Source organism: Globicephala melas, chromosome 1, assembly GCF_963455315.2.
Source record: "Globicephala melas chromosome 1, mGloMel1.2, whole genome shotgun sequence".
Classification (NCBI taxonomy): Eukaryota; Metazoa; Chordata; class Mammalia; order Artiodactyla; family Delphinidae; genus Globicephala; species Globicephala melas.
In genome coordinates this window covers 49,772,871-49,985,560 of record NC_083314.1, presented here as the reverse complement: position 1 = coordinate 49,985,560, position 212,690 = coordinate 49,772,871, and the positions used below count along the sequence as shown (strand labels likewise).

General features: G+C 41.1%; 3 protein-coding genes and 1 pseudogene across 4 annotated transcripts; 3 read left to right on the top strand and 1 right to left on the bottom strand.

Annotated features, from left to right (window-relative positions):
* The first annotated feature begins 5,196 nt into the window (after nt 1-5,196).
* On the top strand, nt 5,197-144,896 carry CEP350 (centrosomal protein 350). The gene is made up of 38 exons (XM_070043864.1): nt 5,197-5,367; nt 18,977-19,062; nt 20,089-20,132; nt 22,240-22,354; nt 23,193-23,352; nt 26,164-26,786; nt 31,038-31,151; nt 34,279-34,392; nt 36,912-37,058; nt 38,511-39,166; nt 39,938-40,059; nt 42,837-43,897; nt 45,317-45,467; nt 46,869-47,041; nt 54,145-54,331; nt 56,698-56,915; nt 57,382-57,545; nt 61,119-61,229; nt 61,691-61,831; nt 63,049-63,185; nt 64,364-64,486; nt 67,734-67,903; nt 70,480-70,676; nt 71,285-71,469; nt 72,013-72,100; nt 79,455-79,601; nt 81,219-81,376; nt 89,310-89,509; nt 105,394-105,605; nt 107,949-108,093; nt 112,609-112,769; nt 115,602-115,738; nt 118,720-118,802; nt 119,813-121,815; nt 122,664-123,071; nt 123,172-123,318; nt 133,225-133,347; nt 141,014-144,896. The coding sequence occupies exons 2-38, from the start codon at nt 18,990-18,992 to the stop codon at nt 141,176-141,178; spliced, it is 9,363 nt and encodes a 3,120-aa protein (XP_069899965.1). The 5' UTR covers nt 5,197-5,367; nt 18,977-18,989; the 3' UTR covers nt 141,179-144,896.
* Nucleotides 144,897-167,421: 22,525 nt separating this feature from the next.
* LOC115863111 (heterogeneous nuclear ribonucleoprotein A1-like) lies at nt 167,422-170,574 on the bottom strand (annotated as a pseudogene).
* A 671-nt stretch (nt 170,575-171,245) lies between these two features.
* On the top strand, nt 171,246-212,287 carry QSOX1 (quiescin sulfhydryl oxidase 1). 2 transcript variants are annotated; one of them, XM_060285830.1, is made up of 13 exons: nt 171,246-171,600; nt 180,801-180,901; nt 190,328-190,373; nt 190,923-191,025; nt 193,376-193,466; nt 196,103-196,248; nt 197,880-198,014; nt 200,246-200,375; nt 203,717-203,839; nt 204,834-204,981; nt 208,601-208,780; nt 210,816-211,035; nt 211,881-212,287. In XM_060285830.1, exons 1-12 carry the CDS (start codon nt 171,330-171,332, stop codon nt 211,013-211,015), a joined length of 1,674 nt encoding a protein of 557 aa, XP_060141813.1. In that variant the 5' UTR covers nt 171,246-171,329; the 3' UTR covers nt 211,016-211,035; nt 211,881-212,287. The 2 variants fall into 2 exon arrangements, with proteins under 2 accessions (XP_060141813.1, XP_069899964.1); XM_070043863.1 differs by having other exon boundaries at nt 210,816-211,039.
* Nucleotides 181,822-183,122, top strand: LOC115850186 (heterogeneous nuclear ribonucleoprotein A1-like). Its single transcript, XM_030851924.2, has one exon. It carries the CDS (start codon nt 181,822-181,824, stop codon nt 182,890-182,892), a length of 1,071 nt encoding a protein of 356 aa, XP_030707784.2. The 3' UTR covers nt 182,893-183,122.
* Nucleotides 212,288-212,690: the final 403 nt, after the last annotated feature.

The window sequence follows — 212,690 nt, the reverse complement described above, 5'->3', positions numbered from 1 at the left end:
ACCACAGGGAGATGTCACCTCACACTTGTTATAATGGCTATTATCAAAGAGACAAGAGATAACAAGTGCTGATGAGGACATAGAGCAAAGGGAACCCTTGTACGTTGTTGGTGAATATGTAAATTTAGTGCAGCCACTACTACGGAAAAAAATATGGAAGTTCCTCAAAAAGTTAAAAATAGAATTGCCATATGATCCAGCAATTCCATTTCTGGGTATTCATTTTTTTTTTTTTTTTTTTTTTTTGCGGTATGTGGGCCTCTCACTGTGTGGCCTCTCCCGTTGCGGAGCACAGGCTCCGGACGCGCAGGCTCAGCGGCCATGGCTCACGGGCCCAGCTGCTCCGCGGCATGTGGGATCCTCCCGGACCGGGGCACGAACCTGTGTCCCCTGCATCGGCAGGCGGACTCTCAACCACTGCGCCACCAAGGAAGCCCCTGGGTATTTGAGGTATTTCATTTGAATAAAATGAAAACACTTAACTTGTAAAGATATATTCACCCCATGTTCATCGCAGCATTATTTATAATAGTCAAGATACGGAAACAAACTAAGTGCTTATCAACAGATGAATGGCTAAAGAAAATGTGATATACATATATATATATATATATGCCACAACATTCTATTATTCAGCCATAAAAAAGATGAAATCTTGCCATTTGTGACAACATGGATGGACTATGAAGGCATTGTGCTAAGTGAAATAACTCAGACCGAGAAAGACAAATGCCATACAATCTCACATGTGGAATCTAAAAACAAAAACAAAAATAAAAGAAAAACCAAACTCATAGATACAGAGAACATACTGGTGGATGCCAGAGGTGGGGAAGTGGGGGCAGAAGAAATGGATGAAGGAAATCAAAAGGTACAAGCTTCCAGTTATAAAATAAATAAGTCATGGAGTTGTAATGTACAGCACAGTGACTACAGTCAGTGATACTGTATTTCATATTTGAAAGTTGCTGAGAGAGTAAATCTTAAAAGTTCTCATCACAAGAAAAACAATTCTGGTACTATGTGTGGTGATGGATGTTAACTAGATTTATTGTGATATCATTCTGCAATATATACAAATAACAAATCATTATGTTGTACACCTGAAACCAATATAAAGTTTTGTATGTCAATTATATATCATTTGAAAAAGGAATGATGAAATTAAAAATTGCAACTTAATATTCTTGTTAATAACAGTCAAATATGGTTAAACGCTGCCTTTATAGATATCCCTATTCTCCTTTCACTCTCTGGATTTCCTGTCAAATGACTTCTCTGACCAATATTACCTTGGCTTGTGTGCTCAAGCATACACACTCACACATACACAAATATTTATATATATGAAGATAAATGACTATGTCTCTGTTTTATTGTCAAAGAAAGTTCTTACTGATAAATTTTAGTTTTTTTATAGTTCTGCACATCAGAACACCAAATGCCCTAGAAAATTCAAAACTAAGCCAAAAGACTGAATCTAGAAAAAGAAAGTAACCAGAAAACCCATCCCTAAATTTGGTGTCTGCATAGTTTGTTAGAATTGAAGGGAAATTTGCAGTCTGAATGGTTGAATTTATTATTGAAAAGGTGGTGGACAAGAATACAGATCAGATTTGACACCTAGGCTTGACATTTCAATTGAAATGTCTTTAGCCATTCCTGACACATAATTTCATTCAATTAACCTCAAATAGCGAATGACATCACCATAGCTATATCTCTCTATTTCTCTATTTGTTATGTCTAGAGATCAATGTCAAATATTACATTCTCAGGAGAGAAAACATGTAGCTATTCACTCCAAATTTAATTAAATCCAACAAACATTCAATTAAATTCAACAAATATTGAGTGCCTAGTATATGCAAGGCACATATTCAGTTGATAAAAAATAGTAAAAATAACCAACATTTTTGAGCACCTTCTGTGCACGAAGTACCATGCTATGCTATGTCCTTTACATGTGTTGTTTCTTTTAACCCTCACAAAACCTTATGGAGTAGTAGGTACAATTGTAATCTCTACTAGACAGATGTGGAAACTGAGGCACAAAGAGGTTAAGTAACTTGACCAAAGTTATTTGATTTGATCCAGGTCTACGTGACTCCAAAGTTTATGCTCTTAAACCACTGTGAAGGAAACAAAGAGCTTTATAGTCTAACGTGACAAAGGTGTGTAATATAAATGCAGAACTATCTATGGTAGGTACAGTCCTAAGGAGGTACACAGCATTGTGGAGTTCAGGGGTGCACTCAGTACCTGCAAAGGATGAACAGTCATGGAATTTTTCCTGCAGTAGGTAGCTTTTGAGCTCGTACTTAAGGAATGTGGCAGAAATTGCAAACCAGGGTGATATGTGATCCAGGTTATGGAACAAAGGTCTAGAAGTAAGAATGAACGGGCCATGTCTGAGATGGAAACTGGCCTGAACATTACATCCAGTTAGGGAAATAATAATACCCACTCTTTATTTCTCTCTTTTATGTGCCAGGCTCTTGACAGATGTTATTTCTAATCTTTAAGACAACCCTATATGGTAGGTATAATTAGTCATGATTTATGGACAATAAAATGGAGGTTTTTGAGGTCATGGGCAAGTGATGGAGTCAAGATTTGAATTGGAATCTTCCTGACACCATATCCTTGCCCTTTCTATTTTTTTGTGCTGCCTTATTTTAGGAAGTTAGAAAGCTTGGCTGGTGTCATATTGAGAAAAGCCTTAACGACTGAGGTGAGGAATTTTTACTTACCTTGGCAGGCACAGGCAGGGCAGGGACAAAACTCAGGCTGAACTCTAGGAAGACTGCTGAAATCATTTGGGCAGGAGAAATGAGAGCCTGAATTAGAAGAGCAGTGGTGCACCTGGACAACAGGGAAGTGGATTTAAGAAATATGTATTATTGGTATTTAGAGACAATAGCTGATTGGGTAGGAGCAAGGCATAGAGAAGAATATATAGTATTTTAAAACTTTTTATTCTCTTAGTTCTCAGAAGTGTGTTTGCAATGGCCATTAACAGAAATACAGGACAGAAAGAGGAGCTGGCTTTGTGGGATTGAGGAGTGGGAAAACACATGAACTTAATTTGGGAGTTGGAGGTACCGATGACTTCTGTATCTATGTGGAGATGGGTAAGACAGTTGGAGATTCAGTCTGAAATTTTGGGCTAAGATCAAGTTCTCCAAGAAAGTTGAGAGTCAAAGCTACAGTACTCAACAAAGAATATAAAGACTATAAAGACACCAAGATCTTGGTGTCTTCTAAGAAGTAGGAAAAAAAGGGAGCTACATTAAATACCTATTATGTGCCTAGCACTACTGGCAGGGTAACAAACCTTTCCTCATTAAGCTTCCAATCTTGTTCAAGAGATGAATTACACTCATGAAAGAGCAAACAGTACAAAACAATATACTCAGGAGCCAACCTGTAGGGTATAAACAACAGGAGTTATGGGATGTTGAAAAGGAGAGGGGTTGATGTGCTGAAGTTCTTTTCAAAGTGAAGGAGAGGCCAAAGATCAGTACAAGGTATAAGAGGTGGAAATTGTGCATAGGCTGATATGAGGATAGCATTGCTCCCTACACAGTGACAGGAATTTTGGTGTTTTCTCTGTTGCCCAGGGGGTAGTATGGAGGTGAAAAAGATATAAATAGCCTTTGGAGTAAGGGAGACCTCAAATTTTACATCTGCTTTTTATTGATGGTGTAATATTGGGCAAATTACTTAGCTTTTCAGCACTTTAAAAAAATGAGTATAATACTTAATAAGATGGTTGAATAAATTCAGTAAAATAACATGAAAAGCATCTATCCCACTGCTTTACATAGGAAGGTTGGGGAAAACTTAATTAACTCTCTCCTTATGTTGTTTTTCTTGCTACCACTTGCACCACTGGGATACCCACATTTCCTGTTTTTCCCCCCAGCACAGCTTCCTGGAGACACAGTACACATTTTACATATGTGCAGGATTTTTGTACATCCATTTACCTCCTATTCAGGCACAGCTATAGGCCCTAAGAGAGCGGGCAGTTACTGCCTCCAGCTTTTATTAAGATCCACTCGACAAGCATTTATTGAGCACCTACAATGTTCCAGTTACTATGCTAGGCCCTGTTGGTGTATAAAGAGAAGAGAAAAAAAAGAGTCCTCAAGATGAGAAACAGTCTCTGGATAAATAGCTATATGAGTTCAGAAGGTGGAGGAAAGTGAAGGGTGGAGGGCTTGTGTGCAGTGAGCACCTAGCAGAAGGTGGCATTATTTGCAAAAGAGATGTCATTTAAGCTAAGTCTTCACAGATCATAGAATTCACCATGTAGAGATTGGGGAAAGTGGTTAAGGATGGTAGAAGATATGGTGATCATAGAGTCTCTTAAAGCACAGTTATATCAATGCCAACACCTAAGGGGAGGAAACTCCGTTTTACTTGCTCTGGAGTCTTAAGCCACTAGACAGAGTGCGTGCTGAACAGAATTGTAACCCTCGCGAATGAAACGGCCACAGTGCCAGCAGTGGGTAACTGCCGCAGCCGCAGAGCTGCAATTACTCTGAAACTGACTGGGGTACAGAAGATTTATTTGGACAACTGGTGAAACATCATAAACACTGAGAAGCTGCAATTTTCAGACTTCGAGCTTATCCTTGTCATAACCCCAGCTTGTTTTTTTTCGGCCGGGGGTGAAATGCGCAGCCAGAAGGCCCACTTAGATGAAAGAGGGCGGGGGGGGGGGGCGGGGGGTGAGGGGAAGGTCTCCGCTGCGGATCTACTTTGGCTCCTCCCAAGACCTGCAAGGCTCAACCTTCGCCACACCAAACATGGCGCCCTCGAGCTTCCTCTCCTCGTTTTATCTCACACTCGCCTTTTGGCCACACTTAGCATGGCCCTAACCGAAGGTTGCATTCCTCTGGAACCGACTCGGGACACTTCTCGCGAGTTTTGCCTGGACACACCCCCCGCCCCCCCCACTGCTCCCGCCCTGCCTCGCGCCGCCGCCACCGCCACTGCCGCTGGCGCCGCTCCTCCTCCGTGTCAGTTGTTGGGCTGTAATGGCGACTGGGCCGCCGCTGCTGAAGTGACTCCCGGGCGGGGGAGCCGGGCCAGACCTGCGCCAGAGGGAACTGCAGAGAGCCGCAGCTCAGGGGGTGGCTTGCTGTGGGGGAGGGGAGGCAGCCTTTCCGCCTCTCCTTCCTTCTCTGCAGACCCGCGGATCCCGGGAGCCGGTGCGAGGCGGGCACCCGGTGCGTCCCCGGAGCGGGGAGGCCAGGGCCGGGCAGCCCTGGGGCCGGTCGGGGCGGCGTCACTGCACCCTCCGCCAGGCCCCGCGGGATGCACCGTGGGGGCCGAGGGCGGAGGCGACACTCTCAGGTGAGCTGCGGGAGGACCTGGCTGGGACCGCGGATGCTCGCTTAGCCTTCGCTGCCTCTGTCCGCGGTCCCGGGTCGGCGGGGGAGGCGGGGCGGGGCGCCAGGAGCCCTGGCCCAGTCTGGCGTCCCTCTCGAGGAGCCTCCCTGGGTCCTAGGCTTTGCTAGGAGGGCCATTCTGAGACCTAGGTTTCAGGTCCCACCGGTGCCTGCAGTAGACGGGATTTCCTTCCTTATCTGCCAGTGCCTGTCCCCCCCTCCCTCGCCCCTCCTCTCTTCTGCAAAAGGTGTGAGATACCTCTCGCCCTTGCTCTCCGGAGAAGTGTCTCGTCTTCATTTGGATATCTGGCATATTTTGGGAAATCCCGGGGAACTGGCTCCAGTGGCAAGGATGACTAGTTTCTGTTCCTTTTTGGTGGGGATAAACATTTTCAAGCATAGGGAAAACTTTGATGTTCTTTGGCAGCTGCTGAATGTAGTCTGTCCATTAATTCACAAGTGATGTAGGGGGAGATTTAAAAAGCTTGTACGCTTTGAAAGTTGTCACTATTTTCCCCTGGCCTCTTTGAAGTGTAGCCTAACATGCTAAATGATATTTAGCTAATGTCACAAATATGGGTTGGAATTTGGCTGGCTTTTCGGATAGGAGGTTGCACATAGGTATAGATTTTGATGTGGTTTTTGTGTAGCAGCAAATCCTCCATATAGGAAAAAACACGTTGTCAGGAATAGTGATCAGTATCCACGTCTGTACTCCACCTGATTGTTTTGTTTTGATGGTGATCCTCGTTTTGAATTTGGAAAAGTCGTTAATGGTTATGTTGCCATGTTAACGATACCTCCTCCAGCCCTGTATTTTAAGGGTTTTTAAAGAATGGCTATTTTAGGCAGGCCTAGTAAGAGCTTGAAAAGCTTTGTAGAGCAATTAAAATACTCTCCATTAAAATAATTTCTTAGTTTAAAATATTGTGTTTAAACAAGGCAATGTGCTGCTAATAACATGAGATTGTGACTTTGGGGGATTGGTTGTTAGACCTATGGTAGAAGTTGCTTCAAGCCCATGGGTATGTAATAATTAGTTTTGGTGTGCTAAATTTACAAACTCCGTTCAGTGTAATAAAATAAATCTGAACCATTGAACCGTCATTGCATTGCATTTAAGATACTTTAATCAGATACATAAACATCAAGCTAGAATACATTGTATGTGTGGATAAATACATATGTATCTCAACTTTTCATAGTGAGTAGCACGGCTTGTGTTTGTAATAATGGTGAGTTATAGTATGTATACAATTTCATACATATGTTGAAGAATTTTTCTGATTCTCTGAGATATATTGGTGCGTAGTGTTATGTAAGAGCATTAATACTTGAACAGCCAGCCTCCTGTGGGGTAATTAATTTATGAGTTATGAGTTTAGAATTTTTTTCTAATGGTCTGATTGCTAGTCTTTTGACCATTTTATAACACTTTTACCATATCATGGACAGAAGAAAGGAGATGAAGTCCCTATCTAACGAATTTTGTTGTTTGTTACATAGCTGTAAGTTATAGTGGGAGCAAAAAGAAACTGCTGTCTAAAATAACTTACATCGTTTTTTGGTGTGCCTCTACATAAATTATTTAGTGCTCAGAGCAATTTTGTGAGGTAGATTTGACAAATGTCCTTATTTTGTAGTTGTGGAAATTGACAAGGAATAAATAAATGAACAAGGAAGTTCATTTATTTATGTGAATGGTGGTCTTATTTCCACAGATGATCTAAGACTTTAAAATTTTTCTTTATTTTTATTGACATACTGGTTTCAGGCGTATAGCATAATGATTCGACCTTTGTATTTATTGCAAAGTGATCACGTCTAGTTAACGTCATAGAATTAGTTTTATTTAAAATTGAATATTAATATAGATACTTCTGGCATTTGGTTTTTTAAAATCTAAAAGATTGTGACAAGCCACTAGTTCCTTACGTGGATAACTGTCGGTACTTTAAAAACATTAGTATTTTCATAGCATTATGTTAATTAGTAACAAGCTATGAATTATTGTAGTGAATTGCTCTACTTCTGTATGTACTTTTTGCTTGAACAGTGTTCTTAAGAAATTGTAGTTAATTTGTCATCTCTCATTTTGTTTGGATACTCAGAGTCCTGTCATCTTTTTTTTTTTTTTTTTAACATCTTTATTGGGGTATAATTGCCTTACAATGGTGTGTTAGTTTCTGCTTTATAACAAAGTACCTGTCATCTTTAGTACTTCAGATCGTTTATATTCTTGGTTAGCTAAAACAAATATTCAAGCCACATGGTCAGCAGCATAACTGAAAAGTAGGGACATCTTGGTGATTTTATTATAGAATTGATGATTTAAAAAGTTAACTTACCATGTATACTTGTGATTGCTATTTTTGCCTTGTGGGGCAAGTCGTGAAGTCATTTTCTTTATTGACTTTTTTTTACAAAGTCAATTTCTAGTGTCACAAATCACTCCCGAAACCTGAATAATCAAAAGATTGCATAGGTTTTTTTGCATTAATATTTTTGTTCGTTATCACAAGTATAACTTCACATTTGCTAGTGGTTACTTTGGGTTATTATTTGCCTTTCTCATCTAGTGTGTAAGTTCCATGATGGCAGAGATTGTCTATTAACTGTTGTGCACCCAGTGCCTAGCACATAGTAAAATAGTCAATAAATATTTGCTGAATAAATTGACTAGAGAGTGGTCTTGGCATAGTATTTAAACAAAACAAAACACTAGTTCATGGTTCCTAGGCACACATCAACTCTTCTTAGGAATATAGTCCATAGATAAAGTCAAGTTTGCTAGGTGGCAGGGGAATGACAGACTGGTATTAAAAGGTTGCTGAGAATAAGCCACAGGTAGATCCTGAAAACTTTATTGACTATTTTAATGATTTGCTTAGATGTTCTGACAATAGTTATTGTAATTTAAAGAAAATGGAAGCTTTAAGACCCTGACCTGTTATACTAGTACTATAATTATAGGCTTGTAATAATTTTAAGTCTCTTTTAATTACAGCATTGGGAGTTTTAAATCTTAAAGGCTAGCTAGTCCAATTCCCACGTTTTATATGTAAGTAAACAGAGTTCATATGGAGGAAATATCTCACCCATAGTTGATTTCATAACTGGATGAAGACTCCACTATACAGCCGTGAAGTCTACATTTGTTTAATATGAAGATAATTATCCAATTAGAGGATAATTGTGAACAACCGGCAATCTCTTCTATGTAAGTGTTAACTAAAAACTCAAAAAACAGGCCTCACTCTTCATGAATCAAATATTTATTTATTTATTTTTGGCTGTGTTGGATCTTCGTTGCTGCGCGCGGGCCTTCTCTAGTTGGTGGTGAGCGGGGGCTAATCTTCGTTGTGATGTGCGGGCTTCTCAATGCAGTGGCTTCTCTTGTTGCGGAGCATGGGCTCCAGGCGCATGGGCTTCAGTAGTTGTGGCACGTGGGCTCAGTAGTTGTGGCTTCTGGGCTCTAGAGTGCAGGCTCAGTAGTTATGGCACATGGGCTTAGTTGCTCCGTGGCATGTGGGATCTTCCTGGACCAGGGCTAAACCCATGTCCCCTGCAGTGACAGGTGGGTTCTTAACTGCTGCGCCACCAGGGAAGCCCCCCAAAATATTTTTTAACCTAAATATGAATCTCAAACTTCTCCTCTGTCATTGGGACTATAAATTGGTGCAACTGTTTCTGGAAGGAAATTTGGCATCACCTATCAAAATTAAAAGTGCACATATTCGTTGATAGAGTCATTTCATTTTTAGGAGTTTATCTTACAGAAAATTTAACACAAGAGCACTAGAACAAATCTATAAGGATGTTCATTTTAGCATTATTACAAATAAATGTCTACAACATTTATAAGTAACAAAAAAAAATCCTAAATGTTTGTTGGTAGGGGAATAGTTAAAATTACAGTGACATACAATGCACTTGTTAATAGATTGAGGGATAGATATATTTACTTGATGAGAAGTAGCTGAGTGTTTCTTTGAGCACAGGAACCATGCAGCCAACTTTCTGGGTTCAAATCCTAACCATTTATTAGCTGTGACCATTAGCAGGTTACTTAAACTCATCTATAAAGTGGATATAATTATAGTTCTCACCTGACAGGGCTGTTGTGAGAATTAAATGAGTTAATATTTAAGCCCTAAGTAAGTTCCACATAGGTGTTTGTAATTATTATTATGTTCTGACAAGGAAGAATGTTCATGATATAATATTGAGTGAAAAAAATAAGTTGTACTACACTGTGCAATATGATTCAGTGTTAAAACAAATACATAGGCAAAGAAATGTAGTTTGATTTTGTTTTGATTTTGTATGTGCATAGGAAGGGCTCTGTAAGGATAGACATTAAACTATTAGCTGTGTTTATTGCTGGGAGAGTGGATGACTTTCCTTTTTTCTTTACTTTAGGTACTTTTGTGTTGTTTATTGTAAGTGGCATTATCATTTTTGAAACTCTTTTTTCTGAAAAAGAAAATATCGAGGCAGAATTTTTCTACTATTATACAGTCACATAATGTAGTTTTGAATATAGTTTTTCAGAGAGCTACAGAGTTCATCCACAGAATATCACATGATTAGATTCTGTTTCAAAACTTTTGTTGAGGGAAGGTTAAAATTAATCTATGAAAATTCCTGATGAATGTATTTATTTTTATTCTAACTTTGTGACCTTACGTCTTATTTCTTAATTTACAAAGTAAGCACATAGGCTAGATCAGTGTTTTGTAAACCCAGGATCCCCAGACCGTGCCATGAGGTACCTGGGAGCACCGTAGTAAACTCACATGGGCACTGTTGAATACTTTTAAATTTTTGAGGGAAACTAATATTTGACAACTGTGGGTTATCTGTGGGATATTTGACGTCTGTGAGACCACTGCTTAAACTATTAGTTTGAGGTACTGTGCATGAGATTGTGCCACATTCCTTTCAATGACAGTTATGTCTTCAAAAAGCTAGGTTTTGGGGGTTGCTGTGATTAAAAGAAAGTTCTGTGCAGAAATCAGTGTGAAACAGTAAATGAAAGTGGCCGTGTCCAAAGTGATTTCAAGGTCTGAGAAATTATGTAATGTCTTTTAGGTGCACACATCGCATTAATAAGTAATTGTGGTTATTTAGTAATTAAAAGATTTCTTTTAATTTATATGTATTTTTCAAGCTGCTACTAAGTTGTTAGGACATAAATACTTACTAGGTTATATGGACCTAACTACCTAATAAATGAAACTGTTAGGTAATTTTTTGGCCTGTGGGCACTATGAAAAAATTACTGAGACACTAAGGGTTCTGTGAACTGAGAAAGCTTGGGAACCTCTTGAACTCTTTTGACTAGGACACCCATAGTAAAAAATAGATTTTCCATGGGAACATAATATACATAGATATGTATATATCTATATATAAAATGAAATGAAAGTTTCACCTAAAAAATACCCTTGCTGCTTTCAATACACCCTGATATTTTCAATTCAGTTTTATTTGGTTTCATTAAAAAATGCAGGCTCTAACGTACCAGATTGATTCTTTTTGATCTACTATGTGGTACCATTACTACATATTTGAAAAACATGAGATTAGATGACCCCTAACTTCCAGCTCTAATATGCTTTGTTCTCTGATTAGTTATAAATGAAGTTGGACTACACTTAAAACAATATAGATGAATCTCTGAAAAGTTGTGTAGATGCTACGCTTTCTTGTATGATGAATCATTTAAAATTCTATAGAGAAATAATGGTGTAAAGGAGATCTTTTTATAGATGGAAGGATATTTTTGCAACCAGAAGAGTCGGATTTATCTTTGATAAATTTGAGGTTAGGTGATTTTTAAAAAAGTTAACCACTTAAAGTTTTTGTTGTTGTTGTAAATGGACTTGTAAAAGCTCCTTTGGAATCATGGCATCTCTCCCTTTTAAAAACTAGATTGATTGATTTTTTAAAACCTACATCCTACTTTCCTTAAGCAACCATGTTTGTTTGCTTATTTACTTACTTTTGGCTGCGTTGGGTCTTTGTTGCTGTGTGCAGGCTTTTTCTAGTTGTGGTGAGCAGGGTCTACTCTTCATTGCGGTGCGTGGGCTTCTCATTGCAGTGGATTCTATTGTTGTGGAGCATGGGCTCTAGGCTCCCTGGCTTCAGTAGTTGTGGCACGTGGGCTCAGTAGTTGTGGCTTGTGGGCTCTAGAGCGCAGGCTCAGTAGTTGTGGCTCGCGGGCTCTAGAGCGCAGGCTCAGTAGTTGTGGCTCACGGGCTTAGTTGCTCCGCGGCATGTTGGATCTTCCTGGACCGGGGCTCGAACCCGTGTCCCCTGCATTGGCAGGTGGATTCTTAACTACTGCGCCACCAGGGAGGTCCCTAAAAACTAGATTTAAAAATCATGAGTAATAGCACTGGCTTCATTTAACTGGCTTCATTTCATTCATGATTTTCATGTCTAAATCTATAAAATAAGAGTATTTTTTTAAAGAATTTCTTCTTAGTTTTGGGCTTATTTTGAAACATAAAATGCATATGTACACGTATAACTATTATTTTACTTATTGTTTTTTTACATGTTACCATGAAAGAAATTTTTGGCTTACCAGTGGTTAACCTCTTCATATATGAAATACCTGTGGGTTTTTTTTGCCCTGTTTGCATTTGAGAATTGGATTCTTGAGATTTATCAATGGGACAATCATTCAGCAGACAGGTCTGGAGCACCTAGTGGGTGCTGTGTACTGTGCATGGACTAGGGATATAAAGAGGAATAAAACATCGTCCCCACAGTGACATGTAAGAGACAGATATGTAAATAATAGTATGGAGGTGGGGCGGTAAGAGGAAAGATAAAGTGGGAGCAACTATACAGCGGCTTCCAGTGAAAGAAAAAGTTGTTATATTTGTTTCCTTAACAGCCTCTAAATTAGCTAAGTTATTGAATGTTGAAGGAAACTTCTCAAAATTATTTTTCCTTGTTTTTTTCCTTGAAACGTGATAAATGTATCTGCTTTTAAAAATTCGAAAACATATCCACTGGAAAATCTGCTTCCTTTCTTGGATTCTCAGTCCCTCTCCGCAGAGTTAACCAGTGTTAATGGTTTCTTCTGTATCAGGAAGCTTTTGTAGTGAAAATTTCATACTTTTGGGACAAAAAGTAATCCTGACTTGCACTATAAGACACATTTATAAGGATATATTCCTTGAGATTAATTTAGAAGAGTAAATATTCAGGATAACTAGATAGAGGGTAAACAAAGTATAGGCTCCTATTTTTAGGTTTTTTTAAGTAAAAGACTAGGGGTACCTTTAATCAGGCTCTAGTTTAGCTCTTCATTTCATATCAGTGGGGGACATTGTGTTCTTTGTGATCCCTATCCAGTCTCCTATACGCCAGAGGCCAAGCTGGTGCCAGATGTTATAGTTTCTTCTGGGTTTCCTGGATTATAGGAGGTCATTCTTAATTGTTAAAAGTAGTTGTTGAGGTTTGTATTTTATACGTAAAAAGAGGTGAGGCTAATTCTCAGGTCATTTGTTTTTGTATACCATATTATGGGAGTATTGGTTATTCTGAGAATTTACATGGAACAGTGTAGTAGGTCTGTTTTAGAGCCGGAATGTTTTCCACTTTTCCTAGCCTGGTCCCTACTAAATTTGTCCATTTTATATTGAGACTAGATAGTATGACTGTTGCAGGGTTGTTTCTTTTCAGCCTTTCAGGCATAGATGGTTGTTACATTGGGTCTGATAAAGATGAGAGAACAGAAGCAAAGTTAAAATAACTCTGGGAGAGCCAGAACGAAGTCGTTTCTTTCATTTTTCATCGCCAGTACCTGCACATAGTAGGAGCCCAATAAATAATTGAGCTGAATGAGTCTATGTGACTGAATGAGAGCACTGTCAATAAATGTGAAAGGAAAATTTGCTGCTTGAAGATACTTGAGAATTGGCTATTTCAAAATGTCATATCTTATTTGTATATACATATGATAGGTATAGATCAGAGTTTGTCAAACTTCTTGGTGTCAAGGAGACACTTTATACTCTTGAGTTATTGAAAACTCAAAGAGCTTTTATGTGGACTGTATCTGTTGATATTTGTTGTATTAGAAACTTTAAACATATTTATTAGTTTATTTAAAATAACCATAAACTGTATCATATTAATACACAATTTTTAAAATAAAAATAACTATATTTTCCAAAACAAAAAAAAATTTAGTGAGAAGAGTGGCATTGTTTGACATTTTTCAAATCTTTATAATGCCTGGCTTAATAGAAGACATCTGGATTCTCATATCTGCTTCTGTATTCAGTCTGTTGTGATATCATATGTCATGGAGCCTTTGGGAAACTCCACTATACACACTCCTAAGAGAATGAGAGTGTAAAAGACAAATAATGTCTTAATATTATCATGGAAATAGTTTTGATTTTAAAGACATTCTTGAAAGGGTCTCATAGACCCTCAAGGATGCCTGGACCACGCTCTGAGAATTGGTGGTATAGATTATTAAATTCAAAGGGGAAAAGGATCTTAGAGGTCATATAGTATAATCAATCACCTCTTGTGGATATTTCTTACTTGTGCAACTGGAGTGTGATAGGGAATACCTCAAGTTTGTTTTTTGGGAATAATCATGACTTGGCTTTTGGAGATGATGAGTTTGATGTGTCTTTGAGATTTCTGAATAAGCAGTTGGTTATGTGGGTTAGGTTATCAGAGATAAGATCTGACCATAGTTTCAGAAACCAGTAACACAGGATCTATATCACTGTCTTGCACTTTGCCTCCTTACCATACTGCGAACTTAATTTTCAGAAAGCCTAAGAATACTTTTGTTATTTATGTGACTCAGAGTTTTATTTTAGTGACCATTTTACAGTGAGTTTAACTGGCATCTTGTAGAGAAACAAGTTGTTTCAGGTAAAAGTCAAAGCATAAATGAACAATACTGCTTTGTTCAGACTAAAGTCGGATATCACAAGAACTAAAAAAGACCCTGTATTTGACAGGGTTCTATTTGCATCATGTAAAATATAAATAAAAGCTCCAAACAATGGCTCAAAATATAAAAATGGCTTATGTGTGCGTATGGCAAGGAGAGGGCTGCAAAAGCAGTGGGGAGTGGTGGTGCGGGAGGGACCTAACTAACTTCTAAAAGTTAGCTAAGGATGACTCTAATTTGCCACAGAGAATGGAAACACAATTTCACTAAAGCTATGATAAGTGATATAAAAAGAATCCAGTTAAAAGTGATATAAATAAAAAGGAGGAACACCTATAAATCAAGTAAGGATGCAACTTCATAAAACTATTTACTTGCTAGCAAACATAAAGCCAAGGAGTCCACACTTCATGAATCACCAAAATATTGACCTCATAAGAGAAGTACAAAGGCTCAGAGAAAACTAACCAGAGCTGAGAAATTGCCCTCTTATTATGTAGGCTAAGAGTTCATAAATAGGGAGAATGGAAAAAGAACAGAAAAAGTAACTTTTAGAGGAAAGGAACTATAAGAATACTTCGCCTGTTTCAAGATTTCCTCGCCTCCAGTTTCTCTCAAGAAAGTTCAACCATCAATTATATTTTCTCTCGTATATCTCTAGCCTCCTCCCCTCCCTGAGATTCTTCCTATCAGCATTTATACTTAATCGATTAAGTCTTCTTACTTAAAACAAACACAAAAAAACCCTCAATCCAACACCCTCCTCCATTACTGCTCTCTTTTTCCTTCACAAACTTCTCAAAAAAATTGGTTGAATACATTCAGTTTCCACTTAGAAGGTACTTTTCAGTCATTCTTCAATTACAGTGTGGTTGCCACCCCATTTCTCCACATTTAGCTCTCACTAAAATCACCAAAGACCTCTTTATCTCTAAACCTAATGGGCATTTTCAAATAACAAGCCCTCAACCTGCTTGGCCTTTTGGCAGAATGTTTGACCACTCTCTTGAAATACTCTTTTCCCTTGGCTTACATACACTACACTCTGATTTCCACTTCTTCTCTACTTCTCTTTCTCAATCTCCTTTGCCAGCTAGTCCTTCTCTTTTAAATCTTGAGGTGCAAGAGGGTTTGACCTTGGGCTCTTTTCTTCTCTAAAACTATACTTTCTCCCTGGGTAACTTCATCTATGCCCAAGGCTACCATCTATACCATCTATATGCCAATGACTGCCATTATATGAATGACCATTAGAGGCTTTCAGAGGTTTGAGAGAGAGAGAGAGATCTAGATTTAATTTCCAGTTCTGTCTCATAACCTGAATGACCTTGGACTAGTTGCATAGTCTGTCTGATACTCTTTCTTCATCAGTACAATGAATATAGGGATAGTTGCCTCATGAGATTGGAAATAGTGTCTGGAAAACAGTATAGCCCTTGGCCCACATAGAAGAAACACGGAAAATATTAGCTATGATTATTACCTATTAACTGCCCTCATGGTCATCCCCCAGAGTGTTAAGAGGTCTGTAATTTTGGCTTCTGCTTTAAAATGATTGTTGTCTTTTTGTTTTGGCTGCTTTGGGTCTTTGTTGCTGCGCATGGGCTTTCTCTAGTTGCGGTGAGCGGGGGCTACTCTTCATTGAAGTACGTGGGCTTCTCATTGCGGTGGCTTCTGTTGTTGCAGAACAAGGGCTGTAGGTGCACAGACTTCAGTAGTTGTGGCACGCGGGCTCAGTAGCTGTGGTGCACGGGCTCAGTAGCTGTGGCGCGTGGGCTCTAGAGTGCAGGCTCAGTAGTTGTGGTGCACAGGCTTAGTTGCTCTGTGGCATGTGGGAATCTTCCCAGACCAGGGCTCAAACCCGTGTCCCCTGCATTGGCAGGCAGATTCTTAACCACTGCACTACCACGGAAGCCTGCATTTATTTTAGTTTTAAAGTGAAGTCTGCCCAAAGAAAACTTTTGTCACATCATTGACAGATTATTTAGTAATGTAGAATAACTCATGTTCGTTTAGTTATCACTTGACACTTGGCCAGACCACAAGTATCTTTGTGAGAAGGAGAGTAAAGTGAGTTAATTTTTTTAACTGTGTTGGTAGCTGATTAAAGTTTTTATGGTTAGAAAATTTTTTTCTCATTACAAAAAAACTTTATGTTTTATGAAGTAGTGTACTTCTCATACATATAAAACACAAGTTGAATCCAGGTACCCTGTTTGAAACAGTCTGCAGGAACCATCTTTTCACATATGCATTGCCGCTAGAGATTGGAATATGCACAGTGTTGGTTACATACAATAAAGTCTGATTAATCTTTATTTTTTAATAATTCATATGTCATAGAATACAAGTCAATCAGAAAATTACTTTCAGTAAAATTTCGCTACCAGATAACAAAATGCAGTCATTAAGAATCTATATGACAGATACCAAATAATAATTAAGAACCCAATTTTCTTTGCTGAGTTGGACTTAAATAAAATCTTCACTTAATCTTTGGAAGGATAGCTCTTTGTCATTAATTTTTGTTTTTTTTTGAATTTAATTTTTTATGCAGCAGGTTCTTATTAGTTATCTATTTAATACATATTAGTGTATATATGTCAATCCCAATCTCCCAATTCATTCCACCCCCCCACCCCTGCTTTCCCCCCTTGGTGTCTGTACATTTGTTCTCTACAGTATGGTTAGAAAATTTTTTAACTATTGGCATATTTGTTGATTTTAGATTTTCTACTACCCCTGTCTGTTTTTAAAAACCTAGATTGACTTTTCTTAGAGTCATATTGTATTATCTATGAAAATTTGTATTTTAGAACATTTTTGAAATTTTTTTCTGAGAAATTTATAAACCAGGATTGTTTACTAAAGGAGAAAATAACTCCCTTAAAATTAATTATACCTTTAGTTTTACGTGTTTGGACTTAGTAGGTAGGCTTTTCCTTTTCTTAAATTAAATTAGGGTCTTTAATATTCACCATATTGAACTGCCATTGAAGAAAATTATTTTTATCAAATATGACAAAGGTTTAATATATTTATAATGTAAGAACTCAGCAAATTAAGAAAAACTTTAATATCCTGGTAGGTAGGTGGGCAAAGGACAAGAAAAGATAATTCACAGATGAAGAACTTAGATTAAGATCTATGGCGGAATGTTTAGTCCTGCTAGCAATCTACTAAATTCAACTTAAAGCAACCATATTCTTCCCTAATAGGAATATAATTAATATTCCTTAGTAATCAGCAAAAGTAAAAAGCATAGTTAATATTGAAATATATTAATGAAACTGTTGGGTTCATGTTATTGTAAATTGGAAAACAGTTCAACATTGGATCTCTAGAGTAGCATGTTCTGTACATTCTTTAGTTCAGTTTTAGCACACTTTGTAGATCCTGTTTTAGATAAGTGATCCAAATAAGCATTAATGTACACAAATATGTTCATTTCAGTGTTATTTATAATAGAGAAAATGAGACATAATACTGTATTGATGATCTCTTGCTGGCTAACTCCACTTCCAGGATAGTTCACTCATATGGCTGTAGGCAGGAAGCCTCAGTTTTTTTGCCACATGGACCTCTTCATAGGGCTGCTTGACTGTCCTCATGACATGGCAGCTGGATCCTTAAGAGAGAGGGAGAGAGAACAAGCAATGCCTTTTATGACTTAGTCTTGAAAATCACACTGTCACTTCCACCACATTTGATTTGTTAAAAGTGAACCACTAAGTCCAGCTTACATTCAACAAGAGGAAAATTAAGCTCCTCTCCTTTGTTTTTAAAATTTATTTATATTTTATTTATTTATCTATTTTTGGCTGCATTGGTTCTTCGTTGCTATGCACAGGCTTTCTCTAGTTGCGGTGAGTGAGGGCTAGTCTTTGTTGCAGTGCGCAGGCTTCTTATTGCGGTGGCTTCTCTTGTTGTGGAGCACAGGCTCTAGGCACACAGGCTTCAGTAGTTGTGGCATGCGGGCTCAGTAGTTGTGGCGCACGGGCTTAGTTGCTCCACGGCATGTGGGATCTTCCTGGACCAGGGCTCAAACCCATGTTCCCTGCATTGGCAGGCGGATTCTTTTTTTTTTAATTTAAAAAAAATATTTATTTATTTTTGGCTGTGTTGGGTCTTCATTATTGTGTGCAGGCTTTCTCTAGTTGCAGTGAGCGGGGGCTACTCTTCGTTGTGGTGCACAGGCTTCTCGTTGCGGTGGCTTCTCTTGTTGAGGAGCACAGGCTCTAGGCGCACAGGCTTCAGTAGTTGTGGCACGCAGGCTCAGTAGTTGTGGCTTGAGACCTCTAGAGTGCAGGCTCAGTAGTTGTGGCACGTGGGCTAAATTGCTCTGTGCCTTGTGGGATCTTCCCGGACCAGGGCTCGAATCCATGTCCCCTGCATTGGCAGGCAGATCCCTAACCATTGGGTCACCAGGGAAGCCCATGATATAATTTTTAATGGTTTAGTTTTCCAAGCAAAAATAAAGTTGTTAGATTATCAGGAACTCTTAAGAGAATACAGATATAACTTTAAGAGATGACAAAATTCTTTTCTGACTTTCATGAAAGGCAAGATAGGGCATTTTCTTTACTAATATTATAATACTGATTTTCAGTGAATGCTGATGATGTGATTGCAGGTAAATTGGCAGGATGAGGAGCAGCAAATCAAAAGAGGTGCCTTTACCAAATCCAAGGAACTCTCAAAGCACGGATACTGTTCAAGGTATGATTTGTTTTTTTTTGAAACTGAACTTAATGATTTGTTTAGGTCATGTGCCTAAAATTCTGGGCTATTCAGTAAATGAAAATTATCCTTATGCTTTGTTTTATAACAAGTGGATAAATAATTTTTAAAATTCAATTTTGTTTTAAATATACAAGATACTTTATATTCAAAGGCACCCAATAGTAAACTGTTTTGTAAGGGAAAACATCCTTTTTAAAAATGAATCAGTATATGTAAAATTAGTTATATACAATATCTTACAAATTCTGACTTAATGTTAATAAATATCATACAGCTCCCAATATAGTTATAGACTTGTAGTGCACAGATAACAAAAATAATAGTCTCATTGAACTCTTTTTTTTTTTAAATGATGCATTGAGGGTAACTTTAATTTAGGGCATGATTTTTTTGAGGGACGTTGACAAACTGGAGTATATCTGGAGCAAGATTATTGGGTTTGTGAGGGATCTGGATATCACGTCACATGAGGGGCATTTGGAGGAGATGAAAATAGTTATCCTAGAGAAGGATGACTCAAGGGAAATATATAGACTTAAACTCTTTGAAGGGCTGTTATCTGAAAGACTAAATAGATGTTACCTTGTTTCTACTAGTAGATTGAAGTCTGGAGTAGTTTTCCAATCTTTTCATATCATAATATGAAATGCAGTACAATACTATATTTTGTATTTGTTCAGCTCATTGGGATAAACTGAGGATACTGCTTATTGTTAGAGATGTCTGATGGAGTGTAGGTGGCGGGGGCGTGTTAGTCCAGTTGCCCTAAGGACTAGTGGGATCAGTGTCTAATACAACTAAACCTTATATTGGGAAGCTTGGCTTTAGAGGATGGGAGAGGAATCATGTTTTGGCTCAATATAATAAAGCACTTGCTGGGGAATAGTTCTGCCTAATAAAGTGATTCTCAAACTTTTGAGTGCATTTGGGACCTATTAAAATGCAGATTCCAAGGTACACTTCAGAGATTCTAAGTCAGTAAATATCAATATTCCCCAGCAGATATAACCACACCATGGGATGCACTTTCTCAGACCAAGGCTGCTGTAAGTAATTATAGGTTCCATTTATTTCTTTCTAGTCTAAAATTGATTGCCTGTTATGATTGAATAGATTACAATTTTTTCCTGTAGTGCTTTTTTGATAAGAAAATAAGGTTAAACATTTCTGTAAGAAGTTATCTATATGTTACAAAATGAACATTAATGACAACTATTAGACAGTAAAGCAATAATTAAGACACTAAGTATCAGAAACATTAACACTATGGCATATAAAAGATTAAGATAATTTGTACTGTTTATTCTGCTTTAATAAATTTGCTCAATTGGTATGTTGAGATGAAGATTTAAAACATAGAATGTATTTTAGAAGGTGGGGCTTTGTCTATGTAAAAGGCTCAGAGTCAGGAAATGAAAGGAACAGCTTTTCCTTGAGTGGACTGTGAGTTACCTCCTCTTTTTTTGTGGCAATAGCAGTCTGTTTTTTCTTAGCACTGCTGAAGAAGCATGATTATGGGCAAATGTTCTCATTTATGTTCTGTCCAATCTTGTCTGGAGTTTAGAAATCCAAATTTGGCAAGTGATACATAGCTTCTTCAAAGAGAGACCTTTTCCTTTTTTCTTTTTCATCTGCTCTCTAGGCAAATTACTCTTCTAATATATATTTTGTTTGTTTTCTTTTGTATTCTACCTGAGTTCGAATTATCTATTTCTTTACTGTCTGAATATGGTGTTTTCTGTCCCCTAATCTTTTGAACTGGTTTGAAAATCAATCTGGAAAAGGTACTATAACCTAGGTTTGGTCATAATGCAGAGTCAAATTTTGGCCCCGTGAATACAGCAATCAGTATATATTCTCTCTCTTCTACTTGAGTATTGTACATCTATAACATAGGAATAGTTTCTATCCCCAGTTTAATTTAGAGCTAAACTAATTTAGAGATGAACTGTTAATAGTTGTTTTCCAAAAAAATTATTGGGCTTTTAAAAAGAATTTTTAGGGATAAGTGGTTCATAATATAAATGGGGGAAAACGTCTGATACAGAACTATTAATATATAAAGGATTATTCCAATCTTGTGAGTACATTGCACTGCAAAAATCTGAAAGAAGATAAATCAGAATTTTACACAACGTTTCTATCTCTGTGTGGTGGAATTTTGATGATTTTAATTTTATTTTTTTCTGTTTTCTGTTTTTTTCAAGTTTTCTCCTGTAAGCATGTGTGGGGAAAATGCTATTTAAAATCATTGGTGGTAATATCAAAAGTCGACTTAAAAAAAAAAAGAAAAAAAGTCGACTTAAATTGTAAAGCGTATGGAAACCTGAATTCTATCTTGTGAATTTTGTCCTTATTGTGAAACTTATTCTGTAGATATAAAACTATAAAAAATTGTGGTGGGCTTCTCTGGTTGCACAGTGGTTAACAATCCACCTGCCAATGAAGGGGACACGGGTTCAAGCCCTCGTCTGGGAAGATCCCACATGCTGCGGAGCAACTAAGCCCGTGCACCACAACTATTGAGCCTGCGCTCTAGAGCCTGCAAGCCACAACTACTGAAACCCGTGAGCCTAGAGCCCGTGCTCTGCAACAAGAGAAGCCACTGCAGTGAGAAGCCCGTGCACCACAACGAAGAGTGGCCCCTGCTCGCTTCAACTAGAGAAAGGCCGCGCGCAGCAATGAAGAACCAACGCAGCCAAAAAAAAGTTGTGGCTATTTGAATAGTCCTAAATTTTAGTTTAGCTGAATTGTTTTTTCCTAATTTTTGCATGTAAACTGCATAAAATATATAGAAATGCACAAATATGTAGCTTAATGATATGCAACATACAATGTCAGAAAATTTACTGCTTTTAAAAAACTCAATGATTAAAAAAATAGGTCAACAGGACAAATAGAAACTCCTTGATGTTCTACAGACTTTTTGATTTTTCTTGTCCAGATTTGGGCAGCATTGAGCCAGTTGTTAGTAGAGCTTAAGTAGTAAATAATGGGAAAACTATTTTTTTAAATTAAAGTAAAGCATTCCTAAGTTTTTTCTACTTTAGAGAAAGGTGTTGGACAATATAGTTTTAAATAACTAATTAAATTGATGGTAGCTGGTTAATTAATAGGATTAACCTGTTTGTTTTGATGGTGTTTAAACTTTAGCTGAGACACATTGAAAACAAATTGGAAGTAGCCCCTACAAGTACAGCTGTGTTTGATTCTGTCATGGATACCAAGAAATCTTCTGCAAGTGCTACCAGAAAAATAAGTAGAAAAGGTATGTATGAGGTTAATTCCAAAGATATAAATACATTAAATATGAATTTTGATGTTTTATTTCAACTTAATTTCTTCTTATAGTCCCATGTATTTCCTTGTTCTTTTGTCAGAGACTATATACCTCATCAGCATTTAGGTTTTTTTTCTTTGGTACTGAGTAGTTATGAAGCAACCTTGTATTCAGTGACTGTAGATGACATTTTCACCATCTTTTGATCAGGGACTTAGCACCACTGCATCACCTTTGATAGTGAGTTTTCATATGTTGTTAATGAGAATTTGATTTTGAGCCTTTAGGGTTATAATGTCTTTTTTTTTTTTAATTCACAGGTATATCACTTTGAAATTTAGTTGACTTAAGATTTATATTTTTTTGTTGGGGTTTAAAATCAAAATTCTGTCTTAGAGATACTATCATAAATTGACACAGTGTAAATATCTTCTTTGGTTACCTTTCATATATTTAATTCTGTGGTTGCATAATTAGTGGAATAAACCTGCAGGTTAGTACTTTCCACCGATACTGTGATTCTTTTTTATTAATCTGTGAGTCTTGGGTTTTATCTGATACTTCTTTTTTTTTGGGTCAGAACTTTTGACAAAAAGGAATTTTTTATGTAGAATTTTATTTTGCATTGTTTGCTCAGAATATAGTCTTTCTCTATAAGTTGAGTTACTGTAATAATTTAACCTGAATTTTTCCCATCTACTTATATAATATCCAACCAGGGATTTCAGAAATAATAGATACCTAAGTTATTTTCTTAAATACTAGCTGCATTCAGAGACAGTCGTATTTTATATCATATGTTCTCATAGATTTCCTTTTTCTTCAGATGGTAGATACCTGGATGATTCTTGGGTTAATGCTCCAACCTCCAAATCTTCTAAATCACGAAAAGAGAAATCTCGTAGTCCTCTCAGAGCTACCACCCTGGAGAGTAACGTAAAGAAAATTAATCGTGTGGAATTTCGTGAACCTTTAGTTTCTTACAGGTTAGTGTTTTTTTGTTTGTTTGTTTTGTTTTTTAAAAATTATCAAATAGAGTTAATCTGTAGTATTTATAGTAAGAGTATAGTTTATTTTCTCAGTTTTTCATAGCACTCTGGATCTAGTATTATTACCTTTTTCATTTCCCAAAAAGGTAAAGCAAAATCTTTTATATTATGAAATGCTGACTTTCTGTTCTTTTACAGATGGAATATTTGGGGAGAAGAAGTAGTAATATTTGCTCCAGACCACTGCCACTGTAATAAATATGTTTCCTACAAATGAATTATTCAGTTTCTTTTATCACCTACTGTATGAAACATTGCCAGATCTGTTTCTACCCCAGTTCATTCTCCAGCTTATTTAACCCTTCCTCTGTGCTTCCTCTTCCTCTGAAAGAGCACTTTCATGTTGGCATTATATTTTGATTCCATATCTACCCATTACATTAGTTTATCTAAGACTGTAAATCTGTCTTATTCTCAAAGCATTATCTTAATGCCTGTTATTTACTAAGTATTCTAGATATTTTTTCCAACATTTTATTATGAAAATTTTCATATTCATAGAAAAGTTGAAAGAACTGTATAGTGAATATTTAATGAGTAGTGATTGAAAGACTGTGTGAAATTACTTTACATTTTTTTTTTTTTTTTGGTGAGTTGTTCTTTTTAAGATTGAAGCATGGTAGATAACCTACCATTTTATGCTTTATTTTATTCTCTACATGTGCTAATTTTAGACCTGTGAATTGTTGCAGTCTGGTCAAGATAGTGAAAATAATTGAATTTAGTCTTGATCTCTACAGAGAGAAGCTACAGAACTCAGTTCTCAGCCCCCATCTTGTTTAATAGTCAGCCATTCAGAACAGGGTCTAATGTTTTTTGGGTCATGGACCCCAGTGAGAATGTGATGAAAACTGTGGACTATCTCCTTAGAAAAATGCACACACTGTGCACTCACAATAGATACAAAATTACCATATTATGCTGTAATAGAGTCATGACTCTAAGAATTTTTGTGGCATTTAGAGTTTTATGCCTGTACATGAAACATTTAGATCAGTACTTACAATGGAACCATTAATGTGAACCACACATATGTAATTTAAAGATTTTTAGTAGTCACATACACACACACAAAGATGTTTTACATTCTTTTTTGTTTTAAATCTTTAAATCTGGTATGTAATTTACATTATAGCACATCTCAGTTTGGACTAACCACATTCAAGTGCTCAGTTGCCACATGTGGTAAATGCTACTCTTTCAGACCTTGCAGGTTCAGATGGTGGTTTATCTGCTTTTATAACTTTGTTGGGTAGTTTTTATTTTTCTTTTCTTTTTAAAAAAATTTTTATTTATTTATTTATTTTTTGGCTGTGTTGGATCTTCGTTGCTGTGCACGGGCTTTCTCTAGTTGTGGTGAGCACGGACTACTCTTCATTGAGGTGCTCAGGCTTCTCATTGCGGTGTCTTCTCGTGTTGCGGAGCACAGGCTCTAGGCGTGCAGGTCTCAGTAGTTGCAGCATCCAGGCCCTAGAGGGTGTGGGCTTCAGTAGTTGCGAAGCGTGGGCTCAGTAGTTGTGGTGCGCGGGCTCAGTAGTTGCAGTGTGCGGGCTCTAGGGCGTGCGGGCTTCAGTAGTTGTGGCACGCAGGCTCAGTAGTTGTGGCTCACGGGCTCTAGAGTGTAGGCTCAGTAGCTGTGGCACATGGGCTTAGTTGCTCCGCGGCATGTGGGATCTTCCCAGACCGTAGATCGAACCCGTGTCCCCTGCATTGGCAGACAGATTCTTAACCACTGCACCACCAGGGAAGTCCCTGTTGGGTAGTTTTTCATGTATTCTTCCTACTGCTGAGGCTTGTCTTCATTAACCTCCCTTTTAATTAACTGCTCTGTTCCTAAAATATAACTTATTAGAATGATATGTAAAATAAAAATAGTTCGTGAAGGAATACTTTTGCTAGTGTTTTTATGAGTAGAGAACATGGACTTTGTGATATGTCCTTTGGCTGTGTCCAGTCTTCTTTGCTTATTCTGGTGTTTCTAGATATGCTTTACATAATTTGAAGCTGCCAGAAAAGTTGTCTGTGTTTCAGAGAGGTTAAACTTTACTAACCACATTCATTTGGAGGAAAATATTTACTGTACTTCCACTTTATTTCAACTTCCAATCTATTTGCTAATATGGTACATTATTTAGAAGTTATACATATGAAATGTCAGAATTTGAGAACTTTTTTTCCTAGTTCTTAAGATTTCATGGAGAAGTAAAATGTACATTTTGGTAATAGTGTCCAGTGAATATGCAAAGTCAGATTGTAATCCTGTTTTCTGGGGTTCTTAAGGAAATCTCTCTATGTATCTTTTGCATATTTCTTATTTTATAATATGCAGATTATGATTTAGATTATTTGCCATAATCTAAACTTTGATACACAGGAGGCATTGAGCATTGATTTTTTTTTTTTTTTTGCGGTACGCGGGCCTCTCACTGTTGTGGCCTCTCCTGTTGCGGAGCACAGGCTCCGGACGTGCAGGCTCAGCGGCCATGGCTCACAGGCCTAGCCGCTCCGCGGCATGTGGGATCTTCCCGGACTGGGGCACGAACCCATGTCCCCTGCATCGGCAGGCGGACTCTCAACCACTGCGCCACCAGGGAAGCCCTGAATTTTAATAGTAGTTATTTTGTTTTTTTTAACTTACTGGAACTTCTAGGATTTTGGGGTCTCTAATGTTAGCTTAGAGTTCTCTATTCAGTTTGTATGACTGGTTTTTGTACTCTTTATTCAAAGCTAATTATTTTTTAATAACAGGGAAGTCCATGGTACACCGTCCAACATAAGTCCCAGCCATTTAGAGTCAAAGCATATATATTGTGTGGATGTTAATGAAGAGAAGCCTGAGAGTGGGAACCGGATGATATGCAGTCAGGAAGATCGGAATATACATTGCTGTGATTTTGAGAGCTCCCAGTCATCTGTCGTCAATGATACAGTTGTTAGATTTTTAAATGATCGACCAACAATTGATGCATTGCAAAATTCTGAATGTTTGATTAAGATGGCAGCTCCTATGAGAAGTGATGAAGAAAAGCCTAATAGAGCAAAAGGAAATGAGAACACTTTGAAGGCTTCTGTGTGTAACATGGGCCGTGATGTTGATTCAAAAGTGTTACGGTTAACTGATTCTTCTCCGTCTTCTACCAGTACCTGTAATTCCCAAAGATTAGATATCCTAAAGCGGCGACAACATGATGTTAAATTGGAAAAACTCAAGGAGCGGATTAGGAAACAGTGGGAACACTCAGAAGAAACAAATGACCAGGGCCAGAATCTGGGTCATATTGAGCATCCAGTAATGGTTGTTAATGTTGATAGCTCAGTGACAGCAAAGGTCAGGAAAGTGGCAACAGCACCACCTGCTCCAACATATAAAGGTTTGTAATCAGTCTTTGTGTCTTTTTCTGTCTTCCTGCCTTCTTGTCTCCCTTTCTCCCTTGGATGTATTTGAGTAGAGAGGACCATCTTTAGAACAGGGTGTGATTCTCAAATCTAATGCCTTAAAAAATTAATTCAGGATGCATGCTAAAAATGCAGATTCCTGGATCCTACACTGGATCTAAATCGGAATTTCTGGAGATGGGGTCCAGAATTGGAATTTTTAACAAGTCCCTCGACGTTCTTATAGTTTGAGAACCACTATATGAACATTTAATAAGTTGAACAAAAGAGAAAATAAAAATTAGTACAACTTTCAGAGAACTGAAAGAATATTGCTCTTATTCTGCCATTGTATTTGGATTGTTATTAGGAATTCTTTCAAAAGTAATGTTTGAAAGATAATTCAGTCAGTGCCAGTTAATACTTGGTTATAGAATATTTTGCCACTGACATTTGGACCCTGTTGTTACGTTAACCTTCGAATTTTGACAGGGGTTTTCTCCATGTTTAAGAAAACAATATTTAAATCAGATTTCCACTGAGAAGATGCTTTTCAGAGAGAATATCTGGTTTTGGCCCAACTCAAGTTTTTATATATGGTGGTTTTTAGGAGTTTGCATTTTTTTGCTCCTGAAACTATTTTCACAGGGTCACCCATATAAAATTTTTAATAAAGAGTTGATTCATTGATGAGGTTACTCAGTGTTAGACTTTTGTCTTAAAATTCTTGCCATTCTGGCCTTTCTTTTGTGATATTTTTTCAAGTTCAGTTTTTAGTTTGGATAAATGTATGAAGATCAAAATATAGCCAAGATTTGTTTCTTCTGTTAATTTTAACAGAACAAATTTAACTATATAAAGTTTGAGCAATTACCAGTTTTTTGTGTTGTTTATTATGTTTTGCTAGTGCTATTCATTGTGAATTAGATAGAAGATAGATAATTAGCATTTTATTCTACATAATTTGTGATAAAATAGTGGGTAGTTCCCTTAGTAAAATTCTTTCTTATCCTTCTAGTAGTTTGTGTGCCATGTAGTAATAATTGTCCACACTGTTGACAGAGCACATAGCAAATGGTGGGGTCAGAATGTTCTTGTTTGTTCTGAGATAGTGATTATCCAAAACTTTGGCTATACTTATATCAGACCCATTAAATACAGATTGTACCTTTAAGGTTTGTTCATTCTAGAAGTCAAAGTTCTGAAATTCCAAAAGTTATTCCACTAAGGCAAAGTCAAGATGGTTGATTTGAATCTATATTTTATTTAATAATTTATAAAAATCTAAAAGTTAAAAAAAACAACCTTAAATAACCAGAGTGAAAATCTTAAGTATAACTTCCTTTGAGTTGTGACTGGATTTCGTGTATTCCTTTTACTTACTAATTTTTAACATGTTAATTTTCATATTAAAATATATTATGAATACAACTTTTGGGAGGCTAACTAATGACATGTAGTATACATTTCAGAAATTGTAACAGAATATGGTTTCCAGTGTCCTGAGCAATGGATTTATTTTTTCCAACGGTGAAGAACTGGTTTTCTGCCAACTTTTTGTCGGTGTAAATTAAAACCCTCTTAATATACTGTATTCTAAAGTGACATTTTAATTTCACTTGTTCAAATACATAATAAATTCACTTGGTTCACAATTCGAAAGATGAAAAGGATGTACATTGAAAAGCTCTATCACTCTGGTGCTCCAACCACCTGGTCCCCTTTCTGGAGGTTACTTGTGTTAACAATTTGTGTATCATTCCAGAGATAATTTTCTCATTTACAAATGAGAGAGAGAGGGTGTGTGTGTGTGTTTTCGTTCTCTCTTTTTTTTTTTTTGCGGTACGCGGGCCTCTTACTATTGTGACCTCTCTCGTTGCGGAGCACAGGCTCCAGATGCGCAGGCTCAGTGGCCGTGGCTCACGGGCCTAGCCGCTCTGCGGCATGTGGGATCCTCCCGGACCGGGGCATAAACCCACTTCCCCTGCATCGGCAGGCGGACTCTCAACCACTGTGCCACCAGGGAAGCCCCTCTTTCTCTTTTTATACAGTTGTTAGCATATGAAACCGCTTCTAAACTTTGTTTTTACATTTTTGTGTATGTTTAAAGTTTGAAGTAGTGAACACAGTGGCGTTTATGTGATTCTTCCTTATACTTAGTGGTTTGCATATCTTTTTCTTTCTGGTTTAAATGCCCAAGAAGGTTAAGAGCCTATTTTGGTCATCTGCATTTTATTTAGAGCTTAGTACAGTGTCTTGGACACAAGTAAATGCACAGTATAATTTTATTCTATTCAGTAAATTCAACTAGTAAGAAAAAAATGTGCACAAAGAGAATGGAAATAAAAACTGGGAAACAGAAAGAGAAACTGATGTAGATATTGAAAGCTTCTTAAAGTTAACTTGTTAGTAAAGATCAAATATAAAGAAAGGCTCCCATAGAAATAAATGTTTCCTAAAGAGGAGAGAAGAAAAAATGATAGGGTTGAATATAGAGAGATGGAATGAGGGTGAGAAATGTTGGGAGGGAGGTAGCTTTACAAGGAATTGCCACACTTTCTTGTTACAAACTGTGGTTTGCAATAGACTGAACACTATGTTTATAAACATTTTCCTTATATATCTATAGGCATAATTGTGTGTGCCCCATGCTACAAATGTCAGGTAAAATAAAGCTTATGCTGTTGTTCCTAAGAGCTGAATAGATTATTTTTTATTAGACATGTAATTAATTTACCAGTACATTTTATCTAACACTTCTAAAGTACTTTTACCAATTTTTGACTCCATTCTTTATATTGATTTAATTTTACAAAATATTTAATGGCGATTCTTTGGTGAGTGGAGCCCATTTGAAAATATAAATCTTTTTACTACTCTGGTTAATCATCCATATTCGATACTTTATTATTTTTTTGCAAAATAACATTCTAAGTTCTGTATATTTCTTAAAAGAGTAGTGATAAATTTGAAGTAGGAAATTAGAATGATTTCTAGGAAATAGCACATGTGTAATGTTTGTTGAGAAATTGAACAGGTATGTTTTAAAGAACTGTTTTCCACACTTTGGCTGCATTTTGCCTGTGTAGACAGCAGCTTGTCCATTTGTTCAGCCATAGGCAAAATCAGACCGATGTTAGCAATTAATGCCTGTATTCAAAGAAAAGGAGAATGAGTAGCATTGTCTCTCTTTTAGTCTTGAGTAGGGTAGTTTGTAGCTCTGATATCCATAATTTATGTTTGCCATTTTTTTATCATTTAATTTAGTGCATCTCCATTTCTAGTCTTTTTGAACAAATGTATATTGCTTTGTCTCACTGAAGCTTAGTTCTTCCAAACAGTATTTGTTAACATATTATGTGGTAGCTAATGATGCATTCTTCTTTTGAAAGCTTATAAACCTTTTCAACATCATTAGTTATTAGGGATACATAAATCAAAACCACGGTGAGATACCATTTCACACCTTCTAGGGTGGCTATAATAAAAAAGACAGACAATAACAAGTGTTGGTGAGGATATGGAGAAATTGGAACCCTCATACATTGCTAGTGAGAATGTAAAATGGTGCAGCTGCTTTAGAAAGCAGTTTGGCAGTTCCTCAAAAAGTTCAACATAGTTACTATATGACCCAGAAATTCCACTCCTAGGTATAATACCCAAGGGAATTGAAAACATATACATACACACACACACACACGTGCATTAATGTTTATAGCAACATTATTCATAATAGCTGAAAAGTAGAAACAACCCAAATTTTCATCAGCTGATGAATGGATAAGCAAATGTTGGTATGTCTGTACAATGGAATATCATTCAACAATAAAATAAATAAAGCTTCTATATGTGTTATAAGGTGGATGAGCTTTGAAAACAAAATGCTAAGTGAAAGAAGCCAGACACAAAAGACCACATATTGTGTGATGCTATTTTTGTGAAATGTCCAGAACAAGCAAGTCCATAGAGATAGAAAATAGATTAGTAGTTGCCAGGGAATAGAGGGAATGGTGTGGGGAGTGACTGCTAATGGGCACAGGGTTACTTTGCAGGGTGATGAAATGCTCTGGAATTAGATAGTGGTGATAGTTGTATAACTTTCTGAATATCCTAAAAACCAGGAAGTTGTACACTTTAAAAGAGTGAATTTTATAGTTTATTAATTTTATCTCACTTATAAAAGAATATAACAAACAAAACTTTTAATGCAACTTTAATAAGAATGTTCTGTATTGGTTATATATTAGGCTTCAATCCTTCAGAGACCAAGATTCGAACACCTGATGGGAAAGTATGGCAGGAGGCTGAGTTTCAAAACATGAGTAGAGAACTGTATCGTGACTTAGCACTTCACTTTGCAGGTGCGTGTAGAGTGTTCCTAGGTTTTGAGTGTTTTATCATGCATACTGTCTAACGTGCAATACTTAAACATAAAATTGTCACCAAACTAAAGATATTTCCCTTTTCTAACTTCATGGTATACTAAAGTAGTGATGGTGTCAGTTGTAAGGCTCTTTTAGCCTCTGGGCTCTGCTCCAGGGTTAAAATTAGCATACATAGCTGATGAGGCAGAAACTAGGCTATTTTTAAACTAAGGGTCTTTCTGAGCTGGGCTTGTCTGATCTGAAGAAAACATAGTAGAGTCTAGTTGAAGTTCACTTCTGCTAGACCTCTGAGGTCTTTGAAATGGTCAGTAATTTGGCAGGCAGCAGATAAGATAACTAACATGAAGGCAAAATGCAGGAAGAGAAATGAACATTATAGGAAGGGAATAATGTTAGAGGATTGGAAGGAGGAACTTATGGAAATTGGAAGAGGGAAATAGGAAGGTCATACTCATAATGTTACTATTATTAAACACCTTGTATGATTCTGGGCAAGATGCTACTGGGTACTTAGTCTTCTGAATGTTTTACGGTTGAGGAAATGTAGGCCCAAAGAGTAATTTTCCCGAGGTTGCATAAAGTTAAGAATTGAAGCCAAGGTTCAAAACCAAGTCTGTCTGACTCTAAAGCCTGAGAATTTTCTAGTAAACCCCAGTGGAGATTTTGCTAATAAATACTGTGGCATTAACTGTCCAGTCCAATTTTCCTACTGTTACTGTTGGAACACTATTTTCAAAAATTTTTTCCCATGTGGAGAGGAAATATATTAGTTAAGAGCAAAGATTTTGGAATCAGTTTACAGGGGTTCAAATTCTGGCTCTGCCACATATTAGCTATTTATACTATCTATGTTACATAACCTCTCTTCCTTGGTTTTCTCATCTGTAAAATAGGAATAATAACTATATAATTCATAGAACAGTATCATTATAGACTAGTGGAATGACGTATGTCAAAAAACTCTTAAAGAGGTCTGTGGATTATACTCTGCCTTCTCTTTTGATATGGTGGGTGAACTCTGCCTGGTCTCCTATCTTAAACAAACAAACCCATCTACTTGTGTTTTATATTCCATTTGCTCTTGTGTATTGAAGGACATTACTTCAGCCTTGTTTTCTTTCTTTTGCACCATCAAGTTTTCCCTCTCTATGAGGTCATGCCCATCAACATACTGTTTGATAACATGCTGTTATCTCAGCCATCATAAAAGAACCCCTCTTTTGGCCCTACTCGTTTTAGCAACTACCTTGTTTCTCTTCTTTTACTTACAACAGAACTTCAGAAAGTTGCCTTATCTTCATTGTCTCCAATTTTTCTCCTCTGTTTTACTCTTGAAACCTTTCTGTTAGGTTTTTGCTCCTACATGTCTGTGGACTGCTGTTATCAAGGTCATCAATGACTTCCACTCTTCCACATTGCTAAATCCAATGTTTAATTCACATTTGTCAACCTACTTGATCTCTCAGCATCATTGGGCATCACTGATCACTTCTTCCTTGAAATTCTTCACTTGGCATCTGTGTAGGATACCATAAGTGTTTAGTTTTCCTCCTAAGTCTAGCTGCTCCTTTTCAGTTGTTTTTTTCCTAATCAACTCTGTGATCTCTGAACATCAGCATGTCCTGGTCTCAGTGCTTGGATCTGTGCTTCTCTTTTCTTTATTTTTCTTTTCTTTTTTTTTTCTCTTCTTTACTCCTCCACCCCTTTCTTTTTCCTTTTTTGTTTTTTAAATTTTTTGTTTATCTATATACAAACTCGGCAAGCTCATCTAGTCTCAGGACTTTAAATATGCTCTGTTGCTGATGATTCCTAAATTTATGTCTCTGGCCAGACTTCTCTGAACTCAGATTGATATCCAGCTGCTAACTCTGCACCTTCCCCTGGATGCATAATAGATTTCTTAAGCTTAATATATCCAAAAATGGAGCTAGCTAACTAACTAAATGGGGTCATGGTACACCCCTTAAACTTATTCCTGTGGTAGTCTCTCCATTTTAGTTAATCTTATCTTTCTAATTGTTCAGGTCCCAAATCTTGAGTCATCCTTGATCACTCTATTTCTCTCACACCTTATATCTAACATTGTCTGAAATATAACCGCTTTCCCCTACCACCTAGGTCTAAGCCCTCCACCATCAGTCTCTTGGTTGGATTACTGCAGTAGCTTTCTAACTGGTTACCCTGCTTCTGCCCTTCTTCTAATGGGTCTGTTTTCATCGCAGCTGTGAGAGTAACCTTGTTAAAATTTAATTTAGGTCATATCACTCCTTTGCTCAAAAATTTCTTATCTTATTTTTGAGTAAAACCTGAAGTTCTTACAATGAGCTATAAAGCCCTACATGATCTTGCCCTCGGTTATGTCTCTTGACCCTAGTTCTTACTGCTCTTCTCTTTGTTCACTTCATTCACACTGGCTTCCTTGCTGTTTCTTAGACACTAAGTATGCTCCTGCCTCAGGGCCTTTGACTCACATTTACTTTTTCTTTGCCCAGAATGCAGAGCTCTATATGTATTTTAAAGTACATTTATCCAGATCTGTGATTGAGATTAATTTTCAAATTTATATGTTCAGTTTATTTCCCCAGATTGGAATTTAAAAATTAGTGAGTAATTTATGTGTGTGTGAAAAACCTTGACATATTTCACTAGCATAATCATAAAAGGGCCTAATGTAGGAATATTGAGTATTTTATAAAGTTTTACTTTAGGAGGTCATGAATGTCTCAGTTAAGTAGGAATTTTTAAATGAAAAGGAGTCTGTGAAAGTGTTCACCTCTGAGATTCTATAAATGCTATGATCTAGCTTGGAAAGCATTACTGTTGCAGCATCTTCTAGTTTGTGAAAGCGAGGTGACTTTCTCAAGGGTTTCTTGAAAAAAATAACAAAGAATTGGAACCTAACAGTGGAGTAATGGTGATCTCTAGACTTTGCTGTAAGAGGACTTGGCATTGTAGCCTTTGGGTCAAAGAAATAGCATCAGTGAAGATTTCTCTCTCTCTGCCTGAATCATATACTTTATACAGATTTTTCATACTGGTGGGGAGGATGAGTGGATAGGTAGCAATCGTTATAATATTTGCTATATATGTTTCTGCTTTTCAGGTGATAGCTCTATGAAAGAAAAACCTGCTGAGAAAAGTAAAGAGAAGAAAGTGGTCAAGCCAGTACGAAAAGTCCAAAAGGTAGCACAGTTATCAAGTCCAGAATGCAAAACAGGTTGGTTTTCTCAATATCAGGCCCATCCTAAAGTTACATATTAGTGAAATGACATCTACACGGAAATAAATGTTCTCATTCGACACGTGCAAAAATTCAGTATATTTTATGTATCATTATTTTGTATATGTGTGTTTGATTGAGGTATAATTGACATAGAGTAAGTTATACATATTTAGAATGTATAGTTTGATAAATCTTCATGTATGTGTATACTCATCAAACCATATATTCACCATGATACTGAACAATGCTCCCCTCCAATTTTTTTCTATCATTATTTTTAATAGAAATTAACCAGATTAAAGGTAATGATTTTTATGTCGTGAACTTTTATATACAAAGGGATGGCTTATGACCGTAGCTAAGTTCCTTCACTCATTCTCATAAGAGAATAAATGTTGCACAAGAAAAATCTGGCAGTCCATGCTAGTAGTGATCAGGCTGGACTCTGAATAAATCAAAAAGGGGGAAAAAGAGAATTCCCTAGTTCCATAGTGATTAACATTTCAGGCTTGATCCAGATTGCCTGGGATTTATAACCTGGCTCTATAACAAATAGTTAACAGTGATTACCTTTGAAGGGGATGGTATTACAGGGAGTTTCACATTCTATTTTACAGATATATAACAAAACTACACACTACTTTTTAATGCATAAAACAATGACATTCAAAAAGCAAATATCATCAACACTTTAAATTGCCCTCATTATAAAACTTCATAAAAATATATTTCAATAAATACAGCTGTTTACCAAGAGAAAAAATTTTCATTTATTAGCTTCAGATTGTAAAAAAATTAACAGACCATTATTTCAAAACAGATGGTAACATAAAAAACAAAAAATGACGTGAAAGACCATTTACAAAATAGAAACCATTAAAAAAAACTGAAATAAATATGTAAAAGTGTTTAAATGCAAAGCAATATAAGAAATGTAATGGAAATGAAAATAATGAAGTAGCACTTTAAACCTAATTAAATTAGAAGAAAATACTTTTATATTCATAGCCAAAGCTGGTAAATTTACAATAAAAATCACTCTTATAAAAATCATACTTATACCATGCTTGTTGAAATATCAATGGATATAGTTTCTCTAAAAAAAAGAAAAAATAGTATTATATGTCAAAGTGCTCATTTTCCTTGATCAAATAATCCAAGTAATATATCCAACAGAAAGAAAAAAAATAAATGAAAATGTTCACTGTATAATTTTTTATAATATCAGAAGTAACCTAAATATTGAATGGTAGATAGTTAAACTATGTTTCTGTTAGAAGGAGTATTGTGTGGCCACTTCAAGTTATAATTTCTGTAAGAAATAACAAATATTCTTGTCATAAGATGCTAAGAGAAAAAGGTAAAATTTTATGGATACAATGGCTACAATCACCTACTACTGATCTTTAAATTACTGTAAGGAAATACACAAAATAATACTAGTACTTTGTTTAAGTAAGGGCAGTGGTTTTTAATCTGTCTTCTTCTATTTTCCAAGCTTTCTGTGATACTATTTTATTGATTTATAATTTTAAAAAATACCATTTAGAGTTTCATTTGAAAGTTTAAATGGAAGTACACATTTAATGAAAACGTCTATTATTAAAAAACATGAATTATAAAGGTGTGCTATTTACTTTAGAAATGTTTTTGTACCTTTTTATTAACCTTAATCGGTCTATCTAAAACATTTAAAAGGTTTTAAGTCTATTGCTCAATCTATTTATACAGAAACTTTATGTGAAAGGACTTTCCCTCATAGCACTTAAGAAAACACAAAACCACCCCCTCACGCCCCTGCGCATTTCTGCGGAGGCTAGGATGCCTGACAGAGTGTAGCCTTTTATCTTGTTTCAGGATGCATATTTATTACAAGTGCTCTGGTTAAATATTGAAAAGTTACATGCTGTAGTTTAGCATTTTGCCTTTGTAATTTACAGAAAGTATTGCAGAAAATAAACTTTTGTTTCATTTTGCAAAAAAAAAACCTTTATGTTCTTAAGCAAAATGAGAGAGCAGGCTTCTCTTCAATTTCAGCTTAATTTTCTGAATCAAGAGCAAGCAACCACGAATATACTGGGTAGCTATTTATAAATGTTGGCTTCCAAATATGCTGGGTGGTTATTTCTGAATTCTGGCTTTCTGGAATAGTCTCATGTAGTCATTGGTAGAAAAAGAGGACTTTCACTATAGATAAACTTAATACAGCTTTAATACAGTTTAATGACTTTCTGTCTTGGTCACTGGCACAGTACACACATGGAAATTAGCCCACCACAAAACTGGATAAATACAATCCAAGATCAGTATTTGTAAGTTATAAATGGTCCCAGTGCTTCATTTCAAACTATGCCCCTGACAACTAATATCACATGAAAAATACTTCATTATACTTTTTTAATGTAAGAATTAGTGTAGTTTACATTCACATAATTCATGTTCTGAGAGCTAAAATTTAAGTTGCAAATTCAATCCAATATATATATTTCTTTTTCTTTTTTTTTTTTTTTTAGGTAGCAGTCATCTGATAAGTACATCTTCTTGGCGAGATGGACAAAAATTAGTAAAAAAAATTCTGGGACCTGCACCTAGAATAGAGCAAAAAGAGCGAAGAATAGCATCAAGTGACAGAAGTGGAAGAGAAAGAACTACTAAATCTGGTGAGTAATTAAATTAGTAAATTAAATTACTCAACCATTAAAATTGTTGAGCAAAGCAATTAAAAGTTGCTTGTGTAAGTACTTTGAGAGGTGAAAATACTCTTAAGACTTTGCATTATAATTGTGAATGTAGCTCAAAAAAGAAGAAATTGGGCTTGTCTGTGGATAATTTCCATATATAGATGTTATGATGATCTTTATTAAGAATTCTGTTTGTGTTATATTAATTACATTTAGCTGTCATTATGAATAAATAACAAAGCATCATGTAATCAAATATTGTTAGACCTTTAGAGAATCAAGTCCAATCTGTCTTATCTCCACAGACATAAACACAGGTAGACATTCACAAGGTTGGATTTTTTTTGTTGTTGTTTGACAGATTAGGAAACAGGCTCTGAGAGAGAAGTGAGTTTTCTCAAGGGTATACAGTCAGTGGGTGACAAAATCTGATCTAGATCCACAGGTCTTTAGTTTGACCCTCAAGTCCATTGCTGTTTTCTTTTTGAAACGTCTTGAGTGCCATTTGAAATAACTAGTTACTTTTTCACTAATGAACACTAATTTTGGGAAATGAAATATAAATACCTACAAGCCCGCTTTCCTTTTCAATGGCAAAAATTTGCCTGAATTTGAGCTTCTGGAATGGATTCAGTAAGAGATGCAATTCGGTATATAGAAGTCAATATATATTTTGTGTTTGTTCCTGTTCGCTTTCATCTAGCTTATAAATAAACTCACACCGTCCTTAGCCTAAATTTAAGCCACATCAACACACATTTAGATGATAAAATGATTGTTTTTCTATATATTTAATTTTTTCTGTTATTCATTGGAGAGTTGTGGCAGCCTGTAACATTGCCAGGTTTTTTTTTTTTTTTTTGCGGTATGCGGGCCTCTCACTGTTGTGGCCTCTCCCATTGAGGAGCCCAGGCTCCGGAAGCGCAGGCTCAGCGGCCATGGCTCACGGGCCCAGCCGCTCCGCGGCATGTGGGATCTTCCCAGACTGGGGCATGAACCCGCGTCTTCTGCAACTGCAGGCGGACTCTCAACCACTGCGCCACCAGGGAAGCCCACATTGTCAGTTTCTTAACAACTATTTGAGGGTTTGGTGAGGGAGACAAATAGTAACATTAAATATGCATATGGGAGAGAAATAGTAATTCTCTGTTCATATTAATAAATATTCATATCAACAGCAAGATATGTCCTTATTTCAGAAATATTAAAAGATGCACTTTTTAAAAATGCTGAGGAAGTATAGTTTCTAAGAGTATTGAAATTCTTCTCTTACTGTTTTTCTTTCCTTCTAAAATATTCCTTAGGAGACTTTATAGGATATTTGAATTTGAGTTTAAGATAAAGCGAAATTCCTAATTTTCTCCTTAGTGTGATAAATCTTAGGAATGAATATAGAATTTTAATACATCAGTAACAGTTCATACTTTGTAGGGGGTCATATTGGAAGAGCAGAATCGGATCCCAGATTGGATGTTTCACATAGACATCTTCCACGAAACTCAGAACGTTCAAGAAGTAGAGTTCGGTCAGAAAATAATGTAAAGAAATTAGTTCCATCTCTTCCAGATAATAAACAGGAGGAAAATGCTGCCTTAAATAAGGACTTTTTACCTGTTGAAATTCGTGGAATTCTTGATGACCTACAGCTGGATTCAGCAGCTCAGGCTGCAAGGCAAGAGACAGGAGAGTTACAGAATCAGAAGCCATCACCATCAATACAAGCTCCTAGGAGTCATAGCCCAATAAAAAGAAAACCTGACAAAATAACAGCTAATGAAGATCCCCCTGTTATTTCCAAAAAGCGTCACTATGATACGGATGAGGTACGACAGTACATTGTTAGACAGCAGGAGGAAAGGAAGAGGAAGCAAAATGAGGAGAAGAAGGCTCAAAAGGAGGCCACGGAACAGAAGAACAAACGATTACAGGAGCTCTACCGGAAACAAAAAGAAGCCTTTACTAAAGTGAAAAATGTGCCTCCTTCTGAGCCATCAGCAAATAGGCGACTGCAGGAAACTTACTCCAAATTGCTTCTAGAAAAGTCATTGCTTGAAGAGCCAACTCATCAACATATGCAGGAAACACAGGTAATAGTAGTGACAGAGATACAAAGGGAAGTAATTCATGGTTAGGAAAAACTTACTTGCTATACTTTAAAAAAATTACTCACCATTCCTAATATTCAGACATATGCTCAGACAGTATTTATAATAGTGATGGCCTTTCCTGAAGTTTATTCTAGATAAATACGATTGAAAATAAGTGCTCAGTTAGTTTCCTAGAGTGATTGGTACTGATCTGTCTCATCACTGCTGTTAGTTATATCCTTGCCTAGATTTTACTGTATTACTGAGCAAAGTTAGACTGTATTAATAATGAAAAGCCTAGTTTGTTATCTGTGTTGAAATTAGAGAATATCCTACTTTAGTGTGCTAATTTTATGATTTTTGCTGTTGTTTTTAAGGGTAAGAATAACATTTGAGTCTGTACCATATACCACATACTGTTTTAAATGTTTTACAGGCTTAAGTTTCAGTAAATTCTCACAGCCCTGAGAAGGGTAGGTACTACTAGTATTTCCACTTATTAGGTGAAAAAACTGAGGTTTAGAAAGAGTATTATTTCCTCCGAATTATGCAGTGTTAGGTGCCTTTGTTGGATTTCAGGTGTAATTTTGCTGTTAACTGTAATGGCTGCTTTTAAGACAAACTAAATTTGAATTGGTTTTATTTGAGAGAAAAAAGCTCCTGCATTTCGTGATCTTTGTAAAGTTGAAGCAACTTAATATTTATTTTATGTGCTCCTTGAATATATCTTTATGATGGGAGTCAGATAACTTTGATGTCCTTTTTTCTTAGACCAGACCAGGGTATCAGCCATCTGGAGAATCTGACAAAGAGAACAAAGTGCAGGAACGTCCCCCAAGTGCATCTTCCAGTAGCGACATGTCTCTGTCAGAACCTCCACAGCCTCTTGCAAGGTAAAAAGGGGAGAATGAAAGATGATTAAGGTTCTTTCTTTCCACGATATTAGTATAGTGGTCTATGCTCAGTGAATTTTATTGATTGACCTTCTTGTGAAGAAGAGGTTTATTTAGAAATTGGTTAATATCTTCTGATGAATATTTAAGCATGGTATACATCTATACTTACTGCATGCTCTATTCTTTTGTTCAACTCTTGCCTGTTCTTTAATATCTGGTGTAAATATCAGTTCTCCTGGGGATCACCTGCAGTTGGAAGCATTCTTGCCTTCTCTGATGTAAACACAGATAAATGTTTGTCAGATAAATGAATTACAGTGAAATTAATAGTTTTAAGTATTTGTGTTGAATATTTTTCAAAAGGCATTTCTGTATCCATAACTATTCAAAATTTCTTCATATGACTCTTATATCAACATATCTTACCTCTCAAAGACTATATTTGGATATGCATATGAACACACGGACAAGGACTAAAAAGGGATTTGATTTGAATTCAGATTGGTGAATGAGGGCTATTTTACCTTAAATTAAGAAAAAAAATTTTTTTTTGCTGTAAAGTGTACAGTAAAGTAAAAAGAAAAAAATAACAAAAAACCTATTTGTCCATGAAAGTTAAGATGATTTTCAGATTACATGGTTATAAGTTATACTTTGAAATAACCGTTTTGGGAATAAAAATCAAGTCACTTAACCAGTTTTGGGTTAATACATATGATCCTCTCGCCCCCTTGCTGCCCCCTTCACCTCCCAAGAGAATAATAATATTGATAAAAATAGCTAACATTTATTGTTTGTTACGTTTCAGTCTCTGATCTAAGTACTTTGCTTGTATCATTTTATGTAATCCTTGTAGTTCTTTGAGTTCTCTCAGTTAGTTTATGCTTAAAAGCACAGCATTTCTTTTCCTTGCCCTTCATGTTCCATCATTCTGCATTAGCTACCTGGAAAGCTCCAAATTACCTACCTGACCTTGAAGACCTTGAAGATCTAGCTCAAAAATCAATTTCCTTGGCTATCAGAGTTCATTGTTCCCTATCTATACCCTATTCAACTTTATATATCTTTATATTAGTACTTAACAACATCGTGTTTAGCTGTTTATTAGTCTCTCATCCCTGCTAGATCTTCTGAAACTGAAGAGTAAGGATTAGGTCATAACTGGATTAAATCTTTTCATTTTTGTGTACTGCTATTCCTTTACCATCAACATAGAGCCTGCCACAAAATTGTCATTCTAAATACTTGAATTTAAAGATCTTGGGTTTTTATTCAGCAGTACCTTTTTATTTATAACTTCCTTTGTATTTCTGTTTCTACCAGCTTAATTTGGGCACTAATAACCTCACACCTTGCATTTGTAATAGTCTATATTCTGTGATATAGAATCTATTCACTAGTCTTCCTTTATTCTGCTTTCATAGCAGTCATTCAATATACAAGACTGCTACCACATAACCTTCAACCAAACCTTGTATTACATGCCTTTCATTTCCCTCATCACCCTGGTTACCCTCCTCCAGATGATTTTTTTTGAACTTAATTGGTAGGACTTCATATTAATTCATACTAGTTTGGTCTAAGGTTGCAGCCTGTCTAAATAACTTTGAATCATAATTCAATAATTTGTTGGGTTAGCCATGCCTCCTAACTTTCTGTCATCTACAAATTTGATAAGCATGTCTTCATGTCATCATCCAAAAATAATGGACAAGACCAAGGACAAAACCTCATGTTATTTTTTCTAAGGATCTTCTTAATAATTAACACCAGTCTTTAACCTTTGTATAGTATTCCTTAGTATACAGGGAGGTTGTCTATAATCTGGAAATATAAGTGAATTATATAATGTCATCTAGGGCATCTTTATTCTGTTTCTAGCCTTTAAGGATGCCCTATCAATTTTTCTTAGAACTAGATTGTAATAATCTCATTTCTTTAGTATGTACAATGTTAAACATAACTGTTTGGTGTTTATTAAATATGTGTTGGTTAGAGTAATATCATGCCTACAATCTTAAGCATTTCTCTTTTATGTAACATTATTTTTAAAGAGAAAGGTAGAGCCAATATTGTAAAAAATTTTGTCCACGGAGTTTTAAGGGTTATAATGCCTTCTCCTCAATAGTTTAAAAAATGTGTCTTAGTTGAAGAAAGCTGTTTACAAAACAGTATGTATGATAAGATTTCATTTTCGTGAAAATGACATGAAACACAACATACATGTAGAAAAATGTTTAGAAAGATATAATTATTTTTTAAAAAATTATTTATTTATGGCTGCATTGGGTCTTCATTGCTGCGTGCAGGCTTTTCTCTAGTTGTGTCGAGCAGGGGCTGCTCTTCGTTGCAGTGCATGGACTTCTCATTGCAGTGGCTTCTCGTTGCAGAGCACGGGCTCTAGGCGCATGGGCTTCAGTAGTTGTGGCACTCAGGCTTAGTAGTTGTGGCACACGGGCTTAGTTGCTCTGCAGCATGTGGAATCGTCCTGGACCAGGGCTCAAACCCATGTCCCCTGCATTGGCAGGCAGACCTTAACCACTGTGCCACCAGGGAAGTCCTAGAAAGATATAATGAAATAGTGATAGTGCCTCTTTCTCATTGGTTAGCTATGAGTGATCTTTATCTTTTTTATCCTTTGTCTGTCTTTTTTTGTGTGTGTGTGTGCAGTGGCTATGCATTACTCTTATAATCAGAAAAAACAAAACTTAAAAAAAAGGTGGCTTAGTTATGAGGTCCTGTGTTAACTAACATATTGTAACTTTCATTTCCAGAAGGGATTTGATGGATCCTACATGGATGCAGCCTGACAGACTGAGTCCACGAGTCCACCATTCTCAACCACAGCCTCTTGTTGGAACAGCTGGAAATTTATTTTCCCATCTCTTGAGTCTAGAGCATGTAGGAATTTTGCATAAGGATTTTGAATCCATTTTACCAACTAGGAAGAATCATAATATGGCTTCAGGGCCATTATCTTTTACACCTCAACCATATCTGACCTCACCAGCTGCTCATCCAGATGCCTTGTTAAAACCTAGTGCTAGCCAATATAAGAGTAAACTGGATCGTATTGAAGCCTTGAAAGCAACAGCTGCTTCTTTGTCCAGCAGGATTGAAAGTGAAGCTAAGAAATTAGCTGGGGCTAACATTAACTATGGGTCAGTATGGAACACTGAGTATGATGTGCAGCGAACACCCCAAGAAGATGGACATTGGACCAAGGCTATAAGTCCACTTGTGAAAGAGGATGCAGAAGATGTTTTCTCTGCTCGAATTCAAAAGATGCTGGGAACCTGTGTGTCTCATGCAACTTTTGATGATGATCTTCCTGGTGTAGGCAACCTTAGTGAATTTAAAAAGCTTCCTGAGATGATAAGACCTCATAGTGCCGTATCAAGCTTCAGAATGAGATCCCCTGGTCCCAAACCAGAAGGGCTGCTGGCACAGTTGTGTAAGAGGCAGACTGACTTTTCTAGCTCTGATATGCAAGCTTGTTCTCAAGACAAAGCCAAAATGTCTCTTGGTTCCAGCACAGATTCAGTGAGTGAAGGGCCTCTTCTTAGTGAGGGTAGTCTCTCTGAAGAAGAGGGAGGTCAAGATGCACGGTCCCCTTTGAAGTTAGCAGAAATCTTAAAAGAAAAGGAATTTTGTGCTGGAGAAAGAAATGCTTATGAACCCATCAAAGAGTTTCAGAAGGAAGCTGAAAAATTTTTGCCACTCTTTGGGCCCATAGGTGGTACACAAAGCAAAGGACCATGGGAAGAATTGGCGAAGGGAAGTCCACATAGTGTCATTAATATTTTTACAAAATCATATAAATTATATGGAAAAGGTGAGAAAAATAAGTAACCTTTGTAATATTTGTATGTTATCTTAAGATAAATTATTTCACAATTCTGCACAAGATAATATTTAACTGTAAATTTTCATCATTCATTACAAGGATAGTAGAGATTTATTATTGTCCAAATTAATCTGAGTTATCTGCAAGCTTCAACTAGAGTATTCTAATTTAATCTTTAAAATTTTAGTTCTTAGCTGTTATTGTCATAAAACAATGGTTGGTGGTTATAGAAATTTTAGTCTAATTTAGAGAAATTCTTAGGTGATGTTCAGGATTGGTATGTATCAAGTGTATACTAGGTTTACTGTGACCAGAGTTATATATTTAGATAGAAAATAAGTATATTTCTTAAAACAGTGATTTGTGTGTGAATCACTGGAAATATAGTGGTCAAGGATTGAGAGGGGCAACTGCAGTAACATTTCTAATGTGGAAACAGATCTATTACTGTTTGTCAAAACTAATTTTAAAAACAGACTTTGAGAGTAGTGTAGCTATATATTTGGATCCTGAAACAATAACTTTTAAAGTTCCCTTCTTATCCCTGAAATCCTGCAACACAACTTTTCCTTTTCTGTGGTGGCCTCAATTCCTTCAAGTCCCTTTCTCTGTTCTTCTACTGTAGGTGGATTCTACACATCTTATGCTAGTATAACCTTAGAATTCCCAGGTTGGAGAGTGAGGCTGAGCCCTAAGTCAGCCATGGATACTGTGGTTTTTCATTTCCATCAACATATCTGACAAATGAATTGATTTCATCTGTTCAGCTTATGCTTAATTGGGTATCCCATTGCATTTTCCTAGAATTTATATTTAGCCACTTTGGTATGATCTTGTGCAGACCTATATGTGCTTTTGATCTCTTTTGTTTAACACTTATTTCTATAGGTGATAGTTTTAAGGTTCTTTGCATATTAAAGTTCTTTTGGTTATAGCAAAGTGCTTTTAAATCAACACCCTCCATTTTTTTTTCACAAGGAAGTTGGATTTGTCCTTAAATCCTTCTGTTAGATTTTCATTAAGATATTATACTGAAATGTTTAGAGTTGAAATGATCTGTTATCTGGGATTTGTTTCAAAGTAATATTTGGGGAGAGTTACAGATGGAGGGAATAGGAAGTTTAATTGAAACTAGATTGGTCATGTATTGATAATTGTTAAAGGTGGGTGATGGATGCACTGGTTTCATTATATGATTCTCTCTACTGTCATGTATGTTTGAAAATTTCCCTAATAAGAAGTTAAAAATGTATTGTTAGGTATAAAGATAACTTGAAAAGAAGCCCTAATGAAAGCAAACTAAAATGACCCTAAATCTGTGTTGTTAATCTCCAGGTTATGGAATGCGTTGCTTATAGTTTTTTAAATTTTTGTTTTAAAACACATTTTAATTATTACTTTTGACAGGATTTGAAGACAGGTTGGAAAGAGGAACATCAGCATCACGGTCTTTGAATGCCATCACAACCCCTCTAAGCAGCATTTCATATGAAGATGATTTTGTCTCCTCTGCAGGGAGTGGGACTTTGACAGAAAAAAAGTCAGCTCTTGAACCCAAGTAAGAAGAATATGTTGACAATATGGAGCAAAATCTGAAGAGTGAGAAAAATGTACAAATGAGAACTATGGTCTGAATATTTGTCAAATTTTCCTTGTTTAAAGATAGCATAGTGGTTATTAAGAGCGTGGGCTCTGGATCCAGACTGTGTGGGTTTAAATACTGGCTTTCCTAATTATTAGTTGTTTGTCTTTGGGCATATTGCTTAATTTCCCTGTGCCTCAGTTTTCTTCTCTGTTAAAGTGTTATGAATATTCAGTGAAATACAAAGTATGTAGAACAGGGCCTGGCACATAATAAGCAAAATACAGGTTGTTAAAGCAATCTGTGAATCCCCAGTAGAGATTAGTATTGGGAAAACTATCCCATGGTATATTAATATGAGATGATTAAGAAATGGTTTTCTGTGATAGAATTGAAGATGACTAGATAGACCCTTGACTTCATGATCCTAAGTAATCAGTAAATTTTTTTATAATTGGGATAACATCTAAAATTTTGCAAATCTTTGAAAAATAGCAACATTATAACATTAATATTTATTGAGCACTTAATGTACAAGGCACTGAGAGGACTGAGTGGGCTTTACCTGTATTAACTCATTCTTACAATAGCCTGATATAAGTATTTTTGTTATTATTCCTACTTGAGAGAGGAAACTGAAGCACTAAGGTTGTTACTTGTACAGCGTCATATAGTAAGTGAATCAGATTTTGCCAGAGAGAATTTCCTCCCTAAATTTTGTTACCATACAAAATAATCTGTAATTATTCACATGCAGTGTAACTTTCTTCACAAATTACAAATTGTAATGCACATAAAATTATTGGATGATCTTTTAAAAATTAGTTATATCTAGCTGGATTAATGAAAATAAATATTATTAAGATTATAGCAGGAGAAGTATAATTTTAAATTTTGAACTTTAAAGAAAAGACTAATTTTTAAATCAAGACTTGCAAGGATTTAATTGTATTGACATTTAATATCACCAGTCAATATGATTTATTGCATTTTTTTCTCAGTTGAAGTAGAGCATATTAAATTATTGTTCCCTATAAGATTATCAGAAGGAAGTTAATAAATTATAAGTTTGAATAGAAATTGAGGCCACATTTTTCAGTATCCAACATTATATTTTTTTCTCTTATGTGTCTGAATTACCCATTTTTATTGGTTTCACTTCAGTAAAAAACTGCCTGAGACTTTTCTCAGTAATAAATTGAGCCATAGGGAATAATCCAGGTTTCTGGTAGTAAGAAACCAAGAAAAATGGAAAGCGTGTTTGATTATAGTTATATTCTCCTTGTGACTAAATAGATTTTAAAATATCTATAGTTTGAGCTGTGATTTGAGACTTTTTATTTCTTGCTTTAACCACTATTACTTATTCTTTGACAGTATTGGTAGTAACAGTTTAGGCGTTCAGGAGGATCATTCTAGCAGAAAGTCTGCCTATGATCTTTCCTCTGTGGATGTTACCTCCCAGCACTCATCAGGGGCCCAGTCTGCTGCGTCATCTCGTTCATCTTCTTCTTCTAAAGGAAAGAAAGGAAAAAAGGAAAAGATAGAATGTAAGTGGAATTCTACATGGTAATTTTTTTCTCTTACCAGTGACTTTGTGATAGTGATCTAAAGTTATGATTTCATTTCATAAGTTAGATGAATTCTTTATGATAATGTAATTGGCTTTCATATTTATCATTACAACAATACCTTTTGATATATGACATTATAAATCTTACGCTTAGTACAAAAGGAATACATTAACAATGATAAAAAATTAAGGATTGTAGATAAATAATCATGCAAGAAACATAAATCCCTATTGATTCTTCTGCTCAGAGGTAACTACTATTAATGTTTTTGATGCCTATTTTTCCAGTATATACATAAAATCAGGCACACTCCCACATACATTTTTATTTAAAAAACAGAAGTGAAATCATATTGTCTTGCAAGTCCTTTTTTTTTTTTTGCGGTTCGCGGGCCTCTCACTGTCGTGGCCTCTCCTGCTGTGGAGCACAGGCTCCGGACGCGCAGGCTCAGTGGCCATGGCTCACGGGCCCAGCCACTCCACGGCATGTGGGATCTTCCCAGACCAGGGCATGAACCCGTGTCCCCTGCATTGGCAGGCGGACTCTCAACCACTGCGCCACCAGGGAAGCCCTGCAAGTGCTTTTTAAAAAACTTTATATCATGTACATTTCTGAGTGTTATTGAATAAATATAATACTCAAGTTTCCTTATCTATAAAATGAAGATGATAATAGATGCTTTATATGGTAATTTCGAAGCTTACGTATAATGCGTACATCTCATTTGCTCTGTAAGCCTAGAGGTGAGAAGATAACAGTAATTAGGCAAAGGCTTCTTAAGCTCACCGGATGGTCCCTAGGGAATGATTTTGCCTCCAAAACTATTTTTTCTGATAGTAAAAAATTGCTCATTGAGTTAAAAAAAAAAAAAGGGGGGGAGGAGAAATCTGTAAATATAGAAAATATTTAAAAATTAAAAATCACCTGTATTCCCTCTACCTAGAGATAACCAATGTTAACATTTTTTTAGGTTTTATTTTAGTTTATTGTGGTAAAATATACATAATGTAAACTTCATCATTTTAACCATTTTCAAGTGTACAATACAGTGCTGTTAAGCACATTCACAGTGTTGTACAACCATCGTCATTACCTCATTCCAGAACTTTTTCATCATCCCATTGCTGAAACTCTGAACCCATTAAGCAGCAATTTCCCTTTCCTGCCTTCCCTGAGCCCCTGTTAACCACTGTTCTTTCTGTCTCTATGAAATTGACTACTCTAGGTGCTTCATATAAGTGGCATCATGCAATATTTGTCTTTGTGTGTCTGGCTTATTTCATTTCACATAATGTCTTCAAATTTCATCCATGTTGTAGCATGTGTCAGAATGTCCTTCCTGAATAATATTCCATTATATGTATATACAACGTTTCGTGTATTCTTTCATCAGTTGATGGATATCTTGATTGTTTCAACCTTTCGGCTATTGGGAATAATGTGGACATGAACACTGGTGTGCAAATACTGTTTGAATCCCCACTTTCAGTTCTTTTGTGTATATACCCAGTTGTAGACTTGCTGGATCAAAAGGCATTTCTATATTTATTTTTTTGAGGAACTGCCATACAGTTTTCCATAGCAGCTACAACCTTTTACATTCTCACCAGTAGTGCACAAGGGTTCCAGTTGCTCCACATACATACTAAAATGACCCTTGTTGTTTTCTGGGTTTTTGTTTTTTTTGAAGAACAGACATTCTAATGGATGTGAAATGTTAACATTTTTAGTAAGAATCCTTCTAGACAATCAGTAGGCATATGTAAATAGAAAACGTTACATGTACAAGATCACATTTTATGCGATTCTTTTTTATGTTAGTGGGTTACAGATGCCTTTCTGTGTTAGTAAATATGGATAACCCTTTGTAGTGACTACCTAGTGTTCTGTTATTTGAATATATTGTAATTTATTTAGCCAATTCCCCATTGCTAGACATTTAGGTTCTTTTTTTTTTTTTCCTATTATAAACACTGCTGCATTGAATATCCTTACAAATGCATCTTTATGCATTTGATCTGGTTCTTTCCTTTAAGAGAAAATCCTAGAAGGGAGATAATGGGACACTGAGTATGCTGTGCTTAAAATTTGGATACATTTTGCCAAATAGCTCTTCAGAAAAGCTAGTGCCACTTTATATTTCCAATGTGAGAGTGCTAGGAATAGATTCTTTTTAAAATCATTTACCTAGTATAATTCTCTTGCAGATTGGAAGTGTTCTGAAAGTCTTTGGCAGGAACATTAGACATCATTTTATCAACACTTCCCAAAGCCTGTCTTTTCTTGTGAAATACTGATTCAGTGCAATAGGCTGTTTCATAAGTATTCTGAGGATAAAAGAGCTCCATGGTTCCATAAACTTGGGAAAAGCCTTTAGAGTGAAACAGGTTTCTTTCTTGCAGGGTTCATCAACACTTTTATTTTTTTTCTTTTAATTTTTTACAGCTGTATTAAGGGATAATTGACAAATAAAATTGTAAGGTAATTAAAGTGTACATCGTGATGATTTGATATACATATATATTGTGAAAGAATTCCTTCCATCTAGTCCATTAACTAACACATCCATCACTATATATATATATTGGTGAGAACATTTAAGTTCTACTCTCCTAGCAGATTTCAATTATATGATACGGTGTTATCAACTACAGTAACCATGTTATACATTAGATCCTTGGACCTTATTTATCTTATAGCTGAAAGTTGGTAATCTTTTACCAATATCTTCCTATTTCCTCTACCCCTGACAACTACTTTTCTACTCTGTCCTTTTACGAGTTTGGATTTTTTAGATTCCACATATAGGTGATATTATACAGTATTTGTCTTCCTCTGTCTGACTTATTTCACTTAGCACAGTGCCCTCAAGGTCCATCCATGTTGTCACAAATGGCAGGATGTCCTTCTTTCTCATGGTCGAATAATATTCCATTGTATATGTACCACCTCTTTATCCCTTCATCCACTGATGGACGGTTGTTTCCATATTTTGGTTGTTGTGAATAATGCTGCAATGAACATCAGAGTGCATATATATTTTCGAATTAGTGTTTTCATATTCTTTGGATAAAATCCCAGAAGTGGAATTGCTGGATCATATGGTAGTACTACTTTAGTTTTTTGAAGAACCTCCATACTGTTTTCCCTTTAGAAAACTGTCTATTCAGTTCCTTTGCCCATGTTTTAACTGGATTGTTTGCTATTGAGTTGTGTGAATTCTTTATGTATTTTGGATATTAAGCCCTTATCAGGTATATGATTTGTAAGTATTTTGCCATAGGTTGTCTTTTTATTTTGTTGATGAAGACAAAATGTGGAAGTTTTTTAGTTTGATGTAGTCTCACATATTTATTTTTGCTTTTGGTGCTTGTGCTTTTGGTGTTCATCAACACTTTTAATGTGCTAATATGGATTATTTATTTTAGGATGAGGATGAGGCTATAGTATGAAGTATTTTTCAAATTTATTTGACCACAGAATCAGTTCTTCTGTCAGCATGTTACATTAGAATTGAGCAGAATATGTTTTGGGAAATGCTGATCTTGCTCAAAAATGCCGATCTTTGTTATGTTAGTGTCTCACCTAAGGTTACTAACTAGTTACTGGCGAAGCCTAGATTCTGGCTTCTAACTCCTGAATCAAGTGTACCTTCTACTGCAATATATTGTACAAGTTAAGATATCATGATATATTAAATATATGAGTATAAACAATATGATTCAGTATAGGTTTTAAAAATTATAATCTAAAACTTGGTTAGATGAAATACAGGTACTGTTTTTGGCTTTCAGTTTCCCTGATCCCTCTCACAATGCCTTAAAAAAAAAACATATATTTTACTTCCCACAGCATCAACTTAAACTTAGTACTTTATCCCAGAGTTCTGAGATGTGTAAATTTTGTTGTATATGCTCCATCTGGTGGTGGAAAAGATTGTCTGCATGCTCACTCAGCTCCTTCCCAATGTAGTTGAAAATAGTTGATAGATTAAAGTGGTAATCATAAGAAAAAATTATTTATCTTAATTTAACTTTAAAACATATACTTTCCTTTGGCAGTCTTTTAAACTGTGGGCAAACGTTTTCTTTGCATATAGGTCCCTTGTTTGGAGTTTAGGTCTTTCTTGCTTAGACCATTATATTGTCTACAATTTCTAGTTTTTTGAAATCAAGAACAATTTTTCAGTTGTATATTTATGTTTGAAAAAATATATTAAATGAATGAAGTGTTTTTATTATAAGAGTGCGTCTGTATTATGGAAAATTTAGAGATAAACAGTATTAACAGCTTGCTTCTAGCCTAGGGATCATGAATAGATTTTAGATTATAGAATCCTTTCTCACTGATTAATAATCATCTAGATTATTTGTGTGTTTTTCTCCCCATTATGATAATGCAGTCAGCATATTTAATTCATTGTATATATCTTTACATAGCTTCCTAGGATGAATGACTATGAGTCAGGTGGAATTTCTGAGTCAAGGGCTTGGCTGGAAAATGATTTGTATATATTTTTTGAGTTGTCCTCAAGAAAGGATATATGAGTTTGCACTCCCATGAAAATGGTTTATGAATATTATTTCCTGTGCGTACTGAATGACACTCAAGGTTTCATTACTTTAAAAATATTTGCTAATCTAATAATGAAAAATGGCATCTCATTGAAGTGATTGGCATTTCTTTGATTGATAGTTGGCTTTGATATTTCTCATATGGTAAGACTGTTCTCCTTTTTCCTTTTTTAAACCAAATTTTAATGAAAAATTGTTACCTTATTACTATCACTACAGCATAATATAGCATAATTTTTAAATTAACCTATTTTTTTATTGGTAAAAATAGCTAACATAAAATTTGCCATTTTAACCATTTTTAAGCATACCATTCAGTGGCATTAAATTTATTCACACTGTTTGCAACGAAGTTTCACTACCATAGGTCTCCAGAACGTCTTCATCCTCCTGTACTGAAACTCTGTACCTATTAAACAGTGACTCCCTATTCCTCCCTCTCCAGCCCCTGGCAGCCACCGTTCTACTTTCTGTCTCTATGAATTTGACTAGGAAATTTAACCATTGTTAGGTGTCCAGTTCAGTGGCATTAAGTACATTCACACTTTTGTGCAACTATCACCATTTTATCCATCTCCACAACTGTTTTGTTATCCCAGACTGAAACTCTATACCCACTAAATAATAACTCTCATTTTCCCCTGCCTTTAGCACCTGGTAACAGCTGTTCTACTTTGTGCATCTCTATGAATTTGCCTACTCTAGGACCTCATATAGGTGTATAATCATACAGTATTCGTTCTTTTGTGACTGGATGGCTTATTTTACTTAGCATAATGTTGTCAAAGTTCATCCATGTTGTAGCATGTGTCAAAATGTCCTTCCTGGGCTTCCCTGGTGGTGCAGTGGTTGAGAGTCTGCCTGCCGCTGCAGGGGACACGGGTTTGTGCCCCAGTCTGGGAAGATCCCACATGCCGTGGAGTGGCTAGGCCCATGAGCCATGGCCGCTGAGCCTGCGCATCTGGAGCCTGTGCTCCTCAACGGGAGAGGCCACAACAATGAGAGGCGCACGTACTGCAAAAAAAAAAAAGAAAAAAGTCCTTCCTTTTTAAGGCTGACTAATGTTTCATTGTATGTATATACCATGTTTTGTTATTGCAGTCATTGTTGAAGGACACTTGAGTTACTTCTGTCTTTTGGCTATTGTGATTATGCTGCTGTGAACATGGGTGTGCAGCATAATTGTTTTTTTCTTTACTTTTCCATTTTCTTTTGATCTTTAACCATATATCTGCATTAAAATTTTTTTTAACTGTCATTAAAATGTGCACATGATTCTTTTTTCTGCTTTTTTTTTTAACCTAGCAAATATTTTTCTGTGCTGCTATTGAAACATATCATCAAGATGAACAATGCCCTAGACTTAGAGTCATGAGGCCTGGATTTATGTCCCATTTCTGCTATCGACTGTGTATCCTTAAGTTATTTAGCCTCATAGATCTCTAGTTAACCTCATCAGCAAATTAATTATATGGTACCCACTTCATAAGGTGTTTAAGAGCAATAAGGTAATATATATGCAGTGCATTTTAAATTACAGAGTGCTATTTAAATATTCAAGTTACTATTATCTATGTAATATAGACAATTCTATTGTTGGAAATGTAGGTTGAAATTTTTTTTTAATTAACTTATTTTTGGCTGTGTTGGGTCTTCATTGCTGCGCACGGGCTTTCTCTAGTTGCGGTGAGCGGGGGCTACTCTTCGTTGCAGTGCTCGGGCTTCTCATTGCGGTGGCTTGTCTTTGTTGCAGAACATGGGCTCTAGGCACGTGGGCTCAGTAGATGTGGCTCTCAGGCTCTAGAGCGCAGGCTCAGTAGTTGTGGTGCATAGTTGTTCCATGGCATGTGGGATCTTCACAGACCAGGGCTCGAACCCATGTCTCCTGCATTGGCAGGCGGATTCTTAACCACTGCGCCACCAGGGAAGTCCCGAAATTTTTTTAATTTTAAAGTTATGCATTGAATGTCACGCACAATTTGTGTTTTGTTTGTTTCAATAATCTCCTTAAGATACCCCTGTAAGTAAGATTATTCTTAGAGAATATGAACAGTTTTATGAATCTGGCTACTTAGTTCTTGCCATAGAGTTTTTTGAAAGGATTATGGTAGTTCAGTTGGCAGTTGATACCATTTTTCGCTTACCTCTGGGTTTTATCCTTAAAAAATTTCCTTTTGGTTACTTTTTTATAGGGATAGAATAGTACTTCATTCTTGTTTAATATGTTTGTCTTTCTTTTTAAACGTTTGATCTAAGAACAATTTATTTTTTAATAGCAAGTGGGAGATATTGATGGAAGAAATTTCACTTTGCTTAAATGGAAGCAAAGAATGAAGAACTGCTTTATCTTACATATGAAAAACAAAATTTTTTAAAGTCCATTTTAAGATAGTCTGTACTTTTTGTTATTTGTACTTTTTGTTATTTTATTGAAATCTAGATATCAGTTATCTCTCAGTAGCTTCTAATATTGGGAATCAGTTTTATAAGAAATTTACTTTACAGGGCTAGATTCACTCACTGGAAATATTCAGAACTCACTTCTTGATGAAGAAAAAGTACACTCTAGTTCAGAACGTGGCTCTCATCAAGGAAAGAAATCTGGGACCAGTAGCAAACTTTCTGTTAAAGATTATGAGCAGACTCTTGACACTGATAGCACTTTGGAGGATCTTTCTGGGCATTCTTTGAGGTAAAGTAATGCATATTTTATACTGTAATTCATATTTAATTAAAGTTACAATATCATTGATGTTCAGAGAATTCACTTAATAAATTTATGTTTTTTTGTGGTTTTGTTCATAGCTCTAGTCGTTATCTATATTTTAGAATATAGTCATCTCTCACCTAAACAATTACAACCACTCCCACAGGAATTCTCTGCCTCTAGCACAACCTACCTTTCTATTCTAAATGCCATTGCCACAGTTGTTTTCTTGACTCAATCCTTTGACCAAGCAACTACTCTCCTTAGGGTACTCTGGGAGCTCACAGTTACCCCAGAGATCAACATTAAGAGCTTAACTTTATTTGAAGTGTTATCACTAGGCTACCAAAGACTTATCTTATTTCCTTTGTTTATACAGTTTTCTTCTCAACTGTATTCTTCCACTCTTTAAACACAACCACTTAGTGTTCTTTTGGTATCATTGTTTATTTGTACCTCTGAACTTTTCTCTTCTGCTCCACTTAATAGATGACTCAAGCAGATTTTGAAGTCTCACTCTTACATTGATTATGGAACTTGTACACTCTGTTTTTTTACTTCTTTTTAATATCATAATATATTATGCACTTAGCCTATTGCTTACACATAACTATTGCTTTATGTACAGTTCCTACTCTGTCTCCATGACTTTTTATCTGCTGCACTGGTTTTGTCCTTCTGGAAATTTAAGCTCTGAGAAGACATGAATATTTCTTTTTTATTTTAAAACTATGTGCTTTTTCTAGTACAGTGTCACATACAGATAATCATTTTTAATGCTTTCATGTTGCAGATAATGCTGTATCATTAATACCATCGTTGCTATGTTTAAAGTTGAATTTTAATTTCTTTGTCAATGATTTTGGAATTCAGAAAACTTTACCTTTCCTTAAGAGATACTCTGATGATTTAATTGGCAAAATCTACCAAGTTAAACATTTCTGAAACAGAATCCATAGCCAAATAAGTTGATAAATGCCCCATACTGTAGTCTAGACCCCCACTTTTCCACCTGTGGAGATTCACAGTGGATAAAACAATTTGAGGTTTTGATACAAAGGAGTCCAGATTTTTAAAAAATTATTTAGCCTATTTTTTTCTTAACTTACATGGCTGTAGACACTGTCTACACACTCTTTCCCTTTGTTTCCTTTTTATTTTTTGGAAAACTTAACTAACATCATTGGAAACGCTAATCTGGGGAAGTCTCTGCAGAACAAATATAAATACATCTTGTAAAACCATAAGGTGAGATTCAGACAGAGTAGTTTGTTTTGATGTTGTGTTGGAATTCTTTCATGGAGATCTATTAGGAGACAGAAGTAATGATAATTCTTTTTATGTTCCATAAATGAAATTGTCAGACTGTTAAAAATGTATTTCTCTAAACCGTCAGTAGAAAATTAAAGGTCACTGGAAACAAGTGAGTGCCTCTCAAGACTACTTTTATTCAAATATTTAAATGCTGGTATAAGAGAAATGTTTACCTTTGAAAACCATCTCATAGTTTTATTAAAGCTAAAAGTAAGCTTGCTTTAGTATGTTGAAATATGCTAACTGCTAACATGCTTTATAGGGTATTTGAGTAATTTAGTCAGTAAATAAATGGTTAGTGCAAGGCAGCATGCTTCTTGTTATGAGAAACAATACTTTTAATGAGCATAATTTCTCAAAGAGGGGCTAGACATGTGCCTTGTGTCCTTGAGTTGTTTTCATCAAATTGGTATGACAGGTTACTTCTTAGAAAGTTCAGGAAAGAGCTATAGCATTAAAAAGTGGACAGAAACAAATGGACATATATAAAGTATTTAGAGATGGTTAGTATGAAAAATTTTTGCTGTGACTTTTTGGTTAAGAGGAATAACGAATAATTTTTGTCATTTAAACATTTTTAACACAAAATGGTATTTTATTCTCTTTCAGAGATATATTTTAAGATGTTTTTTATAAAATAGGCTTGACCTTGCCTTTTTGTATGGTTGTAATTTTATAATTGCTATATAAACTCCAAGTATTCTAGAGGATTTTGCCTGATACTACAATAAGTGATTCATGATAAATGTACATTGTAGAGGAAAGAGTTAAGTGCCAATTTAATCAAGAGACTCCTTTTCCATATTATTTTGGGCAGGGTTTGTCCCTAGCTTGTTCCCCACTGTAAATCTAGCAGTAAGAGGAGTATTCATAGTCATTCACTCAGCATAGCGACTCGGTTAAATGAATAAATGCCTGAATCACAGCTTTTTAAAGCTAATGTTAATAAAGTTATGCATGTTGTTCTTATTAATTGTTTAGATGGTTCTTGAAGTAGTTTTCCTTTCTATAATGTCTTTATGAAACAAAACTTCTAGTGTCTCATCAGACAAGGGAAGATCACAGAAAACTCCAACTTCTCCCCTATCTCCAAGTTCCCAGAAATTGTTGCAGTTTGACCTTCCAGGAACTTCATTAGAAAGATCTAAATCCTCAATAGTAGTGACTCCAACTATAACAGGATTTAAGCCTAATGCAACTTTTGCTGATACGAACCTGGCTGCCAGCAGAACGACAGAGATGGCTTCAACACCAGGCAAGTAGATCCATGCAGCTGTAAATTAAAAAATAAGGTATTAATTTTTTTCTGAAAATTTCTTTTCTTTCAATTAAACCATAGAGAAATGTTGTTTCAAGTGAATGCAATTACTTTTTGAAAACAAAAATTGTGCCTGAAAATAAATATTGAAAAGCGTGAGAGATTCAATAGTGGTGACTTTTCCCATTTTGCCAGCATTATTCAAAAGACACTTGAAAAATGTATCCCATATATGTACTCCTAAGTGTTCACAGGTATATATGTATTATGTACACATGCATGTATGTGTGCTCATCCACACATAAAAGAAGTAACTATTAAGAAACATTGTACTAATAAGTCACTCTCTTTCCTAAAGAGGAAAGCAGACTTGTTTTTGGACCTTAAAATGAGAAATGAATTTTAGAAATCTGAGATGTAATTTCATGTGAACTTTGATATTTGACAATTATATGCCTTCCAGGTTCTAAGCGCTTTTCTCCTGCTGGCCTCCAGCATCGTATGGCAGCAGAACTCAGTTACTTGAGTGCCATTGAGGAGTCAGTGCGCCAACTATCAGATGTAGAAAGAGTTAGAGGCATTTCACTTGCTCAGCAGGAGAGTGTGTCTCTGGCTCAGATCATAAAGGTATTTGTGGAGTTTTCTGCATTTTTTTCTCTTTTCTTTGCTATTCCAAATACTTTTAATGATGAGTTAAAAAAACAACAACTTTAACTTGCCAAGTAGAAAAAAATAGTCTGTCATACAGTACCTATAAATAACCCTGAGAAAAACTACCATATGCTAAAAAGATAATTAAACATGCAGTATTTGGCAGCAGAACAATAATACAATCATTCTCTTTCAAATACTTCATTTTCCACATTCTCTACATTTTTCATGACTGTGAAAATCAGCTTATCAAACATTTTCAATATTTTCTCTTTTTTGTGACAGGTCAGAAATGGTTGAGTTTTTGTTTCTTTGTTTTGTTTTTTAATACTTTATTTGTACTAAAAAGAAAAGTTTCTGAGATCTAAGTATTTGGTAATGCCAGGATAATAGGACTTTCCCTTAGCTAACAAAAATCCAGTGTTCCTTGGTGGGAATGCTATTGGTATATATATTTTTAAACTGAAGTAGTATTTAAATATAATAAAATACACAGAATTTAAGTGTATAATTTGATGAATTTTGAACATGTAACAACCATCCTAATCAAAATATAGAACACTTCAGTCACCCAGAAGTTTTACCCAGGCCCCTTTTCAGTTAATCTCCCCTCCTAGAGGCAATTAGTATTCTGATTCATATCACCATAGTTTATTTTTGCCAGTTCTAGAACTTCATAAAATGGAAGTATACTTTGTACTCTGTTGTGTTTAGCTTATTTTATGCAATATAACGTTTTTAAGATTAATCCATGTTATTGCATCCATGGTGTTGCTTTTGGTTTTTTTGCTGAGTAACATTCCATTGATGAATATATCACAGTTCATTTATCCATTCTCCTGTTGATGTACATTTGTATTATTTCCAGTTTTTGGCTACCATAAGTATTCCTGCTCTGAACACTTTTTTTGCAATGCCCTGTATACAACACGTATTTTTATTTTTCTTGCCTAAATAGCTAGGAGTGTAATTGCTTGGGTTAAGTGTATGTTTAACTTTATAAGAAACTGCCATTCTGTTTTCCAAAATAGTTGTAACATCTTATACTCTGACAGCAATATATGAGAGTTCTAGTTGTATTATATCTTTGCTATCATTGTGTATTGTAGTGAGAGTGAAGTAGTATCTCACTGTGGTTTTAATTTGCATTTCTTTTATGATTGATGAGATTGATCTTTTAGTATATTTATTGATCAAACTTATGTCTTCTTTTGTGAATATCTGTTCAAATCTTTTGCCTATTTCATGATTGGGATGTCTTACTTATTGAGTTGTAGGAGTTCTTTATATATTCTAGAAACAAGTCTTTTTCAGATATATCTCAAATATTGCTTTTCATCCTTGATTTGCCTTTTCATTTTTTTAAACTATGTCTTTTGAAGAGCAGAAGATTTTAATTTTGATGAAATCTAGTTTTTAATTTTTTTCTTTTATGGGTAGTGCTTTTTGTATTCTAAGAAAACTTTGCCTGCCCTAAGATATTAAGGTACTCTAACAAAGATATTCTTTTATTTTTTCCCCAAAGCTTTATAGTTTTGGCTTTTATATTTAAGTGTGTGAACCATTTCAAGTTAATTACAGGTTGTGAGGAAGGGGTCAAAGTTAAATTCTTTCCTCCCATATGGATGTTTGGTTGTTCTAGCACCGTTTTCTTCAATTACCTTGGTACCTTTATCAACATTTAAGTAATCATTTATGTGTTGGTCTGTTTCTGCACTCTGTTCTTTTCCATTGACTTATTTGTCTAGTACCATACTGTTTTTCTAGTACCTTACTATTTTACTATAGCTTTATTAGTACCATACTATTTTTGTTTCTTTTTTTTTCAATTAAAAAAATTTTTTATTGGAATATAGCTGATTTACAATATTGTGTTAGTTTCAGGTGTACAGCAAAGTGAATCAGTTATACATATGCATATATCCACTCTTTTTTAGTTTTTTTTTCCCATTTAGGCCATTACAAAGTATTGAGTAGAGTCCCCTGTGCTATATAGTAGGTCCTTATAGTAGGTCCTCTATTTTATATATAGTAGTGTGTATATGTCAATCCCAATCTCCCAATTTATCCCTCCCCCATAGTGAGTCTTGAAATCAGGCTGTAATTACTCCAACTTTGTTCTTCTCAAGATAGTTTTGGCTATTCTACGTTTTTGCATTTCTGCATAACTTTTAGAATTAGTTTGTCAGTTTCTACAAAAAATTTTAAAAGCCTGGTGGCATTTTGATTTGAATGACGTTGAATCTATAGATCAGTATGAGGAGAATTCACATATTAACAATATTGCATCTTCTAGTTCATGAACATAGTATCTTTTTCTGTTTGTTCAGATTTTTAAATATTTCTCTCAGCAGTGTAATTTTCAGTGTAGCGGTCTTACACATTTTAAAAATTATTCTTAAATATTTTATGTCTTTTGATAATAAATGATTTTTTTTTCAATTTCATTTTCTAGTTGTTCCTCTTAAAATACCAATAGATAGTTCGTTTGTATGGAACTGTTCAACCTTCCTACATTCCTCCCAATAAATAACAATAGTGCTGTCCATTCATTGTGACAGTAAAAGCTCTCCAGACATTTCCAAATGCTCACTGGTGGACAGTGGAGAGGGGCTGATACCAACTTTATTTAAAAAAATCACTGGATTGAGGAAATGGCCCTATTGCAATTGTCATCCTTTCCTTGAGATCTGAAAAACCGCTGACGTTATCTACCATTTTAGGGATACATTATATCTCTGGGTTTCCAAATACGGACAGGGTATTGTATGACTTTATATACAGCCTTACCACCTTTAGAGAACCTATATTATTTAGCACTATACCAGAAGAAATGAAAATATATAAATTTATAGATAACATCGTATGGAATAATTGTAAGAAAGAGTCCTGTTGAGAAGGAGACGTTTTGGAGGGCAACATTTTTATGAAGCTGCTCCTTCAAAGTCAAAATAAAGGAATCATAAAATTGTGAGGGGTGGGCTTCCCTGGTGGCGCAGTGGTTGGGAGTCCGCCTGCCGATGCAGGGGACGCGGGTTCGTGCCCTGGTCCGGGAGGATCCCACGTGCCGTGGAGCGGCTGGGTCCGTGACCCATGGCTGCTGGGCCTGTGCGTCCGGAGCCTGTGCTCCGCAGCGGGGGAGGCCACGGCAGTGAGAGGCCCGCGTACCACCAAAAAAAAAAAAAAAAAAAAATTGTGAGGGGTGAAGCATTATCTTTATTCTTATATTTAGGATGTTTTAATCTCCTCCAAAGAGTTAGGTACCATAGCTTTTCTTTTAAACCAGCTTTTTGATATGAGTTCTTAGTCGTGCATGTCTTGGAAATTTTTTATATTACTACATTATTTGATACACAGTAGGTGGTCACTAAATATTTAGATAAATGGTAAATGGTTGATGTCTCCGCTATTTCCTGTCTTTCCTTTAGGCTCTGATTAGTTGCTTCAAAAGATCTGTGTTAGGAAAACAGCATTCTATTTAATTTAGTTTCTGCACTGAAATAGATTAGTGTCTTAGAATTAATAGTTGATCATTTCTTTATTTTGAAGGCACAGCAGCAACGCCATGAAAGAGACTTGGCCCTTTTGAAATTGAAGGCTGAACAAGAGGCTCTGGAGTGTCAGAGGCAATTAGAAGAAACCCGAAGCAAAGCAGCTCAGGTAGCTTCTTTTGCAAATTTCTGTCCTTGAAATCACTTTAGTATTCTTTTAGTTATATAGGAATAAAAAGGAAAGATGTAAATAATAATGTTTTAGTACATTATACCATATGAGTTAATTTCATGTCATTTGATTCTTGTAGCAACCCTGTGAAATTAAGTAGTCAAGGCCTATCCCCAGTTTAGAGAAATGGAAACTGAGGTATACAGTAGTTACTTGTCTACAGACACATCAACTTGTGAACAGTGGAGTTAAGACTTAAACTTCAGCAGTGATTTTAAGATTCCAGATTTTAAAATCTAAATTTTAAGACATGAAATCAAGATAGTAGTCAAAGGTTTTGGGTTTTCTTTTCCTCAAGGCATTTGATCCATGAAACAAATTTACAAGTTAAAACTAATGTGGGTGGGATGAGACTGAGACATAAAGTAAGTTCTCTTTTCACCCTCTTTTATTAACAGGTCCATGCGGAATCATTGCAGCAGGTGGTTAAATCACAACGGGATGTAACTGAAGTCCTGCAGGAAGCAACTTGTAAAATAGCTGCTCAGCAAACAGAGACTGCTCGCCTGACCACAGATGCAGCACGCCAGATCTGTGAGGTGAGAGCCACTGAGAATGCTTTTCCTTTTAGTTCTTTTTAGTCAGTCTGATTACCTTTGGTCTTAGCAGTCATGGGTTTCTAACATCTAGTGAATGCATACTTTTGATAAGTGACTTTCAATGAGGGCCATACCCTATAGAAATGAGGCATCATTTATTGTAGTGTGTTGTCCATGTGAACGATATAGGGGGCAGAAAAAAGACGCAGAAGAACTCTATATTTTGGCCCCTGAGTAAGCTTTTTAAAAAAATATTAATTTTATTGATGTGTAATTTACAAACAATAAAATATATCCATTTTAAGTATACAGTTTTATGAGTTTTGACAGATATAGGTATCTATATATATTTCTTTATTGTATCTATCTATTCCTCTGAACACCACCATAATCAAGAAATAAAACTTTTAAGAGTATTGGAAATATTCTTTCATGCCTTTTGCAGTCAGTCCCCAATCTTAGTCCCACGGAACCATGGGTCTGTTTTGTATGAAGATGTTTCATTGTTACCCAGAGTGATATTAGTGTCCTTTTTTTTTTATTATACCAAAGATAAAGCCAGAAATAGTTTTACTGCTTTCTCTATATAGGATATCATAATCTATAAAGTTACAGTTTATTTTAGCAGTTACTATTTAGGACTGTTTGTGAAATGATTCTGTTATTAAAAAGCCATGAACCTACTATATGATGGGTACCATGGGGTTGTGCAAATAAGTATAAAGTCTCTTTTCTCAAGAAAATTTTAGATTACAATTAACAGAGATTTCAAAAACACTTCAATTCGTCAAAGCAGTGATTGAATAAATACCAAATGAGTAATACATGGCAATAATGGCTAAGCATAGGGAAGATGTACTTCACATTGTTGGTCAGAAAAGACTTAGATAGGAAGTTCTAATTGAATTGATTCTTGAAGGAAGATTTAATTTTTGGTTTACTGTGGCTTATTTTGGATTTGAAGGTTTTCTGTCTAATAATTCATAGATTGTTATAGCTGGGTGAAACCTTAGAAATCATGTGGTCTAGCTCTATTTTTATAAGGAAGTTGTTGAAACTTAAAGAGTCTAAATGACCTGCCCACAATATTTTACCTAATATGGCAGAATTTGCTTGCTCTCAATCCAGTGATCTTTCTAAGACACTCTGCTCACTCTCAGTTCTTCTGTGATGTTACCTTTTTATATCTACTTTGCCTTGTGTGTGTTCATATTTAGATGGCAGAGTTGACTCGAACTCATATCTCAGATGCCATCACTGCTTCAGGAGCTCCCCTAGCAACGCTATATGACCACCAGCGGCAGTATGCTCCAGACTTCGTGAAACAACTAAGGACAAGAGCTGAAACAGATAGGTTAATATCCAGTCATTCAGCAAATATGTCATGAGTATCGTGTCCCAGGCACTGTTGTGGGTACTGGAAATACAGTTATGGGCATACAGTCTCGTGGGGAAGAGAGACATTAATCAAATATCCTTTAAGTGAATGAACACTTACAAATTAAGCATTATGAAAGAAAGGAACATATGTCTTTGAGATATACAACAAAGGAGTTTGAATAGCAAGGAGGTCAGAGAAGGTTTTCCTGAGGAAGTAAAGCTTATGGTGAGATCTAGTGGATGAAAGGGAGTCAGTGATGTAAAGGAGGTAAGGAATAGGCAGGTCAATACATGCAAAGGTGGAGCAGAGGATGAAGGAAGACCAAAGTGACTGGGGGCAAAGGGCAAAGAGGAGAATGGTAGGAGATGATGCAGGGATCAGATTATGGTAGAACTTTTCAGATCTTATGGATTTTGGAGTTTATTTTAGGAGCAATGTAAAGTCATTGGAGAGTTTTTTAGGCAGGGCTGGGTGATGTCATGTTTATGTGTACTTTTTTAAAATAAATTTATTTTATTTATTTATTTTTGTTTGCATTGGGTCTTCGTTGCTACACGCTGGCTTTTTTCTAGTTGCGGCGAGTGGGGGCTACTGTTGAGGTGCGTGGGCTTCTCATTGTGGTGGCTTCTCTTGTTGCGGAGCATGGGCTGTAGGAGCGCGGGCTTCAGTAGCTCTGGCACGTGGGCTCAGTAGTTATGACTCAGGGCTCTAGAGTGCAGGCTCAGTAGTTGTGGTGCACGGGCTTAGCTGCTCCGCAGCGTGTGGGATCTTCCCAGATCAGGGCTTGAACCCGTGTCCCCTGCACTGGCAGGCGGATTCCTAACCACTGCACCACCAGGGAAGTCCCATATGTGTATTTTTTTACATCACATTTTGACTGTCTCTAATTCATAGATTTTAATTCTCTATTCACATTCATTGATACTTGGGGTGATTTGTGTTTATTTCTCCTAATAAATAGAAGATATTCTTTAATGTGTTGTACACTTTTCTGTGAGCAAATGCCTTTCTTTCTCAAATACTTTGCAACAGTTATTTCATAATTTCTATTCATTCAATATTTTATCTCATGTTAATATTAAGCAGTACTTAAAAATCTTTCTCTTGTTTGAGACTTTAAATGTTTTAATCAGTTTTTATTTTCTTTGTAGGAAAAGTCAATCTGGTCCACTCTCTCAGAGTAAAGAAGGGACCCTTGACTCCAAGCATCAGAAGTTTTCTCCTTCATATGATAGTTATTCTGAGTCTTCAAGACACAAGAATCGCGATAGAAGGTAAAAAGACTTTGATTTAATAAAGTCTGATAAATGGCTTAGACATTGCTTGTTTTGGATTCCTTAATCTTGTTTCTTTAAGCGAAATAGTGTCTTCCCTTCTGTTCTGGCTTCCCCATTTAATTAGCTGATTTACAAAATAGTTGTTCCATGTAATAATATAGCTACCATTCCTTGACAGTCGACATTGTACAAGTACTGTGTAAGTTGTTCTTCCTGCATTTAATCTTCACAACAATCTTCCAAGACAGATATCCTCTTTTTATAGATAAGGGAACTGAGGCTCATGAAGATGTTAAGAAACTCACCCACAGTCACATAGCTAGCGGCACACCAAGGAATTGAACCATGGTTTGTCTGGCTCCAAAGCATGTTGCTTTGCTGACATCCATATTTTTTGACATTTCTATATGTACTAATTTTTATCATTATGAAAGAAGATTGAATACTTTGTCCTTGTACTTGGCACAAGTATTAACATCTATAATTTTCAATTGTGGTTCTGTCCTTGGATTAAAAGGTTTTAGAGGCCTCTTTCCAGCATTCTTAGAGGTAGGATACCTATATTGTCAAAGTATACTAAAGCCTCAATTTAAAAATTAAATCATGAGACTAAAAAACATGAAGATTAATGTGGGGTAAGTACCAGCAGTTATTAAGTACTTACTCTGTGTCTGGAACTATATGACTTTCATTTAACCTTCACTGACACTTAATTTAGGCCATCATCTGAGTTACTGCAGTGGACTCCTAATAGGTTTCCCTGTCCTGTAACCTTTTTCCACTTCATACATTAACCACATGGCAACCAGAGTGATTTTTCTAAAATTTGCAGCCAATTGGTTACTTACCTGTTTGAAACCTTCAGTGTTTCCTCAGAGCCACTTAGTATAGTGTGAAAGTCCCTTTATTATTAAGTCTTTAGTCTATCTCCAGCCCTGTCACTTGGCATTTCCCCTCTTACCATATTCTACTGGTTCTAACTACTTCCATTTCTCTGAAGAGCCATGCTCTCTTTGTCTCCTGTGCCATTACATATGATGTACCTTCTTTCTGGACCCTCCCCACTCCATTTCATTTAGTTTACTTTTACTTGCCCTTTAAGAATCAGTATTACCCCTCATCTGCTTTAGAGATCCCTTCTGTGTTCTCCCACAGCACTCCGTGTAACTATTACAGCCTTTATCACCTTCTATATTGTCACTCCTTTACTTATCACTTGTAGACTAGACTTGGAGTTCTTTGAGGGCTTCATTTTCATCATCCCCAAAAGAAACCCTGTACCCATTAACAGTCACTTCTTATGTCCTTTTCCAGCCTCTGGTGACAGCTAATCTACTCTCTATTTCTATTTTATATGGATTTTTATCTGTTTTGGACATTTCATATAAATAGCATCATACAATGTGTGGTTCTTTGCTACTGGCTTCTTTGACTTACCATAATGTTTTCAAGGTTTGTCTATCATGTATCAGTACTTTATTCCTTTATATAGCCAAATAATCTACTGCATGTATATACCACAGTTATCCATCAGTTGATGGACATTAGGATTGTTTCCACTTTTTGGCTCTTATGAATGGTGCTACTGTGTACATTCATGTACAAGTTTTTGTGTGGTCATGTGTTTTCGTTTCTCTTGGGTATATACTTAGGAAAAGGATTGCTGGGTCATAATAGTAACTCTGTTTAACATCTTGAAGATATGCCAAACTGTTTTCCAAAACAGCTGCTCCATTTTACATTTTCACCAGGAATATAAAAATTTTCCACATCTTTACCCACACTTGTTGGTAGGCTAATGAAGACTGTGTCATTCTTGTATCCCCAGAGCTTAACGAAATGCCTGGCACATAGTAGGCAATCTACTACATGTTTATTGAGTGAATGGTGTGTAACTGCTAAGTGGAAGAATTGAGATTAACCCCATATCCTACTGACTCCAAAGCACTTGCAGTCTCCTGCATTCTGTCTTTTACCTTATAGCTTTATTATACAGTTTATCCTTTCGAAAACATTTATTAAGCCAGACAAATAATTGCGCAATATTCTGATAAATACTATCGTAGAAATATGCACAAAAAAACAGTATAAACACAGAGACAGACCTTCCTTGGGAGTGGAGAAGGGGTCCACAAACAATTTGCAGAAATGATACTTCAACTGAGTCTTGAATTCATTAGGCAGAGAGGGAAGGAAGGGCATGTCACAAGAGGAAATAGCTTATTCAGAGGATCTCAAAACCTGGCTTATGATTGGCTATATATTTATCTTTAGTGAATGGATAAATTAAGGAAAGCAAAGAGGGAGGAAGGAAAACACTGAACTTGAAAACAAGTTCACTAAGCATTTGGAAATTTGAGGCTTAAAGTCAGGGGAAGGGTGGAGCTAGTGATACAGATTTGAGGCTCATTCCAAATGATAGCAGTTGAAATTATAGAGGTGCATAAGATTGTCCAAGGAGAGTATATAGCATAAAGGAGAAAGGAACCAAAACCAAAACCCTAGGAAGCACAGTCATTTTAAGAAAAGGTAGAAAAATTAAAAGGACGCGAAAGAAACACAGGAAAACTTGCTAGGGAGATAGGAAGAGAAGCAGGTGGGAGTAGAGTCAGGGAATATAAGAAAGGAGAACCCTTTTATTTATCATTTAATTTTGATATAATTTCAAGCTTACAACAACTTTGCAAGAATAATATAAAGTTCCCAAATATCTTTCATCCAGGTTACCCTAGTGTTAACACTTTACCACATTTGCTTTAGTGAACTTTTAAAAAAGGAGATAAGAGGTTCATACCTCTGATATTGTAGAAAAAGAAATTATCTATTGGATTTGACAATTAGAGTTTAGGTGGAGTTTACAAGAACCGTTCCAGTAGAGTAGTTGGGAATTGAAGCAGACTGCGATAAATTATGAGGTTTGTAATTTAACAGCAGATAGAAGCCTCTTTTCCCAGTAGATTGATTTTAAAATGAAAGGAAAAAAGGGAGTGATAGCCTGAGAATAGTGGTTCCCCATTATGACTATTTAAAAGTGAAACCTTCCTTTCTTCTACTCATCTTTCCTGAAACAATTTCTTCTCAGACTTACGTCTACGTAGCATTTTTATGTTTTACATCTTTCGTCATTTCATATGTTGATCATAAGGCACATTTCCTTGGCCAGATAAGTTTACTTTGAAGTTATGATCCTTATTTTGTTACCTTTATTTTTTTTCTGGTTTGTTTCCATAATATCCTTAAACAGGAGTAGTAGTGGTAGCAGCCGTCAAGAAAGTCCTTCAGTTCCATCTTGTAAGGAAAATGAGAAGAAACTTCATGGTGAAAAGATGGAGAGTTCTATTGATGAACAGGTCCAGACTGCTGTGGATGATTCTCTACGAAGTGATAGTGTACCATCTCTTCCCGATGAGAAAGGTAACTTTCTTTGCACATGTATGTATAATCATTGTTTGGGGAGGCTTCCAGAACCCTTTGAGATATTTGTGACTGAACTAATTAATATAATTAGGCAAGGTTTTATGTCTGATATTAAATGTATTCAGGTGAAACTGTTTGAAGGCCATACACCATACCAGTAGTAACCTTGCTAATATTTTACATGGTTGTGTGTCATGATTCTGAGGGGAGGCAAGACTAAATCTAGGTGATCATGCATGTGAATGGAATATATACTCAGTACTGAAAAAAATTCCTTTTATCCTATTGTAGATGTGTAACGGGATCATAAAAAGGAGAATACATTATTAGAACTTTAAATTTTAAACAATATAATAAGGTACAATTTCTTATAAATGATAACATCAGATATATTAAATAGATTAAAATTCATTACTTTTCCTGGATCATAAATTAAAGCTGTACTCCTATCAAATCATGGGTAGTAAATAATATAGCAAAGAAAACAGAATCTGGCAACAAATGGCACCTTTAAGACATTAAGTTGGTAAATTAATGGCCTCCATTCTAGATTTATTTTTTAAATAACTGGTCATTAAGTAGTGCTTTTGATTGATAGTGTAGAACCGTAGTCTTCAAAGCAGGATAGGCAAAACAGTCTTTGGAGTGTAAGAAGAAAATATTTAAATTAAAAATTTTTTCATCCTTTAAAACTCTTTTCTGTAAATTTTATAGTGACTATAATATAGGGATATAGTAGTCTATAGTTACGGCAGCCCTAGCTGATTAATACAGATGTTGGTACCTAGAAGTTGGGGTGATGCTATAACAATTACTAGAAGTGTGGCAGTTGCTTTGGAACTGGATGACGAGTAAAGGATAGAAGAGTTTTGAGGTTCATGCAAGAAAAAGCCTACACTGCCTTGCAGAGATTGTTGGTCATTAAAGGTGATTCCGATGAAGTCCAATAAAGGTGGAAATGAGGAACATGTTATTGGAAACTGGAAATGAGGAACATGTTATTGGAAACTGGAGGATAGGCAGTCCTTGTTATAAAGTGGCAAAGAACTTGACTGAACTTGTTCTAGTGTTTTGTGGAAAGTGGAAGTTAAAAGTGGTGACCTTGGATATTTAGCTGAGGAGACTGCTAAGTAAAATGTTGAAGGCATAGCCTAGTTTCTTCTTACTGCTTATAGTAAAATGTGAGAGAAGAAATAAACTGAAGGAATTATTAAGCAAAAAGAAACCAGAATTTGAAGATTTGGAAAATTCTCAGCCTATCCATATTGTAAAAAATGAGAAAGTGAGTTCTGGAGAGAACACCAAGGGTGTAACTGGACAGTTACTTCCTAAAGACATTACCCATGGATTTAATCAGCCATCTCAGCATGTTCAGCAGAAGCCAGGCACAGAGATGGGGTTAGACTAGCAGAGACACAGCCAGTTTGGACCAAAGGGCAAGAGACAGGATGAAATATAGGAAACCTTTCAGACTTCTGGGATTCTGTGGGATGGGACAATAGAGCTATCCAGCTGTGAACACGCCTATCTTTCAAGAAAGCTAAGGTGGCTAGAATTCATGGGGCAACCAAAATCCAAAGAAATTAAAACATTGAAAAACTCGTATGAAGAGGAAAACGGGAAAATCTAGGTCACTTTGGTTTGGCAATGATTTCTTAGGTACAACACCAAAAGTACAATCCATGAAGGAGGAAATTGATAAGGTACACTTTGTTAAAAATTAAAAACTTCTGCTCTGTAAGAGACATTATTAAGAGAATGAAAAGCCACAGACTGTTAGAAAATATTTGTAAATCACATTGGATAAAAGACTTACATCCAGAGTGTATAAAGGACTTTTAAAACTCATCAGGAAAATCAGCAACCCAATTAAAAAATGCGCAAAAGAGCTGAACAGACACACTTCGTTGAAGAAAATATACAAATGGCAGATAGACATGGGAAAGGTCTTCAATATCATATATTTATAGGGAAGTGAAAATTAAAATCTCAACGAGAGGGCTTCCCTGGTGGCGCAGTGGTTGAGAGTCCGCCTGCTGATGCAGGGGACAGGGGTTCGTGCCCCGGTCCGGGAAGATCCCACATGCCGCGGAGCGGCTGGGCCCGTGAGTCATGGCCACTGAGCCTGTGCGTCCGGAGCCCGTGCTCCACAACGGGAGAGGCCACAACAGTGAGAGGCCCGCGTACCGCAAAAAAAAAGAAAAAAAAAAATCTCAATGAGATACTATAACTTGCCTGTTGGAATAGCTAAAATCCAAAATAACAACAAATTGGTGGCAAGGATGCTGAGCAGCAGGAACTTGAATTCATCACTGATGAGAATGCAAAATGGCACAGCGCCGCTGGAAGACATTTACACAGCGTTTTACAATGACCCAGCAATCACATGCCTAGGTATTTGCCCAAGTGATCTGAAAACTTATGTCCACACAAAAATCTATATGCAAATATTTGTGGCATTATTATTCATAATTGCTAAAAAAAATTGGAAGCTATTCAGGGCTACTAATTGAATATCTACTGAAAACTGTTATAATGATAAAATCTACTTGCTCCATATTCTTTTATTATAGATTCAACCTCTGTTGCAACAGAATATTCCCTGAAATTTGATGAATCCATGACAGAAGATGAAATAGAAGAAAGATCATTTCGATCTTTACTACCTTCTGAGAGTCATCGCAGATTTAACATGGAAAAGAAAAGAGGCCATCATGATGACTCTGATGAAGAAACTTCCCCAGAAAAGACTACACTGTCCTCTGCCAAGGTGTGTTTCAGTTTACCTGTGGAGATACTTCATAAATAGTTGTGGATGTGTTCTCTCAAAGGTATGAGGAATTATTTTGTACTTGAACTCAGTTGTCAGCTACCAGAATGATTTTCCTGAGATATCAATTTTATGTTATATTTTTGGTATAGATTCTGGCTTTGCTTCCCTTATAAAGTAGCTTACAAATTATTCCTTGGAATGATATGTAAGGCTTTTGAGGATCTGAGCCAAAGTTATGTCTAGCTTTTTCACTTACTTCACCCTTACAACACTGTATTCCATTTAAAAATTTTCATTTATATCTTTCTTCTTATTAAATTGTAAGCCTTTTGAATAACAGGGGCAAATTCGTACCCAGTTTTACACCCCTGGGACAATACCTAGCTTACAGTAGTTGTTTGTTAAAATTTTATTGGGTGAATAAATTAGCAGATGAATGTTACTGGCTTTCACATGCTTTTTTTTTTGAAGAATGTTCTTTTACGTGGTTGGCAGCCTTTTTATATACATAATTATTTTTATAAGTGCATACCTCTTTTAATGAAGTTAATTAAGTTCCAGAAGGTTTAGATGGTGATAAACACGACATAAACTCTCTAACTCAGGAGCTGAGCATGCCATTCTCAGGAGGACAAGACAGCTTTTCTAAATTTACTATGGAGATGGTTAGACAGTATATGAAAGAAGAGGAAATGAGAGCAGCTCACCAGTCTTCACTCCTGCGTCTCCGTGAAAAGGCCTTGAAGGAGAAAACTAAAGCTGAATTAGCCTGGCTAGAGCATCAGAAAAAGTAAGCTCTTTCAGTGAACATAGTTTTGACTGTTCGATTTCTCCTTTCATGAAAAGGAAGTGCCTTGTTTTCAGTGAACATAGTTTTGACTGTTCGATTTCTCCTTTCATGAAAAGGAAATGCCTTGTTTTTAGAGATGTTTTTGTTTCCTCATCTAATTTAATTTGATCAACCCAGTTTCTCAAGCTAGAAATACAGCAGTCATCCTTGAATCATGTTGCTTTCAAGACATCCTAAACATATAACATTTTCTTTGCATTTCTCTTTTATCACTTAACTGACTCTTATATTGTTATTTTATACTTAATTCCTTTACTATGTTATAAATTTCTCAAAGCTATTTTATCTTTAAAGGACATAGTCTAGGGTTTGCATGTATCATATATCCAATAAAATATTTGTTGGGTTAGGAGTTGCTGCATGCGGCAACTGTTTTCCACATTTGAAAATGCTAAATGGGTTAGAGATTTGTTAGTGGTTGAGAATTCTTGACAGTAGAATAGAAATTCAATCTAATCTTTGTCTCAATGGGAATAATTGCAGACATCTACGAGATAAAGGAGAAGATGATAAAATGCCCCCACTCCGAAAGAAACAACGTGGTTTGCTCTTAAGGTTGCAGCAAGAAAAGGTATGTTAGGAAAAACACTCCTTTAAGAGAACGTAAGGTGACAAGTTAGATTGTGGAATCTATTATTTTGCCTGATCTTTTTCTTACTATCACATTAAAGGAGATTTAGTTGATATTTACCACTGTTGATACCTACTACTATAATTACAGGAGTTGCTTAGTGGCCTATTGTATTTCTCCTAAATTAAGGTTGTGTTTCACTGCTAACTGAATACAATATAGAGTAAGACCTTCTGCCTTCATTTACTATGTAAAATAAAGTTGTGCTTTGATATGCATATTTTTAAAATTAAGATGTTTGTGAGTCTAATTGGATTAATTTTTTAGTTACTGTTTCCCCAAACAGATTTTCAAGACATATGAATTACAAATTGACAAATATTTTGGCTTAATGGACTCAGAAAGACGTGGCATCTGTATCCTGGAGAGGCAGCATGGTGTAGTGGTTAAGAATTCAGGCTCTAGAGTCAGACTGCCTAGATTAAAATCCCAAACCTTCCAATTATTAGTTTTATAATCTTAGAAAGTTACTTAACTTCTCTTTTCCTCAGTTTCCTTATTTATAAACCAAGCATAATAATGATAACATACTTTGTAGGGTTGTTAAGAGGAATAAATGAGTTAATACATATAATAACTTAGAACAAACCTTGGCACAAAGGTAAGTGCTCAATAAATGTTAGTTGTTATTATTTGAATTCCAGCTTCGTCTGTTGCAAATGCGTATTCATGGTCAAGTTTAAGTAACTCTCTGAGACTTAGTTTCCTTATCTGTTGGAGTGAGATTTTATTTCATATGGTGGTTGTGAGGATTAAATGAGGTAACATATGTAAAATCTGTTTCACGTTGCCTGGTAAGTATTTAATAGATTCTAGTTTTCTTTTCCTTTATTGACCTGTTTTCAGGTACTAGCTACTGTGTTGGATGATCTGTGAACTTAATCATTTGAGTTATATATTGGAATATTACTTAATATTTTTTTTAAAACTTTGTCCTAAGAGGAACTCCCTGGCAGTCCAGTGGTTAGGACTCGGTGCTTTCAGTGCCGGGGCCCGGGTTCAATCCCTGGTTGGGGAACTAAGATCCCACAAGCTGCGTGGCATGGCCGAAAAGTAAAAATGAAAAATAAACAAAATTTGTCTTTGATTTTTCAGTAGATTTACTATGATTTGCTTAGGTGTGGTTTCTTTTGCACTGATACTATTTAGAGTTGCAGAGCTTCTTGAATCTGTTGTTTGTAGTATTTCATCAGTTTTTGAAAATTATCTCTTCAGGTGTTGCTTTTGTCCTATTCTCTCATTCCTTTCCTTCAGAAGCTCCAAGTAGACAAACGTTAGACCTTTGGACAATATACCACGTCTCTGTTCTGCTATGTTTTGTTTTTTGTTTTGTTTTTGTTTTGTTTGGGGTTTTTTTTGCAGTTTGTGGGCCTCTCACCATTGTGGCCTCTCCCGTTGCGGAGCACAGGCTCCGGACGCACAGGCTCAGCGGCCATGGCTCACGGGCCCAGCTGCTCCACGGCATGTGGGATCTTCCCGGACCGGGGCACGAAGCCGCGTCCCCTGCATCGGCAGGCGGACTCTCAACCACTGCGCCACCAGGGAAGCCCCTGTTTTGTTTTAATGTCATTCTTTAAAACAGTAAAACAACCACGGCAACAACATCATCAACTACAACAAAAAACCACTGTGCTTCTGTTTAGAAAGTTTTTATTGACCTGTCTTTGAATTCGTTATAGCTTCTGCACCGTGATGTGTACTGTTAAATCTATCCAGTGAGTTCTTAATTTGATTTCTTTTTTAGTTCTATAATATCTGTTTCGTTCTTTTTTATAGATTTTAATTCTTGTTGAAATTCTCTACCTTTTCATCTGTTTTTTGACCTTTTTCTGTTACTTTTTGAACACATTATTCATAGTTATTTTAACTTCCTTATCTGCTAACTCTATCATTTGGACATCTTTGTGTCCGCTACTATTGTCTGTTTATATTTTTTATTATCACAGGACCCTTTTTCTTAAGATGCCTAGTAATTTTTTTTATTGAATGCTGGACACTGTGTATAAATAACTGCAAAGGCTCCAGATGATGTTATCTTCCCCTAGAGAGGATTTATCCTTTTCTCTTCTATGCAGTTAGTGTGGTCAGCTGTTCACTTTATTCCACTCAGGGGCTGAGCTGGGTTGGCATTGGGTTGCGGACTTGGTAAACCTCAGTCTAACACTGAGTTGTGACCCCAAAGGGATTTCCGTTGAAAACCAGGTTAACCGTTTTTACCAGCACAAGAGGCTGTTGGGGATTTCTGCTCTTCTGTTGAGAGGTTTCTGGCTTAATTCCTTAGCCTTTTTGCCTATGCTGCTTTAGAATTGGTGGATGTTTTGAGGTGAAGACAGAGTTTGAAGGCGGAAGTCTTAAGACTTAAGTTTAAGACTTAACTGTCTTGGGTCTTCAGTTTTTGTCACTGCAGTTCTCTGTAGCTGGTGGGAGTGTTAACTGGTGTAACGACTTTCAGAGCAGTTTGACTATAACTAGGTAAATTGAAGACACAATTTATGACTCAGCATTTCTATGTGTTGGTAAATATCCTAGAGAAGCTTTTACAGTATATAGGGAGAAGTGGAAACTATTTCTTCAGTAAGAGAATAGCTGAACCAGGGCATATTTCTGCAAGAAAATATAACACTGCAGGAAAAAAGAATGCATTAAAATAAGAACTGTTTAATAATGATAATGTTCTGTATCTCTGCTATCCAATACAGTAGCTACTAGCCACATGTAGCTTTTGTTAAAAAAAATTATTTATTTATTTTGGCTGTGCTGGGTCTTAGTTGTGGCACGCGGGATCTTTTTAGTTGTGGCATGTGAACTCTTAGCGGCGGCATGCATGTGGGATCTCGTTCCCTGACCAGGGATGGAACTCGGCCCCCTGCATTGGGAGCGTGGAGTCTTACCCACTGGACCACTAGGCAAGTCCCCACATGTAGCTTTTGAGTACTTAAAATGTGGCTAGTGCAACCAAGAAACTGAAATTTTAATTTCACTTAAAATTAATCTCAATTTAAATAGCTACATGTAGCTGTTGACTACTGTATTGAACAGGACAGCAGTAGGTCTTATCAAAGATCCTAATATTGGGACTATCCTGGCAGTCCAGTGGTTAAGACCCCACGCTTCCACTGCAGGGGGCACAGGTTTGATCCCTGGTTGGGGAACTAAGAATCCCTCATGCCATGCAGTGAGGTGAAAAGTTTTTTTAAAAATTATAATATTAGTTATTACAGAAAAACAAGATGCAAAAGAATATGTACAATATGATACCATTCTTGTAAATTTTTAAAAGTCACCAATTAGTAATATATGTTCCATGGAATCACTCATGCATCAAAAGTACACAGCACATGTAGGGATGATATACTTCTGGAGAGGAAAATGGAAAAAGAGATTGGGGTAGAGTTTAGGTTTCTCTCTAATGAATTAATTTTGAAACAGATTTGAAACAAATGTGCAAACTGTTCAATCCCAGTGGTGGGGGTTCGAGTGACTAATTTTTCTGCATGCTATGTTTATAGGAGGCCAGAATGCTTTTTAAGTAAATGTGCAAAAAGTATTCTTTGATCCAACTAGCTGTTACAGACCAGGGTTCTTAGCCTCCTTAATCAGTAGAAATTGATCAGAGGCCAGACAAGAAATTCAGGCAAGGCTTTATTGGGGCCCCTGCTGTAGCAGGGGGGAGTGAGAACAAACAATAGGTTCCCTTGCTTGCTTGCTGCTTTCGGAGGGCTGGCGAGTTGGTTCCTTATGTGGGGTGAGGGTAGGGGTGTGTCCAGGGGTCGGGCGGGAGGGGTGGCGTAGGTGGTTTGCCCACCCCTTAGGTGGTGCTGTGTGCAGGGGACATGTGCAGCACCCTGCTTTTGCTCCAGGCTCTTCAAAAGTGGCAGTTGGTTATTTTGGTTTCTTTGTATCTTTTGGGTCCAGAGTTTGCCCTAGCATGCAAGCAGTTATTTTTGGTCCCATATAGTTTCTTTGTATTTATAGCTTAAGGAGAGGTGTCCGGGTGCAAGCTTTGCAGCATTGTAGCAAAGGTTCCCAGGTCCCAGGCCTGTCTCACAGCTACCCCTAGAAAATTGCCCTGTAGGAGTAAAAGCACCAGAGTGTGAGGATGTAGGTACTGAGATACTTACTGCAGTTGTATCAGTAGGGATTATTTTGACATGTAGTGAGATGGCTGTGAGGAATTTGGCCACATATCTTTGCACAGCTGTATCCAACAGGAACATATTTTCCTTATTCTTTTTTTTTTTGAGATGAAATTCACATAAAATAACCGTTTTTAAATGAATATACCATTAACCATTTTATTTATTTATTTATTTTTAAAATATTTATTTAGGCTGTGTTGGGTCTTAGTTGCAGCATGTGGGCTTCTTAGTTGCGGCATGCAGGCTCTTAGTTGTAGCATGCATGTGGGATCTAGTTCCCTGACCAGGGATTGAATCCGGGCCTGCTGCATTGGGAGCACGGAGTCCTACCCACTGAACCACCAGGGAAATCCCACCATTAACCATTTTAAAGTGAACAGTTTACTTGTACAACCTTATGGCTTATTCTTAAGAGAGATGCAAACACTTTCCCCTTAGAACCCCTTGAAAAAAATCTTTTCTTTCTTCTAAGCTTGGATTGGGTGAAATTATACATTAATTGGTTTAGAAACTCAGGCCTAAGCTAGTAGCAGTTTTCAAAAGGTGTTCTGTAGAGCTCTGGGGATTCCTGAGACCCTTTCATGGGTCAGGGAGATCAAAACTATTTTCATAAGGATAGTGAGATGTGAATTTGCCCTTTTTTGTGTTGACATTTGCACTAAATGGTGCAAAAACAATGGTGGTAAAACCGCTGGTGCCTTAGCACAGATCAGGGCAGGGGCACGAAACTGCTAGTAGTCATTATATCTTCCACTGCCACATACCTGCAGCGAAAAAAATCTAGTTCTACTAAAGAATGTCCTGATTAAGTAGTAAAAATTATTAATTTTATTGTGTTGACTTCTGAGTACTTGTTGTTTTCATATTCTCCGTGACAGGAATGGGAAGCCCACAATTAAGCACTTTTCCTAGATACCAGAGGAAGGTGATTAACTCATGGGAAAGCATTTGTGTAGTTTGAATTGCAAACTGAGCTAGCCAGATATTTTTCATGGAATACCATTTTTACTCGAAAGAGTTATTCAGAGACAAACTGTGTTTGTTCAGACTAGGGTATTTGACAGTCATTTTCTCAGAAATGAACAAAGTGTGCTTGTCACTTCAAAGAAGGCAACTGACAGTGTTTGTTGCCAATGATAAGGTTCAAACTTTCAAGCAAATGTCAGAATTTTGAAAAATTTCTGTCTACCACCTAATACTAAAGAAGTTTTTTCGAGATCACAGTGATATTAATAAATGTGATTTGGGGGGATTGCATAATGAAATATGTGAACATTTGGAAGATCTGCATAACTGAGTGAACTAAACATTTTCCAAATGAGCAATGCATGGTATTTAAAAAAATCAAGCCACGGAGATGGGGAGGGATAAATTAGTAGTATGGGATTGACAGATACAAACTACTATACATAAAATAGATAAGCAACAAAGATTTACTGTATAGCATAGGGAACTATATTCAATATCTTGTAATAACCTGTAATGGAAAATAAGCTGAAAAAAAAATTAGTGTATAACTGAATCACTTTGCTGTACACCTGAGACTAACACAGTATTATAAATCAACTATGCTTCAATTAAAAAAAAAAACCCAAACCAAAAAAAAAAAAAAACCAAGCCAGACAGTAAAGAGATGTGCAAACATCTACATACTATTTTCACTAATTTTGTTTGTTTTGAAAATTATAGTTATTTTCTTCAAAATGTGAATAAATGCCATTGTACACTCATGAGAGAATGAGAGTGAAAAGGCAAATAATGTCTTGTCTTAGTATTATGAAGATAGTTTGACCCTGAGAGTCTCCAGAAGAAGAAGCTTCAGGGTCTTTGGACCATACTTCGAGAACTGGTGCTTGAGAGGAATTCATACACGTGCCCAAGTAGACAAAAAGTATAAGGCTGTTGATTATAGTATTGTTTGTAATAGTAGACAACAACCTTATCTAACCATAGAGGTAATAGATACATGAAATCTGTATACCTCCAGTGTAAATTTATGCAGCATTTAGGGGCAAATCAACATGGAGACATATAAAAGCAATGTTTAGTAAATAAAGCAAGATTGAAAAAATATATGTATGATATAACTTATAAAATATTTTAAAACATACAAACCAAACAGTATATATTTTTTTGCAGGTAAGTACAAATATTTGTAGAAGAATTTTAAAAGGATGTATACCATGGAAGGATATATACCATGATAGTGGTTACCTCTAGGGAGTTGGAGCAGGGACTTGTAGACTGGTGTTATCTGTAATCTTTTATTTCTTTATGAAATTAAAGACTAAGAGAAAATATGACAGTATTAACAACTGTTAATTTGGGATTTTGGAATTAGATGTTTATTGTGCACTTTTCTGCATTTTCAGATAGTTTAAAAGATCTCTTTTTAAAATTTAAATAAATTGTAACAAGTTATTAATATCTTTATTATGCTTACTTTATTGACAAGAAAACGGATTACAACAAATTTACGAAAAAAATGGACAGTCTGTTAAATTTTATTATTAACAGTGAAGTGTATCATTTTTTGCCCACTATTAGCAAAAGAAAACAGTAATATTCTGTGTGGAGAGAGTTTGGTGCAATGTAGTCTTAAATGTTTCTGGTGGCATTTTATGTGGAGAAAATTCTTTTCTGAAAGCAATTTTAGAAACTATTCTAAGGGCCATAAAATCATTCATTCTCTTTGACTTGTTTGTCCTACTTTTTGGAATCTCTCCTAAAGAACTAATCCATAGTATGAAACAATTTATAGGCATTAAAGCACTATTCGGAATGGAGTTTAGCAATAGAATAATGATTACATTAATTAGTTTACTTGATAGGCAGTTATTAAATAAATGTAAAGACTAAATGGCACTATGGAAAAATATAAAGGGGTATGTTAAGTTTTAAAAAGGGATATGAAATTATCAGTCTGTTGTAATTATAATTGAATTAAGGAATCATGTTAAATTATTTTAGAGTGATGGAGTTATGTGACTTTTTTCTTTCTCCACTGCTTAAAAATTTTTCAGTATTATTTTTATCTTGAAATGCTGTATGTATTTATTTTTGATATATGTGATGATTGGATTTTCTTTTTAAAATATTATTTTGGACTTGTCTCCTCCAAATTTCAATCCCTCGCCTAACTCTTTAAACTTTAGGCAGAAATTAAACGTCTTCAGGAAGCCAATAAGGCAGCTCGGAAGGAAAGACAGCTGATTCTTAAACAGCAGGAGGAGATAGAAAGGATCCGACAGACCACCATAAAACTTCAGGAGAAGTTGAAGTCTGCAGGGGAGAATAAATTGGTAAATTACATGAAATTATTATTAATTTGTTTTCTGCCTCATGTTGCTTGCTAATAACTAACTCTACCTCATCTTCTAATGTGGTGGGTGTGTTCATTCTAGCACTGTGATACAGTAATGCACCAGGATAAAGTTCTATGTACGGTGCCTTTATGTAAAGTGAGTCTTTTTTTTACTCTCATGGGATATTCAAGTTTTGAAAGGGACATGTAGGTCATATATTAGTTTAAAAATGTTTTCCATTTATAAATTCAGTTGGGACAGAGAGCCTTGTTTTTGCTTATCAATCCAAATATCAATATCAATATATATTCCTCAGAATTAATGGGAATATATTCAATCCAAATATATTCCTCAGAATTAATGGGAGGAATTAATTATTTTTGCTCTTTACATAATACTTTTGTCAGCTCTCTAATGCCTAATATAATGATACAAGGTTCAAAGGAAATATTCAGACAAAAACAAAATTTGGACCTATTCTGAAATACTGTAAAGTGTCAATATAGTGTTGGAAAACTCAGCCTATATAGCAATACAGTTAAATAAATCTCTTAATATTCACTGCTTTGATTTTTAAAATACACTTTAAATTTTGAAACAGTCTCAGATTTATAGAAAATTTCAAACACAGTGCAAAGGGCTTTGATTTTCTCAGTCGAGAGTTACCTTGCCAACAAATTAATATTGACACATTAGTTTTCATTATCTCTTTAATCTCTTTCAGTCTGGAAAAGTTCTTGACTCTCATGACCTTCACACTTTGGAAGATTACATGCCAGATATTTTGTAGAATGGTCCTCAAGTTGGGTTTGTCTGATCTTTCCTCATAATTAGATTCAGGTTGTGCATCTTTGGCAGGAATATCACGGAAGTGATGCTGTGTTGTTCTCTGCATTCAATCAGGTGGCACCTGATTTTGATTTATCTCATTACTGATGATGTTAACTCGAACACTTGATTAAGGTGGCATCTACCATACTTCACTGTATAGTTACTCTCTTTCTCTTTGTAATTAATAAGTGCATTGCATGAAGGTATTTCGAAGCTACATACATTGCTGTTCTTCGTCAAAGTTAAATTTATTCTTTTATTTATATCAGTATGAACTCACGGATTCGTGTTTTACTCAGCATTATAATCTGTTACTATCATCATTTGTTTTGATGCTCACTTTTTCTCAAATTGGGCCATTAGGAGCCTCTTCAAGCAGGTTTCTGTGTCCTTTTGACATGTACCCATCAGTCTTTGAGCACTTTCATGTTTTCTGGAACAAGATGTTTCAGGGTCATCTTTTACTTTCCCTGCCTCTGCCTTGGAATCAGCTGTTTCTCCAAGGAGGCTAGTTATTTAGAAATCAAGATCTGGTGCTAAGCATGCTCACTGCTATTCAGGTTTTGTTGCTCCTAAGCAACAAATCTAGGGACTATATAAGTACATGTATATACATTTTACTTGTGTGATATAATTTTGTCCTTTAAGTAATACCTTAATTTCAGCTATTTTACAAATACTGTTTTGAAGATAAATTAATTTTGAAATGACAGTGTTTAAATCAGTTTGAGATCTTAAATTCCAGTATAATTATAATACTTTACTACCCCCTATTGTTTGCAGGACTCTCATAGTGATGATGATACAAAGGATAATAAGGCAACCAGTCCTGCTCCAACTGACTTGGAGACCCGCAGTCCTTCCCCCATTTCAATCTCCAGCAGTGAAACTAGCAGCATTATGCAGAAACTGAAGAAAATGAGAAGCCGCATGGATGAAAAGTAATTCATTTAAAAAAAATATCTCCTATTTACACTGAAAGTAGTAGCAACAAATAATATTTTTAATGTATTTCATTAGATTAGATTGATACAACATAAAATTTTATGGATTCAGTTGCATTTTAGCAGAGTTATTAAGTCATCCTAGGAGTCAGTTAACTGTAGACCTTATTTATAAAACAAATTTTCTTGATCTTAAATAGAGACAGGTTTCTTATTTTAAAAACCAAAGTAGTATTTGCACATATACCCGTGACAGCGTTTTCTCCTTTCTTTTATTAAAAGTTATGAGTAAGTGTGAAATTTTTACCTTTTCTGAAATCTGAGGACATATCCACTGACTTGAGGGAGCAATTTAATGGTATATCTTGAGATCTCATCCTGTGACTCTGACAACTGTGAGGCTTACTCAAGTAGAAGAGTGAAATTTTAAACTTGTGAGTGGGTCTGAATTGCTCGATTAAAACCAGAAAGTCTGAAATTCTCCTGGGATGTTGAATGATTTGGCAGTCTACCATTCTTCTAAAACATTTCTAAGCGTTATTTTTTGAAGACTCTTTTAAAGAAAGCTACTCTTACTTAGATATAGCTCAATTATGTGTCAGCTTTGACCGTACCAAGTGACATTTACATGAGAGTTTACTCCTTTGCGTGTACATTTGATTAAATACGCTTATAAAGTAGCTGCTTGTGGACTATTTTCTACCTTTTTTAAGTATAGAAGAGAGGTCCATTAAAATTTTTGTTGACTGCTCTTTTATTTTAAGTTAGCAATTTGAACTGCAGATTAAACTTAAGTTGTATCTTGATATCCTTTGGCAGTATACTGCCCATCACCAAATTTAATAATACTCTATGTTTATATGTGACATCAACCTATGATTTAGTTATTTTCTGAACAGTCAAGCAGTTGTAAGTCAAACCTTACTTTCTATAGGTACAGTGTTGTACACTGGCACTTCATTGCTTAATTGAAATTGCACTTCAGTAACTTAAAATTGGCCTTTGATAACTTAAAAATACCTAAATAGATTATGAAGATAATTTTAAATAATAAATAGAAATTTTTAAAATAAAAAATATAAGGGGGTGAAAACTGAATAGTTAGAAATGTGTAAGTGTACCTTTTGTATGATTTCCATGGGATAGACCAATTAAGACTCTTCAAATAGGAATTCTTTTTTACTTCCTGATAAAAATTTCCAGTAGCCAGTGTGAGACATACTGGATTGCTCCAGGGATCTTTGAATTCAGAATAATCTATCTCATAAATTTTTATAACTGATTTGGCATTTTATATCTGCCTCTAAATGCCTTTGGATCATAAATGTTGGAGGAAGGACAGCTTCAAGGGAAATTTCTTCATCGATTCCTTGCTTGTCTATACCAGTAAAATCTTCATTGCTGGTCTCTATGAATAATATTCCAATAATTTTAATCACATCCATGGAAGGAATTGCTAATCCTATTCTGTTTGTGAGATTAGTCAGTTTATGTGGTGTTTATTTGAGATTTGGTTAAAACTTTAAAAACCCTAAATAACAAGTTAAAGGTTGAATTTATTGACTTTGTTCTAAGTTTTGTTATTTATTTTCTCAGAGCCCAAAATACTAAAGACCTAGAATTTTTTTTATCATTGCTCTACCTTCCTTTGTCAACTACTGCAGTAAACTTTTGAGAAAAGGCCTTGAAGCATTCAGTGACTTACTGATTTGTTGTTTGAAGCAATGCAGTTGTGTTTGTGGTAGGGCTGGGGTAAGAACAGTAGTTGCAGAGAAATTAGTTTTAATGTTTGGAAGATGATGCTGAAATTTGAGGATGAAGTGGAGTATTTTCCAAAATTAGCAGTGCATTAAAAACGGAGATCACTGTTAATTTTTTTTGATCTCCAGAACAAAGCGCAGTTGGTCCTTGAGCAGCGTGGGGGTTGTGTTAGCAATGTTGCCCTTCCGCATAGATGAAAATCTGCCTAAAACTTGCGTAGTCGGCCCTCCATAATCGTGGTTCCTCTATGTATGTGGTTCTTCTGTATCTGTAGTTCTATATCTGCGGATTCGGCCAACCACAGATCATGCAGTACTGCAGTATTTGCTACTGAAGAATATTCACATGTAAGTGGACCTATGCATTTCAAACCCACTCACTGTTCAGGGATCCACTGTAATGTGAAAACTAATTTTTGAATACCATTCAGGTTACCAAAGCTTCAGAGTTACTTCTCTTTCAACAATGTTGGAATGTCACCTCAGTAGAGTGAGTTAATTTTGTAGTCATTTGCTACAGTAGATAACTAATAAAATTATTTGAGCCTTTGCTACTAGGCACTATTTGTTTTGTAGATTAGAAAAGGCCATCTTCTAAGAGATTACTATTTTACTAATATAAAACACTTGTCAGAAAATAGTCACCCTTCTCAATAAGTTTAGCTAACTTTGGGAGGAACTTTTTCATATATATTACTGTTTATTGTTAACTCTCTGAACTTTGATTCTATGATAAATATTTTTCTGAAGTGGTCAAACTATTCTTGGCTCCAGTGAAAGATTTCCTTCTTTAATGTTTCACTGAGACAACAATGCCTTTGTTAAAGTTTGTATTTCTAATCTATGGCTTTTCTTTTTTTTTAAATAAATAAATAAATTTATTTATTTATTTATTTTTGGCTGAGTTGGGTCTTGTTGCTGTGCGCGGGCTTTCTCTAGTTGCGACCAGCGGGGGCTACTCTTCGTTGCAGTGCACGGACTTCTTGTTGCAGAGGCTTCTCTTGTTGTGGTGGACAGGCTCTAGGTGTGTGGGCTTCAGTAGTTGTGTCTCGCAGGCTCTAGAGCGCAGGCTCAGAAGTTGTGGCACACGGGCTTAGTTGCTCCGCAGCTTGTGGGATCTTCCCGGACCAGTGCTCGAACCCGTGTCCCCTGCATTGGCAAGCAGATTCTTAACCACTGCACCACCAGGGAAGCCCCTCTATGGCTTTTCTTGACCTGTGTACTGAGTTGACATTTTAGAAATAATTTCCATTTCTATAGTTAAGAGCAAAAGAAATTTAAACTATGAAAGAGGTTAGTAATAATGAAAATATGTTTGCAAAAGCCACAGACTGACTAGCCCTCAGTTTTTTGGTAATTATTGGTAAATGAAATCTGAGTTTTGTTTACTACTGTGAGGGGCATTATTTACAGTATAAAGCTGTGAAACAGATATTCAGGGGAAAAAACATACAGTTGACTCTTCCTGTTAATTTGCCAATTCTGTTTTAGGAAAATTATTTACTGAGCAAATGAAACACTGAAGGAATGGTGTTTATCTTCTTCTTTAAGTGTTAAAATAGGATACAGTGCGTTTTTTTCTTTCATTTGTTAATAGCAGCTTGTTCTTCTGTATTATTTATTAATTATATACTTATTCCCTCAGCAATTATTTTTTGGGAAATGTGTGAATATAGTAGGTTCTGAGCGATAAGAAGATGAATCAAACATAAACCCTGCCCTTGAAAAGCTTATAGTATAGGTGGAAAAAAGAAGAAATATCAGGTTCCTTTAGTGAAGTATATAAAAATCTATTGCTAAGGAAGCTCAGAAGAGGAAGAAATTTTTACTGAAAAGAGTATATATATCAAGGAAATTTTCTTGATGAGTGTTCAGAGTTAAATACTTTGCATTTGCAAGTGAAGGCTTTTGCTATTCCATTAAAGAAGACGTTTTTATTAAAATTTTAAACAATGTATTAAATATCATTGCCTTAAATTAGAAATATAGTTTTCTTAGAGAAGGTTCTAGACTAAGTGTAGTGGATGAATAAATCCTGATAGTCGGATAGTGTGCTTTTTTTTTTTCTTCCTAGATTAGGGATGATGTACCTGTATTATTTAATTTATTTAAGTATATGCAGATTATTAAACAATTTAATAGATTTTGCTGTAGGAAAAATAGACTGTATTTTCTTTTAGGTCAGTACTATCCATATGCTCATTTATCTTCCTTTTTGAATATCATTTAAAATGCTTAAGTACTTAAAAGAATTGATCCATTTTATAATTAAAAGCACTAGTTTTCATTTTTACTTGTGACAGTATAGAGTTAAAGAATTGTTTAGATCCAGAAAGAATTTTAAAATAATTTAAGATATTAAGTTTTTATTTTGTTTAACATCTTTCATAATCAAATGATTTTAGAACTGGAAGTTCTATTTAAAATTTAGATCATAATTTTGCTTAAAAAGTGTGAGGAAGTACTTAAATGAAGAAGGAATCATAAAATGTTGGAACTAGTCGGTCCTTAGGGAGGTCATCTAGTATAGTCCCTTGGTTCTACAGGAAGAAATTGAGGCCTGCAGAGATTAAGTGCCTTGTCCCAGGTCAGGTAGCATAATGGCAGAGCTAGAAGAACTAGAACCCTACTCTCTCGACTTCAGTCAGCTAAAGTGAAAACTGAGTTAGCACATCTGCTTCCAACCTTGTAGTTTTTTTAAATAACTGCATTGATGACTTAAAGGTATCTCAGTAGAAATTGACCCTTCAAAATAGTATTTGTTGAAACTGGCAAGGTGCTCAGTGCCTGATTACTACGGTTGAATAGCTGCATAGCTAAAGTTTAGAGTGTAAAATTTTGACTTTAAAAGTGTATTACTTACTTTTGAATTTCTAAAGGTTAAACATTATAGGAACATAATTATTTCCATACTAGATTAAATCTATCATATGTCTCATCCTAGTCCAGTGTTCTGTAACTGTCAGAGGCCTTGTTGGGGAATGCCTTGATAATAGCCATAAAGTGTATTAGTAACATTTTCTATTAATAGTCATTTATGTTTCCATCATTCACAAATTTTGTTTATTTCTTACTTGTGCAGCATCTTGAAGGATTGTTAACTCTAGTGTTAAGTGCTACTGCTTCTTTTATCTCAATTTTATACAACTTTTAAGAGACACTTGAATTCTAGAATGTATGTATATTAAATAAGGAACGTGTGTTTCTGGGATGAAGTTCCAACTTTAAGTTAAACTTTTCTTACACTATCTCTTAAACCATTTTCTTTTTTTTTTTTTTTTAGCCATTTCTTTTGTTGTTCATTTCTAACCTAGAGCTTTTGAATATGCTTAATCTTTGTAAATGGAAAGTAAATAATTAGTATTTGTTCTAATAGAGAAAATTATTATCCTCTATATTGGGTTGGACAAAAAAATTTAATATGTATTTTTTTTACAGTTTATTTCACATCTTCCAATGTTCTACTTTTTGTACTAGGTCATGCATGCATTTAGCAGTTATATACTTGAGAGGGTGGGTGATACTTGAATGTTATGAATAGATTTTTTTGGACCTTTTCCAAGTACATTTGTTTTTGCATAATTGGCATCAAAATAAGTTTATTATACATTCATAAAGAATGGCAAGGAAGATTGAAGTGTCTTATTGAAACTTGGCAAAATTGCACAAAAACTTCAGTGCAGAAAATCAAGGCAATCCAGATATGATAGAGAGAGAGAGGGAGGGAGGGAGAGAGGGAAAGGAAGAGATAGAGCGAGTATGTAACTGAACAGAGGGAAGGTGAAATATTAAGTTGTATGTGGAGAAACAGACGCTGAAATCATCTGTTATCTAAAGATATACATGTAGTCAAGATTCTACATACTTTTTAAAATTCAAATGAATGACTGGATTCATACCTAGATTTTCTCACTTCTTTGACTTACTGGTATTATTCCTTGCCCTTCCAAGGCAATAAATGTTGCCTTGATCTACAGGTTATTGTTGTGTGCATGTGAACAGGAGCATGCTCTGTCAAAGAGAATTAACCTTTCCAAACCTTTTATTAGACTTATTTATCCTTTCATATATACAGTGGTCTATTTACTATTAAAAAAAGAGAGAAACAATTGGTTTTTTCCTACTTTTATAAGTTTAACATATGGAATTTCTTCTTACTTTTAACTTTATTGATTGAATTGTCCACAGCATGATTTTTTTTTTTTTTTTTTTACTACTGGTAGTGTTTATTGGAACTAGCTTAGTTTATTCTTAATTATGCATCCTGGTTTTTTATAGAATGGGTATTGTATTTCAGTATTATTATTTAAGTGGGCCTTTGTTAAATATAAAGCAAGATACCTCCAGTAGGTCCTGTTGACAGTAAGTTTTATGTTGTAGATGTGAACAAGGTATTTTTACTATAAATTGACTTTTTAAACTATATAACTATATTCAAGCTTAGATTATAATGGTAAGGTTAAATAAGGCAAATGTACTGCTTTTTAAATTTAAATTCAAGCTTAAAATACATGACAAGGTACAGATATAAAAACTACTCGTTGAGAATTACATATGTATATACAATTGCTGATATGCTAGGTTCATGCCCATAATTGTTGTACTCTGTGTTAAAGCTTATGAGAAAACTTAGTTAGCTTCACACTCTACTTCTCATTACTTTACTCACAAACAAATAAATTTACCTGAAAGTATACGTGATGTTTAAGCAGGAACTGAGAAGAAAGGCACGTATATTCAGAAATCTTTGGTAAGATCTATAAAAGTATATGTTTTATATGTCACACAAAGTATAACACTTGCTTTAACTGAGTAGCTTATAATGTTATTCAGGAAGCATATTAAAAAGTTCTGCACTCAGCTCTTATGCTTTCCCTTTTTCATTCTTTCTGCCTCTTGATCTCTTGGTTTTAAAATCTTCCTCCTTATTTTGTAGACACTGCTCTCCTGTTCACTACTTCTTCTCTGTCTTTACGTCTCATCACTGGGCCTCTCTCAGTGTCTGTTTTCCCAACCTTCATCCCAAATTCCAGCTGTATATCTACAACCAGTTGGTCAGGTAACTTTGCACCTTTTTCAGTGCACTCTTTGATAGAGCATGCTCTTTTTGTTTGTTTTTATTGCTTTTTTTTCTTTCTTTTTTTTTCTAACAGCCTAGGGGCCTCTTGTCAAATGTCCCATAGATTTTACCTTTTTGTTTCCACATTAATTTGACATGCTGATTGTTTAAGAAGTGGAGTGATAGTTCTTGTGCTTTTTATTAAGTGTTTGTTGGATATGTGAATGTATTTTTGTTGATTAGCTACCACTACAGATCTAACACTTACAATATGAGCAGCCCACCTTTCATTTAGCTGTGGCGTCTACATTTGAGGAGAGCAAATAGTAGCTTTTTAACTACTCAAATAACTTCCTAAATCAGTTATGTCCCCTAACCCTTTGGAGCTAAGATATACTAGGCTGTTTAATTCTAGAGATTGGGTTAAATTGAGAAGTTTGAGGCATTTGGTGCATCCTTTTACTCAAGTAAATAAATAGTCATGTTTTATACATAAGGCATCTGACTGTGGTTCTCAGTGTTCTCTCCATGAAAAACAGGTAGACTGTCACCTGACACTGCATTTCCCAGGTAGTGAAAACCAAACTTACTATACCTGAAGCAAAACCAGACTGAATTTGAATATAAAAATCAAAAAGGGACATGAACAGGTTTTTTGTTTGCTTGCTTGTTTGGGATTTTGGGGGTTGTTGTTTTTGTTGTTGTTTTGGTCTTCGTTGTTTTGAGTTTGTGTGTTTTCTGGTCTTAGCCTTCAGAATAAATTCCTTGTATCTTCTGTTATGAAAAAGAATCACCTATGAAGAATGAATACATTAAGTACTATCAGTCATGGTTAGCCAAATATTCTGAAGATTTTTTTTCCTGAAATTACCCCACAGTTTTTCCTTTGCTAAATTTCCAAATAATTAATTACAAGTAAAATAAATAAATTCTCTTACTTGCCGAATACTATCACTTACCAAAGCTCGTATTATCTCAAACTTTTTTCAGAGGAATACTATGAATGTCCTGTTTTATACAACTTTTTGATAACGTAATGAGTAATAAAGCTCTCAAAGTGATTTCTGCCTATAGATTTGTTCTCTCACTGTTTTTCATGGTGTAACCATAGGTTTCTGACAAAGCGAGAGCAAAAACTAATGCAAAGGCGCCAACATGCGGAGGAGCTACTAGAGTGGAAGAGACGTTTAGATGCAGAGGAAGCAGAAATTCGTCAAATGGAAAAACAAGCTTTGGCTGCCTGGGACAAAGAATTGATGAAACCTAAAACTCCTAAGAAAGAACTGGAGGACCAGAGAGCAGAACAGAAAGGTAATAAAGACTAACTATTCAGACTACATACTAAAAGTCTAATGTAACTGAAAGATTTACTTAATTATTTTAAAAAATGGTGAATGATTAAGGGTGAAGAAGGTGATACAACTATGAATGCTACAGGTATTGAAAAGATAAGAGAATACTGTGAATACCTTTATGCTAATATACTTGAAAACTTAGAAGAAATGGGTAAATTCTATGAAATGGAAATGGGTTGTTCTAGGACCACGTGGGGTTTAACACCAACTAAAAATTGATAATGTGGTGAATTACTTAAACAGATTAAAGGAGAAAAATTACATGATATCTCAGTGGATTCAGAAAAATCACTTGATAAAATCCAAAAAAGCCTTTGGAATAAAACAAATAAATCTCACATCAAATTAGCAATAGAAGGGGACTTTCTTTACCCAGTATAGGATATCTATTATTGAAAACAAAAAACCAAACCTGCAGCAGACTTCATACTTAATAATAAAACATAGAAAGTTTTCCCTTTGAATTTGGAAATTAGACAAAAAGATGCTTATTTTCACTTACGGAGTGAAAGGAAGAAGCAAAACTCATTATCTTATTGAGAAGAGCAGATGAGAAGGCTATGCACATAGAAAATCCAGCATTTGCATGTCAGTTATTAGAATTAGTGAGTTTAGCAAGGTTGTGGATATAAAATCCATAAACAAAACTCAATTGCATGTCTGTAGATAAGCAGAAATTGGTTAGAAAAATCTAATTATTAAAAGATGCCATTTATAAATTTAACAATAAGTATTGAAGATCTTTACGGAGAAAAATTTATAATTTTATTAGGAGACCAAATTTTTTATTAGGAGACTAATTTTATTAGAGAAGACCAAAATAAATAGAACTTTACCATATTCACAGATAGCTTCAGTGTCATAAAGATGTTAATTCTCTCTGAACTTACTGGTAGGTTCAAGACAATTTAAATCAGAAACCTGGCAAGATTTCTTTGTAGGGTTTGACAGGCTCATTTTAAAATTTATATGAGGGCTTCCCTGGTGGTACAGTGGTTAAGAATCCGCCTGCCAGTGTAAGGAACACGGGTTCGAGCCCTGGTCCGGGAAGATCCCACATGCCTGCAGCAGCTAAGCCCGTGAGCCACAACTCCTGAAGCCCACGCACCGCAACCAAGAGTAGCACCCACTCACTGCAACTAGAGAAAGCCCGTGCGCAGAAACGAAGACTCAATACAGCCAAAAATAAATAAATAAGTAAATTTATTAAAATAAATAAAAATAAAATAAAATTTATATGAAAGAGCAAAGGACCAAAAAGCAGAGACATTCCTAAAGAAGAACCACAAAATGCAGGAACTTACCAGTTTCAACACCTCTAAGAGTATAATAATTAAGACAATATGATATTTGTTATCAGAGACAAATAGATTATGAAACAAATAGCTCAAAAAAGATCTGTGCATATATGGAAAGTTGACTTCTGACACAGGTAACTTAGGAGACTAGTGAATAAAGGAGGGACTCTCCAATAAATTTTGTGTGAGGTAAAAATAAAGTTGGGTCCCTACATGACAGTATAAAAAGATCGATCTCAAGGAGGGAGAAAGGTGTAAATGTGAAATTTAAACTATAAAACTTATAGAGACATATAAGAGAATATCTTTATGACATCAGGGGGAGGGAAAGATTTCTTTAACGTTATGCAAGACAAAAATCATAAAGGGAAAGATTGATAAATTTCACTTTAATAAATTAAGAATTTCTGTTCATTAATACATATAAAGAAAGTAAAACAAAATAAGATACTTGCAATACATATGAGTGACAAAGGAATAGTATAAGAATATGTAAGCAACTGCTATGAATCAATAATAAAATGACAACCACATTAAAAAAAACAGGCAAAAGAGCAAATGGTTCACAAATAAGAAACTCCAGTCAGTAAACATATGAAAAGGTGTTCAACTTCATTAGTAATCAGAGCATATAAACCATAAAGACATACCATTGCATGCCTGTGTTCACTTCCTAGGGCTGCCATAACAAATTACCACAAATTTGGTGGCTTAAAACTTTTTTTTATTCTCTCGCTTCTGGAGGCCAGAAGTACAAAATCAAGGCTTTGGCAGGACTGTGTGCTCCCTCTGAAGGGTCAAGAAGACAGTTCTTTCCTTCCTTCTTCCAGCTTCTGGTGGTATGCTGTAGGCATTCCTCGTGTCTGCTTAACTAAGTCTCACACAGTCTTCTCTTACATGTCTGTCCTTCTCTTTTGTCTCACAAGGAAACCTGTCATTGAATTTAGGGCCTACCCAGATAATCCAGGATGATCTCATCAGGAGATCCTTAACTTAATTACATCCGCAGACCTTTTTTCCAAATAAGATGATATTCACAGGTTTTGGGGGTTGAGACATGGACACATCTTTTGGGGAGCCATCATTCACCCCATTTTAAAAAATCCATCAAACCTGTTGGTATGTAGGTGGAACAAAGAACTGCTGGTGTGAGTGTTAATTGTTAAACCTAGTTTGAAAAACAGGTTGAAAGGCGAGGCATTAAAAATAATCAATAAAATGATAAAAATAATAAAGCCAGGTACACATGTCCTACAGTTCAGCAATTCCATTGCCAAGTATAAATCCTAGAGCAATGGTTCTTAAAGTATGGTCCATGGTCTCTGAGATCCTTTCAGAAGATCTGAATAATACTGACATATTGTTTGCCTTTTTCACTGTGTCAGCATTACACTGGTAGTATAAAAATAATGGTGGGTAAAATTGCTGATGCCTTAATATGAATCAAGGCAGTGGCACCAAATCATATAGTAGTCATTGAATTCTTCACCACCCTGTACTCACCATAAAAACATGCCATTCTTACATTTTATGTAATTTTAATTTAAATATTTAGATAATTTAAATATTAATTTATTGAATCTCAATTTTGAGTACATATCTTTTTAATATTCTATGTGACGAATAGGAAATATTCATAAAGCACTTGTGTTTGCCAAAGCATGATGGTTATCCTGAAGAAAAGCACTTACTACAGTTGTTTGGTTTGCAAGCTGAACTAGCAATTTTTTCATGTAGTACCATTTTTACTTAAATGACTAACAAAATATGGTTATTCAGACTTGAGTATTTGCAAACAATGTTTCAGAAACACATGAAGCAACTCTGACTCTTTAAGAAAAACAACTGATAGTGTTTATTGTCGGTAATAAAATGTAAACTTTCAAGTGAAGATTTAAGGCTTTTAGAAATGCTGTTTCCCCTACTGTGAGCTTGACAGCTTTCCAATACTTTAAAGACTTTCCTGGTATGAGTAATGATATCAAAGTCATCTTTTCATATTGTGTGATAAAATGTGCCAATATTTGAAAAGATCTTCCTAACTCAGTGAATCAATATTTTCCAAATGACCCGTGATGATTAGAAAATCAAGTATGGGTAAAAGATCCATTTAAAGTGCAAGATAGGGGTGGAGGGAGACACTAGAGGGAGGAGATATGGGGAGATATAGATATATATAGATATATATAGATATATATATATCTCTCTGATCACTTTGTTATAAAGCAGAAGCTAACACACCATTGTAAAGCAATTATACTCCAATAAAGATGTTAAAAAAAAAATAAATTGCAAGACAGGCCAATGGATTTTAATGGAACAGATTATGAAAAGTTCACAGATATGGTTTCAGATTCCACATTACAGCTTAACATTTAAGAAACTACCAATTGTCCACTTTTGGTGTGGCATTAAAAAAGGATATCCACAATTACCTGTAAATACTGTTAAAATACTCTTCCCTTTTCTAATTATGTATCATTTGTGTGAGGCCAGATTTTCTGCATATACTTCAGCCAAATCAACATACAGCCACAGATTGCATACAGAAACAGATATGAGAATCTGTCTTCTGTTAAGCTAGCCATTAAAGTTTTTAATTTAATGTAAAATAGTTTCTCTCCTTTCAACTAAACTTTTTTTAAAAATGTAGCTATTTTGAATTTTAGAAAATGTCGTTTGTAACATAGGTTTTTTACTGTTATTTTTAAATAAATTAATAAATATTTTTATTCCATTTTAATTTCTATTGTAAATATTGATAGATATAACTGTATCTATAACCATATAAACTAAAGCTTTTGGGGGTCTTCAGTACTTTTTCAGAGTGTAAAGTGTTCACTGAGGCCAAAATGTTTGAGGACTGCTGTCTTACAGCAATGTTTTTCGAGTTGTGGGTTGTCCCATTTGCGATGTATGAAATCCATTTAGTGGATTGAAATCCATTTAGTCAGCATTGTTTAAAGTTGAAATAAAATAGAAAATATCATTATGTCACACATAGGTTAAATATATTATGATTAAGGTAAAAAATCTGAAAGCCACTGCTGTAGAGAACTTTTTTTTTTTTTTCTCGGTACACGGGCCTCTCACTGTTGTGGCCTCTCCCATTGCGGAGCACAGGCTCCGGAAGCGCAGGCTCAGCGGCCATGGCTCACGGGCCCAGCCGCTCCGCGGCATGTGGGATCCTCCCGGACTGGGGCACGAACCCATGTCCCCTGCATCAGCAGGCAGACTCCCAACCACTGCGCCACCAGGGATGCCCTGCTGTAGAGAACTTTTACATAGATAGATAATAGATTGATATAAATATATCTATCTGTACTTATATATATATATAAGTATATATATAGAGAGAGATATACATATAGATATGTATACATATTTATACTAGGAGATATATATGACATTGTTCGTAGCAGCAGTATTTGAAATAGCAGGGAAAAAAGGAAACCACCCACATCAGTAGGAGAATGGATAAATAAATTGTGGTATATTTACATATTATATCATGCTCAGTAAAGAAGAAAAAATTACAGCTAAACAAATCAACATACAAGAATCTTAAATCACAGAGGACTGCAAGCAGTTTGATTTCTTTTATAGAAAATTCAAAGCAAACAAAACTAAGTGATATATTATTTAGCTATACATACCAAGTGGTACATAAAGAAAACCAATGATGCAATAAATATAGTTCATCTGTAGTGTTCCTTTTTTCTTCAGTTTATTCAGCAGAGGCTGACTTCTGTGTCAACTTCCACATCCTCATTCTGTAGCGTCAAATTCTGCTGCAGACTACTCCTTCTTGAAAGGAAATTTAACAGGACCGAGAAAAGAGATTCAGTGTCTCAGGTTTCATCATGGGCTGTAACAGAAGTAGAAAACATTTCTGACTATGCCTGGAAGGCAAATTAAGACTAGTTGTTGTTCAAGCCTCCATTTGTCAGGAACTGTTGGCCTGTGTAATCTTAGAAAGTGTTACTGGGTAAATGTGATAAAACGAAGGCAATTTTAATCTCATCAAATATAGTTTAGGAATAGTGTATTTAATGAGCTAAAATGACATAAATAAAAGAAAAATTAAGAAAAAGAAGAAAATACATTATAATGAAATGACAGTGTACCCCTCAGGGCACATTGTTGCAATAGCTGAAGCTGACTAAGATCAAACAGAAAAGTAACTTACTAAAGGCTGTGTATTTTATGGCTCATAGAATTTTTGAGATGACTGGAGAGCCAGCTCCACACCAAGCTTCTAGGAGCAGTGCTAAAACCACACCACAGAACTGGCCTGCTGAGAAAACTGCTCTAGCAGCTACTCAGCAGAGCCCTGAAGGAAACTGCTGTTTTGGTGTTCCCTCTTTGCCTGGCAAAGAATAAAGCCACCCTTTCTTTTTCCGCCAAAAAAAAAAAGAAAACTGCTATTTTGTATCATTTCCCCACTCATGCCACTTCTGCACCAGGGACTCAATTTTGCAACCACTGAGAAATCCACTGTCACTACCAAAAGCCACCTAAATTAGAGTCCACATGGAGCCGCCTTCTTCAGGATACTCAATTTTAAAATGAAATCTTCTACAAGGACATCAGATTGGAGACACCAGATTTCAATGCCTAAGTTCCAATGCCCAGCAAGGAAGGCTGGAAATTTCATTTTCTGGGTTCTGTCTTGGGTGACAAGAACTCATGTGGCGGGAAATTTATCAAATATCAGTGAGGGATTAAAAATAAGCTTGGGCTCCAAGAAACATGACATGTCCATTGTTAAGGAGTTTATTTAAGCCATATACCTTTCTTTCATAAAGCATTATAAAATATTGTTCAGGAAAGAACTCCGAGACTTTTTTCCAAAGCCTGATTTTTTTCAATGGCTACTAAACACTTGAAATTTGTCTAGTAGAACTAAGAAACTGAATTTATTTAATTTTAATATTTAAGTAGCAACATGAGGCTGATGGCTACCATATTGGACAACACCTGCAGATTATACATTTTAAAAAGTTTTGGTGTTTCTTCCATTTTGTTTTATGTCACATTATATAGGGTATATTTTAAAAGAAGTGCTGAAGATTGACTGCTATAGTCCATATTTTTTAAAAAGCGTACAAATGTTGCTAGACTCCTACTGACATGTAACTCTGTCTTCAGCAGTCAGGGATACAGTGAAATATTACCTCACATCTCTTAGGATGGCTGTTATCAAAAAAGACAGAAGAAAAAAATGTTGATGAGGATTTGGAGAAATTGGAACCCTTGTGCAGTGCTGGTGGGAACGTAAAATAGTTGTAACTGCTATGGAAATAGTAAAGCAGTGCCTCAAAAAATTAAGAATAGAATTACTATATGATTTAGAATTTCCACTTCTGGGTATATACCAAAAAGAATTGAAAACAAGTTCTCAAAGAGATATTTGTACACCCATGTTTATAGCAGTATTATTCACAATAGCCTAAAGATGAAAACCCAAGTTTCTAGGAACAGATGAGTGGATAAACAAAATGTGGTATATACATACAGTAGAATATTATTTAGCCTTAAAAAGGAAGGAAATTCTGAAACATGTACTAACATGGATGAACTTTGAAGACATGTTAAGTGAAGTAAGCCAATCATAAAAGGGCAAATATTGTATGATTCCACTTATATGAGGTACCTGAGTACAAATTCATGGAGACAGAAAGTAGAATGGTTGATGCTGGGGTTAAGGAGAGAAGAGAATGGGGAGTTATTATTTAATGAGTACAGAGATTCAGTTTGGGAAGGTGAAAAAGTTCTGGAGATGGACGGAAGTGATGGTCACACAACCACAACAGTGTGAATGTACTTAATGCCACTGAACTGTATACTTAAAAGTGATCCAGGGACTTCCCTGGGGGCACAGTGGTTAAGAATTCACCTGCCAGTACAGGGGACATGAGTTCGACCCCTGGTCGTGGAAGATCCCACATGCCGTGGGGCAGCTAAGCCCGTGTGCCACAACTACTGAGCCTGTGCTCTAGAGCCCGCGCACTGTGACTACTGAAGCCCGCGCGCACACTAGGGCCTGCGTGCCGCAACTACTGAACCCACATGCTGCAACTACTGAAGCCTGTGCATCTAGAGCCCGTGCTCTGCAACAAGAGAAACGACCACAATGAGAAGCCCATGTGCCGCAACTAGAGAAAGCCTGTGCACAGCAATGAAGATTCAACGCAGCCCCCCGCAAAAAAAAAAAAAAAAAAAAAGGGATCCAGATGGTCAATTTTATGTATATGTATTTTACCACAATTTTTTTTTTTTTTTTTTTTGGCTGCGTGGCTTGTGGGGATCTTAGTTCCCCAACCAGGTATTGAACCTGGGCCCACAGCAGTTAAAGCACCAAGTCCTAACCATTGGACCACCAGGGAAATCCCTTTTTTTTTTTTTTTAACCACAATTTTAAAAGAATAAATTTTTCAAAAGTCAGGAAGTATAGGAAGAGGTCTGGAAAGACACACACCAATCATACCTGACTGCCAGTGGTTTACTTTGAGGTGTGGAAATTGGACAGCTGAAAGTGGTTAGAGAGGATCATGTGAAATAATCACTTTACGTTCTTCTATGCCGTTTGAAGTTTTGTTTTGTTGGGTTTTTTCAACTACATTCATGTACTACTTTTATAATTTCAAAAATAAGGTCAAGGGCCAAAAATGAAGATTTCCAAAATGAATTCTTCCGCAAAGACATCAGATTGGAGAAGCTTCTTCAGTGGTTCTCTCTCAGGAGGTGGTGGTACATTCATTTTCTTCTTTATACAACTTTTATACTGTCTGAACTTTTAAAATCAGTGTATGTTACTTATTGAATAAAAATAAAATATGTTAAGGGGTATAAAGCAGGAATGTAGAGGATTCTTCTCTTCCCTACTACCTAAAATCATTTTTTAAGCCGTTTAAAATTTTACCCACATTCTATCTTGGAGTAGATGAATATCCTTGAGGATTTTAAAAATTCCTTCCTTATTTATTCAACCATTCTGATTATACTACTCATTCACAATGTAAAAATGTATCTTTTTTTAATAGATCTTTATTGGAGTATAATTGCTTCACAATACGGTGCTAGTTTCTGTTGCACAACCAAGCAAATCAGCCATATGCATACACATGTCCCTTCCCTCTTGAGCCTCCCTACCCCCTTCCCTATCCCACCCCCTAGGTCATTACAAAGCACCAAGCTGATCTCCCTGTGCTATGCGGCTGCTTCCTACCAGCCAGCTCTTTTACATTCGGTAGTGTATGTATGTCAATGCTACTTTCACTTTGGCCCAGTTTCACCCTCCCAACCCATGTCCTCAAGTCCATTTTCTACCTCTGCCTCTTTATTCCTGCCCTGCAGCTAGGTTCATTAGTTCCTTGTTTTGTTTTGTTTTTAGATTCCATATATATGCGTTAGCGTACGGTATTTGTTTTTCTCTTTCTGACTTACTTCATTCTGTATGACAGACTCTAGGTCCATCCAACTGACTACAAATAACTCAATTTCATTTCTTTTTATGGCTGAGTAATATTCCATTGTATATATGTGCCACATCTTCTTTATCCATTCATCTGTCGATGGACCTTTAGGTTGGTTGCATGTCCTGGCTATTGTAAATAGTGCTGCAGTGAACATTGTCATACATGTCTCTTTTTTAATTATGGTTTTCTCAGGGTGTATACCCAGTGGTAGGATTGCTGAGTCGTATGGTAGTTCTATTTTTAGTTTTTTAAGGAACCTCCATACTGTTTTCCATAGTGGTTGTATCAATTTACATTCCCACCAACAGTGCAGGAGGGTTCCCTTTTCACCACACCCTTTCCAACATTTATTGTTTCTAGATTTTTTGATGATGGCCATTCTAACTGGTGTGAGGTGATACCTCATTGTAGTTTTGATTTGCATTTCTCTAATAATTAGTGATGTTGAGCATCTTTTCATGTGCCTCTTGGCCATCTGTATGTCTTCCTTGGTGAAATGTCTATTTAGGTCTTCTGCCCTTTTTTTTTAAGAAATGAATGTTTCATTAATTTTCAGACTTTTTAAAATATAAATTTATTTATTTATTTATTCATTTTTAACTGTGTTGGGTCTTCATTTCTGCACGAGGGCTTTCTCTAGTTGTGGCGAGCGGGGGCCACTCTTCATCACAGTGCGTGGGCCTCTCACTATCGCGGCCTCTCTTGTTGCGGAGCACAGGCTCCAGATGCGCAGGCTCAGTAGCTGTGGCTCATGGGTGCAGTTGCTCCGCGGCATGTGGGATCTTCCCAGACCAGGGCTCGAACCCGTGTCCCCTGCATTGGCAGGCAGATTCTCAACCACTGCACCACCAGGGATGCCCCTTCTGCCCTTTTTTTTTTTTTTTTTTTTTTTTTGCCTTATGCGGGCCTTTCACTGTTGTGGCGTCTCCCGCTGCGGAGCACAGGCTCCGGACGCGCAGGCTCAGCAGCCATGGCTCATGGGCCCACCCACTCCGCAGCATGTGGGATCTTCCCGGACCGGGGCACGAACCCATGTCCCCTGCATCGGCAGGCGGACTCCCAACCACTGCGCCACCAGGGAAGCCCTTTCTGCCCATTTTTTAACTGGATTGTTTGTTTTTTTGATATTGAGCTCCGTGAGCTGTTTGTATATTTTGGAGATTAATCCCTTGTCTGTTGTTTCATTTGCAAAATTTTCTCCCATTCTGAGGGTTGTCTTTTTGTCTTGTTTATGGTTTCCTTTGCTGTGCAAAAGCTTTTAAGTTTAAGTGCCATTTGTTTATTTTTGTTTTTATTTCCGTTACTCTAGGAGGTGGGTCAAAAAAGATCTTGTTGTGATTTATGTCAAAGAGTGTTTTTCCTATGTTTTTCTTTAAGAGTTTTATAGTGTCTGGTATTACATTGAAGTCTTTAATCCATTTGGAGTTTATTTTTGTGCATGGTGTTAGGTAGTGTTTTCATTTCATTCTTTTACCTGTAGCTGTCCAGTTCTCCCAGCACCACTTATTGAAGAGGCTATCTTTTCTCCATTGTATGTTCTTGCCTCCTTTGTCGTAAATTAGGTGCCCATAAGTGCGTGGGTTTATCTCTGGGCATTCTATCCTGTACCATTGATTATTTCTGTTTTTGTGCCAGTACCGTACTGTCTTGATTACTGTAGCTTTGTGGTATAGTTTGAAGTTGGGGAGCCTTATGCCTCCAGCTCCATTTTTCTTTCTCAAGATTGCTTTGGCTATTCAGAGACTTTTGTATTTCCATGCGAATTGTAAAATTTTTTTGTTCTAATTCTGTGAAGAATGCCATTGGTAGTTTGATAGAGATTGCACTGCATCTGTAGATTGCTTTGGGTAGTATAGTCATTTTCACATTATTGATTCTTCCAATGCAAGAACATGGTATATTTCTCCATCTGTTTATGTCATCTTTGATTTCTTTCATCAGTGTTTTATAGTTTTCTGAGTACAGGTCTTTTGCCTCCTTAGGCAGGTTTATTCCTAGGTATTTTATTCTTTTTGTTGCAGTGGCAAATGGGAGTGTTTCCTTAATTTCTCTTTCTGATTTTCCGTTGTTGGTGATAAGAATGCCAGATATTTCCGTGCATTAATTTTGTGTCCTACAACCTTACCAAATTCATTGATTCGTTCTAGTAGTTTTCTGGTGGCATCTTTAGGATTTTCTACATATAGTATTATGTCATCGTCAAACAGTGACAGTTTTACTTCTTCTTTTCCAATTTGTATTCCTTTTATTTCTTTTTCTTCTCTGATTGCTATGGGTAGGACTTCCAAAACTATGTTGAATAAGAATGGCGAGCGTGGTCATCCTTGTCTTGTTCCTGATCTTAGTGGAAATGCTTTCAGTTTTTCAACATTGAGTATGATGTTTGCTGTGGGTTTGTCATATATGGCCTTTATTATGTTGAGGTAGGTTCCTTCTATGCCCATTTTCTGGTGAGTTTTTATCATAAATGAGTGTTGAATTTTGTCACAAGCTTTTTCTGCGTCTATTGAGATGATCATATGGTTTTTATTCCTTAATTTGGTAATGTGGTGTATCACATTGATTGATTTGTGTATATTGAAGAATCCTTGCATCCCTGGGATAAATCCCACTTGATCATGGTGTGTGATCCTTTTAATGTGCTGTCGGATTCTGTTTGCTAGTATTTTGTTCAGGATTTTTGCATCTGTGTTCATCAGTGATATTGAATTTTCTTTTCTTGTGATATCTTTTTCTGGTTTTGGTATCAGGGTGGTTGTGGCTTCGTAGAATGAATTTGGGAGTGTTTCTACCTCTGCAATTTTTTGGAAAAGTTTGAGAAGGATCGGTGTTAGCTGTTCTCTAAATGTTTGATAGAATTCGCCTGTGAAGCCATCTGGTCCTGGACTTTTTGTTTGCTGGAAGACTTTTAATTATGGTTTCAATTTCATTACTTGTGATAGGTCTGTTTATATTTTCCAGTTCTTCCTGGTTCAGTCTAGGAAAATTGTACGTTTCCAAGAATTTGTCCATTTCTTCATGGTTCTCCATTTCATTGGCATATAGTTGTCTGGAGTAGTCTCTTATAATCCTTTGTATTTCTGCAGTGTCAGTTGTGATTTCTCCTTTTTCATTTCTCATTTTATTGATTTACATCCTCTTCCTTTTTTTCTTGATGAGGCTGGCTAAGGGTTTATCAATTTTGTTTATCTTCTTAAAGAACCAACTTTTAGTTTTATTGATCTTTGCTCTTGTTTTCTTCGTTTGTGTTTCATTTATTTCTGCTCTGATCTTTATGAATCTCTTTCTTTCTACTGACTTTGGGTTTTCTTTGTTTTTCTTTCTCTAGTTGTTTTAAGTGTAGGGTTAGATTGTTTATTTGAGATATTTGTTTCTTGAGGTGAGATTGTATTGCTATAAACTTCCCTCTTAGAACTGCTTTTGCTGTGTCCCATAGGTTTTGGGTCGTCATGTTTTCATTGTCATTTGTTTCTATGTATTTTTTAATTTCTTCTTTGATTTCTTCAGTGATCTCTTGGTTATTTAGTAGCACACTATTTAGCCTCCATGTATTTGTGTTTTTTACAGTATTTTTCCTGTAATTGATTTCCAACCTCATAGCATTGCGGTCAGAAAAGATGCTTGATACGATTTCAGTTTTCTTAAATTTTCCGAGGCTTGATTTGTGACCCAAGATGTGATCTATCCTGGAGAATGTTCTGTGTGCACTTGAGAAGAAAGTGTATTCTGCCACTTTGGGGTGGAATGTTCTATAAATATCAGTTAGATCTATCTGGTCTGTTGTGTCATTTAAAGTGTGTGTTTCCTTATCTATTTTCTATTTGGATGATCTGTCCATTGGTGTAAGCAGGGTGTTAAAGTCCCCTACTATTATTGTGTTACTGTCAATTTCTCCTTTCATGGTTGTTAGCATTTGCCTTATTTATTGAGCTGCTCCTATGTTGGGTGCATAAACATTTATAATTATTATATCTTCTTCTTGGATTGATCCCTTGATCATGAAGTAGTGTCTCTCCTTATCTCTTGTAGCAGTCTTTATTTTAAAGTCTACTTTATCTCATACAAGTATTGCTACTCCAGCTTTCTTTTGATTTCCATTTGCATGGAATATCTTTTTCCATCCCTCCACTTTCAGTCTGTATGTGTCCCTAGGTCTGAAGTGGGTCTCTTGTAGACAGCATATATATGGCTCTTATTGTTTTGTATCCATTCAGCCAGTCTGTATCTTTTAGTTGGGGCATTTAATCCATTTACATTCCAGGTTATTATCGATATGTATGTTCCTATTACCATTTTCTTCATTGTTTTGGGTTTGCTTTTGTGGGTCTTTTTCTTCTCTTGTGTTTCCCACTTAGAGAGGTTTCTTTAGCATTTGTTGTAAAGCTGGTTTGGTGGTGCTGAATTCTCTTAGCTTTTGCTTGTCTGAAAAGCTTTTGATTTCTCCATCGAATCTGAATGGGATCCTTGCTGAGTAGAGTAATTTTGGTTGTAGGTTTTTCTTTCATCACTTTAAGTATGTCCTGCCACTCCCTTCTGGCCTGCAGAGTTTCTGCTGAAAAATCAGCTGATAACCTTATGGGGATTCCTTTGTATGTTATTTTTTGTTTTTCCCTCACTGCTTTTAATATTTTTTCTTTGAATTTAATTTTTGTTAGTTTGATTAATATGTGTCTTGGTGTGTTTTTCCTAGGGTTTATCCTGAATGGTACTCTCTGTGCTTCCTGGACTTGAGTGACTATTTCCTTTCCCATGTTAGGGAAGTTTTCAACTATAATCTCTTCAAATATTTTCTTTTTCTCTTCTTCTTCTGGGAACCCTATAATTCGAATGTTGATGCATTTAGTATTGTCCCAGATATCTCTGAGATTGTCTTCAATTCTTCTCATTCTTTTTTCTTTCTTCTGCTTCCTGGCAGTTATTTCCACCATTTTTTCTTCCAGCTCACTTATTCATTCTTCTGCCTCAGTTATTCTGTTATTGATTCCTTCTAGTGTATTTTTCATTTCAGTTATTGTGTTGTTCACCTCTGTTTGTTCTTTAGTTCTTCTAGATCTTTGTTAAACATTTCTTGTATTTTCTCAATCCGTGCCTCCATTCTGATTCTGGATCATCTTTACTGTTGTTACTCTGAATTCTTTTTTAGGTAGATTGCCTATTTCCTCTTCATTTATTTGGTTTTGTAGGTTTTTACTTTGCTCCTTCATCTGTGACATATTTTCTTCCCATCTCCTTTTTTTTTTTTTTTTTTTAATTTTAATGAGTGGGATTGTGTTCCTGTCTTAATGTTGTTTGGCCTGAGGCTTCCAACACTGGAGTTTGTAGGCTGTTGGGTAGAGCTGGGTCTTGGTGCTGAGATGAGGAGCTCTGTGAGACCTCACTCCGATGAATATTCCCTAGGGTCTGAGGTTCTCTGTTAGTTCAATGGTTCAGACTCAAATCTCCCACCGCAAGAGCTTTGGCCCAACCCCGGGCTCATGAACCAAGATCCAACAAACCGCCTGGGGCAGCAAAAAAAAAAAAAAAGAACAGTAACAAAGTAAAAAATAAAGTTAGACTAGGAAACTAACAGATATGTTAGGAAGAATATAAAAATAAAAATATAGATGAATCAACACCTGGAAGGTATATCAGTACCACAATAGTAAAAAAGAGGAGAGAAAAGAAAAAAGGGTGGAGTAGGGGGGAGGAAGGCCTTGGCTGTGGAGGGCGGGGCCTAAGCAAAGGTGAGGTTTGGGTGGTGGGCGGGGCCAATGCTCAGGACCCACAGGGCTGGAAAAGGCCCTGGGGGCTGTGGCGGTTGGGGCTTAGGCTCAAGGAACAGAAGGGACCCAGGTGTACCCCCCACCCCTGGTCTCAGAGGGCAGGGTACCTCACTGGGAGTGCAGCAGGCTTCCTGGGCTCAAGTGCGTGGGGCACACACCGTCCTGTCCTCTCCTGCTCCTCCAGTCTGGGAGGGTGCCTCCCCGCTGACTTTCCTGATCTCCCTGCGTTCCCTCCTATGCCCCCAAGGACCTACGTGGCCTGGAGGGGGACTTTGGAGGACAGGGGACAGGCCTGGGAGCTCAACAGGCTCCCTCTGCCCAAGTGGGCGGGGCAATTGCCCTCCAAAAAGACATCTTTTAAAATTTTTAACTGAAATGCTTTTAGATGTTAGGTCATCCTTGTTTACTGAAGTGAAACATTCTTTGGGATATAGGTATTTCTTTTGCTAAATAAACTTATTTTATGAATTTCAGGCCCGAAGTCTTCAGTGATATTTTTGGAATTGAGTATACCAAATGTTATCAGTATTGACCCAAAGTGTGATATAACCTAATCTTTGTGGGACATTGTATCCATAGTGATAAAGAAGGAAAGCAGTGTACATTCTTAAGGTTAGACAAGTATAATGTCAAGAATTTTATGTTAAGTGTCAAAAGTATTTGTTTTTTTAGAGGAGAGGCCACAATGGACAGGAAATTCCAGAGGCAAGGCAGTGCTACAAATTCTGAAAGTGCTGAGTAAAATTCATAATATATCTCCATCAGTGCATGCAGTTCATTCATTTTTATTGCTGTGCAGCATTTCAGTTTATAAATATACCACAATTTACTTATTTTACTTAGTTTTTGACTATTATAACAATACTACTAGTAACCATCTACATGTTTCCTGCTGCATGTATACAAGATTTATCTAGGATTTATACCTAGAAGTGGAATTGCTAGATCATAGAGTGTTTTCATCTTTGCCAAATACTCCCAAATTTCTTTCCAAAGTGGTTGGATTGATTCCATTTCTAAATGAATATATGAGTTGTAATTGCTGTGCATCTTTACATTCAGGTTGTCAGTCATTATCATTGCTGATTATATGTTACAGATATCTTCTCTCAGTTTGCATCAGCCAAAATTCTTAGACTAATGGATATTATAGTAAATGTGATTCACTAAGTGGTGGGATTAAAAATTATATCTAAATGCAACTAATGAAATTATGCTGAAAACAAATGTGAAGTTTAACAGATGAACATGTCCCTTGACCAAGATTGTGTACTTTTTCTTGTTTTCACTCTCTTCTAGAAATAGTGAGTGAAACAGAATCTCCAATACCTTCCTGCTCTCATCTACACAGTGAAAGCTCTATTCCAGAAGAATTGGGCAGCCCTGCTGTTGAATATATACCATCTGAATCTATAGTTCAGGAGCAGCCTGGAAGTCCAGATCACAGTATACTTACTGAAGAAATGGTTTTTTCACAAGAACTGGAATCTTCTACCTCGCCTAGTAAACATGTAAGTTAATATATATTTATATCTTAAAGCTTCTTTAGAAAAAAACCTGCCTGAAGGTATATTATTAACAGTTATATTCTTGCTATTAAAGGACAGCATTGACTATCACCCATACCTGTAACATATACTATATGACATTTGAGTAGAAATAAAGCTTTTCCTTGACTCCTAAAGATTTATAAATATATGAATTTTAGCTTTAGGGGCAGTTATAAAATTATATGCTGTGAAGTTTTTAATATTTAGGGGATAGGAACTTCTAAAGTTTTTAATAAAGATAATATGTGAGACAATACAAGTTCTTATTATAGTCTGTTTTGTCATGTAATAGAAACAATAAGACCTTAAACCACACCAGTGTGCCTTTTCTTTTTTTTTTTTTTAACATCTTTATAGGAGTATAATTGCTTTACAATGGTGTGTTAGTTTCTGCTTCACAACAAAATGAATCAGTTATATATATATATATATATATATATATATATATATATATATATATGTGTTCCCATATCTCTTCCCGCTTGCGTCTCCCTCCCTCCCACGCTCCCTATCCCACCCCTCTAGGTGGTCACAAAACACTGAGCTGATCTCCCTGTGCTATGCAGCTGCTTCCCACTAGCTATCTCTTTTACATGTGGTAGTGTATATATGTCAGTGCTACTCTCTCACTTCGACCCAGCTTATCCTTCCCCCTCCCCGTGTCCTCAAGTCCATTCTCTACATCTGTGTCTTTATTCCTGTCCTGCCCCTGGGTTCATCAGAACCTTTTTTTTTTTTTTTTTTTTAGATTCCATATATATGTGTTAGCGTACGGTATTTGTTTTTCTCTTTCTAACTTACTTCACTCTATGACAGACTCTAGGTCCATCCACCTCAATACAAATAGTTCAATTTTGTTTCTTTTTATAGCATAACTATTAAATATTATAAGTGAACACAAACATTGTTAAAGCCTCTTTGTGTTTAAAAAAAAGAATCCACCTAAATTCAGTGTGTCTTAAAGTCACTTCTATAATAAGAAGTAATATTTATTGAGTGTTTACTTACCAAGTGCCAGGTAGTATGCTGAATGCCTTATGTAGATTATCCTCACAACAATTCTTTAGATTTTAAGCCCCACTCTGAAGCTTAGCAGGCTAAGAAACTTGCCCATAGTCACAGGGATAGGAAGTGGTGATAGCTAGGAATCAAATCAGACATTCTCACTTCCACTTGATATCAAGGTAGAAATTACACCCTTTCTAATAAATAATCTCATTTGGGCAGTCTTCTTATGCTCTTTTCTTCCCTTCCCGCTTCCATTTCTCCTTCTTTCCTTCCATAAAAGTAGTACATTAGTATATTTAAATTTTTTTTCAGTTTTATTGACATGCAATTGACACACAGCACTGTGTGAGTTAAAGGTGTACAGCATAATAACTTGACATATATATATATATAGTGAAATGATTACCACAATAAGTTTAGTTAATATCCATCACCTCATATAGTTACAAAAAGTTTTTTTCCTTGTGATGAGAACTTTTAGGATCTACTCTTTTAGCACCTTTCAAATATACCATATAGCAGTGTTAACTATAGTCATCATGTTGTACATTACATCCCCAGTACCTATATGTCTTATAACTGGAAGCTTATACTTTTCAACCAGCTTCACCCAGTTCCCCCACCTCTCCACCCCCACCTCTGCTGATCACAAGTCTGATCTCTTTTTCTATGAGTTTGGGTTTTTTTAGATTCCACATGTAAGTGAGATCATATAGTATTTGTCTTTCTCTCTCTGACTTATTTCACTTAGTACAATGCCCTCAAGATCCATCCGTGTTGTCTCAAATGACAGGATTTCTGGTTTGTTTGGGTTTTTTAATGGCTGAATAGTATTTGTGTGTGTGCATGTGTGTGTGTTTGTGTGTGTGTGTATGTCATATTTTCTTTATCCATTCATCTGTTAATGAAGACCTACCGTATGATCCAGCAAATTCAGTTCTGGATATATATCTGAAGGAAGTGAAATTACTATGTCAAAGAGATATCTGCACCCCCATATTTAGTATTTTTAAAGTTAAAACGAATAAGGGGGTAAGTATCACTGATTCAGTAGCCACTCATAATTTATTATAAACATTTTTTAAAAGCATGCTTTTTTATAACTTTTTTCTCTACCTTTAAAAAGTCAAGATCTTATCGTTAGTATATTTTGCAAACTTTTTTCACTTTTTATTTCATAAAGTTATTTAAAACTCTTTGTAAATATTATCTTCAACTGGTTCGTATCTTGAATTTTAAATAGAATTTTACAACTGTATCACAAAACGGTTCCCATTTGATTTTCTGTTTGAACAGTCACCTCCTAAAAGCTGCACATCTGTGTCAAAGCAGGAGTCTAGCAAAGGAAGTCATAGAACTGGAGGACAATGTCGTCTACCCGTCAAGTCCCATCAACACTGTTATAGTTGGTCAGATGAGTCATTATCTATGACACAGTCAGGTAAGACTAACAAGGAGGAGTTAGTTTTCTTTGCACTATATTTGAATTCCTCTTTAATAAGCTTTGTCTAACTGTATGGCTGGTAAAATGTTATTCTTTGTTTCCTTTGTAAAGACTTTTTTCTTGCCAAGACTAAATCGCATAATTCTTTGCTTTTCATTGATAATTATATCCCTAATTACACCAATATGATAAATTGTTATATTCTTGGATGTTAATAGTCATTTATTCATCACACATTCTTTGAATTTTTGGTGTGTGTCAGGCACTGCTTATGTGTTCCCATAGTGCTCTGCTCTTCAACTTGTTATACCAGGCAACACATAAATTGTAATCAAACTTTACACAGCAGGTTTCCCCTACTAGAATATAGACTTCTGCAAAGGAAAGTCCTATGTTTTAACAGTTGTAGCACCAGGCCCTAGCAGGTACTTTGCATTGCACATAGTAGGTATTTATTAAATGTTTCTTGAATGATTTAATGATGACAGTGAGGAGAAATAGGAGGTGGTAGAGCAGGGTAGTATAAGACTAAAGGGAGGAAAAGTAGAGAAGAGACTGCACATGGCAGTGGGGAGCATTATCTGTTTTCCCATAACCTCTATCATACTGTAAATCTCTGTGGCATATAGATTACGAAAGAATAAACAGCCTTTACTCTAGAAGACTTGATTCAAGGCATTGATCGTGGGAGGCATATCTAGATAGACAATACTTGGTTTATGTAGGATTCTGAGGAAGATTAATACCATGTTGAGTGTATGTCTTTTGAGTTCATTTTCAGTTTTCTTTTGAGAGTAGACATTTAGTAAAGGAAAAGTGAAAAATACTATTCATTTTTTGATCTTTGATTCTATTCTGTACCCCCTTTGTTTTCAATGTTTTAAACAGTAATAAATCATGGATTTTTTCCCCATGCCCATATTTATAGATCTCCTTTATTCTTTGAATAACTGCATAATATTTCAAAGGGTAGGTATACCATAATTTATTTAACCATTTCCCTAGTGATAGTCATGTAGGTTTTCTCAAAATTTTCAATATTTCAAATAATGCTGTAATGAACATCTTCATTTATATAGATCCCTGTTGAATATTTCAGTAGGAATAAATTCTTAGAAATGGAATTACTGGATCAAGCCAGTAATTAAAGTTGAAGAATGTTGTCTGTCATATTTAAATTGTTTTTTTTTAAGATTTATTCATTGTTTATTGTATTTATTTTGGGGTGTGTCAGGTCTTAGTTGCAGCACGCGGGATCTTTGTTGAGACATGGGGTATCTTCATTGTGGTGCATGGGCTTCTCTCTAGTTGTGGTGTGCAGGTTTCTCTCTAGTTGTGGCATGCAGGTTTTCTCTTCTCTAGTTGTGGCGCACGGGTTCCAGAGCGTGTAGGCTCTGTAGTTGGCAGCATGCGGGCTCTAGTTGAGGCGCGTGAGCTCAGTAGTTGTGGCACACAGCTTAGTTGCCCCGCGGCATGTGGGATCTTAGTTCCCTGACCAGGGATTGAACCCATGTTCCCTGCATTGCAAGGCAGATTCTTTACCACTGGACCACCAGGGAAGTCCCTGTCTGTCATATTTATCTGTTGCAAGTGATTAGCATTTTTATATATTTGCTTTCATGTACTCTGGTGAAAAGTTCCTGCCAGTAGAATAATATGTCAGTGGACATAAACTTGATACTTGGAAATATGGATTCTCATCATGGCTCTATTACATACTGATGACTCTCTTTAAGTTTCCTTCCCATATTAGATAATCTTTTCTATCTGTAGCAATGGAAAATAATATCTTAACCATCCTTGCATGAGTTATGCAACAAGGATTAATGATAATATTTATAAGATACCGTTTTATTGGTAAAACATATTTAAGCAAGAACAGCTTTAGAAAAACAGCTCTGAGATTTTTCAACTATAATGCCATCTACCTATTCATGATGACATCATTTATATGCAGTATTTATGGAAATGGTAAATTTTAATGTAGTGGAGTTATATAATACCTTTCTCACTTAAGTGATGGAGAGTTTGTTATAAACCAAATTAATACAGTCAGCATGTGTCAGATAATCAAACTTAATTTTTTTTTTCTTTTTTTTTTTGCGGTACACGGGCCTTTCACTGTTGTGGCCTCTCCCGTTGCGGAGCACAGGCTCTGGACGCGCAGGCTCAGCGGCCATGGCTCACAGGCCCAGCCGCTCTGCGGCATGTGGGATCTTCCCGGACCGGGGCACGAACCCATGTCCCCTGCATCGGCAGGCGGACTCTCAACCACTGCACCACCAGGGAAGCCCCCGAACTTAATTTTTGATTGAGTTATTCTGTCCATCTGCTTATTCTGTCTTGATGTGTTTCAACAAACTGAAGTATCATTTACCTGCCACTTCCCCTGTCCCCTCACCTTCCAAAAAACCCTGTAGGAGAGAATTTCATAAAGACAATTCATTCATCTAGAAAGTCTCTTGGATTAAAAAAAAAAAATTATAGAGATTCTCTTAGATGTTGCTGATGATAAACACTGTTGTAATACTAGATTTGGGCATATATAAAATGTATTCCCATTCACTTTCATAGACTTTTACTTAATCTCTACCCTTCATTTGTAGGATTTTCGTTTCTTTAGTACTTAAAAATAAAAACGTTTCCCAAGGTCTTTCATCTAAAACTTGAAGTTTCTCATCATCTGCTATTAAATCTTCACAATCATAGATGATAAAGATATTTTTATTTTAAAAAATCACTGTTGACATATCCAATTTTTAAAATATATTCATTTAAAATAAACTTTTTGGTGGCAGAGTTGAAACTAAGTCTGTGGGAGTGTAGTAGTCTCCTATAAAATTTTATCAAAGTAACATCTCAAGTTTTGGAAGCACATAAAGAATACACAGTTAAAAGAATACACAGCTGTAGAAGATGCAAAGATATGGGTTTATACTTCATTTTAGAAAGATTATAATTTTTTGCCCAGCCTACAGTCCTACCCCCAATTATTGTACTAGAATCATCAGTTAAATCACTGTAAAGCTTACCGCTAAGGTTCAGAGTCTTTTAACCCTGAAACCAATTGATTATTTTCTTCAGAAATTAAAAGAAAGCATGAGCAGGATATTCAGTTGATATCTCATCTCTACAACCTTTTTTAGTTTTAAACCAAAAAATATGTTACATAAAATATGGCTACATAAAAATGTTTGTTTTATGTGTGCTAATACTACCACCATTTACTGAGCTGTAATAGTAGTCCAGGTACTGTGCTCCATGCTTTATATACCTTATTTAATTTTCACATCAATTCTAGAAATTGGTAAGTGTCAAACACCTTACCGATTACGTAATAGATCCTGAGTTGAAAATGGCCTTTATTGTTACTTCATTTTATGAGTGTTGATCACTAAGTAGTAAACTTTGCCCATGCTAAGGGCTCAGTCTGATGCGACTACTGGTATAAGATGGATATAACTTCCTAGTATACCTTAAGTTAGGACATAAAAGTGGCAGGAACTTAGATGTCATTATTTGTAATCCAGATATTTAGATCACATTGCAAAAAAAGACTATTATCTTTTTAAAATAAATTCTGTGACTAGTGCTATGCAGTTTAATCTGAAGTGCTTGAAAAAACCTGATTGTTTATGATATAATGTTGTAATGTACATCTGAGTCTTCAGATTTGTATACAATAGTATTTCTCTTATAAGACTATTAAATGTCTCACTCATTAAATGACACCATTGTGTGATTCAGGGAGGAGGTGTGAGGAACAGTCTTTTTTTTTTTTTTCTATGTAATTTCCATGTGTAGTGAAATAAACAGTGTTTTTAAATGATACTTATTTTTATAAGATATGCATGACACTTAACAATGAAATGTCTTTTTCACGATTTTGCTATGACGGGACATCTACTTTATGTGTATATATGTGTCTGAATTGTTGGGAAGAAAATAAGATTTAACTAGTTTCATTTCAGTTATTTTAAATATTCTAAGAACTTCCAAAGAAAGCTTACTGCAGAGTATATTTCTTTATAATTTTTCTCTCTCCTTTTATGTGATGTTAAGACATCAGCTGATGACTCACAATCAATTTAAAATGTTAAAATTCCACTTTGATTTTAATATGACTTAAAAACTATCAAACTACTATTAATAACCAAGAGGAAGTACAGTTAAATATGGCTGTCTTGTCACCAGGAACTAAATCCTTGCAGAATGTCCAAAGTTTACTAACCAAAGTTTTTCAACTTCCAGCTGCTTATCTTATCAAGAACAGGGTACCTTGAGATTTATTTGCAGTTTCAAATAGTGCAATTAGAAAGTGAAAACAGATAGGAAGACACCCACCCTCCCCATAGAGATTTAGGGGAAAAGAAAGGATGCAAATCACTAATAATTTTTTTCTGAAGCTCAAATTTTAAATGTTAGATTGACTTTACATTGGTGCTTTTTATTAATAGTTACTGAGTTAACTTTATTTTTAAGTTAAATAAAAAGATTCTGTATCTCTTTTAGAAACTACATCTGACCAGAGTGACATTGAAGGTAGGATCAGAGCCCTGAAGGATGAGCTGCGGAAAAGAAAATCAGTTGTGGACCAACTGAAGAAGGAACAGAAAAAAAGGCAAAAGGAAAGACTGAAAGCCCAAGAAGCCAGTCTAATCAAACAATTGGAGGTTAGAAATAAGAAGAAAGGGGTTTAATTTCAAGGCTAATATAAATGTGAACCCTGAAATGTTTTTAGTGTTGTTAATAAAGTAATGGATTAGAATTTTTCAATATTAATTTTGTACCACATTTTAACCTAACCTTAAAAAAAAATCTGAACAAACTCTTGCTTGAAAGATTAAATTAAATATTAAATTAAAATGTTAAATATTATAATATCAGGTATTAAAGTAAATAGTAAAAGTATTAAAATAAGTTTTTTTCTAAAGAAGAAAGATTAGGCCTATGAAAGAAAAATTGATATCCGTGTCCTCTAAAGCAAAGAACCATTAGATACATAATCCTAGCTATTGGAACTGTTACTGCCTTTTTTTTTTTTTAAAGCGGAGTGGTGTTTCATGCCACACGACTTATTAGTACGACTCTTTGTACTGTTTGAATGGCTCCTAAATAATAGCTCTAAACTTGACTTTCCTTAACTCTAGCAACCTTCCCTGATCCTACCCCAGTCTGGAAACCTAGTTTTTATGTCTTCCTCATTCTGTTTTCTCCCATCCATTCAGTCACCAGATCCCATTGGTACTTTTTTCATAAATCTTCTTGCTTGTCCCTTTCCATTCCTACTGCCATCAAGCTATTTGGGGCCCTTATGTCCTCCTGCCTCTGTTGTCTACATAGCCTCTTAAATGTCCCTGCCTCTGGTCGCTTCCCTATAGCTTACATGCATTCTGCCAGCCTAGTGTTCCTAAACACCACATTCGTTATAGAACCGGTCTGAACTTCCTGCTCATCATAAGAATCCCTTCTCATGGCCTGACCTGATCATTCAGCTTCTATCCAGACACTTCCAGTAATAGCAAATTTCAGATTTTCAAGGCAGTTGGTTTCATCGGTTGGACTCGAGGTGCTCTAAGTGTTAGAAAGCTCTTTGTTATGCTTAGCCAGAATTTCTGTTCTTTTAATCATCCTTGTGTGGTAACACCAAACATGTGTCCTCCTACATTAATTAATCAGGTGCATATTTATGTGCTGGAAACTCAGCTAATTACTTTACACGTATTTTTCATTTTATCCTCAAAGTAACAAGGTGTAGATATTACTATCCCTCTTTTACAGATGAGGAAACTAAGTTTTAGTGAGATTAATGATATCCAGAGACACACAGCTCACATGTGTTAAAACTAGGATTTTAATCTAGCTCGAATTCCAAATTCTGTGCCCCTGCTGTTACACTACATTATCTTCCACATAGAAAATAGACCTGCTAACAGATCTGGAGAAGATAGACGTTTACACAGGCACACAATACAGAGATGGGAATGGGAATTGTAACTTGCACATATGTTTAGAAGTAAGAAAAAGTGGTTAAGATTCAGTGACCATGCTGAGAAGTTCATGTTGGAAAGTAGTGAGGAACAAAATTTAAAAATAAAGATCATGTTCAGGGCCTTAGAAACCAGACTGATAAGTTTGGACTTCATCCTGTATAGGTCTGTAGCGTTCAACCTGACTATACATTAGAATTAACTGAGGAGCTTTTTTGAAAAATACAAATATCCAGGCTCACTTCCAGAGATTTTGATTTAATTGGTCTAGGGTGGGGCCCAGGATTTAAAAGTACTGCTATAGGTCATGTGGAACCATTGAAAGCTAAATGAAATACTGTTAGATTGAATGGCATTGCCCAAAAAGTTCATTAATAGGTATGTCACCCGGAAGGATATCTAGAGAAGGATACAAAAGATCCATCTCATTCAACATTCTATTAAACGGTTTAAATAAAGGCAAAAGAAAGTTCTGTATTTAGATTTTACAATTATAGTATATGATAGAGAAATACATAGCAGTTCATACGAAAAAAACCTTTTGGATTTTATTTGATCACATATTTAATAAATGAACTACACTCATATAAGTATAGCTTTCAGATCTGAGAAATCATTGTCCTTATGTATACCTAGCTAGCCAAATCATCTAGCTGTAGTGTATGTTTAATACCAATGTTTATCAAAACATTGACCGTTCAGAGGAAGGTAACATAGACAGTGATAGTTATAAAAATAGTGATTTTAGCCTAAGTTTTAGGGAACTGCAGCAGTTGACAAACATCCATCTGCTCATTCACTCAGCCTTCTTTGAGCCAGACACTGTGAATAGGTACTGGACATATCGTGTTGAGCAAAACAGCTGTGGTCTTAAATGTGAGAGAAGTAAAAGTAGGGATTAATTTTAGGCTAGAAAACTGAGGAGGTTTTTCTAATAGAAGGAGGGCTTCCCTTAGATTTCATTCAAGTTAGAATTATAAATTAGTGAAGTTTTGTTTACAGAATGGCTAATGACTAAGAAATATTTTTGCAATTCTATATTATCATACTCCCAACCACTCCCTTCTCTCTCCTTGAAATTTGTATTCCTGAAGTGCTCACCCCTTAAGAAGCTTACTGCCATTGAAACTTAGTGTAAAGGCTAAACTTCTTAAAAACACCGGGAATGTATTAAGGCATCCTTTAAAGAATAATTATATAATTAGCTAAAGAAGTTTTTTAATGTGGCACGGCCTGAACTATTGCTTCAAAAGTATTAAACTTCTGTAGACTGAGACTGTTATTTCCTAATTGATATTAGTATTACAATTATACAGCTTGCTTATACATAGACTATTTCAAGAAGGCTATACAAGTAACTGATTTTAGAACTCTGGGAAATAATACTGATGCAGGGAGAAAGAATTTTATATCTTTTTTACGGTTTGAATATTTTACCATAAAATATACTATTTTATAATTTAAGATAGTTTAAAAAATTCTGTGTAGTGACTCCTTTGATTTTTCTAAACTTAGTCATATGATGAATTCATTAAGAAAACTGAAGCCGAGCTTAGCCGAGATTTGGAAACATCACCAACAGCCAAGCCTCAGATTAAAACGCTCTCCTCAGCTTCTGAAAAACCCAAGATCAAGCCCCTTCCACTACACAGGTAGAAATTTTTGATAACTAACCTATATTCTGCCTTGTTTGAGAAAGGAATAAGGAAAGGTTTTAAGTAGAAGCTATCTTTTAGGTAACTGTGAAATTGTAGAAGTGAAAATATTGGTTTATATTTTCAGTTTCACTAAAATAAATTTGTTATTTATGATATAATCACAAATAGAATTTATAATAAGATACAGATTTTAAAATATATTTTGAATCCTGAAATCTGATGGGAGCTGTAAAAATAGTACTCTCCAGCATTGCTATTATAGCATTGTAGGTTGGTATAGTTGTTTTGGAAAACAATTTGGCAATGTTTCAAAAGTCAAAAACAATCTGTAACTTTTGACTCAGTAATTCCACTTCTGAAAATCTAGCTTGAGAAAATATGGGCTATCAAAAATATCTATTTACATGAATATGTTTATAATAACATCTTTTATATTATGTTTATAACATAAACACTGGAAGCAGCCTTTATGTCCAGAACTGGTGAATAGCCCAGTAAAGGATGGTTCTTTCCAGGGATAGAATATTATGCAGTCAGTGAATACAAATACAGAAGATACAAAGTAGCACTATTAGAATATATAATATGGTATATAAGAAAGTCAGGTAGTAATATTTAAACTAAATTTTGAGTGAGTAGAGGTTATATAGGTAAGTGGGACTGAGAAATAGGGGATATTTCAGAGAGAAGGGCACTCATGAGTGACCAGAAGCAACAGAGAGCTTGGCATATCATGGAAGCTGAACATCATAGGATGTAGCTGGAGTTAGGAGAAGAGACTGGAAAAATAAAAAACAAATTGTGATAACCTTGTACTCACGCATTCTTAGTAGTTTCTAATTTACTTTTTTAGAAGATGTGACGCTGTTAAATTTTTTTTAAAAGCATATTTTAGGATATTTTTTAGAAATATTTTAGAAATGTTTTTTAGAAATGTTATAGAGGCTCATTACAATTAATTTAGCATTACCTGGGTTTGAATCCTGACTCCAGTACCAGCTAGCTTTTTAATTTGGGGCAAGTTATTTAACCTGTCTGTGTTTCAATTTTGTAATAGGGATTTAGATCCCTATACCAACACCTGAGTAATAAACTTGTTATGAGAGTTAAAAGACTTAACGTAGAACAGGGCCTAGCACACAATTAGCACTATGTATTAGTTGTTATTATTATTGCTACTAGAATATTGAGGGAAGTGGTAAAAAGATAAAAGTTTAAATCATATCATACCTAACTATCCCAAAACAACAAATGTCAACAATTAGATATATTTCCATCTAGGTTTTTTTTTTTTTTTTTTTTTGCGTTACGCGGACCTCTCACTGTTGTGGCCTCTCCCGTTGCGGAGCACAGGCTCCGGACGCACAGACTCAGCGGCCATGGCTCACGGGCCTAGCCGCTCCGCGGCATGTGGGATCTTCCCAGACTGGGGCATGAACCCGTGTCTCCTGCATCAGCAGGCGAACTCTCAACTACTGCGCCACCAGGGAAGCCCCATCTAGGATTTTTTATGCTTAGATTTTGTGTGTAATTTTGTTACTTATACATTTTTCCTTTATATTACATTATACATAAGTTTTATTTTAATTTCTACAATCCATTGAATGGTTTTATAGTTTTATTAACCAGAGAATGGTAGAATCAGATTTCTGTTTAGAGAAATCTTTCTGACTACAATATGAAGGAAAGATAGAAAGGGGTAAGTTTAGAAGCAGGGATAACAGTAGTCTAAGCCAGCCCTCAGATAATGCACTGTAATAAGAATAGAGAATAGGAGATCGATTTTAGGAATTTTTAAGAAGTATACTTTACAAATTAAAGTGCTAGATAGGGAAGCAGGAAAAAGCTGGATGACTCCCCTGTTTCTCTTAAATAGTAGTTTGTTGGGTCAAAGTTCCACTAACCTAAATGGAAAATTAGGTGTTCTTCGGTGGGAGTCTTATGATTTTGGTTTTAAAATGTTAATTTTGAGGTACCTGTAGTTCATCTAAGTGGAATTATCCAGGAAAGATGTAAGCTTTTTAATTTGGGGTGATCAGCATATAGATGGTGGTTGAAGCTATAAATATAACAACATTTGGGTGAACATTTGGGTGAAAAAGGTCTGCAAATTCAGAGAGAATAAAAGGGAGCCAAGTACTAAATATGATAAAATAGCAACATTTAAGGGGGTTATAAAGAAGTAGGAGTAGAAGCCAAATATTATGACTTAGCAAATAAAAAGAAAGCAAGAAAATGAAGATTGTGAATGTCAACTTAAAGCATGAAAGAGGACAGTAGCACCAGGTGGAGGAATAAAGAATTGAGGGGGAAAAGTCTGCTCAGTATTCTTTAACAACCTAAATGGGAAAAGAATTTTAAAAAGAATAGATATATGTATAACTGAATCACTTTGCTGTATACCTGAAACTAACACAACATTGTAAGTCAACTACAGTCCAGTATAAAATAAAAACTTTAAAAAACAAGGGAAGAAAAAGATCGGGGGGGGGTGGATTTTTTGAGGCTTGAGGCATGCATATAAGCTGAGGGGAAAAAAGTCACCAGATTGAAGGACTAAAGATTGTAGGAAAAAGAATGGACAGTTGAAGAGTACCATCAATGAGGCTGTGGAAATGTATGGGATTTGGGACAGAAAGAAGTTTGAACAAGTGTGAGAGATACACCTTTTTCTTCCTTGCAGACAGGAGGAAAGGCAGTTGGGATGGCTGTGAATATAGATAAATTTGTAGGTAAAAAGGTTGAAGATAAGAAGGGTCATGCTGATGGCCTCTGTTTCTCTCATTAAAAGAGGCAAGATCATCTACTGAGTGTGATGAAGGCCACAAATAGACTTGGTGGAAGTGGCAAAGGTTGGAATACTTCCTGCGAAGAAGAAAAAAGAAGCAGTTGTCTAAGAATTGACTGCTTTTTGTTACCAGTTATTACAGTATCAGCAATACATTTATTTCTGTTTATTAATTTTTCTACTTTAGATCTGAAACAGCAAAGAATTGGAAATCACTGACAGAGTCAGAACGTTCCAGAGGATCCCTGGAGTCTATTGCTGAACATGTTGGTATGTAACTAGAAAAAATAATCACATAGTATCTACATAGACTAAAGATTATACAAGTTACAAAATTCCACCTCTGCAGCTTTTTGGTTAAAAAGTGAATTTCTTAAAGATAATAGATTATTTAATATTTTAAGTTACTTTTACTTTTATTTTAAGTTATTTTAAGTTACTATTTTAAAGTGATTTGTTGGTTATGCCTAAGTTATGTGAATCAGTCTTTATTGTCCCAATAACTGATGAAAACTGAGGCATAAAGACATTAATCCAAAATGGCTGTGAGTGTATCGTCATTATCTAAATTCTCCCTTAATCAGATTTTGTATCTGATTATATATATTTTCAGCCTATGCTGTTTCTCGGTGTAAGTAGTTACATACATTTTTTTTCAATTTAATCCAAAGAAAGATAAGAACTATTGAAAATAAAGTGTAATTCAATGAGGAAATAAAACTGAGACATGAAAAAGCCTACCTAGTAACAATGACAAAACAGAGATTTGAATTTAAAACTTGTAATTCGTGGTTTGTTAGTTCATCAGACCTTATTTTCTTATTTTGCAATTTTAGCTCTTAAAGTGCTATAGTTGCAGAAATAATTGATTTTTTTTCCTTTTTTACATTCAAGAGGTTAGTTGAAGTCCCTGCATTTGTCCTTCCTTCATTGCTTTTGTTTTCGAAGAATATATGTAATATCCATCATACAATTCTGTTTTTGCATGTTTTGAGGATTAACATTTCCATAAACTTTGATCCATTTTTCTTTACTTTGTAAGTTGACAACACTTAAAAAATTATACCAAACTTTAAATTTTCAGTCATTTTTTAAATGTTCTGTTTATTGTTGGTACAGTATATTCTCTTAAAGGAAAAACTTACCTTATACTGTAACCTGTAAAACAGGTCCTATTTATTGACCAGAGCTTTTTCTCACCAATATTTAGCTTTTATTTAAACTTTGGTTCCAGAAATTGAATTAGATAATTTTGATGTGATCTTTTTTTTCCCTTTAAGATGCTGCATTGGCAGGTTCTGAGAGATCAGTGTCAGAAAGCTCTTTATCTGCATATGCAAAGAGAATGATTGAATTGGACAGTCGAACAGAAGAGCACTTTCAGACTTCTTCTCCAATTCTCAGATCATCAAGGAGAACCAGAGCAGACTCTGGAGATTCTCTAGAAAATGTCCCTTCATTACCTCTTCTCAAAGAATTAACTGCCTCTAATAGAATTCTTGATGTGTCAGATGCCAAGGTTGAAAAAGAATCTAGTCAAAAATCAGAAATACACGAAGTAGAATATGCAAAATTGGAGGAGAGTGCAATTGAAGATGCCTATTCTAAACAATCTAGGAAGCCTGATGTCTTCCTGACACTAGACCTGGAACAGGGAGATTCATCTGAAATTCTTTCAAGGAAAGATCTTTCTTTAGATTCTATAAGTGTTCAGAAAGACTTAGTTAGATTAGCCATTGAAAATCTTCATAAAAAAGAGTCAGAAGAGAGACAGTCAGATCAAGATATGGGTCATAGTGCAACCATCCAATCAGAAAAAGACACTCACGTACAAAAGAATATAAAGGGCAGAGACTCATCTTGGTCAGAACATCTTTTTGCATGTAAAGAGATATCATACTCTGAAGATTTTGAAGTATCTTCTTTCAAGAAAGACATTTCAGCTGAATTGTACAAAGATGACTTTGAGGTGACATCTTTGTTGTCACTCAGGAAAGACTCTCAGTCTTGCAGAGAGAAGTCACAGGCAACAAGGATCTCTAGAAGTAGAGCCACTAGCTTTGGTAGTGATGATGAAATCAGTGAGTGCCTCAGTGAGAAAAGCCTTTCTATTCATAGCAGTGTCCATTCTGAAAGGCTATTAGAACTCAAGTCCCCCACTGAGCTTATGAAAAGTAAGGAGCGCAGTGATGTAGAGCATGAACAGAGACTTACTGAATCCCCTTCCTTAGCTTCAGCTTCTCTTGCAGATGAGTTACTTGATTTCCACATCGGTGATAGGGTGTTGATTGGCAATGTTCAGCCAGGAACTCTTCGATTCAAAGGTGTGACTAGTTTTGCTAAAGGATTTTGGGCTGGAGTGGAGTTGGATAAACCTGAAGGAAATAACAGTGGAACATATGATGGCATTGTATACTTTGTGTGCAAAGAGAAGCATGGGATTTTTGCTCCTCCTCAAAAAATATCTCACATTTCAGAAAACTTTGATGACTATGTAGACATAAATGAAGATGAAGACTCTTATTCAGATGAACAATATCAATACTATAATCAAGAACAAAAAGATACAGAGGGTCCCAAGTTTGACAGAGAAAAGGATGCGATTGAGTGTTTTTATAAGGAATCTCAACCTAGTATGCATGACACAGAAGCCTCAGTTGATAGAAGCCTTAAAATAGAAACAGACAATATACAGGACATTTCTGGAGTACTTGAAACCCATATTCACCAGCAGAATTCAGTGGATTCACTGATTTCTTCAAAGGAAAACAAAGACCTTGTTTCTGGTGCCACGGAAAAGGTTTCCACTGCTGTAGAAGACAATGCTTTAGGTAATACCTTTTCTGAAGAATTAAGGAAGCAACAGCAGTTTACCGAAAAGGAAGAGAACCTATATCCAGAAGTTTCAGAAAAGCTTTCTACCCCACTTCTGGACCTTTTAGCAAGAGAAAAGAACCAATTGGAAGCCCAACTGAGGTCACCACCAAGTGAGGAAAAAAAGTCAAAGGAACAACTAGAAACAGTCAGCTTACTGACAGATAGTTTACTAAAAGTCTTTGTGAAGGACACAGTCAATCAACTACAACAAATCAAAAAAGCTAGGAATGAGAAAATCCAGCTTAGCAATCAAGAGCTTCTTGTTGATGATCAAAAGAAAGTACCACCCCAAGGCCTATCCCAGAATCTTGAGGAACAGTCTCCAAGTGTTCCAGGTTGCTTCTTAAGGTCTGAATTGGAAGATGAGAAAGAAGAGATTTCCTCACCAGATATGTGTCCTAGACCTGTAAGTATTTTGTCTAGAGAAAATGTCAATTAACCTTGCCTTTATAGTACATTTTAATTCTGTAGCTCCTGATAGGTTTTTTTGGTGATGTGTTATTTGTTAAACAAAGATCACTTCAGTAGTTTGTAAAGGCCATGTAGCTGTTTTTCTGTCTGAAGTATAATTGTCCTCTATTATGTCATGAGTGGTCACTATAGAGTTGTCATAAACACTGGCAGGTTTATGCTGGGTTGAAAACCCCTGTATACTGTCCACAGATTAGATTTCTTTCTGGATTCACTGAATAAATTTATTCCGTGGAGATTTCCATTGGTTCTCAACCCAGTTCTTTTTTGGCTATGAAATTATTTGTTCACATATCTACTCAGTCATAGTTGCCTTGCAGAAATTACCAGTTGTGATGTTGACTCTGGTAAAACTGAAATGTATCCATTATGACATATACTCAGACCATCAACTTACTTAGGTTGCCCGTGGACAATTGAACAGCAGTAATGAATTTGAGTAACTTGAGCTAGATAATCACCAAAGGTGAGAATTTTATATCTCAGAAGCAAAACAGTTCTTCAGAAACAGAATAATGATGATAAAAAAGGAAAAAATGATCAATAAACATTTTATTAAAATCAGTTGTAAGGCTTATGTGAGCAGAATTACAGGAAACAGGATAGTTTTTTCTTAAATTGTTCATTAGTAGCCACCATATCGTTTCTGTCTTGCTTATTTACAGAGAAATAGTGAATATACAAATAATATATTTGCTTTGTCTTTAAAAAAAAAAGCCCAAACTTGTTAAGTGATCTGAGGTTACTAAATGGTGCTCTGTTTGAATGGTTCCATTTCTGTAGGAGAGTCCAGTATTCGGTGCCAGTGGGCAGGAAGAGCTTGCTAAGAGACTTGCTGAACTTGAGATTAGCCGGGAGTTCCTGAGCGTGTTAGGAGATGATCAAGACTGGTTTGATGAAGACTTTGGTTTGAGCTCTTCTCACAAGATACAAAAGAATAAGGCAGAAGAAACAATTGTACCTCTAATGGCAGAACCTAAGGGAGCTCTACAAAAGCCATGTGAAACATTATTGGCAGTCCCACATACTGCGGAGGAAGTAGAAATTCTTGTACACAATGCAGCAGAAGAACTTTGGAATTGGAAAGAATTAGGTCATGATCTTCACAGCATCAGTATTCCTACAAAACTGCTTGGCTGTGCCAGTAAGGGTCTAGATATAGAAAGCACTAGTAAAAGGGTGTACAAACAGGTATGTAACATGGAAGGATAATTCTAATTTTTAAACTTCTCTCTGTTGTCTGAAATTTGGATTCTTAGCCATTTTAATTTGTTTATTTTTCTCTATCAAGGCGGTTTTTGATTTAACAAAAGAGATTTTTGAAGAAATATTTGCCGAGGATCCCAACTTGAATCAGCCTGTCTGGATGAAGCCATGTAGAATCAACTCTAGTTATTTCCGACGAGTGAAAAATCCAAATAACCTTGATGAAATCAAGGTAAACTGAAAAGTGTAGAGTATCTCCTTTCTTGATTTGCTCTTCATTTGTACAGATCTGTAAATGTCATAAAAGCAAGTATTATTATTATTATCTTCTATATTATTCACCATTCTGTCCTCAAGGCCTGTCCCATAGTAGGTATTCAGTAAATATTTGTTGATTCGTTCAGTCCATGAGCAGTAGAGGGATGAGGGTGAGAGGGAATCCCAAATCCTCAACTTTTTGCAGAACAAATATATATATATATATAATAATATTTAAGAAAAAAAATCAGCAAATATTCAGGGAGATAAATTATTGCAATTCATAGGAGTTTTAGGTGAGTTTTTAATGACTTAGAGATAGATATAATATTCTAAAAGTACATGAAAACATGTCATATATCAAACATGCCAACCCTAGACACGTAGATGTTAACTTTCCATCTTTGATTTTGGAGGTTTCAGATTGGTTACGTAGTTTTGAAATATGTGGGAGAGTAATGTGATATACAAAAAGTATTGCTTGTTGTCTGAGAAGCCCCTGAAAAGATTAAGTGCCCTTAAGAAAAGATTAAGAAAAGATTAAGCTACAAGGACTCTCAGCAAACCAACTTTAAAATCACATTGGTGGAGAGAGGGGGAAAGATGGCGGAAGAGTAAGATGTGGAGATCACGTTCCTCCCCACAGATACATCAGAAATACATCTACATGTGGAACAACTCCTACAGAACACCTACTGAATGCTGGCAGAAGACCTCAGACCTTCCAAAAGGCAAGAAACTCCCCACATACCTGGGTAGGGCAAAAGAAAAAAGAATAAACAGAGAAAAAAGAATAGGGACAGGACCTGCACCAGTGGGAGGGAGCTGTGAAGGAATAAAGGTTTCCACACACTAGGAAAGTGCTTCGCGGGCGGAGACTGCGGGTGGCGGATAGGGGGGAGCTTTGGAGCCGAGGAGGAGAGCGCAGCCACAGGGGTGCGGAGGCCAAAGCGGAGAGATTCCCGCACAGAGGATCGGTGCCGACCAGCCCGAGAGGCTTGTCAGCTCAAGCAGGGGCAGGCGGGGCTGGGAGCTGAGGCTCGGGCTTCGGTCGGAGCGCAGGGAGAGGACTGGCGGCGTGAACACAGCCTGAAGGGGCTAGTGCACCACGGCTAGCTGGGAGGGAGTCCGGGGAAAAGTCTGGACCTGCCGAAGACGCAAGAGACTTCTTCTTCCCTCTTTGTTTCCTGGTGCACAAGGAGAGGGGATTAAGAGCGCTGCTTAAAGGAGCTCCAGAGACGGGCGCAAGCCGCGGCTAACAGCGCAGACCACAGAGACGGGCATGAGACGCTAAGGCTGCTGCTGCCACCACCAAGAAGCCTGTGTGCGAGCACAGGTCACTATCCACACCCCACTTCCGGGGAGCCTGTGCAGCCTGCCACTGCCAGGGTCCTGGGATCCAGGGACAACTTCCCTGGGAGAACGCACGGCACGCCTCAGGCTGGTGCAACGTCACGCTGGCCTCTGCTGCCACAGGCTCGCCCAGCACTCCGTACCCCTCCCTCCCGCCGGCCTGAGTGAGCCAGAGCCCCCAAATCAGCAGCTCCTTTAACCCCGTCCTGAGCGAAGAACAGACACCCTCCAGTGACCTACACTCAGAGGCGGGGCCAAATCCAAAGCTGAACCCCGGGAGCTCTGTGAACAAAGAAGAGAAAGGGAAATCTCTCCCAGCAGCCTCAGTAGCAGCAGATTAAATCTCCACAATCAACTTGATGTACCCTGCGTCTGTGGAATACCTGAACAGACAACGAATCATCCCAAATTGAGGAGGTGGACTTTGAGAGCAAGATTTATTTTTTCCCCTTTTCCGCTTTTTGTGAGTGTGTATGTGTATACTTCTGTGTGAGATTTTGTCTGTATAGCTTTGCTTTCACCATTTGTCCTAGGGTTCTATCCGTCCGTTTTTTTGTTTTACTTTTTTAAAAAACTTTTTTTTCTTAATAATTATTTTTTATTTTAATAACCTTATTTTATTTTACCTTACTTTATTTTATTTTATCCTCTTTCTTTCTTTCTTTCTACTTTTTCTCCCCTTTATTCTAAGCCGTGTGGATGAAGGCTCTTGGTGCTGCAGCCAGGAGTCAGTGCTGTGCCACTGAGGTGGGAGAGCCAACTTCAGGACACTGGTCCACAAGAGACCTCCCAGCTCCATGTAATATCAGACGGCGAAAATCTCCCAGAGATCTCCATCTCAACACCAACACCCAGCTTCACTCAACGACCAGCAAGCCACAGTGCTGGACACCCTATGCCAAACAACTAGCAAGACAGGAACACAACCCCACCCATTAGCAGAGAGGCTGCCTAAAATCATAATAAGTCCACAGACACCCCGAAACACACCACCAGACGTGGACCTGCCCACCAGAAAGACAAGATCCAGCCTCATCCACCAAAACACAGGCACTAGTCCCCTCCACCAGGAAGCCTACACAACCCACTGAACTAACTTTAGCCACTGGGGACAGACACGAGAAACAACGGGAACTATGAACCCTGCACAAAGGAGACCCCGAACACAGTAAGATAAGCAAAATGAGAAAACAGGAAAACACACAGCAGATGAAAGAGCAAGATAAAAACCCACCAGACCTAACAAATGAAGAGGAAATAGGCAGTCTACCTGAAAAAGAATTCAGAATAATGATAGTAAAGATGATCCAAAATCTTGGAAATAGAATAGACAAAATGCAAGAAACATTTAACAAGGACCTAGAAGAACTAAAGATGAAACAAGCAACGATGTACAACACAATAAATGAAATTAAAAATACTCTAGAAGGGATCAATAGCAGAATAACTGAGGCAGAAGTATGGATAAGTGACCTGGAAGATAAAATAGTGGAAATAACTACTGCAGAGCAGAATAAAGAAAAAAGAATGAAAAGAGCTGAGGACAGTCTCAGAGACCTCTGGGACAACATTAAATGCACCAACATTCGAATTATAGGGGTTCCAGAAGAAGAAGAGAAGAAGAAAGAGACTGAGAAAATATTTGAAGAGATTATAGTTGAAAACTTCCCTAATATGGGAAAGGAAATAGTTAATCAAGTCCAGGAAGCACAGAGAGTCCCATACAGGATAAATCCAAGGAGAAATACGCCAAGACACATATTAATCAAACTGTCAAAAATTAAATACAAAGAAAACATATTAAAAGCAGCAAGGGAAAAACAACAAATAACACACAAGGGAATCCCCATAAGGTTAACAGCTGATCTTTCAGCAGAAACTCTGCAAGCCAGAAGGGACTGGCAGGACATACTTAAAGTGATGAAGGAGAAAAACCTGTAACCAAGATTACTCTACCCAGCAAGGATCTCACTCAGATTTGATGGAGAAATTAAAACCTTTATAGACAAGCAAAAGCTGAGAGAGTTCAGCACCACCAAACCAGCTTTACAACAAATGCTAAAGGAACTTCTCCAGGCAAGAAACACAAGAGAAGGAGAAGACCTACAATAACGAATCAAAAACAATTAAGAAAATGGGAATAGGAACATACATATCGATAATTACCTTAAATGTAAATGGACTAAATGCTCCCACCAAAAGACACAGATTGGCTGAATGGATACAAAAACAAGACCCATATATATGCTGTCTACAAGAGACCCACTTCAGACCTAGAGACACATACAGACTGAAAGTAAGGGGATGGAAAAAGATATTCCATGCAAATGGAAACCAAACGAAAGCTGGAGTAGCAATTCTCATATCAGACAAAATAGACTTTAAAATAAAGACTATTAGAAGAGACAAAAAGGACACTACATAATGATCAAGGGATCAATCCAAGAAGAAGATATAACAATTGTAAATATGTATGCACCCAACATAGGAGCACCTCAATACATAAGGCAAATACTAATAGCCATAAAAGAGGAAATTGACAGTAACACACTCATAGTAGGGGACTTTAACACCCCACTTTCACCAATGGACAGATCATCCAAAATGAAAATAAATAAGGAAACACAAGCTTTAAATGATACATTAAACAAGATGGACTTAATTGACATTTATAGGACATTCCATCCAAAAACAACAGAATACACATTTTTCTCAAGTGCTCATGGAACATTCTCCAGGATAGATCATATCTTGGGTCACAAATCAAGCCTTGGTAAATTTAAGAAAATTGAAATTGTATCAAGTATCTTTTCCGACCACAATGCTGTGAGACTAGATACCAATTACAGGAAAAGACCTGTAAAAAATACAAACACATGGAGGCTAAGCAATACACTACTTAATAACGAAGTGATGACTGAAGAAATCAAAGAGGAAATCAAAAAATACATAGAAACAAATGACAATGGATACATGACGACCCAAAACCTATGGGATGTAGCAAAAGCAGTTCTAAGAGGGAAGTTTATAGAAATACAATCCTACCTCAAGAAACAAGAAACCTCTCAAATAAACAACCTAACCTTACACCCAAAGCAATTAGAGAAAAAAGAACAAAAAACCCCCAAAGTTAGCAGAAGGAAAGAAATCATAAAGGTCAGATCAGAAATAAATGAAAAAGAAATGAAGGAAACGATAGCAAAGATCAATAAAACTAAAAGCTGGTTCTTTGAGAAGATAAACAAAATTGATAAACCATTAGCCAGACTCATCAAGAAAAGGGAGAAGACTCAATAGAATTAGAAATGAAAAAGGAGAAGTAACAGCTGACACTGCAGAAATACAAAAGATCATGAGGGATTACTACAAGCAACTCTATGCCAATAAAATGGACAACCTGGAAGAAATGGACAAATTGTTAGAAATGCACAACGTGCCAAGGCTGAATCAGGAAGAAATAGAAAATATGAACAGACCAATCACAAGCACTGAAATTGAAACTGTGATTAAAAATCTTCCAACAAACAAAAGCCCAGGACCAGATGGCTTCACAGGCAAATTCTATCAAACATTTAGAGAAGACCTAACACCTATCCTTCTCAAACTCTTCCAAAATATAGCAGAGGGAGGAACATTCCCAAACTCATTCTACGAGGCCACCATCACCTTGATACCAAAACCAGATAAGGACGTCACAAAGAAAGAAAACTACAGGCCAATATCACTGATGAACATAGATGCAAAAATCCTCTACAGAATACTAGCAAACAGAATCCAGCAGCACATTAAAAGGATCATACACCATGATGAAGTGGGGTTTATTCCAGGAATGCAAGGATTCTTCAATATATGCAAATCAATCAGTGTGATACACCATATTAACAAATTGAAGGAGAAAAACCATATGGTCATCTCAATAGATGCAGAGAAAGCTTTTGACAAAATTCAACACCCATTTATGATAAAAACCCTCCAGAAAGTAGGCATAGAGGGAACTTTCCTCAACATAATAAAGGCCATATATGACAAACCCACAGCCAACATCGTCCTCAATGGTGAAAAACTGAAAGCATTTCCACTAAGATCAGGAGCAAGACAAGGTTGCCCACTCTCACCACTCTTATTCAACATAGTTTCGGAAGTTTTAGCCACAGCAATCAGAGAAGAAAAGGAAATAAAAGGAATCCAAATCGGAAAAGAAGAAGTGAAGCTGTCACTGTTTGCAGATGACATGATGCTATACATAGAGAATCCTAAAGATGCTACCAGAAACCTACTAGAGCTAATCAATGAATTTGGTAAAGTAGCAGATACAAAATTAATGCACAGAAATCTCTGGCATTTCTATACACTAATGATGAGAAATCTGAAAGTGAAATCAAGAAAACACTCCCATTTACCGTTGCAACAAAAAGAATAAAATATCTCGTAATAAACCTACCTAAGGAGACAAAAGACCTGTATGCAGAAAATTATAAGACACTGATGAAAGAAATTAAGGATGATACAAATAGATGGAGAGATATACCATGTCCTTAGATTGGAAGAATCTACACTGTGAAAATGACTCTACTACCCAAAGCAATCTACAGATTCAGTGTAATCCCTATCAAACTACCACTGGCATTTTTCACAGAAGTAGAACAAAAAATTTCACAATTTGTATGGAAACACAAAAGGCCGCGAATAGCCAAAACAATCTTGAGACTGAAAAACAGAGCTAGAGGAATCAGCCTCCCTGACTTCAGACTATACAACAAAGCTACAGTAATCAAGACAGTATGGTACTGGCACAAAAACAGAAATATAGATCAATGGAACAGGATAGAAAGCCCAGAGATAAACCCACGCACCTATGGTCACCTTATCTTTGATAAAGGAGGCAGGAATATACAGTGGAACAAGGACAGCCTCTTCAATAAGTGGTACTGGGAAAACTGGACAGGTACATGTAAAAGTACGAGATTAGATCACTGCCTAACACCATACACAAAAATAAGCTCAAAATGATTAAAGACCTAAATGAAAGGCCGGAAACTATCAAACTCTTAGAGGAAAACATAGGCAGAACACTCTATGACATAAATCACAGCAAGATCCTTTTTGACCCACCTCCTAGAGAAATGGAAATAAAAACAAAAATAAACAAATGGGACCTAATGAAACTTCAAAGCTTTTGCACAGCAAAGGAAACCATGAACAAGACCAAAAGACAACCCTCAGAATGGGAGAAAATATTTGCAAATGAAGCAACTGACAAAGGATTAATCTCCAAAATTTACAAGCAGCTCATTCAGTCAATAACAAAAATCAAACAACCCAATCCCAAAATGGGCAGAAGACCTAAATAGACATTTCTCCAAAGAAGATATACAGACTGCCAACAAACACATGAAAGAATGCTCAACATCATTAGTCATTAGAGAAATGCAAATCAAAACTACAATGAAGTATCATCTTACACCAGTCAGAATGGCCATCACCAAAAAATCTAGGAACAATAAATGCTGGAGAGGGTGTGGAGAAAAGGGAACACTCTTGCACTGCTGGTGGGAATGTGAATTGGTACAGCCACTATGGAGAACAGTATGGAGGTTCCTTAAAAAACTACAAATAGAACTACCATATGACCCAGCAATCCCATTACTGGGCATATACCCTGAGAAAACCAGAATTCAAGAAGAGTCATGTATCAAAATGTTCATTGCAGCTCTATTTACAATAGCCGGGAGACGGAAACAACCTAAGTGTCCATCATCGGATGAATGGATAAAGATGATGTGGCACATATATACAATGGAATATTACGCAGCCATAAAAAGAAATGAAGTTGAGCTATTTGTAATGAGGTGGATGGACCTAGAGCCTGTCATACAGAGTGAAGTAAGTTAGAAAGAGAAAGAGAAATACTGTTTGCTAACACATATATATGGAATTTAAGGGAAAAAAATGTCATGAAGAACCTAGGGGTAAGATGGGAATAAAGACACAGACCTACTAGAGAATGGACTTGAGGATATGGGGAGGGGGAAGGGTAAGCTGTGACAAAGCGAGAGCGTGGCATGGACATATATACACTACCAAACGTAGTGTATATATATGTATATATACCAAAGAGGGTGGCATGAACATATATACACTACCAAACGTAAATTAGATAGCTAGTGGGAAGCAGCCGCATAGCACAAGCTCGGTGCTTCGTGACCACCTAGAGGGGTGGGAGGGAGGGAGACGCAAGAGGGAAGAGATATGGTAACATATGTATATGTATAACTGATTCATTTTGTTATAAAGCAGAAACTAACACACCATTGTAAAGCAATTATACTCCAATAAAGATGTAAAAAAAGGGCTTCCCTGGTGGCGCAGTGGTTCAGAGTTCACCTGCCGATACAGGGGACACGGGTTTGTGCACTGGTCCGGGAAGATCCCACCTGCCGCGGAGCAGCTGGGCCCGTGAGCCATGGCCGCTGAGCCTGCGCGTCCGGAGCCTGTGCTCCGCGACGGGAGAGGCCTTAGCGGTGAGAGGCCCGCGTACCTCAAAAAAAAAAAAAAAAAATGAGAAAAAAGAATCACATTGGTGGAAATCTCTCTGCCTGTTAACCTATTTTTAAAATATAGCAAAGGTAGTATTTTCATTGCAGTGCCTCTCAAACTTTAATGTGCATCTGAGTCATCTGGGGATTTTGGTAAAATGCAGATTCCTTACTGTGTAGATCTGGAGTAGGACTGAAAATTCTGCATTTCTATCAAGCTTCCAGGTGTTGCTGATGTTTCTGGTCCTAGGATCATTTTGAGTAGCAAGACTCTAGAGTTATGATTCTCAAACTTACTTGATCATAAGAAGCTTTTTTTTCCCCTAGAGAGTATACCTCCAATTACTTATCTTACTGGTGTATTTTCTTACATCATCCAGTAGTATATGTGGACTATCAAAATACATTAAAGGAACATATACATTTTTTCTGGTATATAATGTGAGGGGAGGCATTGTCTAAGCAATTTAGTCTTTTTTTTTCTTGAGATATAATTGACACGTAACATGTTAGTTTCAGGATTCCATCTTTGTATGTTTTGTGAATAGAGCACCACAGTAAGTCTGGTTAACATGCATCACCACACATACGATAGTTACAGTTGTTTTTTTTTCTTGTGGTGGGAGCTTTTAAGATCTCCTCTGTTAGCACCTTTGAAATATATAATACAGTATTAACTATAGAAAGCTTTTAGAAATATTTTGTACTGACAGAATACCAGCAGACATTTATGAGATATAATGTATGCTTATATCGAGGGTAGGCAAACTAGAGGCCACAGGCCAAATCCAGCCCACCACATGTTTTTAAAAATAAAGTTGTATTGGACCGTAGCCACACCTAGTTACTTATATATTGTCCATGGCTGCTTTCCTGCTACACCAGCAGAGTTGAGTAGTTGCAATAGAGACCATATGGCCCACAAAACCTGAAATATTTACAGTCTGGTCCTTCACAGAAAAAGTTTGCTGACCCTTGCTTAGATTAAAGTAAGCAGACAAAAAAAAGTTTTCAAAGATTGACTTGATAGATTTTAAAAAAACAACTTTTAAAATGATTTTCAACTTTGAGGAATGGAGCATCAGAACCACCTGAGGAGCTTTTTCAAAACACTGGTGCACTTCATTCCTTTCAGCCCTCAGCAGTTGATACATCCTTGAATGCGTGAGTGTGTGTGTGTGTGTGTGTGTGTGTGTGTGTGTGTGTGTGTGTAGGTGGGGAGTGGTGTGGTTTGGAGGACATTGGTAGTTTGAGAATCTTCTCAAATGATTCTGATTCATAAATGTGTTTTTTTCCCTATTAAGACATTTTTTAATAGAAGAACCATAAAAACCCATTATTTTATTAATAACAAAGAACAAATACGTTGAAATAAGACAAGGTACATAATATATACCAGCATTCATCAGAATGCATACATCATTATAACACACAATGATGCTGCCTTCCAATTTTAATATTGCTATAGCATTTTGTAAAGTTTTTTTTAAGGGTGATAGTTCAAATATTGTTAGCAGTGAAATTACCATGCTTCTCATACTGAAGTGTTGATTAATAATTTTTTAATATAACGTATTCGAATCTTGGTGCTTCAAAATAAGCTATCCCAGCCAAAGCCTTGTACTTTACTCATGTTTCAGGTTCAGGGATTTATTTTATACTTTGTTTTGTAGTTTTGCCAGCTTGAAGTTAGCTAATGGTGGTTCTTGGGTAGAGAGGATTCTAAAGTGATTTTTCTTCGTAGATTCATCAGTGGGTTTTACTTTTTTTTTTTTAATGTTGTGTAGAAACAAAAATTCTTGAAGTGAATAAAGTCTGAGCATTTGGGAATGCTTTTCTCTTCAGATTGCTAAGTGGAATTGTAAGGGAAAAGTTTGTATGATTTTTTTATAAATATTGTATTCTTAACAAAAATCTCTTTACTGCATTATAAGCACTAAATCTCAAGAACTTTGTTGTTTGTGTTTCATTCATTTCACTTATTTTCACAGAACTTCATAGCAACCGAAGTACTCAAGCTGTTCAGTCTTAAAAAGGAGCCAAACCACAAAACAGATTGGCAGAAAATGATGAAATTTGGAAGAAAGAAAAGAGACCGAGTGGATCATATCCTGGTCAGTGTATATAACTGAACTATTTTTATTTTGACCATCTTTTCCAAAATCAGAATGTAGTTAGATTTTAAAAGGAAAGGGAATATAATTGATCTTAAGTCAATGACAGTAAATTCTTAAAGCCCTCGTGTGCTGCATTTCTTTCTGCCCCTCAGTTTTGGAAATTGCTTTCTTTTGAATTCAGTAGATTAATATTTAACTTAACAGTATTTTTGTGGGTGTGGAGAACTTGAGAAATAAAAAGTTGAGTGGAAGCAAACTTAAGGTTCTGAATTGAAGAGACCAGTGTAGACTAGGGCCAGACTCCCTGAGTTTAGATCCCTGTTCTGGCACTTTACTTGGTGTGTAATCTTGGACAGATTAACCTCTTTGTGCCGCATTTTCCTATCTGCAAAATAAAGATGATATAATAGTACCTACCTGATAAAATTATTAAGAGAATTAATTTAGTATTTATATATGTGTATAGAACAGTGCCCTGCACGTAACTCAATAAATATTAGCTGTTATTTCATCATCATTATTATTATCCTTCAGAACTTCAGCTGAATAGGATTTATTCCATTTTGCAATATATTTTCTAGCATTAGAAAAATGCCTATCAAACAACACCACCAAAAAAAAGAAAAAAAGAAGGGGGAAAAAAGGTCTTTTATTCTTTCTTCCCTAAAAGAATGTTAAGATGTTAAGTAGTAGCAGACCTTAGGAAATTCAGATGTTAATTGATTCAGGTTTATTTCCAGATATTTTCTCTCTGGACTTTATTTATATCTTGTCTATATTTATATTCATATCATGAAAAAAAACTGTAATGCTTAAATTTATCAGTTTTCCCCAAGTATGTACCTTTCTAGTGCTTCATTTACTCAGTAATAACTTCACTAGATAAACATTTGTTAAACATTCTTTCTCATGTCTTACTTGATCCTCACAATAGTTGTGTGAGGTAGGATGGACTAATGTTACTCTGTTTTACAAATGAGGAAGTTTAGATTCAAAGATACTAAGTAACTTGCCCATCAAATAAGAGCCAGGACTTTAACCAATTAGTTCTCCATAGATCTTGGCCTCTCAAGGTGAACTTGCTCTCATATTTCTACAATAGCTTAGAGTTTGAGTTATTATTAATTACCAAGATGTTACTTCTTCCACTTTTTAAGGAATTAAAGAAAAAAGCACATCAAGAGACATTCATTTACCCTACTATCAGTTGAATTGATCATATTCCCTATAAATCATCTCTGTGCATGCATTTAGTCAAGAATTGTGCTAATTAGGAGTGATGTTACAATAGTAAGCAAAATAGACATAGACCCTGCCTTCATGGATTTACAGTTTGCTGGCAGAAGCTAGCCATTAATATATAATTTATACAAGTGTGTAATTGTAAATTAAATGATAAAAATAGAAGAATAGGGAGCTGTTGTAAAAGCATATGGAGGAAACTGGTCTGATGAGGATGGTCAGGAAAGGCTTCCCTGAGGAAGTGACAGCTGAGCTGAGATCTTAAAGATGAATAAGCATTAACTGAGTTCCGTGATAGAGAGAAGAGCAATTCAGGGAGAGGAGACTACACGTGCAAAGTCCTGAAATGGGAAGGAGCATGGAACTGAAATGTCAGTGTGGCTGGAGAGTGAGTTGAAATACCTGGGCCTATGTAACTTTTTTCATGAGTTCACTCTTCTTAATGTTTAGTGAAATGATACTGTTAGCAACTTGAGTTAATTATTAACAAGAAATGCTAAATAAACTGGTCACCCTCCCTACTATTAGATTTAGCCACCTCTGGCATTTGGATATTCTAATGCTTGTACATTTTAGAGAGATTGAGATTTAAAACAACAATTTTCATGACACATAAAACAAAAATTTTGCCACTAGTACAAAAGAAAAGGGTCTCAAAAATAGAAATTTCAAATACGTTTTAAAAATCATATTTATTATAAAATAATCATGCTCATTTTAGAAAATTTAAAATACTGATCAGTCAAAAGAAAATAATCATGACAACCTTATCACCTAGATAACTCTTAATTATTTTGATATATAGACTTAGAGTTTCTTTTTATACTGAGAATTTTTTTTAAACATTTGGGATCATAGTCTCTTTTGTATTCTGATTGTTTTTGCTTAATTAAACGTGGATGTTTTTCCTTATTTTTAAATGTTCCTTTATTTTATATCATTTTTATTTATTTATTTTTTTTGCGGTACGCGGGCCTCTCACTGCTGTGGCCTCTCCCGCCGCGGAGCACAGGCTCTGGACGCCCAGGCTCAGCGGCCATGGCGCACGGGCCTAGCTGCTCCACGGCATGTGGGGTCCTCCCAGACCGGGGCACGAACCTGTGTCCCCTGCATCGGCAGGCGGACTCCCAACCACCACGCCACCAGGGAAGCCCTTTATATCATTTTTAAATAAATTTATTCCATTTTATTTTTTGTGGAAATATAGCAGTCCATTGTAGAATTATGTAACAAAGCAGACAAAACTCAAGGAGCTTTTGCTCTAGTTAAGGAGACAGATAAGTAAGAAAAATAAATACAGAGAGAGGGAATAAGGGAATACTGGGGTGATTTGACTTACATTTTAACAGGACCCCTCTGGCTGCTGTGTTGAGGATAGACTGAAGCAAAGGTGGGAGTAAGGAGGCCAGGAGTATATTGTCATAATCCAGGCAAGTGATAATAGTGGCTAAGACCAGTTTGGTGGTATTGGAGATGGTGAGAACAGTTTTCAAAATAGAACAACAGAACTGCTGATAAATCGAATGTGGAATATAAGAGAAGGAGAGGTATTAAGAATAACTCCATTGGGTTGGTGTGAGTCGCTAAGGAAGGGAATTGCCTTTGGCTGATTTGAGGAAGACTGAGAGAAGCAGGTTTGGAAGGAACATCAGGAGTTCTGTTTTGAATGTATTAAATTTGAAATGTCTAATAAACATCCAAATGGAGATACTGAGTAGGCTATTAGATATGAGCCTGGAGCTCAGGCAAGAGACGTAGGCTGGAGATGTGAATTCGGGAGTGGTGACATATAGATGGTAGTCAAAGCCAAGAAAGAGAGTGTAGACCAAGAGAGAGGAGGTCCAAGGACTGCTTCTTGACAAATTCCAATGTTTCGAGAGTTAAGAAGGTGAGGAGGAACCAACAGAGACTAAGGAGCAGCCGATGAGTAGAACCAGGAGGGTGTGAGGTCCTGGAAGCCAGTTGAAAGTGTTTCAAGGGGGAAGAATGAATCACCTGTGTCAAGTGCTGCTCATTGGTCAAGTAAAATAACGACTGAGAATTTACCATTGGATTTGGCAATGTGGAGGTCTTTGTTGATCTTAACATCAATGCAGGTAGTTTTTGTGGCATGGATAAAGTAAAAGCTTGATTTGAGTAGGTTTCAAGAGAGAATGAAAGACAAATTAAGGAGAGCAAAATTGGACACTTCAAACGAGTTTTTTTGTGAAGAGAAAAATGGAGGGAAATGGTAACAAGAGAAGGGCTCTTTTAGCTTGAAAGAGATATGCCGATAGGAAAAAATTGTGATGATGCAGAGGAGAAAGGAGAACTGCTGGAGCAGTGTTCCTGAATAGACACAGATGGAATCCATGCAAGTGGAGGGGTTGGCCTCAAACTGAATATCAGTTGCCCTTCTAAAACAATTCTAACATGATAACCTATTATATTTAATATTTCATAATAGTTGCTTTTTCCAGATTAAGAAATGTATAATTTAGCTGTTGTTGCTTGGACTAGGAAAGTCCTTAATCAGTCTGTGTGTCTTTAGGCATTATGTGAGGTGAGTAAAATACAAAGAATGTATTTTTTAGATGTTAAAGGCCTCTGTTGGCCAAAAAAGAAGAGAAATCTTTTGGCTCTAGTTCTCCTTTACTATCCCCTTACCACTTCACAAAGATATTGATTAATTTACATCTTAAGTTGGCTAAGAATATGGGCTATTTTTAGCGATGTATTCTCAAAGTATATATGATGTGGAATGAGTAAAAGTAATTAGACCAACTTTTGTATATCCTTTATATACAGTAGCCCTGGGAAATCTCCCTACTGTAGGTAGAATTGCATTTACAATGACAAATCCTGTAGTGAAACTACCTAGCTAATGATTAAATCTCCTTTACAGATTAAGATCTGATAAGGTACTCAACACCTCCTGAGTTTTTACTTACTGTTGATAAGTTCTTTCTCATATTAAGCCTAAATTGATTTCCACGTAATGAATTATAATTTGCTTTTACAGCTTTAAGGCTTTACATAACAATTTTAATTCTTCCTACATGCCTTTGAAGCGGCTGTAATGTTTCTCAGTCTTTTTCTCCCTATTAAACATTGATATTCTCTCCTGTTGTCTGATAGCGTTTTTTTGAGCCCCTTTCAACCTCATCAGCTTTAGCTCTTTGTCAGTGTCCCTCCTTAAATACACTGCTCAGAATTGACCATATACAGGCATACCTCATTTTATTGCACTTTGCTTTATTGTGCTTCCTAGCTACTGCAGGGTTTTTTTGTTTGTTTGTTTGTTTTAACAAATTGAAGGTTTGTAGCAATCCTACATTGTCAGATAATGGTTAGATTTTTTAACAATAAAGTATTTTTTAATTAAGGTATGTACATTGATTTTTACACATAATGCTGTTGCACACTTAATAGGCTACAGTATTATGTAAACATAACTTTCACATGCACTGAGAAACCAAAAAATTTGTGTGACTAGCTTTATTGCGATATTCACTTTATTGCACTGGTCTGGAAGTGAACCCACAATATCTCCGAGGTATGCCTGTAATATTTTGTGTTATTGCTTAATTAGTACAGTCACATAACCTCCTTCTTTTTTCTAGATACTATCCTTTGATGAATGCAGTTTATAATCATGTTCGTTTTATTTTTAGCTATACCATTCTCATGGGGCTCACAAAAGCTTAGAAAAATTCTAAGACCCAAATCTCAACCTGTGCTTTTGTAGTTATTTTTTTGATCCAAGTACAGGACCTTATTTTATTCCTTCATTTTGTTAAATTTGGCCTATCATTCCAAGCTTATCAACACATTTTTAGGTTCTTTCTTTTAACATAGCTATTGTGTTTCCCAACTTTCACATCAACTCTAAAACTGAGGTACCTGCCTTCATCTAGGTCATTGCTAAAAATGATGAACTCAACAGAGCCAAAGACAGCCATAAAACACTCACTAAAAAATGATATGCCAGATATTTATTTAACACCTTCTATTTGCACTGGCCTGGCCACTGGGAAATTATAAATAAAAAGAAATCCCACAGCCTAGCAGGAGAACAGATGCACAGAATACAAAATTCTGTAGGATAATTACTACAATGGAATATGAACAAAATGGATTGGGAGCACAGAGGAAAAAGCTCTTGAGTCTTCCAGGCAGAAGCTTCCTTCCAGGTTGATAGTTGTCTTGTCCTTCAATCCAAAAAAGTGCACATCCACCTAACTGACCTGTCTCTATTTCACCGTCTTGTTCACAGGGATATGGTGAAAGGACATATGCTTGCTGAAATTTGGCCACATTCTATTTACCACTTTTCTCTTTTCTACCAGCCTAATACCCTGTCCAAAAAAAAAAAAGTTAGACTGACTTTTTAATTTAATTATTTATATATAATACATATTAATTTACGTACATACACACATACACATTAAGGAGCAGCAGCAAGGGAAGTGTGTGGTTGAATAGAATAGATTCCCCAAACCAGAAGAAAATGGAGGCATATTTGCAGGTTATGAGATCTCTCAGTTGCCACAGTTGAGGTTGCAAACTGGGCTTTGTGCTTTCTGATGGCTAGAGGAAAAAGGGAAACACGATGTTCTTACTGGCTGGGAGGGAAATAATTCCTGTTCTTACAGAGGAGCAAAACTTTTGCTATACTGACGAGGCACAGTGGGGACTCATCACGGCTTCACTGAGAGATATAATGGATAATGTCCTGAGCATATGTTCCTGCTGTAAGGGCAAAAATGATTACATTAGGACAGTGTTTCCTAAATTTTATTATCGTATAGGAAATTGTTCAAGGAACAAATTTAATAATAAAGGCTGAGAGAACTTAGAAAAAGGAAAGGTGTGCAACTTTGTTTGAACAGATAAACAAATTCATGGGAGATAAGAGATCTTTTATAGGGGACACACTTATTAGCTTTTCCAGAACGTGATTCTCCCTCAGCACCAAGTTGAGAAGTGTTGCATTAGGCTGTTGCTTATAGCATCCTTCATAAGAGAAGAACACCTGTTCCTTTGTATCTTAATAATATTTCTTATATAGCCACACAATTTGATTCTTTGACCAGATACATACAGGAAGCTCTGAATTAATCAAGTTCCTCTACTGGTGGACTTCTGTTTAGAATAGACTGATATACATTGCGAAACTCCCAGAGGGAGATTTCTAAAACTTATTTGACCATATCACCCTTTTTGGTGGTATTTCTGTCCAGGGAGCATGCGTTAGGGAACAAAGAAAGGGATATTTTACATAGGCTTCAAGCAGCCTCACCAAGGAGAAAGAATGCGGCAGCCGCCTTGCCACATACCCGTCAACCCCAGCCAAGGGTGCATGTCTGGCAGCGCTGCTCTCCCACACTCCAGAATGGTGTGGCCTCTCATCCAAGAGTCTTCTCGTTTCCTCGTGCCAGGAATCAGCGCACAGGTTCCCCTCTTCACTTCCGCTGCCTTTTTCAAGAGGAAATTGTGATAAGTGCAAGTTAGGAGCTTGTTGTCACATGGCTTTTGGCAAGTTAGACTTTTGGTTAGAGACCCTCGACACCGCAGTTAACTTTGCTGAATTTGTGACTAAAACAGGGTTTACAATCTACTCTCTCCACCTGGCCTCCATCTCACTCACAATATCATTACATACAATAAGTCTAACATGTTTCTCTTATAAGTAGTTTTTAAAAATTTATTGTAAACAAGCAAAACGTCTTGGGCAGTTCATTCTAATTTGATTCCTTTGGTTTACCTTAGGAATCCCCAAATCCGAAAATGCAAAAAGAGCATTTTATATAAAATATAATACAACAGTGACTTTTAAAATAAACTTAAGCAATAGTACATTTAAAGAATACTCCAATACCAAAAAAAAATGGGGGGGGGTGGAATTCCCTCACGGTCCAGTGGTTAGCACTTGGCGCTTTCACTACTGAGGCCTGGGCCTGGGTTCAGTCCCTGGCCAGGGAACTAAGATCCCACAAGCCACGCGGTGTGGCCAAAAAAAACTCCAATGAATATGAAATTTTACTCATTTATTTACATACTCCAGAATCACACCTAATATTGTCTTGGATATATGCATTTTATAATTGTAAATCCATACATCTGAAAATTTGCATTCTTCTACGTATTCTCCTATGTTGACGGAGACAACATTCTTGTAATCCTTAATATCTATAAAAATACTGGAATATTGTCAAGGTTGACAGATTTGAAGCCAGTTTTTATTTGACAGTTGAGTTTTTTCAAACTTTTTGCAGCTTTAAAAGAGCTATTGATGTCATCATATAAATTACCTTTTTTTCTCTGAGTTATTTCCTTGGGTTGTAGTATGACGCGTGGGGTTGCAAAGTTAGTGAGTATCATTGATTCCTAGCTTTTGTGTGACAGTGATTTTCTAACCTTTCTGTTTTCTAAATTCTAGGTACAGGAGCTCCACGAGGAGGAGGCACAGTGGGTGAACTATGATGAGGATGAGTTATGTGTGAAGATGCAGCTAGCTGATGGGATCTTTGAGACCTTGATCAGAGATACTGTTGATGTTCTGAATCAGATCAGTGAAAAACAGGGGAGAATGCTACTTGTGTGACATCTTGCAAATAAATCGAACACTGAGTGCTAATATGAGTCCTGGGCCTTTCTGCCTCCTGATATACACCCCATCTCCATCATAGCAAGAGTGCTTCTGGACCTTGTACCTGTTCTTAAAGACTACTGGTTTGGAGTTCATGGGACAGTGAGGTATATCTGGTATTACAGCCTTAGCCTTTAGAGACTGTCCACTGGAATAACTGGTTGTTTTCGGTGGGCAGGGTCTGATGTTGACACACAGTGTAATCCTACACCTCTTGTTAGCATCCCTACTGGGTCTCAGATGAGGGCTGAAAGCACCAGACTTACCTCTTAGCTTAGACTAGGGTATCACTTCCTTGAGTCTGAAGTCAAGCAAGAGAGGTATATAGATGTGCATCATACCATTTTTGAAATGGAATCCTGGTTTATACCATGAAAGTCATAAATGGACATTATAGTCTCTAAACAGTATTAAACCCTGAACTACTTTCAGATAGGCAAGTTTAGTAATGTGTGCCTATTTCCCCTTGTGGAGTTCATTTCATTTTGTTTTGAAGACCATTTTCTTCCATTATTGCAATTGAGCAGCACCAAGTGGACTGTCAAGTTAACAGACATCAGTGGTAGCCTTGCTTCCTGAGCACCATCTAAAGAATTTTAAACTTTTGCATTATTCTTAGTTTTTTCTCTGTGAGCATGAAAACAAAGAAGTGCCCCCACTGAAGACTGGGCTCACAGGACTGGTGCAGGGCTGGTTCTTCCACCCCTTGTCTACCCCTGCACTTTTCTTACTTCTTCTGAACCTCTGCCAGCTGCTCCCAGAATCACAGATCCTCAGGACCATCTCAGGCATCGAGGCATGGCAGAAGTGGAAATAATTCATTTTGGCCTTCAAACTTTAAGCTCCCATATCTCCCCAAGAAGTCAGAGACGCTGTTACTTGAATGATTTAGGAAATGAGTGTGTGCACCAAAGACAAAAAGATATTGTCTATTGTTTGTGTGCTTGTTTTACGCTATAGAACATTTTTTTAATTTATTTTAAGATAAATTATTAAGTTGAAAATGTATGTCCCTATTCAGAAGTGAAAGATTCTTCTTGTAATAGTTAAACTTCTGTCTTGAAGCTTCTATGGTTCGTAGTCTTTGCACAGGAAACTTAACGGTTTTAACAAACCCATACACATATTGAAGAAGGCAGTTTAATTCAGTAAAAAGAAGATGAGCTCTTCTAAGATCACCTGCAGTAGCAGGAATGGGGTAAAATGATTTAAAGACACTGTAAAATTCAGTTCTGCCTCTCTTGCAGCATTGCTTCTCACAACTATTACCTGTATCTGAAAAAAATATATAGACTCCAGCTGCTATGTTAGAGCATGTGTGATGCTCTCCTGGGACCTCAGTACCCTGCCTTCTTGACTGGTTTCTCTGAATCAGTCCTATCCTTCAAGTAATCTAGAAGAATGTGGATAATCTTAGGCGTGAATGTAAATGCCTTAATATTGAAGGTCCTGATTAGAAGCATGATATAAGACATCCACTGGATTCATACTTAGAAATATCCTGGAATGTTATAACTTCAAAATATGTTAGGAAAACCCCAAAGATGGTATAATCTTTAAGTGTGCATGTTCATTCATTTCTGCCTCTTTCCTCCCAACTTGCCTTTGCGTCTCCAATGTTTTACTATGCACACTTCCATTCCTCTTCGGTTCCATCTTGTCATTATGAGAAACTTATTGAAATAATCATTGGAATACTTGCATTTTGCACAATGACTGGTATGATAGCTCTTGACAAATAAGGAAAGCACTGAAATGTTGTGACTGGGTCTCGGGAAATGCTCAGATTGATGTTGCCAGCATTGCTTCTAGGCTTTTGATGTTGAGCTCTAGTCTTGTAGCCATAATGAGCAAATTGACTAAGAGAACTAGGGTTTCTTGGGGTTATTAACCAGTAGTGTGGAGATATTATTTTCATGTGGCCAAGGAAAAGCGAAGCCTTTTCTTTTCAGTTTGTGTTATTTGGAAGACGGAAAAACATCTTGTCTACATCCTTTGGCTGTTTGTAGGATTACATAGTCCTTATGATACTGAAACTTTACAGCTGCTGTAAATTTTTTATAAATGAATATGAAAATAATATAATAGGAATATAGGTTGTTTTTCTACATACTCATTATTTGGACCTAAATAAATTTTTAATAATGTTTATCTTTACTCTTTATGACATTGTGATTCCAAAAATGAAAAAAATGATATAAGTCCACGGAATCAGCAACCTGGACTTAAAGTTCCCTGGTAAGAATGCTGCCAAGAATGTGGCAGTAGCAGTCCTAACATACTCCAGCTGTCTTTACTGTCTTGAGAATCCTGGGTTCCAGATAAAAGAGGCAGGAATGGATCAGTCTTACTCTTTGCTAGAAATGATTATCCATAGTTTGGTAGCAGAAAACAAAGGAATCTATAATTAGCAGATTTCTTATTGCTTTAACTATTTGGGTATAATTGAAAATGGGTTAATTGTTAGCATTAGGAATGATAAACATGGATACCCAGCCACTCGTTCCATATTGGGATCTTTTTAATCAAGCTCTGCCTCTTAACCAAGAATCTAAATATTCCCTCTTTGTAATCTTTGTTCCTTCTCCCCACATTCCCATCCTCTTTCACTCTTTCTTCATAATTCCTCTAAGAAAAAGATCTTTGCATCAGCAGTAATATCTTTTAGAATAATAGCACTATCAGAATTTAGCAGTAAACCAACATATAGGCTTCAGATTTATTTCTGAGTCCAAAATAATTTGTGCTATCCAGGGTACTTCACTCTGGGTTAAATAAGTACAGGGTATAGATTCCCTCTTCAGGTCTAAACAGGAATTTTTACTCTAGGGAAAAGTGGGAAGAGCTCAAAAGTAGTTAATAAGGAAGGTAATTTGTGTTTCTTTTATGTAAAAGAAAGGAAAATTCCTTCTGTGACTACAGGTCTCTGAGAAATTACCTTTCAAAAGAGATTTCATCGCTCATAAGAGTGTTGTGGCCTATTGATAGAAACAATTTTGTTCACTTTCTTGTCTTGAAAAAAAAAGTGGCCTTAGCTTTTTGCAATACTTGAATAAAGTGTGTACTCGCACAGCGTTAGAGACTCATAACTTTTCTGCAAGAAGTTCAAACTTACATCTTCTTTTACTACCTTAAGAATACTAGTGAATAAAACATTAATTCAAAGAGCAAATGATAGAAACTACAATGATGTTTAATGCAAATTGTAGAAATTTACATGTTTACAAATCATCTTAAACTGGTTGTGCAGCAATTCAATAAACTGTATTATAAAAATGTGAAGAAAAAATGTAAACTGATGTAAAGGAGGTACTGTCATTTTAATTAATCTATATTTAATAGCTTTTCCTTCTGAACTTTGCAAAGCCTTCTCGGTAAACACATTGCAAAGCATTCCCTGGGAGGCCCCGCCTCCCTGTGTGTACTGTATTGTGCAGACATGAAAAACAAACCCGTTTACTGTGTATGTGTAAATAGCCTGGTCATCAGGCCTTTTTCAGTCAATAGTCACATCCAGTGCAACTTTGCACAGAAGACTTAGGGTGTGGTTTGTAAGTATGATCTGTAAAATAACTGGGATGAGTTCCCATGTACACCTGTGTAAATAGATTTGTTAACTGAAATGTACTTTAAGAAAAGATGAAATGTGTAAATAAACTGATTTGTAAATTAATTTCATGTCAGGTGTTCATTTTTTTCACCTTCTGAGCCAAGTTTAGAAAGCTAGTCTCCATAAAATTCACTTCTGATCTGTTATTGGGTGGCAGAGCACTTATGATCGAGCAAAAGAGTAAAGACGAGCTGCGCGTAGGACCTGTTTACATAAATGCCATCCCCACGTCCATCTGAGCAGCCTGGGCTTTGACATTCATAACTCACTCCTTCAACAGTCCTTGCGCCCGCCTTCGTGTTCTGAGCACTGTGCCCAGTGCAGTGGAGAGAGCAGACGACAGACATGATCCCTGACCTTGGGGAGCTTAAAGTCTAACGAAAGAGAGTCATCAAAAAATAATTTCAAAAACAATGTATGCCAAATTGCGGCAAGCCCTGCAAAGGAAGCATACGCTGGTTTGAGAATATATATTTAATACAAGGACCCAACAAGAGTAGGGGAGTGAGTCAGAGAAGAGTTCCCTGCTGCATTATAACTTTGTGTTCTATATCGATGGACTTCTCCCCTGTAATTCAAGGCAAATGTCTTTTCTCCCAAATGACTTGAATTCTGATCACCCTTTACAAAGTAACATGTGGAAATGTCACACAATTAAGTGGGTGACGAGGAAGAACAACCATCTGATGAGGTGTGGCTATAATTTATTTCTAGAAATATAAGCTTGGAGATTAGAGCTGGAAGAATAAAAGGATTGCCAAGGTGGAAACAGTTGCCATTCAGGATTATGAATCATCTCTGGTCCAGCAAGTTAGACGTAACCACCACCATCTCACCTGAATTCCTCTGGTAGCCTCCTGATGGCTATCCCTCTTACAGCTTTAACTCCTACACAACCATGTACATTAAAGAAATTCTCAGAAAAAGATCCCGTATTGCAGCAAGTTCTAAGTTCTTCTGACTCTTATAAAACAGATATTTGAAAAAAAGAAGAAAAAAAAAACAAAAAAAAACACCAGATATTTGAGTGCCCACAATGTGCCAGATACTTTTTGTTGGTAAGTCACGATAGTAATGACAGCTTGAATCTTGGAAAAAAGACCAAGTACCTGTTTCCTTGAATCAAAATATATGAAAATAGTATTGATAGATGGGAGGATGGTGGTTGACACAGCAGAGCCAGGAATGGTGAGACCAACACTGGTAAGACTTACAGAGGTGACTGCTGGAGAAGCAAGCCAGTGCTCTATAAAATCCCAGAAAAGCTCAGAAATTGGAGGCAGCGACTGCCACAGAGAAAGCTGTGAAGTGTGGCATTGGTTCGTTGGGTGGCCAGGCTGTGGAGCCAAGATTAAAAGGCAGGTAAGTGCTACCAGTGCGTAAATCCGAGGTCACTGAGAACAGACAGCAGCACCCCAAGCTCAAGGTACTGAGTTTCCTTACAGAAAGAGAGGAGAGAAAGCACACAACATCCGGTCCCTTGCAATGCTTCGGTCCCCCATGGCCAGCAGGTCCATCCAAGGCCTGGAAGCTTAATGGGGTACCATTAAGTTGGGGTTTTGATGGCTTTGTTGTAGATGTTTGAGCCACTCACTTCAGTGTGTTTTGGGCCCATCTGTCTGGGGGGATGGGGAGCATGAAAGCTCTAGTGATGTCACAGGAGCACGTCCGTTACTGTGTTTTGGGGGCTGTGAATGTGGTGTCTGGACCACAAGGGAATTTCTTTGGATATCTGAACATATGGCAAAGTTGTTTCTTTAAGCTACAACAGTGGTCTCTGAGTCTACATGGCACACAAATATGTGTCCAGGCGTGAGTCACTGGGATCCATGACTGGGGACTTGTGGTTCCATGTGGTCAGTTTGCCACATTTGTGTTGGGCCTAAGCCTGCTTCATGTGGCCCAGTTTGCCATGTCGCACGGCCTGCCCTCGCTGACAGGAGTCACATGACTGTTCTATCTTTGGCTTTCATTTTGGGGGGCGAGTCATTGTGAGTTGGTCCATTTTTATATCTGAGGTGGACATTTATGTTCCATTCTGTGATGGGCCCAATGGGCAGTCATGGTGATTTGCTAAGTGTGTGTTAGTTTAGCTCATGAGTTCCATTTGTGTGTGTGGTTTTTTTCCATTGGTTCTTTGTTATAAGCATTAATATGAGTGATGAGCAGGTTTTTTGGTTTTTTTCTTTTCAGTCACAAGCTATTGTCTGCAATTTTCATTTGATGATGATGTCACCCAGGGAAGAAATCAAGGAGGTTGCTGAGAACAGACAACAGCGCCCCAGGCTCACGTGGTACCGTGTGTCCTTATAGCAAGAGAGGAGGAGGAGAGAAAGTGCACAAGATCCAGTTCCTTGCAATGCATTGGCCCCCCGTGGCCAGTGGCTCCACTCTGAAGCCGGTATGCACCCCACTTGGTGCTGCAGTGGAAGGACCCCAACCCCTCCTATGGGGTCTGAAATACAGAAAGCTGGGGTCATGCCAGAGGGTCACTGACACCTGTGCTGAAGTAGAGCAAGGAGTACACGTTGAGTCTGAAGCAGGGAAAGGTGATGAGACCAGCACAGCCTGTGAGGACTCTTGTCTCTTGGTAAGGAAGTGGTCCAGGCCCAGGCCCATTCTTAGGTGACCATGCAGGAGGGGAGAAGCCGTGTGTGACTGTGTTTCCCAGCGGGGATGAAAACAGAGAAATTGATTGAAGTCTGAAGGGATCAAGTAGACTCCCCTGGCACCCACCCCCACCTAGAGGATCCAGGTCACTGATGATCCCCTCTCCAATGCCCTCAGGAGATAATTTATTGTCTGGAGAAATTGAACCAGAGGGGCCCTGAATTCAAGGACACCAGGTACAACAGAGCACAAAAATGAGGCAACAGTCCAAAAGTAAGGATTAGGTTAAAGTCTGTGGACTGAATGGAGAGATCCAGTCAAGCTTATTCAGAACTCCCTGTCCCAGGAAGAAGACTGGAGGACCCTCCTCTGGGGAAACAGAACAGCCTTGGAGGAAAGACCTGTAGTTACTGACATTTGGAGATTCCTCCAGGGAAAAAGTTGGATTGCCACCTGATCTCCTTCCAGTAAAGTTGACCAGTCGAAAGCCCCACCCATGCATACTGAGTTACTCATCACATCTTTAGCACATCGCCCATGTGTGAACAAATCACCACCCATCCCCAGATTTGAGGGAAACCTCCTATGTGAAACAGACCAAACCAAAAGGAAAACAAAACAAAAAGAAATTCTGGTGAGACAACAGTGCATGGCACCGAAGAAGACATTCCAAGGCACAAAAACTGTAATTAAAATTAAAATTCTAAGATACCAGAAGCAATACTGCCTGCATAAAATAGGAATGACATGGTCTAAAAGAGTGAAGAGTCAGACAACAAGATAACAGCTCTTGAAAATTAAAAGCAGAGTAGCCATAATTTTAAACTTAATAGAAAATTAGAAGATAAAGTTGAGGAAGTCTTCCTAGAAAGTAAAACAAAAAGATTGATAAAAATAGGAGAGAAACAGAGAAAATCAGAGAACCAATCCAGGAAATCCAACCCCTAATTAATTGGACATCTAACAAGAACAGAGAAATCAAGAGGAAATTATACCAGAAAAAATTCTGGAACTTAAATACATGAGTTTCCAGTTGGAAATGGTCCAATGGGTGCCCAGCACAATAAATAAACCCCCAGTGAGACACGTCACTGTGAACTATCAGAGCTCTGTGGGTAAAGAAACTATTCTAAAAGTTTTTGCAGAGAAAAATAAAATATTGCATACAAAGGATTAGGAATAAAAATATCATCACTCTCCTGAACAGAAACATTGGAGGCCTTAAGAAAATACAGCAGAATTTTCAAAAACTGAATGGAGATTATTTTCATCAAAAAGTCTACCCTTGGCCAAACAACAAATCAAGTGTTAAGGCAGAATATGGACACTTTCAGAAATGCTAAATCCTTACTTCTCAAGCATTCTTTCTCATAAACCATGACAGCTAAAGACTTGGGATCCAGAAACAAGGGATCTATGCCAGGAAGACTGTGAGGGAAATTCCCAAGGTGACTGCTGTCTCGCACACCTAGAGAGCTGTCAGTCCAGATTAAAGCAGGGGGACAGAGAACTCGAGAAGGAAGTTCTCCAGGTGGGCGGGAGGGCAGAAAAGAGAGGAGTAACTAACGTGCTGTTTTAAGGATGTGAAACTTTTAATTGGTAGGCTGCTGGGAGGTGAGAAAAGACTTAGTAATGGGTTCAAAGAAGAATGAGTAATGAAAAAGTGAGTAATAGGTTCAAAGAAGAATGAGTAATGAAAAAACAAAAACAATTTTGTACAAATAGAGAAAAATCACGATACGCTTCTTGGCTCACTATGAACAATATTTATAGTTACAATAATGTAAATATTGAATATTGTGATATCACTATATTGAGAGGATGGGGGAAGGGAAGGGTGGTGTCAGAGAGCTAAACATGCACCTACCATATTAGCAAGTCTGAGGGTTAATTTTATGTGTCAACTCGGCTAGGCCACAGTACTCAGATATTTGATCGAATGCCAATCTATATGTCTCTATGAAGGTATTTTTTAGATAAGATTAACAATGAAATCAGTAGATTTTGAATAAAGCTGACTATCCTTCATAATGTGGTGGGCCTCATCCAATCACGTGAACGACTTAAGAGGGAAAAAAGATTGCAGTCCCACAAGGAAGAGTGAATTCTGCCCCCAGATTGCTTTTGGACTCCAGCTGCAACATCAGCTCTTCCCTGGGTCTCCAGCCTGCTGGCCTGCTTTGCAGATGTTGTATTAATACTTGCCAACCTCTACAATCACACAAGCCAATTCCTTAATCTCTATCTGTCTGTCTGTCTGTCTCTCTCTTTCCACACACATTCCATTGGTTCTGTTTCTCTGGAGAACCCTGAGGAATATAGGAATTCAGTAGCTAAAGTATAAGAACACTAAGGTAAAGACCGGAGCAAAGATCTGAAATGACATGATGAACAGTGGGTACCTCTGGATGATGGGGAGGAGAGGAATGAGACTGAAGACACCTCTGTGTGTGTGTGTGTGTGTGTGTGTGTGTGTGTGTGTTTAATTAAAAGTCTTTTTTTGCTATGCACAAGTATCACCTTGATAATAAAAATTAATATTCCCCCTGCCAAAAAATAAAGCAACACGAAAAAGGGCATATTCAGCCTCTCTTCATTTATTTCTCTAAATGTACACAGAGCGCATTTAGATAGAATTATACTCCCTTTCCTCTTATAACTTCAACACTATTCCAGTGCTATTTTCTGCAGAAGTTAAATTTAGGTCACAGTTTTTCAACTTAAATATTTTTCATTTCAACTAAGAATTAGACTCAAGGTAATTAACACTGTTGATGTGTAATTTAAATGGTGCATTTAACACAATTAAAAATATTTTAGTACTTTTGCATATTAACAAAAGATTAAAGATGTGCATTCAATTGTAGGGAAATGAATTGTCTTGTTGTGTCACTAATTAGTAGCCTCAATGTGTCAACTTGTATAGAACTCCACTTAGGAGTTTCCCTTGGCTCTATAACACTATTACCTCCTAAAATTTATTTTGTTTTCATGATACTGGCATCTTCTGAAAGTAGATATCAAATTTTTTGTGCTTTTGTTTTGAACAAGAATATCATTTAAAAATACATTTTATAGGGGCTTCCCTGGTGGTGCAGTGGTTGGGAGTCTGCCTGCCAATGCAGGGGACACGGGTTCGTGCCCTGGTCCAGGAAGATCCCACGTGCCGCGGAGCGGCTGGGCCCGTGAGCCATGGCCGCTGAGCCTGCGCGCCCGGAGCCTGTGCTCCACAACGGGAGAGGCCACAGCAGTGAGAGGCCCGCGTACAGCAAAAAAAAAAAAAAAAGAATGCACATCAGGAAACTCAAAACCACACTTTTAGCTCCAAACATGTTCCAGGATTCTGAGTTTCCACAACACAAAGAGGCATGTGTGATGACCCATTTTAAGCCCAGTCAAAATATTTTGAAAAATAATAATTACCTAAATAACTTCCCTAACTGGTCTGTCAGTTATTACTACTATTTTGAGAAAATTAATTTAAACACTTAGATGAACTAAGTGGAATTTTAAAACTCCAAATTCCTACTGTCTCAAGGTTGAGTTTCTTCAGTTAGAGAAAAGGGGTAGAAAAGGCATTTACTCAAGAATTCCTTGGGAGTTGCAATACTGACCGTTCCTGCTTCTGGCCTTTGAGACCAATATCTTGTTAATTCTAATACTTCCTTGAAAGTACAATTGCTCAAAATGTACATAACAAGAGAGTTTGTCTTAAGAAGTATCCATACTATTTTCATCATTTTGGGAGACCCAGAATAGAAGACAGGAGAATCTGTAAGTTTCTGGTGAAGAAGATGAAACATTTAAGAGTTTTGCTCTTCAATTAGAGGCCAGTGACTAGAAACAAGACCTTTGCTTATAAAAAGAGCTAAGGATGTCAATGTGTGAAATAACCAATATGAAAAATAAATTTTGCTGAGAACTATAGCAGCCAATATGCATCTGACTGCAAGGAACAGACTACTTGACTAAAAGTAGATCGACAAGAGGGGTTTATACTTCTCACACAACAAGGAATCCAGAGGTAGACAATATCAGGGTCAGCCAATGACCGTGTAATGTCAGAGCTTTGTGGCAACCTGATTCTCTTCGATTCTCTTGCTCATGATGCCTGGGTGGCCAGAGCAGCTCCGAGTGCCTTGTCCCCATTCATCATCCAAAGTGAGAAGAGAGGGAAGGGATTTCTACTTACCTTATTCTCTGTTTTAACCTGAGAATGAAATTATTCCCAGAAATTACAAGGGGTAATTCATTTAAAATGATATCAGAGAATGAACATGTGTTCATTGAAGCCTAGGGATCAAGGCCTTTGCATTTTTTTTCTACCCTGATTCCACGTCCTCTAATTTCTCGTTATTGTTATTATTATTATTTTCTCTGCTGTTGTAATTTTTTGTTAGTTAAATGTTTTGGTGAGAAAAAAAGAATTGAGAAGTTATTCACATAAGCAAAAAGGAAATATGTGTTTACGTCAGCAAAAGAAGTTCAAAGTTCAAAATTTTTAACTTAAAAAATATTTTCAATTATTCCAATAAGTCCCAGCAAAATCCCCATTATGTGTCACGGGCCACAATGTCCTCCTGAGTAAGTGAGACTCAGAAAGCAAGTATCCAGAATTTTCAGTTTCTGAGGGCAAGTCCCACAGGTAAGGAAGAAGAATGGGGATATGACTGTTTATTTCACAACCAGCAGCATCTGCCAATGTATATAGCCCAAGTTTCTGACTTTCTTGGCAAAGTTATGAGTTTGTGACTAAATAAAGGTGTAACTGAAGAGCACTTACTGACCTGTCATGTCATCATGCCAACACCCTTCCGTGTGCTCTATTATGATCAGAAGTTCCTTCAGAACTCATCTTCTCCATCCCTTCAGCCCCGGGTACAACCACATGCCAAACAGCCCCAAAACGGAGCAACTTCCCCAGCTTTAAATGAACTAGAGAAGAAGCCATTATTCTTTTTTTTTTTTTGGCTGCGTTGGGTCTTTGTTGCTGTGTGTGGGCTTTCTCTAGTTGCAGCGAGCGGGGGCTACTCTTTGTTGCGGTGCGTGGGCTTCTCATTGCGGTGGCTTCTCTTGTTGTGGAGCATGGGCTCTAGGCATGCAGGCTTTAGTAGTTGTGGCAGGAGGTCTCAGTAGTTGTGGCTCACGGGCTCTGGAGTGCAGGCTCAGTAGTTGTGGCACACAGGCTTAGTTGCTCCGCGGCATGTGGGATCTTCCAGGACCAGGGCTCAAACCCGTGTCCCTTGTATTGGCAGGCAGATTCTTAACCACTGAACCACCAGGGAAGCCCCAAAGCCATTATTCTTGACTCATTCATTAGCCAGAAGGTCTCCAAATTTCCCTTGCATGATTTATGATCAGGGTGTAGAGACAAAACACACACGTGTTAATAAGTAAAGGAAACCATCAGGTAACAGCCATCCAGGGATACGTTCATCTGTCCATTCATTCATTCCATGTGTCCACTATTTTCTGGCACTGTTCTACGCACTGTGGATCCCCACAGAAAACAAGAAATTGAGGTCCCTGTTCTAATTGCTTACATTCTCTAGGAGGAGAGAGACAATAAAACAAGCAATGCATAATGAGGGGAGTGGTCAGATCTGTGAAGACTGAAGAACAGGTGAAATAAGACAGGGGGTGGGCACATGAGCTCCTTTATACAGGAAGGTCAGGGAAGGCCTTTCTGAGAAGCTAACATTTGAGCTGAGGCCTGGATGATGAAAAGGAGCCACTTGTGAGAAGGTCTGAGGGAAGAGCATTCTGGGAAGAGGGAACAGCCAGCACAAAGGCTCTCAGGTGGGAATGAGGGATAGAGAATAGACAGTGTGGCTGCAGCCCCGTGAGAAAGGGAGTGTGGTAGACGCTGAGCAGAGGCCTCGCAGGCCATGGTGTGGGGTTGGGATTTATTCAGGTACAGTATGTCACCTGGGAGAGTTGTAACCAGGGGAGTGACACGATCAAGTCTGTACTTTTAAAAGCCGTTAACGTTAAAAAAAAAAAAAAAAAAAAAACCTCCCTCTGGCTGCTGGGTGCAGAATGGATTTTAACGGGGCAAATGGTGAAGCTCAACAATGAAGAAGCTGTTGCAGGAGATGACCGAGCTGTGGACTAGAGAGTGAGCTGTAAAGGGAGATTGGGAGAGAGAGGGAGTGCCTTTCTGAGGAGAGGCTCTGGACTGCTGCTGACTGAATGGGGTGTTGATGGAGAAAGAGACTTTGGCCCAGAACATGTGAGTGACGTAACCTGGACTCACCTGGGTGTGTCTGGCTCCCAAAGCCAAGCCTTTATCCTATGTTTACTTTTGGTCATTGTCCCTTCTATTGGAGCATCTCTCTCAGGACTCAGAATGGGTTCCATCTTCTCTCATGTAACTCTGGGAGGGCAACCTCAGGCCCCAGGTCACCACATCCTAGATAAGACCTCAAGAATGGTCCACAGCAAAGTTGAAATCTTTAAATACCTTTCTATTTGTTCAGAATAGAAACAACCCCCTCAGCATAGGCTGCAAAGCCCCCAAAGTACAGAAACCCCTCAGCATGGGCTCATGACCTCATCACATACCTACTCTCAGGTCAGCCTCAGGATCCCTGGGGGGTTATCAAAAATGCAAGGCAGTGGCACAATTTCCCAAGCCTCTGCCTGGTCCCCTTGAATGGTTAGTAGTCATGATAAGCAACACAATGAAGTATTCAGAAGCCCTTCTAAGTGTTTTGCATCTAAGTATTTACATGTATTAATGTACACAAGTCCATTTAATCTGCAAATTGCCCTGTGAAACAGGTACTATTAGCAGACCCATTTAATAGATAAGATAATTGGGGCATTGGAAGGTAATTAACTTGCCCAAAATCATTCAGCTAGCAAGTGGTGGAGCTGGATTTGAATCCAAATAATCGGGTCAAAACCATATACTGCATCTGTCCACAGACGCCTTCTAGTGTTAAGGCTCAGGTCCTGAATGTGGGTGCTTGTTTTCTTCTGAAAGGAGGCTACCGAAGCCTGACTTCCATGGTCGTGCAGAGAAGACAGAAAACCATTTGGGTCCATAGCCAGCACTTTGACCAGGCCCTTTAGGTCCTGGGTTAGGACCACAGAGATTCAATTCCTGTCTGTGAACTCAGACCCCACATCTGCACAAACAAGACGAAGGAATGTCAGCTTCAGCCTCCTGTTCTTTAGAAACCCCTGGTGCTCTCCTCAACCCCACCCTCAGGAACATCTTGCTTGAGATGGGTTTCATAGTGAGGTGAAAGTCAGCCTTTATTTCTCAATAAGAGCATTAAACTCTCATCAAATGTAGGTCTATGTTTAGCCACTAAAACTTACCTAACGTAAGACAACGTACATGGCTATGTCTGTGTGTGGGTATGAGTGTGTGCTGCAATCGTTCTCAGCAAAGGGGAAGCCGCAGACCGGTACAGTTCACAGGTGGAAGAATCTTAAAGGGAAGTAGGGAATTCTGAAGGCGGAGGCCAGATTGGCCCTGTTCCAGGACTGCATGAATCCCGACAGCCCAGAGAGTCCCGCTGGGAGCACCGCAGGGCGAATCCAGCCCGAATCCCTCCCCGCTCAGCTGAGCCCTGGCCCCAGGACTTGCCATGAGGGGTCACGCCGCTCTTTACTTTGGTTCCCGCCGGCTCTGGGCTATGAGGTCAGCCTTGGGCAGCTACCTTGAGAGGCAGCTGAACCAGGCGGTATTATCCCTGGGCCTTGGAGCAAAATCACTGAGTGACGTAGATTCTCCCCCGTAATCCTTGAAGACAGAACACAGAGGAGTCTAAGAGCTGATGTAATTTGCCCAAGTGGTGGAGCTGGGATTTGAACCCAGGGCACATGTGGCGTCAGGACATAAGCCAGAGCAGGCATCCCCGAGCCCTCAGCCTCGTGGGGCACCAGCGACAGAGCATCACAGGGTCAGCTGGATACAGTGGAAATGACCACTGTTTGACCAGGGCAGGAACAGCTGGAGGACAGGACTAGATAGCCACTGTGCAGAGCCTCCCCAGGAGCAGAGGGCCCTGACCCTGGGCAGGTACATGACCCAGACCAAAAAGGCACGGCCAGAGCATGACCCCGTTACAGCAGGGAAGTCCGCCCCAAGCCAGGCGGCCTGGGTCCACTCAGACCCACCCTGGGGCAGGAGGACCGATGGAGGCCACAGACCACATCTCTACATATTTAAAATATTTTAAAGTTATCAGTCAAGCTAGCAAGCTGTTAAGTAAAACATGTTCTCTCCTCCTACTTTGACACATAAGCCTCCACAATGACCTGGGAGGCCAGGTTTGGATATAGAACTCTTGGACTTCGCAGAGCTCTGCGTCTGACTGAGCAGGTGTGGGGAAAGTGGGCCCCAGCCTGAGGCCCGCCCTTCCTCTTCTTGGGCCCGCTCTGTCCTACCTCTTGAGGGACCTTCTCGTACGTGTGTGGACCCTGGGCCTGCATATTCAAGCTCTGCCCGTGGCTTCTGCCAAAAGCTGCCACTTGGCCACTCTTTGGGCCTACTCAGGAGCACTGTCCACCCTCAGGAAGAGGAACCCAGGGGAGAGGCCCTGGGAAGCAGACTCATGCTCATTTGTGTTGGGAATTCCACAGTCTCAGTTGCCCAAGCGTGCTTTAGAAGGTGGGTAGGGCTTTCCCCTTGGCTCCGTGGACTCTCTGCCCTGAGGGGAGGGACACCTCCAGAGCACGGCCTTCTAACCCACGAGGCCCAGGACAGAGGCACCTCAGCCTGGGTCTAAGGCGGTTGTCGTTGCCACTTCCTCATTGAGAAACTCTGAGCACGTTAATTAATCTCTCTGTTCCTTGTTTCTCACATTTGTAAAAAATAAGATCACTGCAATAAGGAATAACAGGATAAATGAGCTTATTCAGTATGGGTGAAGTGCTTAAAACAGTGCTCGGCAAATAGCAAGGGTTATGGAAGTGTCATCAGTGAAGTGTAATTATTGTTTGGACTTAGGCATCCTCGAAGTTGTTAACAGGTTGAGTGCTGCCCCAGAAACTCATTTCTTGACTGGTGATGGGCAAGGGCACTTCCTGGAGACCTGCAGAATTCTAAGAGCTAGGTACTCCGGAAGCCTGGTCTGTCCTCAGGCCAGAGCATATAATAGAACAGAAAGTTTGGAAAGGCAGGAACAGAAGGGCATGGCATAGAGGGAAGGGTGGAGCACTGGCTGCTAGTTCATTCAAAAACTATGTCTTGGGCGGGCACTTTCCAGGCCCCAGGTAGCAGAGTGCGCAAGACAGACGAGGGTCTGTGCCTTCATTAGTCTTACCTTCTTGAGGCAGGGGAGAGGGAGAGAAGGAAGCTATGTAACAAGAAAGCAAAGAAATAAACATGACCATCACCAATAGAGTTAAGGGGAGTGAATGCAATCAAATAGGGTGAATAGAGAGTGAATGACTGGGGGTGGGATGGGGAGGGGGGAGTGAGGGACGGGGAGAACTATTTTCTAAAGAAAGAACTACCTTCTATAGAAGGCCTCTCTGAGGAGGCGATGTTAAACAGAGACCTGCACAATGAGGAGGGACTGGCCATGTAAACGGTCAGGAAAGGGTGTTCCAAGAGAAGAAACTGGCTAGTGCAAGGGCCCTGATGTTGTAATGTGCTTGACACAATATAAGAAACAGAGAGAAGACCTATGTGGCTTAAAAGTAGTTTGCAAAAGGGAAAGTGATAGGAGACGGAAGTCAGAAAGGTAACGAGGGACCAGATCATGCCCTTCTCAAAATGTAATATGCCTACACACCATCTGGTGATCTTGTCAAAGTTCAGATTCAGAAGGTCTGAGGTGTGGCCTGAGATTCTGCATTCCTGATACGCTCCCAGGTTAGGCCAGTGCCACTGGTCCGTGGACCACTCTTCGAGCAATGAGGCTCTCAGCAACAGATTTCACTTTTACTATATTCAGAAGACTTCAGACGATCTTAAGTAGGAACGTGACTCTGTCTGGCTGTGTTTGTAAACCTCGCTCTTGTTGCAGTGTGGAGAACGGGTTAGGGGTAAGAGAGAAGGCTGGGTACCAGCTGGGAGGGGACTGCAGTGGTCCAGGTGAAAAGTGGTGGAGGCCTTGTGGGTACTGAGGGAGTGGGTGGAGAGCAAGTCACCAAGCCTGGCTAACTGATTGAATGAAGAGGGTGAATTAAAAACAGAAATGAAGCATGCCTGAGCATGGTTGGGCCCCGAGCAAGAAGCTGGGGCGATGACGCCTTTACTGACGTGGCCGAGGCTAAGGGAGAAACAGAGTTTGGAAAGAAAACCCAGAGTTTCAGTTTGGATATGCTAGGTTTGGGATGACAGTCACATATTCAAGTGGAAATGTGAGTCAGATAAATGAATCTTGAACTTAAGAGTGAGCTTCAGGCTGAAAATAAAAATTTAGGAGCATTGCTTTGCAGATGATGTCTTCAAGGCACACGAGTGACGGGCTTGCTTGTGGAAAAAGTGTAGGAGAAAAGGAGGAAAGCTGAGGGCTGAGGCTGTGGGTCTCTGGCACTGATGAGGTAAAAGGAGAACAAGGACCACCCAAGAGTGGACCCCAAAGATGTCCACACCTAATCCATGAAACCTGTGAATACACTACCTGACGTGGCAAAAGGGACTTTGCAGATGCAATTAAGGGTAAAGACCCTGAGATGAAGAGCTTATCCTGGATTTTCTGGGTGGGCCCAATCTTACCACTGGAGTCTTTAAAAATGAAAACGGAAGGAAGAAGAGGGGGTCCTAGAGAAATGATGATGGAAGAGGCAGAAGAGATTTGAAACACGATAGGGACTTGTCCCACCATTTCAGGCTTTGAAGATGGAGAAGCCCAAGAACGTGGCGGCCTCCAGAAGCTGGGAATAGCCCTCAGCTGACAGCAAAGACTTAGGACCTCAGTCCTACAACTGCAAGGAATGAATTCTGCCAACAACCTGAATGAGCAAGAAAACAGGCTCCCTTAGAGCCTCCAGGAGGGAACACAGCGGTGCCAGCACCTTGATGTTAGCCAGTGAGACCAGTGTTGGACTTCTGACCTACAGAACTATAAGATGACCAACTGGCATTGTTTTAAACCACTAAGTTTGTGATAATTTGTAACTGCAGCAGTAGAAAAGGGATTCATGTGGTTTAAACTAAAAGCAAAAAGAAGAAAGTGTTTCAAGAAAGAGGGGGTCAACTGCTGTGTCAAAAGAGGTGCAAGACCTGGACCAGGTGATGCGGAGCTTGCAGCTAACCCTGATGGGCAATTTCAGCCACGTGGTGAGGCCAGAAACCAGACCAGAATGGGTGGAGGAGTAATGGGCGGGGTGAGGAAGTGGAAGCAGTGAACACAGACAATTCTGTTGTAAAGTCTGGTTGTGAAGAGAAGGAAGGAAACGGGACCGTATCTGGGGGAGGGTGTACGTTCTTCCAAGAGTTTTGTTTTGTTGGTTTTAGTGGGAGCCAGAGAGCATGGCTGTTTGCTGAAGGAATCGATCTAGTACCGAGAAAGTTAGGTTTGCAGGGGCGGGTGGAGGGGTTCAAGAGCAAAGTTATTGAGCCACGTGTGGGGCTGACCCGGAGCACAAGTGAAGGGGTTGGCATTGATGGGAGGAAGGAGCTGGAAGGGAGACTAAGAGAATAAGCACAGGTGTAAGGGGTTTGCAGTCTGATTGTGGGAGGAAATGGAGTTCCTGTCTGATGGCTTCTGTTTTGTCACCTAAATGACTGAAGTGAGGTCTCACGTGAGGGTACGGGACAGAGAGGCGTATTGGAGGTTTGAGGAGAGGCAAAAAGAAAATGGTTTATCTTGGAACACAGGAAGCCACCTGATTATGGAAGTGAAGTAGCATCGCTTCAGGGAGGAAGTGGCCTTTGCTATCTCTTTCTTCTCCCCCTGGCCCTGGGGCTGTGAGTGGTCTGTCGGGTCAAGGCTGGGCTCCACAGTATGCTACGTCCTAGACAGATGTCCCGGAGCGACTTTCCTTGCCTGCCTGGGCCTCAGTTCTGCGTCATCATTGCCATCAGTCTTGCCCCGCCCATTTCCACTAAAGGAGACTGTACGTGGCAAAGTGCTTTGAGGACTGTCCAGCCCTGTCCGAGTGTGAGATGTGCTCTTTCATGATGGGTGGGGTCCATCTTATGATTCCTGGCCCCGGAAGGGGGAGATCCCCTGAAGGCTGGAGAGGAGTGTCCGGGAGGGTGTCCGTCTAGCAGCAGCCTCTGCATCCTGAGATCACTCCCTTCCGTAGATGAGCCATATTCCTTCCACCTCCACCCCAGTCCCAGGAGGCTTGCGAAACTCTGGCTTGAGTTTGCCTTCCTGGTACCTGGAGCAAAGGGAGTGAAAATCTGTGTCGGGCTCCCTCTCCTTGGGGCGTTCCTCCAGCCATGTTGTCTGCAGCCGTCACCTGGCTGGTCCTGCCCTGTTCCTTGCTGAATGTCTGCTTCCCAGGGTGGGGGGCAGCGGGGGCACCAGAGTGGCAGTAAGGTTTCCAACTCAGGTTCCCTGCAAAAGCTGTCTGGTGGATTAGGCTGTGTTGTGTAGGTTGTTTGGAAAAGGGCTACCTTACAAAAATGAGGTAAATAAACCTCACTCTGACCGAAGAAAGGGAGGGTTCTCCCAGTGGAACCCTGGAATCCGAAAAGCAAGAGGACCTTGACCAGCCAGGGTCAGATACAGTTCAGCTGAGGACCTGCGGGTCCAAATCAGGTCTTTTTGACTTCAAGCTCATGTTTCTTTTCCCCCACCACGTAACACTGCCTTCTGGGATCCAACAAACCTGCCTGCTTCCCAGGAGAGGGAAGGGGAGGGAAGGCACCAGCATTTACAGAGTGTTTGCATGCTAGGGGTCATGCTTCTCTTCTGGCTCTCTTTGCAGAAGGGGAGGGGAGAAGATGCACCCCCGGGAGGCTGAGAGCCATCAGTATAACAGGGACAGAGGCTCTTTTGTGATTAAGTGCTGGCGATCCGAGATCTATAGGAGACGGGCATGCTCTGCCGTGGAAGCCAGGCTGCGCTCAACATTTGGTCCTGGTCACTGAGGGCGGAGGACCAGGGAAATAACACCAGGGCACCACGATCTCTTCTGCAAGCACCTCTCTACTCCTCCTCCCAGTCCCCTATTGCCATGAAAATGATTCCATTTTTTTCTCCAAAATGGAAAGCAAGGAGACAAAAGGAAATTATCAGGAGAATGACGATGGAATAGAATGTCTTCAAATCTCACTAACATGCAAACGGTGGAGGAGAAAGATATATAATAACTGGACAAGGGATATAAAGAGAAATAAGGAGAGAGCCCCTCCAATATGTATTACCAAAAAGTCTCCATTTCTGTTGTTTATTCACTTGCTGTATTTCTAGATGACATAAGCCAGTTATGTGGCGGTTCTATGGACTTGTTACATTGCTCAAGGCCAAGATTCCCAAAAGGAGGTGGGAGGAACAGAATGTTGAGCTCAGCACTTTTCTCTGGCATAAAGTTTTATGTTAGAATTTTAATAAATAAATAGGAAGAGAAGGAATGTGCTGATAATACTTTTAAATTTCATATTTACAGAGGGATATATGGTAGAAAGTGCTGGTACTCTTTCAGGAAAACAGCAATAGCAACGATTCATAGTTGCCATAAGGATAATGATTATCTTTTTTCTTACCAACATCTGAGCATCGACTAGGACATGCAAAGACAAAAGAAGAGAGATCTCACGTCCCACAGTCAGTGAATGGGTAAGGGAGACCATCACAAGTGTGATTACTTTCAAGACGATTATTTTTTTTTTTTTGGGGGGTACGATGGCCTCTCACTGTTGTGGCCTCTCCCGTTGCGGAACACAGGCTCCGGACGCGCAGGCCCAGCGGCCATGGCTCACGGGCCCAGCCGCTCCGCGGCACGTGGGATCCTCCCGGACCGGGGCACGAACCTGTGTCCCTGCATCGGCAGGCGGACCCTCAACCACTGCGCCACCAGGGAAGCCCAAGACGATTATTAACATAAACAAGTTTCCAGAAAGGACAGGAAGATAGGGAACTTTTATTTTAGATGGTAGGGCAAAGTTGGGAAGAGGAGACCATGAAGGCCAACTAGGAAAATTGAGACTCACCAAATGGCTGTCAGGGCCTTTCATGTTTTTATGAAAGTACAGTAGCAGACACTGCATCCCAACTCCCCTTCTGGACCAGAGGGTACAGTGCGTAGCTGCAGATGAGGCAGGGCCAACCACCAAACAGCAGAGCTTGGCACCTCGGGAGATACGATGGCAATGTCTGGGCACAGAAAATCTAGAAATCCCATCTGTCCAACAGAAGCATCCCCTCCAGGGGCTGGGCAGAAGAGTGAAAACCAGGGCTGAAGGGGTGTGGCTGAACCATGGACAATAGCATGGAGTAAGTGGGTTCCATAAGGAAGGAGAGGTGGAGACTTGCGAAGTTCTTCAGGGTGTCTGCTGATAAGCAAGGCCATCGTAAAATAAGAATGCAACATCTGGATGCTGATGTAGTCATCTGGGAACATGAAAACACTCAGTATTTCATTTGGGCAGTTCATGCAAAAAGCGTTAATTGAGTACCTACTGTGGGCTAGGCAAATTCTTGCAAGATATCCTTTCTTCTCTATATATGCTTCTCCCCCCCTTTGCAACTAAATGGCTTGAGTCAAGTTTATCCGGACCCCTGAAAATCTCTGGTGCATTCGTGACACATCTGGACATAGGTATTGTGACCTCCAGGTGTGCTCAGACCTTAGCCTTTCCTACTATTTAAAAAAACAAGTATTAGTTGAGCCCTGCTAGACTCTTTCACATTCTCCCGTTTGATTCTTACACCTCTGCCTCCTGGTGCCGGACATCATCTGCTTTGGTCTGAGCTGCCTCATTTACCCTCTTCCCCTGATAACAGTACTCCTTTTTCTTTGGAAAATCGATCCTCTTTTACTCCAAACATGTAATTATGGTCGGGGCGGCCAATTATGGTGCTCACCCCCGTGGTGATATGACCTCCCTGATCGTAGTGACTAATCTAGGAATAAACAAATAATCCAAGCCTGGCCAGAGTTTTCCCCAGTATGTTTCAAACTAGGGTCAGGAGAGAAGTTCTGGCTTTTTTCCCCTCTGATCTCAAATTGAAAGCTAAGGCCAGAATTTTGGACTTTCAGAAGCAGCCCGGCTAAGAGAATAAAGCCAGTGTACAGAGACTAGAAATGCAGAGTAAGATGGTGTCATGGTGTCTCTGAGGCCAGGTATGGCTTTGCCCTACCGTTGATTTGGTTCTTCGAGGCAATCGATTCCCCTTCCCTGCTTCAGCTGATTCAGTTAGGGTTTTCTTGAGTACAACCAAGAGTCCTCCTAAGGTGCTCACTTATTCAGACAAATCCCAGAATCTCAGGCTGCCCCTTCAGCTGACCACGAGGCTCAGATACTGTTCCTCTGAGTTTCGACATCCCTTTGAAGTTATCTTGTTTCCTCTGTAGCTACCCACACTGCACTGGTTCCAGCTTATAATTCTAGACTAAATATTTATCTTAGGGATTCCCTGGTGATGCAGTGATTGAGAATTCGCCTGCCAATGCAGGGCACACGGGCTCGAGCCCTGGTCTGAGAAGATCTCACATGCTGCGGCGCAACTAAGCCTGTGCACCACAACTGCTGAGCCTGCGCTCTAGAGCCCGCGAGACACAACTACTGAAGCCCACGCGCCTAGAACCCATGCTCCGCAACACGAGAAGCCACCGCGATGAGAAGCCCGCGCACCGCAACGAAGAGTAGCCCCAGCTCACCACAACTAAAGAAAAGCCTGCGTGCAGCAACGAAGACCCAACACAGCCAAAAATAAATGTAAATTAATTAAAAAATTTTATCTCGGCCCTGCAAAGATAGGCTGGAATTTTCAAAGACTTGACTAAAATTCTGAGGGCTGACAACAAGAAAACAAATAATATGAGGTAATAAATGTATAGACATTTATTACAGATTACAGAAGTCTTCCACAAGCTTACTGCAGGGCTTGCAGATCTATATTACTGCCTGAGCTATCTTGAAATTGCTTCATTCTAATCCTGAAGATGTGGCAAAAGGTTTTAGCAGTTCAGCCTGGATTCCTTGCTTCCTAGCTATGAGTCTGGCTCCACATAGACAGCATTGTTTAAAAAATTAAAATGTAGCAAACCAAATTGATTTTTAGAGGCAGAGATCTGATGTTGAAATGCAACTCCTCCCTCGTATAGCTGTGTGACCTTGGGCAAGTTATTTAGCTCTCTATGCCTCCGTGACCATGTCTGTTAAGACAGAGATCACAATATTATAAGATAATTCTGAGGATTAAGTGAGATAAAACATGCAAAAGGTTCAGGGTTGATAAGTGAAATTTCCACTGTACCCCAACCCCAAAAGAGAGCAAACTATAGGAGGAAGCGTCCACCTTTTTTCTGGTCCTCCCTTGCCTCACCGAGAGAGAAGACGGGTGACTTAACTGCTAAGTTTGGGGAAAGGAACTCCACCGTGTGGCTCAGTCCCTCCAGAGTCTCCTTCTCTGGAACCTGGCAGCCTATGTGTGGGCAGGTGCCATCTCATGTCTTCTCCTCCATTCAGCCAGCTTACCAGACAGGCTCAGCCCCTGCAGAGAAGGTCTGGAGTTGGGGGTCATGTTTAATTAGGAACACTGTGTGGAAGTGCATCTAAGCCACATTCTCCAATCAGCTTTGTCTGTAAGAAAGTGGAGCAGTTTTGGTTTCCATTTGTGTCTTGTGCTTGTTTCTTACTTGAGAGGGGACACAGGGGTATTATTCACTGACACCGCCCCCCATACTCCCACCTAAAGCCCCTTTACTTAGCTCGGCCCCTAGTAAGCGCTCAATAAGTGCTTGGACATCTCTTCTGGAAGCCTAAATTTCTCTCGAATCAGTCTCACAAGTACCACAAATTTGGCAAGGTCCCCAGAAGCCTCCTATGGGGAAGACTGAGCACCCTCTAACCCAGCGACTCAGCAATGTGGCCTTCTTGCTTTTGACCTCAGGCCTCATTTGATGACTTGCAGGTTCCTAAAAGGCTTCGCTCCTGATATTGGCCAGAGAGCCCGAACAACAAGGCCTCAAGCATACAGCCTTATATCTTCATTCCACTTTAAATAATCAGCTCTCCTTGGAGGCAGAGGGCGAGCGGTGGAGGATGGGTAGAAGCATGCCGGGGGGCTATAAATATGTGTATGTGGGGTGCCTATTCCCTTTGAATTGCCAACAAATGACTTAGGACCAGGAAAGCTTTACCTGAACATGGGGTTCTGCCCCAAATATCCCGTTCACAGCGGTCCCCATCTCAGTACTTCGATAGCTATGTTGGAAAGCCTGACAAGAATGGACTCTACCATGACCTTGCTATGTGGCCTTGAGCAAGTGCCTTCACCTTTCTGGGCCTCAGTCTCCTTGACAGATAAAGAATAAGACCATTGGACTAAGTCTGACAGGAAAGAACCAGTTGCTGGGAAGGAATTGCTCAGCTGCCCTCGTGTGCTGGCTCTCTGTCTGGTGGATGGGTAGATCTCCAGTTCCCCGCTCCCACACAGGAGACTCACAGAAGGATGGTCAGGGAGTTTTGTGTTTTCCATTCTCATTTCTTGAAGAGCCCAAGTTTAGGTACAGTATTCTGCATTCTCCACCGTCCTCTAACCTGCCTTTTGTCCTGGAAGCCCACCACTGTGGGCTATAATCAGGGCATTCTCATCTCTGGCTTTGACTGTGTTTGGCCAGTGGGAGGCAATGGCAAGACAGCAGAGGACTGGGGGAGAAAGAGGGGGAAGCGAGACTTTCCTGATGCCTCCCTGCTCTCCTCCTGGCTCTGTGTCCCTGGCAGTGGCGGCATTTTGGGGTCACCGCTCCTGTTGGGTGGCCTCTCTTCTTGGACTCCAGAACCCATTGGTCTTCCTCACAGGGTTCCCTCCCCTTGTCTCCTCCCATGGAGGAGTACTAAAAGGACTTCATCCTGTTGTCAGTCGCTAAGGACCTCACATCTCTCGTCGGTTCCCTCTACCCGCACACACCTCTGGAACCAGTCCATCCATTAGCACCCCACTCAGCAAAACTTTTGAATGTGCCTTCTTTTTTCTGCCATATCTAAGTGATACAGACTCTGACTACCTGTCTTCTGACTCTCACAACTGGTATTCTAACCAACCCTAGCTATGGAGATGTTCATCTAGAAGACCAAGAGGCAAGTTCTGAAGAGACAAAGCAAAGATTCTGGGCACCTGCCTTACAGCGGCTCACACCGTCTGATCCTCAGTGCTAATGAGTAAGTGGAAAGTCATCTAATGCTCTGCTACCACATGACATATTTTACCTAACACTGTTCTTTTGCTCACCATCATTATCTGTACTGGTGTATCAACTGCATTCCTCTTACCATCTATCTCATTTTTGGTGGACAGACTCCCCAATTCCTTCTCTTTTATTTATGCATAACACATGAATGATTCACAAGTGGGAAAGTCAGCAGGTCTCCTTCGACCTCAGTCTTCTCATCTGTAAAAATGGGATAATAATACTCTCACCCTCATAGGGTTGGCATGAGGATTAAATGAGTAACATCTTTAAGTGCTCTGAAGAGCAGATGTAAACTATTAGCCAATACTATCATTATCCTCTCATCTGATTTCTCTTGCCTCACTTTCCTATAGCCTCTATGCAGGAAGGGGAACAGGGAAGTTGGCTAGCTTTCAATGCTTTCCTCAGCCCACGTTTCCCCTCCACACCCCATTCCTGAGTAGATTTCCTCCTCTGCCACCTTTTCATCCCAGGAAGCTCCTGGAAGGGCAAGCAGGGAAGCTGTGATACTTATGTTTTCTGCTTTCAGTTCTAGACCAGTGGTTTTCCAATGGTAGCCTGTGGACCCCTGGGGTTCCCAAGAAGCCCCATGGACCACAGAAAGTGGTTATTGCTGTAGGTCACAACTTTCATCTTGCTTTTTTTAAATTTTATTTTTTATTAAAAAGCTCTTTTTGGAGTATAGTTGATTTACAATGTTGTGTTAGTTTCAGATGTACAGCAAAGTGAATCAGTTATACATATATCCACTCTTTTTTTTTTTAAGGTTCTTTTCCCATGTAGGCCATTACAGACTATTGAGTAGAGTTCCCTGTGCTATACAGCAGGTTATTATTAGTTATCTATTTTATATATAGTAGTGTGTATATGTCAGTCCCAATCTCCCAATTTTCCCTCCCCCCAACTTATTCCCTGGTAACCATAAGTTTGTTTTCTACCTCTGTGACTTTACTTCTGTTTCATAAGTAAGTTCATTTGTACCCCGCCCTTTTTTTGTGTGTGTGGTACACAGGCCTCTCACTGTTGTGGCCTCTCCCGTTGAGGAGCACAGGCTCCGGACGCGCAGGCTCAGCGGCCATGGCTCACGGGCCCAGCCGCTCTGTGGCATGTGGGATCTTCCCGGACCGGGGCATGAACCTGTGTCCCCTGCATCGGCAGGCGGACTCTCAACCACTGCGCCACCAGGGAAGCCCTGTACCCCCTTTTTTTTAGATTCCACATATAAGTGATATCATATGATATTTATCTTTCTATGGCTGACTTACTTCACTCAATATGACAATCTCTAGGTTCATCCATGTTGCTGCAAATGACATTATTCTGTTCTTTTTTATTGCTGAGTAATATTCCATTGTATATATGTACCACATCTTTTTTTTTTTAAAAAAAGACATTTATTCAGCGTCATGATCAGACTATTACATTTAGCAATCAACAGCATGGGTGCAAATATATATATATATACATTAAAATGCTTTGTTGGAATGCTTTACACTTTCCACAGAACAGAAACTAAAATAACCTGTTGTACAATTAGTCACAAATACAGTCCTCGAGTGTTTTTGCCCATACACATGAGCACTGTCTAAAACGTGTCTTCTTTGTAGCAGCTAGGCCCTGCCACCACTGTGCTTGGCCGAGTTCACAAATCCATTGTAACCTGTAGCTTCCCTGTCACTTCCCTGGCTTCCTCTCCTGCTAAGCTTTGTTTCCTGGCAGTAATCAAAACCTTCTGCCACTGCCACAGCTACTGCTGCTGCTGGAACCACCACAGCCACCTTGGTTTGGGGGTTTGGCAAAGTATTGGCCTCCACCACCATAGGGGCCAGAACTTCTGCCTCCAAAGTTTCCTCTTTTCATGGGTCCAAAATTTGAAGATTGATTGTTGTAACTGCCAAAATCATTGTAGCTTCCACCACCTCCAAAATTGCTTCCATTGTTACTAAATCCATTATAGTCATCCCCACTGCCACCATATCCACCACCACTGCGGCTGCCACCAAAGCCAGCTCGACCACTGAAGTTTCCTCCATGATCAAAGCTGTCATTCCCACCAAAACCCCCTCCACGACCACCACCAAAGTTTCCAGAACCACTTGGACTTCTTTGGCTGGATGAGGCACTAGCCGTCTCTTGCTGAGATAGGGCTTTCCTTACTTCACAGTTGTGGCCATTCACAGTGTGGTATTTCTGAATGACAATCTTGTCTACAGAGTCATGGTCATCAAAGGTTACGAAAGCAATGCCACTGCCTCGGTCAGTCATGATTTCAATCACTTCAGTTTTCCCATACTGTTCAAAATAATCTCTTAGGTGATGTTCTTCAGTGTCTCCTTTAATGTCACCAACAAAAATCTTTTTCACAGTTAAGTGGGCACCAGGTCTTTGAGAATCTTCTCTTGAGACGGCCCTCTTTGGTTCCCCAACTCTTCCATCCACCTCGTGTGGCCTTGCCTTCATGGCCGCATCCACCTCCTCCACAGTGGCACACGTGACAACCCCGAAGCCTCTGGAGCGCCCGGTGCTTGGATCCCTCGTTACCACAGTCTGTGAGCGCTCCCCGCTGCTCACAATGGCTCCTCAGACTGTCATCGGTTGTTTCAAAGTTCAGACCTCCGATGCAGAGCTTCCGCAGCTGTTCGGGCTCTTTGGGTGACTCTGACTTAGACACGACGGCAGTGGAGGCGGGCGGGGGGGAGACATCAACGATGCTTACTCAGCAGCATCCACGGGCAGAAAGGAGATCTACCGAACGTATCTCTTTACCACATCTTCTTTATCCATCCCTCTGTTTATGGGCAGCTTGCTTTTATTGGAGACTCCTTTTAAGATTCTGTTCGAACAGACGTCCAAGACTTAAAGTTGAAAATCCCTGTATTGGGCTTCCCTGGTGGCGCAGTGGTTGAGAGTCCGCCTGCCGATGCAGGGGACACGGGTTCGTGCCCCGGTCTGGGAGGATCCCACATGCCGTGGAGCGGCTGGGCCCGTGAGCCATGGCCACTGAGCCTGTGCATCTGGAGCCTGTGCTCTGCAACAGGAGAGGCCACAGCAGTGAGAGGCCCGCGTACCGCAAAAAAAAAAAAAAAAAAAAAAAAAAATCCCTGTATTGCTGTTCTGAGATATTGAAGCCCCAGATTTTACAACTCTCAAGGCTAATTTCTTTGGCCCCATTGCCAAGAAACTTTATTCCATTCAAATCATTTGTATTCTTTTCCATTTCTGATGTTCTGAAATAGACATGTGAACAAGCAAATCTTCGTGTACTTATGTGAGTTGTGCTTCCCAGGTACTCTTCATGTTTAGCCAAAACTGTCCCCTTAATTCCCAGGGAATTCCCTGGGGAAGATAACTATAACATTTTTTAACAATAGAGACATGTGAAGGCACTTGACTTTTCCTGGCCCCTGATTTAGCCACTGGAGTACTTCCACCCCTTGGAATCCAGGGTTGCTAGGGGACTATCTATGCAGTTCAAGACTTTGAACTTGAGAATATGTTCAAAGCCTATTCTCTGTTCAGGCACAGAGAATACGAATTCATGAAGGGAGCAAAGCTCCAACCTCCAGATCTCTGCCTGGAATGCTCTTATCTCACATTGCCACAAGTTTCCCTCCCATTCTTCATCTGGGTCTTCGCCTCAAATGTTATCCCGTTAGAACTGCCTTAAGACTGGGGCAGGAGGAGCCCCTACCTTGTCTTCTGAGCTCTCTGGCCCTCTTCCAGCCACACCTCTTTCCACAGAGCTAGAAGACCATGGGCCAAGGGGATGAGTCCACCCAAAGCCCCTGTGCCTCACCCCTTTTAGATCATACTGCGGGTGCACGAGACCCTAGAACTCCCTACCCCAGTAGCACCAGGCCAGCTTCTAGAGACTGCATCAGCCTTTTTCCAACGTCTGTTCTCTTAAGGAACCAAGGAGAGGCTATTTGCTGGAGGTATAGATGGAGCTCAGATGTGCAGACAGGGATGCTATAGGTGTGGGCACAAGTTCCCTTGAAGTATGGGATAGAGCTGGGGTGCAAAGAGTAGGAGGAAGGTTGAGGGCCAGGGACCAGTTACCACCTAAGCAGCCCCATTCCAGTGCACATCTTGGGGGAAGTCTGAGATTTCTAAACTTAAGTTTAGCCTTCCAGATTATTATGAAGGTATACTTGTCAACATGAAAGGACAGGAATTTTACATAACAGTTTAAATTGGTTTATAATTTTAAATTATGTAGACATATGATACGTGTGCCTCCATTTGCACTATTTACCCTGGCCCTGCAAATATCAGGGATGGGCCCATCACTGACCTCCCTGTCTAAAATAAAATACCACTTCCTCTGTCACTTTATTCTTACCCTATTGTACGTGTCTTCATAGCCTTTGTCAACATAGGATCTACATTTACATCTCTCTATCCCTATCCACACTAGAACGTAAGTTCCATGACTGTAGAGTCTTGGTTTTCTGCCTCAGCCTTAGTACCTAGAGCAGTGCCTGACACAAAGAAACCACTCCGTAAATGTTGAATGAATAACAAATCTAGTCTCAGATGGCTTACAGGTGAGGTGGCCTAACCCAGCAGACACAAAGGGAAAAGATCACGTGACAGCACTCTGAGGAATGCCTGCTCCCGTTAAGATAACTCAGCACTGGAACTACAAAAGGTAGACCACAGAAAATTAATCATCAACACTTTAGTACACATGAACACAAGATTAGTTATCAGGTTACTCGTGAGAGGGATATGTAAGTGAATATGGAGATCTGTGTGTAGGCTGGAGAGTTAGATGTGGGGTACCTGGGCTGCTGGGAGCCCCAGTTGGAGGAATCGTCCTAACAACCTTGGGTGGCCAGACCTGCATGCTGAGGGAACTCTGATTCCACCCAATGGACCACGCCAATCCAGCCCAGACTAAAATGGAAGGGGGCCTCTAATTCATAATTAGGAAGCCCTCAAATAATATTTTCCTTAGATGATCACAGGCCTTGGGGAGTGCGGGGTGTGGGCACATCTGATCCCTGTGGCGTCATAGTGGTCACAGAGTCAGAGACTGTCCTACCACCCGTCCTTCTCTCCCACGTGCTTCTAATTCACAACTTCTTATCGCTTGGTGGGATCCCCAGAACCTTCTGGGAACAGCATAAATCGGTCCAATCTATTCCAACGGACTCTTTTCCGGTTGGATACGGGGCCTGTGAGAGGCCAAATGACTTCCCAGAGTCCCCAATAGCGACAGGAACGCGGGCCCGGGACTCTGCCCTGCGGATGTCTCACACCTATCGTTTGGCGGCGCGGGGGGGGCTCCGGGCCCTGGGCTGAGCTCCCCGCCTCCTGGGGCCGAGGCGGGAACCCGACTAGCTCTGAGGTCTCGGCGGACCGCGAAGGGGGCGCTCGCAGCCGGGCCCGGACTCCAGCGCCCGGTTCCGGTTTTCGTCCCTCGTCGGCTTTCCTGCCCACTGGCCGGCGGGCGGGGCGGGGAAAGGGGCGGCACCAGGCCACGGTGGGCGGGGTCACGTGGCTCCTCCCCGCGACGGAGACAAGAGGTGCGGTGGAGGCGCCCGGCACCAAGTCGTCCGAAAGTTGTGCGCAGTGGTAGACTCCGCGCAGCTGCAGAGGATGGAGTGCTGTGGACGCGGCTCCGGGCCGCAGCCGTCGCTGCTGCTGCTGCTGCTGCTGTCGCTGCTGCTGGTGGTGTCCGGCGCTGGCGCAGCCCCGCGCTCGGCGCTCTACTCGCCCTCCGACCCGCTGACGCTGCTGCAGGCTGGCACCCTGCGCGACGCCGTGCTGGACTCCCAGAGCGCCTGGGCGGTGGAGTTCTTCGCCTCCTGGTGCGGCCACTGCATCGCCTTCGCCCCGACGTGGAAGGCGCTGGCCAAAGACGTCAAAGGTGAGAAACTGGGTGCTGGGGGAGGCTCGCTCCCCTCGCCCCACCTGGGCGGATCCCCGCCACCTGCCTCACGGAGGCCCCTTCAACGCTCTCCGCTTCCTCCTGCCTGTCACCTCCGCCCATCTTCCTCTCTGCCCCTCCCAGTTCCCCCCAGTTTCTCAGCCCTCAGCTCCATCTTTAGCTCCCGCCCCTCCCTTTCTTCTTCCTCTTGACCGGTGTCCCGAGTTTTCTCCCCGTCCCCGCGGTCTGGGTCCCCAGACCTGCTCTGCTTTCCTTGTCAGTCTTCTGCCGGCTTATGGCCCCCATACCTGCGACTTGGTCTCCTTTGTTCCTCCTCCCTGACACCTTACGGCTTCCTGTAGTTCAGCCTTGTGGCAGACCCCTTCCTACCAAGTTCTCCAGCTGCGGTGGGATCAGTGTTGGCGAGAAAAAGAACTGATACTCATTCTGCCGCCGCCCCTATTCCCACTCCCTCCTTCCTTTCCCCACCCGTTGGCTAGTAGACCCTGCTGGTAACGTAGACTTCCTTTCTCAGCTGTATCTTTGAGGCAGAGTTTCCCTGTTTGCTGTTTCCCGGCCGCTCCTGACCTGCTGCCTCCAGCTCCTTAGCTTCTGGGCCACATCCTTCTCTTTCCCCCTCCTTCTGCACCTTCTCCTTCTGCTTCAACCTGTGAGCCCAGAGGCCCGACTGAGGGCAGCCTCTTGGTGTGGGTTTGGCCCTTGCTCCATTTTCTCCTTCATTGGCCTGACCACTAATACCGTATTTCCTTCATTCTAAGAGACTGTCAGTTGTGAGACCCACCATTCATTTACTAACAGCCGGAGGGGTAGAGGGATAAGACGACCGACTGCTAATAGAGTTATAGAGATTTAAAGGTGTACTCCATTACAGAAAGGTTAATGTTTTTAAAAACTTAAGATTGGAGCTGAGTAAATATGGCAACAATAGTAATGAATATTTATTGAGTGCTTACTGTATTGTACGTCAGACACCTTCCTGAGTGAGTACTTGATGTGTATCATCTCAGAGTTTCCTTTGCACAGGTAAAGATCCCTGTGGTGTCATCCATCTGCCTAGACCAGGTAGTGGGTATTTGGCGGGGCTGGCGTGGCGTGATGGTAGTGGTTTGCTTCTGATTTGCTGCCTCTGAATGGAGTTATTTCCTGATAACTAGGTGATGCTAGGGCCCTAGCAGGGCTGCTGACCTTCAGCGGTCACTGAATGAGGCATCTTAGGGCGTAGGCCTCTTCCTGGAGAGGGAAGAACTGGAACTGTTGTTCCCCTGCTGTGCCGTTTTCTTGATACACTCAACTCTTTGCGGTAGAGTAGTGCATTTGTAGATGTTGGTTTTCAAACTCAGGCCACCTCTTCCCTTGAGCAGCTTGCAGGGTGGTTCCTGAAGTGGTTAGATGGAAAGATGTATCATCTGTTAGCCATATGGTCTTGGAAAGGTTTTTTTTTTTTTTTTGCGGTACACAGGCCTCTCACTGTTGTGGCCTCTCTCGTTGCGGAGCGGAGGCTCCGGACACGCAGGCTCAGCGGCCATGGCTCATGGGCCCAGCCGCTCCGCGGCATGTGGGATCTTCCCGGACCGGGGCACGAACCTGCGTCCCCTGCATCGGCAGGCGGACTCTCAACCACTGCGCCACCAGGGAAGCCCGGAAAGTTATTTTTAAACAAAACCGATGAACCGTTTTCCCTCCAGTTTACACGCAGACACTTGTCTGCATGCCTCTCTGTTCCCATCACTTGAATGTGCCATTTCTCAGCAGCTCTTCACACTGCATCATTTCAGTGATGTCAGCACATCTGGTCAGGGCAGGAGGTAGGAAGAGTGTTGAACTTGGAGCTGGAACACCTGAGGGGCACTAGGTGTTCAGGGGACACTGTGGGCCTGAACGTCATAAAAATTCCTACATCAGTTTACACTTTGAGGCCATAGAAGTCCCTTAATGGCCGCAGGTGGACTCAATCTAGAAGATTCTTACATCTTGAGAGTGCTGAACAGAAAGATTAGCTTCCAGCTGACTCATGGGTTTGGCCTCTGGCAACCCAGAGTTTTCCAATGAATTGCACATCCAGATTCTGAACCAGCCTGCTCCTTGATGAGGGTTGCCACTTCCCAAAGGGGTCTTCTCCCCAGTGCATGGAGTGAGAGTTTCCCTAAAAAAAGCAAATCAAAACTTAACGTCAGAAAGGAAAATGGTGTCCGTAGAGATGAACCACAGTCCATGGGAGATGGGAGATTCAGGTGAGAACTAGAAGTCTCCCATGAACCATGGAGGTGTCAGCCCCCTAAGCAAGATCATGTTGGGGGGAGCGCTGGCTGAACCTGGTGTTGGCCTGCAATGATAAAGAATGCTTCCACTCCAATCCAAGGAGGTGTTTCCTGGTGAGGCCCTTTAACATCTCCGTATTCTGAGGTTCCTTGAGAAAGTTTGGTCGTGGGCCGGCAGAGGGTTGCTCTCGCACCACCCTGGGCCCATGGGCCTGTGGCCCCTGCCCTCTGCCATTGGTATGAATGCCTTGGGTAGGAGCAGTGAGACTGTGGAAGGTCATGAGAGGAGAGAAGAATTTTGCAACCCTGCCCAACTGGCCTCAGGCATTTAATCTGACTGGCCCCGGCTCATTTCTTCAGTAAATTGTAGGCTAGGTTCTCTGCGGCAGTTGTTACCCTGGGGCAGAGCGCTTGTTTCTAAGTGTCTGGCTTACCCCTTTCTATTCCAGAGCAACTCTTACTGCCTCACCGTGTGTTTGGGAAATTGATTGTGTTCATTTTAGACCTTCAGTCCTCGTCACTGGCTAATCAGTCAGCAGATACTTGTTGAGTGACCTCTGTGTGCAGAGTATTGTTTACATTGCCATTGGGTAAATCACACAGCAGGGAAATTGGCACCAGTAAGAAGCTGTATTTGAAAAGGGTCAAAAGAGCATAACTCAGTCATTTCTTGTTTTGGGAATTCAGGGAAGGGGAAAGTGACAGAGGCCTGGTCACCAAAGGCCTTTATCTAAGCAGTTATTTATTATACACTTGCCTTATGTCAGGCACTGTGCTAAGGGCCTCTATAGGCCACTGTTGTATATAATCTTTATGAGAAAATATCTGAGCAACAGATAACTTTTTTTTTTTTTTTAACCGATAAGTAACTTGCCCAAGATTACACAGATGATGGAGGGGGTTCTTTTTTTATTTTATTTTTTTCTATTTTTGGCCCCACCATGCAGCATGTGGGATCTCAGTTCCCAGACCAGGGATCAAACCCACGCCCCTTGCAGTGGAAGCACAGTGTCTTAACCACTGGACCACCAGGGAAGTCCCTGGAGGAGGTTCTTTTTTTTTTTTTAATAAGTTTATTCATTTATCTATTTATTTATTTTTGGCTGCGTTGGGTCTTTGTTGCTGTGTGCAAGCTTTCTCTTGTTGCGGCGAGTGGGGGCTACTCTTGGTTGTGATGCGCAGGCTTCCCTTTGCGGTGGCTTCTCTTGTTGCGGAGCATGGGCTCTAGGCACGTGGGCTTCAGTAGTTGTGGCGCACTGGCTCAATAGCTGTGGCTCATGGGCTCAGTAGTTGTGGCTCACGGGCTTAGTTGGTCCACGGCATGTGGGATCTTCCCGGACCAGGGCTTGAACCTGTATCCCCTGCATTGGCAGGCAGATTCTTAACCACTGCGCCACCAGGGAAGTCCCTGGAGGAGGTTCTTGAACCCAGCTCTTCCTGACTCTCCAGAGCCTGGGCAGGTGGAGAGCGGGGAGAAGGAGGAAGCATACTCCAGGTGGGAAAATGACCTGTGCAGAGTGTGGAGATGAGATTTGTAAGGCGTGGGTGTTGAGTGACAGCAAGCAGTGTTGGTTTCCTCCTTTTCTCTCCCAGGGCCGTCCTCTCCTGCTTGTACCCGTGCGCTGCTAGTGCAGAGCCTGGCGCAGGGTAGCAGCTCACTGAACACTCGTGCAGACCAATGGCACAAGCCTCACGGGCTTCCAGATGAGGCTGTGAGTGACCAGGTCTTCTGGGGCTGCCGTGGCTCCTCTTGACTCAGACCTGGGGTGTCATCCAGGTGTGAGGGGCGGGGAAGGCATTTTGTCCACGTCATGACCTCACTGCCCAGAAGCCGGCAACAAGGAGGAAGGGATGTCGTGGTAATGGCATAGGCCTGGCCAACTCCCTGTGTCAGGAGGACTCCCGGAGACTCAGGCGCGGGTCTCGTTCTGACCTCTCGACCTGACTGGCTCTTGTGGTTTGGGTGGGTCTGGCCCCTGCCTTAACAGAGGCCCAGGCTGCTTAGCACTCAGAGGCCTCATGGCCATGCTTCTTGGCGAGAGTGTTTTGCCATCCAACACCCCATGGTTGTCAGAGCTGGGAAGGACTGGAGACACCTTCATCTTGGCCCTCGTGTGACCGGTGAGGAAACGGAGACCCAGAGAGGAGATGTGTGGAGCTCATGGTGCTTCGACCAGTTGCAGCTGTCTGCAAGCCCTGTGACTCTGGGTCCTGTGCCCCTTCCTGGCCTTGTGAGTGGGGTGGGTATGCCGCCTGTGACTCCAGAAGGAGCCCATCCCCCTCACCAGAAAGCATCCCCTCTCCCGCCACCCAGGGTCCGCAGCTGTGCTGCCTACACTTCCCTCCCCTCCCGTCCGCTCCATTTGCTCATTTACTCTGTCAGTGGGGAGATTACTTTGCCAAGGCAGTAATTGCACCAGGAAAGTTTTTTTTCTCCCTAAGAGTAGGGCTGGACTGAGACTGCTAATCCTTTTGGTGTTAGGCCTGCAGGTTGTGGTATTAAGTCACCTGACACTTTAAAAAGCCTCTCTCCCCCAGCTCTGAACCTCTTTGACAGCAGTGCACTTCCCGTAAATGCAGCTTTGCTTTACCAGTGGAGCACCCAGATAAGGGTCCTCTCTATTCCTGGTACCGTTACTAGAATGACGAATAGTCAGGTCTGCAGTGATTAGGGTCAGAACAGAGCTTTGTAGGTCATTATGGCTCATTAGGGTATTGACGTTGATATTCCTGGGAAACATTTCTCAGCCCGGACTCTCCCAGCACCTGACCGGCCCCAGGCTTCCCCTCCCCCTCCCCCTCCCCCTCGGGCTGGGGCTGGTAAGAAGAGGCACCGGTTCCATTTCGTGGAGGTACAGGGAATCAAGGCGTAAAGAGAAGGAGTCCCGGACCTTCCAGGAGCTGGGAGCTGAGAACTCTCAGGCATCACCTCCCGCCTCCATCCCCATTACTAACACCCACCCCACCCTGTCCCCTCTGAGTTTCCTGGCTGGGAACAGAGAAGCTCTCTGTTGTGTCCTGGGCCCTCTCGAGACCACCGGGGAGGCTCAGATCCTGGGTTCAGATCCCACATTCACCACTGATTAGTTGTGTGCCTCGGGCACAGTTATCTGATCTCTATTTTACAGTCTAGAGATGAATAAACACCTCCTTACTTTCTTCATAGCGTAGCTGCGCACCTACATTGGGCACATGATAAACTCTCTATATGCCTGATATCACTATCATCTAAGTGAAGGCTGAGTCTATGATATTGACCAACTCTTGGGCGTTATAGAGAATGGTATGTGGCTAGAAGAGGAAACTGTCTTCACCATTTTCTCTCTCATGGGGAAGGTTGTGAGTGGAGCAGACAGCAAAAGTATAAAGGTAGCATCCTGACCCTGGTGAGGCAGAGGGACAGAAGTGGGGTTTGGGGTCTGGTAGCCCTGGGACCACTTGGAGGTCTCTTGGTCTCTGTCCTCGTTTGTAAAGTGGCGAAAATGGTGCCCACCTCCAATGGCGGCGGTGGAGTGGGAGAATCTGGAGGACACAAAATCTGTGGACGCTCGCTGAACACTAGCTTTCTGTCCTCTCCTCTCCCTGTGCCTTCAGAGCCTCATGCCCCAGCGGGCAACAGACAACAACTCTGGCCCGAGGGATGGCGGCCTGCACTCTTGGAGAGGAGAGGAATGGAGTGGTTGAGGCCTGCTGTCCTTGGTCCCTGCCAGGTGGCCTTGTGAGACCCCCTGCCAGGGGCCCTCACTGGTGGAAGGACACAAAAGTGCCACTCTTCTGCCCTTAGGTCTAATTGACTTGCTGATTCTTTTGAGAACAGCCGGGCCTCTCCTGGGGGTCTCCCTGAAAAAAGCCCTAGATGCAGAGCCGGAGCCAAGCCTGACATGTGCCAGATGACCCTACAGGGTGACCTGTGCTTCCCACCCTCTGCTGGGCCTCCCTTGGGCAGGAGAGGAGCCATAGAAAGGAGGCCTGGGCTGCTCTGCCTGTGATCCAGGGCAAAACCCCATCCCTGGGCAGCTCACGTCTCCTGCATTCACAGGTGACGGGCATTAACCTCACCCCCTGCCTGGACCTGAGGATAGAGTAAGGCTGAGAGAAGATGTTCCAGCCCTGTAGCGGCCCCGGGACTGGGTCAGTTGTATCGTTCAGTCGACAGTCACTGAGCACCTATTGTGTGCAGGCTAATGGGAAAGCTAGGCAAGGAGGATGCAAGGATGAAGAGACGTTTAGGGATGGACAGGCTTGTAACTGTGTGGTGGAAACGAGAGCAGGGTCCTGAGCCTTGGGCTTGGGGGAAGAATCCCGTTCAAACTGAGTTGTACCTGACAACTGGGAGTTTGTTGGGAGGGTAGGGGTGGCTGTGGGAATAGCCTAGATGAGCATTGTGCTTTCAAGGAAGGAGAAAACTTTCAGCGTTCTTGGAGCATAATTTGGGGAAATGGTAAGAGGAAGCTGGGTGGGGAGGGACCAGATTAAGAATGGCCTGATGCCTGTTGGGTTTTCTTCTAGAGGCAATGGGAGCCCCCGAAGAATATTGAGTAGAGAGCGACATAGATCTGCAGATAGAAAAGATCACTGGTGTCTGGGTAGCCTGGTGATGGAGCATATTAGAACCTTGGCCAGGAGGGAAATGAGACATTTCATCTGGACAAGAAACCCTGCACTAGCTCCCTAGGAGGGTGGGTCAGAGGCGACGTGAGAGGTAAAGAACCCGGGGAGAGGAGACATGGGGGAGGGCAGGAAGAGACTCGGGACGGGGGCGGGGGGGGGGGGGCGGACAGGACAGGAAGCTGGTTGGTATTATTGGTTCCACGTGGCTGGACTGCCTGACTCTGTCCCTCCTACGTGGTGCTGGCAGTGGGGGAGGGGTCGGGGAGAGCAGAGTGTCAGGGAGGGCAGGAGGGCTGCTGTGCCGAGCCCAGTGTGGAGCAGACCCTGGTCACTGACCACAGCAGGCTGCCCTTCCAGCTAGATGTAAAGCTGAAGGATGCAGGCCGTTCGGGTTGGCGTGTATTTGTAGCTCAAACTGTTGCCCTCCTGTGCTAGGGGAGCCGATAGCTCGCCAGAAGGGGTTTGGTGAGATGGGGTAGCGGGGGATGTTGGGGAAATGGCATCGCAGTGTGTGGCTCACCTGTCTCTGCTGAACACTTCCATTCACACCCCACTCCCCCGTCCCCACTCCCTCCCTCCTGCCAGGATTCAGTGCCAAATGTCCATTGCCAGCAAGAAAGGAGAAGGGGAGAGGGGCTGGGGGGGGAGCGGGTGTTGCCTCTGGCCTACCTCACAGTGCCAGACCCCCTCCCTCGTGTCACCCCAAGAAGGACCAGCTTAGTTGCTCTGAACCTTCGGAGCCTTTCCTTTGAGGGATGGGTCAGGGGTGTCTGGGAGGCATCCTGGCTCTTAGACTATACATCTGTTGTGGAAGTGAGGGTGACACTCCTACCCTGGGCATAAAAGGTTCTGGGAGCTCTGATGCCTTTGGAAGTAGTGGTTTTTCAGATGTTGTAAGGGAAAGGTTCTGGGGCGAGGTAAGAGGTTCCGGCAAAGCCACAGGTCTCAGGGATGTTATTTGGATATTAGTCTTCCGTCATTAGCGAGTTCTGCGTGGGCTGCCTGTGTAAGTCCCCCCACCCCATCCTGTGCTCCAGGTGGGAGGGGTAGGGCCCTGTGGGGAGCATGTGTGCCCTTCCCGACTCCTCAGGCAGCCTTGCCCCTTCCCTCATCGGCCTGGAGATGCCCGCGTCGGGGAGGGTGCTGGGGAGCCAGCCCTGAGCCCCAGGCCGGCGCGCCCACGCTGGCCCCTGCCTGCCTTCCCGCGGCATCGCCTCTGCAGCCCTGTTCACTCTCCCCTCCTCATCTGCTCACCCCGTGCCCTGGTTGCCTGTCACCTGGACTGACGGTCAGGGCTCCACTCGGTTCTCGCCTTTCCTGCCAGGCCCCTGCTTGGTGCCCAGGGTTGGTCTGCCCTGCGGCCACGTACCTTCACAGCCCCGTGCCACACGGCGTGGCACCAGCGCATCGCCAGCTCACCGTCTGTGCAGCTTCACGTGCACATCCTCCATCCCGGCGGGAGCAGCCTCACCGTAGTGTGGCACTTTGGTAGGTGCTCCCGGGGCACCTGACCTGGAACTGGAGCTCAGGAGGCCTGCCCGGTAGATGAGTTTGTTTTCTGTTTCCCAGATCCGGGGCTGTGGCCCAGAACGGTGCCATTGTTCTCTCTGCCAGTAAGTTCCAGCGGAGGGAGGCCTTGTGGCCTGGGGCCTGATGAAGGAGCAGGGTGCCCAGGCAGCCGGCCTGGGGAGCTGCTATCTTCCAGACTTTGGCCTCAGGGCCTCTTTCCCTGTGGCTTCTAGATCCCAGGTGTCTTCGCCTTCCTCCCCTGCACTTCTGCCTCCACCCCTGGCCGGGGGGCTGGTCCCCACCACCCTGTGTCCCACCCACCCAAGCTGGGCTGCTGGCCACTACCTCTGGCCTCAGAGGCCTTCACCGAGGGTCCACGGGGGAACTCAGCCCTCCTGAGGCGTGCTCTTCACCCCTCTGGAACTGATCCTCTCCAGAGGGCAGCAGAGACAGAGGCAGTATCCCAGGGGCTTTTCCCCGAGAGGGCCAGGCTCATCTCATCTCTCTCTTCAGCTCCTCCAGCCCCTGTGCCCCTCCCCAACTGCAGAACAACGGGGGACACAGCTTGCTGTTCTGAGTGGGTTACCGGAGCTATTTAACTGTGTGCTAAGCACAGGCTAAATGCAGAATAACCCAACTATCTCCGAGGCCGTGTTTTGAGGAAGGGGTGACCTTTCTCCTAAGAGCTTTGGAGGCAGGTGCCGTGGGCACTGGTGGCGGTGGGCGAGGTCAGCAGGCAGAGGTGCCAGCCCCTCTTACTTACCTCAGGGTTTTTTTCGTTTCTTTTTTTTGTCCTTTCAGGTTGGAGGCCGGCGCTGAATCTCGCCGCCCTGGACTGTGCTCAGGAGACCAACACCGCAGTCTGCAGAGACTTCGACATCCCTGGCTTCCCGACTGTGAGGGTGTGTGACCAGGAGGGGCGAGCGGGCTCGGGGGCAGTGCTGTCGGAGCACATTGTCAGCTGCTCCATGCTTCCCTGGTGTCTGCCTGACTGCTGGGCTCTGTGGTGTCCTCCCAGGCTTCTGGGCTTGACCTGCTTAAATCACAGCCCCTAGAGCATGTACCTATTTTAGAGGCAGAAAGGGATGTGAGCTGGGAGGCAGAAAAGAAAGAGGCTCACTTGGTCTGGCACATGCTCCCCATTATAAGGAAAAGGGGCTGTGTGTGGTTGTGTTGGGATGGGCAGATTGTAGCTGTGAGAACTGATCATCACCTGAGCTGGTGAGAGCTCCCAGCTCCCAGGGGCCTCTTTCCAATCAGTTCCTCTCCCGCCTGACCTCCCAGCCTTAGAGGGCTGATCTAAACCCTGTGAAACCGGGCTTTAGGCTCTGACCCACCTGTAGGCAGGATCAGACTCAGGGGGTCTCATGGTCCCCCAGAAAAGGTCCCCTGAGACAACTGGCCAACCTCATCCTCATCAGGCAAGTGCCTTGAACCCAAGAGGCTCAGAAGTGACCTGGCAGGAGAGCCTTAGCCCAGTGCCTCGGGCGGCAGGGATCTCCATCACGGGAGACATCACACCCAACACGCGAGGGCCCTGTCACCCCGCCTCTGGCTGCAGGTAGCACGGGCTCTCTGATGAGGCCCTGCCTGCCAGCCTGCCCACTGCGGGCATCAGCCACTTAATTCACATCTGGACAACTTCCAAGGCTCTCACAGCAGAGGCCCTGGGAAGCCCAGCGCAGCAAGGCTGTGCCGTTATACTTAGCACCCTCCCCAGAGCTCAGGCCCAGCCGTAATCCAGTTAGTTCTCTTCCAAATTAAAGAATCCAAATCAAAATCTCCCTCTCCACCTATAAATAATTAGCCTGCTCCCACCAGAATGGCATCTAGAAAAGCAATTTCCTCTGTGGCCACTAAGAATAATCAGGAGATACGTTCGGTAGATCTCCTTTCTGCCCGTGGACGCCACCGAGTAAGCATCGTCGACGTCTCCCCCGCCTCCACTGCCGTCGTGTCTAAGTCAGAGTCACCCAAAGAGCCCGAACAGCTGCGGAAGCTCTGCGTCGGAGGTTTGAGCTTTGAAACAACCGATGACAGTCTGAAGAGCCATTGTGAGCAGCGGGGAGCGCTCACAGATTGTGTGGTAACGAGGGATCCAAGCACCGGGCGCTCCAGAGGCTTCGGGGTCGTCACGTATGCCACTGTGGAGGAGGTGGATGCGGCCATGAAGGCAAGGCCACACGAGGTGGATGGAAGAGTTGGGGAACCAAAGAGGGCCGTCTCAAGAGAAGATTCTCAAAGACCTGGTGCCCACTTAACTGTGAAAAAGACTTTTGTTGGTGGCATTAAAGGAGACACTGAAGAACATCACCTAAGAGATTATTTTGAACAGTATGGGAAAACTGAAGTGATTGAAATCACGACTGATCGAGGCAGTGGCATTGCGTTCGTAACCTTTGATGACCATGACTCTGTAGACAAGATTGTCATTCAGAAATACCACACTGTGAATGGCCACAACTGTGAAGTAAGGAAAGCCCTATCTCAGCAAGAGACGGCTAGTGCCTCATCCAGCCAAAGAAGTCCAAGTGGTTCTGGAAACTTTGGTGGTGGTCGTGGAGGGGGTTTTGGTGGGAATGACAGCTTTGATCATGGAGGAAACTTCAGTGGTCGAGCTGGCTTTGGTGGCAGCCGCAGTGGTGGTGGATATGGTGGCAGTGGGGATGGCTATAATGGATTTAGTAACAATGGAAGCAATTTTGGAGGTGGTGGAAGCTACAATGATTTTGGCAGTTACAGCAATCAATCTTCAAATTTTGGAGGAAACTTTGGAGGCAGAAGTTCTGGCCCCTGTGGTGGTGGAGGCCAATACTTTGCCAAACCCCCAAACCAAGGTGGCTGTGGTGGTTCCAGCAGCAGCAGTAGCTGTGGCAGTGGCAGAAGGTTTTGATTACTGCCAGGAAACAAAGCTTAGCAGGAGAGGAAGCCAGGGAAGTGACAGGGAAGCTACAGGTTACAATGGATTTGTGAGCTCAGCCAAGCACAGTGGTGGCAGGGCCTAGCTGCTACAAAGAAGACACGTTTTAGACAGTGCTCATGTGTATGGGCAAAAACACTCGAGGACTGTATTTGTGACTAATTGTATAACAGGTTATTTTAGTTTCTGTTCTGTGGAAAGTGTAAAGCATTCCAACAAAGGGTTTTAATGTAGATTTTTTTTTTGCACCCATGCTGTTGATTGCTAAATGTAATAGTCTGATCATGACGCTGAATGAATGTGTCTTTTTTTTAAAAAAAAAAAGAATAATCAGGGAATGCCTTTGAAGACTGAAAAGCCAAGCATTGTCCCTGGAACAAGATATCTCTGAGTTCAGGGGCTTCAGTTGCCAGGCAGAACCATGAACCATATCTGAGCCTGATGAGGCCAGGAGAATTCATCTGGAGAGCAAGGCCCCAGGCTCCTCCAGCAACATCCAGCTCTAACTCCATGTGACCTTTCTGTTCTCATGGCCAGTGAAATCCTGCTGCGTTCAGGGTTTCCACAGCCCCGGAGAGCTCCCTCCCACGCTCCTGTTACCACTTAGGGTCAGGGCCCAAGCCCCCATTCAGCTGGCCTGGGGAAGTGTCCTGAGCCCACAGCTACTGCCGTCTCATTTAGAGGTGGCAGCGGAGACATTGTTTGTCAACTGTCTCTTTTAAGTAAAAGGCTTCCATGACAGGGCCATTGTCCTATCCTTGGCCCCAAGATGTGTAACTTAAAATATTCAAAATTACTCTCCAAGGGGAGGACGGAGCCCTCTGTTCCTTCTGCTGAGGCAGGGCAAGCAGCCCCGCGTGGGAAGCTGGGGGAAGATCAGTGTGGCAGCAGGAGTCCCTGCACGGGGGAAGGGGGTTGGCATTGGTCCCGTGGCCAGGTCGGGACATCCTGTGGGGGTTCGGTGGGGGCTGGTGCCTGGGACATTCTGTTTCTGTCTGAAAGAGGCTGGGGCTCGGGGGGTTGGAAGGAGGTGGCCCAGGTATGTCGGGAGATCCAGAAGCTTCTCAGCACCTATCTGAGTCATTCAGCACACACAGCCTGAGTGCCCCCAGTGACTAATCATCTCCTCAACCGCCCATCCTGCTGTGGGAGGGGTGCTGGCAGGGCCCTAAGCTGGGCTCCTTAACTGCCTTCACACTGGCGGCATCTGGCTGGGCTGGGCTGAGCTGGGCTGGTAGTGACCTGTGCATTTCTTACGAGCTCCAGAGACCAGTGTTGTGACCTCCCCTCGGCCAAGCCCTCCCAGCCTCTCCTGAGGAGCCTGCAGTTCAGTTTCAGCAGGGAGAGGGGCTCTGTGCCCTGTCCTTAGGGCTCTGGTCCAGGGTGCAAGTGGTTCTAGCTCCTGATCAGTCTCTGTTCTAAGGCCCTAAGCAGTGGCTTTCAAACATTGTTACTGTGACCTGCAGCATTTACAGTGAGATCCAGAAGCTGGTTTGTATCTGTTAGCCCTAAAACAAGTGTTTCATAAAACACTATTCTTCATAAGTGCAGTACATGCTATTTTCTGTTCTATGTATTTTTTAAAAAGTACTGGCTGTGATTCACTAACTTGATTTTACAACTTACCACTAGATTACTTCTAGTGTTTGGAAAACACAACTCAGATTCCAGATCTCCAGAGATTCTGGCCCGTTGAGACCCCGGTGTGCGTGTGGGCTGTGTGGCTGGACCCCCTGGGAAGCAGTACACCCTAGAGGTGGGCCTGGCTGCCAGCAGGCCAGAGAGATGGCCCTGTACCTGTCTGCCATCCCCTGGGGACTGGAGCCTGTCCTCACTCCCACCCATCAAGGCTGAGAGCTCTAAGATGAGGACATGTGTTGAACAGGGGGAGAGAGTGTCGCTGGTATGACGGGGACAGGCCCGTACAAGAGTATGGCCACTCCCAGTAACATGTGTCATTGTCCCTTTCCTCTGCCTCCTGCGCCTTGTCTCCGTGAGCAAACAGTGCGCTTCTACCAGCCCAGCCTGTTTAGCAAACAACTGGCCCTGCAAGGCGGTCCAGCTGTGTCCGGGCCCTATCAAACTGGAGCCGGTGGCCATCTGGAAGAGAACAGAGAGGGGGAGGGAAAGGTAGCTTAAAGCTGGTTTTGGCTGGAGCTTGGGGACCTAGAGGCTGGAACTTCAGGGGTAGAGGCTTTGCCAGTGGGCTGCAGGAGTGCCCCTCAGTGGGTAATGGAGTAGGACCCTTTGTAGCCAAAGGCCTGGCTGGGATCAAGATTACAGGAAGCAGCAGCATTGGGTGGGAGAGGACAGAAGTCTTCCCTTTGCAAGATTCTGAGGAGATAACTGACACGAGTTCAAATCCTGGCTCCCCTGCTTACTGTGACTCGGGAAGTCATTTAATGCCCTAGCCGCTGGCCTCAGTTTCTTTGTCTGAAAAATGGGATGATAATATCTACCTAATAGGATTGTTGCCAACTATGAAATGAGGTCTTACGTGGGAGAGTGCCAAGACACTGTGGTATTAGCCAAAGTTCCATAAATGTTAGTTGTCTTCCTTCCTGTTGCCCTATGGGCTCGTGGTAGCCCCTCTGTGATACCCCATTTGAGGCAGTCCATCCATCAACAGCCGTTGAGTGAATATTTGCTCGGGGCACAGCACTGTGCTCATCATCATGGAGAAGCCAGACCTGTAGGCCATGGCCAGAAACATAAGCGAGGGCGTCCAGACAGGAAGGCGCTGCGCTCAAGGGCACTCAGAGCTCCCAGCTAGTTGACAGGCAGAGAGTGATGTGTACATGGTGAACGCTGGAGGAGTTTGCCTGGGGTCACTGAGTTCTTTCCTTCCCACATCAGAAGAGGACTTCATGGGGGAGGAGGAGTTCCCGAAGGAGGGGGACTTCCGAGTGGGTGGAGTTTGGCTGGGAGAGAGGAGGAATGCGGGTAGGATGTGAGAGCAGAGGATGTGGGTGGAACAATGTGGGGAGTTGAGAAGGCTGGTCTGGCTGGAGCAGAGGCTCTTGTGCGGGGCTGAGGCAGGACCCTGGAAGGAGGGAGCCCAGGGCTGGCAAGTCCTTGAATTCAAGGCTGGGAGTGGGGAGTACCGTCAGGGCTGTTACTTTTTCTGGCTCTTGTGAGATGTCAGGGAGGAGGACAGGACTCAGAAAGACATCTCCTGCCTCTCTCTGGAAAAAGGAGATAGGCCCCCCTCCCAGCAGTCACCTGCCCTCTGCCAGGTCTCTCCTCCGCTGACGGTCCACGAGGTAGGAACGGTTGAGCTGGTGCATCCTCGCAGGCTCGCTGTAGGGATTTGGAGGTCACTCTCCTTAAAACTTGTTTTGAAAGCTTGGATTCAGTGCCATTGATGGTTGCCACCACAAAGCGTGCTTTCTGTTTAGCCTTATTTGGCCCCCAGGAAGGCAGTTGCTCCTGGATAGGTTGGTAAAGACCTGCCCAATGCCATCTGGTCACCTGCCTTTGGGGAGACAGGGAGGGTTCCAGGGGCTCCACGGTTGGGGAGGGCAGAAGCTCCTGTGTCAGGTGTTGAGAGGAAAGGGACTGGGTGCTGACCGCTTCTGGAGGAAAGGAAACTCCCTGCTGGAGTCTTAATTGCCTGTTTCCAAGGAGTGGTAGCCCTTTCCCTTGGGTAGGGCACACGCCTCCAACAGCTGAATTAATAAGGATGCAGATTAATAAGAGGACAAAAACGTGCCCTGACTTGATTTTAATGTGATTTTTGCATGAGCTTCCAAGCTGATCAAAGGGTAGAGATTCTCTGTTCAACTGAACAGATGTCCTTTGAGTGTTTCCATGTCCTAGACACTGTGCCAGGCACTGTGGGGCTTGCAGAGGTGAATAAGCTATAGTCCTGCCCTCCCAGGTGGGAGGTGGATGGGTGGGAAGTGTGGGTTCAAGTCCATCGTAGCTGAAATGTAGGGAATGGGGGCGGGGCAGTGGGAGGTAAGTGTGGGTGGAGGCAGATCCTGGAAGGCCTCGAACGCTCTGAGTTTGGACATTATTCCTTGGCAGTAGGGAGTCGTGGAAGGGCTTTGAGGAGGAGGGACATGATCAGACCAGAATTGTCCCTTAGAAACCCAAACAAAGTGGCAGTGAGGGTGATGGCTCTATCATTTGAAAAGATGGAGCATATGACCATTTCTGAGGGCATGAGGCGGGGACAGGTAGAGACAGTTGTAGTGGCCCAGGAAGCAGGTGGTAGGCTCTGGTCTAGAAAAGGCAACTGGTCTCAAGGACTGTAGAAGAGATATCACAAAGGTCAAGTTCACAGACCACAGGAGTTGGTCTGGGTGATGGGGAGGAGGGCGATCACTGGGTGAGGGAAGGAACATGGGTGGAGAAACAGGTTGTGGGAGGGGTGACTCAGTCTTGCAGAGTGTGTGTATATTGGGGGAGGGCTGCCCTGACACCTGGAAGAAACAAGTTAAGACAGGTGAGGACCTGAGACGGGGTTCAGGTCACGAGCCATTTGGACAAGGTAGATGACATCAGCAAGGGAGACAAACAATGGGTTGGTTTGTCCATTCACCCATTTATTCACTCATTCATTCAAAAGCATAGCTTGAGCCCCTCGTTTGTGACAGCGCCTCCCAGGGCTTTTTAAACAGCAGAGTGCCATGATCCGACACGTGGCTGGAGGAGAAACTGGGGGCAGGAGATGGCACAGGAGAGGAGTCCAGAGCAAGGCTGGGACAAGGGCGAGGGGAAGGCTGTGAAGGTGGCCATGAAGGCCCGGGCAGTGTCAGGAAAACCAAGGGAAGGTGGTGACATGAAGGCAAAGAAGGAGAGTGGCGGGAAGATGTGGCACAAAAAAAAAAACCCTGGCCGAGGGGGGAGAAACAGGCAGTGATAGCATCAGATACTGCAGAGAGAGCAGGAAGGGCTGGAAGGTCATTGGACCAGCCAAAGAGAAGGTCAGCTGAGCTTTCCAGGAGTGGTCCCAGCTGAGCGGTGGGGGCATGAGCCGCAGCCAGCTTCGCGGGAAGGAAGAGGACTGAGGGCAGACACTGTTTCGAGAAATTTGGTAGCACCGGGAAGTGCTGGAGAAGCCTCTGTTCCCATCCTCCATCCCTTCGTGTCCTGTTTTTTAACTTTAGATTAGGAGGATCTGAACCTGTTTGCAGGCCTAGGGAAGGAGCTGGTAGACAAGGGGAAAGATGAAAGAGAGATTAATTGATAGGAAAAAGTTCCTCTAGAGTGTGAGGTATGGGAACCAGCCCTCACTTGGTGACATTGTTCTGGAAGGTGGCTGGGAAGCTTCTGGGGACAGAAGGGAAGGCTGCGTGACTGAAGTAACTGGAGAGAGGAGGGGGCCTTCCCTGTGGCCCTGTACCTCATGAAGGAGGGGAGCTCTTGGAATTCCTGCACTCCCCTCTTGCAGGCTCCTGTCTGACTCCCCACTGCCCACAGCTGGGGCCTTCAGAAGGCTCAGCTGGGGTCTGGGGAGGCCGCCCTTTGATGGAAATAATGCCAGGCCCTTTTCCTAAGGCACCTGCTCAGATCTTGGAGGCCTGCTGGTTGAAGAAGAGTCAACCACACTACTTTACAGTGGCTGACAGTAACAACTGTAGCCGTGGAGAGCCACATGGCTTAAGGCGTCAAGACGTCAGTCATGTTTTTATGCCTGTGGAAGCAAGTTGAAGTCTGTTCTGTCTGTACAAGGGCACCATCGCTGTGAATAACTGCAGCTGTAAAGGTCATCCTCTGGGTTACTATCTGTGAGCAAACCAAACCTCAAATAGGTGTGTCTTTTATTTTGTTCCTGAGAAACAGTGGCAGCCCATAAATGCCTTAACGTGCTTTATCTACTTGATTTCCTGTCACAGTCCTAGAAAACTCGGCTCGTTTTTACAAGCATAAGGATAGCGTATACTTTTATTCATTCAAAATGTATTCAGTGACTGCGAAGAACACTCTTATGAATATATGTGGCATGTGTCCGTGGCTGGTTTTCACCCAGAATAAAAGTTTATATGAATGCTCCAAGTAGAGAGAGGATAACACAGGGTCCAGGTGAGGTCAGCAGTAGCGGGAGAAGGTTGCAGGTGGGGAGAGATGGGCGGCTCCTCTGCATCTTTGTTGTTCATGGGGATGAGGGGGGAAGGTGACCTCCAGATTTCAGTTTTCTGCCTACAAATGGCTAGAACCGACAAATCTAGCTGATCCGTGTTTCCTAGGGTTTCAAAGGAACGAGGGAAGGGGCTGATGACGATATAATAGTGATAATGTTAACATTTATTGATTTCTTACTGTGTGCACCAGGTACAGTGCCAAGCACTTTGGATGTATTGTCATTGAATCCTCGCAGCAATTCTGCAAGGTAGATGGTGTCGTCCTCATCTTAAAGATGAGAAGGTTCAGAGAGATTAATAGAGTGCCCAAGGTCACACAGCAAGAGCATAGCAGAGCCAGGCCTTGAACCCAGGTCCGGTAGACCTGAGGGCCTGCATTCAGCCACCAGCTTGGGATGAGGCCGAGCAGCCGTGCTACTCGGCAGAGGCCCAAGGTGGCTACAAGTAGCCCCGAGGTTAGGGACCTCAGGAGGAGGCCTCTTCCCAGACTGCAGGCTCTCCCCCAGGCAGTTAAGTGGCCATCTGTCAGGACAACTGAACTCTGTTACCTCCTGAGCCCAGGAGAGCTCAAGCCAGAGTTCTGGCAGCTCTCCCACCGCTTAGACAGGAGCTCAGATTCTAAGGAGTTGTCCTCTGTTCTCTCTGTCCTCTCTCCCAAGGAGGCAACAGACTGGGCCTGGGTGTCATGTACATGGGGAGAGAGTTAAACTGGCCCATCTGTAATAAGGCTTGTTTCTTCAGGGGCTCAAGCCCACCCCTCAGTAGAACCAAACTGGACACCCCTCCCTTCTGGAGTGTCTGCTGAGCCAGGCTGGGAGTCCTCGGTGGCCAGAGACATGAGCCTCGCTGCCCCTTTTCCAAGATAAGGAGCCAGGACAGATCGCCTCAGAGAGCAGCTAACGTTGTCCAGGGTGTGTGCGGGGGGCGTGAAGCGACTTCACTTTATTTTTTTGGATGGGTCTGCATCACTTATTTATAGAGCAACTATTTTCTAGTCCCTATGTGCCGGGTCCCAGCACTTTGTAGAAACAGACCCCCCTCAGCCAGGTGTCCGAGCCGCAGCTTCCCGGGGTGCTCCAGAGCTGTGGGGGTGGGGATCAGATGCAGGACACCAGGGAGAGGAACCAGGGTCCCGCTCCAAGAGCAGAGACCTCCTGCTCTCATTTTACAGATAAAGAAACTGAGGCTCACGAAAGTGAAGTCATTTCCCCAAAGTCACCCCATTTAGTAAGCAGCTGGGTCTCAAACACAGAGCGCTCAACTGGCGCGGGTGTTGTGCTCTTAGCTCCACTGACTCTTTTCTGTGTGTTTGCTTCCAGTTCTTTAAGGCCTCTTCCAAGACCGGCTCAGGAGCTACACTGTCAGGTGGGTGTCCCAGCTCGCGGGGTCTCATTGGTGCTGTTAGCATCTTTCTCCCCCTCTTTCGCCTGGGCTTCTCCTGGGGTGAAGAGAGCCCAGCAAGGTCTGCAGGGTGAGGAGGTCCCCACAAACAAATTTGTGTTTTCCTGGAAATGTCGTTCCCAGCCAGCCTGGAAGATGCCTTTGGGAAAACAAGGCTGAAGAAGCCCTTCCATTTGGGCCCATCCGGGAAGCAGGGAGGGTCACACGTTCCCAGAATAGCCCTTCTTGTCCAAGTGGGGTTGACACGCAGAGGGGCAGCCAGATAGCGTGGGGAGGGCCCTCAGGGCCAGGTCTGAGGGACTCTCGCCTGCCCTGAGGGATGGGTCCCCCTGCCATGCTTAGGACCACAGGGGTGGGATGCCCCCACCCCTCATACAGAGGAGGACTGAGATGTGCTCTGCTTTGCTCAGCTCATGCCCTGGGCCCTTTGCTTCCATGAGGCAAGCTGACAAGGGCACTGGGATTCATTCTCCTCTCTTCACACACCTTGCCTGTGTCCATCCTCATTTACAGTGGCTGGTGCTGACGTGCAGATGCTGCGGGAGAGGCTCATTGACGCCCTGGAGTCCCATAATGACACGTGGCCCTCCGCCTGTCCCCCACTGGAGCCTGCCAGGTATTTGGGGCTGGGGCAGGCCCAGGGCAGTGTGACAGGATGGCAGGCCTGGCAGTGAGAGGACAGTGGGGGCAGCAGGGCTGGGGACCGGGCTGGTTCTTCCTGTTGCCTGAGTGGTGGACACTCCAGTGGACCAGAGCCCAGAGCTGCCTGGAGCAGCTGGTGGAGGGCTTCCCATTGCTGGAGGTCCTACCCGAGGAGCCCTGACTTCCTGGGGCTGACAGGGATGCAAGGGCCCATCCCACCCAGTGGGAAGAAAAAGACGGGAGGGGTTCTCTGGGTCATACCTGCTGCTGCTTCTCAGAACCTGGAATATCGGAGGGATGCAGCTGGATTTCACATGATCTAACCCAGGGAGGGTCCCTGAGAGGGTGGGCGTGGGGAGGAAAAAGGGAGACCAGATGCCGTTTAGAGGAAAGGGGATGGGGGACTGAGAAGCACAAAGCCCTGTAAAATGAAGGTGCTCATTTCCTGAGCCATAGCAGTGACCGGGGGATGGGGAGGTGACTCTCCTCCCTGGGCTGCAGAGCATCAGGTGGCTGGTGCTCTATATCTATCTACCTGCCCGGCAGCCTTCCAGGATCGCCTCCATTCTAGGAAAACAGGATAATGAGGTGCATGATGTCTCACTCTAACTCTCCCACAGAGGGAGACAGGTAGATTGAAAACACGAGGTCCTGCCCTTCTGGACGAGAACTCCGGATAGGAGAAAGCCCACCTTAAGGGGCCAAGAAGGAGCAAATCCAAGTACCAGCTGGGGTTGCTAGAGGGCGCCCAGCCACAGAACACAGTGAAGGTTCCGGATGCTGAGAAGGCCTCAGGAGGCAAACACTGGGGCTTCAGCGCCCACACTAAGTCTGCTGGTGTCTGGAAAGCTGAGGCCCTGCTGAGGGACTGTGTTTCCAAGTGTCAGTTGGTGTTGAATCCAACTCACAATGATTCTTTTATCATCTTTCCCAATTCTCCATCCTCCCAGAGGGCCTCATGGAGCCCCTGGACTGAGTATATGGTCTTGGTTTGGGGTTCCACAGCCAGACCCCATCTCTCCAGGAAACACCTCGCTCCTTCTTCCATTTCTCAATGATCTTGTCTCTGCCTCTCTCTCTTTCTTACACCCACCCTCCCTCATGGTGCCTTTTCAGCCCAGAAGATCTCAAAAGCAATCAGCCAGGTAAACCTGCCAGCCTCTCTCAAAGTGATCCTTCTAGAGAGCTTTAGGGAGGAGGCGGGGACCTGTGGTGGAAGGTGGGCTGCCTCTTCCAGAGTGTGAGTGGGAATGGACGGGATGGGGGCGAGTTACATGGTCAGCCGTCTGTGGGCTCGCTCTTCTGCCAGCCTTGGGGAGGTCTGGGGAAGTTGCCTGAGAGGCCACCTGCTCCCACCCCAGGGGCTCTCAGTGACCATCCACCCACTGGGGTACACTCGGGCCCCCACCTCTCTGGCATGGCGTTTGTACTGTTGCTGGGCTGGGCTCCACTGGCCCCATGTTGCGCCTTCTGTTTGGAGGTAACCACTGCCCCATCATTGGATCCAGAGGAGGGAAATAGGTCATCAGGTTGGGGTCAAAAGTAGATGCTGTTGTCTCCTGTTACATGTCTAATGATGTTCTGCTTTTAATTGAAATAAGGGAACAAATCATTTTTGTATCATGCAATTGTTTTCTATTGAAACTCTGCATTTTTAAAACAGCTTGTATCTTAATTCTTTGATTTGGGGGGAATAATAAGATTTGCCTTCTTATTAATTTCCACCTTCGTCCTGGGGCCCTAGTTTCCTCGTATTAAAATAAGGAGGTTAAAATCTTAAAATAAGATTAGATAGCTTCTAAGATCTCCTGTACCCAGGACTTTCTGATTCTTTAGTTCCTTTTGTATGCCTGCTCCAGGGGTGGAAAAAGCACATCTCCCAGTTGGTAGTGGCTTAGCACAGATCAAGGCTTGTGTCTGATGGGTAGTAAACACCAGCTTCTTAGGGGACCAGTAAAAACTGCCCTCTAAGCCTGGGCCTTACCCAGAGCATAGAAACACCTGGTCTCAAAGCGTGCCTCCCCCGGTCTCCTCCTTAGACTGCCCGTACACACTCCTGATGCTGAAAAAACAACCCAAATAGGTGGGTGAAGTGAAGAACCAGGTTTCGGTAATAGGCAGAGAGCGTCTTTTGAGACTCAGGGTTTGGTTTACTCCCACTGGAGCGCTGGCATGGAGAGACTTCCTCGAAGTCTTGTGTGCAAACAGAGGAGGAGGTGTGTGTGGCCGTATTCACGGTACTGGGTCAGCCACGTCTGCTGTCGCCGGCAGTTTTGCTTTCTTCCCACCACAGAGAGAGTGACTGCCAGCGTTGTCTCTTGCAGGCTGAAGGAGATTACTGGATTCTTTGCAAGAAATGATGAAGATTACCTGGCCCTGATCTTTGAAAGGGAAGGCTCCTACCTGGGTAGAGAGGTGAGCTGCCTGCACGGTCCCACAGCTCCTGCATAGCCGCTGGGAGAGAGCCAAGAGCAGGGCTGTTCCTGTGCCCTTCTTAGCCCAGCACTGGCCTGACCCCTGCTGGGGGAAACGGGAAGTGTAGGAGCTGGACCTTTCTGTCTGCTTGGATCTTCCTCGTGGAAACTGAGAATGATAACACCTGCTGTTTATTGAGCATTGCACTAGATTGCTGACACACGTAGTTGCTGATCTTTCTAATTAACGAAGATGGTCAAATAACAGGTCGAAGATCACACAGCCAGTGAATTGGTAGAGCAGGACTTCAAACCAGGTCTGTCTGCCTCCAAAGCTTGTGTTATTTCCACACTACCTTGCCCGCAAAGAATTGGAGTCAAAAATCGGGGGGGGGGAGGGAACATCAGAGAGCCTCTAGTCCCTCTTGAGGAAACGGGGTCCCTTCCCAGGTGAAGCAGATCACAGAATCAGGCGGGTTGGAATCTCCACTTCATCACTTATGTGCTGTGTCTGTGATCATGTTACTCAACTTTCTTGAGCTTCGTTTCCCTACCTTTGAAGTGGTGACAGTTACCTTTTTCAGAGTATGTTTGGGAACATCAAGTGAGGCGGTTTAGAGGAAGAGCCTGGGTGAGTAACTGGCACAGAGTACGTGCTTTATAAAGAGCCGTCCCCGGCCTGATGCAGAGAGTCTGCCGTTCCACCGCTGCCTCATGGACTTCGCGGGCCACTGGGCTTTTCCCAGATGCAGAGGTGGGACAGGGTCGGTGCTTGGGAGAAGTTCCAAGGCAGTGCAAGGAGATAGAGAGAGAGGGGATGAAATTAAACACCACTGTGGACTCCGAATGGTTTTCCTCCTGAAACTCCCCAAGCACAGTTGAACGCTCTGAGCTGTCTCCAGACCTCTCAGCCCCGAGAGGGGAAGCATGGAGGTGGGATGGGCAGGGAGCTTTGCTGAAGGAGTCCCATTCCAGGCCTGGCGTCATGCCTGTACAGGTGATTGATAAATGTTCATTGGAATCAGCTCTTCCTCCTACGTTCCCCCATTCCCCTAGTCACCAAGGGCACTGGTCCCGTGTCCATGCAGAGGTGCCCAGGGATGGCTAGTTTGAGAGTCAGGAGGGCACAGTGGCCAAGAGCCCCAGCTCTGGAGGCAGATCGATCTGGGATTGACAGCCCAGCTCAGGCGCTTGCTACATGAGTGACCTGATCACATGATTTCACTGCTGAGCTTCGGTTTTTGCGTCTACTATACGATAGGAGTTTTATTTTTTAAAGAAATACTTACGTACATAACTATTTACTAGTCATTGTTAGAAGCACTTTTATAAAATTAACCCATTCAGTCTTCTTAACAGCCCTTGGAGGTGGGTATTGTTATTACAATTTTGCAAGTAAGGAAGTTGAGTCTGGGAGAGGTTTAGTCTGGGGGGGCAGGATTTAAACCCAAGCAGCCATGGTATACTGCACCACCTGGCTTGGTCTGCTAGTAATTGTTCCTATTTCATAGTAAGTATTATTTTGAAGATTAAATGAAACAGTCTATATACAGAACATAATACCTATTTAATAAATGTTACCTAACAGTATATTTCTCCTTCTTAATCCTTTCTAAAAATAAAACCGTCACGTCTAAGTATGTTTTTCCGATTTGGAATATAGACAGAAAGTCTTACAAATATCAGAACAAAACTGAAACCACTTTTATTTTCTTCCAAATATCAGATACATACACTTTTTTAATTTACTTTTTTTATTGGAGTATAGTTGCTCCACAATGTTGTGTTAGTTTCTGCTGTACAGCGAAGTGAATCAGCTATATGTATACACATATCCCCTCTTTTTTGGATTTCCTTCCCATTTAGGTCACCACAGAGCATTGAGTAGAGTTCCCTGTGCTATACAGCAGGTTCTCATTAGTTATGTGTTATACATATTAGTGTATATATGTCAATCCCAATCCCCCAGTTCAGCCCACCCTCTGCTTTCCTGCCTTGGTGTCTATATGTTTATGCTCTACATCTGTGTCTGTATTTCTGCCTTGCAAACAGGTTCATCTGCACCATTTTTCTAGATTCCACATATATGCGTTAATATACGATATTTGTTTTTCTCTTTCTGACTCACTTCACTCTGTATGACAGTCTCTAGGTCCATCCACGTCTCTACAAACAACCCAATTACGTTCCTTTTATGGCTGAGTAATATTCCATTGTGTATATGTACCACATCTTCTTTATCCATTCGTCTGTTGATGGGCATTTAGGTTGCTTCCCTGACCTGGCTATTGTAAATAGTGCTGCAGTGAACATTGGGGTGCATGTGTGTTTTTGAAAACCACATCTTTTTATGCCTTTTACAAATTGTTCTCATTGGAAAGAAAATTACACCAAATTGGGACTGTCCTCAAGGATTCAAGATGTGTGGTCCGCACCATTCCGAGCAGGCAGCATTTGCACTCCTTACAGCAGGGCAGATATAGTTGGCGGCAGGAGGCTCTCACTCATCACGATAGTCTACTCTTGGAAAGGTTTCGAGTCTGGCTAGAGCACAGCTGCCACCAGGCGCCTGCTCAGGCCTTCCCTCTGTCCAGTGGCTTGGCCTACGCACCACCAAGTGTCTCACTGTCTCTGCAGGTGACTCTGGACCTGTCTCAGCGCCGGGGCATAGTGGTGCGCAGGGTCCTCAACACACAGCATGACGTGGTGAACGAGTTTGGTGTCACCAGCTTCCCATCTTGCTACCTGCTGTTTCGGAATGGCTCTTCCTTACGGATCCCCGTGTGAGTGTCTCTCTGCCCCCTCTCTCCCCTCTCCCCGCGCTCCTCCTTTCTTCCTGCCTCGAGAGGCTGCCAGCCTTTCACAGGGGCTGACGGGTTCTTTCTCCTGTGAGTCTTCCGAGGAGTCCATGGGCACCCTCTGCAAGAGAAGCAGATATCTGCCTACGGTGGGTGGGGTGGTGGGCATGCTACAGCCAGGAGTCCGGGCCCAGAACGCTGCCCCCAGCTCAGCAGTTCAGCCTCAGGTCCCCGGCACGCTCAACACCCAGCGTTGGCGCTTCTGCCCCATCCCCACCGCGGCCCTGGCCCTATTCCCCATCCTCCTCTCTCCACAGACAGACTCATTGGCAGTCTGCAAGTGCCTGGCAAGCGCTCAGCTACGCCTGACCCTCCCTCCCTTTGGTTTTCTAATTGCAGAAAAGTTCATTAGGAGCCAGACAATAGCCAGTTCCGAAATGCCAAGAGAGAACAATCAGGCCAGCCGCAGCCCCTCTGTCAGGCTCCCGCTGCTGAATGGTGCCAGATGGTGCCTCAGTGCCCTCCCTGGGCAGATGATTGATGTCCACCCGGCCCTGCAGGCAGGAGTGCGAGGGCCAGGGAGACCAAGGCTGGCCTGAGATGTCCAGTGAGCCACTCCTCAGAGCCATTAGTGCCCTCCTGCACCAGGGCTGGGCAGCGCGGCCACTCGCCCTCACCCGGCCCCAGTCACCTGGCAGCACTGGGCCAGGCCTCGTCAGAGAGCGCTGGCGGGGGGGGGCGGTGGGGGGGGGGCAGGACGATGGCCGCGGGGACAGGGAGGGGCAGGAAGTGCCGGTCCTGGTGGGGAGCGGAGGCATTGTTTCCTCTCTTGGAGCTGGCGGAGGGGAAAATTATTTGTGACGACGCTGCTTCTAGCCACCTGCTCGTCTGTAAACATGGGGCCGGGACAGTGGAGTGGAAAGCAGTGCTTCCCGGTGCCAGGTCCCCTGGGGTGTCCCGTCACGCTGCTGGTCTTCACATCCCTCCCTCCAGGGCCCTTGACCAGGAGGCGCCGCCTGCCCTTGAGGACTCCTCTTTATGAGACGAGAGAGAGAAATCAAAAGGATCGTCAGAAATGTCGTGGTTTGGGGTCGTTGCTGCTACTTTTTAAAAATCATGTATCAAGCTCCCTTGACCTCCCTGGGGAGTAATGTCACCTCTGGTACCTTGGAGCAAGCTTGTGAGCTTCCTTGAGGCCACGTGCCACTTTGTAGCTTTGGTCTCTGGGGAGGGTCGTCAAACCCACCGTCCGGTCCGTGGCCAGAAGGAGCGCTGTCCCCAGAGGGCCCTCCTGCCCCCGAAGGTGCCCTGTCTCCCCACCTCTCCGAGGCAGGTTGAGGAATTCACGGGCCCAGCCGCTTTTCCAGGTGGGTTTTGACTTCAGACTGGTGTCAGAGAGGCTTTCCACAGCATGAGCAGTGAATAGAAAGGTTAACGTGAGGCAGGGCTGCCCCAATTTTTACCTCACTGAGGATAAGACCGATCCAGGTTCAAATATTTCTGAATAAACATTCCTGTCAGGTGAGCCACCCGCCTCCTCTCCTGCCACGAGTTAGCTCTGGGGTTTTGTTCCTCCGTGCTCACTGCCTCTCCCCCATGGTTCCCTTCCCTCACAGGCTTATGGAATCCAGGTTCTTCTACACCATGTACCTGAAGAGGTTCTCCAGGGACACCAGCGAGACTGTCCCCACCCCGGCTGCGCCGAACACCTCTAGACCCATAGCCCCTACCGTGTGGAAAGTTGCAGATCCGTAAGGCCACGCCTGGGCCTCCTCTTCCCTTCCCTTCCTCACCCTCTCTTCTAATCACAGACACGCCCCCCTTCCTTCCACACTCTGTTCCTTGTCACAAGCTTGGCACGTGTCATACTGAGCCCAGACCCCCCGAGGGCTGGCCTTGGCCTATGGGGGCCCCCGGCCGCTGGCCACGCACAGGAGAGTCTTAAATGGGCGGAGGCGGCAGCGTCTGCTGACTGTGTTCTTCATGATGGAACGCATACTTTCTGATGCCCACATTCCTTAAGCTTAACTATTCAAGACCAAGTAGAATCAGCTTGGAAGGATAATGTGCAGCCTCCAAAACAACTTCCCACCCAAGCAGTTATTTCTGCAGGGCAGATGCAAGCCCTGCCCAGAGTTTACAGTCCCTTAGCAGCATCCCTTCTAGGAAGGCATCCGACCTCACTTGAATGCTTCTGGTGTCAGGAAGCTCACTACTTTTCAAGATAGCCAGTGTCATCATGCACAGTTGTCAGCACGAGGTAACTGTTCTCTCTGAGGCTCCTTGGCTGTGCCCTGGTGGTAGTATTTCTGCTTGTTGGGCAGGGAGATGGGGCTGTAGACCTCTTGCTCTGGCCCCCAGCATGGTACCACGTGGAAATGGCTGACCAGGCAGCTCAGAGCTGAGTCCAGAGAGCGGCTTCCACAAGGGGGGCTGCACGAGAGAACTGGGGGCAGGGTCACTGGATTTCGGGAAGGATTTTGCATCCCAACACGAGAGACTCTAAGGGTGGAAAGTGCTAGTGGAGAGGTTTGTAGTAAATCAGGTGGGAAGGAAAGAGAAAGTAAGAGGTGGGTATGCTCATTATAATCATTCAAATTATGATTATTCAGATCATTCAAATTGCTATTATGGCTGACACTTCTAGTCTTATGTGCCAGGCTCTGCTGGGCACTTCCGTCCATTATCTCCTCTAGTCAGGGGGCCACTCCTTAAGGCATAACACAGGAACGGAGAGGTAAACTGAGGCCCCAGGACATGGAAGTGGAGCAGAGGGAGGGGACTTTGGCACGAGGGTAAAGCGCAGGTGGCCACAGTGCTCACCCCGTCAGCTGACCTCGTTGGCTTCCCACCACCTCAGGAGGCAGGTGGGGCAGGAGTCCATTTTACAGGTGAGATCACTGAGGCCGGAGAGGCGGGTTGAGTTGCCCAAGACCCCAGAGCTAGGCCACCATAGAAGGAGGCAAGAATCTAGGGGTCAGGAGGCAGGGGTAGAGAAGCAGCCCTTCCCTCAGGACCCTGAGCCCAGATCTCACAAGAGCGTGATGGGCACGGGGTGGAGCAGCCAGCTGGGAGCCTGCAGCCCTTCCCCCAGGGCTGGGGTCAGCCCGAGAGGTGCAAGATGGAGCCCTGATGCCCAGGGTCTGGCAGCTGCAAGGACGTCAGCCAAAATAAACGTAAAACCCCACTTCCCCTTCTCCCCAGCCCCATTCTCAGCCTTGGCGGGCAGCAAACCCTTGGTCTTTCAAAGAGCACCCAGCTTCCCGAGCCATGTTGTGTGGGTGCGCCCCTGTTGGTCTACTTGTCTGTCCCTAGGGATCTTTGTTCAGAACAGAGAATGAAGCTCAACCTTCTACTAGTGGCCTGATAAAAACACCTTTAGTGAGTGATGGGAGAGGCTGGCCCTGGACCTGCAGAGGGGGAACCCTACTCTGTGCCAGGAGCTGCTGAGAGTTTTACATTTGTGCTTTTGTTTGATCCTCTCAGCAACCTACCTGTGAGCAAGTTATTACTATCCCCATCTTACAGATAAGGAATTGAGGCTCAGAGAAGTTAAGTAATTTGCCCAAGATAACACAGGTAGTTACTGGCAGAGCCAAGTGCTAACCTATTTATTTTATTTTATTTTTTTACTGAAGTGTAGTTGATTTACAGTGCTGTGCCGATCTCTGCTGTACAGCAGAGTGACTCAGTTATACACAGATGACGTTCTTTTGCATTATGGTCTATCACAGGATATTGAATATAGCTCCCTCTGCTATGCAGTAGGACCTTGTTGTTTATCCATCCTATGTGTAATAGTTTGCATCTTTTAACCCCAAACTCCCAATCCTTCCCTCCCCAACCCCAAGTGCTAACTCACGGGACTCTGTGACCATCAGTAGTGCCTCCTCTTCTCTCCCTTTGGCCCTGGGTGCTTCTCCCCAGCCCCTGCCCCATGGTTAATACTCTTTTCTCTCCCTGGCTCCTTCTGGGTCCTTAGCTCCAAGATCTACATGGCTGACCTGGAATCTGCACTGTACTACATCCTCCAGGTAGAAGTGTCCAAGTTCTCTGTCCTGGAGGGGCAGCGCCTGGTGGCCCTGAAAAAGTTCATGGCGGTGCTGGCCCAGGTGAGCAGGACCCTGCCCTCCCTTGTCCGGCAGCCCCACACCACATGGGATCAGTGCGCATCCCTGAAGCAGGCGCCGGGCCAGCCCCTCCCTCAGGAGCTCGCGGTCGGGCTGGACACCTGGACCCGCGGCTGTCCCAGTCTACTATGGGCTGCTACCCTGCGGTCTGCGCCCTCCTCCCGTCAGCCCCGTACCACCAGGGACAACCCCCTTCCCTCACCCTGCCCTGTGCAGGGGGGTGGGTGGGACCCAGGGCCTGATGCCCTGGGGATATTCCCAGCTGGCTCTGCCTGCCTGAGTCCTCTACCTCAGGCCGAGCCTGGAGTGCAGCCTCACTCCCTGCCGCGGTCACTGGGAAAGCAGGACCCGTGGACCCCAGTGAAGGAAAGAAGGCTTTTCTGAATCTCTTTTCCCTCCCAGACTCTGGCCAAAGTCTGACGCAGCTCCCTGGCCTTAGCCGTGCCTTCCTTATTCCTTTGTAGTTTCCTGCCAGCATGGCTACTTCTCCAAGTGTGGCTCCTCCTTACTGAGGACCTGATGTGTGTCAGGCATTTAATCCTCTTAATCTCGCCGCAGGGTGGCAGGTGCCACCCCCATTTAAGAAGTACAGGTCGCTCAAGTGATGTGCCTTAGGCCTCCTGTTTGGTGGTGTCGTGGCCAGGATTTGAACCGGGGTCCCAGCTTTAGAGCCTGTACCCCTTCTCTGCCACGCTCCTTGCTCGTCTCTCAAGGTGAGATGTGGGCTGCCTCTTCCCTCTGCACCTGCCGCCTCCTCCCTCCCTGCATCCTTCTCTGCGGCTGCAGGTCCACTGCCAGTGCTGCCCTACTTAAATCCCCACGCTCTGGCTGCCGAGGACTTGCTGAGTCAGGTGCGGGCTCTGGTCCCCCTCAGAGGCTGACTGCTGACTCAGCCACCCTCGGCCCCCGGGAGCCAGGTCTGAGCCCCTCCTTCTGGCGCAGGTCTGCGGGCAGCTGGGACTACCTCTGGGGGTGGTCTGCGCCTCTCCCTCAGGAACTGCCGCCAGCCTGGTCCCTCTTCCCTCCTCACCAGGCCTGGCCCTCTGGTCCACTTGGCTTAGTGACGGGCATCTGTGGCTGCACCGAGGACCCTGTGAGGTGGCAAGTGCTGTCACAGCGCTGTTCCGGTCTAAGGCAAGACAGCTTTCAGCCCCTCTCAGATGTTCCACTCAGACTGGGCCCCTGTTCTTCAGCCCAGTCTGATAATAGAGCCTTTCCTCAGAGGCCTCGTGAGCCGCTGGGTCCTCAAGTTGCCGAGGCCCAGGGTGGCTGACCCAGAGGCTCAGAGGGGAAAAGTCCTCGAGTAGTTCTGTGTGCTGTCCTCCTGCCTGACACGTGAGGCGGGGCCCCAGGAAGCAGAGAGGGGTCCCCTTACCCCCCCAGTCCAATCCACTCTGAAGCACTCATCCCAGGGGAATTATCGTGTGCTGCTTGTATCTCTCAGCTGGACTCGAAGCTCGTTTGTGTTTGGCTCCCAGTGGGACTGTTGCAGCCAGTGTGAGGGAAAAGAATGAGACCCAGGAAATGCCGGAGCGGGGCAGAGGCTTAAGCAGCACCCTCTCCGTGGTGCCCGCCGAGCTTCTGCCCTCAGCAATGCTGGAACTGAGTTTGGGGTGAAGGAGTCCTCCCTGCCAGAAGCCAGGACCCTCAGAGAGGAAAGTGGAGGGCTGGGGGGCACGGGCTCAGGGGCATCTGCTGTGCAGCACAGCCCCTGGAGGCTGCGGAGTATTCTGGCCCTACCCTTGCCTGGGTAGCTTTATCCTGAGGAGCAATAATAGTAGCAGCTACCGTTTCTTGAGCTCTGACAAGGTGTCAGACTCTGCAAGGTACTCCTTTGTGTTTTAGCTTATCTGCATTTCTCAGAACAGACTCCACGGGGTGGGTGCTAGCATTATCCCATCACAGAGAGGGGAATGGAGGCCCAGAGGGGTAAAGCACCTTGTCCAAGGTCCTCCAGCCGGTGAGAGGCTGAGCTGAGATTTGCGCCTACGTCTCGTCTAACCCACACCCTTATGCACTCCGTGCGTGGAGCACTGAAAGGCTGAGTGAGTAGAGCTCACTCTGCCTGCTCAGCCTTAGGGACCTGTCAACTGTGAGTATGGCCAGTTGGGAGGCACTTCCCGGCGGCCCAGCCCGGGATCTCCCTGCTCCCTCACGGAAGCGGCTGGCAGGACTGGCCACTGGGTGGCGTGTGGTCACCAGGGTTTCCCTGCTCCCGGCGCAGGGTGACTCCCTGTAGTCCAGAGCCCCTTAATTCATCCTTCCTCCTGACACCGTGGCCTTAGAGGGCGTCATCCTTCCAAATCAGGACGATGGGTGAAGGTCAGTGAGAAACGCTGACTTGAAGCTGTAAATTCGTGTTGAGAGCCCAGAGGCCCGTGTGAGCTGACCAAGAGGGAGCGTGTCAAAGCACAGGATTCTTTCCGGCCACTTCTGCTGGGGGACAGTGTCCAGCCTGGAGATAAGAATACGCCATGACTTTCTCAGAGGACTGGGTCCCTTGACAGGTTTTTCTGTTTAGGGATCAATCCTGTCTGCAGCACCCTTCTTCTCACAAATGCTTTTCTTTGCTGTTTTTCCTCCTGTGTTGCCCTCTCGACCTGCCCCTTCGTGGTTTATCTGACCTGCTCTGCTACTGCAGCCCTCTCTCTCCCTCCTCCCCCCACCCTGGGTGTGTTTGCGTGTGCGGTGCGCGCACACAGGCATCCATCCTCGTCCCTGGAGTCCTTGTGGTTTTAAAGTGCTGATACTAATCCGATTTGAGTTGACTTATTGTCAGAGTGGCTTTTCATGCTCCCCAGAGACTGTTGGGAGTTCCCATCAAGATTTGGATCTCGGCTCAAGCCCCTGCACTGCCTTGTCCCCATTGGCAGCCCGTGGAATACAAATGAAAGGCCATTTGCCAGCCTCGCCCAGCTGGTCAGTTAGCGAGTCAGCTGCTCTGTCAGAAGATGAGCTGAACAGAGGCCCGTGTGGCCCAGGGGTCTCAGCAGCCCTGGGCAGCGACACAGGAAGGTGCTCAGCCTTCCTGCCAGTGAGCGTGTGGTCGGGTCAGAACCGGAGCCTGCAGCCTGGAGAGGGGGCGGCCTTGAGGGCCTGGTCCCACTGAGCGCCTCTGCCCACCCCTCCCCCTCGCCTTCGCAGGTGCTCCAGAGCAAAGGTAGTGAGGAACCCACATGTGGGTGTTAGGCAGGATGTTTTCCCGGTGGTCTTGGAACATTCTAAAAAATGCCTCGGCCCACTTCAGCCTGGCCCCCGGCCTTCCCCAGGACTGCGGAACTCTGGGGGAATTATTTCTCACTCTCCCCTTATCGCTCCCATAGTACTTCCCTGGCCAGCCCTCGGTCCAGAAATTCCTGCATTCCATGAGTGACTGGCTCAAGAAGCAACAGAGAAAGAAAATTCCCTACGGTTTCTTTAAAACTGCCCTGGACAGCAGGAAGGAGGTGAGTGTGGGAGGGCTAAGGAGGATCTCCACCTCATGCTTGATATCTATGGGAGTGGAAGGGCTTCACCCTGTCACCTCTGACCTCTGTCACCGACCTGCACTCAGGAAGGAGGCAGTGATCGTGGTCGGGTCCTCCCATTAGGAGCGAGTAAACTGCTGTTTATTGAGCCCTTTCTGTACAGACCTCATTTAATCCTCGCAGCATGAGTGGAAGGCAGATATTATCCCCATTTAGCAGATGAAGAAACAGAGGTCAAATAAGCTAAGATCATACAACCTGTAAGTGGTTGGGCTGAGATTTAGAACCAGTTGTGAGACCCCGGTGGTGAGAGAGCTTTTTTTTTTTTTTCTGCGGTACGCGGGCCTCTCACTGTTGTGGCCTCTCCCGTTGCGGAGCACAGGCTCCGGACACGCAGGCCCAGCGGCCATGGCTCACGGGCCCAACCGCTCCGCGGCATGTGGGATCTTCCCGGACCGGGGCACGAACCCGCGTCCCCCGCATCGGCAGGCGGACTCTCAACCACTGTGCCACCAGGGAAGCCCGGTGAGAGAGCTTTTAATTCCAGCCCTCTGTTGCTCCCTGGCGTGCTGTGCTCCTCAGCAACGCTTCTGTCCAGGGGCAGCTTTCTGGGCTCCTGCTCTCACAAAGGTGGGCACGTCAGCCAGGAGAGGTGCAGAACCTCACAGACGTGTGGGGTGTCAAAGCTTGACGGGACCTTAGAGATGACCCCCCTCGTTCTACAGAGGGGAGGCTAAGGCTAGAGTAACGATGTGACCCGGTCTGTGTCACGGGTTCTCAGACCTACTGCTCCTTTGACGGGTGTCGCCAGTGGAAGGGAAATGCCACCTTCAAGGTGATAAACTGAGAAAGGGACCATTTGTTCTGGGGCTCTGTGCTGACCTGGAGTCTTCTGCAAGTTGCCCTCCCCACTTCCCACGCCAGCTCCTTTTTCTTCTCCGCATATGCATTCACGCTTGTGTGTGTCCCTTAGGGTGCTCTGCCTGCCGACAAGGTGAACTGGGTGGGCTGCCAAGGGAGTCAGCCGCACTTCCGCGGCTTTCCCTGCTCCCTGTGGGTCGTCTTCCACTTCCTGACCACGGAGGCAGCTCGACAAGATGTAGACCACTCACGAGAAACAGGTGAGTCTGGGCCTGTGCACCCCTTGTGCCTCAGCCGGCCCTGTCCCACCCTCCGCTGGCTCCCCGCTGCAGGCCTGAATTTAGGGGAGTCCGCCTCTGCAGCTGGCCACACACAAGCAGCGGGCCTGGAGTAGCCACTCAGCCCTGCCCGCTGCCCCCGAGGTGGTGCCCCACCAACGGGCGTGAGGCTGCTCCCTGGCTTTCTTGTAGCCACAAGCCTGATTTATTTTTAGTCTTCCCGAGAGAGTTCTGGTTCTATTTTTTATACTCCCATAAAGAAAAGAACTATGTCTATTTCACAGTTTATGCAGCTGATACCGTAGACTCAACAACTTTACTGCATTTCCCACTGAAAAATCATTTTCTAGGGGAACCTGGGGAAGTACTTTTCCCCCTTTGCCCTGTTTCATCCCCAAACCATGCAGCTGCTCTCCACAACCCACACTGCCCCACAGCCGCACAGAGCAACTGAACAGGTGGGCATCTAGCTCACGGAGGGACCAGGCTGACGCCAGACCCTGGCCCAGCCTGGAGGATACAAAGGAGGAAGAGGCAGTCCCTGCTCCCAGTGGGCTGTGAGACAGGTGGGCACAGGGCTGCCATGCAGCCTGCCAGGGCCCAGGGGGAGAGCAGGATGTGCGGGTGGAAGAGAGGGAACGCTCCACGCCATCGGGAAGGGTGGGAGGAGGTAAGTGAGGGGGAACGATGGACAAGAGTCCCCGACAGAGGAGACGGCCTGTGCAGAGACAGAGGGAACAGGGGGAGCTGCCGGATGTGCGGACAGCCAGCCAGTCTGTCAGCCCGGATTTACGGAGTGTCTCCAAAGAGCCGGGCCCTGCTCTAGGGGTGTGGTACAGCAATGCATACAGCGAGATGTCCCTGCCTCAAGGGGACAATAGTCCAGTGGCAGGAGACAGACAGTAAACACACAGATCATTTCAGGTGTGATGGTGAGTCGGTGAAGAAGACAGAGCCAAGCGGTGGGGGAGGGGGGCTGGAGAGGGGATGCTGTGTTTAGACAGGGTTTCTGGCTGGGGGAGGCTTCTCGGAGGAGGGGCCCCTGTGCTGAGACCTGATTGGTGAGAGGGAAGCAGCGGTGGGACATCTGGGATGAGAGCCCCCCGGGCTGTCTGCTCAGGCTGCCATAACAAGGTGCTACACACTGGGTGGCTTAAACAACAGAAACGTGTCTTCTTACAGTTCTGGAGGCTGGAAGTCCACAATGAAGACGTTGGCAGGGTTGGTTCTGTTGAGGCCTCTCCTTGGTTTTGTAGATGGCCATATTCTCCCTGGGTCTTCCCACGGTCCTCAGTGGGGGTGTTCCTGGCTACGTCCAATTTCCTCTTCTTACAAGGACACCAGTCATATTGGATTAGGTTGTACCCCAGTGACATCATTCTCACTTAATCACCTCTTTAAAGACGCTGTGTCCAACCAAATACAGTCACATTCTGAAGGACTCAGGGCTAGGACTTCAACATAAGAATTTTAGAGGACACAGTTCAGCCCATAACCCAGGTCAAGGACTAGTAAGTTCAGGGAACAAGTCTGGTGTGTGTGCAGCACCAAAAGGCGGCCAGTGTGGCAGAGCCTGGGAGTGGGGGGAGCAGGAGAGGAGGTGGGCTTGGAGGTCCTGGTGTGGGAGGGAGGGAGATTTCAGTCTCTGCATTATGAGAATCTACTAGGGACCTTAAGCAGGGGAGTGATGCGCACGAGATCGGTGCTTTAGAGCGATTACTGGGTGGAGGGTGGGCTACAGCAGGGCAAGGGGGAGGCAGAGCAGCCAATTAGGAAGTTGTGGAACTTGTCCAGGAGAGGTGGTGGTGGCCTAGACTAGAGTTGTAGGTGTGCACATGGAAGAAGAAGTGGGCAGGTTTGGGAATATTTTAAAGGTAGAGCTGATAGGACTCAGTGACGGATTGGATGAAGACTATGCAGGATCAAGGACTTTGGTCGGACCTTGGACTTGTTGGGCCTGAACGTCAGGTAGTTGATGGTCCTATGAGCCGAGAAATGGGAAGGCTCAGGGCGGGGAGGGAGTAGATGGGGGAGGGTACACTTAGTGGTCTGTGCCTATTGGATCTCTGAATGGAGATGTAGACAGTTGAGTCTGCAGTTCTGGGGGGAGGTCCAGGATAGAGATACAAGTCTTGTGGTCATTAGCATATAGACGGTAGTTCAGGCCTCGGGACCGGAGGAGCCCATTAGTGGGTGGGCAGAGAAGAGGGCTGAGGCCTGAGCTCTGGGGCATTCAGCATCCAGACCTCTGCTGGGGGCGCAGGGGCCAACAAAGGAGACTAAGAAGGAGTGGCCATTGCAATTTCAAGAGGTCCCCCAACATGAAGAGTTTCAAGAGCGAGAACATAGTCAGCCAAGTGGGGAGGTGGTGTGAGGCGAGGACCTCCCTGGCGAGAGCTGTGTCAGTGGATTAGTGGAGAGAGAGGCCTGGTTGGGTTGGGCTGAAGAGAGAGGAGCCGGGAAGAAATTGGAGGTGATGGGGGAGTGATTGGGGTGTGACTGGGGTCAGAGAAGGGGTTTCTTCGTTGTAGTTCTTTTTTCTTGTCGGAAGGAGCCCATACAAGGGAGAAATTGATGATGCCGTAACACAAGAAAACATTCGCGGGAGTGAAATCTTGGAAGAGGCGAGAGGGGTGAGGTCCAGAGCATGAGCCAGGCGGAGGAGGCGAGGATAGCTGCAGGGCAGGTGGTGAGTGGGTGGCGGGGGTGGAAGCAGGAGCTGAGGGGGCTGAGGAGGTGAGAGACAAGGCACAGCTTGGCGTGGGCACTGACGTCGCCAGAACCGAGGGCACGGGCAAGGGTGGTGCGTGGGACAGAGAGCTGCGTGCTGCAGTCCCAGTGGATGGAGGGGTCAGACTCGGAGTTGGAGCTTTTAAAGGGCTGGGGGGATCGCAGCAGGAAGGAGAGAGAGTTTGGAAGCAACCGACAGCAGGGAGAGTACTTCCGCCACCTCCAGCCCTGAGTGTGGAAGACGGAGGGGTTTAAGGGGAGCGGGTTTGGGGGAGCAGTGGTATCTTCAGGGAGGAGCCTGTGTCAGAGCAAGAAGAGGGCGGGTATTCAGAGCCTGTGCTGTTGCCAGGCCAGAGAGCCCAGTGGGAGGAAGTGAGGGGGCCGGGGAGAAATGGAGACAAATTAGGGAGCGTTCGGGGCCAGATCGGGATGGGCTGTGGACGCAGCATGGCACGATGGGGAGCGAGTTGGAACAGGAAGCCTAAAGCAGGAGGGGCAGAGTAGGGGCCCACGGGATGGGGGATGGGCACCGTGGCCCCTGCCTTCCTCTCCAGCCATGTCTCTAAGAGCCTGAGTGTCCTGACAACGCGTTTGGACTTTATCCTGAGTGTCTGTAAGTGATGAGGGCCTGGATAAGAGGCAGACGAGGGAGACTGAGGTTTACGAGTTTGGAAGGAGATGGGGTCAACTCGAACATGCCCCCTGGGAGGTGAAGTAGACAGGGAGACCTGAGCCCCTCACCAGGTGGGCTGGGGTGTGTGTTCCCCGTGCAGAGGCGACCACGGTGGGCCTGTGATGGGAACAGTGGTGGAGCCAGCAGGGACAGGCAGCCAGAAGGGCCCCTGTGACTGGAGTCTCCTCTCCCCTGTAGTCAAGGCCCAGGAGATCCTCCAGGCCATCCGGGGCTACGTTCGCTTCTTCTTTGGCTGCCGAGCCTGCGCTGGCCACTTTGAGCAGATGGCCACTGAGTCCGTGCACCAGGTGGGGAACCTGAGCAGCTCCATCCTCTGGTTCTGGTCTAGGCACAACAAGGTCAACGCTCGCCTCGCAGGTAAGGAAGGGCCTGCCTCCAAGGCTGGAGTCACCTGCAGAGGGAGGGTGAGGCGGGGGAGCTTTGGAGTCTGGGACCAGAGGCAGGAGTCGGGACCTTCTTTGTCCTCTAAGTTATACCCTGTGTTTCATGGTGCTTCTCAGCACCCAGAGCCCTTTCACGTGCTCTGCCAGCCCTGCTGATGTATGTCAGTATCATTAGACCTATTTTCTAGATGAGGAAACTCAGGCTTTGGCACCGTGAGACCCTGGTCTTCCGATGCCATTGCTCACTCTCTCGCCCACACCAGGGCCCCTCCCTCTGGCCTGTTGGGGTCCCTTTCCTGCCTCGCATGTCCTGCTTTCTGGCTCTTGGCCCCTTACTCAAACCAACAGAGAGGAGAGAGCTGGGCCTCTCCCCGCCCTGGGAAGGGTATAACGATAAAATATACTTGAAGAGAAAATCCTGGTCCTTCCTGGAAAAACCAGGGACTGATTCTCCCGGGAGAGGCCTTGTCTTCTGAATATACCTCATTTACAGTGTTTTCTATTCCCCGTGCACAGGAGTCAGATGGGTCCAACAGGCAAAAGCATTAAACTCCAGAGGTGGCCAGAAGCTGGTGGGTGGGGAGGGAGCCACCTGTGGATGGAGCCTGGGCTTGTCTGTGGGGAGAGAGGAAGTGTGTTTGGCTGGGACAGACCTCCCAGGGGCGGCGGGAGGTGGGGGATGAGGCCTGGGGTGCGGCCAAGGTCAAAGGAGCCCGTGGAGCAGGTGGCTGTGCAGGCGGCTGCACTTGGTCTGCATCTCCTGGGGCCTCCTGGTGGACTTCAAAAGAAGACACGTGCTGTCTCTCCTCCCACCCCTTCTCTCCCTGCCCCTGTCTGCCCCTGCCACCAGATGCTCATTTGACCCTCCAGCCTCAGGACCTGTAGGCTCCTGGCTTCTCTGGGGGCCCAGCTGCTGCTGGAGGGCCAGGAGCCCACGCCTCTCCCTGAAGGGAAGGCCGAAAGGAAGGCAGTGTCCTACTCTCTCTAGAGGGGTCCTTTCAGATCAACCAGTAACAATAATGAGCAGGTGCAAATGGAGTGCTCACTTTGCAAGGCCTGATCACTATGACTTCTCACTGGACCCTTGGAATCTACATGTTGCTCCCTCCCCAAAATAATCATTCTGATTTTTACATCACTTACTGCTGCTGCTTCCTCATTCTGGCCAGCAACTTTTTTTTTTTTTTCCTATTAAACCCTTTAGGGGAGGTACCTCCTCCAAGAGAGATGGGCTGATTGCCATTCCCCAGGTGACACTGGAAGAGGGGCCGGTGGCAGGCCCTCTGGGGCTCAGCCTGGGGCTCTGCCCACAGTGCCAGTCCTGCTTGGGGTCCCAGTAGCCTGGTGGGAAGGGCAACTTCTTGACTCTCTCCTGGGTGTCCTTTTCCCCATCCAGGCCCCCAGGCCTCCCCACACCCCACCCCTTGGGGCCCACCTGACGAAGAAATTCCACTAACTCCTACCTACCCCAGAGGGCCGCAGGGGGTAAAGGAGATGCCTCGTAACTACCATGTGCCTTGAGCTCTTGCTTTAAAAACATTTTCCCTTTGATTACAAAAAGAATGTATCTTCACTTGCGTAAAACCTGGGAAATTTTAGAAAAATGCAAAGAAGATACATACTAGTGGACCATCCAGTCTGCAAGACAGATCGTTCTGAGTCTTCTCGCCCTTTCTCATGTCTGGTCCAGGGGTACAAGCCAGCAGTGAAGTTGACAAAGAGAGACAGTGGGTTAACACGGGGAAGTGACTGGAAGGGAAGCTGTGGAGTTCTGGGGGTGGGGGAGGGTAGGAACGTCCTCTCCCAGAGAGGCACCAGTGTTGGGCCCTGCGGTGGGCCAGGCTCTGTGCTAGGTCTTTCATCTGCCCTCTCTCGCGCCCATCCTTTCCCAGGGCAGCAGTGCCCCCTTTTTGCAGATGAGGGAGCTGGCATTCTGAATGGAAGAATGCGGTCTGGGCTTCCGGGTGGCCAGTGTGTCACAGGCAACCTGTGTGTGCTTCCCTCCCCAGGTGCTCCCAGCGAGGACCCCGAGTTCCCCAAGGTGCAGTGGCCACCCCGTGAGCTCTGTTCCGCCTGCCACAGTGAACTCCAGGGTGCGCCCGTGTGGGACCTGGGCAACACCCTCAAGTTCTTGAAGACCCACTTCTCCCCCAGCAACATCGTCCTAGACCTTCCTTCGGCTGGCCTGGGCCCCCGGAGGGGTGCATAGAGGATGGCAGTCCCCGCAAGGCAGGTGGAGCTGGAGCTGGCGATCGGAAATTTTACTCTGGGCCCTGAGAAGGCTGAGATCATGGCAGGCCCAGGGACAATGTCCCCTGGAACCACCATCCCAGATGTTCCAGCAGAGGGACCTGGGGCAAGTCACCCCCAGGAGACGCAGGCTGGCCTCAGCATGGCCAGAGATGAGCCAGACCAGGAAGCTCCTGAGCACATAGCGGGGCTTCAGAGGGATAAGTTGGAGCAGCCAAAAGGGCGGCAACGCTTGAGCAGGGGAGACACAGGAGCCGTGTTGTTGGCCGAATTCCTGGCTGGGAAGAACTTCCCCAGAGGCCCTTCAGAGCTGAGGCGAGTGGGCCGCAGCTCCAAGCAGCTGGCCAGCGACCCTGACGGGGAGCCAGAGGCTGGGGCCAGGCAGGGCCGGAGCCAGTGGCTGCAGGTGCTGGAAGGGAACTTCTCCCACCTGGACATCAGCCTCTGTGTGGGGCTCTTCTCCGTGTCCTTCATGGGTCTGCTGGCTGTGTACACCTACTTCCGGGCCAGGATGAGGGCCCTGAAGGGCTATGCCAGCCACCCCGCAGCCCGAACCGCCCAACTTGGGAGGGGGCAGGATAGGGAGCTGCCATCCCTGGGCTCTTCCAGCCCCCTGCACCCCACCCCTCCCACCTTGTTCCTTGTCCAGGAAAATCTAGGAAAACCAGTTACTGCAGCAGACCTCCCTGGGGCTTCTGGGAAGGGATGTTCCATAGACAGGAAGACATGTCCAGGTTCTGCCAGCAGAGGGGGAGGACAGCCTTGGGCAGTGGGGTCGGGAGACTCCATCCTGGGCCTCTCAGCACCGAATTCCTCTTTTTCAGCTTGTTTGAAGTCCTCCCTCATTCTTCCTGAAGCTTCAGTGATTCCCGCTTGGTGTTGGCCCTAAACTGGGGCAAGTGAGGCTGCAGTCTCCAAGGTTTCCCATCTCCAGAGGAGGGGCCCCTGGGGCTGGAGTGGACTCCTTACTACATCCCGGGACTCCGTCCATCCTGCTACAAAGAGCCCTTTGCACCAGAGAAGGAAGGACTACCTCTGGCCCTCTGTGCCCGCCCGTCCTCCAGCCCCTCAGACCCTCCTGGGTGGGGTTTGGCTTTACGGTGGGCTTCGGAAGCTTCTGGAAGTCATGCTGGTCTCCCAGGTGAGGTCTGTGGGAGGAGGGCCTCTGGCCGGCTCCTTCCCAAACCTTGGGTACAGGAAGGGTACAGGCTGGAATCGGTGTGGTGATGGTACTGGGTTGGGGGCGGGGGGGGGTTAGGGAGGGCTGTTGGGATCTCTAGTGCCTTAGCTGTGAGAGGCTGAGAGAAGTGTTCGCTTTGAACATGCTTTGGCTTCTCCGCATTGGGCTCCACCCCTCTTGGAGCTGGGTCTTTTGTCTCTTGTTGATTTTCATCTCCAAAATAGATGCTAATCTTTACTGTGGAGGGAGGGGAGTGTCGTCCCTCTCAAGGGTCCACCTCCCATCCTGTAGAGGTTAACAGGGTCAGAGGGGAGGATGACGCTGTACACATGCTTGATCCCCACTCTGCCCCACGGTCGAGGGGGCTCTGGAATAAATTATTTTTGTTAAGGCAAGCGCCGGTGTGTTCCTTAACTTGCTACTAGTGTCCGGGGCTGGGTAGAATGTGCAAAAC

Coding starts and splice junctions, on each gene's coding strand:
- QSOX1 (XM_060285830.1), top strand. CDS start 171,330: ATGGAGTGCTGTGGACGCGGCTCCGGGCCGCAGCCGTCGCTGCTGCTG. Junction 191,026..193,375: donor CCCCCACTGGAGCCTGCCAG/GTATTTGGGGCT, acceptor TGTCTCTTGCAG/GCTGAAGGAGATTACTGGAT. Junction 196,249..197,879: donor TCTTCCTTACGGATCCCCGT/GTGAGTGTCTCT, acceptor CTTCCCTCACAG/GCTTATGGAATCCAGGTTCT.
- CEP350 (XM_070043864.1), top strand. CDS start 18,990: ATGAGGAGCAGCAAATCAAAAGAGGTGCCTTTACCAAATCCAAGGAAC. Junction 43,898..45,316: donor ATATAAATTATATGGAAAAG/GTGAGAAAAATA, acceptor TACTTTTGACAG/GATTTGAAGACAGGTTGGAA. Junction 79,602..81,218: donor CTGCAGGGGAGAATAAATTG/GTAAATTACATG, acceptor TATTGTTTGCAG/GACTCTCATAGTGATGATGA.
- LOC115850186 (XM_030851924.2), top strand. CDS start 181,822: ATGGCATCTAGAAAAGCAATTTCCTCTGTGGCCACTAAGAATAATCAG.